We start from the raw sequence: 285,324 nt of genomic DNA, 5'->3' as shown, positions 1-285,324 counted from the left end.
ACTTTACATGGACTATTAGAATGTCCGTCTAAAACATTCCTGGAGTTCTTCCAATTTCTCTCTGATTATTTTGGATTTTCGGACCAGTTGCTTGAATGCGAAGGTTTCTCAGCGTCACGGTAATGAAAGTGTTAACCATTTACAAATCGACCAATGAGAAGTTGCACCCCCTCTTTATTTATGTCATGGACGTTACAGCAAGATCAGAGCCGCCAAATCAGTCTTAGATTCTTTCGGGATTACATTTTATGATCATTTCATAGTTTCTTCCAATTCCCTGCAGCGCTGCAGGCTGGAACTGCCAGTTTTTACACCACGGGAACAAACTGATACGCGGAGCTCCTTACCCCGAATCAAAATAGTGTTCTTCTGCGATATCACAAAACCCATCTATTTCACGCAGGACAATGTACTTTGTGTATTTTTTTTCTGTTGAATGAGCTGTTTCTTTTTACGTCAATAAAGAGGGTTCTCTTTAAATGAATGTGTTTTAGATTTTAATCGGATTGGAAAGAGATCAAACGCAGGCGGCCACAGAGAGTTTTCCACTCAGGACAAAGATGAAACCGAAGGGTAAATGGAAGGGCTGCGTATATGAATATTATATATAAATATTACATAAATATTATATGTAAATATTACATACATATTATATATAAATATTATATATGAATATTATATAAATATTATATATAAATATTACATAAATATTATATATAAATATTACATACATATTATATATAAATATTACATACATATTATATATAAATATTATATATGAATATGATATAAATATTATATATACATATTACATAAATATTATATATAAATATTACATACATATTATATATAAATATTATATATGAATATTATATAAATATTATATATAAATATTACATAAATATATATAAATATTACATACATATTATATATAAATATTACATACATATTATATATAAATATTATATATGAATATGATATAAATATTATATATACATATTACATAAATATTATATATAAATATTACATACATATTATATATAAATATTATATATGAATATTATATAAATATTATATATAAATATTACATAAATATATATAAATATTACATACATATTATATATAAATATTACATACATATTATATATAAATATTATATATGAATATGATATAAATATTATATGTATACATATTACATAAATATTATATATAAATATTACATACATATTATATATAAATATTATATATGAATATTATATAAATATTATATATATAAATATATATTAATGGCATCCCTTTTATAAATGTTATAAAAGTCAAAAGAGCCCAGAGTTCCGTGAAACAGCTCAACCAATCCATCGAATGTCTATTGAGCGTAGGGCGATACTCGAAGGAAGCTCGAACTCCGGAATAAAGAGATGATACAATGTCCACATTAAAGCAAACAGTCTTTATTCACGTCCTTGGGCAATATAATCAGGACCGGGCTGAACGCCTGACGCGTTTCGCACCATATGGGCTCATAAAGAAGAGGCTGCTGTGGAATAGCACGGATGGTGCAAAAGATTGGATGACGTCACATCTTGTACTTTAACCCACTATACTACGGTCATTCGTGCAAGAAAAAACATTTTAACAACTCGACCCAAGGATTTTCCTCTAGATTTGTCTTTCGGTGCCATTTTTTTCAACAAAAAACAGAGTAAAATTCAATAAATGTCTTACATCGATGGATACAATGACAGAGTGTCTAGTCGGTAATGTAGATCTCACCCTAGTGATGTCATCGATACTGCCCTTCCTGTGCATCTGTACGTTTATTAGTATTAAGCAGCTCTGTCATCGGTTATGACCGTGACATTAGTCAAAGTTTTTATCAATACGGGTTTTTTTTTGTTTTTTTTTTATAAATTCGCAATTTTTAACACACGAAAGATTATCTGCAATAAATAATTTTTATCTTTTTACTTTATTGGTTGTTTTTTTTTTATAAGCCTTTTTGGGCTTTGCAAAATGCGCAAGGTGCAAAAAAAAACAAAAAAAAAAAAACAGGAAGTAGGAGGCGGTTTATATGAGTGCCCATCCTGCCCAAATGAAATGAAGCCAAAATATGTCTTACTGCAACACGTCGCCATGTTTTTAATATTATTTGATATTTAAGGACACTTTTATTGGGCCGCTAGCTTCAGCCCCCCCCCCCCTCCACCAAACTGGTTCTGAAACAACGTTTTTTGGTGAATTCTTCACGGAGGACTCATTTTCCTTGCACAATACTGAAAATGATCTGATAGAGCCAAAAAATGACTGCATGTTTATTTAGCTTGTCACGCGCCCCCGAACTCTTCCAGTGCACAGCAATAACCAAAAAATGAGAGCCCTCTTCCCGGTAGGGCGTCATGGAGGAGGCTTGGGAGCAGGTAGTTGGGTCAGCAGCTGTATTTATTGGAGCAAAACCAGCAACGTCTCTCAAGCCTTTTCATCCTACGGGGAAGACGCTGTTGGAAATCCTTAATCGTGATGCATTTTTGTTTAGATTCCAACACACATATTTTCCAAGGGTGTCCCCAAGATGCAACAATTCTTATTTTTAGAAGTGCTCTTCTTCTTTCTTTTTTTTTTTAAACTGGGAAATGTGTTTGTAACTTTAAATAAAAAAAATGATCAATTAAGCAATGGTTGTAGAGAATTGTACCTATTATCGTTAATTTTTATAAATTTTTATCGACTTCACAACATCCCCTGCTGTTATATTAGCCAGAAGCGAGATTTTTATGCGAGGAAATTGCTTTATTATTTATTTATATTTTTTAGGTCAGTTTTAGTGTAAATTAGTCGATATTGCATGCGTACCACTTGTTTTTTTACACAGTATGTGTCAACCGTATACTCTGCGGATGTATAATTGGGCTGGAAACTTACAAGATGATGAAAAAACAATTCAAGTATAAAGAGGGCAGATTTCATAGGTAGATACTAAGATACAAAACAATGGATTTTCACCAGAATTACTATACAGTACTGCCATTATTTTACAACTTTTAGCACTTTTCACCAAAATTGTTCATAACCCCTGTTGTTTGAAGGCTACTACACTGTTGTAAGTGACCATGTCCAGGAGGCATAGTCTTGTTTGGGGCCAAATCCTTGTGCCCATCTTTCCTCCTCTGATGCCTCTCTTTCCTCCTCTGATGCCCCTCTTTCCTCCTCTGATGCCTCTCTTTCCTCCTCTGATGCCTCTCTTTCCTCCCCCGATGTCCTTCTTTCCTCCCTTGAAGTCCTTCTTTCCTCCCCTGATGTCCCCCTAGGAGCTTATCATGTCGGCCTGTCATATCAAGCCGTCGGTCACACTTAGGCAGCCACCGGCCTTAAAGCGCCAGGGCCTCGTTGTGCCCAGTCCAGCCCTGGTGGCTTCTTTTCATTCTAGAATGTTCTAAATGGCTGCGTTATATGAAAGTTATGAATCTAGAAATAACAGCGTCTGCCGTAGGGAAAAACGCCAGGCCTATATGATATAAATCAGAAAAAGGCTACGGTAATATCAGGCTTTTTGAAAGGCTGCGATTTGGGTTCAGCGTCACTTCCTCCAATTCCTTTAATCAGAGCAGCCTTGGTGAATATTTGCGCTGAACGTATAATTCATGGTCCATTTCAACACGTTTGACAAGCAGAACCCAGGGCAATGGATAACATCATAAATTAGGACTGACTCCTGTGTTCAAGAAACATTTGTTAATGAAACGATACCGCTGAAGCTGCGCATTAATAAGCCCGGGGCTAGAACTCAGACTTAAGGGGAGAAAGCTCATTTGAAGAATAAATGTTTACATTCGGCCGGTCTCATTTGTTCTGCTCTGTTAGGAATTTCGGTTTACGAGGAACAATTAGCGTTTTGATATTTTTAAGATTCCCTTTCTTTGAGAGACTACGGGAATAATGAATGGGGAACCGTCACATTCTGTGTTATCCCCAATATATAAAAATCTGTTGGTATTTTGCACCAAAATGGAAAATAATATGAACCACCACGTCGTAAGTCTCCATAGACATGTACGAAAGTTTGGTAATTCCTACCATATGTAATTATGGCAGAAATGCTCATTTTAATTTTTTTTCCTGGTATCTTTCTCCCCTTCTTTGTATGAAAGTCACATAACGCTAGATGGCAGCTCCCGGGCAGGGTCCTCACCTCCTGTTGTATCTGTATGTGTAAATTTAAATTTATTATATGTTTGTTAACCAGCCCTTACCTTTATATTGTGCAGCGCTGCAGTCTTGAAGCTTAAAAATAATATGTTTATTATAAAACACCCTTGAATCGATACATTTCACCAATGACCCCAACGCATCAAGATTGGTTCGGCCTTTTATACAAGTAAAAATTGAGCTGTTCATGGAAGACGTCCAAGAAAACACGCAATAAATCAGCTTCGTAAATAAAATTCTATTTGCTTGGTCGCGTATCACAACATATTTTCCTTTGCAAAAATGTAAAATTTATGAAATGTTACACCTCCTCCCAACTATGAAAATATACATAACAAATCTTTTTTTTTTTTTTTGGTGAGATCTTTGAGATGACGATTGTACCAACCATGAATATATTTTTTTTCGATCGACTGAGAGATTGTGGCGTAAGAAGCTTTAAGTACTTTTAAACTACCCCCCAATCTGTGTCTCATTTTTCTAATCCCTTTAGGGTGTAAACTTGATCCAACAAAAACATGCTGCAAGTTCAGTATGAATCCCAAAACACGCATTTTTTTGACCCCACGTACCCTCATTCGCCGAATCGATTTTCACCGTGTATTCAGCCCTCCCAGCTGTTTGCGTTTAACCCAAAATACATCAGGAAATAATTATGACAACAAGTAATTTGCATAGTGCAATTAAAGAAATATTCCTCATCACTCATTGTCCTACAGCTCTGATTGGAAATCCTGATAGTGTAATGCGCTTGTCCAAATAACGAGGGAAAGGGTGAAAAAATGCAACGCCTCCTATGTTACCGAGGATGTGCTGTAGAAGATCACTGAAAAATTGAGAAAAAAAGCCAAGAAATGCTAGGAATTTAGTAAGTGAAAAATAGTGCAGTCACGCGTTGTCACGTCGATTCAGGCATTAGTCAGGCTACAATTATTCAGACTTTTAGTGTTATACACATTAGCCCATTTTACTAACCTGACATTAAAAAAAACTCAAACATGTAAAAGAAAAAGAGTTCAAACCGGATTATTATATAAATGACCATAAAAAGAACTTTCTGGGTTTCATTCGGAGTCTCCGAGTGAAGCGTTGCTTCTAGGAGACTCCGAGGTAGTATATTTTCTTTGGGGGGAGGGGCTTAGTGCTTGGGCATGCCCAGTTAATGCCAAGGTTCTGTCCAGGCCCGCCTACTCTCCACCCACTTCCCACACAAAGTCTAATCGGGGCTAAGCTCCACTCCCTGATCAAAGCCGCGCTCCTAGGAGAAGGGAGCTTCGAGCAGCCAAATCTGGAAAGTTTCCAGGTATAACTATCCCTAATATACTATAAATACATGAAAACGCTTTTTAATAGTAAAAAGTGTGATTTTCTTAAATTCCAGCAAAAGCAATGTTAGCTGATGTGTATATAAAATATAAGTTAACAGTGAACATATATATGACTTAGTTACATATAAATTAAGACACTGCCTATTAATCATTTTTAGATATGTCCATGTATTTACTTTTTTTTCTTATATAATTGATTATTTATTTTATTCTAATGCATGTATCGTTTAGTAATTGAAGTTTTAAAAAAAAATAGTTACATTTATTTAATTCTAAAATTTAAATGTCTCGTGACTTTAAATCAGAGACTTTAACCCCAGCGCGTGTACAGGAAGCATACTTAGGTACACTTCCTGCTTTCAGCGAATGCAGCCAGAGAAAACGATGGAACGAGACTCAAATCTCATTTTTTTTATCCCAATAATAATATAAAAAAGTGTGCAGTGATTTGCAGACAGTAAATCTCATTGGTGTCGATGAAAAATGGAGTGTTCCTTTTAACCGCAAAGCATTTGTTTTAGAAAAATAATCCCATAGGAGAGTTAAGTATTTGAAATATATATAGATATAAAAAAAAGTGCTATTTTTATCCGACATTTTTTTTTATCCGACATTTACCATTTTGCATTGCATGTGAGTTTTTTGCAGTTATATTGGTTAATAAAGAGCTGTTTTAGGTGTCAACTTTAAGTTCATATTCTGAGTCCAGTTATCACCTGCTATTCATGCAGATGTTGTCAATCACCCAAACACGGCAGAACTGTACGCAGCGACGAGCCAGGGGCGTATTGAAGTTTGGAACAGGGAATGCCGTCCCTATTATGTTCTTTTATTTTTTTCCTCCCCCAAAAAATATATACAGCTGGTATTAATAAAAACTGAAACTTTTGGGGTGAAACCAAATAGGGCAAGTGCAGAATTTAAATTTTGTTCCAGCCATGAATGAACATCTTTGAAAATGGACTGCAGGTGGTAGGTTACTTTTTTTTTGCCCTTTAGGATGACATCTCCATGCAACGGGGGGGGGGGGCTTCGGGGTTAGATCACAAGAAAGCAAAGAAAAATAGCTCAAAGTATCAAAAGTAAAAAAAAAAAACTTCATTTATTTTTACTTCTCTGTCTAAATATAGACAGACACAAATATTCATCTGAAACAGAGCAGGCTATTTATTAACGCACGGTGCTATAGAATTTAATGAAATTTGCCATCAGCACGTGAGTCCCTAATGGGGATTTAACGGCGGCCTCATGTTTAATATTTAAAAGAGAAAGAGTTTCTGCAGACGTCTTTTATTACCGGACCGAATAATGAGTCTAAGAAACACTTATGTCTCTTCAACATTCTGCCGCCCGTTAAAGTGGACGTGTCCGCAAATAAATATTACATTAATCAGCCAGACTTAAAGGGACAAAAAAAAAATAATATTTAGTATTTAAATATTTAATGAAAAATATGTTGAAAAATGTTAACCGTTTCAGGTTCACATTTTGCAAAAATATTTTTCATAAAAAATTTGTATTTACGTAAAAAAAATATGAATAATTATTTTCGCCATTTTTGTGTACTGTTAATTGGTTTTATCAGTTTGGTTTGGATAGAACGTTCGTTTTATTGTAGATTCTAAATGATAAGTGGCTGATTGTCTCAAAACTTGGCCGTGCCACCGGTCACCATTAGCTTTAAGAATAGCAAACAGATGCAGTTAATATGGTCACAAAACGAGGGTCTTACCCCCTCGTCGGTTACAATAATCCAATGGAATTGCATAAAACCCCCCAAAAAATATTAAGCTATAATTATAAAGTCCAGGACAAGAAACAGTTCAAGCCGAAGCACCGTCTTACGTGTTTCAAGCTGGTATTCATTCAAAGTCTAGAATTTTTTATTTTGACCCAACCGCCATGATATGTAACGGACGCGTGACGCTTTCTGTCCTCCATTGTCTCTTGAACGATTACCTTCCCCAGTATTGGTATCCTGAGAATGATACAATTTGTTAAATTGTTCTATTTTTTGCTACTATATAGGATCTGACCCCCAAAACTCTTCAACTATAAACCCCTTTAAAGTCCATCCTAAAGATTATGTTGAGGCATCTCATTGATGGTGGCAATCAAATGGTTCTAGTAATGACCCTGATCAAGATTGTGACTGTGTCAGGGGGTATTCCGAATGGAGTCACCTGTATTCAAGCAGGGATTTCAGCTGCGACATAGCAGCGAGAAAAGCACAAATTGGGGTAAAAACCCTGAGTTTTAGGGTTTAACCCCAAGAGTGAAAATTTGAATCTAAAAATATTTATTGATTTATATTGTGCCATCATATTCAGCGAGGCTCTGTTAATATACTGAGCTAAGCCTGACCCAAGCGTCTTTCCTTATTAAATTATTTCCGTGTATTTAATTTTCCGTGGGAAATGATGCGTTACAGAATTCCGTTAAAAATCCATCTGCAAACCACCTGGTAATCGGTTTACCTTCTCCGCCATACTTTCTTTAGCTCAATATAAATACAGTAGCTAATTATTAACAGCAAGTCTTGCTTGAGTTATTTTTGCCAAAAATAATAAGAAACCATAAAATCCCCGAGACGTGAAATGTTTTATGTGTGAAATTCCACCGTGGAATCCTAGGTGCATTTACGGCTGGGCGAATTAATGATTCAACATTTGGGATGCCAATGATCATAACCTCGTTATCTGTTGTCATTCATTAAATTGATTGTAATACTCCAGATGTTACTGGACAGCATGACAGCGCCAAACAGATCAAGAGGCTTGTAGGCAACCCAGTAAAAGCTGAAGCTCATCATTTCACGAGGTGTCTCCGGACAGGCACGCTCACTCAGCTTTGAGTAGAAGGTTGATTTATAGAGTTGATTTGACAGAAACTTCTCAACAGTATTTAACCTGAAGAGCAACTTGTCTTCATGAAAGGTCAAGTTGAGTTGAATGGTGTTGAAGTGGTCAATGTGGTCCTCTACTGAGTTGTGTCAAGTTGAATGGCAAGTGAAACGCGCCAAGTCTTTGTGAGTCAGGGTCAACTCGCTTACTCCTTTTCGTAGCAACGTGCTGTGAGTTGTGTCAACCTGTGGTCAAGTCAACATCAGCGAAGAGACAAGTTGCTTAATCTAAGCGGATGCAGCTGAGCTTTGGGATTCAAATATAGTTTGGAAGCCCCCAGTTTGCTAAAATATTTATGGTTTGTTTTTTTTTATACACTGAGTTATTAGTAAATCAGACCATTTCATCAGGGCTATTATTGTAGAACTGTGATTTTATTGACTATTAAAGGATAGATGCATTGTCTTCCCGCCATGTTCCAGAATCCAGAATAGAATCTGATTGCGTTGTTATGTTATTGTGCCTATTTTTCCACCTCGTCCGGTAGCGAGCTCCACGTCTCCACTCAACAATGTTATGCAAAGCAATAAATGTCTGTCCCACCTTTCCTTTAACCTTGAAGGATGGCCTCATGTCCGTTGGATACCATGGCGTAAAAGAGTTCACTATTAACCTTGAATATATTTTTATGCAATAATAATCATATCTCGCCATTGATGGTGCTAAAGTGTACCGCACGTGGCCTTATATTTTTGAAATGATTCATGCCTGGTTTAGGTAGAAACATGATTAATAAGAGTTCTCAAATTAAGTACAGCTGTTAAAATAACATGGCAACCCATAAATATATCAGAGGGATTATTTCATGATCTACTCCCGTCTCACGGACCTATAAATAACATTTTTGACTCACCTCTGGTCTTTCTGTTGAAGCGCCGGATTAACTAAGCGCCGGATTTTCCCTTAATAATTCTTAATTCTTGGTAGTCAAATGTAAATCGTGTTTTTTATTCTTAAAAGGAATAAACTACACAAATAAACCATCTATAAAATAAATCTAAATGTATAGAGGTTTCTTCACTGTTCTGATCGCATGGCTGGGTTCAATTAACCCCTTAATGACAAAGCCCGTACATGTACGGGCTCAAAATGCATTGTTTTCAATGGGTTTTGGGACCGCCCATTGTCCTTAAGGGGTTAAATTTGCCCCGCGTAACGGCCTCAAGGTAGCTTCTAGGCTCTGATTGGTAGCTAATGACAAATATTATTTGTGAATGAACCGCCTACATCATGTAGTAGTAGATTGTTATTGGCTTTACGCGCCTCCCGTTTCCTTGCACCCGGTTGGTCGCTGTTTTCTGTCTCTCTCTCTTCGCTCCAATTCTTATTGGTTGGAGATCATGGCGGGATTATTGACCTCATACATATGTCCATGTGTTCACAAATAAAGTATGTGTGTGCCTGGCGTGTTTCAGTACATGGATGGTTTAAAGAGTCCCCTTTGACTCCCATCTAACCCTTGTAGCTGGCGAATAAAGGAGGAAACCCGGCAACGCTAGAGAGAGCTAATCGCATCACCTGGTTCCCATTACAGAATCCCAATTTTTTTTTTCCAGCCCCAAACGATGTTTCAACAAACATCAAAAAAATATGATTTCCTAACTATAAAAAAACTCTGATGTCACAAGAAGTATGATCGAAATGGCAAAAGACAATGAAAATTTGGGCAAGAGCTACTCCTTTTTGTAACCATCTACAAAAATCAATGTAATATAATTAAAATGGAATATTTTTTATTGTTTTTTTCTGATAAAAATATTTATTTTTAGTTTGATAAATAGGAGGCCTGTGTGCATGCAGCCCATGGATGAAAGGAGTTGTGGAGGTCTTGGTTACAATGTTACAGGTTTAGAAGTTTGGAAATATTCGTAGATTATCCCAAGTTACATTTCTTGGCAAATCCTGTATGTTTATTCACCCACATTTTAGAAATCATCTCCCACCATCTCACCCCATCTGGGTAAACTGGACAACATTGGGGAAACCATTTCTAAAATAGGGTTAATTACCAAAACAAGTGAGTTTGGACTCCTCTACCTGTCACTACCCTACAGTTCTCACCAGCCTCGGCCAACCATCGTTGGCCTACGATGGGACGACGAGTTCCAGGAACAGCTGCAGAGCTCTGAGCTGCCAACTCTGACATGTCATCGACTTTGGAGAAACTTAACACCATTTTCTTTTTTTTTTTTTTGTTATCGGAAACACTTTAAAGAAGAAAAGAATCCAGTTTTACTCTTGTGTTAAATGAAATAACTGCTCTTTGACGTAGTCCTCTCACTCGGAACACTCTGTTCCTATTTGTCACAGTTTTATGTAAAACAGCTTGTTGAATTACTCATTTCTGAACCGTTTAGGGAACCCGAAGCCAATTTTCCCAGCGCGTTCTGTTTTCCGACACACACCATATTACACAAACTCCCAGTGCTTCGGGATATCAAAGGCTATATTTTATTCTAAAGGACATGTTTAATGGCATCAAAAATTTCTAGGCGCTATTCCACAAATCTGCCCAAGAAGAAGAATAAATAAAATTCCGTTTTTGCGACGTCTTTGGTAATTAAACCGCATCCTCCCTTCTCTCGCGTTCTTTTCTCTCTCTATAATAAGGTGGAGCAATAAACCTTTTCTGTTTAGTTTCGTTCCGTTTTTCTATAAAACAAATTTGTTTTGTTCTCTTTGTAAAGTTTTATAATTAACTTTTTTGATTACTTTTTTGTTTGTGAAGAATATTAGTTGCACGTGCACTACAAAGAACGAAGAGCCTCAAATTAAAGATTAAAGCAGCGTTACAGAAAAGAACCATATTAAAGCATTCTTTCATTTAAGAAACCCTTATTGAGGCCTTTTATATAAAAACATGACAATGAATTTCAGGCTTTATATGCTTTAGATCCAACTTATGTCAGACGATGGCCGAATGGTCTTTTCTGCCGTCAATTAGATACCCAATAATATATATAAATTTAAAATGTTACATTGTGTTACATGTGTTTCAATAAATATGATGTCATGTGTAACTTCCTGTACTGCCACCAGGGACAGAGTGGTCATTTCGGTCAAAGGTGAGAGACATGGACAATTAAAGAGAGTTGTGTCTCGTTAAAGTGTGTGGACCCAGTTACATTGTATCGCTTGCCAATGCACTCCTAGTAAAGCCAGAATTGTTGGAAAATGCGCACCTGGCAGAGCTTCCTGCATTCTGATGTCATAGCGTTGGCGCAAAGGATGAGTTCTAAGAAGAACTGCAAGTTGCGGCAACAGGTGGAGACAGACTCGGAGAACATGGGGGAGATTTGGGGCCTGGTCAGGATTTGGGAGATGATATGTTACTTAGTATCTCTTAGTAAACCGAGTCCCCGAACCTTTAAAGGGACGGTCCAGAGGTTCCTTTAACGTATGCGGTGGGGGGTTCTCCAGTATACCCCGTATGCATTTGCTGCCTTTGCCCACCCCCAGCTGTTATCCATGCAAGAGTTGTTTTCGGCTTCTACCAAGTCTATGTTTCTACATTACAAATCCCTGGCACCCCACCAGCTGATATACAGATACCCCATCGGGCGTCTAGCGATTGAAACACCTGCATGAGCATAAACATGCCGTAAATACAAAAGGGTGTTTATTGACTTAATAATTCTGTTATGTCGGTCTTTCTGATGGCCATTGTGTTTTTTCACACACGTTTCTTATGGAAAGAAAAACACTGAATAGAAAGAGAGCGCTGGTGTTTTTGAATGATATCTCTACACTTGGGGGTAATTGCTTGTGTCAATACTTTGATAAATTGGGAATCGTGTTCAGGGTAGACTGTCTCCAGAACTCATTATTTTCATATTGATGACCCCAGGGGGAGAGGAATGACCACATCTCAAAAACACACGATTCTCACTCTTCATTTAACACAAAAAGAAAGATTCCGAGAGTGAAACTAAACGAAACCACAACTTTTGGGGGATTCTCTCCAGGGAAGCGTATCCCCTCGCTGCCGAGGTCGTTTTCCTGTAATTTCTGATTGATTGTTTGAGACGGTTTTTACATTTTTAACCTTTTCACTGCCTGGCCCCCCTCAAACAGCACATTAGATGCAGGAGAAGCACCTGTAAGGATGATTGGTGTGTAAAGATGCGTCGCCCGACATAAAAAGTATAATTTTTTTGTATGTGAACATTTTTAAATAATATCACAGTTTTAAGGTACTTTTGGAGTTATGGATACGTAAAAAAGTTATTCTGAACAAAGTTTGAGATGGTTATCATAGATTTAATTAGATGTTCATATTCAGAGAACGACTCCAATGGTTGCTATGGCAACAAGACCACTTTTCAAACTATGCACCACAATCGTGTTCCGCCTCCTGCTAACCATCCGTTCTGTATTCATAAATAGTGGAATATAGTAGAGAGAGAGAGTAAGCAAGAAGTCAAAGACTCAAAGCACGGTGAGTTCTATCATCAGAGTTTACAGGGACACCAGCTTGGAGGACAGAAGAGAGAGGGGATGGGATAAGAGACCAGAATCTAACACTAGAGGCTCAGATGGAATGTAAGAAACTTTTACTTAAGTGAGAGTGGTAGATAAGTGGAAAAGCCTCCCAGCAGAAGTGGTAGAGGGTAATACAGTGTGGGTATTAAACATGCATTGGATAGACATACGGCTCCTGAATCTAAGACGAGACCAACCACTGATTAAGGTTTAAGTCAAATTCTATGTTTCTATGTTACCATTTTTTTTTTTAACTTTATTTATGCTTTTTTTTTGCATGCAGTTTCAAACATGTTTTTTACTAATATTATAAAACAAGATAATATAGATGATATAATATATATTACATAATATATAGATATCTATATATATATATTTTTTTATTATCATTTATTTTTCTATAAGATTTTTTTTTATTTTTTTTTTAACCAGAGAATTTGCATTTCTGGTCCCTACTTGACAATGCATGATGCCCGGCCAACGAGTCCCTGTGTAATGTATAGTTAAATCAGTGAGATAATGTTCAACAAATTTCCCCACATTTACTACGCATTATGCAGGGCCAGCTCAGCCCTTTATGTAGGCAGGAGCTCACAAGAATTAACCCATTAATTACCATTAATAATGTGTAATAAAATTGGTGGGATCGGCTCTCCTTCATATTCCCAGAAACACACGCTGCAGCGCTGCAGTATATGATGGTGCTACATTAAAACAATAATAATGATAAAGTGCAGGTTTTATTTTTATCAACTAGCTAAAATTGCACCAAACCTACTAAATTGGGCAGTAACTAGCCATACTAGCCCTTACTATATGTAAGCATATAAAATGAATTGACATCTGTACCACAACATTAAAATCCGGCTGAAGCGTTACCCCAAGCGCCCTTTTGATTTCCCGATTGTTACATTGTTTGGTAAAAAATCAGAAGGATGTTTCATTGTTTGGTAAAGGGATTGCGCAATCTCGTTTGCTTGTATTTCTGTTCAAACTTGTTTCTTTAGAATCGCGATTCGTGACAGTTGGTGTAATTACGTACCTGGAAGAATGAAATAATAGGCCACAGGGTCGGCGGCGGGTCATTGGCGTTTTATCTCAGTATTCATTCATTTCCTGTTCAATCACGCTTATAGTGTTTACTTACCAAACATATTTCAAGAAGCCATAGAGAGTTTAAAAAGGGACGGTTTAATGTCCCAGATGGTACTTGTGATTACTTTAATAAGCAGTATTTAAAATGCAAAAAAAGTTACCTCAAGGAGAAGCTGCAGCTCGCTGCTTCCTCCGTGGGCTGAAGGCTCACATCACTGATTGGCTGCTTGAAGTGGCAGAAGAGCCACAAGAAACGAATCGGGATACATTAGGCTCATATGCTCAGGGGGGCCTCTTTAGACCAGGGGTGTCCAACCTGTGGCCCTCCAGCTGCCGCAGAACTACATCTCCCATAATGCCCTTTCAAAAAGGGGCTGGCTATGGGAGATGTAGTCGTGCAGCAGTTGGGGGGCCGCAGGTTGGACACCCCTGCTTTAGACCATCTCCTGCCCCACAACATTCATTGAGCCGGTGCTGGCAGGAAGTATATCACGTTTTAGGGGGGATAAGGAAAGGGAGAGATGCATATGGGGGGGATTCAGGAGCACGTGAATTTAAAGTGACACGCCATTATGATGGCTGCTGTGCCCATTTAATACATCCTAAAAATTATACGTCAGAGCAGTCTATGAACTTAAACATTATCTACCTATTTCTTTTTTTATCGAGAGCCACACATTTATTGGCCACCCAGTTGGGTGCAAAGATCAACGTGATGTCTCCATGTCTTCCAGAAAACAAAAATTGAGACGGGGAAAAGAGTGCTGCCAAAAAGCGTTCCTTTTAATTTCTGTTAATTAAGTCAGGCATATCTTAAATTCCCTCACTGTGTTACCCTCTACCACTTCTGCTGGGAGGCTGCTCCACCCTCTCAGTAAAGAATGAAACTTGTTGATTCTCCATCACAGTTTCCCAAAATACATAATAGAAAGTTCCTATCCTAACAAAACAGAGTAAGATCGGTTTAACGAAGCTGAAGGACTCTCGCTGTCATAATCTTTTGCCCAATCTTATTCCCAGGGTGGAGAAGACTTTTTTTGAGCTGAATCCCCATTTTTTTGGCTATTAAGTAACCGAGCAACGTCTTCGCCTTCTCCTCCTGCTCTGTACTTGTCTCCTTCTATAAATAAATGTTACTCACAGTTTATCCCGCTCATACTGTTGTGGAGATCAATTAAACAAAAGAAGTTTTAATGGCAACAAAGGCCAGCCGCGAAGCATTATGAGATTTAGACAGCTCCGGTGACTGTTAAAACAAAGCTTTTCCTAAAACATGCGCAACCCCATAAAGTGCAAGCCTGTTGGTCAGTGTGTGACTCAACTCAAAGAGCACACTTACACGAGGACACACACCAGCCTGGAAACAGACCACAAAATCATATTTTTTAGTGCCATTTTCTTCTGAAAATAATATATTATTCCCGTTTCTATAGAATTTGTTGACTGTTTCCGGGGTGATTTATTCACTGAAATGAGTGTTCTTTCCCACATTTACTGGTCCCGCCACTCTTCTTCTGGAGCTTTTACTTACTTTTTTTCCGGATCGAGACACTATAACGGCACAGAGAATCGTTCAGAACCTTCCGTCCGTCTCTGAAGACTCTAAAGAGGGCACAGATCAAGAAGTTGAATGCCCTGATATCTGCATGGTGTGAATGATAAAACTTTGGAAACCTCACAAAACTCCGGATCCTGATGTTTTTTAATGTATACCATAAGATCTGGAGTTGTCTCTGGGGCCCTGCTCTTCCAAGCTTACAATCTATTAGGAGCTTGAGGGGGGGACTAATGGAAGGAGAAGGACTGCTTGGTAAGGATGACTGGATTGAGGCGAGGGTGAGAAAACTATTTATTTCTAATTTAATCCTGCGACTCTTACTAAATCTGAAAACAAGCTTCTGGACCATTTCGTGGCCAGATAGACCCCAGGGGGGGGGGGACATGTGGCTACACATACATCTACCTACTCTTCTGAGGGTACACCGACACATTATGGACAATATCAACATGGACAAGCTGATGGAACTGGTCCATCGGGCTCCAGTTGTGGCTGTCTATAGGGCAACACCCAATAATTGTAGGTCTTTTATTAAATTCTTTTTTTTTTGTGAGGCCAAAGCAGCCATTGGCATATCTTACCTAATATCCCATTAGTACATTTTGTCTATGCTTTAGCTCTATGACTGGTTTATCTAAAGCAATGACTCATGGCTGACTATAAAACCTATAGATTGTACTGTAAACATTGCTCAATTCATAGCGTTTGATAGCGTCAAAGCCCGAAATCTGTTGTCTGTGGTTTCAGTTGACGTGAATCCCTCTCCGTACCATCGGTTTATACACTATATGAAAAAAGCGTTAAATACAAATTAACTTGAACACAAATAAATCTTGTGGAGTCTCGAGAAGTTGCATGAACTGAGACATGATTCTCGGAGCTCCTTCTCAATGTTGATCCTGGAACGTATCTAGACCCTAGGTGTAATATAGCTACATATATCATGTTCTACGTGTAATATCACATAGGATCCCAAAACAAAAATGGAAATATGAATGTCATGTTATCATTGGAAAATAAAATAAACAGTAAATAAATGGAATTCTAGTAGAAGACCAAAATTCTACTCTCTGCTCTTTTTTTTTTCTATGTTATGGAAATCTGGATGATTGTGCTGTACATTCCAATAGTGAGATTTGTCTTAAAATAGCACATATTGTTAAACCAAACACAATGTGAAACTCACACTGACCGGATGGAAGTTTGCACAACCCTTTTAGGAAGCGGTGATCTAATAAGCAGATGTAGATGAAATATTCATGTAGGGTAGACGCCGAAGGTCATGCAGCAGGTATGGATGGAAGTGGTACGTTGGCCGTTTTTTTCCCACGACTTCATGTTACTGTCAGTTTCCTTTCTCGTCGTCCGGGAAGAATTATCTCGAAGGACTGTAGGTGACAAAGCTCGAGACGGAATTGATCCGCCATTGGAATGAGTCAGAAATTCTTTACGGTAAATGATGTATACACAACGAAAACTCTACCATACAATTAGACCGCAGGAAACGTGTATTACGGTAATTTCGACTTCAAGTGCCAGTCATGGATGTTTCTTTTATACTTATATGTAGTAATGAAATGGAACACACGAGGGACAACATATATAATGATCTAAGTGCAAACAGATTGTTCTCAGATTGCCAATAAAGCTGGTGCATAGCTCCTAAAACAATGAGTGTTTAATATAATTCTAAAGGCGCTTATCCTATAATATAAACGAAGATATATTGCTGGATTACTTTATGTAATAACTCATTTTAACCTAATATACAATGGAAACACAAAACAAAGTAATATTGAATTGAAAGAATTTATAATCTCTCTCTATATATTTATATACAGTACATGACCTACTCTCTATGTTACTTAACCCCTTAATGACAATGGGCGGTCCTTAAACCCATTGAAAACAATGCATTTTGAGACCGTACATGTACGGGCTTTGTCATTAAGGGGTTAATGAAACAATATAACTTTAGAATTTTTTTTAATGAAATCAGAAATTTGTTTCGTGACATCCAAGAGTTTTGGGAAAGTATCATGTGTTTTACAGTTAATAAGATGCTTTTTTTATGGCGGCTGGTAGTTTTCTGCTTGCCGGCAGTAAACCTGTTGCCAGCATCAATAACTCCATTTTGGATACCAAAGTTCAAGAACAACTCATCCGCGCTTGATAAGGTTAAGGTGCTCTCTGTAAGGTGCCCTACAGCGTAGCTCCCAACGTTTCAAAATGTGAAAGAGGGACACTTTTTTTTTAAAATCACTCTCGCGGAACTCACCGATACAAGCAATTTCACTTTAAAATGACGCACTTGCATCGCCACTTACAACACACTTCGTATTTGTCAGCACAGTCATGCATATTAAAAATAACCAACACATATTGAATTCCCATGAGGCTCAGCCAAACATACTACTTCCATGAGTGCAGTTAACAGTAAAGCTGCAGATGCTAGCTGTGAACTACAATTCCCATGATGCTCAGCCAGCCAGGTGTCCACCATGACTAGGCATCGTGGGAGTTGTAATCCACAATAACACCTGTCACATCATCTGCTGGTAACTACAGTGTACCAGGACCCTTACACACACCAGCCCATAAACACACACATCCATACACTGTCCTTACACACACCCATAGTGATTAGGGAGCAGTAATGTGAGGTCTGTCAGACCTCGCGCTCCCTAATCTTGAGCTGACTAGAGGGAGATTGTGATCTCCCAACTAGTCCTGCAGGCGGCTGCTGCTGCTAATCGGGCGGCTGTGTGTTCCCTCGCAGCTGGGCCCGAGGTGAGTGCCTCTCTCGCCTCAAGCTTCCTCCGCCCCTGCAAAGCGGAACAGAGTCCCAAAATTGAGACTGTCCTGCCCAAATTGGGACAGTTGGGGGGCATCTTAAGTTTTAGGTCACTTGGGTATGACACTGTGGTTAATTAAAGTCTATTCATTAGCATTGCCATAAAGCAACAGCCACCTAACATATCACATGACTGACAATAATGGCGGCCTCCAGGTCTGCAGACAAAGTCAGTTTATTGGAACAAAATGAAATAAAACCAGGTTGTCTTGAGTGCTACCCTGCGTTACTGTGCACAGCACAGGATTTAAGGCATTTCTTCTTTCCGAGGGACTTCCCCTTTAATTACAATACACTCCATCAAATTAGTATGAAGAGAAGAAAAGGAAAAGTAATGGTTCCTGTCACAGCTGATTGGCCAAGACAGACGCTGAGAGCTAAGACAGTACCGGAGAGTAAATATAATCACCCAAACATCTCATATCTGACAGGTCCTGCTTCATATGGGGACCTCACTCCAGAACTTGACATTTATCAACAAAACATAACGCCGGTTTGAAGACATTTGTAATAAATGATTCGCGCTTACATTTCCCGTCTCCTCTGATGTAAAGATGACGTTCCTCTCCAGGCATGCCGCTGGCCTCCCCCTTCCTGATTGGCTGCTCATATAATAACTTTTATTTTAAAAAAAACCAAAAAACACAGTATTTAAAAATGTGTGCGCAAAAATTTTGGGGAGGTCTTGGTAAGAACCCAAAGCCACACAAGTACGAGGCTAATTTTAATTTTAACCCCTTAAGAACAAACCCATTAAAAAAATGCATTTTTACCCTGTACATGTACGGGCTTTGTCATTAAGGGGTTAAATAATTCCTGTGGTGTGCTTATACTATTAACAGCTATCCCGCTTTATGCCCCTTTTGAATATCATACTTTTAAGTGGCAAATAAGTGCACAAAACAACAGAATGTCATATTTTGCTGGGTTTGGGGCCAATTCTGCTCTTTCTGCGTCTGTTTATTTTTATTATTTAAGTGCATTGTCAGACGTAATAATGAAAGTGTTGGCTCCCCCTTGTGTATTATTATCATAGCAAATGGTGCGTGTATTTCCTACAGACTTAGTGACCTTTAAATGGCATGCAAATAATATTAATAATAATGATAATAATAGTGTTTAAAGCCAGTAATTATAAACACGGACGATTAAGAGCAGATTACTGGAGACGTGTGATAAATAAAAGTTTAAGGACTTTTGAAAACTATTCGACAGGGTTGAGGTTGGATCATTGTTGCCGATTCATAATGTATTTTAAATACTGATTGTTATTATTTGTTGCATATTTTTCAGACTTAACCATGCAGATTTAGTTAATTGGGCACATTTAGTGTACATTAAGTAGAAAAATATGTTTTATATTCTGTATTCTTGCCTTCGAAATCTGAGACACTAACCAATCTATAAAATTAAAGTTTTTGGTTGCAAGAAACTGGAAAACACCAAAATTTGGGCAGACTTTGCTTTCATAGATGAAGGTCCATTGGCTAATTGATAGGGATTTTTACATGTATTTACGGGTAAATTGAGTGTCACAAGCATGATATTTTTTTGTATTACTTTGAATTAGCAAAAATTGGGCTGTCGGGCAAACTCCCTTACAAAAAATCCACAGGAAAAGCCATCCAGATCATTTACAGAGGAACGATGGGCAGGGCTGTGTCACGCGGTCAGGGGGCATTTCTAATTTCACTACTCATTTGGACATTATTTATGTCATTTATAAAAGTGTTATACGACTGATAACTGGTCCCAGTTAGATTAGAAAAAATGCTCCCGGCCCTCTGCGCTTCTCTGTAACCAAATGGGTTCCATCACCATGTTTGATGTGGGCAAAGAGGTATCCTGGCTGGGCGCTTCTATAGGCTTGACCCAGGGCAGTGCCCCAGCCACCCTCCACCGCTTACCTCCACAGGGTCCGTCTACCATGCTGACCGCACGTTGCTGTTGAAAACTCTCAAGTGTGTAATTTATGTATTTTTTTTTATCTGTTGAGATTTCTGGGTCAACTTGCCTCCTTATGAGACCTGTTTTGATTTGTCTCCCAAGACAACTTAACTTTCTGCAAAGAGATACGATGTTATGCTGGCCATGGCTACTTGATGTCAGTAGAGCTGAGCCAAGTCATCATGGTTGAGTTGACCCTAGTAAATCTTCAAGTTGCCCCATTTACTCTCATTAGAGTTGGCATCGGCGACTTGGCTTCTCTGCTCCTTTCAAGCAACATAGAAGAGAACATGACAAAACGAGCAAATTCCTTCTAAACTTTATGCATTAAGTGTGCTGCTAAAATCCCCTTTATTGCGTTTCGGTTGGATTTGCCAAAACAAAACATTTTGAATTATGTTTCTGCCAAGCTAATCAAACCTGAAAGGCTGGTGCCTGATAATATATCGGCTTGTAGACAGTGTTAAGTTCATTTTAAGGCTTTGCTTGGCTCATATGAGATCTGGTGGTTAAGACCTCATCCAGCTACAAAACAGCTTTAACTATTGATATTACACACACCCTGTAAATATCCCACGCAAACACATATAACTGTGTAAAGTATACGAAACTGTTCACAGAGAATGTACATTAACCAAACATTCTATTGAGAATCCTTACACAATTCATCCATACTATGGGTGTGTGAACCGGGCACACTCTACTTAAGTTCATCTCTGTTTATTGAGGAGAATGTAAAAGTATTATTAAACATTCATCTACAGACACCAGACAGGCCAGAAAGCTTGTTATTCCTTCAGAAAGCTCATGGTGCTTCCACAACCACAAGGGATTCTGGGCAGGCGCATGCAAATAAGGCCAACAATGATCACCCTTTGCTTCTATATCCACTTTATACATGGCTCCCTTGAAAGTAATCGCCTGCTGTACAAGACGGCCTTTGACAAAACTCAGGAAGAGGTGCAGTAGCCAGATCACCGCTCATGGACAGCTGTTTCATCCTTAATGGGACTCATCAGCATGAAATTGTGAGACTGGCTTAATACTTGAGGTTTGGAGTAACCAAGATAAACCATTACATAAGTTATGGTGGGTAAAGATGATGGAAAACCCTTCATATTCAGGGGTATGTAGAATGGACATAGTCATGTTGGCCCAAGAGAAGTTGGAGTTCTTAGTTGAAGGCAATAGCATTTCTTGGGCCAAGGGGAAAATTTCACAAACCTTCATGACCTAAGTGGTCTCTTACTAAAGGCTCTTTGTTTATTTAATTGAGTTTGTGATCCCATAAGATATCATCTCAACGATTTCTAAGATGTCCCTGGTAAACCCAACGGCCCTTTGGTTTCATTATTTGAAAGAGGGTGATTTTTGGACGGCTGCAGGGCTGAGGAGCTCACTACAGAGTAGCTGTTGATGGCTAAGACTAAACATGGACCAACAACACAACATATGGATGAGGCTCAATATAAACTTTACACTGTTCATATCCCAATATTAACTCAACATTACAGGAACCATTAACTCAAGTATTATCCTCACTTGTTAAATGACACTACTAACGGGAAAAAAAACCAGATGTTCCCATTTGTAAAATACCCCCGCTAAGCTTTCCTCCCTTGATCTAGGCTCATGTTTGTGAAACCAAATGATGTTTATTTCTACCTTCTGTCAATGTACATAACTCAGTAACCGAACCCTTAACCACCAAAAGTAAACTGCTACCTCCATATTTATTTGTTGCATGTGTTTCCGATGAAAGATGTTGATGGGCTTTAACTGTTCGGGGTGATATCGGATGCTTATCGTACGATAGAATCACCGAATGTGTGTTTACTGGTCTGGATAGTTGTAAAGGTAAATGATTATTCTTCCAAAGCATTTTTGGGGTCAGAACCCTTGGAAAGTCTTCACACAATCTCTTAAAATCCTTTTGTATGCATACCCCCAGCTGCCAGAGTCACGCCATTAATCTCTATTAACGTAGCTGCATTTCTATAATATCCACGAAGAATAAGAGCACAAAAAGTCATGTTTCTAATTAAGGGGGACTTGTTTTTTTTATGAGCAAAAGAGAAATATAATGCGTGCTTGGTATTATATATCCATCATAAGGTTTGTGTTGTGTTTATAGCATTTCAGGCAAACAATTCTCTAAATGATGTAGCAATATCCATGGCAGATTATCCAAGGCGCACATAGAGCGATAGCTCCAGGGCCCTAGAGTGGAAGGGCCCTCAGCCCCCATCCTGTAGTAGCCATAACTTTGGGTGAGCTCCGGATATGAGAGACGGTCAGAGACCAGCAGAGAGGAGCCGCTCTACAGCAGGTATGGATGATGAATCCAGCACAGAGCCATCTCCTCTCTCTCAGCGCCCCTCTGCACTCAGACATGGAGCGTGGTAGGCCATGGAGTGTGCTTTGACTGGCTGTTCACTGTCCTTTTTCCTTTGCTTTCACTTTCCCTCCATGTTACAATGACCACCATCAGAAATCTTGGTGCCCAGTACAGGCTTAAGGCCTTCACATCAACCCACCCCATGCTAACCCCTTTGCCGCCCACTGCCCTACCTTATGATCTTTCCGTAAGCACACCTTAGTGGTTAGTGGTGTCTGGGAGCGATATTTGTTCTCCACCTCCTCCCATAACTAACATGCATTCACACTAGCACCCACTAAGTCTAAAACTGCACACACACATTCTTTCTCCTGCTTCCACGCTCTATCTCCAAGGTGCCACTAACCCTAAGCTCACACCTGACACAATGCGATGATACACACACACACTCACAATAACACCATACGCTGAGACACACACTAACACTAAATACTAACACATGCATGCTAGCCCCAAACATCTCTAAACTTTAACATCATATAGTAACACACACACACACACGTTTTATTTTTTAATACCGTATTTGCTCGATTATAAGACGACCCCGATTATAAGACGACCCCCCAAAATCAAAATATTAATTTAGGAAAAAAACAAAAAGCCTGAATATAAGACAACCCTATAGGAAAAAAAGTTTTACCAGTAAATATTAATTCATGTAAATATATTTTTTAAATTTCCTTTTATTTGCCAACCTGCCCCCCCCCAGTTATGCCACTCTGCCCCCAGAAATGCTTTATACCCCCCCTATTTGCCACTCTGCCCCATGATATGCCTAAAAGGCATATCATGGGGCTGAGTGGCATATAGGGGGTTAAAATGCATTTCTGGAGGTATATATGCATATCATGGGGCTGAGTGGCATATAGGGGGTTAAAATGCATTTCCTAACAGCAATCACACTCCTATCAAGCCAAGGCAGCCAGTACATGCTGGAACCTGGGGATGATAGTAGTGGGATTACAGCCTCCCTATGCCATACTACAACCCCCACCCCCCTTACACATCCATGCTATCACACACAAACACACATTCACAAACATTTAAATACTCATTCATTCCATTAATCACACATACTTCACACATTAATCACACATACTTACCCAAAAACCCTCCCCCACCCCCTTACCTGAACTGCAGATCTCTCACTCGAAGACTTCTGCAGGGGACCGGCTGTACCAGCAACTTCTCTGGCCCCGCCCCCAGAGGAGGGAGGGGGAGATAGAGTTCTGTGAGGAAGCTACAAGCTTCCTGTCCTCCTGCTTCTAACGGAAGAGACGCTGCTCGCGACCGGTAAGCAGCATGGCCCCAGCCATTTTTTTGGGGTCTGATTAGAAGACGACCCCGATTATAAGACGAGGGGTATTTTTCAGAGCATTTGCTCTGGAAAAAACCTCGTCTTATAATCGAGCAAATACGGTAATACAAATCGCAACTCATTGGAATCAAATAACTGAATAACTAATTGATTGACTTCTTCCACCCTAACCAACACGTGCTATTGCATATTATATCTCCCAGAGGCCTAACTTGAATTAAAGGGGAAGTTCCAGTAGTTACATTTTAGTGACATCACAGCAAATGTGGGACGCTGCCATTAGGGATGTTTACAGCCAGAGCTGACGATAAACACACCAAGGATCTCCGTGTGTTTTTGTGTGTCTTTGACCTCTTTCTTTTGAGATTAATGTAACAAAAAAGCTTTCAGTCTACAAAAAACTGAGACGTAAAAAGAACGAGAGGAACTAAGGGAGAATGTACGGGAGACCTGGCACCTCTTGGCCTGGGGGCAAGTACAGCCAAGTGACCCCTTGCCCCCACTCTATATCAGCTTCTTCCTCACTCCGCTATACACTCACTCGGTTACAGTTTACCATACATTGTCCGGCTCTTGACTTCCATTGTGACACAATCTGCCCATCTACCACCTTGGGGCAACATAACGTGACCCCCCTGAGCACCTGCCTCCTAGGGCCGGTCTGGCCCAGTGTCAAGGGTCACACTTGGCCCTTGGCCGGGTCAGCTTGAAGAATTTGCACCAGCCTGAGAGGGAAAATGCCTCCCTGCCCTCCTGCCCAGCCACATCTAAAAGGACATGAGCGACACATGAAGCAAACACACACACATACCCCAAAAAAATTACCATGAGAGTTTCTTCAAAAGGTTTTTTTGTATATTATTTATAATAAATGACATCAGATTTCTGTTTACACATCAGTTAGTAATCCATATTTTGAGTAAATAAACTGTTATGTAAACAAGGATCCAATGTTGTTTATTATTCTAAATAACAAACGCTAACAACAATATGCAAAAAAACAAACAAATATACGGAGAGAGACGATGGAGGCGTCGGAAAATTGAAACTTAAACGCTTTGAGGGCCGGCGGGTCTGAGCATAGGGTCGCATACCCCTACTCGCCCAAAGGGTTAAACCATATGTGTTTCGTTAGAGCTGCAAGAAGTAATGACCCACCAATTAACCCTCTGCATGCCATATGCAGATCAATGAGTTGTGCTCCCCTCCCCCCCTTCGCAGGCACCTTTATGGTTCAAACAAAAAAAAATAGAAAAGGGTGACCTGAAACGTATACTGTAAGTAAAGTATAATTATAGGTGGGGTGGCGCTTTCCTCTTCTCCACGTCGTGATCAGAGATATCTCCTGGAGTTCTGTCTTTGATGTGTCGGAAGGTCGCTGCCACCCCATTTATCGTAAACCCTTACAGGTGAAGGACGTGTCACACTTAAGCCGGCCCGCTGCACGCTCCAAATCCGTGCCAATTATTGGTATTTAAATTTCAAAGATTTCAGCGTTTTGATAAATGACGCATCTATATGTTCAGCAGTACTTTTAATGAAATGCCCCATAGCGTGGCTGTCGGTATACAACACTGTCCTTTTGTACGCCAGCATATGATCGGCAAAAATGTGTCCGATATTTTAGGTTTGTTTAGAATATTAACTATATTCACATTTTACACCGAAACACATGTACATGTCCAGATGAATATGGATTTGCTGTAGTTATAGTATGGATAAAGGAATGTCATATAATAATAATAATAATAATAATAATAATAATAATAATAATAATAATAAATAATAACAACAACAATAATAATATATTCATTTTTTTATATTAATTATTTTTTAGCAAAATAGCATTAACTGATGTCATTATGGACATGCCTTAAAACATGCTTTGAACCCAAACATCATTTTAGGACACATTTTACATTACGTTACATTGTTTTTTTTTACTACATTGATTCTTAATTTAGGGTTGAATGGGCTCCCTTATTTTCTTTTTTATATTGTTTTTTTGGGGATCCAACATCAGAAATATACACTCCTGGCCACGGAATCCGTTGTCTTAATGGTTTTTTTAAAGGCACACATGAAACATACACTTAAATGATTCAAAGCGAACAGCCAAAAATATAAATATAATAAAATGCACTAATTATTTGATAAATGTTTTCTTAAAAACGACTAAACTTTTTTAATTTGAAGTGGACCCGTTTAACCCCGAAGCTGCTTCCTTCATGTAAACTTGGAACAAACTAGATATTGGCAAAGGTCAAGTGGATTGCTAATTCGGAGAACTCTGATTACAATTAAGTTCAACTTGTCCGGGGTCAAAAGTCATGAAGAGAAAACAGCTAGTTTTGTATTTGCTAACCTGAGATTTTTCTGAATTGCTGCGGGATGCAAATACAAGTTGCCAAAGTTAGAATGGGTCAATGTGAAGTTGCCACCAGGAACCCCATTGACCAAAAAAGTGCATCTGAAATTTAAATAAAATACAAAATTAGTACTTATTATGTTCCTTTATTATTTTCTCAGATTTGCATTCTGTGCTTGGTTGTGATGAATTATAAAATATTTTTTTACAGTACATAATCTTCTTTATGTGTCATCTTTCTACTGCTCATGTAGAATGCAGATCTGTAAATATTTTTTTAAATGCTGTCTTGCAGAAAAAGGGAATTCCCACCATTTTTTCATTTTCTTTTATTATGAGACTAAAAATACATTTTCAAAAATATTTTTTTGAAAAGGGTTTATCTTCTTTTTTACATAAGTTATGGTGAGTAAAGGTGATGGAAAACCCTTCCACTTAAAATCTTACCCGAGTTTTGTCTAAAGGCTGTCCTGTACAGCAGGCGATTACTTTCAAGGGATCCATGTATAAAGTGCATATAAAGGCAAAGGGTGATCATTGTTGTCCTTATTTGCATGCGCCTACCCAGAATCCCTTGTGGTTGTGGCAGCACCATGAGATTTCTGAGGGAAAAACAAGCCTTCTGGCTTGTCTGGTGTCTGTAGATGAGTGTTTAATAATACTTCTACTACCCACTTAATTTTAAGTTGAAGGGTTTTCTGTCAACTTTACCCACCATAACTTATGCAATGATGTTTTTCGTCCTACCCCAAGCCTCAAGTATCAAACCAATGTTGCAATCTCATGATCATGAGTTCTATTAAGGACAAAGTAGCTGTCCGTTTCTCTGTTAATATTTTGGCTAAAACTGAGTGAGCATTTGTTAGAGAGGGAAAGCTTGGTTCTCTGGCCTTATGGCTGGGAAAGTATGAAGCCCTGAGGTTGTTGGTCCAAGACTGGTGCTGTGCACCAGGTTTTAGTATGCCTCTAAGTGCATTGCACTCTTTCACGTGTCACATGCCAGAAAGCAACTTTTAGCACCTTGGACTCCTACATGCACTTATATTTTTTGTATGCAGTAGCCCCAGCCTTCTGGCTCAGTGTGCGGTTCATACGAACAATTTTTCATCACACCAGCCGGTAAGGCTGGGGCTTCCTTTGGGAGTGTTTTTGTATTTAGTTTTTCACATGATTTTTTTTTTCACAGCGCATGTGTGTTTTCAATTTTTGATATATTTTTTTTGTATTTGAATTTATTGATACAAACAGTGATTTGATTTGATGGACTGGACACGACACTACGACGCTGAAAAGCCACGCTGGAGCCGGGTCCCCTAAAGGTCCGGCTTTTCTGGTGAGGAGGGGAGTTAGGTAGCTCTTCTGAGCAGCCCCCCCCCCTCCTCCAAGAGAAGATTTCTGTGGCCCCAACCCTTGCGGGAAGGGGCCAAGAAGATCCAGCCCTCCTGCAGGCCTTATGGCCGAGAAGGGAAGGAAGGGGTCGCATGTCCTTCGGGAGTGCGACCCCAGAAGAAAACGAAGAAGGGGGCCTGGTGTCCACCGTGGCCTTATGGCACATGGCACTGGCACTTTTTTTGTTTTTCTTCACAGCGAAGCATGAACCTGGAGCGAGGCTTCAATATATATATTATAATTATAATAATTATAGTAATAATAATAAAAAGCAGCTGTCCATTTGTGGTGGTGTTGGTCTTTTGGCTACGATCAAGCGAGTACCTGTGAGTGAAGAAAAGCTTGGTCCTCTGGCCTTAGGGCTGGGAATGCACGATGCCCTGATGTTGTTTTCAGGTCCCCAGTCTGTGATCCAGGACTGGGTGCTGTGCACCGGGTGTAAGTGTGAGGTTAAGCACACTGCACCCTTTCACACGTCACATGCCGGTAAGCACCTTTTGCACCTTGGACCCCTACATGCACTTTTTTACTTTTGTGTGCAGTAGTCCCAGCCTTCTGGCTCGTTGTGCGGTGAGACCCCCGAAGAAAACGAAGAAGGGGACCTGGTGTCCACTGTGGCCTTATGGCATTTTGGCACTGGCACTATTTGCATGTGCCTACCCAGAATCCCTTGTGGTTGTGGCAGCACCATGAGATTTCTGAGGTAAAAAACTAAAAACAAGCTTTCTGGTCTTTCTGGTGTCTGTAGATTAGTGTTCAATAATACTTCTACTATCTTCTTTGTTCAAAATCTACGGCCTCCAGGTCAGCAGATAAAGGGCGATTATTGGAATAAAATTAGATAAAACCAGGTTTTTGTCAATGTGAACCAACATTACTGTATACAGCGCTGGGGAGCTCATGAAGAAAAATATTTTTTTTTGTGTAGAAGGTAAGATGACCGCTATATATCTGCACCCTGCAGGCATTTTATGTCCGGTGAAGTTTCATCAATTGTGTTAATCCTTCTATACACAGCTTGGAAACCAATTCAAAATTCTCTGCTAAAAAAAATTAAATTAAATTAAAAAAAAAATGATTTTATTCTTTTGAATATAATGTTTTTCGGGATAAAAAAACTATTTTACACCTTATTTTTAAATTATAATAACGAGTCTCCCATACTTCTTTAATAGCCCTTTTCAATTATTTAGGATAATTTAAATAAATAGAAGTGTTTTTGTTATAATGTATCCATAAAAAACATGTTTTATAACTTAATTTAATATATATCCCGGCAAAACATATGTTTTTGATGATCGGAAGAAATTTTAGAATTTCAGAGCCCATTTGTGCTGTGATAACTTTAATTTTGCCTGTTATTATTCTTTTATGTACCATTAGCGATTTGGAAGTTAGCCTTTCATTTTTAAACAGTTGCTATATTATTTTTATGGTAAATCTGCCGACTCAGGAGAAGTTTAAACTGACTCCATAGTGTTTTTGTATCCTTCGGTTCACCCCTGTTATAAAAATGGAAAAATAAACCCCCGTGCTTACACTTCGGGAATTTCTGCAAATCCATCTGTGGAATACTGTCTGTAAATACTAATGGGTTTTATGGTAAGTAGCCTTTCTCGGTAACTGTTCTTGATAAAGCACTCTTGGCTCCGTAGAAGTAAAAGAATCATGTTGTAATAAGAAATATGGAACTTATCAGTAGATGAAAGATATTTAGATTTCTCTGTTTCTGTTTCGAAATTGTGATGATTGAAATAATATAGGAGACAGGACAGTGCAGATATGCCACAAGAGAAAGAAATGAATACCTTTAGCAACTTCCATGACAGCTTGCCTTTTCATTACCCCTTTGAGAATTTTGACAATCACAGTCCGGGTGATGGGTAATATCTGCCTGGTACAGAGATGGGTCTGAAATGTTAGAATACAATGTCATAATCTGCCCTAATTGGAGGATCGGGGAGAGGACGTCACCGGACATGCCGCCATATTTCCCTGAGTTCGAGGGAGAGAGAAAGGGGGGAGAGAGAGAGAGATGGAGGGAGAGAGATGGGGGAGAGAGAGATGGGAGGGGAGAGAGAGAGATAGAGATGGGGGAGAGATGGGAGGAGACAGAGGGGGAGAGAAAGGGGGGGAGAGAGAGGGGGGAGAGAGGGGGGGGGAGAGAGGGGGAGGGGGAGAGAGGGGGGAGAGAGAGGGGAGAGAGGGAGGGAGGGAGAAAGAGAGGGGGAGGGAGAGAGAGGGGAGAGGGAGAGAGGGGGGAGGGAGAGAGGGGGGAGGGAGAGAGGGGGGAGAGAGGAGCATAAGAGATAGAGTAAACGAGAATGAGTGAGTGAGAGTGTGAATGAATGTGAGTGAGTGAACCTGGACCCACATATTTCAGATGAAAATTCTGATCTTTTTGCTTCCTTTTCATCCGATTCGTGGGGGGTCTGGTCTCATCGTGGCCGAATATAGTAGAATTTAGTAAATTTGCAATTTATACGAATCTGAATGCACAGGCCTACTGCTTATATGGTTGTCACCTAAATCTAACTAGACAAGCTATACACATTAGCCTGGTCTTCCCTAAAGAAAATGAAAACAGTTGTCACCTGATTGGCTTTCAGTTCTCCATAAATTTCGATTTATTATTGTTTTATGAATTTTAAACCATTTAAACCAACATTTCAAATTCACAAAAAAAGGTCACTTAGAGAAAAAAGAGGGACATCAGGGGAATAAATTGACGAAGACCAAGTTGTACCTTGAGAAGGGACTGTCCTACCTAAACATGGACACTTGGGCAGTGTGCGCTCGATGTATAACAGTTCTATCTACTTAACTGAATAGTAGGAACTTTATTTCCAATTTATCTGCCAACGTCAATCTAGGCTGACATCTTATAAACCTTTTCGCAGAAGCACAAACATAAAGTAAATGGTTTTTGAACGTTTTTATCGAGTTGGACACTTTTTATCACCAAAACCCCGAAAAGCTCACGGTCTCCGGAGAATCGGATCATTCTTAGAAAAGACTCCAAGAGGTAACTTGCATCCCGAGGATCTGATCCATGAGTTTCAAAGCCCCGCGTACGATTGCTGCGTCTCAGCAGGAACAGCTGGTTTAAGAATCAGGGTTGTCTTACTGATTTGTTGAAATTCTATAGAAAAATACAAAACATTCAAATTTTTTTTAACTATATCCATAAACCTTTTTTGTTCCAGAGGGGTTGACAAGACATATCATTAAAAAATATTTTTTAAGCTCACATTTCCATTTTTTAGTTACTATTATGAAGTGAATGGAAAGCCTGAAGTATTAGGGTGCATAAGTACGACTACAGGATTACTGAATGATTGAGTCATTAAAATGTAATCTTTAATAAAAGAAATAGTAGTTTATCCAACTAATCCTTGTCTTTAATACCTGGGAACTTTTAGGGGTGACGCTGCGGCTTTCGCTGGGCGAACCCCCATTTAAGAGGGGAATGGGTAGAGAGTAGGGCATGTCAGGACCCCGTATTAACCCGGAGAAGCGGCGTTCATCATTCTTCTTATGTCCATCCACAATGGCTGATCCTCAGTTTTTGCGAAAAGTTAAATTATTTAGCACAGGTTCGGTGGCTCTATAGGAAAAGGCATGTTTCAGTAACAGAATAGGCAATGAGTACATTAGTAAATTTTCACAGGGGGTACAACCATTACACGTGTATCAGGCTCAGGCGAGCAGAGGGGTCAGCCTCCCTGATCTCTTATGGGCCCCCTCCATTTGCCCTTGTGGCCCGCTACCTGTGTCTGAGCCCTTGCATGCTTTCCAAGTATTAGGGCCTGGTGGCTCATTTTGGGGGATTGAGGCCTGGTGGCGCCTTCAAAGGATTGGGGCCTTGTGGCCCTTTTCTATGGACTGTGGCTTGGTGTCACCTTCTGGAGATCGAGGCCACTTTTTGGCGGGAGAAGCATGGGGTGGGATGGGGCAGGAGCTCTCTATCTCTAAACCTCAAGATTTCTGATGGTGGACCTGCTCTTCAGCATTAAAACTTCAGTGCCTTTTTTTTCTTACTATATAACATTTTTGGAACTGCTGAATCAACGTTGACTAAACCGTATAAGTAGGTAGAATAAGTTTTAGCTTCTGGTTGTAGATGGTTGCGTATGGTTTTCAGACGTATCATGAAACGACGACACCGATACATCTCGGAAACCGCCAAGTGGGTTCCACATCAGTTGTTCAGAATCAAAATATAAGAATATTCCCCATTGTTAGGCTTCGGTGGATAATGGCTATAGTTTGGAGGGCTGTTGAATGATGAAAGCCGTGTATCTAAAAACCGTATTACTTTGAGACCATCAAAGCTCCTCTTAGCATGTCAATTAAATGAAAGCCAAGAAAGAAGTAGTATTCGACTGAAACATTCCTGGTCTCGGAGGTAGACGTTTGTCAGACATTTGGACGCCATTATAGACGTTGAGTCCTTTCTGTGTTTCTGGAGTAACGCACCATTCAGGAGATTGATTTATATATGTTATAAAATATACATTTTCTGTCCAGCTGAGGAAAAAGAAATTTAAATAAAATAAGAAAAACTGTAGGTTTAAAATAATATTTATTCTAGGAAACGCAGCATTTTCTCTCTCTCCCTTGTATGCAGAACTTGTTGAAAGAGTAAAATGGAACACATTTTGATTTTGTGAATGAAATTCTGGCGTTAAATACAGTTTTATATAACTGCCGCTCCAGCCGGTTGTGTGCCGGTCATGGGCAGGGAACATTGAACATTATGTGTTAAGGGCAATAGTGGTAACACGTGGTAATGGTGGTCAGAGCTGGGAACTGTCTAGGGTAGACGATCAGAAGCTCTCCCTCTCTGTGTGGAGGGTTCCTAGGCATGAGGCTGGTGCAGTTACCATGGTAACCAAAAGAATGCTCCAACAAATTATACCAGCTTGAGGTCTGAGCTCCAGAATTGTTGTTTATGCATAATTCTCATTATATCATCCAAACAGGACACGGGGCATCAATGCAGGGTATATAATGTCCCAAGACGCTAGTCTAGGGGTCGTTGGTAAGTATGAGTTCGGGGTCCTTCTATCAACAATAGAGCATGTGGCCTCGATATATCTTTTAGCTCAGGGCCCTAGAGCCGCAACGAAATATTATGTTTATTAGCATTTATAAGACTCTTACTCCTTTGAGTATAGGTCATATAGTGGAATTTCAGTGAGTGTCACCGGAGATCGCACCGCGAGTAGATGGCTTGTCAGAACTCCCAATCATCTCTGTTAAGTTCATGGCCGCTCACATTCATGCCACATACATGTACGATAAATTCTCCTGACTACATACTACAACATACCATAAAGTGAAGCGTTTCCAGCTAAACCAAAACAATTTTACAAATAACAGAAACATTTGAATTTGGATCTCGGTTTCGTATTGTTTTTAATTTGTGTACTACTATTTAGATTGTAAGCTCTACTGCCCATGGACACATAGGGGGGATTCTGCACAACTCCCCTATATACACCCAATATAACCAAATATATACCAAAGTCCGTCAGCCCACAGGCTAACACTCGCTTCCAGTAAATCCAAATTTAAAAATCAATAAATTTCATAAAGAGACCGCCGAGACTCCATGTAATGCTGTAGCATGCATGAGCGCTCAGATTAAATTTGTGTTATTTATTATTATTTCCATAGATTTAAGAATTGTTAAAATAGTGGCAGCCGTGCAGATACGTAATAGGCTAACAACCAAATATATCGCATTCCTGACTCCTTTAATAATCGTTTTATTTCATAATAAAAATATACCCTTGAGGGCTTTGGTTTTTTGTTTTTTTTTTAACACAAATCCTACCCACGAAGCCCACACCCCGTGGCTGGTGTTACATTTCACTAATTCCCAGCATCTCTCACCCCATGTTACCAAATGTTACATTTTCTGCCAAAAAAAATCTTCAGCACTGTCCTGTGGCAAAGCCTCCCTGGATGATACCCCAAAAACCAGCAGCTAAGCATATTCCGTTCTTGACAATCTGCCACATTTTTGTACGTTTGCTACCTTTATTGATTAAAAAAAAAAAGAAACATATTAACTCTTTCTGTTGTATGTATTTTGCTTTTTAATTTAATTAACATAGTAAATGGAAAGAGGAATTCTCTCGCCTTTAAAACATTTAATAAATCCACTTATTAAAACTGGTTTCTGTTTAATGTTTTTAATCACTAAAAATGTTTTTGAGATGTTTAGGTTAGAAAGTAAGGGACTATTCATCTCAATCAGTTTCCTCTCCCTGTGTTCTCTTTGGTCTTCACCCCCCACCCTTACAAACAGCCCCCTCAACCAATCAGCAACAATCAGCATCTTAACAACCGCGGAGAGATAACCATACCTGGGAACTCTCCCGGAGACTCCAGGTGATGCACCAGTGACCCCGTACTCCAAGTCACAATAAAAAACCTTTTAGAAGGCCGTTCCTACTTTTTATCTATAAACACACAAATATATATTTCTTGGTATACATGGTTGGGTGCAGTACCAGTCATAACCTGCTACATCCATGGTGGCGCTATTTCCACAATGTGATCCATGTGGAGAGCCATTGATAAATAAATTGTCTCATGTCCATATGTTTCAATTCCCTGCATAAATCCATCATACTCCCCTACTATAACAGAACATATTAAACACCCATTAAGTATTAAATTAACTAATTCATATACCCTGCTTGATTGTTTTTTCTAGTTCTCCAGAAATATTACTCTATCTATCCAAATAAAAGCTTTAATTTATTAAATCTAAATGTCAAAATAAATTAATATATTTGGAAATAAATTGTAGATTGAAATAGATTTTTTTTCTAAAGTGCGTACTACGGGAGGACATAGTGTTCTAACTTCATGGACCAAAACATACCATCTCGATCATTAACAAAATACAAGAATGACTCTTTTACAAACATGAAATGGAATATTTATTAGATAATTTTTCCGCATATTGAGTTTCCTGAATGTCTGTCACGTGGATCAAAACATTTTCTACGGATTTTATTTCCCTTAAAATTGTGTAACAGCGTGGCATGCTTCTAATTAGATTTTTGGACAACTGAAATTGATCTGGATTCTCGGAAGAACATTCGCCACTCGAGTTAGTCGTTATTGTAGTAAAAATAATAAAAAAAATAGTAAAAATATAATTTGCATCTGCATGACCTTCATCCGAATGCCCAACTCAAATCCAAGAAGCCCCTCTGCACAAAGACACATAACACGGTTGGAATATTTATTATGTTGGAAGTTGTGCGCTGATGACACATGACTGTATTTTGCATAAAAAGGAAAGAGGTTGGTATGTACTGAGATCGAGGAATTTAAATTCAATAAAGGGTTAACCTGATTAATGTGCCTCTGCTTCAAAAGTACTCATACAGTTAATTCACTGAATAATCAGCCTTAAGTGATTACATTATTTTCTGTGTTGGCCTAATAAAAGGTATAAAGGCTTAAAGGGCATGTGTGCCTAGGGGTACCTGAGAGGTTTACCTGCCCTTGTATGTAGAAAATGGCTCTTTGGACTGATCACGGAGTAAAAAGGGATGAAAACAGGAGCCATGAGCGCAATAGCTGTTTACAAATCACAAACTGCTGCCGAGGTTATCGAAACTGAAGGCAGAACCCTCAACACATTGAAACACACAGAAGAGGAAAAAACTTCCAGATGGAGAAATTCAATAATTTCAACCAGGTGTGTTATACCTACAGACCGATCAGGAAGACTAATGACCTGCACAACTAGAGCTAGAGATATATTTGACTATTATATGTGATATATGAAGCTCAACAGTTATAGATGGTATGATAAGGGATACAAAAAATATGTACATTGAGCTTCAGTGGACTATAATTCTTATTACGAGTGGGTAACTCTTTGCTAATCCCTCTTCATTCCATTTGAAGAAGACAACCGATCTTACAAAAGCATATGCAACTTTACATCCTTTTCTTTGTTGGCCCAATAAAAGATATCAAGGAAAGACTACTTATTCTTCTTGATCTTTCTGCCTCTTTGAAACTATGGACCATCCTCTTCTCTATCTTCAAATACTTTGCAATCCTTCATCATCATTCACTCCTTACCTTCAATCTATTCGGTCCAACCTTGTTTGAACGGAAGCTCACATGAGGTTTTTGCTTCTGGTGACGTCCTCTCCTCTGATTTGAGAATCAAGGAGAGAACATAACTGGAAGCTCCGCCGTTTTGCGCTACAATAACCTTATGCGATCTTCTTCCAATAGAGTTGTGTGACCGGTCCTCTTCACACTGCATTCTGCATTTTCTCCTCTTGTTTAGCCTACCCCAACCTCCTTCTAGATTATAAGATTGTTTGAGCAGGGCCTTCCCCATCTTTTGTTTCTGTAAATCCAAATAGTTTTTGATCGGCAACTTGTTAGTTTATGCAGAATATGATGTCACTCTATAAATCAATCAATAATAATACACAGACATTGTATCTACTGGTGAACTGTAAAGCTGGGAGACCAGGATTCAGGAGGAAGGGAGGGATTTTTTTGGGGGGGGGTTCTGTTAATTTCTGCGGATTTTTGCAGCTTGTTCTATAACTGTGATAATTTAAATGTCTTTATGTCTCCCGGTCCCTGGCTCGCTCCCACTCACCAATCCTGGCCAGAACCTAGAAAATTCCTATCTCTGCACCAAACCATAGAGTCGCCACAATCCGCTCTGCTTGCGGAAGGTGTCTGGCAGCTGATCCGGTGCTGAAACACGCAGAAGATATGGAGTGTTCTGTTCAAATGGCGTTACCGGCAATTTGTTATGAAATTCACATAATGAAATTGACAGTATAACTATTAACCATTAACGTACTGTTCCACTTAGACAAAACATTCACTGCTCATACAAAACAACACAGAAATGCTTTAGAAGCTTTTTCAGTCTCTACGGTAAGAACCTTTCAGCGCCTGCTTTTGTGATTTATGACAATTAAGTGTTCCTGGCAAAAATATGAAAAAGTCAATATTTGACATGATTAAAAATTTGTTTCTGGGAAGGGTTTAGGCATTCAGTTTAAGAAAAGAACATTAGTACTGCATTCTTTAAAGTCGCTCCGCATATTTCAATTGCAGACAGGTAATCACACTCTCTATGTGTATATAATACTATTATGGAAGCTTGATACATTTCCGATAGCTAGTTTTTATTTAAAGGGACAGTCTAAAGGGACTAGTGTATAAAGTACTATGTACGTTCTTTGATACGGGTTCTTTAAATGTGCGAAGAACAAAAAATCACTTTGTGAAAATACTTTCTGCTATTCCCACTAGTTTTGGCAGCTTGGAGCGGCCAATAACAGGCAAGAAAGCGTGCCAAATGTGTCCACGTGTGGGGGTCTTGTTATACCACCTAATTTACATAATGTGTAAATTATCACTGGAGCCAGCTGAAGGTAAGGACCAGGTAACTGTGAAATACATTCAGCAAAATGCATCTACTGCAAGGAACTGAAGCTAAAACATTCTAAATTTATTATAAATAATAATAATTGGGCGAGGAATGGGTGGATCCAAGCAGCAGAATCTGGTGAGGAACTAAATGTGGGGGATCAAGGAGAGGTTTGAGCCAAAGATGACCCCAAGGCATCCGGTCTCAGCACTATGGAATATACTGGTGCTATAAAAACAATAAATAATAATAATTTGTATTTAAATAAAAATAAAATAAATAAAAATAATAATAAAAAAATAAACTCATGCGCATCAAATTGCATATGAGAAGTGGAGTGTGCGCTTAAAATTTTTTAATATAGTTTTTTTCTCTCGCTGGTCACATGATTTGCAGAAAACTACATTCTTCTAAGAATTCTTTGGAAATCTAAAACGAGCAGTAATACAATTCCAGGAAGTCGTTAAATATTTATAACCATTGCTGAAGCATACAGCGCACACTAAAATTAATAGATTTTTGGGTGATTTGATATGTAAATGATGTTTCTATTGTTTCAGTGTTCTCCTGGTTTAAACGATCATTGACGACCTGCTAAAAGCTTATTCCTTGTCGTTAAAAATATTTAGGTTTGGAATGAACATATGTTTTACTGAGGGTGAGGTGGGAATTTGGAGTTGGGTTCTAGTCTTTCTTCTTCAGCCAATATCAAGTCTGTACTTTTTTGATGGCTGGTTTCTGGGTTTGGAGAGATTTGTCTGAAATTCCTAAATCAAACTATGGGGGTTGTGTATAAGGTAACTCGTGTGCAAAATGGTAAGTAAAGCAATCAGAAGCAATATCACAGTAGTTGCTAAGGTTACTACATCACTTTTACCTCTTTGCTCCATTAATGCTCTTTATACATGACTTTGACTGACCGCTCTGAAGTGGCGCTAGGCTAGAGGTAGCCAACAGGTCACTTTCCAGCCTTGGCTCGACTACATCTTCCATACCCCTCAGCCAGAACTCATCCAGCCAAAAGCTTTGCTGAGAAACGTGGGAGTTGTATTTTAATGGCGGCTGGAACTCTTCCAGTTGGCTGCCTTAGTTCTGGAGCATTTTTTTTCTTAAGTGTTAAACATTTCCAATTTTTATTTTACTGTGTTGGATGCATTTCTATTTTATTTCAAAATGTAAGTAATTACTTTAATGGATGGTGAGTCAGGTTACTCTGAGGGCATCAAGATGCAACCAAACAATAGTTACCGAACTTCAAGGATCCCATCAGTAGGGTATTCTGGACTTGGCCAACTAGGGTGGCTAATCGAGGAGACAGCAGCCACTCCGCCACCAAACCGGGGCAAATCAGGCTTTCCAGTGCAATGTTGTCCAGTTACAAGTATGTCTGATCTCCCCAAACGGACCATTTACATGGTTCAGGACCAATACGGAAGCCTCTGTCCCTGCTCCCAACTTGTTCTAGTAGGGAATTATGACATCAGATACGATGTCATATTCTGACACCTTCATTCACAAAGATCACCTAGATCAGGCATGTCCAAACTTTTTTGGAACATGTGCGAGGGCCGACCATTTTGCCTGACATTCTTTGAACTATTAAAATTAAATGCAACTTAACTATTTTATGCAAAGTTTATTGAAAACGGCATACTTTTCATTTTGTGACTTGGATGACAAATCTAAACAGGTGTTAAATCACTCTGCCTTTAATATAAAAAAAACAGATCTATATTTGGGCAACTTATCTGGGGGGCCTTATCAGTCCGGAACGCGGGCTGCAATTGGCCCTCGGGCCGGACTTTAGACATGCCTGACCTAGATTATAAAGAACAGAACTCCCTTCTCAACAGTGTAGGGTTCTGGCTCCCAATGTCGATCCCAAATGCCGAGATAAAACTTATGATTAAGTGAATAAAACCCCTTGAGTGAGATCTTTTGTATTAACAAACCTATTAGGGTATTAGGGTATATGATTGATACCCTTACAAGCAATGTACTCATCCTTAACAATTTCAATGGGGACTCAAAGTATTTGAAATTGAATTCTGCAATCACATTAAGAAACAAACTGTGTGACAGTCCCCTCCGTGGCGGATATAAGCGCCAGACCATAAAGGTGAAAGACATTATCTTCTTTTCGAGAGCGCTTCCGAAATCAGGATGACAAACCTTTGAAGAGACGTCAGTATTACCCCAATCGGCTTTGATAATGAAAGTGTTTTACTCGTCCTCGCACAGATGTGAGGTGAAGCGGATGTCTTTGAAATCTCTGTTCTTGACAGGAAAAAAATAAATAACTGGTTCAAAAAATAACTGGACAAATCTCTTTTATATTGTATATGCAGTTTGCTTTTAATGCCATTACCATTCATATTTGTCATGTAGGTTTCTGAAAATGTATTTTGACTCCATGTGCCCGTATTAACCCCTTAATGACAAAGCCGGGATCAAAATGCATTGTTTTCAATGGGTTTAGGGACCGTCCATTGTCCTTAAGGGGTTAAATCTTAACGCGACTGTGGCATTTTGATGTGAAATTCATTAGTAAAGTTATGGATGATGACAATGTTACAACAGGATGTAAAAACTTCAAATAGTAGCACTGTCGGCTTCGCATGGAATATTGTGATGAATGTGTACAGGGGCGTAACTAGAAACCACAGGGCCCTGGTATGAAAATTGCCCCAGGGGCCCCGGACTTCACAAGCAACATGTCCCACAGTGGCATCTTTGCCCCCAAACAGTTGTGAGTGCCATCAGTCCTTGGTAGCAGATCATGAGGGCCAATGGCGGGACCTGTGATACATCATGGAGGCCCGGACCCCTGGTTTGGCCTAGTACCGGATGGTAGCCCCTGGCTATAATCTTCTCATGCTGGTTGGTCCCACACAATGCATAATGTAGCCAACGTTATAATTACTATTATTGTGTGAAGAGAATTCTCAAGACTCAGCTTATTGGATGTCGATAACTCGTAGACGCTGTTAGAACCAGATCATGGGAAACAAGGAATTATGGTTTTCTTTTGCTTATTGTTCCTGTAACGTTCATGGTAATTGTGGCCAGTATATGTTGCAATAACCTAGACCATAAACATGTTTCTTTCTCTATGTCTCCTATCCACAGAGAACATATTTCGGATAGTTTACCTTGGAGTAATTCATAGGGAAACATTATTTTAAAACGGGTGGTTTTAGTTTTTCTGGGGGGTTTTTTTATCCTTCTTGTGTAACTATAAATACAGCTTTGAGAAAATCCCAAACGTTCTATGGCCAAATTAAAAAAACAGTGATGAGACTTTCTAAAATGTTTTTAAAACTTTTAAATAAAGTGTTTTGTCATCCCATGAGCTTTCATGTTTACGGATTTTATCCATGAAGCCAAAAACACCAATACAACATGAATTATATATATTTTTTTTCTCTTTTTCGAATGAATCAGTAGAGACCTGAACAGCTGCTAGACGTCCTTCCAGGCTGATAATCCGGAAGTCTTGAAGGGATTTTATGTTTGGCTTGAGTGATCCACTTTGCATTGACAATTGTATTTTCTCTACAACGGGGAAAACATGGAGCAACTGATTAGTATGTTGGGTTCCCTGACGTTCTCTTTGTTATCCCTTCTCTCCCATCAAACATAACCCAAAAACAAACAAAAATAAGATCATATGGAAGATTTGAGTTCGCCATATGTTCAATGTAGATATTTTCCAGGTGGTTTGGTAGACAGGGATGGAACACATCTCTAGCACATCTTCAGGACCAGCAGATGTCTTCTGGAAGCTCGGAGAAACAGTAACTAATTCAACATTTATTCTCGTTATAAACCTACGGTGAACACGTCTCTGCTTGTTCTATGTCAGTTCTCTCCTGATTCCTGCCTGGTTTTATTTCAAAGGTTTCAATAGGGTCATCGTCTTAAACTAATCGTTCGGGAAACGTTACCGTGTAATCCGGTGTTTGAGGTTTATGGCAGCCTTTCTACAGAAATTAAAAGACCATAAATATTGTTACATTTTAATGACGACTTAACGACAATGTTCCGTCTCTATCGCCCGTCATAGGCAAGATTCGGGAGGCAACTTTGGAAATCTGGTCGATCATAAAAGGTATGAGAGCTTTGTCTCAGATCTGAAATAAGACATGAAGACAAGGAAGGTCCTCTTCTTGTAGAAATAGCCTAAAATGATATAAAATCCACGTCTGCTATTTATTTATTAATTAATTTATTAATTTATATTGCGTTTCATTTAAAAACTACAAAGATTCAATGGCTCTAATACAAATAGAGAGGATAACAATTACAAATATACAAATTTAACAGCAACATCGACAGACGTTAAGTCATACCGGCGCAGTAGGAAAGGGGCTCTGCTCTTGCAATCTATTGTTTTCCTGATGATTAGGGACTGAAATGTTCCTGCCTGCTGGCGGACTATAGGTTTATCCGCGGTACCAATAAATCCCCCCCAAAAAGCGGATGGTGCTCAGCAAACCGCAGGGTCGGATCCAGAACCCCCACCAGAAAGGCAAACGCTCCAAGGAGCCAAGCGGCCCTCATAATCCACAAACTAGAAAACCAGTAGAAAATACAAAAGGCAAGCGTGTCCGGCTCAGAGACCTTTTTGTATTTTCTACCAATAATAAATGAGATTTATACCTTTTTTGCTGATACTCACTGGTTTTATAGTCTGCGGATTTTGAGTGCCGCTTGCCTGTTTGGAGTGCGTACTGATAAACGTGATGTGGAGCGCGAGGATGACGGATTCATGTTCTTGGCGGAAGTTACTATTAGGGGATGTGGAAAAAGGTGTGATGGGGGGGCTTCACCGAGACATCAGTATTTAAGCACCTGAGTAAGGTGTGGAGACGTTTTATTTACATAATTATTTTGTAAACACATTTCCTGGTGTCTCTTTACATATTATTGGGGCTTTTAGGGCTGAAGAAACCCGTGATAACCCTCATACCCAGCTCTGAGAAAAGAGAGGCATCGGGGGAGGAATGACAGATAGAGGGAATTGGATATGAGGGACTGTCTCTAATAAACAGGGACACTTGGGTGGTATACAGTTGTAGCAACCGTTGTGCTCGGCCAGGGGTCTCTGTGACATAGGTCGTTTCTTCTTTTTTTTTTTCCAATTTGCCCCGCATTAAAAAAATGTGAGATTCTAACAAGGACTCTCCATGTTATAGGAAATAAAAATATATATATATTTAAGAAAAAAAAATCGGAATTTCTTGCCAATTTTTCAGATGAATTCAAATTAATTATTTATACTTTAATAAATATTTAGGTGCTCACTTCGCTTTTTACGTGTCTTTTAAATACAGCTGAGACACTTTTTATTAGCATAAGAAAAATAACCAAAATTATATTTTGTGTCTTTTTTTTAAAATCCTTAAATTCAAAAGATTATTTTAGGTGACCTCCATAGACAACCTTTTCTATCTTTTTTATTTTTTTTCTATCTTTTTTTTTTTTTTTACCTAATTAGATATTATTAGAATTTCTCAGTGAAAATAAAAACAATTTTGTCAGCGTTGACCTGAAATGCTCTTCTGCTAAGCGTCCGTGGAATGTTTGGAAGCGAGATGTTTCTTCCGACCGTCCGCAGTACGATGTTACAAAGCGTTTGTATCGGCCAAGCCAGCTGTTTAGGTCGTACGGCTGAAAATATATAGTATCTTGGAATTTTTTAAATTTATGTTTTCTTATAAAACTGCCCACAGAACATTTATCCCAAAGGATACTCCTTTAGCTATTATTTCAGATGATTTCTTCCCAAATATGTTAATCCCAAAAGGCCCAAAATTCCAAATGGCCAAAGAGGGACACTCGAGATTCAGGTGTTATAGGCGTAGCTAGAGGTTGGGGCTTTACCAGGACTTTTTATGTGACTTTGTGACTTCGTAATCGCTGTTTATGTAACAGAATGAGGAATTTTATACAATTTCATTCATAAACCCATTCAATTATGTATTTAAGGTAGACCTCCCAGCATGCCGTTGCTGAAAGTTCCGAGCGCTTCGCACCTTTAAATCACAGAACACCGAGATATGGCATCATATCCTGACGCTCCGCAGAGAAGACGACGGCCGGGGGGGCTGCTGGGGGCAATGCCTAGGATGCCTCTGGATCAGGCCTAGGGCAGCACCCTGGGTAAATACATCACCGAACCCAATCCCTTCTATTTCAATACACATTATTGTGGATTTTTGGCCTGCAGAACCCTGCGATACCCTCATACCCCGCAAACATTCTGACCTCCTAAAAATGTTTTTGCATAATTAAATGTATTTATTTTACATAACATTAAGTTATAAAGCACCAGAGGTTCCGTCGCGGTATTATAATAAGGGAGAGGGAAAATTAACAATCACATTCAAATTGACAAATTTATTTAGTGCATTCAACTGTAAAATATAGATTTTTACTTCATAGAACAGCCCCCCCAAAAAAAATTTTACAAAAACATATACATGATGTAAGGGGCTGCATATCTTCAGATCTGGGAACGTCTCAGGCTTGGCGGTCCTGTCCTTCTCCTCTTCTGGGGGCCTTGGCAGCAATCAGGGGTCAGGGCTAGCTTTAAAGGGTGTAAAGTGGGTGGAGATTAGGTGGGAGTAGATGAAACCTGGGCAGCGAGTGGGCGTGGCCAAACACCACTCCCACGCTGGCAGAATTAAAATCCTAGCCCAGAGCACCAGGGAAGCAGCGATTTACCAGGAGACTCCAGGCACAACCCATCCGGTTCCCGAGTGAGTGTATCCATCACATGTTTATAAGAACCCCAAAGCGTGTTATCTACCATAGGAACATGCAATAAACATGGAATAAACATGGACATTGCATTAGCTGATTTGAATACATGAATATAAGTACAACCCAGACCTCCGTGTAATTATATTTTCCATGCGCAGGGTGATCTTTCCAAGATCGGCATTTGCTTTCTTGCAATCGATGCCAAGACATAAAAGTGTTTATCAGTTTGAATCCAGCGTCTCAGCATCACGTCAGAGCTGTTGGCTACCAAAGGCCTCGGTTGTTTGCTATTGTTTTTGTCTAAGATGAGGCTGTTAAGTGTTACAAACTTTTATTTAGAGAGAAAACTCATCCTTTCAGCCGTCCTCATCATAGACAGATAAAAAAAAAGAGCCTCTAATTGTTCTGAATCACGGGAATCAAGCCGAGTTTATAGCAGCAGCGCCAAGGGATGTTCAGAAAAGAAAAGGAGAAGAGCGAACTTTGTTTATGAAAAGATCATGTGAAACGCATGTTATCTAAAGGGGGGTCGTTTGTATTCAAATTTGGGGTAATTTGGGGGTCGTTGGTCTCGTCTTAGATTCAGGAGCCGTATGCCTATCCCATGCATGTTTAATACTCTCACTGTATTACCCTCTACCACTTCTGCTGGGAGGCTGTTCCACTTATTTACCACCTTCTTGGCATGGACGCTAACCTCCCAGGTATAACAACCTTGAGAGAATCTATATGTTGCTTAGGGAAAAAACTAATAATATATGCAAAATAAGGTACAAAAAAACAGGCGCTTGTGGACTGAGACCCAAAGTCATGTTTAGTTTTTAATTAAGTTATTTATTATTTGTTTAGGCAAACCTTCCTCTTTTTTTCTTGTTTTTGGGAAAATGCTCAATTTTGATGTCATGCCCATAGGTTAATGTGATGTGATTAGCAAAATTGATTCAAAAATAATTAGTCTAAATTAGACAGTGATTTGAATAAATTATGTCAGCTACTTCTACAAAATGAATCGCCTGCCGCATTAAACTCCCAATAGGGTTTAACCCAAAATGAGATCTTTATCACCCTATTGTTCTCCGTAAACCTCGATCTGCTTAAACATTTAACAATTAAAAGCACTTCCAGGAGAGATTCCAACAACCTATCTGGCACAAAACTGTGAAATACATCACCGCACCCAAAACAGGTATCATTTCGTATAACGCTCGTTTAATGCTTTCTAGTTAGGATTTGTACAGTTTATCCTATTATATGCCTTCAAGCAGCTTAATTCCAGGAAACTGGGACAATAACTCAAAGCCAAAACATTTCGCTTCAAATCTTGAACGGTCCCATAGGATGCATAAAGAAATTTGAAAATAATTTCGCGAGTCCAAACAAACTGAAGGAAGGGGCCTAAAGTCCAAAACCACTATCAGAGATCTATAAGCAGGGTTATTACCCCTAGTCCTCACACAACCGATTTGGAATTCTCACCAAGGAAGGACATTCCCCACTCAGGAGTATTTCAGGCTCTAACCCCATTACAGAGAAGAAGAAAAACCTCCACTAGCATATCAACCCAATCCTAAACCAAGGGCAGTCTAGAACCGAAAGGCAAGACAACATTCTCCTTCATAAAGGGTAACAACACCACCAAATAAACATTTCAGTCTTCACAGGGCTACAGCATGAAGAAAGCAAGATCTAAGTCTGGACTCACCTTTTCACTTGTGGTGAGCCCCCAGAGAGCCCTGGAAGGGTGAAAGACCATACAAAAAAATCTGGGATGCTGTTTCAGTTCTAGACTGTCCTTTTGGGTGGGATCCGACTGATATGTTGATGGAGACTGTTTCTCTATAATGGTGCCAGTGACCTAAAACTTGAGACACTCTTAAACGGGGACCCACCGCAAGAGAGGCTATAAAGTGACTGTCAGTTCTTGTTGTGTATGGCATTTATATGGTATTTTGGGGGGGAATCACTTGGGGCCCACCCTAAGTGAAAAAAGCAAGTTGAGATGTGGACCTCCTTGTTCTCTTGTACATAGAAGGATACTGACTGGATGCCGTTGTTGAGACCCATGCGAAAAGATGTGTGTACTGTAGGTTAGGCTACAACTGTCTTTGGTGAATGCTTCAATTTTATTGTGTGTGGTTGTCCTCTAGTCTCAAGGTTAACGTGTGGATTCATTTTGGAGTCTATGAGTTAGTCGTATTCTAGTATGACCTTTGTGTATCCTAAATAATGCTTTTCTCATTGATATATTACAGCTGAAATCTCTGCTTGAAAACAGGTGACTTTGTTAATAAATACCTTCATGGATTTCCTAAGGGCTGTTATAAAAACCTTTTGGCTGCCGCCGTCATCTATATGATGTATTAGCTTATAAAATGATCTGGCTCTCTATTTAGTCTTTTTACGTGAAAGGCCTGCATTAAAACTAAACTTTTTTTAAACTCATTGAAACTGCCTGCTTTTTAACGTATAACGTCCGAGTCAAGCATACGGGTTAAAGGAACCGTTACATGCAATAAAGAAATGTATGTTCAACGCACTTATCTGACATGCTTTATACAGTGGTTGGACTTTTATAACCCGAGTATTTTCTGCGGTAAAGTCGAGGGAAGTTCAAGAGTGAACTCTGGCCAAAAATTGATTTTTGTATTTTTTTTGTGTTCCACTTTGGCAAGATTTCCTCTTACTCAAGCACTTTGGGATCTTTCAAAAAATATTATAGAGGTTAGAGGGAAATATACACAGAGTTGAAGCCCAGAAGCCAAAACTCTTGGTTTTGGGTGGTCAGAGTACGCATTCTTCTTCCGGCCTCGTTTCCATTGATCATATTGATTGTTATTATTGATATTTTATTTATGAAAACTGTTGTTCTTTCATTTGTATTTATATAGGTGGCTATGGTTACCTCTTTGATGAAGATGCCTAACCCAATTATCCAGTAGCTGGCTTTGTAGACAAAAACTCAAGCCCCCCAAAAATTCTTACCGTATTTACGAGTTATTTAGAAGGAATCCCGATTTTCACCCGATTTTCTTTCCCTGGAATTAGCACAGCAAAGTATTTATATTCAGTGCTATCCAATGGCTGACCCAAGACAGTGACTCCAATTGTCCCTTCTGCACCCACTTGTCCTTGTTGCTCAGTCCTGGGATATGACATCATCAGCGTGCCTGAGAACACCATGCCATGGAGGCTGTACTGGCCCCGGGTAGTCCTCCTGGGATCTCTGTTGTAACTGTCTCATTGAGCAGAAGACCATTGAGAAGACTGATTGCCCAAAGGGGCAATCTAACCCCCAGTTTGGTGGCAGAAGGGTTGCCATCTTGGGCTAGTCCAGAATACATTGTTAGAGCTTCAAACGTTGCCAAACTTGAACTTCCATGATTTACAAGCCACAGGCTAGTGAAGCATCACAGTAGATGTAGCTCTAAGGACGTTGCCGAAGAGTTTTCGTTGGTCCAGAAAGAAGATCCGCAGTAAATAAGGCATTAAGTCAATCATTCTGCTTGTGATATGACGTAGCATAACTATGGCTGTTAAAAAATGTTAAATTCCCTGCAAAATTTATAGCAATTTGGGTAACTTCTGCCAGAATGGGTATTTTTATTACAACACCCATTTCTGGATAGGTCCCAAATTTTAGGTCTTATCCAATCCTCGGCCATGCTTCGAGAAATGTGAAACGCATAGATTCAGAAGATTGCCAGTAAAAATTATATCAAAGTCTTACACCATAAATTTTCTGGCGACATCAAAGGGTTGACTTTCCATCTGTTTTATTTCTTTCTTCCTGACTTACTTTTGCACATTTTGCTTGCTTGCCTGAGTCATAATAATAAGTCCATTTTATATACCCTGGCCAAAATCCAGGTCATCGTTATATTTTGGTCCCTTAAGGAACAAAGATTTTTTTTTTTTTTTTTTTTGGAGAAGGCTGGTAGGACGCGTAAGCTCAATAACAAAAAAGCAGTCTTTGAAGGCTAATAAGCATATTTATTTTTTGCCTATAACTTTTAATTAGGTTGCCTCACCTATTCTGTGGTGAATAGCAAACTTTAGCTTATTTGCATAAACTGACACATTAACCCCTAACTCTCCTTTAATCATAACATGCAGCTAAAAAAAAAAAAGCAGCTTATCACAGCACAAAAGCATTAAAAAACCCAGATTCTTCCAGATAATCAAACAAGAGGAGCTGGCATCTCTCTAATCACAAGTACACAAGTAGGTCCATATCTGGACAGCGATTCCAAAGCCTCGTGCAGAGATTTGCCTCGTGTTCTGGTTCTACAGACGTTCCTGAGTGCAGAAACGCCATAGGACAGGTTAGTAAGTTGCTGTCCATTCTCAGCTGAGATGTTCTCATACCTTAGTCTGCAATATCTTCTCTTAAGGGTCGCCCCGAGTGTAAAGGTGGGTCCAGACATGAACCTTCTTTCTCACGAATCTATGCCATCTGTACTATATTAATGTTCTTGAGAGCGCAAAGTGTGTTTTAGAACCTTTACCTTTTGATGAACGCTTGCTGTATCAATGGAGGTTTTTTATTTATGAAAATATAAGTGAGCTAAAACTCAAAACATTCTCAAGCAGGGACATAAAATATGCTGTTATGATGCTGCCTATACTCAGTTAGGTTGTTCTGATAACTTTATACCTGCAATTTCATCACTGGGGATTCACCCCAAGTATAACAATGAGTCTGGGGTGCCACTGAATAGCTGCGGTGGCTAACGTGTTGTAGTTTGCTAGGACCCGCTTTGCGTAGGGAACACATCACTGTCTGAGACTATCGCAGGCAATCTCAAGGAGGAGGACTAAGCTCCATACCACCTGAAACTGTTTCCATTTTTGTTATCGTTTTGATGACTGTTGCCTTTTTTATTATATGTTACAGACTAATCTGTAAAAGATTGTTGGTGCTGCAACAAAATAGAGTGCTTACAAATATATAAGTGTTTGTGACGTGACGTTGATTGTACACACGATAGCCTGCATATACATGGTGAAGCTGCCTCGGATATCAAACGTATGTCTAGTCTATGAATTGAGGACCTCTAGTTCTGCCCTCAGGGAAAGATCAGACCATATGTGAGGTTTTTTCTTCTGTAATATATGCAATTTCTCCTGCTGGGGTTCACCCCAAGTGTAAAGGTAAGTCCAGACATGGACCTCTTTGCTCACTGGTACCTAGAGAGACTATGTTTTAAAGATGTGAAAATTTTGTGCATGTATGTTAAGACTAACAGAAATTTGGATTAAAAGAAAAATAGATGCCAAGCTCCCCAGTAACCTGCTTTTTTTGTTAACGTTAACAGCTGCTAGAATTCTCAAGAAAAAGCTGTCACAAATCCGAGCGCTATTAAAACGCGAGTCCTCTGGTACGCATTAATAACGAAGATCTCACCTTTTGGTTATACGTGCGAGCCTTTAATCCTCGATATTTCTCTCGCACATCCAAGTTTTAACCTAATTATACTGTAGCAACTGTTTCCGCTATCATTCTGGTTAAAGCAAACCTGTCACCTCGGCGGAACAAAAATATGTTAATCACTAAAGCATTAAAACTGTCTGGATGTTGGTTTAACAAATTTTTTTAGCGGTTCAGCAGTTTTCTCTTTTTAATTAAATTTTCACTTCTATTACCTGCTTTTTGTGCTTAGAACACAGTATTTAACGCAGTCCATCTGGATTTCACATTCTGATTGGCTGCCTATTTATTAAGCCGTGGGGTTTAGAGCCCAAGTTAGGTCCCTAAAATGTATGGATAGTTGAGTGCGCTGATGACCAACCATATTCAGTAAATCGGGACCTGAATGATCATATAAAGTGCACTCCCATAAAAAAAGACATGATAATCTTAACATAGGATAAGTTGGAACTCTCTGGGTTTGACCTGGAGTCTCTAAGTAAAGCGCTGCTTCCCCGGGTCTCGGGGTAAGTCCCTTCTTTCTCCGTGGTAAGGGAGCTGCGTTTAACCTTCCCCACTGCTCACCCAATTCTTGGTCAATATACCTGAAGCAGGGTGCTCTTTATTATATGTTTTTCGTTTAAATGTATGATTATATACGTTCTTGATAATAAAGCAAGTCGGATTGCCTGTTCTGGTTCTTTAAAGTATTCCAGCGTGACACGTTTCATGCGTTAGGTCAGCGCTGAAATGTTAGTGAAGCAAGCTGGCAGGATGCTGCTCCGTTGACCTCACTACCCTGAACCATAACATCCAGCTGAAATGTGCGTCTCAAAAGAAGGTTCTTCTGCCAACAGAAATTCTCTAAGAGGGACTTCCTGGCAAGATACGCATAACAACTAATTCCATCTGTTCCCACTTTTCAGTCTCAATTGGCAGAACACATAGAAGGCACTGAAGGCTTTCAAAAAGTCACTTATTTGAGGCTGAACTTTAAGGGTTTCCAAGGTGCCCAAAGGATGGATAGTGATGGGGCAGGAAGAAGAAGAAACTTCAAAATACAAAAATATATCGTAAGCTTATTTTAAAAAAAATAATAATAAAATTTAAAAAAAAAACAAAAAAAACAAAAAAAACCAAACAAACAAAAAAAAACATTCTCTGTTAGATGTGGAGTATGAACATTAAGTAGAACGACCGTATTACAGAATTTCACCTATCCCAAATACTTAACCACATATGCAACATAATAATCAAAATATTAATGCAACATAATAATCCTTTAGCGGAGATAGTAATAAAAAAATTATCGCTGTTATTTTTTTGGCGCTGTTGGCAGTGACTCAGTTCCACTGTGACATTCAGGGACCCAATGGTGCTTAACTCAATTCGAATCTTAAAAATATACATGTGCACCAAAAAAACACATTTCAAAAACAGAATTTCAAAATTTGTGTACTGTGTCTGCTTTCTGCTTCCGGTCGCATCGACAAACTTAAACATATCCAAAAAAAAAAAATAACACGCTCTGTGCAAATAGCATGAAAGAAAAATTATATACAAAGTGCTCCTCTCAAAAGCCCAAGTCCTTTTCGGTTGGTGCGATAAAAAATTTACCCAGTATGCACTGCCCACCTAGCCAAAAGCCTGGGGATAGCGCATACAGAAATGAAAAGGGCATGGAGGGGGCCAAGGTGCTTACCAGTATCCAAAAGAACAAAACATGAAGTGCACTTAGCCTCTGGACCAGAGACTAGGGACCAAAAACATTCTTAGGGCCTCATGCTTTCCCAGACCAGACACAATCCTTTGGTAAACCAAACTTTCTAAGGTCTCTGGGCTAAAAAACTGAGAAACAATCACCCAGAAACGCTTGCTGTCCATGTGAACAAGGAGGTTCAAGTCTAGGCACATTTTTATTTAGGGTGAGCTCTAAGATATCATAAAGTCCCGGTGGGTTAATCGCAAACCTTTTTTTTGTGCGGTAATTGAAAAATAATAATGACATTTTCCTCTCAGATGTGACAAACTAGATGACTGAATTGGTTCTTTTCCATCATCACTATCTTTGCATTTATTTAGTCTTTGCTGAGGGCTCATGGGAAATGAGGGAGGAATTTGCATAGAACGACCACCATACTCACTAATATGAAAGCTGATGTAGATACACGCTAGATGATCAGGAAAGGATCACGTGGTACAACGCAAAGTTCATTGGTAAATGCAAATCAAGTAGGACTCTACAGAGTAACACTAACATTATCCAAATATATAAATACTGAATTGTCCAGAATCGTTATCATTATGAATACTTTACCCATAAGTTACCCTAAATAATTACCTTCTATGGATAATGCGATACACCAATACCAGGAGGCTCCAAAAGATCACACCATAGCATTTGTGAGCTTAAGACCAAGCCTTCTCACTCACACAAGTACTCCCTTGAGCTTTATCAGGTACTTTAGATTGGTTCTATGCATTTATAAAGCACCAGTAGAATCTGTAAAGCTATTACAGTAGGGGAGAGTACAAAATGAACAATAATGTCCCAATGAACAATATATGAAATAAAAAATAGCATTAACGCATGTTAACACACTTAAACAAAAGTCCAGCTTACAGTCTATTAGGTGGTTGAGGAGGAATAAGACAGAAGGCGGGGGCTTCTACTGTCTGGATCATGGGAAGCAGGCGATCTTTCCAGGTAGGGGGAGCTAATTCCTAAATGTTGGCATCATAGAGTGACATCACAGATCTGCATAATTTGTCATGGGAACGCAGGACTATCTATATTTTTTCTCTATCATCTTCCTTCATTGAAAAGAAGGAAGGTCTAAAGTAAGATCTCCATTAGACAGAAAGTAAAGAAAAACCACAAAAAAAACTTTATCTCCAGCAAAACTCTCAGAAAAGCAGCATGCTCAGAAAATGACACTTTATAAACGTAAATACTGAATGTACATTGATGTGACATCGAGCAGAACTGCATTTATTCCAGAAACACCGCCATCAATGCCCTGATGCCACATATTTCATTCTATTCATGATATAGTGTAGTCTGGACATTTATCTTACAAATCTTTAATTCTACAATCTGTGTTTTCTTGTTTCTTTGTGTTTAATCTCTACATACATTTCCAATTACCTAGCTGTGTGTTTATGGTTCACATCTTGCTGTGTTAAAGGGATTACCAGTGGTCAAGCAGCTGGAGGAAATGTCTTTGTACACGACATGTAAGTTTACTAGGGAGAGGATGTGTTTTAACGCCGGATACAAATCACACGCAGCTGATTGACTCTTTTAATAGCACATCCTCTAACGCAAACCTATAAAGATGCTCACAGCACCCAGAGGGAACCTTAGTACGCTTAGTGTTTTGTTCTGATGATGGTGTAGAAAAAAAAAATAATATATATACACGTAAACGGTAGGAGAAGCATTAAACACTCATCTACAGACACCAAACGGCTTGTTTTTCCCTTAAAAATCTCACGGCACTGCCACAGGCACAATGGATTCCGGGTAGGGGCATACAAATGAGATCAACGATAGCCACCTTTTGCCGCTATAGCCACTTTATACATGGATCCCTTGAAAGTAATTGCCCGCTGTACAGAGCAGCCTTTAGACAAAATTCAAGTAAGAGACACAATATCCAGATCACTTTATCTTTAATAGGATTCATCAGCATGAGATTGTTTTACTGGCTTAATGCTTAAGGCTTGGGGTAGCACGAGAAATACCAATCATAAAAGTTATGGTGAGTAAAGGTGATGGGAAAACCCTTCCACTAAAATTTGAGTAGTAGAAGTATTATTAAACACTCATCTACAGACAGCAGAAAGCCTGTTTTTCCATCAGAAATCTCATGGTGCTGCCACAACCACAAGGGATTCTGGGTACACACATGCAAATAAGGTCAACAATTATTATTATTATTATCTTTTATTTATATAGCACCAACAGTTTACACAGCTCTGAATACAATACATATATTCAAAGGGCCTCACAAGACGGGAATTGACAGACTAAGATAAACCGACACATTAGGTGAAAAGAACCCGGCTCACAAGCTTACAATCCTGAAGAAATGGGGGTGACAATAATCACCTTTTGCCTCTATATCCACTTTACACCTGGACCCCTTGAAAGTAATTGCCTGCTGTACAGGACAGCCTTTAGACAAAACTCAAGGAAGAGATACAATAACCAGATCTAATGCTCATTGACAGCTGCTTCGTATTAAGTGAGACTCATTAAGTGAGACCAGCTTAATACATATATATATATATATATTTACATATATAGTTAAAGCGATAGGTGGTATGCTGCGGGTCAGCCTGGCTAGGACATATCCAAATGTTTTGTAAATATCTGTACAGAAGTATCGCGACATAATGCGTATGATGGCTGCGCAGTCCCTTTAAATTCACACGGAGTCCCCCTTTGGATGCATTTATACAATAAAGCACAAAAAGTAGATGGTATGGGATTATCAGTAAAGTGCTATATCTAAAAAAAAAAAAATACATACAAATAATGACATTTATCAATTAAGAAAAATATCCTGTTATGAATATCATATACAAACATAAAAATGAATATTTATAATAGCATTTTCTTGCAACCAATGTATTTCTCTGGCCAGGTAGTGTAATTAATTTACATACAAACAAACCTAATTATCCTCTAAACCCTAATAATGTTGTTTTGAAGGCTGCATCGGTTCATGTATATCTGCTGACACAAAAATAACCAGTTTTATATCATTTTGATATAAGGATATTACAAACTACAACATATGTTACTTGCTAAAGTCCTATATTTTCCAGCTTTATACATCAAAAAAATCACCCAATATAACTTACGCATTACAATAAGTGATACATACGTATTAAAAACCCACCTTAACAGGAAGTAAGATTGGAACAGCCCTCTTAACTTCCTGTTCTTAGAACTCGCGTAATTAGACGTTATCGCTAAGTAATCGCTGGTTGTTCATTGGTTCAGGTAGGACGAGAACGTCAGGAGAGGAAATTGATGAGCTAATGCTCGTTGTTGACACATTTTGCCACAGATCTCAGATTTCTGTTTTAAATTAAATATACAATTAATAGAACATGCTATTTGTGGCTTTAATAAATGAATTAATATACTAGAAGCTGGTTAAGGTAACAATTCCCCTTTAAGCAAATGTTTTTTGCCGGACTGAAGTGCTCCTCTCCCACTAAACCAACACCGTGAAAAGAATGCGATAAAAATGACACGTTGAATGACGCTTCCAACAAGCAGACATGACACTTCTAAGGGTTCCGTATCAGCTCAGACATGTGCATGCATTTGGAAAACCCTGCAACCTCCATACAAGAGTTTAATTTAACCCTTTTGTTTGGATACCGGGAAGCCCGGAACATCAAACATTCCAAATTATCTTTTTTTTTAAGGATCTAGCAGGTTAATGAAGATGGACATATATTTACACCTAATGCAATATTTAAAGGGACATTCTAGTGTCTCGGACAACTTCCTGAAAAAATACATATTAAAGTTCTTTAATAGAGGCAATGGTTAACAATTATCACCTTTGCCTCTATTAACCTTATTTGCATATGCCTACCCAGAATCCCATGTGGTTGTGGAAGCACCATGAGATTTCTGAGGGAAAAACAAGCCTTCTGGTGTCTGTAGATGAGTGTTTAATAATACTTCTACTACCCCCTTAATTTTAAGTGGAAGGGTTTTCCATCACCTTTACTCACCATAACTTATGTAATGGTATATATATCTACACCTAGTGATCCGCTGAAGCAAGTGGATGCCATATCTCTGTGTTAGTGTGGTGACTGCATAAGAGTTGTGGCTCTGGCCTGTTTTCCTTTGATGAGCCAGTCACAGATCCCATAATCCCCACTGCCTGAAAAAGCAGGACACTTGGGAGAGCTCTGGGTACCTTGCCCTGGGAGCATCCTTGGCACATGAGCCTGGTTGCCCAATACACCAACCTGCCCCCCAGTTTTGTGGCAGGGGATACTTCCCCAGGGCCTGGTGCTTTAAATCAATGCTTTCTTTAGATGATTGGTACCCCCGACCAGGATCGCTGGCCCCGGATTGTATTACAGATATATCTGCCCTTTTTTGGTAGAATGGAAATTTATTGTTAAGACAGTAAAACCCCCCAAAAAAAGAAGAAATCTGCCTTTCCAGATGGTTGGAATAGACTTTTTTTGTTCATAAACAATGAAACCTGAAAGCACTTACCGATCTATAACATCAGCGCATTACGAGGGAGGTACAGGGTGTATAATATCATTGCCCTTATGGATACCATTAGAAATATCAGTGGGACCCTCGGGCTAACCCCCTTCATCGCTAGTTATTGACATGAACCCGTATGAGTAATACGCTTCTAAGGGCAGGGATGTTTATTGCAGTGCAGGCGAGGTTAGGATCACGCCGCATTTTCTTTAATGTGGAACAGAATTATTTGGTCCTTTCATGTTTACGCTCAACGATTTCGCAATGTTCTACCTAGAACCACTTTCCTAAACCAACCTTTAACCCCCGCAATGCCAAAGAAATGCTGCCGAACATTGTTGACCTTTTGACGGAGGTAGGACTGGTACACATTACAGCCGCAAACAAGACAAGGAGCACAAAAAAAGGGAGTTTATTGTAACTTTTTGTATGTATATTTTGTAATAGTGCTTACAATTCCAGGTACAGGCAGCCACAAATCTGCAACATTATTTGTTTTATTGCACGGTAAAGAGGGACCGTCACATTCCAGATGATCGCCAATCCTTATTTTCACACGGACAGAAAACATATGAATCACGGAATTTGCCCCGTATCGGTATAAATATGTATGTGGGAGATACCAACGCTCCAGTAAACAGGTTGCAGGGTTCCAAGGCAGTCTTCACTGGGGGATCATGGCAAACGAAGATAAATTTGCATGAAATCGTTTGATAATGCTTTTAGTGGAGACAGGTGTGATGTCATAGCTGAGAAAAAATATGATTAATATAATAATAATTATGATAATAATAATAACAACAACAACAAGGATCCAAATTTGATCCAAGGAGAAAGCTAATTGCCTTTTGGAATAAAAAAGGACAAAAACCCAAAAATAGCGCAATTGGGTTTTGGATTTTTTTTCCATCTTTTGGATCAAAAGCAGGAAATGTCGGTAGAGGAGTTGAATTTGATGGACTTTTTTGGGGGCATTTTTTTAACCTTGGATGGTTATGAGTTCATACGGTCCGGATGATTTGTAGAGGTTGTTGGTCGTTCAGATGGATGAAACCACAAACTCTCCCTTTAGTGAATAAACCCTACTGGATTGAACCAAATAATATATTCAATAATAGCTTTGGAAAATGTGGCTTTGTGAATATAAAATCCAAAACATGACTTTATGTCATTAGAGTTGTGATAAAAATGTTCATTTTTCACCTTAAACAGTAATTTTGTTTGTTGTGTATAAATAATTGTATTTCTCCAACTTTTTTTTTAATGCTATTACCATAATAAACTAAGGGGGGATTTCCTTCTCGCTTCTATCCTTCTGTCATTTCCACTTGTTTGATGCGAAACTCGTAATAAACTCTCGACAAACCTAACACGTCAGCAGTAAAACAAGAAACACATTCCTAGAAATGCCACAGTAGAACTCAATTTTCCAAGTTGAAATTTTAAGAGGCAGCATGGGGCCTCCAAATGTCCAGGAGTTATAGCTCATTTTCTGGTTTTAATTAAACCCACATTTTCTAATGAGGTAATGTTCCTTTCTTCTAAGTTTATCTGCATGCAAACAGGCAGCAGGTAAGCCACCGGGGGTAGCAGGGGGGCATCTGGCTAACACTGCGAGGGAGCTGTTCAATGTTAACCCGATCATTTATCACCCCCTATTTTTTTTTTTGATAACTTGACACATGGAGCCAACTCCATCGGGAACATCCTACTTTAGTGTGTGGTTTAAACTAATATATCCCTTGGTATAAAAAGAAACAGTGTAACTATAAAAAAAGGAAGTTAATAAAACCCTCTACAAATCTTTAGGAAACATTCAATAAAACTTGCTGTAATATTTTATTACAAAGTATTTTTCTTGCAAACAAAGCAAAAAAAAATGTAAAGTTTTTTTTTATATTTTCTTAGTTAACGTAGTAGCTGGTCATAGGGGCATAAGGAAACCATCTTATACCGATTATTAAAGCCATCGGTAAATACGTTATTCACTAAGTTAGTATTTTGGATCTGCTACAGTATGTAAAGGAGTCCTCTATTATGAATGACCTAATGAATGAATGAACACATGGTTATGGAGGCGGCATTAAGCAGTGGCTTATTCTGGCCTAGGCTGATTAGGCATTGGGCGGCTATCACCATTTTGGACGATCACCATTGTTCAATGGGCCAGTAAAAAGGGAGATCACTATTAACACTATGGAGGACTCGGCCTCCGTCGTTCATATCTGCCTGGCCCCACATGCCCTAAAAGGGTAGAATACTGGGATATGATGTCATATCCTGGAGCTCGGACAGAGGTGAAGAGGGTGCAGTTGGGGACGCTGTACTGGCTTAGTCCTGTGTCAACACTGAAGGTAAGTACTTCACTTCGGACATAAGGGAATGTACATAACTCTGGGTGGGCCCAATACTTGGCTCAGTGTGTCTCTTGCACTGGGGAGGAGAACGAGACATAATTACAATGGGCACAACTGGTTCCTCCCACTGTATAAACAGATCATTATGTATTGGGCAAGTTGACTCAACTCATCCATGCACGGGATAGGCATATGACTCCTGAATATAAGACAAGACCAAGGAATGAGCCTTTACGGCATAGATAATGGTCAGACTCAGGGATAGGCACTGCCTATGATGGACATTTTCTGGGGTCTGTGGTGGACAACTTAATGATGTTCTGAAGACCTTCACAAACCTTCACATGGACTCTTTTGTCCTTTTAAGGACACTTTGCTTATTCCTGTTCAGACTGGATGGACCAAATGGTTCTTATCTGCCATCAATTCTATTTTACATGTTGTAGTTTCGCCTACGTCTGCTGGACAGAATGTTGGCGAAGTCTAATTGGCCTATGGACAGTGAAAACAGAGATAGGCAAAGGGTCCATACAAGGACAGCAGTCTCCGTGGTAAGGCTTGTATAGGTCGATAGAACATCATTACATTGTCTACCACAGACCCCAGTCAATGTCCACCATGAGCAATGTTGGGGTCTACTTTAGTCTTCATGGATCCCAATTGTTTCTAAAATACTTGTGGAATAGGACAAAAGGTCGAAATACGCTTTCCAACATTCCGCACGCCGTTAGGTGGTGAGATCGAATTTTTACTGTCATAGAAGAGTTTCTCTGGGATTTTGGCTCTGAAATCAGCTTCTCTACGATTATAACAGATATTGTTCTACTATAAAAACACGGCACGGATCACTATTAAATACTATAAGATAATACAAAAGTATCGTTTTTTTTCTTATTCCCATAAAATAAAGGGCAAAGGCCGTCAGCGAGCAGGAGAGTTAAAATAAATATGTTTTGGTGGTATTGTATTATTTCCAGGAAAATCTTTGGCTTTCGCGTTGCGTCTTTATGCTACAAGCCAAGAAATTTGTTCCATGAAAAAATACGCAAGTCTGTTTTTAAAGAACAAGGGGGGGGGGGAAAGAAGACTCTGTTGTTGTCAAAATATTTGGTGTCTATAAATCTTTCTGGAATATTGTGATAGGGTGTTTGTTCAAAAGACAGAGAGTGTAAAATAATAAATGTCTGTAATAGGGCTGTTTTGAGTGGAATACCGAATTTAAAACCCTAGCGTCCTTTTCTCCTTAACCCCTTGTTGCATATGCCCATATTATGTAGCAACATGATCTTTTTGGCCAAACTTTACATGCTTATAATGTGCCCTATGGGTTCTTGAGTGATGGGCGGCAAACATTTTGTTGCTCGCTTCTCTGGCACACAAAGGGTCTAAAACCAGGAGGTGATAACGCTAGCATGGCTGAGTTTAATTGTGGTTTGGAAATCTGAGTCTAAATGGAACCAGGTGTTGCCTTTTTTTTCTTCAGGCACAAAAACAACATTGATATACAGCAGATATTAGCCTTGTATGGAGCAGTAAAATGTATATATGTAATGTATACAGCAAAAACACGTTCTCCTTGCCTGCATTATTTCACAAATAAATAGAGCATAGCACGCTCTAAGAGCTCAGAGTACATTTCGGCTTTTATCAGTTGTAAAAGATGTGAACGCGTGGTTTAGACGTGACTTGGTTTTATGTGCGTGCGTTGTAGTGATCTAGGATCGAAGCTGTGGAAGTCTGATAATGTGACATACATACAGGTATGTGCATACCAACATATACGTGTACTATCATGGGAAACCCATTGACACCTGATGTCAGGCATGGGTTAACCATAATACATGGGAGGCAGCATGCTGTCACACACGCTTACCCTCACATTACGTGGTTGACGGAGTGCTGTCATAATATGGGCCACTCATATTCCTTTTACTGATGCCATTGCCAGTTTGGCCAGTGTTGCTGGGGCATCTGGCAGCAAGGGGCATAAGCCCAGTTGTTGGGAGTTCCCTCAGTGAAATCTGTGGCTATGGATGTACCTCTGCAACCGAATTAAAAATTTGGGGCCACTTAGAGACCGGGAAGAATCTATTAACCCCTTAAGGACAATGGGCGGTCCCTAAACGCATTGAAAACAATGCATTTCGAGCCGTACATGTACGGGCTTTGTCATTAAGGGGTTAAAAAACAAAGATTGCTTAATACAATGCAATTATGATTCTTTTGCCAGTCCATCAATCTGCAGGACCTGTCTAGACTTCTAGATAAAGGTTCCTCTTCCTTAACAAAGAACGGGTTTTACGTTACAGGAATACCTGAACAGCAAGTCCTTTGTGCTCCCCTAACATACCTTGTCCACGATTATATGTGCCCCCCCCCGCGTGCCAGCCCATGTATGCTGCATATTATTCTATCTTCATATCTGCCTTTTGTTTGTAGGTTAACAAAGCCCAGCTATTCATGCTAGATGAAATATCCGGCGCCGGGCGCTTTGCCCGACATGTAGAGTTCAAATTGTCCAATAAACCACAATGAGTTGCTGTTTATTAGATGCACAATCATTGGATATTTTTCCGTTTTTTCTACAGTACTTAAAAAAGGGGCATTGTGTAGAATTCAGCAGACGTCGTATTCCATGCCAGTTACTTCCTTAAGAAAGTTTGCCAACGCCATAAATAGAGATTTCCCGACACCTTTTTATTAGCAAAATTTCCTCTCCTTGCGGCGTTCAATCGTACGAGATTTAGTTACGCGGCTTTTTCACTCACTAATTGACCATTAACTAAAATCCAAACTTCACAGAGAAAAATGTTCATTCATTGGTCTTTTCTTTAAAAAAAAATTAAATATATAAATATATCATTTTTCTCGTAGTTGCCAGGCTTCCTAGTTGTTGAAGTAAAGTGTCAAAATATGTTGCCGATCCAGGCCTGTCCCCAGCTCTCTTTACCATGGCAAGTGAAGGCGTTGCTTGGCTTCTCAATTATTATTTCGTTTCTGAGGGACTTCATTGGTAAAAAAAAAAAAAAAAACTCTAAATAAGGCACAAAATCCGTTAAGTCTGTAAAATTCAAAGTCTTGTAGCTTTATCAAATGTGTGCATACCTCACAAACATTATTGTTTAGGAGGTACTCCTAAACAGGTACTTGGAGGTACTTGGAGGCCTAATATTTGCCCCCCCCCCAAAGCCCTGTGACGCTCTTTCCTCCACTGATGTTCTTCTTTTCTAGGAGGTCAGAATGTTTGCTGGGTATGAGGGTATCACAGGGTTCCACAGCCCTAAAAGCCCCCAAAAAGGTAAAGAAACAGAAGAAAATGGGTTTATAAACTAAATTGTGTAAGTAAAACACATTTTTCTTCTGAATCCCTTAATCGGTTACACAAAAGAGATATCAGTAGGTCACTAACCACGATTTTCCACCAAGACTGCTCTCTCACCCATAAAGGCAGAAGCCATCTTCCTGACACACACAGTACATATGTACATACACACATACTCCCTTCACATACATGTACACACACATGTCCCTTACAGTTATGGTGCATATTGAGTAACCTGTGTTACATATACTTTTTTTGGGGTGCTCAGTGTTAGTGGAATGAGGCTCGTTGGGACGTGGAACAGAATCCCAAGATCTTAAGGTCTATGTTATCCAGGACACATGGTCACCCTATATGAAGTCATGCCACATCTTTAAAGATCCTAACAAATATCATTTAACTGATTCCTTCATAAAGTTTTGAGAACGGCCAGCTGATTAATACCCTCCTCTACATCACATCCCTCACTTTTTTAGCCTTTTAACAGAAAAATCTCCATTGATACATACAATATATATGTAGGCCAATTTCCTCTGCACAAGGAAAGCCAAAGTTCACAGAGATACATTTTGGCCTTCATAGGCCTTGCCAGAGCAAGGAGGACTACATATGGGGTGAACTTAAATAAACAAAGGTTTGAGAACTAAAACCTGAAGAACTCCCGAGCAGGAAAGTAAAGTAGGACAGGCTATGAAGCGGCTGTCTGTTCTCAGTCGAGATGTTCTCCAACCTTTCTGTATGTGATATCACCATATGGAGGAACCTCTTGGGGTCCATCCCAGGTGTAAAGGTGGCTCCAGATGTGGACCCCTTTGCTCACGTGTGCCAAGAAGGATTCAGGTCGTACTTTACTGATGAAGCCTGCAATGGCTCATGTTGGGAAAGGTTACCTGGTACTTTGGTTGCAGGCTGCCTCTGTGGGCATAATTACAGAACCTTTGGCCATCTTTTATTGGCCTGCCGGTGAAATAGTGGCAAGTCAGCATCCCTGGCTTAGAAAAAGTGATTACATTTAATATTAACAAGAAGAAATGCTTATATTACGCATTTTCACTCTAAGGATGTCACAAAAGGTCAGATCCAGAGCAGAGCGTGTCACACCGCATCAGCATCCACGCCGCTTAATTCTATTACCATAATATTTTCTAATTGGGCACACTTAGCTTTGTGTAATTAGTTGTGACACTGATGCTGATGGAACCCTTGGATTCCCAGCAGACAATGAATTTCTTGTGGCAGTTTGCGATTTCTTTTGTCCTTATCGTTTTAAAACAAAATCTCTTGTTACCCAGCAGTGCCACCTTTCTGGGTACAATTCGTAAGACATCTTCATGTAACCAAATGATGCTTTAGTCTATCGAGATATCAATGAATAATAAAAGAAGTAGAAAAGCCGGACACTAAATAGGTATATATATCTCATATATGTTAAAGTATTTCTTTTTTTTTTTTTTTTTTTTCATTCCTTGCATAAAAATGGTTTGGAATGAAGCGAGGTAATGAATTAGATTGTAAAATATTTTTTTTTCTATTTACATGGGTATGAAAAGAGTTCTAGAGGTTACCTGTCAGCACACATGGCGAGACAGGAGGTCTGCTGTGCGGTGTTGAGCAGAGACCTTCCTTGGAGAAGACACATGGAAATACTCATGTCATGAATGATAGGATGTCACTCCTTCCTCCCTACTCACAATACATCAGGATTAACCGGAAAAGAATGAAGAAGTAGCTGTAAGAACAGTAATATCTCTACCGACTCATAAAGCTATTCACGATTCAGGCATCGTAAAAACTACAACCCCCTCCGAGCAGCAATTAGGGGCTTATTTTCCTATTTTTTTTTCCCTTTCTTATAATGCCGGATTAGTTTAAAATCCATGGTTTTTTTTTCGGGAACATAATGGCATCTTGTCAGAATAGCACTGGGTCTTGTCTCCCTCACTGCATTAAAAGTATTAACAATTCACCCTGGGGTAATAACTATAATTCAAAGCTTTCTGCCTTAAAAAAAAACAAGCGATTTTGTAAAATTATCAAGGACATTATTTAAAACGCTTGCCCATCACATTTTTTTTTTTTGGCCATGCCACTTGGCATTTCCACCAAATTTTGCATTATCGAGAACGATGTCACCTGTGGGAGGGGCCTGTTGTAGCATCACACCCCGCCTACATTACATGATGGTAGAAAATGGCCGTAATGTAGATGGGAAAAGTAATGGGACAAACATCTTTTTGTCCTTGTATATGGCACCCTATATATTATATGACCTTTGTGATGTCATGATACGCGCCACACTATGTCAATGGGTGGAATCCAACTGTTTTCACTAACTTTTACGTACAGAGTTTCTCAGAATGTAGGCCAAACAATAAGTTTTTATTGGTAACTCTTCTAATGCAGTGTCACATCAGACCCTCTTTATATTACTCCTTGGCCCAGTAACAATAAACCAAACAAAAATTTTAATTAATCAAATTAAAAGTTTTAGTTTGTAAATTGATCCCTGGGCCTGATGTTACCATAATCAGAAGTTCCAAAAACTTCTAAAAATGACCAAATTTACTAATCCCAACAAAGTGGACCTCAGCATCTCAGACATTAGGAACCAAGGTATGTCTACTTTGAGCACCTACTGTTAAAGGACTTATACCAGGGGAGGCTTGGGGAATGGGACATTGAGTTAAGGTTCCCTCAGGGCCGCCATGTTTCTATTAACTTTAAGGCTTCTGTATTATTTTGCCCTAAAATGCCATTAAATTAATGAGCTTGTACATTGAGCTGAAAGCTGCAGGCCTGCTTCTAAAATGGAGGTCTCTTGTCCCCAGTATGGGATAGTATCAGAATTTCCCTTCTCAACAGCTAAATGGAAGGTCTATATCGCGGTGTCCGTTAAAGTCATTGAGGTTTCAAACTGGCTTAAAACAGCACAACATTAAGGAACTGTGCAATCTATGCTGTAGCTACCACATTATGTGGGTCTAAGCCACGCTGCTCAAAAGCTACCCAAACATTTCTCCACCGCTTTGGTTGAGAGACCATAGACTCAATTCAATGACCCGTCTTAACCTCAAATGGTTTTAATGGAGTTAAATGCTTGGTTTGCTACTCAATGGCCTAAATCAAACCCTGAAGCATGGAAACTAGACGACTGCTTAAAAAATGCTGGAATTAAAGATGATGGAAATATCTGCAGGTAAACGATTCAACGGGGACTTTGAAAAAATAACATATGTTCAAATTATATGTTTTAGTCATTTTTTTTCTAGATGATCAAAAAGCAGGTCTAATCCTATGAAGGTAGAAAGTAAACAATATTTATCTATAAATCCATAAGGACTTGTGGTTCTCCACCACATTGCTACACAACTAGCTAAGGACACAACACTAAGTATCCTACCTACAACACAGCCAACCAAAAAAGTTTCCCGGAAACCCACTGCATAAAAGTGATAGTAAATTTCAGTAAAAGAACTTAATTGTGACAGGGCCACCTGAAAGAAAAATCTGTTGATTAATGTCCATTTAATCTCGGACCTAAAACTAGAACCCATTAGAACCAATTGGGGATCAGTTCTTTCGCTTTAAAGCTTTGTTAGCCTAATAAACGGTCACTGTTCTGAAATAACAAGACTATGTCTTGGGATTAAATGGCTGAGGGGTAATGTAATCAGTAATGGAATTCAGGAAAAGCTTCAGAATACAATGTATTCTAAAGGGTTAATAAAGTGAAGGGCACACCAGTTGGACACTGGCCTAGTTAAAAGACACCTCCAACCACTGATTGGCTGCTTCAAGTAGCCAATCAGTGTGATGAAGAGTTGCATCACGGAGGAGGCACTTTTCTGCAGCTCTGGAGCCGCAGCTTCTCCTAAAGGTAAGTGATTTATGTTTGGTCTTCGTCTTTATGTATGAATTGTCCATATTACTGGGCCGCACTTGTTGAACTTGGACACGCAGCGCGTAGAAGTCATAGGCGTCCACTCCTGACAACGCTATCGGTATTTCCTTCTCTCGATGTGAATTAATACAAATATTTAGATGTGTTAAGCAGCGCGGCCGTGTAGAACACAGATTCAGGTTCACGAGTTCAAACCGTGCCCCGTCACACCAACAATCCGAAACCATTGTTACCGCGCGATAAGGCAAATATGTAACTGTAAAGTGCTTCAGATAAGCACGGTACACTGTCAGTATTATTAGTAAACTCTGATATGCCTTATGTGTTGCAGGCATCTGTACCAAGTGCTTATAGTAACACTGAAGCTGTCATAACGGGCAACCCTGATAAGGGCAAAGAGGAATCGCTAAGGGATCATCATGTTTTGTAACCCTTTGTGTGTCAGATGGATATGCGATGCTCGATGCTTCCAAAAAAATATATCTGGATGAAATTCACAAACCAATGGCACATAATGAGGTTTTACTATATATATATATATATATATATATATATATATATATATATATATATGAATATATAGATATATATATATATAGTAAAACCTCATTATTATATATATATATATATATATGGCCCCAAGATAAAAAAACATCATCACTGTGATATAAAAACCCAACTTTATGACAAAACTCAGCCTTATATCCTGGCGAGCTGAACGTTAAGCGTTTTAACATTCCCGATTTAGATAAACTTAGTGAAACTTGCTGGTAAAGTTATCCTGTGTGTTTCTGCTGAAATCAACTCCAGAACTAAATTGTCCCATCTGGAAAGTCGGAATTGCTTGGTGAATGGCGAATTCACCAAATACTAATCTTTTTGGGTTAGTAATACATCAGAAGTTATTGAATTTTAAGATCAATGTGTAGAGTTACTGATATCCTTCAAGGCAGGAGAATGCCGGACTTATAAACAGATCTACTGGATTTCTCTACAGGAAAAAAAAGAAAAGAACTGTTATTATAAAATGAATACAGATGTGTTTAGCTAAACACATCTCCTGCCATGTTGGGTACTCGCCACCAGCCACCAAAACAGCTGAAACGCCATCTACAAGCCACAGGTAGTGAAGCTCAAAGGCAGAAGGTAAAGAGTTAAATGACTGATTAAAAAATGCCGTTTCTTAACTAAACAATTGCTTTTTTGCTCATTGATTCCATAATCATTATTGTTCCAATAATAATCTGGAGCTCTATATTTGACTTTTCATGGTCTATCCCATTGATATGGATTACTGTGCACGTCTTCTACTTTCTACAGAGTTTCAGCTCATGTCACCTACTTACTTCTTTGATACATTGCGTATTTTTTTGTTTCATTTTTAATTTTTTTTGCAATCTATGTGGCAGATCTCTTCACCACCGTGTAGAATTAGCTAAATCTCATTTTCTGTAGAAAAACCATGAAGATCAACCGCTACGGATATGCTACATTCGTCCAGAACCCAAAAAAAAGTACCTGTGGTATGTATCACAAATACCTGCTGACGGGGGGGGGGGCAGTTCTACACAATCCTGCCTCCCGTCACCCCGTGTATTAACGTGAGATATTATACAACCCCTGTCAAGCCATCAGAAGTCAGAGATAACTGGAAGAAACGCTTAACGCCTCCTGCATGCATTCCCTGATAAGCCGGCATCATCACTTGGATTCGGTGTCTGGTCCGTAGCATTTAAAGTACCAGGCAGAGCTAATGATACAATGGCCCGTCGTTAAGGGTATGGTTTGTAATTCATCGCCCTGTCTAAACTCAAATATATGGTCAAGTCTCAAAAATGATACGTTGCAATCCATAAAAAAATAACTTCTCGCACTACTTGCTGCAATGAGCTTCAGCTGTGGCAACAACCCATGCTAACATTAATTAGACATGAGAGGCACACAGTGGTTAGGATATGTGGCCTGTGTTGTGATTAGGATATATATATATATTTATATATTACATGTTGATATCCTGACCCTTTTCTTCTTTCATCTGGCCATAATTTATATTGTAAAGGTCATGGTTGGGAAATATTCCCTATATCCTGGCTTTCCGGTGGTGGCAGCGGGCAAGTTACCCCAATCTCTCGAATCTATGCCAATACTCACGATGCCTACGGTGGTAACTGTGCAAGAGGTTTGTAAGTAGGGCACAACCAGACAAAAAGAGGTTACACTATCTTTGCATTTTTTTAATTATTAATATTATTATTTTTTTTTATAATTTTATATAATCATGCATTTTTGTCCTTTAAAGGTGCTGTTCCACTTACGCAAGACATGAAGTGGAGTGCCTACCATGTTCAACAAAGTTTGCTATTTTTTCCTTAAAAGGTCAAATTACATAAAACACAGAAACTTTTGGATCACATGAGAAAAATTATTTCTGGGGGGGCCTCTTTACATTATGAAAAAATTATTTCTGGGAAGAATTCGGGAGGACCCCAGCAGCAGGGATAATGTTTCCATCTAACTATTTACAAACGTGCATCTTTAAATCACTTTTACATGGCAAACTGCTTTGTGTCACAGCCTCCATATTCTTCCCTTCCTAAAGCCTCTTCCATGGCCAGAAACCCGCCATCTAGAGAAGACAACCAGGAATGAGTGATTCATCCGACCATCCGATGCAGTTAGATTACCCTTTAAATAGGCAAATGGATATCGCTGCTCCATCCATTCCTTTCCTACATCATGTAAAATAATAACCACGAGGACCTGCTTAATAAAACCATATGGAAAGCAGATTGGATCTAATGGGAAACTTGGCTGCATCTGGTCTCTCCCACCCCATGTAGCCACCTTAACAATGTATTAAGTAACAATATATCAGGAAGTCCTGATACACTGTATATCCCCCTGACGAAGCTCATTGCAGCGAAACGTACGTTGGGTTGGTACGTTTGGACTTGGCACCATTCATCACCAGGCTTTTTGCTGTTTTCAGCCTTGTTTCTAGGTTTGGTTGGTAACTTTTGAGCACCGATGCACCATTGCTGTATGTTATTTCATTTGTTTCTTTTTTACTTAATCGCTGTGGTCATCCTTGTTTCTTATTTGTGCCTTCATATACATACGTGTTTCCATCCTAGTTCCTGTAGTCCTGTGCCCTTGTTCATAGGTACCTTCCTATATGTGTCTTGGTGCCGAGATGCTTTTTTATTATATATATATTTTTTATATGTCTTTAAATCATATTGTCTAATAAAGATTTACTTTGTATATACCTTTTTTTCCTTATGTGCTCTCCTTGCAATAGGTTTTGGTGTTTATATATGTACAGTGCATGTACCTCTACCACTATTGGTAGTTTGTTCTTTTTTGGTGATTATTATACACTGTATATGCTCTAAACAAGTTTCCATGTTGAATGATGATATTTTATGTGGAAGGTCCAGGCAGTAACTTCAGTCTCTATGACCTAGCATCATCTGCACAATCAAGTACACCAGAAAAATACTTGGCAATATCCCAATGCAAGATGTGGGTAAAAAAGCAGGAAGGCACGATGACTTATACTTGGCACAGCATCAGAACCCATTGCCAGCCCTCTATTAATGTGATGGAAGAAGCAAAACCAGGGCAATCAACACACCCAGTTCTCCTGATAGTATCAATCTAATCAGTTCTACCCAACTGCCCATTGACCCATCGCCATAGTTGACAAAAGGCAACCACAGTTCATAAACGTAAACATCTAGAATACTTTACAAGTAAAGTTTTGCTTACGCCATCTGGAAATCTACTTTTTGTTTAAGTGTGCATTTTTTATCCAACTTTCGTCATTTTGTTGATATGTTTCAATACCTCCAAAGAATGGAATGTCCGTTTGTAGAATCGAAGCAGTCGGATCCTCTTTGTTCTGCTGCTGACGTATGTATAAATAAAGACATTTAACTTACATAATAAGAGGATAATCAGAGTCTCTCCATCATAATACTTTTTCATTACTCTAAGTAGCATGGTCTTGGCAGAAATTGAAAGATGTTTCAATGTTGACATCGTAGCCTGGCTGAATACAAGTGGCCAAAATTTCCAGCCTCGGAAATAGTTTTTATATGCCAGTGAATATCTTCATTTTATTACGTGGCTTTTGTTTTTAATGTTTCATTTTTTTATAAAGCCTACCTACGTGTTTTTCATTCACGACGAAGTTAAATTCACCGTCTCTTCACAGGAACACAATGTACTATCGCTAGCTGTGTATTAAAGGGTTAAAACATTTGTCTCTGTTCTTGATTATTGCTCAGTTACTCAGTGTGAAGATATGGAGTATATTTGTGCTCTGGGTAGATATAAAAATATGTTTTATTTATATATATTACTCCCAAAAGTACATTCTTTTTCCATTAACTGTTCCTTCAGTGTTGCAATAGCAAATAATGCTCCAAAGTGAAATAAATTACATGGAAAATTAGAAATTTCACTTTTTTAAAAAAAAATGAAGAGTGAAATCATGTTGGTATTGCTGGTGCGTGTGTGCGTGTATACACATATGCACACATATGCACACATATACACATACATAAATACACTATATGGACAAAAGTATTGGGACACCTGACCATTATACCAACAGTGACTTTGATGACATCACATTATAATACATAGACATTAATATGACGTTGTCCCCACTTGCAGCTATAACGGCTTCCACTCTTCTGGGAGGGTTTCTACAAGATTTTGGGGAGTTTCTGTGGGATTTTTTGCCCGTTCACCCAGTAGAGCGTCTGTGAGGTCAGGCGCTGATGTTGGACGAGACGCCTGGCTCATAATCTCCATTCCAGTTCATCCCAAAGGTGTTCGATGGGGTTGAGGTCAGAGCTCTGTGCTGCCGGTCAATTCTTCCACCCCAAACTCATCCAACCATATCTCTATGGACCTAGCAATGTCATCAAAGTCCTTTTTGGTGTACTGATCAGGTGTCCCAACACTTTTGTCCACATAGCGTACATAACCAAGTAAATTATTATCACAAGAGGAATAATGTGTTTTATTAGTAATTTCATTTTATACACATTTTCTGCTGTTTCTATACACATTTTTGGGGCTTTTAGGGCTGTAGAACCCAGTGATCCCCACATACCCAGCAAACATTCTGATGCTTCCAAAAGAGGAGGCATCGGGAGAAGAAATAGGGACACTTGGGATGTATGCTCCAGTTTGCATTAATAAATAAATTATTATTTTATATTTATATAGCAGCTTTCCAAACAATTACTGCATGTAAAAGTTAAATACATCCCCATAACCCTCGGCAAAAACGGAAAATAACGATATTATAACATTTTTGTATATATATATTATCACAATGATTAAAAACTTGGAGCTCGCAGACCTAACAGGAGTTTTAATGTTTGCAGTTTGTACATTCCAAGAAAAATCAATGCCATTTAAGGACAATTAGCTTACATTCTTCAGCCGATCTCGCTAGATACAGGACAGGCCTTCACTGGTTCGCAGAATACTTTACATATAAAACATCAAAGACCACAAAACATGAACTAATATTAATAATGTAGAATAATTACAATGCAGTAATACCCGCTGATTACCCCACTCGCTATGATGTAAGTACTTTTGTATTAGAGACATATGATGTATTTAATTCTATACAGGAAATACCCCAAGGTGTAACTCAAAAAGAGATTGTTTTAACTGTTGTCAGAAAAAACTGCACTCGGTATTTATTTTTTCAGGTAATCAGGATTTTCGTGGTGTCTTGTACTGCGGAATATACTGGATTTACATAAATTAATGAATAATTATGACAAGCATCTTTTAATCGATGTCTTACGCACCATACATCTACAGTATATTAGCATACATGTGTAGGTATTTATTACATTCAATGGTATACCATAGAGTCATCAGATAGAAAAAGTAAGCTCAATTGAACAACAAGGACATTCATGGGCGTTGTTCAATTGAGCTTACTTTTTTCTAGCTGATGACTCTATAGTATACCATTGAAAAATGACAACTCCGTGACTTGACCCCCAAAATATAAGCTGTATGTAACAGAAAGAAAAAATATGGCCCATAAAAACCCATTCGGCCCATCTAGTCTTCCCATATTTCCCGATGTAAAGGCGCAATCTTCAATCAGGACTTGGTGAACATAAAAGGGTGCAGAATTCCTTAATCAGCCCTTCTTGTACCAATGGCACGGGGCATTAATTCTGCTGGAGATAGGAGAAATACCCCCTTAACCCATACATCGTAATGATGCCGCAAAAAGCCACACAGGGTCCTTAGATTAGGATACGCCATGGTCCTGCCTTGTGGTTCCTAGGACCATTGATGGAAAAGCCCCCTATGCTTATTCCCAATGTCTGGATGACATGTTTTTAATTAACCCCCACATTAGCAATGATTTACCACCCACAAGTGCCCAAATTTTGAGAGTCCATAGATGGAGCGCAGAAAAGATCCAGCCAAGTTGGAAACTCTGTATAAAGATCTTGCTGCCAATTATCCTAGAGTGCCCCTTGTGGCAAAGTATAGAATTGCATGCAACAAAAAAACTGCCTGTGACTGAAAATCCAAGCAATTGCCCCCCTTCCTCCGGGTACACCATCCATCAATCACCGTCCTGAACCAGTAAAATAAAAGCGATGTTCACTAAAGGCTGCAATAAATATTTTTGTAACATTGTGAACTTTCCAGACTTCACTATATTTTGATACTGTTTCAAACAGTCATTCCTCTTCTTTCAGTATTTTACTCAATACGTTGATAACTGTATCTGCCTGGATCCAAAGCATAATCAACCAAACCAGTAAAAATATTTTCTCTTTGGGCTTGTAATGGTTAGAAGGTCGCGACCACATCTGGTTTAGTCGCTATTCGGGAGGGGGGGGCATTCATTCTCACTCCAAGACTAATAAGGTCTACCCGCTTGAGCAAAGTTTCTTATCAACTTGTAGACCTGGAAAGTATCTTTAGGAAGCAGGGGGGAGATAAGGCTCTTAATCACCGACCTTTCGATTGCCAAAAATCATATTATTTGTATATATTTACTAAAAAATCAATCTCTTTGATATTTATGCCAACGTTGTATATTTAGCCCGCTGTCAAGCTGTTAATAATGCATACGGCATAAAGGCAAGCGGGCTCGTATCTCCAATAGTGTCAAAACATCTAGAATTTCTACAAGACGTTATTATTTCAGGCGAGGAAGAGATAGCATTATTCTGACAATTCAGGCAACACACTTCTTATGTAGGATAAACGGTGGGGATCCAGTGCTATGAATCATATCTGCCCCCCTTGGTCCCCAGGGGGCATTATGTAATACGGGGTTAGAGACTGAAGGAGGAGGAAGACCTGATAACAAAAAAAAAGAGAGTTTAATTCAAATAAACATAAAAGCAACCGGGAAGGGAAAAGAAAATAGATTACAAACAAAAACCCCCGCACGCTTTTTTTTACATCATTAGAAAACAAGTCATTAAATATATATGTTAAAAAAAACATAAAAATCTTGCTCATGTGTCTCTACCAATGGCACATCCACGCTCTTTGTATACTGTCTTCCATATCCGCGCATGCATCGGAACGCTCATATACCAAAGTATGGAGAATGTCTTTTTCCACTAGAGCAGAGCAAGCAATTGTGCAAATTGTTGGCGTTATATGAATAAAAGATAATAATAATAATAATAATAATAATAAATAATGACTCAATAGTTCCCGTCACACAGAACGTAAAGTAGACTGCAGTGGTATAAGAAGAGTGTTGAGGGGCCCCTAACCATGTATGTTTTGGGTTTAAATATGTTATTGAAATTAGTTCCTGTTTATGAGGACGTCTGCTATCGAGTAACTAAATCCTGACCCAGTGGTACGTAAACTAACACCTTGTATATAATAAAATATTACAAACGTCAGTGATGCACGAGACAGCCCTGATTTAGCCACTCTATCTCGCTGTCCTGACGTTTTCTACCTCCGTCCAGCCTTTTAGGACAGGGGTAGAGCTCGGCGGGACGGTGGGATTCGTGACCGCAATCCCCATTTCATTGTCTTGGGTCTGTGACATTGGAGGATCTATACTGTGCATGCGCAGAATTGTGTGCATCTGCTGACAATCTACCTCTCAAGCGCCTAGAAATTGGGAGGTACGTCATTATGTCATATTAGGGCTGGTATGAAAGGGTTGGGTTCTGCACCAAGAATAGCAGGGGCTGCATGGGTCTGTATTATACCCCTGAGCCTCTGCCAAATACCCCAGAGACCTAATACATGAATAGCAGGTGTTGCTGGGCTGTGTGACAGATGTCTGCGCTGATGGCGTGGATAGAAAGAAGGCTGTTGGGTTCCGTTAGGAACAAAGGTCATGCGCATTCACAGCGCTCATGCACACCATGGATATGGCTTATGACAGATTAAATAAACCAGAGCGCGTCACCAGATGTAATCTTCACTTCTTTATTTGTGATCCCTATTCAAAGTGATACATGGCCAGTGCCCTATGGCCCCTACAGCCTATGGATATGGCTTATGCAGGCCCGGACTGGCCATCTGACACACGGGCCGCTGGCCAAAGGCATTCCATACTCACCACTGGCTGGATTTCCCTGGCCACAGGCCGTGAGATTATAAAAATGTAATGTGCGGATTCATGTATCCAGCCGTTGGGCTTAATGCGCAGGGCAACCTCGTCATCGCCAGTCCGAGCCTAGGCTTACGCCACCGACAAGGAACCACCATGCGTAGGTCCATAAAACGAACTAAACAGCATTAGAAACAGCCTTCCAAGTACGCCTCAATGTCCAAACCTTTCCAAGAAGTAATAAAGTAATAATTCCATGTAAAAGGCTGTCTCCTTTATAATATTTGCCAGAAACACTTAATTGTCATGTGACAGGAAATAAATCACTGATTGATTGGTGCCATAGAAACTAAAACCACTTCTTAAAAAGTTATTTGTGTTATTTGATTAAGTGATTAAGTTACTGATTAAACTTTCAGATGAAAGAATTAGATCTGTTACGTTTACCTGCATACAATACAAAATAACGGAATTAATAATGGAACTTTATTTTTGTATTTTTTTACCACTTAACTATGAATTTGGTTTACGAGACTATATTTAGGAGGGAAGAGAGAGAGAACAAAAATAGAGAGGGAAAAGGAGAGAGAAAGAGAAAAAAGAGAGAAAAAAAGGAGAGAAAAATAATCTGCGAATCTGTCTAGGTCTGTGTCTTATCTACTAAGATTGACTGAAGAAAGCGAATTGTCCTTAGAAGGCACTGATTTTCTGAAGAATGCGTAAACAGTGAACAGGCAGGTCTGTGGCTGAATTTTCCTGGTCTTTAATCAGGGTTTTCATACTTTTTTTAAAAGGTGAAACACAGACACATTGTTGTTGAAATCCAGAGTTGCCAAAATGTGCATCCAGAAGAAGACATCTTGGACCCCTTCCAAAGTGCGCTGGAGCGCTAACAAGGATGGTTCTGTCTAATGAGACTGTATCCGTATTAATTAAGCATGCACGGCTTGATGAAACTGGCGAACCATCAAGGGGAGTCCTAATAAGAACCTTCTCAATGGCGAAGAACTCGCAATGTACCGAGGATAAAGGCATGATTAACCCTACAGGGGCAAGGGAATGGTCTTGCACACCGGCCTGGCTATCGAAGGGTTAAAGAGCATTCACAACTGCATTCATTACATAGGTTCTGTTTGCCTTTTAAATGGTTAATGAGACAGCGACTATTGTACATTAGTAAAAATGACAAATATAGTGATGGATTAACCAGTCCGATAAAGGGATGCTTATAAATGTAATAAAGGAAGGAAAGAGTCTTAAACCCAAGAAACAGGTAAAAGTAGACATATTTGTTAAAATTGCAAAAACAGGGAAATACTTCACAAAACCACCAGAAATATTTGTGGATTTGGAATAATTGGGTTTTTGCGTGTGCTTTCCCCGCAGAATGCAGTCGAGGAGATCATCTGAACTTCTGAAAGATCTCAGGGCTACTGAGTTTGGAGCCAAGTTCCTACTGAGTTCGAGTGTAAACTGACATCCCCATTAAAGTCTAAACTCAAAGAAACGCTTCATTCGAGGCCGAGGCAATAAAATAAACAGAACTCCCCCATACATACACCCGATAACACGCAGCTGTACAATAATATTAAAAAAAAAAAGGGAATTAATAAATAATAAAAAAGATCATGTGTGCTCTCATTCCAGGAAAAATAAAACACTGGAAGAACTTGGTTCAAAGAAAAAATATGGAAAAAAAAATCTAAATTGTAAGACATTTGAAATTGTGTAGGCTGTTTTTCAGCGGGAATAAAAAGTGATTTCATTTCTCACTTCCTGTTGTGCAGCTTCCTGCTAAGCCAGCGTAAAGGAAGTGCAAAGGGCGCAGGAAAATGACTTCCCCCATATGATTTCAGATATTTTTATTGCTTCACAAGCGATAGATAGATAGATAGATAGATAGATAGATAGATAGATAGATAGATAGATAGATAGATAGAGATAGATAGATAGATAGATAGATAGATGATAGATAGATAGATAGATAGATAGATAGATAGATAGATAGATAGATGATAGATAGATAGATAGATAGATAGATAGATAGATAGATGATAGATAGATAGATAGATAGATAGATAGATAGATAGATAGATAGATAGATAGATAGATAGAGATAGATAGATAGATAGATAGATAGATAGATAGATAGATAGATAGAGATAGATAGATAGATAGATAGATAGATAGATAGATAGATAGATAGATAGATAGATAGATAGGGTATTAATTTGGTATTTGAGATATTGTTACATATTTTGTTACACCCCCAGTGTAAGGCAAGATTTGTGTCCTGAAAGAAGGCATCGTTGCAGCCGAAACCATCCATATGTTCATCCGTTCTACGCATCCCAGGACATATACTGCAAGAATGAATTGGTTATTTAATTACCAATCATTTAAGTGTCCTTTGCCACTTCAAAATGATTACATGGTCATTTGGTGCACTTAATAACTGCATTGAAGGAATGGCGGGGGGAACGTTGTGAGCTTGAGAGGCAAAAAAAAAAAGCACCATTCTGCAAAATGAGTTGGTGAGAATAAACACAAACAGCTGTTCAACAGATGGACTGAACCACCTCTCCTTCCTTAAAGGGACAGTACGGTGTAACGAGAGTTTGGTCTCCTATTAAACAACCAAATTCTTAACTTCCTGGGCTGAAATGTCCGAAGGATTTTTAATGTATCTACCACCTCTTCTAGCTGATTTGAACGGTTTGGTGTGAGGAATGGATTGAACATTAGGACAGAAAATAATTTGCTAGTTTTGGCAAATTTTACCACGGTTATGTGTGTTACTGATGCCCGAAAAGTCACTTTATCACATGGGTCAATATGGAAACCTATGAATTCAGTATGGCGCGGGCCAGGTTGCCCGGCAGAGGTAGTAAAATCCCCGCCTCAAAGTATTTAAAAAGTAGCGTATACATTCTACAATCAGCAAGGTCAGAAAGAACTTCTTGCAGCATGTAAAATTCATGCATATCCAGTTTTTGAGCTGATATGGCAACCCCCTTATCGTCAAAAACTCTATGGTGTTAAAAGCATTTTTTAATTCCGCATGTCCCAGCTTTGCACAGTCAGACACTGCCATCTGGTGTTTGTTTTTGAGATTGCAGTATTTAAAATAACCCAGCGTAATAGTAACATATTCACGGAATCCATGTTTTAAATACCTAGTTATGTTTCTAAAGCTCTAGAAAACTGAGCACTACTTCAGATCTAGAGGCAGGTGAAGTGTTGGTTCCATAGGGATTAAAACCCTTCTCCGCTAACTCCCATAGGAACGGCAGATACCTGGGAACGCAGAGGGATACTATCACTTTCCACAGTGCGGACAAATTGATGGAAAGTGCTACCTATAGTGATACAGTTCACTAACGCCTTACTGTGTCTTTTATGACAAGAGCAGCCAAAGTTTGACTTCTTTGATACTAAAGAAACAACTTACAGAAGTGATGGATATAGTATACAAGTAGACAGTGGGTTGCTGTTCAAGGGCAAGTCCCGCAGAAAGAAATATTATTCTCCTTGAGCAGGACCTCCAGCGCTGTACAGTAATAATCCCCAGTGCTGTATACAGTCATATAACCCGCGCAGCGCTGTATACAGTGATATAACCCCAGCGCTGTATACAGTAATAATCCCCAGCACTGTTTACAGTAATATAACCCCCAGCGCTGTATACAGTAATATAACCCCAGCGCTGTATACAGTAATAATCCCCAGCGCTGTATACAGTAATATAACACCCAGCACTGTATACAGTAATATAACCCCCAGCACTGTATACAGTAATATACCCCCCAGCGCTGTATACAGTAATATAACCCCCAGCGCTGTATACAGTAATATAACCCCAGCGCTGTATACAGTAATAACCCCCCAGAACTGTATACAGTAATATAACCCCCAGCGCTGTATACAGTAATATAACCCCCCAGCGCTGTATACAGTAATATAACCCCCAGCGCTGTATACAGTAATATAACCCCAGCGCTGTATACAGTAATATAACCCCAGCGCTGTATACAGTAATAACCCCCCAGAACTGTATACAGTAATATAACCCCCCGCGCTGTATACAGTAATATAACCCCCAGCACTGTATACAGTAATATAACCCCCAGCGCTGTATACAGTAATATAACCCCCCAGCGCTGTATACAGTAATATAACCCCAGGGCTGTATACAGTAATATAACCCCAGCGCTGTATACAGTAATATAACCCCCAGCGCTGTATACAGTAATATAACCCCCAACGCTGTATACAGTAATATAACACCCAACGCTGTATACAGTAATATAACCCCAGCGCTGTATACAGTAATATAACCCCAGCGCTGTATACAGTAATATAACCCCCAGCGCTGTATACAGTAATATAACCCCCCAGCTTTTTATACAGTAATAACCCCAGCACTGTAACTCATTTGCTGCTACTACTCCCTCTTTTCACCCCTTCTTTTGTTTCAAGTACTCATACTACTCCTTTAGATACTTCTTTAGATTGCAAGAGCGGGGCCCTCAAATCCCACCATTCCTGCCAGGAATGTTATATAAAGTACCTTAAGGCTAGACGGCTGCTCACGGGCAGGGATCTCAACTCCTCATGTGTCTGTATGTATTAAAGTATATTTATTATGCATATTACATATGCATTTTAAATGCATATGTAATATAAAAGATAATATTAATAACAATGTGATATATTATTATTATGGTGGGAATTCCCTAATAATGTATCTGCATGCCAGTGGAGTCAGTGTATGTGGGTATCCCCTTGCTTTGGGGGAGCAGGCACTCCAAAAGTAGGGTGACCAGTATTCTGACCACATTTCGTTTTATAAGATTTAGGGACTCAGAGAGAGGTGGGCACCTTATTCAGATCCCCCCGAGACCTAAGTCTGGCCTTACTCTCTGCCTATGATAATATTTGTAAAATAAACATTATTTGGGGTAGATTAGGTGATTTTCTGTAATTTAAAAGTTAGTTCTACATTTCCCAGCAGACTACCCATGAATGGTGTTTTTAACTATGGAACGATTAGTAAATAAATAAAAACTGATATATTTTTGCAGACCGATTTATGAGATTTCATGAAGTTTTGATAAATTAGAAAAATGTAGGGAAATCTCTAAATATCGCAGAACTAAATCGAGTTTTAATAGAACAAAAAACACTAAGTCTCCCCAAGGTTAATATTACATAGTAAATGGCTCTGTGAATATTTTTTTAGGTTTATTGATTATTTTATTAATATTATGAGTAATATTTTGTATTGATAAATATTATTAAAGATTAATTTTCTCTATTTCTGTGTCGTTCAGCTGAATTCTATTTTTTTCCTAGGCTTTCGCTGATTTGTTTGCAGTTAATGAAGGGGCCGTATCTCTCTTTGTGGTGGGTCTTAAAATTGCTAAATCCAATTTTATGTCAAGTCGGATTGAAACCAGTCTCAATTTCATTAACGGTATTGGTGGATCAAATAACCGATTCCTTTGAAAGTGTTGTTCTAGGAGGCTTTGATACATCTGGTACCATTTGCCCTTTGGAATTGCTTCAATTATGTATTTAAATGAAAACTTATTTTATTTCAGTGCACATCAAGTCCATTATGTCAAATGAGAATATAGGTCTGAAAGTGAATTCTGTAAAGGATCGTGTATCTGAGCTCGAGGACAGAGAGCAAGCAGGCAATTATCAGTCGAGATGTGCTTGTAGAAAGGTTTGGGGATACTGTTACTCAACGAGCCGTTCTCGTGTTCTACCTACGGCACTAAACCCATAGGAGGTCACCGATGTCCTAGACTTACATATTGGCCAACCTGCCCAAGTTGGACATGACAGTTCCTTCAGCTGGACTCCCGTCCTACTCGTTCCCGGCCAGTCTGCTGACGCAATGGTTGTCCCATGGCTGTGTTGCCCAAGAGGGCAATTCCAGGTTGGCAGTAGCCCCTCGGCTACATAGCTGGGGCAGATTGCCCCGGATTGGAGGATCAGGCTGGAGACGCGCCACTCCTTCATGGTCCAGATGGGGAGATCAGTGATCTCTTTATAAAGAGCCAACACACACTATGGAGGACTGTGCTTTGTTGGCAGTTCTTCCTGGCATAGAAGAAGGAGGCTGCAGGGGTAAATGGTTGGGGGGAGGTCTTAGGCTATACTATGCAGGGTAAGGTATGTATATGTCATTCTAAGTGACATATTTAGCTTGGGCACTACCCTAGGCCTGACCCAGGCTAGTGCCCCAAGCCACTCCCTCCACCACTGTCATACTGACTGCATAGCAGCGGGCTATGATGTCATATCCTTGTACTCCACGACTTAAGACACATCTACTGAGGCTATAATCTCCATTGTAACCACCCCATTGAGCAGCAGAACCCCAATGATCACCCAAGATCACCCCCCCACCCGGCTTTTAAGGCAGTTGGAGTCGCCCCCTTCTGGACATGGTCCAAGGCTTATAAATATAACAGCTTTTAGTGTGCTGCCTACATTTAATATCAGGTAGGATGTAAATTAAATGGAATCTATTTATAAAAAACCTACTTAATGGTTACTTGTGTGGAGTAATTTATTTATTGAAAAGCCGCGATTTAGACAAACTGAGTCGCTCTGAGAACAATCAGTTCAAGTGGGATTGGTGACTTGATGGGACCCCAAGCCGGAAGGCGCTACTGAGAGATCGATCCCTAAGTTGGCCCAAAGTGGCCTGAAGAGCGCATTTCAATATATTTATATAGAAAGTCAGCTTTTTGTAACTAACCCAACTGCCCTCATCTAGAAGCGCACAACATTATTATTATTTTCATTATCATTCATTCCCCGACTGCAAATAATACGTCTCGTGTTATTAATTAAACCCTCATTCAATCCGACGCACACGTAGCAGGCTGCTTATTTTAACATTCCAGGGCTCCTTGCGGCGAAAGGAATTTAAAAGGTAGCCACACATCAGTGGTTTAGAGGCAGCGTGGATCCCCCCTGACAGAATGCGGAGTTACCGCATCTGACAGAAGGCAGAGCAAAGACTACTTTTAATCTCTCCTCCTGTGCATTAACCAACAGCCTCTGGAGCAGGCAGGTCTTCAAACGTATAAATTACTGATAAGAACCTGGATCCAGTCCTGTCGTTGGCTGCATTATTGGTCCAGAGGCAAGAGACATAACTAGAGTTACTTGTAATGACATCCATACCTTCCAAGTGTCCCTGATTAGGGGGATAGTCCCTCTTTGGGAAGAAAAGAAAAAAACACCAGTAATGTTAGCTAACCCTATATAAGTTGCTTGGGGTTAACTCCTTACCCCCCCCCTCAACGAGAAAATACAACTCCTGTGGTTAAACCACACACATAAATGTATATAATAAAACATAATATAAACATTACAAAACATGCCTCTATTAATGAACGGCCTTTAGGTCTATAAGTACAGCGACCGAGCGATGACCTCATATTCCAAGAGGCTTTAACCCTTTCCTCTATTTGTTAAACCAGGGTTCCCCTTTTCCATGTTTGATGCGCCCACAGAAATGAAACTTTTTGGAAACTATATGAATTTGGCATAAAACTATGTTTTGGTGCTCATGTGTAAAAAAAATAAGTGGAATATACCCAGTTTATGGTACCATTACCAGATCACAATAATACCCCAAACACATCTTTTTATTTTATCCCTATAGGGGTTCAATTCTATCATTTTTAGCAAAAGTGAAAATTGGGGGTTCACCACGCCATGATCATTTGTTGTACGTATGACGAAAGGTGCAGATTTCACGACCTAAAAATACCAATTGCACGTTCTTCTGGGTGTTAATTGGAATTTATAGAAACAAACAAATATGTTAGCTCTTAAAAAAAAATAACAGAACCAAAATTAAATTGGATAATATAAAATAATAATTAAAAAAAAATAATTAATAACTGGGATAAATAATATATAACAAACTAAATCAAAAACTCAAATGAATATCACCAATAAAAGAAGCTAAACTATATTAGTTATATCTTCTCAAAAGAGGGAAATCCTTAGATAAACAATAAAAAAAAGCAGAGGGACGCAATAAATACGCTATAAACACACATATATTTTTTAATAAATAATGCATGAAATAATAAAATCAATTAACAAAATAAGGGTGAACTCTTTTATTTGGTTTATTTTTATTATATTTATTATTTATTAAATAATATATGAGTATTTATAGGATTTGTATTGTGCTAACGGCATTAGAAACACAATCCCCGGTAATGTTGAATTCCCAAACCACCAGTACCCAGAAATAATTTCTTAAATCCTGTAAAATTTGGCCTCAATCATTTTTCAGGGAATGCTTAATTGTCACGTGACACCAAAACCAAGCAGTGATAGGCTGTTTGCACGGAAATTTTAAAAAGGTTTCTTAAAAGTTCATCTGTTGTTTTTATTTGATTAAAACTAAAGAGGATAAATTTTAAAAAATGACAGCTTTGCTAAGATTTGTTTACGTAAAATGTTAGGCAGCACAGTGACTGTTTAAAGTACATGCCTTGTGCAACTTCCTGTTATGACAGGAAGTTGCATGTAATAATGTAAAATGACATCAAAAGCAATAATACTTATACAATAATTATTTAATCGTGCGTATCAGGGATTTCTTGACTCTGAAATGACCCATTAAAGTATAAATAATGACGAGGGGGTCTGGTATTCAGGACTAGGCCGGCAGGCTGCTGCATTATTGTAGGTGGGTCGCCCTGCTCAGGTCCACGGTGATCTGGTCTTCTTCAGTGGGGCTGTCAGGGAGATTCTCACCTCTTCTGTAACACCTCTCCCCCCACATCAGGATATGAGGTGATGTCCCGGCGCTTGGGGTGTATGTGACAAGACCCCTGGCCGCTCATGGGGGAAAATGTCTCAGGGCCCGTGGCACTGTATTCAAGCAGGGGTATAACAGTGAGACTAGCAGCTGCTGGGTTACTCAGATATCAATAAATCTGAGTAAAATATAAGGAGTAGGCTGTAGGGACTGCGTGACCCTGAGAATCGACCCTGGGAGTTAATAATCGAATCACTGGAGGGCATCTTCTGCCATCCACAAGATGGTTCCGAAGCTCTGTCCGGCGATCACGCGCTCGGTCATGTGACTGACTCCGCCCTCCTTTCCTCAGTCGGGTCTGGGCGGGTTCCCAGGTGGGAGGGGCCAGCAAACATGGCGGCGCACAGAGGCGCTCCCGTGAAGTGCAGAGCCTGATTCCTGTGACTGGAGAGGGGAAGGGCCGGAGGGAGCAGCATGGAGACCGAGGAGGAGCAGCACATGACTACCCTTCTATGCATGGGCTTCTCGGACCCGGGGGCCATCCGCAAGGCCCTGCGCCTGGCCAAGAACGACATCAACGAGGCGGTAGCTCTGCTGACCAACGAGAGGCCCGGACTGGACTATGGCTATGAGCCCATGGACAGAGGAGGGGGAGACGGTGGGAACCGGAATACCGGAGGAGGAGGGGGCTTCGATCCACCCCCAGCCTACCATGAGGTGGTAGAGCCCGAGGTGAGCTGTGGATTGGGCGTTGGAGGAAACATGCGTGCCCCGCAGCCCCTGTCATGGGTGCCCTGCAGCCCCTGTCATGGGTGCCCCGCAGCCCCTGTCATGGTTGCCCCGCAGCCCCTGTCATGGGTGCCCTGCCCCGCAGCCCCTGTCATGGGTGCCCTGCCCCGCAGCCCCTGTCATGGGTGCCCTGCCCCGCAGCCCCTGTCATGGGTGCCCTGCCCCGCAGCCCCTGTCATGGGTGCCCTGCCCCGCAGCCCCTGTCATGGGTGCCCTGCCCCGCAGCCCCTGTCATGGGTGCCCTGCCCCGCAGCCCCTGTCATGGGTGCCCTGCCCCGCAGCCCCTGTCATGGGTGCCCTGCCCCGCAGCCCCTGTCACGGTTCAATGATGTTACTGAGCCAGCATTCCCAAACTGATCTTTCCTGCAACCCCTGCTTGTCGTGCGCTCTCCTCTTGCCCCTTAATGTAATACCTGCTCCTGTCCTTTCCCATTACCCTGCATGGTTGTGGCCTCTGAGTCTTGTTGACATCTTTGTTTTTCTGCGGGTTAATACGATGAATCTCTGGCTGGGTGGTTGCAGCGCGTGCAGCATGGAGTGCGCCCCACAGTAATTGGAAATTCGCCTGCAAACTAGAGACGGATGTCATTTGTTTTAAGCCGTTAAGGTGTTTTACGTATCCTCCCCATATATGTGGCAGATACTTCGGTCCATTAGACACAAGCTGTTATAAAGTAGCCATTGTTACATGTGATGTATTCTTACAATCTTATATGTTGCCGATGATCGTAATCAAATGATTTAAATAATGGGTTTAATGTTGCTAGATTCACATTAAAGGGCAGTTTAATGTCTCGGTCAGCCTCCCCATAGAACAATGCGTATGGCAAAGTACCTTAGGGAGAAGCTGCAGCTCCAGAGCTGCAGCAGAAAGGCTTCTCATTGACCTGGCAATTCAAACGGCTGATTGGCTTGAAGCAGCCAATCAGTGGCAGGAAAATACTTGAAATGGCAGAGCAATTGCTGGGAAGTAAACCATGTCAGGAGTGGTGTTGGCGGGGGGGGGGACTTGCGACCAAATGAATATTGAGGTGTTTGCCAGAGACCCCCCCCATTCATTTGCAAGGGAGTGATCTTAAAGGGTGCACTTAACTCACAAATGCTTTAAAGTACATGTGATGAAGTGTCTCATATTTCATTTATATTAATAACGCCTGATTAGTAAATAGATGTCATTTATTTCAGAGTGCGAGATTTAATCTAAATATTTCCTGCTTGAAAATAATTTTGTTTCTTTTTAATGGCTGATGAAGTGCAAAGCCTTATGAAGCAGGTTAAGTGCCCGCTTTTAACGCTTCTTCTAGTGTCTGGTGGTGGTTTTTATTCACTTATCTGCGACAGCTCATAACTGTGTAGGTGGTTAAAAAAAAATATATGATTATTAGCCTCCAAGAACCTGATCATTCCTGGAAGCCACTGATGTCATCATCTAAAGAAAATATTGGGTTATTTATAAAGAATGATATGTAGGAGCAGTTATTATTTGAGAAAAGAAAAACAAGTCGGAGATATACTTTAGCACATTCACTAAGCCGGGCGTTTGCAGGTGGGCGAACAATTTACCTTTAAGGCTTCACTAATCGTTTTGAAGGGTAACCCCATTGGATTATTCCTGTAAGAAGGGCTGTGCTGACCCCGTACAATGCATAATTTAGATGGCTTTAAACCACGAATAGTCAAGTCTGTGATGTCTCTTCTCCCACTGAATCATACATTATACGGGGCCAGCTCAGCCCTTCTTGGTTGAAACGTTCCCTGTCATCCCTTCTTAATGAATAATAAAGTGGGGGAGTTGAAAACACGACTTTCAGAGAATAAGCCCCTGTGAGTTGAAGCATCCGGCTCTCCGGCTGACTCTCCCATTAGTGAATGCCCGAGCCCCTTGACTTACCCTAGCAGCGAAGGGGAAGCTTTTATCCGTGAGCTGGTTGGGGCTGTGCCGACGCATTTGACGCACAATCCTAATGCTTTTTATCGATCTTATTCTCGCTTTGACAAACTGAAATTCTTCTTTAAAAGAGAAAAAAATACAACTATGCACCAGAACACCTGTAAGGGCCAAACAAGTTTGTTCTTTTGGCACAGTAGGCATGCCCTGTTTGGGTGATCGTTTTGAAGAGGCCTTCAAGCCCCAAATAATCTAATTCTTTGTTTGTGTTTTTAAGTGTAGCGTTTATGGACACTTAAAAAGGGTTAATAGAGCATGAACTTCAAAATCATTCAAATCTTAACTCCCAAGGATTAGTGTTCCAGGATTAAAATTCACCCTCTGCTATGTCCGTGGAAGAATCCATTAAGACTGTTATTATTACTAATACACATTTAGTCATTAAACCTAAGCTTTGCTTGTATATGATCTAAATCATACAGCGTTGATTTTACTAATAATTTAAAATCCTGCATTCCTTCACACCCCCACTTAGCAGGCAGTACGCATTTTAAGTGTCAGCAGTCATTCTTTCATCAGGTTAATATAATAGTCAGTGTAGAGGTGTGTGTGTGTGTATATAAATATATATATTATACACATTCACTCCCTTTTTATTCATCGTTTTATAATTGATACGTTTTTTTCACCCTTTGATCCAACTAAAAAGGTTCGGGGGAAAACTATGTAGAATTTAGAAGCTGAAGAAAAGCTATTAAAGGGACAGTAGGAATAGAAGAATTCATATTAAAGTACTCCTTTAGTGATCCTAAACCTCTGTGGGTATTTTAATATACATTCTTAAAAAAAGGAAATCAAAAAGATAAAGCACCCGAATTTGCAACTTTGCTGCAAAAGCTTCCTTATTCCCCCACGATCCGCCATTTCTTGCCACTGATTGGCTGCTTGAAGCTGCCAATCATTGACGAGAAAGTCAGTCTCCTATTGAAATCAATGGAAGGATCTGAACAGAGCCCTCTGCGCAGAGTTCACCGGAGCCAGCGCTGGAGGTAAGTATATAACATGCAGGAAGATGTTTGGCCGGATGCCTCTCCTGCAGGGTATTTAGCTGGGCGGGGGTGGGGAAAAGGGGCAGATTTGAATAACTTTAGCAGTGAGTTGATTCTTTAGAATTAGTAAACGTTTGTAAACTATGATTAAAAACACATCCTTAGGCGTATTTCATTTGCACTTTAATTATTGGGCAATCGACAATTGCAGAATATTTTTCTGTGCACTACTGGAAAAGTATTAACATCCGGGAGTGAGATATCCAGTAAGTGCCCGCTGCTCCGTGCCTCTGAATATCATTGCATTCCTTAAACAGATCAATCACAGTCAGGTACATGCCAAGATTAACCTCTAGTCAAGTCGTTTGCCCTTTAACTCCATTGTAAATTCATTTACAGTACGCTCTGTGAGTTAGTGAAAAGCCCAGAAAAAGGATTGCCTTATCTCTAGTTCCTTCCCCCGCTATGGAAAGGGTAACCCCTCGTAAGCGAACATGGAGGAAACAATCGGTTACCAATCAAATCCAAGACACTGTTACAGATGCATCACTACTTACACGTGCATCACTTAGAGTTACCGGACAGTTTAATGTCCTGGCAGCCCCACTAAAGAAGAATACATATTAAAATAGTCTGAGTACTTTGTATGGGGGGGGTATTCTGCAGAATTGCCCCGAATTGCCCCATGCCTTTGCAAAAGGGACACAATGGAAATGTAAAGGAACCTTTGAGCTATCTAATACATTAAAGAATAACTCTTTTAATATTACTTGCATTATATTAGAATTATATGAATGACGAAACAAGTAGTCAAGCCTATAACTGTCATGCAGTGAAATGATTTTGGTTCTTTCTCTCCACTATACTGTTATATTCACGCTTATCAATAAAGTTTAATCAATTTGATCAGCCGTCGTTTAATTTTCCATACGGCAATTCCACATAAGGCCGGGTCATAAGGGGAGTTCTTAGTGCTTTGTGTCGCACGACTGTGGCTTTGTTGATTAATGGAAAGTTATTTTGGTGTTTTTTTTTTCTTTGTTATTTTAAATATAATAATCTGATAATTAAAAAAAAAAAAAAACTTTTTTCCTAAATGACTCATGGATCACACAGCTGCCGCTGCTAACAAAGTAACTTTGCTTAATCACCAAAATGAAACAGTTTCTTCTGTATTTGCTGAGATTTTCATAGATAGTCTGGATAAGTCCCTTTTGTTTTTGAGTTTTGTTTTTTTTGCAGACAGTTAGAAACTGGATGTTTCCTCACTTTTTCATTGAACCCGTCACATGACTTTGTCCCGGAATTTGCCTGCATTGAGTTATAATGGAGCAGCGTTTGTGCCCCCCCCCTGTTTATATACACCACTGGTCAACAGATTTGGATCACTTTCCTTGTTTTTGAAAGAGACAAATTTTGTCCATTAAAATATCATGAATCAGAAATCCAGCGCAGATGGGGTTAATGTAGCTGGAATCAGCTGATTTTTAATGCAATCTCTTCATAGGTGTACAGAGGCCCTTTATCACTCCCATCACTCCTGTTTGCCAATGGCACGTTGCGTTCGCTGACCCAAGTTTTAAGACTAATTGATCGTTAGAAAACCCTTTTTGTAATTATGTTAGCGCCAGAAATGTCCTTATTTTCCATAAAAACATCTGTGACCCCAAACTTTTGAACTATAACTAGTTACAACCCATCGCTCCTTGAACCGGTAACTCCCAGCCCTAATGATGTCATGGATTGTACAGAACTTTAACGGCCTCTAACTTCTACCAAGATGTGTTAACCAAAGGGTTAAAGCTTGAATATCATGTGATACATCCACCTCTCAAGATTGTTATGAAGTATCCTTTTTTTAGCAGCTGACCTAATAGTAAACTAGATCTCATTGACCTTTCCAAACTTTGGCTTGCAGGGGCTTCCAACCTACAGGACTTCGACACCAGGGCAAATCTATCTAACTTTTTATACCCCCTTTAAAAGTTGTTTCCGCACATTATCATACTGAGTTTCTGGCAAGTGGCCGGTTTGCTTGGCGGGTTCAACGGCCTCCCTTTATAAAGTTAACTATAGCTTTTTTTTTTTTTAAGAAATTCACCATCCGTAAACTGCAGAGCCGGAGGTTACTGCAGTAATTAAATCCAAACCTGTTCAAAGTACCAAACCTGTTCAGAAAGCATCCGTGATAAATCTTCGCTCGCACAGCGGAACATGACGGCCGCCCAGTGCAACCTTCACTTAGTACGAGCTTTACGTATCTAAGTACAAGTATTTTCACAGCTAAAAGTCCAGGAATATCTTCATAGGTGTACACTTCCATTACTCCTTTATCACTCCCTTATCACTCCCATCACTCCTGTGTTCCAATGGCCCTTTATCACTCCCATCACTCCTGTGTTCCTTTATCACTCCCATCACTCCTGTGTTCCAGTGGCCCTTTATCACTCCCGTCACTCCTGTGTTCCAGTGGCCCTTTATCACTCCCATCACTCCTGTGTTCCAGTGGCCCTTTATCACTCCCGTCACTCCTGTGTTCCAGTGGCACGTCATGTTCTCTGATCCAAGTTTAAGTTTAAAAGACTAATTGATTGTTAAAAATCATTTTGCAATTATGTTAGATGTAGCGGAGAAGCACAGTGGTTTTCAGTGACTGCGCATGTGCAGAGACCTGGCTGTAACTGTGTGCGTTGCACTGAGATACTGCTCAGATTTCACAGAAACAAGACCGACGCAAACATCATTGTTTGCCGGATCCACTTAATGTTATCTGTACTTGGCAAGTGACCTTTGCCTCTTGTCAGTAGTCCCTTAATCTATGGATAGATAAATATATATATTCACACACACTCACTCTCTCTCCCTCTCTCTCTCTCACACATATACACACTGTCTCTCACACACACATACACACTCTCTCTCACACACACATACACACACACTCTCTCACACACATACACACACACACACACACTCTCACACACACATACACACTCTCTCTCTCACACACACATACACACTCTCTCTCTCACACACACATACACACTCTCTCTCTCACACACACATACACACTCTCTCTCTCACACACACATACACACTCTCTCTCTCTCACACACATACACACTCTCTCTCTCTCTCACACACACATACACACTCTGTCTCACACACATACACACACACACTCTCTCTCTCTCACACACACACTCTCTCTCTCTCTCTCACACACATACACACTCTCTCTCTCTCACACACATACACACTCTCTCTCTCACACACACATACACACTCTCACACACACATACACACTCTCTCTCTCTCACACACATACACACTCTCTCTCTCTCACACACATACACACTCTCTCTCTCTCACACACATACACACTCTCTCTCACATACACACACTCTCTCTCACATACTGTCGGCAGCAGATAAGTACCTGCTACTGTGTTAATAACATGCGCGTTTTGAATGCCTGTTATTTAATGTGCAGCACATTCTTGAGATCGGAAGGATTCCAAAAGTCTCTTGAATTAGGTCAAAGTCAATCATTTCAATATATTTTTTTTTTTGCAAGTGCGCTCGGGAGTGTTAATGTGTAAATGTATTAGTACTTCTGCCACGAGGTTAGTGATATTGGCATTGGTGCCCGTGGACACAGTAGTGATGATTTGTATGATGGGATTAACGGAGACCCTGGCTGGCCCACTGCAGCCCTTCTGTGATCTTAGAATTTGTAGTCATGTAAACGTGGGGTCACTAAAAATCAGCTCCCAGATACAATAGTCCTACAACATTAACACCATCTGTGCTGGATATTAAAGCAATCTGGAAACACAGTAATTTTGGATTATCTGGTGTATGGAAGAGTAAAATATGCTTCCCCGTAGCCTCCAAGGGACCCAGCATAGCGTGACACTGGGTTCGTTTAGTATTTCATTTTTTTCTTTTGCCTGGTTGTCGAACCCACCCTTCTTTTTCCCTATAAATACACACGCTTCTGTTTCACACATCTTGTCGTTTGTATAATGAAATAATTCCCTAATCTCCTTTTTTTTTTCAAACACTGTTAATTAACTGAAGCGGCATTACTTTTCTAAAACGCCGGCTAATTATGCCTTTGTTCGCTCTGAGAGTTATACTGTCTGCCTTCAAGAAAATCTGTCGTTAAAAAAAAAAAAGGCAACTGAGAAAAAAAACACAAAGCGAAAAATAACGTATGTTCATTTCTTGTCTTTTGGGTGCTAAGAAGCAGCTTTTACTTGTTCTGAAGCCTAATAAAGCTTCAGCTTGGGCGCTGGAAGACTGTATATAATGCAGAACAAGCATTGTCCCATTGTGAAAATCAACTCTCTCTCCTTGACAATAAGAGTTGGAGGGGGTGGTTGCCGACAGATTGGCCCCCATTCGGCCCCTGTCTAGAGATTTGTTTTTTCCACTGTAAAGATTCAATTCCTAATCAGTCTTCGGTTTCGTCTTAGATTCAGGAGCCGTATGTCTCATCGCCCGATGTTAATTCTGTCTCTCTTTTTGAGTGGAATAATGAGTAGTTGGCTCATGTTTGACCCACATTTTTTGTAATTGAAGATATTTAATTTACGGTGAAGTTTTGTTATGGGACGTTCCCAGGTTTCAGGGCAGATGGACCTTTATCCACTGTAGAGCTTCTATCGACCTCTGCACCCTTAGCTTCCAGAGTTAATACTAGATTGGAAGCCCGTTTGAGCAGGGCCCTCCTCACCTGTTGTCTCTGTAAGTCATTTGTTATGTTGCATACTACTTGTTACGTCCTGTCTACCCATTGTACAGCGCTACGGATTTTGATGGCGCTATATAAAACATATAATAATAATTAGAACACAGGCCGCTGATTGCGTGGATCCTATTATCTGTCTGTTTTGAGTCTTTCTGTACTTTAATGCTCTATCGGTCTCTGTAAGTAACCTGACGAGCTTTTAGAGCTTTCCGTCGATGGGTACGCAAAGTAGACTTGTGCTCCGAGGTGATGGTCGCCCCCGCAGGGGGTCCGTAACACGACTTCCATTAAGCCTGCAATAGTAGCAGCTACTTATCCTCTTATGCAGAGCCCTCGCTCTCTACTTGAAGTGTTTTAAATTCCTCCCGGGGATTAAGTAGCGTAATGCAGTTTTCGGTTTTATTTTCATATCAATTTCAGCAAAAGGCTGTGCTTGATTGCTGTACCCGGGGCATTGCTTTCCCCTCGCTGTGTGCGCTGATTTTCTCTTCCCCCTACTGACAACAGAGTGTTTATATTGTTTTGTTATGGAAACACCGACTGAAATGGATCTAATATTGCTGATAATTGTGCGAATAAAAGTTGTTTATGTGTCTGACAACGCAACCCATAGGGCGTCATTAGCCAGCATGCTGATGGGAGAATCCGCGTGAAACCTCAGTTACATTGTATTGTTTCTATCTTGTTTGTAAAGCAATTGTTTCTCGGCCCCCTAACCTTTATGGAGATCCGTTTCCAGTCGGCTAGAAAGCTTTGGTGGGTAGAAAGTCCCCCGGGTTCACTGCAGAAGCTCAGCTGCCCGCGGAAATTCTCTGTCCATGCGCTGCTTACTAAGCAGGTTTATTTACAGGGCCTGCGATGTCTGGAGTTCGCATAGACAGACAGGTTTGGAGACAGAAACAAATGTAGCTTACTACAGCTATACATGTAAGGAACACAAACGTGACGATAAACTTTTTTTTCGGGGGGGGGTTAAAGCAGATTTTTTAAAGGGACGGTTTAGTGTCTCTGTCTCCCCGATGTGTATTAAAGTACCGTGCGTAACCCTGACCGTCTGTGAGTTCTTTAATTACCTGACCTAAAGGTCGCAGCCGCCATCCTCCTCCAAGAGCGCAGACTGCACAAGAAACCGTTATTATTCTCATCTTTTATTTATTTATCGCCAACAATTCCCGCGTTACTTACATATATTGTAGGGGAATGACAAGGATAGAATTGGGGTAGAGGATTACAGCATGAAATAACGGGCAAACTAGATGGGTCTAATGCTCATATCTGCTATCTAATTCTATGTTTTTAACGAGCCAATAATGTGTTTTTTTTTTTTTTTTTTTTTTTTTTTTACTATTGAGTTACTCAGGTTGTCTGCAGACGATATTCTATTTATAATGCGCTGGGGGAGAAAAATTGAGTTCTCTACATAAACCACTTCCGCTTTCTGCTTTCCGCTTTCATGTGAAAAAACTAAGAATGACTAATAAAATTTTTTTTTTTCTTTTATCTTAAACCCTCCTACTCTTTTGGGGAGTTGTAAGGAATAATTATTATTAATGTAACCATTACTGGCCTTTGGGTTATAAAACCTGACCATCTCCCTAAATCCAAATAACAACCGTTCCCTTATGTGTCTGAATAACGGAATTTAAAGGTAAAATGTTTTTAAATATTATTATCAATCAATAAAGATGAGCTGTTTCCATTGAATATATAATAAGCATCTCTAGTATTTGTGGATTTCCAAACCAACCCCTTAAAAACTATTCATTAATTGGGTGCTTTTTTCCCCAAATGCATATTTTTCCCCCAACCTGATTAACTCTATTCAAGATGTGCGACGTGTTTGAAAGGTTCTGATGCCATAGCGGCAGAAAAGGCCTCATTAATGTTTTTGCTTGTTGCGTAATGTCAGACAGAAAAGGTTCAATGGCAGATGAACGTGATAGAGCCTCGTGTGGTCCCTGGCTTCTTATCACGCTACCGGTGGAATGTCTCGGTCTTAATCACCCAGCAGGACCTCTGTTTAACATTCAGCAGAACTGAACCTTTAAAATTGTGATTTTGGTCTTCTTTAGAAAAGGAAACTGCGAGGCTTCCCTTTTTCTGATTATTTGTCTTTGCTGTGTTGTTAAGATACAAAGCTTTATCTTCTTGAGTAACTTTGTCATCGTCACCCACGGCTGCTTGACCCGAAACGGCCTTCTCTCCATCCCGGAGAGAGGAAATTCAAGAGGAAATTACACTTCATAATTGGATTCAGCGCTGAAAACCTTCATGTGGGTTATTACGGTACTTAATATTCCATTTGAAATTATTCTGAATTATTCCCTACAAAAGTAACGGTGGCTGTTATTTGGTGCCGCCTCAAATAAGTTTTACAGTTGATGGGCACTGAAATCTACTCTGTACCTTTACCAGGGCCAAGCTGTAACCCATAATCTGCCCGTCTGGCCCATTGCAGGTTGGAGCCATTATATCCAAGTTCTGTAGTCTGCATCTACTAGATCAGGGGTGTCCAGCCTGTGGCCCCCCAGCTGCTGCTGCAGGACTACATCTCCCATACTCCCCAGCCAGCCCCTTAGCTGAAAGAGCATTATGGGAGATGTAGTCCTGCAGGGGCCGCAGGTTGGACACCCCTGTACCAGATAAATACCCTGGCTTCTTAAGACGTTGCCTGCTGTAACCAATAGAATGTCTCGGTCTTTCACCAAGCGGGACTCTCTGACTAATGAAAGTCTGTGGAGGAACTTCATTAGCATTGCCATAAAGCATCAGCTCAGTGCGGCGTTTGGACAGGGAAAGTCATCCAAAATATCACATGACTGATAACGATGGCAGCTCCAGGTCTGTAGATAAAGGGAGTTTATTGGAACAAAATGAGATAAAACCAGGGATTTGCTGACCTACATCTGTATAGAGCGCTGGAGGCAAATAACTGTATATACCGCCGGGGGTTATTAATGTATTCATGGTTGAGGGTGTTATTACTGTATACAGCGCTGGGGTTTTTGCTTGTGGGACTTGCCCTTTAAATGGTGTTTTGTGTTCTTCCTGCGTAACGTTTGGCCATTACCCTGCATGTCCTCCGGCTATCCATCATTCAGGAAGCAGAAGCACAAAAACATGTTTATCTGCTGATGCTGTGAGAAAAAAAAGTGTAAATCCACTGAAAATAACAAGTATGAAAAAAAACCACCACCGACTCTCGCTCTTGTATTTGAAGCAAACAAACAGCGCTATAGTCTGCCATACCCTGTCGGGCCGCCGGGTCTACTGTTTACGGCTATTAAACTTTCCCAGCCTTGTGAAAGCAGCGCATGGAATAATGTTATTAATGTAGGATGCGCTGAAGCCGCACGGCCCTGGGCTTAATGACTTGAAACCACGTCGCTCGCGTCTAAGCGGCTTTAACTGTCCGCTTCTCATACAACTGGTTTCCTCCCCAATCCGGCATACAACAGGTTAACGGTGTGCTAATTGCTAAGCGTGTTGTGAAAGGCAGCAGCGCATGATCTTTTGTAGGTGTCAGGAAGGACCGTCGGATCCGGTCGTCGGTCCCCCCCCCCGCCACGCTTGACACTGCGGCTTTGTCTCGTACCAGCTGTGAGGACGGTGGGAAGCTCTGCTGCCGATCATGGCGTCCGTATAAAGAAGGCTTCGTGACCCCGCAGATTATTAAATAATAATAATAATAATAATAAATACCTTCTACAGGCAGCTTCCCGTGGAATCACCGGTGGCTGGAAAGTCATACAGTCACACGGAGGTCTGCTAAGAGTCGTAGCTGAATCGCCAAGAAAGAAAAAAAAAATAGATATTAATTTCTGTCGAAGGTTATAAAACTTGCCTATAAACTTGTTATAGCACCAAAAAAAAAAAGTCGGATTACGCGCCCGAGAAGTCTTAAAATTGTATAAAACGAGCTAGATGGGTTTTTTCTCACAATTGGGTTTTTCGCGGTCAAGTTGACAATTTCAGCTGACTTCACTGTGCATTACGAAGGGTTAAGCCGGCCCTGTATAATGTATAGGTAATGAGAACATTGAATAAATCTCCCTGTATTATGGATGTGTTATACAGGACCTTCTTGCATGAGACGAGGCTGGCCTTCATAATGCCCCTCCGAGTGGTTTCGTCAATACGGGTCTTTATTTACGTTGTATCATCTTCCCCAGCTCTGACGGTCTAGTCCTGACATTCACATACCCTTCGCCGAATGCAGTCACCTGCGTTTCCATGAAAGCGGCTTCCTCTTGGCTCGTTTCCTCGCTCCTTTGAAGCGTCCGTGTATAGATTTATCCTCGCGTACAATCTAACAAAGCATCTCTGTGCCGGCCTGAAACTCAATTCATGCGCGGTGACCGCTGCGGGCTCAGAATAAGCCGCGCCAAATCGGGGCACGGATTCCGTCTGCCTCCCAGGACGTCGCTGCCAAACGCGCTCGCCGCTTCCGAATTGGCTTTGGGTCAAGTGCTGTCTGCCGGGGGAGAGACCGCGGCTCCCAGCAGAGCTCCCTCACCCCTCTGTCCAGATTTACATTCTGTTCTGCAGCGGATGCGCGCATGAAGTCTTGTGTTTTGCTTAGTGTTGGAATTTGGAGGACTTTATATTTCTCTTTTATTGTACACATTAACGCGCTTCGTAACGTTTGGAAACACACGGGGTCAGTGAGGAATGCGTGGGTGAGTTTGGTGCAAAAAAAGCATTTTGCTTCTCTTTTCTCTTTGGTGGTGGTTGTCTTGTTCTTAAAGGGACAGTCTAATGACCCTGACACCCCCACTAAAAAAGAATGCTTATTAAAGCTAAGAGTAAGTGCGAATATCCCTGACCCTCTGTGAGCACCTTTAATATGCATTCTTCCAAAATGAAAAGTACAACGTTTTACCTGAGCTAGAAGCTGCAACCCTGCAGCTGCTGCTTTCCTCCTCCATGGTCCCGCGATTGCTGCCAGTCAGCGGCAGGAAAGAGCTTCCGTTGAAGTCAGTGGGAACACTAGTGGAGTGAGTAGGAGCCAAGTATATGACGTGCAGCCGACCACTCACTTCCCCTGCACCCAAAATAGCCCCGGGGGGGGGGTATATGAATATGGGGAGATTCTGAATTTTTGGTAAGGATAGAATTAATAGGCATGTAATGAATGAAGCTCTGTTGCCTGTAGGAAATAATAGAATGGCTCAGTCTTACCACCCAGCTGGACTCTGACTAATGAAAGTGTAAGATTGAACGGACTTCATTAGCATTGCCATAAAGCATCAGCTCAGTGTGGTGTTTGAGCAGGAAAGTCACTCAAAATATCACATGACTGATATATATATTCTTTTCCTCCAACTCCGCTGAACTTTACGCTTTTGTAACTAAATGCAGCACTAGAAACAGTCTATGCTTCTGATCTTGCTGGCCAGTTATTATTACCTCATTCATTTTCTTATATGTAGCGTGTTTGGTTTTGACTAAATTATTATTTTTTTTGTTTTGTTTTTGTTAGAAGAACGATGAGAACGGTAACTGCTCCAGAGAAAACATTGAATTTCCCACCACTAATCTATATGAATTGGAAAGCCGTGTGCTCACAGATCACTGGTCCATTCCCTACAAACGGGAAGAGTCTCTGGGAAAGTGCCTCATTGCTTCCACGTACCTGGCAAAAAATGGTAAAGCCTTTTTTTATTTATTTTTATATACGCAGACATTAAATCCCAACTTCTTCAGAGCTTAAGAGGTAGAGCGTCGCTGAAACTGGCAGCACTACTGTGCATGGGCTCACATTTAAGCGTTAACGTTTTGTATACATGCAGTGTTTAAATATATATAGTTTATATTCTTTTTAATTAATCTTGCGTAAAACTGCCTTCTAACCAAGCATTTTTATTATTCTTTTATGGTGTTTAGGCCTGTCGGACTCCGATGAAAACTGCAGAAGGTTTATGGACAGATGTATGCCAGAAGCGTTCAAAAAGGTACGAAACGTCAGAGCCATGAGTTGGATTGCATGGTTTGGTCTCTGTAGGTTTATTAACCCCTTCGTGACAAATCCCGTACACGTATGGGCTCAAAATGCATTAACATAGTAACATAGTTCATAAGGTTGAGAAAAGACCAAAGCCCATCAAGTTCAACCTATATACATATTGTGTCCCTACTGTGTTGATCCAGAGGAAGGCAAAAAACCCTTATGAAGCAGATGCCAATTGCCCCATACCAGGGGGAAAATTCCTTCCCGACTCCAAATATGGCAATCAGAATAAATCCCTGGATCAACGTTCTGTCCCTATTAATCTAATATCCATAACGTGTAATATTATTGCTCCATTGTTTTGAATGGAATGCAGGACAACCCATTGAACTTCAGGGGTTAAAGGGAACGTAGACTGATACATTTAATGGGGCAAAAAAAACTTTAAATACTTTTTTCGGGATGAATCGCTGAATCTAAGTTTGTTTCTCGAAGCTGCTGACGTCCAGTGCTGTCCACAAATGGGGCACCGAGATCCACGAGGGAATCTACAACATGCTGATGCTGCTGGTGGATTTAGTCGCTGAGCGAATCAAACAGGAACCAATCCCCATTGGGCTTCTGGGTGTACTTACCATGGTAACGTGGGTTAATTGTGCCTGACGCAACACTATACGGAGGGGTTAACCCTAAGAGTGTCAGACAACATATTGCAGTATATTACATATTACATATTTGCACGCCGAAGCTCAGCGCATTGAAGATGTACTACAGGCTTATCTTTTAGTGTTGGAAAAATATTTTGCTGCTGTTAAGTAAGAAAATGGTATCCCTGCTCCCAGGGGACAGATCATGTTCTTCCCTTTTACAAAACATAATAATGATTGTTTTTAAATAGCGTTTTTACTGCGTGCTGCGTCAATAACATCCGTCATAAATTCCATGAAACAGTCTTTTGACTTAAAGCTTTAGAGCTGGATAGTCACTGATTAACCAGAAATATACATTTCATGGTGAGTGGAAAAATTGCATTGAAGTACCTCCTCCTAACTTTAGTGTGTGTATGTGTATGTATGTATGTATGTGTGTGTGTGTGTATATATATATAATATATATGATGTATATAAGAAATGAACCTAGATTTTAGTCTTCTCGTATTGTAACATAAGTGGTCTTCAGACAATCCCACATAGACCACCAACTTCCTAGTTCTCATGATAACCCAGTTGTACTCAAGCGGGAGATAGGGATAAAATCAGGATCGCTTTTATCTTCATCCACTTTTTGTTCTCTCCGCTTTACGCCAGGCATTTAACCCAGACAACGAATACCACTTTAAGAACAGGATGAAAATGTGCCAGAAGAACTGGGCGGAGGTGTTTGGCGAAGGGAGCTCCTACGCTGTATCTCCGGCGAGCACCTTGCAGAAGGTGAGTGCTCGCTCGCTGAGTGGGATAAGCCTGGACTGTACAGTTAAGGTTGACTGTATTTGTCTGAGGATTAAAACCACGTTTCTCCTGGCTACAAAAGGTACTGGATCATTGAAATCAGTGGTCAGTGCAGGCATTCCTCCCGCAGTTTTTGTCTTACTTTCCGGGCTGGTGGGTAAATACTATGTATACCCCCCCCCCCGCAAACACCCAGGGTTCCTTTTCCTGTCCTCACTTTTTAGGTATTTTTACTATAATCTTATTCCACATGTAACCTGTTTTTGTTTTACTTGTATGTTTTTCACAGGAGCCCCATGGCTGGCTTGTTGATCTCGTGAATAGGGTAAGTAACAGGGTATACAGGAATATACACATTCTTTTCAGATCCTGTTCCACAGTCTCTTGTCTTTAGAATTTTATCGCTAACTGCGCGATCATCCCTAGTACTCTTTAATCATGTATTGTTTTGTCTCATAATTTTCCAGGGAATGCATAATTGTCATGTGACACCAAAAAAAGGGACCGATAGGATGCTGCCATAGTCACTAGAAAAGAAAGCTTAAATGTTTTTGTGCAATTATAATAACTTTTATTTGATTTTGACACTAAAGAACACAATGTTTTGTCTAAAGAGAGCAAACACCATAAAGTGACGGTTAGGATTAACATAACGGATCCATGTGTTTAGATTGTCAGGACAGAGCGGTGTGTGTGTGATATACCGAAAGATACCCTGAAGAACTCAATTTCAGTGCATTTACCCGGACATTACATTAATTGCCTCAAGTATAAATGATAGATTTAGTTTATCAACTTTTTGTGCTTTAAGAATTGACCGTTATAATTTCCCAAAAATTAAGCAATTAATAAATAATAAAAATAATATGTAGGTTGTGATCCGGAGTGTTGATGTTTTGTTAATCTGTTTGGTTTTCCGTTTCCCGCAGTTTGGAGAGTTGGGAGGGTTTGCAGCCATTCAGTCGAAGCTGAGTTCCGACGATATTGAGCTTGGAGTAAGTTTCATGTTTTCGATTCGTTTTCAACGCGTCCTCGTTAGCTCATCCATTTAAAAGCAGAGCTCGGTAAATGTTTTAACTCGTGTCCTGAGGTACGGTGGAAATATTGTCGTATTTTACTAAACTTAATTGTCTTTACTTTGTTTTCTGCAGCTTTCCATAACATAACAACTTACAGCTTTATCTGTTTTATAGGAATATAAAACCTGGTGTTTGATTTCTTGTTCATTTATGTTTCATTTGGATGACCATTTATACGCCCCTTGAATGAAATTAGTAAATAATTCTTCACTGGTGTTACAGATCTAATACCTGTTTGTAATAAATCTTACTGAATTACCTGAAGCTGCGGGTACTCTGAGATCCGCTAATACTTTCATGTTTGTTGATTAATACATTTCACTACTTTGAAATAACTGCGACGGCAAACTCCTTATTTGTACCGTCTCTGAATATCATTTTTTTCTTTTATTTCAGGCAGTTTCAGCGTTAGTACAGCCGCTGGGGGTGTGTGCAGAATACCTTAACTCTTCAGCTGTACAGGTAACAAATCCTATTGTTATTAGTAGTAGTAGTATTTGTTTTATATAGCGCCCTTATAATCAGTGGCGCTGTACAATTCTATACTGTGTGTTGTATAGATTGTTGTATAAGTGAACATAATACCACACACACACACACACACACACACACACACACACACACGCAATGAGCTTATCGCGTCTCGTCTCTGGATGGATTTGATGCAATCAGTTCTTTGCATAACCAGTCTAATAATTAACATATGCACCAGTTGATATTACTGAAACGACTACCATTTGCTGAAATAGTCCCAGATTTAAGAGTTAACGAATTTAATAATCACTTTTTTGATACCTGCAGCCGATGCTGGATCGTGTCATTCATAACCGGATAAAGTATGTACAGAATGTGGAGGAAAAAGACTTAAAAGACAAGGTAATGTAAAAATGTGATCCTGCAAATGAGTTATTTTCTAAATTTACTTATCAAGAAGCCAAACCTTTTACCTGCTAAAAGTAAATGATGCTAGGTGGCTTCTACATTTTACTGTCACATTTATTTTATTTTTTACAGAGCACTCCTTAAAGGTGTCGTTCCACTTACATACATTACTTATATACAGAACTAGAATTGCGCTTTCTAGTATGCTAAGCAAATAAACCTTAGCGGATCTCGTATTTTATTTTTTCAAGTAAAAACACAGCATCTCTTCTGTGACGATATCCTGTCATTGCTTGCTTTTTTGTTGCAAAAATGTTGAATGAGACAACGTTTTACTGAAGTAGAGATTACTTCTGGTAAAGATTTGGACACCAGGAATACGTTTTTTTATGTTACAAAAGTGTTTATTTCAGCAGAGTAGTTGGGACAGCACCTTTTAAGTCTGTTTTCCAAATTTTTAGTAATAATCTGATAATGTTATTTCTGTATTTTAATGTAAAAAAGTTTCCTACACTTTGGAGGGGGGAGTTTTCTCTGGTGCTCACAGTGTGCTAAACATTGACTTTTCTCTCTATGCAGAGACTGGTTAGTATCCCGGAGCTGCTCTCTGCCATTAAACTGCTCTGTATGCGCTTTCAACCGGACCTTGTGACCGCTGTGGACGACCTTCGGCTGGACATCCTGTTGCGCATGCTGAAATCCCCACATTTTAGTGCAAAAATGAACTCGCTTAAAGAAGTAAGTAACTTAGTGCGAGCACAACGTGCCATTAGAAGACAGGAGTGATGGGAGTGATAAAGGGCCATTGGAACACAGGAGTGATGGGAGTGATAAAGGGACATTGGAACCCAGGAGTGATGGGTGTGATAAAGGTCCATTGGAACACTGGAGTGATGGGAGTGATAAAGGGCCATTGGAACACAGGAGTGATGGGAGTGATAAAGGGCCTCTGTGCGCCTATGAAGAGATTCCATTACTAATCGGGTCTTTCCAGCTACAATAGTCATTTACAACATTAACCCCATCTGCGCTGGACATTTCTAAGTGACCCCAAACTTCTGAACAGTAGCGTAATATGGGAATTTGTAGAGACAGCACAAATAATGGCAGGGTAAAAGAAGGCCAGCTGTCTAAAAGCTTGCAGAGTGATTATGGGGATCGTTTCCTGAATTATTGATTAGGCCGGAACAAATGTTTGTTAATGCATCAGATTGAAGAGACCGCGGGCAGGAAACTTTATTACTTATTTGTTTGTTGGAACAGCAGAGATTTTAACTCCTCACAGGAAGCAGTGACTGGGTTTTCTGTTATATAGGATAAAACCAAATTGTTTACCGGTATACTAGCAAAACGATACGGAGACAAATTCCTTTTTGCATTAAACCCTAAAACAACATCCAAACGACCACTCTCTTCTCCAGCTTTATCTGAACAAACGTTAGATAAATACCATGCGCCCCACAGCGTCCATAACTTAAGGGTGACGAGGGTGTGTCTCGTAACAGATCATGTATACAAAATTAAAAGTCAAGTAAATCGGATTTGTAGCCCATTAGCTACAGAAATAGAAGACAGATGAGTGATCCCTTAATCCCAAACAAAATCAACTCTATTATAAAACAGAAAAGGCCTGAATATAAGTCGACCCTTTTGGGGAAAAAACAATCAAAACCACAGTTTTTGCTAGGCACCTGGATCCTCCTCTCTGGCAGCCGGTGAACGTCTGTCCGATGCGTGCGGACAACCTCCGCTTCTGCCCGGCACTGCCGCCGGGGCTTCTATGACTGAGCGCCGGCGTGACATGACCTTCCGGTGCTCAGTCATAGAAGCCCCGATGGAAGTGCTGGGCAGAAGCGGAGGATGAAGAATTGTGCAGTTTTAACCCCTTCACGACAAAGCCAGTTCATGTACGGGCTCACAATACATTGTCCTTAATGGCTTTAAGGGCAACCCGTTGTCCTTAATGGGTTAAATTGCTTTCCTTGATTTTAAATTGGTTTCTAAAGCAAACCAGGGTGAAAGGAGTCTAGCGCACTTCTTTCATCCGAGTTAGCGTGACGTACACAAAATGCGTTTGTCAGCATGTTTTAAATCCGGTTTCTAAGAACTAATGTTATATTTTCAGCAACTGTTCCTCCTGATTGCATTCTCAATGGAAGCCGAGTAGGGCTGGCGGGAGGCGATCTGAAAATACACTGCTGCTTATTTAAAGCATTGAATGGCTTAGCTGCTGTACCCGCGGCATATTAGAAAGTAGAGTGCCCACTTAGCAAAGTCAAGGAGGGCCGTTTATTGCAGAGGAGAAATGTTTCAGAACAAGAGGCTGTGATCTAAGACTAGAGTGTCTTACTTTACTGAAAGGGAGCTTTATAAATGGAACGGCAGAAGTGGTAGAGGGTAATACAGTGAGGGGATGTAAACATGCATGGGATAGACATATGGCTCCTGAATCTAAGATGAGACCAACAACTGATTAAGGTCTAAGTCATAACATCAGGAAAGATGGACAGACCAGATGGGTGGAATGTGTCTGACCTGCCGTAATATTTTATATATATATATATATATATCATAAGTTTGAGCGATCGGTTCATAACTGATAAATAAATACATGTTCGGGCTTTGTCATTAAGGGGTTAAAATATGTAACTAAACTGTAAGCCTTAAAGAAATCTTATGGCCGTTTTCTCTTTGTAGCAAGAAAGGAAGACTGTATGTTAGAAGGGGAGACCCGAAAGGGGTCCGGGGGTATTGGAAGATCTGTACACAGCGGTAGATCCTTGGCAGGCTGTAGGGCAGTAGATGGAAACAAATGAAAGTGGTTTACATTGATACATTCATTTAATTAGGCTTATTCCTTTTTACATTTCTTGAAAGCCATTCATTAAATTACACATTATTCAGGGCAGCTCAGCAGATATACTGGGTTTTATATATATATATATAAATAAATAACACAGAAGTTGGCCGTATATAATGCATATTCAAATGAGGGAGATGAAATGCTGAGCTGTCATTGTGGTTTTTCTTCTAACTTTGCTCAAAGTTTCAATACCTGTTTTATTCTCCAAGGTAACCAAATTAATAGAAGACAGCACTTTATCAAAGTCGGTGAAGAACGCCATAGATACAGACCGACTGCTGGATTGGCTGGTGGAAAATTCAGTGCTTTCGATAGCTTTGGAAGGTCAGTATTCTTTACCGCCGGTGAAAACTCTGTGATAAATAAGGACTTTAACTTGATGCCGGGAAATCTCCTCTCGTTTCTTTTAGGCAACATAGACCAGGCTCAATACTGTGACCGAATAAAGGGAATCATTGAATTGCTAGGCAGTAAATTATCTTTGGACGAGCTTTCAAAGATATGGAAAATACAGGTAATATATTTTGTAACTGACGCTGAAGATTGAATAAGACACCTAAAAGTACATTTGTATCTTTTGATATAGCGTACGTTTCCAAAGTCTTGATAAATAGTGTGGTTGTGTTTTTTTTTTTTCCAGGCTGGACAGTCATCCACGGTGATTGAAAATATCCAAACGATTATCGCTGCCGCCGCTGTGAAGTTCAACCCCGAACAGCTAAATCATCTTTTCGTATTAATTCAAAAGGTACAAGTCCCAGCTATACCTGGGTTAGAGCGATTCAGGCTGAATTCAACAACGACCCAAATTACACGTAAATTCACACGATTTTCAATTTAATTGGGGCAGATAACATATACATAGTAAATATACATTAATGCATACGTACGCATCAGGAGTTCTGGCTAAAATAATAACTGTGATCGGTGAATTCGGCGTTGGGAAGTTTCTCCATTCTTATTTCTGTCTACAGAGCTGGGAAACCGAAACAGACCGAGTCAGGCAGAAGTTGTTGAGTCTCATTGGCCGCATCGGTCGGGAGTCTCGAAACGAGACAACCACGGGAAAAGTAAGACCCTGTAAAGAACATCGAAGAGGAGAGCAGTTCTCCTTACTTGTATTTCGGTATATATATTTTTATTTCTTTCTTTAGTTAAGGCACGGCTGACTTCTCTTGCAGGTTTTAGAGGTACTCTGGGATCTTGCCCACCTGCCCACCCTACCGTCTGTTTTGATCCAGCAAGCCTTAGAGGAACACTTAACAATCCTGAGCGATGCCTACGCAGTGAAAGAAACCGTGAAGAGAAGTTATATTATAAAATGCATAGAGGATATTAAAAAGGTGAGTCTGTGGGATCCGGCCAGATGTTCCTCTTCAACAAAGGAGCAACGTTTCTTGTGTAATGACCGTCCATACGGAATGAGATAACAGCTCGATATAGACTAAGTGTAATGAATGGCTTTTGTAATTGTGTGGATTTACCAAAAACCTTGAGAGATACTCGATTTTTTTTTTCCTTTTTGTTTTGCTGAAATATCCCAAGTGTTGTACTCCTCTGGGAAAATTAAAGGACCAGGTATTACCCACTCCGTATATAATTTATACCGCCGGGACTTTCTTGCTTTGCTCCTTAATACCAACTCTTAATGAGGAAAAGGGTGGATTGATCATGTCACGACATTTGATTGCTTTATATATGTGTTCTTCACAGCATAATAAAAATAATTACTCAAATCGGGGTCAAAAGAAGTTGCTGTAGAAAAATTGCATTGAGATCTCTGAACTTCCTCTGCTTGGTTTTGTTCTTGTGCGTTTCCTGCACCCCTTGGTAATCTGCATTATGTCCTAGTAACCTGTACACCTTTATATATATATATATATATATATATATATATATATATATATATATTATAGAATAATAGTACTCTCTCCTTTTAATAACGCAGTCATCTCAACACAACAACCCACAAGTCGTGTGGGTGGTACCAGCCTTACGCCAACTTCATGAAATCACCCGCTCCTTCAACAAGCAGACCTACCAAAAGCAAGACAAGGTACGTGCTTCAGCCAGGTGGATATCAGCCGTTCCTGAATCAGACCAATAGCCCCCAGCAATCCGCAACGCTAAATATATTTTATATAAATTATATTCAAAACCGCGCAGCATTTTACTGATGGTGGTTGGATAAATCAGTGGTCAGTGCAATGGATGTTGAAGAAAGGCTTATTATAAGGGACAACAGACCGTCCGTGATACAATTAATTACTAAAATACTTCAACATGATTAAGACCGAGTTTCTTTCTGCATATATTAACTAAATTTCGTTTCATTTTATATTTGCTGCTCCAGCTACACTGCTGAATGCAAGACTTTTAAATGCAACCCTAGAAACCTAATTCATATACCTGCTGAATGCATCAACCCTTCCCAGAAATAATTCTCTAATCATGTACAATTCTGGCTCAATCATAATAATCGCCGGGAACACTGAATTATCGGGCTGTTGCCATTAAATAAAAATGACAGATCTAAGTGCTTATTTGCTTAACCTCCTAGAGAATGCAGTTAATCTTTTGTCTAAGTGGAACAGCATCTTTAACAGCATGTTTCCATTAGCACGTTTATTGGCACATGCACATTTTTGAACTGTCTTTTTTTTTTATTTATTTCACAGACCATAATCCAGGATCTGAAGAAGAACTTTGAAATTGTCAAACTGGTGACAGCGAGTCTGGTGGCTTGCCGCCGCTTGGCAGTAACCGTCGTCGGTCCCGGCGGGCTGGTGGGAACTTCTTTGGTCGATGGCAGATACACTTACCGGGAGGTATCTGATACTGAATGTTTTGATAAACAAAACAGAATCTTAAATCTTTTTTATATCAACGTTCTTACAACAAAGAGTCTAAGAGAACATAGCAGCTGCTTTGCCATATTATTGGTTGATTTTGGAAGCCCTATTTTGGGGCAATTAAAGAAAGTGGTTCTTTTTCCACCGTATCTACAGTTTACAAAGCCGTATGCATTAGAAACCTATGCGGTGGAAATTACAAACTAATAATTATGTTCACTATTACCAAAGTGAATGTTCTGGCTTTGATGATAACTGTTAATAGCTGGTTTTCAATGGCTTCGGGGGTTGCAGCGTCTCTTCCATCTGTACACTAGAGGGAAAAGGGAGGAGAAGGGTTTATATTGTTCTTTGCTTCTGTCCAATCCTTATTTATAATATGTTTTTCATCAGTGTTGTCCAGATTCACTTCCAAATCTAACCTTTCGGACAGTTGCCCCATATCGCCACAACTCCCCATATTTTTATATGTGGTAGAGGACTAAAAAGGGAGACTTTGGGAATGTACTTTGGTTTTGCGCCTAGGCAAGCCGCCTCATAGGTTTATTTAACAAAAAAAGAAATCAGAAAAAATTAACTCTTAATATTCTTTTTTTTTCAGTATTTGGAGGCGCATCTAAAGTTCCTGGCGTTTTTTCTGCAAGAAGCCACCTTGTATCTCAGCTGGAGTCGGGCTAAGGAGATTTGGGAGTGTCTGGTGACCGGCCACGATGTGTGCGAGCTTGACCGCGAAGTAAGACTTTAATCTCTAGTAACAGATATGGTATTTTGTATTGGGCAGCTGGTTTTAACGCCCACCGGATTATTAGCTCCATGTAGCTGGACACAGAATTTTTTTTTTTTGCAGATGTGTTTTGAGTGGTTTACAAAGGGCCAGCATGATCTGGAGAGCGATGTCCAGCAGCAGCTTTTTAAAGAGAAGATTCTGAAGCTGGAGTCTTACGAAATTACAATGAACGGTACGTCGTCACCAAATGTAAAACAAAATGTCACAAAGGGTAATTCCCAAAACCGTTAACACCTCTAAGAAGAACATCAGAAATGCAACAATATTTAAATCCTAACAGTTAAGAACGATACAGTCAACTTTCAAGTACCCGAGTGGGTCGCCTGATCTTTGAGCAATGACCTTTTTCTAATTTTTATTTAAAATTAAAATGTTTGTGATTTTAACTTATTAACTTAGTTTTTCCCTCTACTGTTCCAGGCTTCAATCTTTTTAAGACATTCTTTGAGAATGTTAATCTGTGTGACCATCGCCTGAAACGACAAGGCACGCAGCTGGTGAGTAACGGCACATTGATGTTAAATCGCGGCCCATCAGCGTGTCCTTAAATATTGTAGACGGCCTCAGAAAGACATTTCTCTTGTTGATGCTTCAAATCCTTTATCGTTTAACAGATTTTCCTGCTCTTTCATATGTGTTTCTTAGAAGTTGTTCCAGCAGTGGTCAGCTCGGTCCTCTAGGCTCCCGGTCCTGCCAGAGTTATAAAGATTTCCTAATCATGATGTAGTCGGCATGGTGCATCACTAAATGATGGGTTATATATTGTCATGAGAAGACTTAGAGTCAACGTTCATAGTATTACTTTAGGTCAATGTTGACTGTAAATCTGATGGAAAGAGCATATAAAATGTACCCGAAGTTTGATTTGAAGTCCTTGCTACAATTTGTTTAGCTTGCTCACAACCTACAATGCTATAGTAGGACAATCGCTATAGTTCAGTCATATATTGAGATCGCAGACCTAAAACAGGTAGACGCTTTATTAAATAGGCCTACATTTAGACATCAAGCAAGGTGTTGGTGAAGCTCGTTTGCACTAAATTATTTGGACTATTGGAATGTTTAATCTCGCTAATTTTCCCAGTCCACCCGTTTTTGCAGGACCAGCTCGTAAATGTTTGATCCTTATTCCAGTGGAAGGGCTTGCCGAATTGAACATACCCGCCAACCATGTTTTCAGTTTACGCTGGCCGCCAGATTTTAAAACCAAAATATGTGGCAGAAAAGTGAATTATGTGGTCTGAAACTGAGAGTGTGTGAAATTAAATGCTTGTAGCGAACATTATTCTGTCGGCAGCCGTCAGTCTCTGTCAGATACGTACTGAGATGCCAGGTGTATCTAAGTAGAAATGCAATCATCTCATACAAAGTTGTCGTCTTATTAAAAGCACGTGGAGAAGCTGGAATTGATTGGGATGGACTTTATCTGGAAGATTGCTGTGGAATCTCCGGATGAAGAAATCGCCAATGAAGCCATACAGTTGATAATTAATTATAGCTACATCAATCTTAATCCCAGACTGAAGAAGGTAAGTTTTTTGTGTATATATACCGTATTGACTTCAATATTTGATGTCCTATTTTATAGCCCTTTCCTTGAAATGTTGTTTCGTTTGAGAATAAAAATTTGATTTTTAGTAAATCTGGTAAAGTATGGAGTTGCGCAGGATTGTGAAATGCATTTATTTCTTGTTTGTAGGATTCTGTTTCTTTGCACAAGAAGTTCATTGCTGACTGCTATACGAGATTAGAGGTATGTGTATAGCACAGGCACATGGTTTTTGAACTTTTATTATTGTAATGGAATGAAAATATGAGAGTAATTCATAAACATAATCCAGAAGGTTCAGACGTTTAAACACAAACGCCACTCGCTGTTCTTTCCTTTTCTAATTGGTATGCAATTTCTCACCCTGCAGGCGGCAAGTTCAGCTCTTGGGGGTCCCACGCTAACTCACGCAGTCACCAGAGCCACAAAAATGCTTACGGCAACCGCCATGCCATCGGTAGCAACTTCTGTGCAGTCTCCGTACAGGTAAGTGCTGCTGTTTTCAATACAAGCTATAAAAGGCTTTCCTTGTTCTTTCCCGTCGCTGCGTCTTGGCATCTTTTGTCGCTGCACTTAGGATATAGGTTTTTTTTTTCTTGATAAAATGGCTCTTTCGACCAATTTTAGAAGCTAACGGAACAGCATTCCTTCTTTGACAACTGCCCAGTAATAGTGGAAGCTAGATTGCCTGCTGTTGGGGTAATGTTGTACATCATGAGCATTACAGGAATTCTTCCAGGTCTGTCTTTCAACAGGGCAGTTAAACCAATTTTCCTGGGACCACAAGCACCCCTTTTTGTTAAATCGCTTGCCCCTTTTTGTTAAATCGCTTGCCCCTTTTTGTTAAATCGCTTGCCCCTTTTTGTTAAATCGCTTGCCCCTTTTTTGTTAAATTGCTTGCCCCTTTTTTGTTAAATCGCTTGCCCCTTTTTTGTTAAATCGCTTGCCCCTTTTTTGTTAAATCGCTTGCCCTGTGCTCGTGTTGTGGTAGACAAACATTGTGAATGGCTTGTGCCTCTGGAGCTTTTTGAAGATGAGTCTTTCTACAAAACCTATGTTATTAATTCTCTTAAAGGCTTGCAATATTGTAGATAAGAACAATAAGTGGTATCATATATCTTGCGTGATAATATGAAGTTGTGATTAGATAACTTTAAGAAATGTACTTCAAGGCAATAGCAATGCAACTTACTCATTCTGACTTTTTAAACCCATTTTCTTATTGTTTTGCAGGTCTACCAAGCTAGTGATAATTGAAAGGCTCCTTTTGCTGGCTGAGCGCTATGTGATCACTATAGAGGTATGTTGTATACCCCAGCTCCGGGGTGTCTGAAATCTTGATGCTTTTACCTAAAAATCAGCCCAGGGAGAAAATCCTGCCATGGATATTGGATTGTGTAGCCTGTACAAAGTGTTTTCTATGACTTTCTCTTTAAATTAATTGCAAATTAGAATGTACATTGAATACATTTTCTTATTGCCTCCCCCCCATTCCGTTAATAGTTTTTTTGTCTTTGTATGAAGGATCTTTACTCTGTTCCTCGAACAATCCTACCTCACGGTGCCTCTTTTCATGGACATCTATTAACTCTGAACCTTACTTATGAGTCTACCAAAGATACTTTTACGGTTGAGGTGAGATGGCGTTTATTAATCCTGCGTACGGCTCTCTGTGATATGTTTATTACCCCTTCCAATTTTATTAAACGTGATTGCACCCAGATCTTCTTTGGTTGGTGGTGGTTGGGTGGGTTTCGGATTGGGGGGGTACTTGTGTTTAGGATTATTTGACCTAAGCGTTTAACCTCAAGGTTGATGTATCTTCCCCCCTACGGCCCTATTCAATTTAGGGGTGGTGTGATATATTTAGGGGTGGTGTGATATATGCTAGGTGAATACTGATACTAACTATATATGGAAAACTATTTTTGTATTTTCTATATAGCCGCAAATCGCTTCTATTTTGTTGACGTTTGTTTACGTTTTCCAGGCCCACAGCAATGAAACAGTTGGAAGCATTCGCTGGAAGATCGCAAGGCATCTCAATTGCCCCATAGAAAATATACAGATATTTGCAAATGAAATTTTGGTAAGTAGAACGATGGAGATTAAAGGCAGCCCTGATTTTTTTTTTTTATAATTATTATGTAGTTTTTCCATTTAAAGTGCATTTATACCAAAGGCTTAAAATGTAGGTTTCATTTGTAAGCACAGAGGGGCTTCTTGGATCTGCAGATTGTTCGATTAGTATATGCAGCCAGATTTTCTAATCTGTATACTGGGAATACCAGCCAGCAGACCCAGTTTTAACTTTAGCAATAAGAATTAGCGTGACTGTTAATAAGAATATAATTTCATAGGCAATTGGGTACGGCTGCTGTAAGCGACTCTGGCCAGGAGGGAATCGGCAACTTTGCAGCTGATGCGGATCCTGTATTGTCATTTTATACCAAGCAAACAAAATGCTTTTGTCCCATTTCCAAAAAGAAAAAGAATATATTTTTTACTTACACCTCTTGTATATTTATTCCGTATGGACCGCTGACGTTGTGTGCAATATATGCCCGTATATGCAACTTTCTCTATACTTTCTTTATTCTCACCAGAGAACCAAAAATGGTTATTCCTCGAAATTAGTCTTAATTTAAAAAAAAGGATTTTAAGGATTTTCTATGATTTGTAACTCTAGTATAAATAAGTGATTGTCTGTTTTAAAACCCTCCTTAATTGTGTGGCTCCCGTCGCAGTTGACTGTAAATAAGGACCAGAAGCTGCTCCATCAGCTGGGCTTTTCCGATGAGCAGGCCCTGACCGTAAAGACTCTGGGAGGTGGAACTCCATCAACCAGCTCTGTGGACACTTCGGCCGTTAGTAGCGGCGCCGGGTTCAGCTCTTCCTATGCGATGGAACAGGTAGGCGATTTTAACCAAAGACCCGCGTCTTCTCGCAGACGTGGCTTAGATTTATCATTATAAACTCTACCGTCCTTATCATCAAACAGTTTCTAAACATTAATTTCTGTATTTTTTCACTTAAAATGTATTTTTTATTCGTTTGTATACGATCAATAGGAAAAATCCCTGCCCGGCGTGGTCATGGCGTTGGTCTGTAATGTGTTTGATATGCTCTACCAACTGGCCAACCTGGAAGAGCCAAGGTAAAGAATTATTTTACATAGAAATTGTATCAATTATAAGTTGTATGAATTTTCCAGGCGTTAATGGTACGTTTAGATGAAATGGCAGAAGACAAAATGAAATGACATCACTAGGAAAAAAATAGATTTAGTGCAAATTTCACAATATTGCTTAAATCTCGTCATTACGTTACACTCTTGCATCACATTTGTAGTTTTAAGTCCTTTTTTTTATGTTGTCGTGTAAAACCCATTGCGAAACCTTTACTGAGACTTATTCACTAAGTAGGACGCTTTCGGTAATTTGGCTGTACATATTACGCGCAGCCAGCATAGAGTAGTTAATACAGGGAGATGAGACACTTGCCATAGATTTGTTTTGTTTTTTGTTTTTTTGCAATATTGCTTTTATTAGTATTTTTATGTGGCTTTCATGCAGTGTTCCAGCTGCATAGAGGAATTGTCTCTTGGTTTTGTTTAAAAAGCTGCACCTTTTCCTTGTTTCCCAGGATAACTGTCAGAGTACGGAAGCTTCTCCTCTTGATCCCGACAGATCCAGCCGTACAAGAAGCTCTGGACCAGCTTGATTCTCTTGGGAGGAAGGTAACGCAGGGTTTCACCGTCAGATTTGATTCTCTTTATTTCTCTACTGTGGTTTTTAAAATAAAAAAAAATATATAGTTTACATTCCCTTATTTACACTCATAGTTTTTAACATAACCTTAAATATTCAGTTCATTTGGCATAAAAACATCCAGTTTTACAAATTACATAAAATGCGTATGTTTTTCCCTGCTTTCTCATATCCGTACCAGATGCAGCACTGCTTTTTTGTCAATTTTATCTTATGTTGCATTACTTTTTTGTTACTTTGCTCACGTTGATCTCCCCAGCAGTTCAGGTTTTAACATTCCTTCTTGACCACAGATGGATATCATCTACCTGTGCCCATGTGAGGAAGTCACGTGTAGGATGTAGTCATCTGGCCCATCTCTCTCCTGCTTTACGATTACCCAGTAAAGATGTTTAGTGCTTTAGGAAAAGGCTGCGTCCCCATAGATTCCTTCTAACAGAATTTCCAGCTCTCCAGAATGTTGACAGGCATTAGCGACAGGCTGTGTCTGCCGTTTACTTACTGCTGCCTTTGCTTCTTTCGCTCAGAAGACGCTCCTGTCGGAATCTCAGGAAAAATCTTCAAAATCTCCATCTTTATCCTCAAAACAACAGCATCATCAGCAAAGTGCCAGTTCTATCCTGGAGAGCTTGTTCCGATCGTCTGCCCCGGGCATGTCCACCTTCAGGGTGCTCTATAACTTGGAGGTAAATGTCCTCGCTCCCTAGTCTTACAGCAATATAAAAATGAACGCTTCTTATCCTGACAAATGGTGATAAATATAATCTTTTTAGCAACCGTTAGGTTTAAGGTTCCAAAACTCAGGTGTTTATCATCATCTTACAAGCATTCGTTTTCCCAAAAAAAAACTGCAGCTTTAAAGAGCTTTTAAAAATATATTTTTAGTAGAAATGAGGGTTACATTTAATCTACCATTGCAAATTTAAAACTACTCGCTTATGGCTATTAAGGTCCACCTGACAGCTTATAATATGTCTTTGTTTCCACCAAGATCAAAACAAGCTGATCTTATTCATCATGTATATTATGCTCGTTGAAACGTAGGCAATTAATAGGACATGAACAGTCATTTAACTTTTTTCCCTTTTTAATCTATAAATAAGGTTCTTAGTTCCAAACTGATGCCAACGGCTGATGACGAGATGGCAAGAAACTGTGCCAAATCATTCTGTGAAAACTTCTTAAAAGCCGGTGGTCTCAGGTATGTTTTTGTTAACAGTTGTATATAAGCCACACGTTGCCAGCCTGATTAATTTTCCTTCCTGCATTAGAAAAATAAATATCCTATTTTCTGATGTTGACAAATTGTGACCTCAGAGAAACATGTATTTACTTGCATAACGTATCGTAGTGGGTCAATATTTTAACGTGGAGAGCCACAAACCATTCAGAAGTTTAAGTCCCCATTTTAAATGATTTACATTTTTTTTTCTCCTCGTGTAGTTTGGTGGTTAATGTTATGCAGAGGGACTCTATTCCATCGGAAGTCGATTATGAAACAAGACAAGGAGTCTACTCGATTTGTCTGCAACTTGCAAGGTATGCTGTAGAGTTAGGGCTACAGTGAGTGCTGTATCCAGACGCTATGGCTTGTCTCTCTAATTTGTTTCTAGAAGGGAAAGTCATTGCGCTCTCCCCACAGTCCTCAAAGGGACATTTTCTTCCTGGTACTCTTATAACACTCTTTATACAACTTTTCAGGTTCTTATTGGTCGGCCAAACTATGTCATCAACATTTGATGAAGATCTGACCAAAGATGGAATTGAAGGGTTGTCCTCGAGGCCGTTCCGGAACGCTGGCCGCCAGTCCAGTCGCCAAATGTCTCTGTGCGGAACCCCGGAGAAGTCCTCTTACCGGCAGCTGTCTGTGTCTGACAGGTCATCCATCAGGGTGGAGGAGATTATCCCTGCTGCACGGGTTGCTATTCAGGTAAATGGATTTCAAGCGTTTTTCCCCAGTTCCCCAGCAAATAACCTCTGCTCCGGTATCCCTGATGTAAAACCCGCTTCCCTGTAGCTTCCAGTGTCCTGATTAAACTAGCGTAAAATAGCGTGTAACATTCTTATCCCTTTGTTATTCTTTAGATGATGGAAGTTAATGATTTCACCTGCACGGTGGCGTGTTTCATGCGGCTTTCCTGGGCGGCCGCCGCGGGAAGACTGGACCTTGTTGGCAGCAACCAGCCCATTAAAGAGAGTAATACGCTGTTCCCTGGGGGGCTTCGGGGCAGACTCAGCAGCTCAGGTATACCCGACCGGGTTTTCTCTGTTTTTGGTTTTGGCGCTCCACCGGTGGTTGTTGTCCTCCTAGGTGTAGCTAATTTTTTTTGTTGTTTTAATTTTGAAACGTCCAGGAAGTAACTGCAGTTCGGGAAGCGAAGGGGAATCCACCTCCCTCCACGCGTGGATCTGCGTACGGCAGCAGTCGGTATCTACCAAAGACGCCATTATCGCTGGGGAGGCCTTGTCCTTGTTGGTCACCTGCCTGCAGCTACGCAGCCAGCAGCTTGGTAAGGGCGCCCTTCTATTTGTGAGGCACGTTTGTGGTTAGGCTTCCTTTTCTGTCGCTCTTTGACATGTATATTTAATCCAGTTATGGGTATTTAATGCATTTCTATACCTTCCCACTTGTGTAGGAGCCACTCTCTCTTTACCCATTCCCTGTTTAAGTAATAATGTGTTTTTTTTTTTTCTTTTTTCCAGGATCTTTTTATAATCTGCCTTCTGTTGCTGACTTCATTATCGATATACTCCTAGGATCACTAAGTGCTGAGGTGAGTTTTTGCCTACAGTGTATCGACTCTGGTCAATAACAGGAGAGCGCTGCCATTAAAGCCATCGAGGATGGTTTCTCCACATGCGTGGGGGTCTCTCCGGACCGTGGGTAACTCTTCTGTGCCCGAGCTGGCCGGCTGCCTGTATAGTTCAGACCACCTTCCTGGAGAAGCTCGATGGCCATCTTTTAGTTCCTATAATGCTAATACCTCTGAATAAATGAGGGAATAGGATGTGCATGCACGGTTGTAACTATTTTTATTTGCTTAAAAAAACCTCCAGATCCGCCGCGTTGCCTGTGACCAGCTGTACACGCTCAGTCAGACAGACACCTCCGCGTACCCCGAAGTGCAGAAGCCCAACCTTTTCCTTTTGAGCGTCGTTCTCTCTGCCCAACTACCTCTCTGGTCACCCACCAGTATAATGAGAGGCATTAACCAGAGGTATGTACGAGGGCTTGTGTTTTGTTGCTCAAGGGGTTGCATATGTTTCAAGACTCATTGTCCGACTGGTGGCCATCTTCGTTTATTCCGTGCCCCACTAGAAAGTTTCTTTTTTTTTTTTTTTTTTTTTTATATAAAAAACTATGTGCAGAGTCCAAATGTAGTTGTCTTAAGAACCAAAACTCCTTTGCTATATAAACCTACAATAGGTTCCATTCTAAATGTTTTCAGACCAATTAGAATTGAGGTTACTGAGTTACATTTAGTTGGAGTCATAATTCTGGCGTTATAGGTCTTCCGCTTTCTAAAATCTTGATGTTCCATTCATGTTTCTATGAATAAAACCTGGAAATTGTAGCAATCCAGAAGCCTCCATCCTTATGAATATGGAGGGACTCATATTCTCTTGTTCTCTTTATGGATGTTGCGTGTATCCGTCTCACACGTGTTGTTGAATTTGTGTGTTGCAGGTTGTTGGCACAGTGTACGGAATATTTTGATTTGCGATGCCAGCTTTTAGATGATTTGACCTGTAAGTAAAAAAAAATCACCTTTTTAACTTTCACTTGATACATTTTACAAAACCTCTTATGTTTTAACCACCTGGTCTTTGTCTGTCTCGTATGTATATGGCGGAATCTGTAATTGTTGATAAATGACGTTGGCAGATAGAGAATGTCGTCCGTGAGATGTGGTGAACTTTCTTTATCTTTGCAGCCTCTGAAATGGAGCAGCTAAACATCAGCCCCGCGGCCATGCTGGAAGATGAGATTACGTGGCTGGATAACTTTGAACCCAATCGAACGGCGGAGTGCGAGACGAGCGAAGTAGACAATGTGTGGTTGGCAGGACACCTCAGGCTTATAAAGACGCTTCTCTCGCTTTGCGGCACTGAAAAGGAAATACTCGGTACGTCTCCGCATCTGGAGCTCGATCATTACTAAGTGTTTGCGGGAAATTCTGTGCTCTTACGTTAATGTCAATGAACTTATGACTCTGCAGGTCCCTCGCTGATTAAACAGCTTCTGGATGATTTTCTATTCCGGGCTTCGAGAATAATCCTGAACAGCAAGTCGTCTGCTGCGGTCGCCCCAATAAGCCAGCAAGACTTCCACCCAAAGTATGGCGGCACCTCAAACTTCTCCGTTCTCATTCTTAGACAGCAGAGCACCTCCGCTTTTGTATTTGTAAAAAGAATAACGCTGTTTAGTGATTTTATATCCATCCTTGAGACTTATGCCAGTATCATGTATGAAACAGTACTGAGTGGCTTACCTACTACCTAGTGGCCGCCATGTGTATCCGCATGGGGGATTAATGTGTCATTTCAACACAAAGGGTCACCTTGCACCCTTTAAAATTCTCTAAAATGCTTTATAATCCACTAGCAATATGACTTGTTCTAACAGAGACGTGGAAAGATATTGGCAGGACTAAATATACTATCAAATGTGATGCGCATAAGTAACAAAGTTCCACAACGAAAGCCCTAATGCACGTAGCATTTGAACAATGTCCTCCTCTCGGTTAGTATGTTGGTCTCCACAATCATCCTGAAGGACTTTTGCTATTTGGCCTGTAAGTCACACTCAGTCCTGAGTGAGTGGATGTCACTGACTCAGCTCACTTGTTTTATAGACTGTACTCGGACGGCCGGCTGTGTTTTTGGTGGGGTGTTGAGCGATGTATTTTGTGTTTGCAGGTGCAGTACAATGAACAGCCGGCTCGCAGCCTATGAAGTTCTTGTGATGCTGGCAGACAGCTCTGTCGCTAACCTCCAACTCATCACTAAGGAACTTCTTTCTATGCACCATCAGCTGGACCCGGCACTTACCAAGGAGTTTGATGTGAGTTTCTAGGTTTGATGGAGTGTTTGATCGGCATAGGAGACGTACAGATCTCTTGGACTTAGTCGGTGGTGCATTGGGAAAGCAATTTCATCCTTTGATAAGTCTTGCTTGTCTGCCACAGCGAGAACATGTTTTTTGGGTGACGTATAACAAGCGAAACAGTCTTGTTTGTACTGAAGGAACAAAACTAGCCAGTTTATGCTCAAGATGCTTGTTTAGATTGATGTTAATGACATATATATATTTTTTTTTTTTTTGCAGTATCTTCCTCCGGTGGACAGCCGATCCAATTCAGGCTTCGTTGGCTTAAAAAATGGAGGGGCCACTTGTTACATGAATGCAGTCTTCCAGCAGTTATATATGCAGCCCGGTCTTCCTGAGGTCCGGTAATCAGTTAAAATAGAATTAAAATTGTTTTTTTTCAAGCTTTAGCCATTTTTAAACCCATCTTTTGTTGGACCTCATGTATACGATTACTGGCTGAGCTCTTATGGTTAATTTTTGTGTCTTTCAGGCTCTCCTGTCCATGGAAGATGAAACCGATAACCCAGACGACAGTGTCTTTTATCAGGTGCAATCTCTCTTTGGCCATTTGATGGAAAGCAAACTGCAGTACTACGTGCCGGAGAACTTCTGGAAGGTTAATTTCATTTTTTTGTGTTTTGGTTCTTAGTATGTATGACCGTGTGCAAGAATTCCTCGAACCTGTACGGATCGTATAAATCTGATACCTGGGGATGTAGCTTAAACCTTTCTGGTGCAATAACAAGAACTAAAGTAACACCATGTAATGTTCCTCTACCAGGTTACTTGCAGAATCTGATCAGGAACTTTGTGGTAAAACAGTATATAAAGTATAAAATAGTATTTCATTTACTTACCATTTTTAGATCTTTAAGATGTGGAACAAAGAGCTTTATGTTCGGGAGCAGCAAGACGCGTATGAATTCTTCACTAGCCTCATAGACCAGATGGATGAATATCTCAAGGTCAGTCTACCTAGATAAAACAGAAAAAAATACTTTTTTTTAATGTTCTTAGGTTGTTTTTATGTGATTTAAGCCTTCAGACAATAGATCTACAAATGTGTATTCGCTTAACATAAATGTTGTACAACGGCACCTTTAACACTAAGGCTTCTTATAATTAAATGTTAATCTAATTTAATATTTAGATTACATTTCTGTCTTAATTCATTCATTATAACTTGATCATAATATCAACACGGCTAAATAAGTTATGGGGGTTTTTTGTGGGGAGGAAGCTGATGGCTTTTTAATTGTTAACCTTTTATAACGAATATTATATTGATATATTAAACATAATAAACAAATTCTCCTCACAAAGCATTCATTAGCTAATTGATGTTTTATTGTTTTTCATTCATTTTCAGAAAATAGGACGAGACCAAATATTTAAGAACACCTTTCAAGGCATCTATTCAGACCAGAAGATCTGTAAAGACTGCCCTCACAGGTTTGATCTCCTAGAAACGTATTGAAATAAACAAGCTTAGTCTAATTTGCTGTCGATTAAAGTGTTTTTATAGACTTGCCTTAGGGTAGCCAAGATATTTTCGGTATTTGTAAATAAATCAAATCTGATAAAATCAGATAAAAAAAAATAAATATATATATATATATATATATATATATATATATATTAAATATTTTGTGGGGTTTTTTTTTTTTTTTTACTTGGGAGTCAGTTTGCAAAAATTTCCAGGGATTCTTTAAGATTTAAAAAAAAAATAATACGTTTGAAAAATGTTTTAGGTGGCAGCAGGTTGCACAGTGTTTTTTTTTTCATTTTTATGTATTCTTTTCGTTTTTATTCTAAATACAGCAATGTGAAAAAATAGCACGTAACATTCTTAATAGCACTGATTCCAGTGTACGCTTGTAATGCAGCATTACAGGGTTTTTTGATCAATATATTTTTATAATTATTTTATTTATTATTTATTATTATTATTATATAGTTCTGAAATTTTACGATATTTTTCTAATAACTTTATGTTGCAGGTATGAGCGGGAGGAAGCCTTCATGGCCTTAAATTTAGGAGTCACATCTTGCCAGAGCCTGGAAATCTCGCTCGATCAGTTTGTGAGAGGCGAGGTTCTGGAAGGCAGCAATGCGTATTACTGCGAGAAATGCAAAGAAAAGGTGAGAGCTCTGTTAATTTACTAATGTGTGATAATAGTATGTTCTACCCCGAGGTCTGCCATCTGCCGCTTGTAGCAAATCAGTTTTTTAAAATAAATATTAAAAAAGAAAAACCCGTGCGCCGCTTCCAAACCTGTTCTAAGCGTCTGAAAACATTCAGCCTCGGGAGCTTGACTCACCGCTTGACTCTTGTGTTTCAGAGAACCACGGTGAAGAGGACCTGCATTAAATCCCTGCCAAGCGTCCTTGTGATTCATTTGATGAGATTTGGTTTTGACTGGGAAAGCGGCCGTTCTATAAAATACGATGAGCAGATTAAGGTGAGCCATCTGACTTTACACGTTACGGCTACTGCTCAGTGAATGGCGGTGGGTAGTGCTCTGCAGGGTCTGGGGTCAATGAATCATGACTTTCCTTTATCTGATACGTAATATTTCACAGTGCGCTAAAAATAGGCATGCTATATAGTTGCCTGGGTCCGCAGTTAAAATAAGAAGCATTGACTCCATTGTCTGTAATGTGTCATTTTAATGATGCTTCCATTTATAGTTTCCATGGCTGCTAAACATGGAGCCGTATACGGTATCCGGGATGGCTCGGCAAGATTCCAACTCGGAGGTTGGTGAGAATGGGAGGCAAACGGATCCACCTGGCGGCTCCCCACGGAAGAAGGTCGCTCCGACCGAAAACTACGAACTGGTTGGCGTTATAGTCCACAGTGGCCAGGCGCACGCCGGGCACTACTACTCCTTCATTAAAGACCGCAGGTATTTGCTGCCCCTACAGACAAACTCCACATGCCTGCAGTTATAATGTTACATAAACATATCTGATTATTGTCTTAAACTGTAATGGCCTACTCCACTTGCCCAATCTATTGGTGACTGTCATTATTTTGGCCTCTGTTTTTATATTAAAAAGATCTCTTTTCAGAATGGGGTAGACTTATCAAGACTACCAATGGCCAACCCCAAACTGAAGCCCCTTTAACTGTATGTTAGTAGACTTAAGGATTTTGGAACAGAGGATACAACTAGCCATGACTCCTAAAACTCTCCTCACTTCTCACTTTTTGTCCCATCTTTCTACGCAAATGTTTTAATTGTCTTCACAAGCATTATGTTTACACGCAGTATGAATATTTAGTTGGCATTTCGATCACTGTGTAATTTGCAGGGGCTGCAGTAAAAGCAAGTGGTACAAGTTCAATGACACGGTGGTGGAAGAGTTCGATCTGAATGATGAAACCATGGAGTATGAATGTTTCGGCGGGGAGTACAGGCCAAAAGTCTACGATCAATGTAAGCTTCCCATTCTGTTTTTTTTTATTTAAAGAGGACAAAATAGGGACAAAGTTTTGTTGTTCTGCGCTATCTGTCGTTGAGCAGATCCCAACAGTCATCTTTCATACCCCCAGTTTAAGTGTAGAGATGCTGGAAGGTCGGGGACTTGGTCTAAATGTCCCTCACTCTTTGCTGTTCGATTATCTAACAAGATCCGCGATCTGTATCAGCGCAGAGTTTAGTTGTAGTACACCTTTTGCTTTTTTTTTAATTAAATAAACAAGGAAGTGGTTTATCTGATTATTATTGGGGACATACCGTCATTCCTTATACTGGTCCTTTTCTGATATAACTGCAATTGAGACATCTTGACACTTTTTTTTCCTCCCCCAAACAGCCAATCCCTACCCTGACGTGCGCCGGCGCTATTGGAACGCCTACATGCTTTTCTATCAGAGAGTCTCCGATCAGAACTCTCCAGTCTTGCCAAAGAAAAGCCGCGTTAGTGTTGTGCGCCAGGAGGCGGAAGATCTCTCGCTGTATGTATTAGTAAATACTACTGACTTAGCATTCTTTTGAAATCCAGTCGCTTACATTTATTGAGTTTCAGTTGCAACGTCTTCTTTCCAGCCTGATGACTTTCTGTTACGCTATGAAGCTTCATGTGGTTGTGGGCAGTAGATGTTTGCCTCCCTGAGATGAATAAGAAAACGTTTTACCCTTTGCTCTGTTTCAGGTCCGCTCCGTCATCGCCAGACATTTCACCCCAGTCCTCCCCTCGCCCTCACAGGACTAACGACCGCCTTTCCATCTTGACCAAGCTGGTCAGGAAAGGAGAGAAGAAAGGCTTGTTTGTAGAGAAGATGCCACTGAGAATATACCAGGTAAAGTGCACAGTTTTCGTTGTACGTGGGTCATAAAACCCCTAAAAGGTGCAATCGTTATTTTAGTGGTGAGTAAAGCCAACAGTGCTCACTTCACCAGTCCCTGTCTTTCAATCAAATGAGTAGCCCAAAGTACCAGGTGGTACCGGTAGATCACAAAAAGGGGGCAAATCTTTCACATAGAAAGATTCATCGGGGCACAGAAGCCTTTTTTCAGTTTCTATTGCAACATTCTATCAGCGCATGCTTTTGTGTCAAGTGACAATTAAGTGTTGATAGCAAAAATTCTAAATTAGGGATAGTAGGTTCAAGAGCAAAAAAAAATCTGCCTATTTTTTGTCTCCCAATGTATATCACAAGCATAGGACTACTGTAAAAAAAAAAAAAAAAAAAAAATGTAAAATCGCCGAATGTAGATCAAGCAAATAGGACTAGCCGCAAAAGAATTCATTTACCCTGCACGAGAAACATTTTGTTACAATTTGGTTTAACCGTATTGCATGGATGATGATTAGATTGGAACTCACTGCTAAAATGCTGTCTTGGGCCATTAAGCAGACATAAAGAACGGCCGTATACTGTGTCTCATCTTGCCGAGTGGGCAATAAATTCAATCCATTTTCTTCCTACCGCCTGTTCCGTTAAGCCTGATTTAATAACCGAATGAAACTCTCTGATCATTTTTATTCAGACGGTGAGAGACGAGAACCTGAAGTTCATGAAGAACAGAGATGTTTACAACAGCGATTATTTCAGTTTCGTGCTCTCCCTGGCATCGGTGAATGCTGTAAGTCATCCTCATTATTTTATAGAATTTGTGCATTTTGTACATTTTCCTCCCATCGTTTCAGACTGTTATTACATTCAGACGTGTTTTATTGACTTTGCCCCATCTCCTGGCCATTTTCATCTCAATCTCTCCAATCCAGCTTCCCTGTCATCCTTTTCTCCCCATCTCCTAGTTTCTATATATCTACCATTATCTTTTTGTCCTTTTTACTTTCTTGTCACTATCCCTTCTCTCTCCTTTTTCGCCATGCGTGCGAAAAAGACACATAACAGATTACCAAATCTGTCTGTAGCTCCGTTAGAATACGTGTCGGCTTCCGCTGGGATCCGCTGACATGCCTCATAGCATAAAAACATTAGAAAAATGGCATAAAATCAGCATAAGTCCTATGGTTCAGTCTTAATAGGACATCCTGTAGTAATCAGAACAAGTGAATACTGCTGAGAAACAGCTGATTTGTGACACCCAACTTCTAATTTATATATATATATTTTTTTTTTTTTTTGTTGTTGTTGTTGTTACAGACCAAACTCAAGCACTCTATGTACCCATCCATGGCGGAAGTCAGTGCGCAGCTAGCCATCCAATTTCTGTTTCACACCTATTTCAGAACAAAGAAAAAACTCAGGTAAGGCGCTTAACACGGGGGCTTTCATACAGGACCAAAAAAATTGCCCACCAAGTAGCTTATGTTGGTACTCAACTACTACTCCTTTGCTTATGTAAGTTACTTACCTACTGTAGCCCTTCATGGCCAATGATCATCCATTTCTTTACTCTTTATTTTTTTTTCTGCAAAGATATTTTTTGTTTCAACCATAACATATAAATTGCTTTTTTATAAATATATATTTTTTATATTGGTTCTAGGGTTGACACTGAAGAATGGATAGCCACAATAGACGCCTTGGTCTCCAAGAGCTGTGAAGCCTGTCAGTGGCTCATTGAATACTTTGTTAGCACAGAGGGCCGGGAACTTATCCGGTAAGTTCAGAGAAACCCTTCTAAAAGATTAACAGGTATCACTAAAACAAACATGCACCTTCTTTCCTGTATTAACCCCTGCAACACCATCTGACAGCCCTTGAGTGGCTTGATGAGCGAGCCTGGGCTGTAGCTCCAGACCACCTTTACGTAAAAGCCGGATGTGATCGTTTATATATATATCAAATAAACGGTTCCATCATTTCATTAATATGGGTACAAGCTGAGTAGCTTTCCCGTGTTAATTTTCTGTTCTGTCCCTTAGAATCTTCTTGCTGGAGTGTAGCGTGCGAGAGGTCCGGGCAGCCGCGGCCACCATCCTGGAGAAGACTTTAGACGGCGCCTTGCTTCACAGGGATAAGGTGAGCAGCCCTCACATTCCCAGGTATCAGCCGCCCCACTATGGAAAAACCCAAATAACGCTGTGACCTTCTCTCCGCCGCCGTCTTTAGGTTAAAGGCAATCATTTGCTGATTGAAATGCTGCTCAGTCTGCTGGATAAAGATGTACCGGAAAGCTGTAAAAATTGCGCCCAGTACTTTTTCCTGTTCAACAACTTTGTGCAAAAGGTAAAGATTAGTGGCTCTTCCCAGTTTATATTCATGTGAATCAAACGCCACTGATCTGCATCTCAACTGGAGCTCTTTATTGATGTGTGTGCATAATTTCTTTTATATCTTTTAATTTTTTTTTATATCTTTTATAAATTTATTTCATGGCTATAATTGTTCTTCCCAAATTTAGCAAGGGGTGCGTGCCGTTGAGCTGCTCCTACGCTACTCTGCACTGAAGCATTTCGTCAATTTCTTACTTGGTCCAAATCGACAGAACAACCAGGTAAGCATATAACTCTCGTCTGTTTATATAAATGCACGCTTATACTTTGGGAATGGCCTTTTTCACATTACAACTTGTTGTTTCTTAACAGAATCGCAGGTGGAGCTCTCCGCAAGCCCGCGAGTTTGGTTTCTTGCACAACACCATAGCGCTGCTAGTTCTGTACTCAGATGTCTCTCCGCATAGGACAGCCGGTAAGACACCATTCATCTTTTAAAAAGCTATTGACAATATGTAATTGCAGCCTCAAATGACATATATGGGGTATATATAAGTCACTTTATGATAGTTGGGTGCTTATCAATCTCTCATCTCCAAAACCCCTAATGATGATGATATTTTGGTTCTCCCCGCGGAGGTTCCTTATGGATGGTTTCAAAGTGTTGGGTTTTTCACCAGCTCATCAAGGACTTAAGAAATGTTTGAGATACTCCCACCAGATACGAAACTTTAAGGGGACAATTTACTAAATCCGACAGCCTCGCCTAAGAATGCTTATTGAAGCGCTTTATGAGTTCTTTAGCATCCATTCTTTAACAAGAATAAAAACACCAATTACTTACCTTAAGGAGAAGCTGCAGCTCCCTGCCCTCTCAGTTCTCCGACCATTCTCGACGCCGGTTGCTCGAAGCATGCATGATGGTCTCTCTAAGAGGAGGACAATATGTAGCTGAAGTTATTGTTTTATGGTAAAACATTAAGTGTTCTGGTTAGTTACACTATCACTAGCTAAATACTAAAAAACTAAATCGGCTTACCTAGCTACCTAGCTGTGGAAAATCATTTCTATTTATGGGTCACACAGAACTTGACTGTTCCAGTCCTGCTCCAGTTATTAAGCAAAATACAAATCCATATGCAAAGTGAGCAACCAATTAGGTGCCTGTACAGAAGTGTTTTCGGAACACTGGATATTTGGTAATGTATGTGGAATTGTTATATCGGATTAAAAGCTGCTGTCTGGATAGATGTAAATATTCTAATAAACTGTTGTGATCTACATCATACTCTGTTTCTTTTTATTTCTCGGTCAGCCCCTGGCTCATTTAAGCCGCATACTCACATTAATATGACCTGTCCTCCTCTGGCTCTCCACACGGAAGTAGAGGCCTTGATGTTTATGCCAGAGGGAAAGCCTTATTTGCTGGAGGTGAGTAAAACCATCATTCCTTTTTACTAGCATAATGCAGAAATTGGCGTGAATGGTGCACAACTTGCAACAGCCTAATGAAATTAGCGATGTTAACGTAAATATACCTTTTTCTCCTCCCTCATTGGCTTCATTTTATCCCTGTTTTACAAAAGTTACCGTAGTTACCAAAATTAATAAATACGATTTTTGACAGAGCTTCTTCATTTAAGCTTTTTCTGTACAGTAAAAGCCTTTAGGCGACGGGCTTTATTAATATATAGTGTCTGTCCTTTAGGTGATGTTTGCCATGTGGGAGCTCCCTGGGTCCCTCCCTGTTCTCATCGAGATGCTTGTGTACTGCTGTTTCTATTTTTAATAAATAAGATTTTTGACAGAGCTTCTTCATTTAAGCTTTCTTTCTGTATGAAACCGAGAATATTTCTTAATGACCTTTCAAATGCATTAAGCTTTTACTTCAGAACAGCTTCCCATCCCGAGCTGGTTTGCATCAACTCCTCTCACCCATTCTTTTGTACAGTGAAAGCCTTTAGTCTGTATTAATATATAGTGTCTGTCCTTTAGGTGATGTTTGCCATGCGGGAGCTCCCTGGGTCCCTCTCTGTTCTCATCGAGATGCTCGTGTACTGCTGTTTCTGCAACGAACCCTTCTCTCTCACTGTGCTTCATTTCATTAAGGTAATGGCAGTGCTTGGCTATTTAATAACAATTGAAAAAATATTTTTGGAATGTGTATATTTTTATTTGTATGTTTAATCACATCAGCTATATACCTTGTTGAAAAGTTTCATAAAGAAATATTTCAGGATTGCGCTGTATGTCTACCATTGCTGTGGTTAATGTTTTTCTTTACAGTTCAGCTTTATTCCATTCTTCTGGAGTTTTTCCCCCCAAAATCTTTGTGAGGGGTGGATCCAAGGTTTATTAAAAACACAATATGCAAGGCAGCACTTTATAGTTTTTATGTGCATTGCTTTATATGTTTTCAGTCTCACTGGTTATTAAGAAATCACTGCTTTATACTTTTTAAAGTTCAGTAAAAGTTATAGCTGTTGTACGGTTAGGCTGCCCATCTGAAAGTGTTTAGCCATATTCTGTAGAAATCATGTTCAAGGTTTAACATGTTTTAATTTGATTTACAGAATCAGCTGGAAACCGCACCGCAGCACGAGCTAAAGAACTTGTTTACTCTGCTCCATGAGATTTTGGTAAGTGCTAAATACGGGCTTCCCTGATATTCATTGGGAGTGGAACGAATACTCAACAAAGCAAGAGATCAGTGCACATCCTGCAAATAAATAGTTAAAAGCGCCTATCTGAGGGGTAAATGTTGGGGATTCCGTCACACTATATGGCCATATATTGCTTAGCCCACCACTGGGTCAAAGTACCCCAATTTTGGCAGGAATGTATATTGCCCGCTCTGCCTTTATTTCATCCAGAGTGTTTGCCCTTCGCAGTGACTGATTGATTTATATTCGTATGTTTTTTTTTCTTTCGCGCAGGTTATTGAAGACCCTCTACAGTTAAAGAGACTGAAGTTTGCTTTTGAAGCAAATGGATTATTAGGTGAGTAGACTGATTATTTTCATTATAGGACTTGACTAATAATCTAGTGGTTTGTAGCGCCTTCCTTTTTATTCTAAATACACCAACCAGATCATGAATAATAATTATATTAAAAGCCCCCAGCCTTCTTCATAACTTTATCCAATAGATGCGGTTGTACATACATGTAGATTGCACCTGGAGCCCATGTGCGTGAAATAACATGACATATCCCAGGGTAGGCACGCATAAGAGGGATTGAAATGATGTAAACATGCTAAGAGAGTAGAAGATATGTCCTCACGTATGCACAGTTTATGCACCCCTTGTAAACCCAATTTGGAGGGCTACAACTCCAATCAGCCTTTTTTTTTTACATTTTGTGACTGGAGTTTGATATGTGTGTTCATTGGGGTGTGAATCAAGTAAATCGATGATTTTAACCCTATGTCCTCCTTCCTTCCACAGCTCTGATGCATCACAGCAACCACGTGGACAGCAGCCGCTGCTATCAATGTGTGAAGTTCCTTGTTACCCTTGCCCAAAAGTAAGTGTGAAAAGTTAAAGGACTTCATTTATAGCAACAGATGCATGATGGGTAAATATGGGACGGAGAGCTAAAGCAGAGAAACTCAATCAGCTGAGAGGCAACAAAGTCAAACTTAATTGTTGCAAGTATTAGAAAACTACAGACAAGATTTTATATATATATGTGTGTGTGTGTATATATATATATGTGTGTGTGTATATATATATATATATAAAATAAACACTAAACTAAGACACTTTAATGCTCTAGTCTGTAGTTTAATATAACGGGGAGAATGCAAGGAAAATCACAACCTTTTTGTTCTACTGTGTCTCAACCTGTCATCCGTTACCACTTTAAAAGTTTTCAGGATATCAACAAAGTTGGTTTAAAAAATATTATGAATATTATACAGGGCTGTGTAATAAAGTTTTCTTTATCCCCGGAAGGTGCCCTGCTGCTAAGGAGTATTTTAAAGAGAATTCCCAACACTGGAGCTGGGCCGTTCAGTGGCTGCAGAAAAAGGTAATAATGTATTATCTGTCACCTCTGGGAAATCCTATATTAATGTCCCGGGGAGCGGGAAATTGTTACGTTCCTATTATGTATGTAAAGATTACTTGAATCATTATCACCATTACAGAGGTTTATTTGGTGAATCAAACTATAAAATTGTAGGATTTTGGGGAAAGCGGCTTTAAAAAAATGTTCACTAAGTTTTGTTTTTTCTTGGATGTGTTTTCCGCAGATGTCCGAACACTGTTGGGCGCCACAAAGCAATGTGTCAAACGAGACCTCAACTGCTAAAACCTTCCAACGCACAATTTCTGCACAGGTACGTGGGCATCAGCTGGCACCGGGGATCTCGCGCCACCTGCACGTTAAAGTGATATTTATTAAGAGCAGCCTCTACAAGAATTGGCAATAATCAAACACCTTCTAGTTTAGATAGATAATAGCTTAGCAGAGGATAACGGGAATGGCCATTTCTACCACGGCTACGATGGGTGTGAATTACAGTTATTGCTGTTAATTAGGAATGGTTTTTTTTTTTTTTTTTGGTGTTCAGGATACATTGGCCTATGCCACCGCCTTGCTAAATGAGAAAGATCAGTCTGGGAGCAGCAATGGATCTGAGAGCAGCCCAGCCAATGAGAACGGGGACAGGAGCATGCAGCAGGTGAGGAATCCGCCGCTTTCCAAGGCTCACCTTATCCAGGGTCTGATTGGCTCGGTTCCTGGATCCAACTATCTAGTGCCTATCCATTTCCATTCATGTTTTCCAGCTCATCAAACTCAAAATATAGATACTTTTCACGTTATTTCGTGTGTTCGCTTACCTCACCCCTCTGGCAGACAGAAAAGGTCCCAAGCGACTGCACAAAGCCCCGTGCGGATACCTCCGAGGTATCCCAGAAACACACAGGAGCAAAGTGTCCGTTTCCTTAATGCCTACATTTCTTAACATCAGAAACAGGAACTTCTGAATTCAGTTATTGATCCCTTTCTTAACTTAACTCCCTTTATAACTTTCTCCTTTTTTTGTCTTTTTTTTTTTTTTTTCCCCCCAGGGTCCCGATTCTCCCATGGTAATTTGTGAGTCAAAAAGTGACCTTGATGACGTGGATCCTTAAAAACATTCTCCGCACTCAAAAGACGGAGGGTCCCGATGCGCTGTCCATTGAACGCACTTTGAGAACCACAAGAAGTTTCTCCTTCGCTAGAGAACACAGCTCGGTTCTCTTTTTTTGCAGGACATCAGCTAGAGGACTTTGTTTTCTTCTGAGCCATCTACCCGAACCTGCGGCCGATGCCGTGCCCCGGAACTGCCCGGTCAAGGAGAACGATTTTGCCACGTTTCGGCATTTAAACCATGGACGAAAAAAAGTATTTTGTCAAGATTTTATTTGAAAACAAACTGGCAAACTTTTTTTTTTTTTTTTTAAAGTGAACATTAAAATGAGTGAATGTAAAAGTGTTGCTTTTTTTCTGTAATGCTGCAAAGAGATTTCTTTTGGTTTTATACAAAATCTGTCAAATCACGACTGCATTTAGGTGCATAGGGCAACTTTTTAACCTTTCGATATTACTTAGGAATCTTCAAAATGATGTAAATGTGTAAGAGACTTAAGTTTGCCTTGTACAAATTTAGTATAAAATGGAATTTATAAAAGAAAGACCTTTGTATTTAATATGTCTCCCATAATTTGTATAGCTTTTCAGAAATATAAAGAAAAATGAGAACCTTACGAACACCATCTCAGATCTGTTATCAAAACTGCTGTAAATATTCATGAATAACTTTTTTTTTTTTACTTTTCACTTTACATACTGCAAAATTAAGTGCATAGGAATAAAAGATAATGTTTTTTTTATTATTTTTGGCCATTTGATGTATATGGATTTTAATTTTCTAATTATAAATTTAATATTCACCGGACAGTTTAGTTTTGAGAAATGAATGTTTCCTTTTTTTTATTTTTTTTTTATTATTTTTAATATTTTTATTTTTCATTTTTTTATTTTAACATAAAAGTGTCAGGTGCCACCCGTTTGAGTTGCTGTGAATTTATTTTCTTGTCCTCTGTGACTTTGAACCTTCTACAGCTGGTCAAACGTTTCTGCGTTGTAGGTTTGTCACCTAAGAGCAGATATTTTATTATGAAAATTTTAATTTGCACGTAGGGGATTTTGGTTTTTCCAATCAAAGAAAAATGGCATTTGCACATTTATTTTCACAAAAAATATTATGACGTTATTTTTTACAGAAGGGTTGCCTGAGGGGGTCGTAAGACCCTCTTAAGATTGTTGGGGGCTCCCAGCATGCCTTGAATCCAATAAGCTCCACTGTGCTCATAGTTCATTATTTTTTCAATATTCCAGCCCCCCCTACCAACGCTACTGATACGTGGCTCCTCTCGGTAAAGTATCGGGCAACCGTGATCTGCCTCCTCGAGGAAAGTGCTGAAAACTTTTATATGATCCGAGCAGTTAACGCACTTTAAAGTAGAATTTAGAAGAGGAATCGGTTCCATTATCTGTATTTGGAGACATATTGAATAAATTGCAGTCTGATCCCCGGTCGTTGACTTCTGCTCCGCAATCACTGGGGAAGCCGTCGGTTTTGGTTGCATATGACAGATCGAACGAGCGCGTGGGGAGGGCTGGGTCCTTGTTTGAGTTTTGTAATATATAATAAAGAAAAATTTCATCCAGTTGTCATTTCGATCCGTTTTACCCAATTTTATCTCCAAATAAACTGGAATCTGTCCGGTTCCTTCGATGATTGCTCCGTATTTCAGACTAAGCAATTTCGCTCGTTTTTGAATGTTGCTTTTATGTTGCGTTATATAGTGGCTTAAATTTGTTTATAGATTTTTGTGGATAAATTCATTGTGTTCGATTACAGATTCAACACGGCGGTTCTGGAAATAGTTTTTTTGTTTTATGGTAGGCTTAAAATTTGCGTATCCATTCAGTGTGATAGAAACATAAAATTTGCAGATTAGCAGATCAGACCCATTCGGCCCCCGTCAAGGCTGCCCGCCTCTCCTCAAACCTTAAATTCCCTCACTGTATTACCCTCTACCACTTCTGCTGGGGGCCTGTTCCACTTATCTACCACCCTCTCAGTAAAACTTCTTGCATTACATCTAAGCCTAGCCTAGACTAGCTTCAGCTCTTTTCCTCCTAATTCTCCTCCTTAAAAAAAAAAAACACACAAAACCTCCCTTTTGTACTCAAAATCCCTTTAAAACAATTAAATGTTTCTATCCCACTCCCTCCAACTTGCGCATACTGGGTTCCCTTAGTCCTTTTTATCCCGCAAACTGTTCCCCGTTTTAGTCACTCTCCTTGGAACTCTCCAGAATGCCGGTATCTTTGTGCTTCTCCAGAAACTGACGCGAAACTCAAGGTGAGGTCCGACCGGACATCTGTAAAGTGTCAGAACCGCCTCCCTCTTCCGGCTGCTATTTATTTAAGAGGCGCTTCAGCTTTAACTTTGTAACACGCCTGAAGAAGAGACCAAAGTATTTTTTAAAGTCCTTGCACCTAAGTCTATGCAACCAATTAAGGTAGAACTTTGACAGTTTCCTGTAGAACGCGTTATAACGTCCTGCCACTAGATGGCGCTGTGGGATTGCTATAGACATGATGGCCAAAAAAATTAGTAACATTGATTGTTTTGAAAAATTGTCCTTAATTAATCCATCTCCTGTATCTTCATAGAATTAAAGCTAAAAGGGACATTTTTAGCAACACAAAAAGTTTGCCAAAGTCTGACCAAACCGCTGTTTAACCAGAGAATTATGAAATATACGTTAGGCAGGGCAGCGAGGATGTTAATGTATCGGAGAGACGTACTTTACACAAACGAGTCTTCGCATAACCTAAATAAATATTTCTATGCGTTAAATAATCCTAACAACAATTCTTACATTCATAACTTGAACAAAGGCATGGATAGTAGGAGATAAAAACACATTTTATTTCCAGGAATGCTACATAAAAATAGCATGACATTTAATTTATAGATTTACTCTGTCAGGGTCAACTAGAAAGAATTATTTCTACCCCTCTGAGAGTGTTCGGAAATTCAATAAAATGAAACGTAAATTCCTAGTTTAGGATTTAAGAAAAATATATAGTGGTTCTGTCTCATTTCCCAAATACACTATGGATTTACACACTATATACTCAAAAACAAGGTAATGTTTTTAGGCAGCTGCATATTAGCCATTTGTATGAGCTCTCTGTGTAGTATGTGAGACTTTGTGCTGCCTTTGGTAAACAGTAGAATGGCTTAATCTTAGTTACCCAGCTGCACAATCTGGCTAATGAAAGTCTATGGATTAAAGGACTTCATTAGCATTGCCTTAAACATCAGCTCAGTGTGGTGTTTGAGCAGAAAAGTCACCCAAAATATCACGTGACTGACAGCAATTTCCGCCTCCAGGTCTGCAGATAAAGGGAGTTTATTGGGTCAAAATGTTGGACTTCTCCTTTAAGGTAATATCACCCTGAATCATGGTCGGGGTAAGAGGTTTTCCCACAGATGCTGTAGAACCACAAGTCCCATGATGCAATGCAGGTTCCTCTGATCTATATAGATCGGCCCACTGGGTGCAATTTTGGGGCATTTCATAGTAAATAAGGGTGGTGGTTCTAATGTTATAAACAGTAAAGAATGTGTTTTGAGTTAAAGGCCCATAAAGTAATAGTCTTCTAGATTTATTTAGTGCTGGCGATTTAGATGATTCACGAACAGATATCAAGATTAGAATGAAGAATTCAGCCAAGCGGAGACCTACATTCCACGAATACAGCGGGGAAAACACAGAATACCAGGAAAACGCAGGGGCTGCATCCACACAGAAATTATTTATACGTTCCCTTGGACTTTTACAGAGGTTCTTTATATTTCCTCATCAAACTTGAAGGCTTTTGGGACAATGAGGACCACCCAGCAGGACAATCCCCCCGTCTAGACAGGCACAGCCTCCAACATTTCAGGTGTCCAAACCATGGTTGGGAGTATAACACGAGGTGGGAAATGGGAGTGACAGGGGGTGGGGAGGGGTGTGACATGAGGCGGGGAGAGGCGGAGGCTGATGCCAGAAATGGGCGGGTCATAGATGTTCTCAAACAGCCACCTCTCAACGCTCAGCTTCAGAGTGTGGCGGGATGGCGGGGCGCGAGAGCTCCTTAGGCCAGTCAATGGAGTTCAAAGGATCTCCTCAACCGGCCTATGACTTCCATTACCCACAAAAAGGGGGACAATGGGGCAGCACAACACGACAGTGTCCCAAAATCATGAACGCCCCTTGGATTGTTGGGAGGTATGCAGAAAGTTAACAGTTGGAGCTTGAGTTTTTTTTTTGTTTTTTTTTGGTCTTTTCTAAGTCTTTTCTAAGTAAATCATCCTCTTGATTTCCAAAAAACCTAATAAATAATAAATGGCGCTTAAGGGGAAAACACAACCACTCTTCAAGCAGGTCGCTGGGTCTATCAAACAGACGATGTCTTCTGATGTGAATAATACAGGAATAACGATATTGTTGTTTCTTTAGAAAGTGAAGAATGTGGATCGCGACATCGGATGCAGTTCCTAGAAAACAATTTTTCAGCGGATGAAAGCGGATCTCGTTTGTGCTGTAAACAGAGCGTTGATACAGAACATATGACATTAGTATGTCAGAACGAGTATGTCGGCCAGATGTGGGACCCATGTTTCTGGTTCAGTTTAGAGGAACATGCGATAACTTGCAATCTTCTTCTAAAATCATCTGAGATTAGCCTGCTTTAGGTTTTAAGGCAGTGGAGGCCCCCGGCGAAAGTTTTTTTAGTGTCTTATAGTAAATGTTGAGGTTAGATATTTTGTAAGGACACAGAAATGAATTATGTTTTGGTAACATGAGGCCCGTCATTACCCAACAGAGGGTGGATATTGTTCATGTATGGAACAGGATGGCCCTATATGAAACAATAAATAATAATAATATTGTTATATCCCAGCTAATGGTGATAACAGAACAATCATGAGGTGCTGGGAGCTCCATTCATTTTGGGGCTCATCATGATTAACAGGGGGATTCTTAACGGTCGGGGGGGGGCAGAGAGATCTCTCTTCACGAATGAGCCCTCGTAAAGCTAACAGAAAATAGTCCACCATTTATGAGGTCAAAGCTTGTTCTCCAATGTTTCAGATGTCCAATAGAACACATATGTTGGGGGACAGGGATAGATGTGGGACCGGGGGGTGGTGAGATGGGGTTAGGGCAGGTTCCCTCCACTTACCTTAACTCCCTGCCCACCTCATGGCTCTCAGCTTCAATGCGTTGCGTTACGCTACAGACCTCCATCTATTTTACAGCTGGTTTTACATCACGGGATCTCCCCAACTGGCCAATGATCCCCAATGTCCACAAAATTGGCACAACAGGGCAGCGCCATGAGACACTGCCAAAAACCGGGACTGTCCGATGGAAAATGTGACCAGCTTCCCGAGAATCCCCAGGAAACATTCGACCCAGTTAAACGAGCCGTAGGTTCTTTAATAGAAACGTACTGTAATTATGGTTGGTATAGTTGGTCATTTTGTAAGTTTTAATGTATCTTCTGACCCAACTTCATTTTCTAGAGATCTTTGTGCTCAGTACTTTAATATGCATTCATCGTGGTGGGGCTGTTTGGGGCAGCAGATTGTCCCTGCGCAAATTCCGTACTGCCTGGGGAGTTTTATTGTTTATCAGGAGGACATCCAGGTGGATGGACAGAGGTCAACGAGTTGTTCATTGCGCTCTGTCTACATGATTGATTGCCTTCCATAAATATCTCGAGGGTATTACTCGCCCCCAGATCTGTTTGGGCTACCTCCATCAACCGAAGGCAAACATCACCTCGATTGTTTATTCTCGGATTTCTTTCCATAATACCTTTCCAAATTTCAAAAAAAACATATTCTACAAGAGTGGGGGTCTTAGTACTAGTAGCAGAAAGAGGGACATCATGATAACACTTGAGATATTTCTTGTCAGACCTCACCTAGAGTATTGGGTCACGGTCCTGGAGACCTCCATCTCCAGAAGGAAAAATACGTTCTGGAGAGAGTTTTGAGGAGAGCGACTAAAATGGGGAATGGTTTGCAGGTAAAAAAATATCAAGAAAGACTTAAGGATCTCAATAAGAGCAGCCTGGGGGGGGGGGGCGGGGGTAGAAACATTTAAATACTTAAATGGATTTAGGAAAGTAGGAAAGAGGGCCAGAGACTTAGATGGGGTGGGAAAAGGTTTTACTTTAATGGAAGGGTGAGAAAAGCACACGGATGAGATGAACCGAGCCGAATATGTTTTATTAAAGGCGAGCTGTCTATTGCCCACGTGCCAGGTCGGCTTATTCTCCATAGTCATTTCCGCCCAGTGCCGCACGTCCTTAAAGGTGCGGCGCTGAGTTATGATGTCACATCCTGTAAGGATATTGTGCCAATGCATTTGGTAGCCATTGGGCTGGCATACGCATTGTTCACCATCGATGGGCGGCTTGCAAACGTGAATAATTTTTACAAATAATCCTTCTTCTCATAGCGCTGGATGTTTAGACATTAACCAGATGCACATTTTCTGATATTTTCTGGGAAAAAGTTAATATTAATACGCGAAGCTTCCTCCGGGGGATCGCTATAAAAATAAACTCAAATCTACATGAAAGAACAATGAACACGGAACACACACATTCAATTACATCGCCATTTATTTCTATATATATGTGTGTAAATCTGGAATTAATATGCTAAACTTTCTAAGGCAGTCCAAGGGGCCAGTATGAGCCCTTACGCTCTATATGTATTTAGTTTGTCTGTTTAGGTGGTGAGTAAGGAATGATTACGGGATGGTTACAATGTCATTTCAGCGCAAAAGGAAAATTACTGGGAAAAGACAAAAAAAAATAAAAACTATATATGTTGCTTGGTGGAAAAGTATTCTTCTAAATCGTTTCTGAGTAATTCACCTTTTACCAAGTAAACAGGAAGGGATTTTTATCATGGGTTACATGCGCCCTAAAGAAAAAAAATTAAATAGAAGTATAGAATTTGCTGGCAGATCGGCCCCCATTCGGCCCATCTGGTCTGCCTGTTTTTTTCCGCTGTAAAGACTCAAACCTTAATCCCATACATGTTTAATTTCCCTTACTGTATTAGCCTCTACCACTTCTACTGGGAGACTGTGCCATTTATCTACCTCCCTCTAAGTAAAGAAAAAACTTTCTAAACATATTACGTGAAACAGAAACAAATGTTTTTTGGGTTGTTTTTTTTTAGGGACAGTCAGGTTGTGACTGAGATACAAATTTAAAGCGTCAAACCCTAGGAGAATGCCTTGGGAAATCATAGCATCTGTGACGTAATGCGGGGAGGAGAGGGTTCGGCAGCATCACACCACTTCTCCAATGTGATGATGTCATACAGATTGAAGCGTCCGGGTGTCTGACTCCAGTTTTTGGGATGGATGGTGAGACTTACGCCTACTACAAGTAAAGGGACTCCAGCTGCAGCTGACATCCAGCAGCTCCGTCTTATTGCCCATTTTAGTGACAACCGGCAACATTTGCGTGTTTGTGAAGGATTCCAAAAGTCGCCATGACCATTTTTGGTGGTTAGTGCTTCGACTGTTTAAATCCCCGGTGATTCCCATCAAGGGCAACAACTAAGGAGCGGCTGGGCATCGTTGCCCACCCTGGGGTATTCTTTACGGAGTGTCCCAAAGACTATGGGACAGGTCTGTGTTATGCCTGTGCTAATAGTTTTCTTAGGACAGCCCTGATTTTGGGTCACTGTCCTTGGTAGCTGCCTCACCCCCCCCCCAGCTTTTAGGAAGCATGGGATGGATGGGAAGATCTTCTGAGCTGTAAAATCAGTGACGGTCTGCGCCGTTGCATGTGGCCACCTCGAGACGGTCAAAGATGAGCACCATGAGGTGGCCATGCCTCTGGTTCCTCCCCACCTTCTGCCGTAACCCTCAGAATGAGTGTCATTGTTTGGATGCCTGACTCGTTGAGGGGTATAAGCCAAGATTGGGGTACTTTGATGTGGTGGCCGGCTACACAATGCATGGCCATACGGTGTGATAGAATCCCTAATAGGTATGGTTAGGATAAGTGGCATATTTTCCTTTGTCACCACCAGCCCCCCTCCACTTCATCATCCTAACAGGATATGACATCATAACTCGGTCCCTCGCTATGGAGAATGAGCCGACCTGGCACAGTTCCCCCATAGTGTTAATGGGCTAGTTGGGGAGATCAGCGATGTCTCTATTCACCGGCCCCCATAGCAGGGGCCCTACCGGTAGCCACAAAGTATTCTTGGCATTTGGGAAGCGAGAAGCTTGTAATTGGGGATGGTCCGGCCGCTCCACGTCTGCTCCTGTTTTATTAGCACTTGTGAGAATTTGTATTTTGCTCCCAACGCGATTCCCAGCCAGATCTGAGAAAAAAAAACTTGGCCCGTAATTTCCTCCAAGTCCTGAGAAAATCCAAATATATTAAAAAAACACATTTCTTTTTTAGAAATATTTTGCTGCCAAGAACAAATTATCAATAGAAAGTATTTTTTTTTTCTATGTTTCTTGCTTTTTTCTCAACTATTTACTTAGGCTCATTCCAGAAATAACTTTCGTTGAGTGTGTTATCGTGTCTTGTAAATATTTTTATGAGAAAAGACTGGTAATTGATTATTCTGTTATTTTGAATAAGTTATATGGTGCAGCCCCTGAGTTGGGGTGAGGGGGGGGGGATTTAGCTTTAAATATCCCGAAACAGGAAAAGTTTATTTTCGAAACCATTTTCAGGCAAATGGCGAATGGATGGTTAGATCTGTCCGATAGTTTCCATTTTTCAGGTGTTTTTACCAAATCAAGAACAGCCCCCGAGGTTGCCCTTCTTTGGGTGGTCCGTGATGGGGGTCTGGTGGGAGCTTTGGAGATTCCTGAGGACATAGACATTTGTAAAAAAAAATATAACGGGGAACATTCTCTCCCCCTTGTTCATACCTGGCAACTGTACCGACCCTGAGACTCCTAAAATATTAACCCTTTCATTTCCCTTTGTGAAAATTCTATGCGACGACATGCCAAATATGTTACCCAAACGGCCCTTATTCCGGCCCTCATGGAAACCTTGACTCGTCATTATTTAAAGATACATGAAGTCACCTGCATTCAAGCAAATCAACCTTAACATACCGGGAGCAAAAGCAACAATTGGGATCCATATATGATCACTGAAGATTAAAATAGGAATCTCCGGACTGTGTAAGCTGAGAATCTGCCCCTTCACTCCGGGGCAACCTGAGGTTCCTAGGTACAGTTATATTGCTGGTACGGTGCAGTGACCTCCAGCGACCCGTTCATTAACAAAAATGTACAAAGAACCAGAGGTTGTCCTCTTGGAAGAGTAAAGATTTCATGCGCAACACAGGAAGGGATTCTTTACAGTGAGGGCAGTAAAGGTACGGAATCCACTGCTGAGAGAGCTGGTTCTATTAGATACAACAGGGTGAAAGCAGAACATACAGGGCTATAAATGACAGAATAAACATTAATATTTTAGAGATTCTTTTTCTCGTGAGATCTGTTTTTCTAGAAAGGGCTCGGTCTGAGCTGCTGCAAAATACAGAAGCGTGAATATCGAAGCGGCGTAATAATTACAATTATTTATAAAGAAATGTATCTCCAAACGGCACTTTCTTTAATGTAAGCCGCACATTAGCCTTATCTGTGTTCCTGCTCCTTAAAAGATCCAGGTGTGACGCACACGCTTTAGATATATGAGTTTCCAATTCAATGTCTTACCATCCAAGCAGGAGAAATGCTTTCCTCCTGACCTATTCTAACCATAAATCATGCCGTACCAACTCATGGCCCTGCCCGCCAGGTGCCACCAAACCAGACAGCAGAGGACAGGGTTAGATGAAACCGGACGTAGATCGTGACAACGGACTATAAAAGAACAATATATGTCTACCAAAGACACACTAGGGTAATTCACTGCAAGGGGTGGATTATGTGGTGGGGCGTGGTAGAGGCTCCTTAGACCCTTAGATTTCTGATATTAGTCCCGATTTTGGGACTGCATAGGCTTCTCCATCAGATTCATTTTTTCAGACGTTTGTAGACTTTTTTAATCTTTTCCACGCGTGGCTGTACTTTCTGCTACTATTTTGTTTTAAAGGGGAAAAATATATAACTTTAGGATGTTGGGGGGGGTCATGGTCCTAGCTGGGGGAAACACCTAGACATCAGGTTCATTAAGGTCTTTGCTATGAGACAATCATTGATCCGCTCTCATAACTAATTAACCATCCAATAAAAACAAACTGTTCCCATGAGCTCACCTCTTCTTCATTATTATTCTGTTTGTTTTTTCATTCTGACTTTAAGAAAAATTAATTAAAAAAAAGATTAAAGAAGCCAATTTAAGTAAAGTCTTAATTAATATAACCCATTATTTGAATTGCATATCTTGGCCTCCCAAATCCCGACGCAAATATTAAAAAGTAATTATGAGAACGTCGAGTTTCTTCTCCTCTTTGCCTCTCTTGGTGACCAGAAGTTCTAGCTAACCGATATTTAAAAAGCCGTTGGGTGCTACCCCCATGTTTAAGTTCTCAGGGCACTCAAAACAATAGAATTAAGCTTAAAACCATTTATTATATGGATATAGATCTTTTCTGCCCTCTTCTTAATTCCCCCAAACCTTTGAAAGCTTCAGAACTTCTATTGAACGATCCTAGAGGTCGCAAGAACGCTTGAAAGTAGACACTTGGTAAAAATGTACCATTTAAAAGCCATATTGAATTAATTTTTTTCAGACATTTGAAGGCTTTTTTTTAATCTTTTCCATGCGTGGCTTCTACTCCTTTTTTCTTTTTAAATGTTAGGGTCTGTTTGCTAATTCTTTTTTTTTTTTTTTTTTATCGGGATCTGTAAGGTTGACGCATTTGGAATTTCATCCGCAGCTTAGCATTTTTATTTTAGTTTTCCGTAAAGGAAAAGAATACAAATATTTTTTTTTAAAAAAAATGTAAAAAAAAAAAATGTAAAAAAAAAAAAAAAAAAAAAAAAAAAGAAGAAGAAGTATCACTTTATGAAATGTGGATATTTGATGCATTTGTGGACGATGGAGGCTGATTATCGGGTATTCTTTCTCTATCAGGGTTCCAGTAACCGGGAATGTTTTAATAGACATCATATTTGACCTATACATTTGCTAGCATAATTTTTGTTAGCATTAAAAAGGACCTACCAGCTATTAAAAAACCTTGCTACTTAACTTTGCCTGTCTAGGAGCTAAAGGACAGGAATGTAGCTGGATAGATGTTTTTTTTAATAAATACAAATAAATAAAATGCATTTTTTTAAGACCGTTCTATCCCGACGCAACTTAGTGCACCTCTACCTCCGTCATTCCCAATTTAAACCCCCTACAGACAACAAATAAGAACATAAATTATAAATTGTCTTTATTTCTATAGTAAATAGGCAACTGTACAAAAATAGAGTTTTATTGCATAAAAAAACAGTAAATAAGATTAATATCACTATTTAATATTGCTATTTTTTTAAAAAAAAAATTACAAAAAAAGTAACAGTAGGATTTATGGTAATTTGCAGATTGATACATTATGAATGTAGCCAATAAATCAACTCAATAGTGGTTACAAAACAAACAAAATAATGAAATCTTCCTCTGCGGTTATTAACGACCGCCGTAACGAAGTTGGATCAATGCATTCCCTAGCATCTTAAATAATATTAATATCACAATACATACAAAGTTAAAGAGATAGGATCACTAAGTAATAAATAGGTTTTGGTTTTTTTAAAAAAAGAAAGAAAAATAACAAATCCACACAAAATACAAATAAATAAATAAGTTAAAATGTAATAAATAGCTATAAACGTTATGAGGAGTGATGTATGGTGGAATATGTATGGATGAAGTAACAGATCTTTCTGATGGGGGATCGGTGGAGAACCTTTGGTGATAATGGATGGAACCAAATCATTTTGACCAACCTTGGTCCATGTTCTCAGTTGGATCAACAAAGAACAAATGGAATGTGGGGAAACGAAGGGACTGGATTGTGAAATCCCTGACAACAGATCGAACTCTTGGTTCTGAATTATTTTTCACCGTGTGCATCAGCCGTGAAGGCTCTGTTTGTTAAGAGTTAGAACTTCGAAGGATACATTAAATAGGGCGACCTGTTGCGTCATGCTTGGTATGTCCTTAGATTGCTGTAAACCCAAACCATAACCCGACCTCCTAATGAGTTAATTCAGGGGGATCGCTCACTAAACAGTGATTTACCGTGAGATAAGGAATCTCATCTATGTATTATGAGGGATCGATACAGCCCGTCTCGTAGGATAAATTACCGGGTGTAGCGTCTCTCATAATGTCCGCATAGTTAACGAGGTGAGATTGCGTTTTTCAGCTTGTTTAGTGAACTTTGTAGGAGATGAAAACGTGGAACGTTAAGATCATAGAACCATTCTACGAAGCCTTGTTTTCAAGCCGGTGGAATCCATAGATTTCTTCACCGCTTAACATCTCCACCCCAACAAAGCCATCAATGAACAACACTTATTCTGTATTAACAACCCTTGCAGATCAGAGGTTTCTTCTAAACTGTCGCTGTCACAGTAACTGTTTATAATTGCCAGTCTATAACTAGATTTACTTAATTTGGAGAATTATCTACAGATTTTTTTTCTGTGGGACGCCTGTTTTTTTTTGCCTTTTCTCTTCCAAGTTATTTCTGTTCTGTTTATTTATCTGCTGGTATCTAATAAACCCATCCAGCTTTCAGGGCATACAAAAAAAAAATCTCCAAATCAGTCCTCCGGGATATGATGGAATCGAGACTAAATATTCCAGAATCTTCCATTCAATGTCCGTTGCAGTGAAGCATCAAAATCAGTGCTTCACTTCAAATGTATTTTGTAACAATCACGAAGGGATACTTTATTACCAATCAGGAAAGTTAACATTTACATCTAAGAGCAGCTAATGACAGCCTGAAGGATACGTTTGAACAATACGATGGGTAAGCCCTAAGAATTATTTTTGGGAAAGGTTTGAGAGCAATATTTTTTTATGCATTTCGTTACAAAAGTGTGAAGGTGGAACAGCACCTTTACAATGTTTGGGGGGGGTAGTCTTTGGTTAATTAAGGTCTTTGTCATGAGATAATCATTGATCCGCTCTCATAACTAAATAACCTTCCAATAAAAACAGACTGTTCCCATGAGCTCATCTCTTCTTCATTATTATTCTGGTTTTTTTTCATTCTGCCATTTGGGAACATTAATAAAAAAAATAAATAAGGAAGCCCTTTAGTTAACAAACTAAATTCTTAATTAATATATCCCATTATTCGCATTGCGTATCTTGGCCTCCCAAATCCCAAAGCAAATATTTAAAAATTAATTATGGGAACATTTAACCAACATTGGGTGCCACCTCCAAGTTTAAGTTCTCAGGGCACGAAGAAGAATAGAATTAAGATTAAAACTATTTACTATAGGGATATAGATCTTTTGTCTCTTCCTCTCAATTCCCCCAAACCTTTGAAAGCTTCTGAACTTCTATCGAACTAATCCTAGAGATCCCAAGAACATCGGAAAGTAGACATTTGGTAAAAATTTGTAGACCACGCCACCTTTAAAAGGAAGCCAAGATGGCAACACATTGCTTTATCATCAGATAACCCCATTCTGTTCCATAACTAAACACACAACACTTTCACATCAGTAGTGAGTAAACCTATACGGTGCTCAAAGGGATGACTGCAACAAGCGGTACACGAACAATCGACATTACCAACGGCGACACCAAACAGGACTATGGAACCCACCGAGTCTGAGTTTGCCTCCAGCTTTGGTAGACTTGGTGGGGAGTTGGGTTATTGTGAAGCCCAAACCCCAAAATACACCAGTTCAGTAACACAAGGTATATTTCTTCCGTAGAATGGTAGAAAATCAGGGTGGCTCTAAAGCTCTAAAAATGTTTATTCTTTCGTGGTCTGCAGCTTATTACCCTTATCTACACCCCATCTCAATGACACGCCATTATCATTCGAAAGACCCATGTCCTATTGGAAAGACCAATCCTCCTACTGAAAGGCCTGGCCATTGGAAATAATGACCTTCCATGGATCTTCTTTATCGATACAGCTCAATGTGATAATTACCATGGCAACCATGTCATTAAGTAACTCTAATTATGAAGGAAATGGATGGCAGGACTTGATTTTAAATCTCTGCTATCATATTACCTCTACTGCGCTTAAAAAAAATGAGAGAAAATGCCAAATAAAAGTTGTCAAGCATTTATAATTTCAACCGACCAGTATAAATAACTTATACTTAATACTTCTTCCTCACCTACATAAAACCACACGGGGGCCGCTTGCATTGTAAAGAAAGACCAGCAGCAAATGTGCAAAGTACAGAATCCGATAAAGACTTTCCAGGAGAGAAACAAACGTTTGCTACGCAACCAAAATTAAATATTTGCAGTGTTCTGAGGATAAGAAGTTCAGTATTTAAGTAAAAGGTTTCCTCTCTACATTCTGTGCCCCGACGCGGACACATTTTTCTCGTTACAATGTTGCTCATCTGGTGTGCGTTTGACACACTTAACACACTTTAGTCTCAGCCGTACCGAGACCACCGAGCGATCTCCTCGCTGTGCTGTAGAACGCAAACGAAGACCAGGATCGGGCCGCCGCCAGGCTGGAAATCTTTTTTTTAGGTTTTGACCCCAATGCAACTTTTTTTTTTTTTTTTTTTAAATAAAATCCACAGAACAACAATAAGTTGCACCTTTAGCAGCAACACAATGCCAAAAAGATAACTTGTTGCTAATAACCCTTCTCGTTGAGCCTGACCTGGCCTCCTACCGGGTTACTTGCATTCTGCACGAGAGAGGTGAAGGTTTGCTGAACCAAGAGTCCGTTGTATCTTCTGACAATCTGAATCCACTTTGGCAATGATGCTGGTCACCTATCGTATCTCCCAGTGGGCACCGACCTTCTGAACTCCCTCAGTCTGCATGCTGTCTACTCATTGCCGCCAGCCGTGGGCTAGCCTCTCCTTCTTCTATGATGTTCTCTCTTCCGAGAGCAGGAATCAGCCTACGCATTCGCAGTCAGCGGCGGATAACGTGTAGACCACTTTCCAGTTGTTCTGAACGTCCATGAACGACACGGGCTGGAAGCGCGTGGGCCGGCAGCACGGCTGGTCGCTGATCCGCCCGTGGCTGCGGTGGTTCACCTTCTTCTTCTTTAGGAGATTGTTAAGGGTCACGTCATAGTTGCTGCGGTTGCTCTGGCAGTTCCCACTACAGTAGCTGAAGGTAATAGATTCGTCGGAATCGTAGCCCAGTTCGAGGTCTCGTACTTTGATCCGTAGCTTTCTCAAGCTGCACTCTTTGCCACCGGCTCCTCCGGCCTCATCGGAACCTTTCCTCGACGACGGTTTCTTGTTCCTTTTGGGCTTCTCAGAAGAACGCTCCAGGCGAAACAAGACGTCGAGTTGTTCGTCGTCACCGTTTCCTTCAGATGTTAGGTTCTCTGTGGACCAAAATCAATCATTTTAATTAAAACCCAACATTTTCTGCGCATCCTAACGATACCGACTCAAAATGAAGCCCCCGGTTGTACATGGACACGTGGGTCCAAATGCATGCTTCATACCCCAAATCATTCTTCTAATTTAGGGCCAATTTGGGAGATTTATACATAATGGTACGATCCCCATTAACACAGTCCCTCTGTCTTTTGCTGATACTGAATTTTATGTTGAGAATAAAAATAGGCATTTTTTCATATCTTAATTAACAGTCCAGATAAAGCCAAGGCTGGTATAGTTCAACAAAAGCGATCTAAAAATAGTACATTTTGTTACTTTTTATATGTAGCCAGCAAGAGAATTCTTAACAAAAAAAAAATAGGTAAAAGGTCGTACGTTAGGATTAATCAATACTTCGGCACAGGTGGCCAAATAAGAGAACATTCACATTCAAAAGCGTCGCACGGAACACTTATCTTCTAAGTCATGAACCTAACATGCTTTCAAAGTATGCTAAAAAAAAAACTCCATCAACAAAGCATCTCAGATCCCAGCTTTGGAGACCTTTTTTTCCTACCCCTGCTTACCAAACCGAGGACTTTGCGTAGAACTGATGGTTAAGTCCGTTTTCTCCTCCTGCGTGGGCTCCATGCTGTTTGGGCTAACGGTGCCGAATGTTTCTGAATCTGTCTCATGGCTGGACTGTCCTTCCATACTCAGTTCTGGAGTGGGCGATCCGGTTATCATCGCGGACGACAGCAGCAGCGCGGCTACGAGGGTCCAGAGCGTTACCTGAAGACAGGAAAACAGGAAAATACTCATCGTACAGAACTGCGGAATAAGACATCGCGACATAAATCATCCCATAATACTTATTATTATTATCATCGCGGCTTTTAGGTCTGTGGAACCCAGCGACCATTCCGAGCTCCTAAAAAAAGTTGGGCGTCAGGGGGAGGAACAAAGGGCACTGGAGTCCAACGAGAGACCGTTCCTTCTAACAAGGGATGTTCGGAAGGCAACGTTACAACCATGGGGCTACATTGGGTTGAAAAGGTTGTATTTTCTTGTTGCGTCGGCAGTTAACACTTTCCTCGAGTTAGAGTTCCCTCTATGAACCCGATTGCCAACTAGCCGACCCCCCATATGTCTCCAAAAACGACGGCATACCCTCATAAATAACTTTATTAAGTTATAACTCTTCGTCTCTACACCCTGTTGCCTTTGCCATAATTATGTGTAATTACAGCAGCCCTTGAGGGCCGAAACCCTACAGAGTTTTTGGTTTACTCTCATGAAATTAACCCATTAACATGGTTTATAACGAAGCAACGTCTACATCTATAACTAAGAATGTCCTCCAACCGTGTCCAAGCGTGTATTAATAGTCTTCATATGTTACGTCGGATCTTTTAAAGCGTAAGCTCCCAGGTTTCGGACGTACCTTACAGCTCCAGGGTGGGGTTGTAACACAGCGGGATCCTCTTCCCATGAACAGTTTGAAGCCGTCTGCAGATACAAAGACAAAAGGTTGATTTCCAAGGGTCATTTCAGGTGCACGTCCGCCATCTACTAACCTACGCGTCGTGTGCGACCGATACCGGCCCGTCTCTGCGTGACGCACAGAACTATCGGGCGATAAGAAAGAAGATGCCGCGGGCCGTGTAAATAGTTTGATATATGGGTGTTGAGCTCGCAATATGTCTTTGTTCTAAATATAAGCGTTGGGAAGACGAGCCATAGATAAAGCGCTCGTAACAGCAGGAAGACATTGTGCGTCACGCCTCCACCACCGAGATTTCATTGCATGTGTGAGATATCGCAATAACGATACATGATCCATCACAGAACACGGGGTTCTACCGAAGCCTTTCATGCAAACGAACTCACAATATCAATAAAGCGGATTAAAACGCACATTAGATACGGTTTTACTTGGGCGGATACGCGGGAAAATGCGTCATAATCGCATTAGGCCAAGGAAATGGCGAAATTGGGCTATGACGGCTATTTCTGGGGTCATTCATTTAATGGAATATCTAACAGCGTGTTTTTATGAAAAAAAAAAACTAGTAAAATAACCCAACTTTATCCCGGTTTGGCGCTATGTACCATACGCTCCCGTATATGAGTGTCTATAAGTTTACAAACTGCATTTAGCCAATGGAATCTCTTCCCTGCTCGTCTTCCATTGGCTACAAAGTGTTCTAATTAAGAACACTGACACGCAGATACCGGCGCTTCCACTATACGTTGAAACACAATACCGGCCGAGCGAGGAATGTTTGGGCGAAGAAAGAAAAAAAAGAAAACGAGGAACCAAAACAAAAATACTTCTACACCTGTTGTACGCCTCTCGGTCAAGACCACACGGATGAACCCGGCTGACATGTTTGGTGTAGACCTCCTGTGAAGCCTATTAATGGGTGGTCACATAGTTTCATTGTAACTTCAACTTTTAACCCTTTCATTTAATGAATTATAAACCACTGACATTCAACAACAAATCCCTCTGGACTCCTAAATTATCACTCTTTCTATAGAAGTAAGAAGGGTTTTTAAGATCTTCTTTCATTAGGGAACTTAAAATTTTTGAACCTTTACAATAATCTGCGCCTAAATAAAATGACATAATCATGTATTTATATTTATTATAACTAGATAATAGCAACAAGGGCTGAAAATCCCCTTTAAATAGTCCCTCACAAAGACTCTATTGCAGTGTCTCACTAATGGTGACAACCTAAAGGTTCTCTAAAGTCATCAACATTCAAGCAGATATTTAAGTGAAAAAAGCACTAATTGGAATGTTCATTCGCTATGAACCTCTCACGTATGATGGTATTCTGTCTACCCGTTGTACAGCGCTACGGAATATGTTGGTGCTATATAAAACAATAAATAATAACTTGGTCAACAACTGAAAAGGGGGAACCCCATGTGTCCCATTAAGTAAAAGTCAAGCCAAGTTATTTTAATATTACCAAGTAATAACGGCATTGGCTTTATTTCACACAAACAGCAGAAAGTTAAGGAGATGTGCACTGAGTATCCTCCTTCTGGTTCTGAAAGTGTTAATCAAGTAGCTGCACCCCACAAATGTTACAGGGTTGCCATACTGCACTCTATTGCTAAGCAGCATCATTCAGTGGATGCAGTTAGGTAACAAGGCTTCACCAATAGTTCTTATGTGACTTTATGATCAATTGATGGATATTTCTATTCCCTCGCTGTATTCCCCTCTGACACTTCTGTCCTCCTCCCCAGTGCTGGCGCAAAGAATCTTTACATATGGCGGACGCGGCGTCCTAAATTAGCATAAAGATCATCGTGCAGAAATTAAAGGCAATCAGTGGGTTAATCAGAGAAGCCCTGAGCCCTGTCTCTACTATTTTGAAGACAACCGGGGTCCTAGAAAATGGACTGCTGGCTTCACTGCCCCTTTAAATCCAGGAGTACAGAAAACATTGGCTAACGATAGCAGCAACGACCCAAAGTATGTAAAAATCACAAGGAATAATCCAAACGTCATACGGAGCTCCTTAACTTAAAGGGGGTTTTCCCAGGATGCTTCTCATACACGTAGAGGGTGATAGAAACACTTCATCTGTTTGAGTAACATATAGAAGGCCTCGTAATGGTTCCTTCCACATGAAAGGGTAACAGTAATCCTGAGCGTTTGTTCTAGACGCCCACGACATCAGGATTCTGTTTCAGGGTCAGCTTTCCCGCCGCGTTCCATCCAGTCCCATAATCTGTTCCGCGCCACTAGATGGCAGCGACTTATCTCGAGTCTCCAGTAGGAAATCGGAATTGTCATGTTCGGTACATGTCACCTGGCTATTTATAACTGGCCCAGTAGTGCCTCCATGACTAGTAGAGGTCATCGCAGAATACTGATTCATGGACTGCTAAATTCTGAGAAGAACACGAGTCCAAATTAGGTCAGGTATTCTACAACATCGGGCGGCTCCCTCGTACCAAATAATATTTACACAAATCATGGACATCGAATCGATGCTAAAAGTAGTTTTATACCATGAAGCACAATTTCATCATGAAGATCTACTAACTTTACCAGCCTAATTCCTCTTTGTAGCGCGACCGAACGTTCGATGAGACATGTCCAAGAGAACCATCCTTTCCCTCTGAGATATCATGCAAGTAAAAAGTAAGCTTTGGAATTCTAAGTTTGAAATACAAGATCGACAATATAACCTCCTCCAGTGATCTGTCTCGCATTGTCCCTCGATAAATCTCTCTGTAGACTTTAGGAAAGAAGAGCTGGTGACAATAAGATGAAGGCTTGGCAGGTGTTGATTCTACCGGTCTTGCTGATGGCCAACTACATTTTCTGATTTATGGGAACTCGACTGTTCTGAAAGTTGAACGTTCAGAGATCCAAGTGGTTTTAAAATGCCAAATAACTGAGGCGCCATCAAGAAAATACCGGTAGATTCTTTAAGTCTGGTGTCATTGAGTTTGTAGGTCTTCCCCTGGAGGAACCTGACGCAACTTTGTCGTACCGGTTTCAAAGGAACTCTGCTTCTGTTCTCTATTCTATGCCAGAACCCCCAGTCTACGGGTAGCTCTTCACTCAAGTTATTGAGGATCAGCCCCTGCTCGTCTAGACCCCACAACTCCCAAGAATGTGCCTATGGCTCTTTTGACATTACTGGGGCTGTCCTTCTCTCCTTCCACCACTGCTGGATAGTTACTAGTTTGATATCTAAGACCTTGTTGCTGCAACTACAGCTCTGTACCAGCGGGGGATTAGGGACCACCAGGGTATGCAACCTCTCAGAAAAAAATGCTATCAAGAAAAGGGTGACCAGGCGGTGAGTGATAACAAGAAACTTTCATGACGTTTCCATTGCTTGTTTTTGCTTTCGCAGCTATCGTTATGGGTTCTTGTACAATCAGGTGTACAATTTCACATCATTTTGCTTTAAGTCTGCTGCCCTGCTGCCTCGCCACACCTGGACTCCCCACACCCTTCTGCGGACCTGGCCTCCTGTGCCCCCGATGCCCCTCTCTCTGCCTGGACCCCCCGCACCCCCCGCACCCCCCAGCCTCTCTCTGCCTCCAACACACCCCACCAATTCTCCCCGCCTGGACCCCCCGCACCCCCAGCCTCCAACACACCCCACCAATTCTCCTCGCCTGAACCTGGCCGCCTGCACACCTGCCACCTTTCCCTGCTCCCCCACACCCTCCAGCCTTACCCTGCCTTATGTACCCCCTTAAACCTCTCTCCCCCAAATCCATACCCCTACCCCCTTTCCCTGCCCACAGCCCCCTCTCTCCCCAGAGAGGTTAAATCAGCCAAACTTCCACGTGAACCACCAAGCAGTCACTGTCCATGTGTCACACCTGCTTCTACCTATAGCATGTTATCACATAAGCATCCCACGCTCCACCCTCCTCCCAATCACATTCCCCTCCCCACCAACGATACACCTGATGTCAAGCATGCAAAGGGTTGAAACAAGGCAGGCAACAGAACGGCCGGAATGGGGGGGAAAAAAGTAACTAAAAAGCAGAAAGTTCCATACCCAAGCGCAGTCATCGGGGTGTTTGAAGCGACTGCTCGCAGCACCTTCTGCATTACATGTAGGGGAGGCGTCTGCATTGTGCGTGGGGGGGGAGGGGAGAGTCTTTAAAGGAATTTAACCCCTTCATTCGAGCGTCTGCTTCTATGTTACAGTATGGGCTGTATTGTGTAGCAATGTGTAGCAATGCCACCGGCTTTGGACTATTCTTGTCAGACAAACGATACAAAGAAAACGCAAACAGGGAATTACGTTCATAGTTTACTCGGTCTCCTCATTATAAATATTTGCGCCGGTTACTCCCCGCCGGTACAGCGCTGTGCAGTATTTCGGCCGGCAGGTTAAACCGCGAGGGTCCGGCAGGGGGTTTGGATTCGGAGACCTTTTATAGCTTTTTAAGCTAGAATTCCTTGAAACTGTAAAAGTTTGCCCCGGAGTCTCAGAGTTTTCACCCCAATCTCAGGGTCTCTGGATGAACGCAGTCTGGAGCCGACTCCGAGCATCCCGATTAGTGCTTTTCTCGCTGCTAGGTCAGAGCTGGAATCCCTGCTTGAATACAGGTGACTCCATTAAGAATATCATGGTTTCCATAAGAACTGCCATGTGAGTCAAAATAATCTTTATGGCTTGGTATCCACCGATTTCCAAATTTCCGAGGGAGACAAATGAAATAATAAAGTAATATTTTGTACAATATCTGATATTAATCCGCATTCTCCTCGTCAGATGGTTTCAGGGCGACTATAAGGGGCAAACGTCTTCAAGCTGCTTCCATACACTGCGTAGGAACACGCCGGCCTTTTCAAACAGATACAATTTCCACGTGTTCGGTTCAAGTTTATCAGCGCCCCTCCCCCACCCCAGTGAAAATATTTACATGGTTTTCATGTTTTTTGGAAAATTTGTATATTTTATCACCCCCCCCAATATATACAGAAACAGCATTTAACTTTCTTTCAGACTTAATACTTAACCCTTATATAAGCGACTGTCATGTCCGCAGCTTTTAGAATAACTTCATCTATTAAAACTGAAACTATCTATAGCACGGGGGGGGGGGATAATTGGCGCCAAGGTCGGTCCAGAATTCTACACAAAGGGCCGGTCCTAGGTCTACAGAGGGCCAAGTATTTGGGACTGGCTCAGGGAGGGGGGAACGCAGCAGGTTCACATATGGTGATGTTACACAACCACGCTGCAAAAGTGTGCGAACAGCCAGAAAGAAAGCTAGACGGGAGTGTTAGCGCGAAAGAGTGTGTATAAGTGTGTGTGTTAGCATGAATGTGTATGTCTAAATGTGTAAGAGGGAGTGTGTGGTTGGGGTAGCATGAGTGTGTAAGTGTGTGTAAGCACGAGTGTCTGTTAGCATGAGTGTGTAAGCACGAGTGTGTGTTAGCACGAGTGTTAGTGTAATTGTGTACGTTTCTGTAAGTGTGGGAGTTTGTGTGTAAATACGTGTGCCAGGGTGTAGCGGCCAAGGGGCCAACCAGCCACCTTTCCTTACACCCTGATCAGAAGGTGCCCCCCCCCTCCTGATCTCATGTTTTTTCGCATACATTTGTTTTCAAAATTAACTATTTTATCTCGGGGAAATTGAGATATCCGGACATAGACATCAATACCGGGAGAGCGCGAGTTTCCTGCTGTGAGATACGGAATAAATGAATGAAATGCGATAAATAATTTAATGGGGATGAATAATCATGCAGGAGGCTCACATGGCCGCTTCCATGGCGCGCACATAAGACGGGTATCCAATACGTATCCGATATATATTTCTTCATTTCTAAACTAAAGTTAATAATTTAGTGGTTTTTCACCTTCCCGCTCAGCGGGTTACAGGCAGCCCGGTCTATGAGTGACGGCCGTGACAATATACGACGGTTTATGACTAAGCGTCTGGTGACGTGAAACGCGTCAGGCTTCCAATCCCCACCGCTGGGTCTTAATCCCTTTAAATGGAGTCATGTTTGGAACGTTCGCATCTAATCTGTGTGTTCCGGCTCCGCTCAGGGAGTGCCCACTCAAGAACTTCACTCTTCCTTACCCCGCTGACACGCAAAGGCATTTCTCCCCCCAAAAAATTTACACCCATTTATGTTTCCTAAGCAAATTAATATTGAAATGATAAAGTAGATTGAGACTTCTGCGGATTACATATTTGGGGTTTCGGTTTGTGCCGATCTTCTTTATTTATTTTCTGAAGTAGGAGAATTTTAAAAGAACAGTCCTCTGGGACTCTCGGTTTCCAGATTCTTGTCCAATCATGTTCTTTGTTTAAGAGGAATAGCTCCAGAGAGTTAGGCAATGTTGGCACGCTGTATCTGTCACAGCCATCCCAATTAATGATGAACTGGAGGAAGATGGATGCCCGGGGGCAAGAGGAGAAAGAGAACAAGTTTATGAAATGCACAAAAAAAGAAATAGCCGAGGGGCGCGCGGTATCAGCCCGTCACCGGTATCACACGATAGAAGCGTCCTGCCGCCTTACAACATAGAAACGCGGAATATTCCACTAGATCGGCCCCATTCGGCCCGTCTTGTCTGTCTGTTTTCCTGCTGCAAAGACTAAGACTTTAATCAGTCGTTGGTCTCGTCTTAGATTCAGGAGCCGTACACCTATCCCATGTTTAATGTTTAATACCCTCAATGTATTACCCTCTACCACTTCTGCTGGGAGGATGTTCCACTTACCTACCACTCTCTCAGTAACTTTGGAAACATGAAAGGTTACAAGGTAACAGCCACTCATATTACTCACATACCCCCCCCTGCATAAATAATTAATTCTGACATTAAAATGTATGGCTCTTTGTTGCAGGGCATCATGGGATGCATTGTGGTGCCATTCAAACATCTGGGTAACATGGGTAGACATTTCTGGCTGAAAAATAATTAAAAAAGGGTTTTCTAACCATCAAATAGCCTTTTAAACTTGGATCAGCAAGCACAACGTGCCATTGGAACACAGGAGTGATGGGAGTGATAAAGGGCCGTTGGAACACAGGAGTGATGGGAGTGATAAAGGGCCGTTGGAACACAGGAGTGATGGGAGTGATAAAGGGCCGTTGGAACACAGGAGTGATGGGAGTGATAAAGGGCCATTGGAACACAGGAGTGATGGGAGTGATAAAGGGCCATTGGAACACAGGAGTGATGGGAGTGATAAAGGCCTCTGTACGCCTATGAAGAGATTCCATGAAAAATCAGCTGTTTCCATCTATAATATTCATTTACAACATTAACCCCGTCTGCGCTGGATTCCTGATCCATTTCATTTTAATGAACAAAATCTGCTTTTCTTTCTAAATGAAGACAATGTTTTTTAAGTGACCCCAAACTTTTGAATGGTAGCATGTATATCATTTACTACTTTTAAGTGAAAACATCTCTGTTCGACAAATATCTGCCGTGTGATAAATACATTTGCAGCGTTATAAGGTTTTTCTACGGCATAATAAGCATGTCTTTAAAACCGGCAGGCGTGTCGTTTTCTTTCGCTCTCCTCAGGAGGAAGTTACCTTAGCTGAGCAGGAAGTGGGTCGCGCGCAGGATGAATTGATTCCCCCCAACACACAGATACTCAGAATAATGTTAAGGAAAATAACCTCTATATTTTATATAACGGTGAATGCGCCGTCATACAGGAATTATTTGAATCTCTTTACAGGGAATTGTTATTTCATCAAACAATAAATTGTCAGATCTTTCATGGTTGCCGTGGAACCCACAAGTGTCCTTTACAAGGGTCCGGTAGCACTACATGTATAATCACGCTACACGTGTAGGTATCACATGTACTCAAGTGTTCTCGGCTTCGTTCAGGATTAGGTTAGATCTTGAGGCACGGAAAGCATTAACTCTTTGGATTCTGGAAGGCTAGATATGACTTATAGAGAAAAGGGAGGGCAGAATGGAATTGGGAGAGTGATAACTTAGCATGGGGGGGGGTCAGACTGCATACCTCCCAACTTCTGCCCCTTGGGGGCAGAGCTCAGAAGGTAGAGTGTCACTCAAACCGGCACCAGCGCTTCTATGCATGCGCACAATTCTGCCGGGACACTGGAAATTTCCACTGTCCCGCTGAGCTCCACCGCTGCCCTGGGAAAGAGTGTCAAAATCGGGACTGTCCCATGTAAAGCGAGTCAGTTGTCAGGCATGAGACTGTGTAGGGGATGGTTATATCGGCTGCTCCAAACCACATTCACGGCTATTTCAGGAATGTTAATGGCTTTATGATGTCACACCTGCACTTATATTTATATATTTAATGCCTCATAAGAAACCGTGTCATTAATTATTTGTGACCCCCCCCCCAAAGGTGTCCATTAAATGCAACCCTTGCCCCCGGCTGTTAACCTGGGGTGACCCCGATGAAAAAAGGCAACATGACATCCCTTCTAAAGCGACGCCATTTTTTTTTTGGCACAACTAGCGCGACCTATAATTACTTCCCCATTTCTGTATAAATCTACACTGTACGCTCTTAAAATAACAGGCCCCGCGTCTGTATGAATAAAATCACGGACCCCCCCGGTTTGTGAAGGATCTGTTTGTCGCTGTGGGGTTCATACACCGCCTGGAACTTTAAAGCATTGCTGGACATTGTTTATCCGATATGTAAAGCATCGCTGCAGAGTGTTTATCAGATATACCCCGGCTTGTCTTTAAAGGAAACATTTTTCTTGGATTTTTCTCTAATTGGAAAAATGTATCCGAGTTCCATCCAGATGGCCCTTTAGGCAGCACGTGGACAGATCGCATAACATTGATCGTCTAGCGCTCGGACACAAAAGGTGGCATCTGCCATTTCTCTGGTGAATCTTCCTGTGACTTATGTTTCATAAACACCTGCTAACTCGATGTAACCAAGTTTTACTTCAGAGTGGTAGATAAGTGGAGCAGCCGCCTCCCAGCAGAGACTGTAGAGGCTCATACAGTTAGGGAGTTGCCTATGGCCCCGGAATCTAAGAAAAGACCATTATTTGGGGTTTTAGGGCTGTAGAACCCTGCGATACCCTCATACCCAGCAAACACTCTGAGCTCCTACAAAAAAGAGGGGCACAGGGCCTAGGGTCCCAAAGAGGGACTTACCCCTCGTAAGAAAGACACCTGGCAGCTATGCTACAATCGGAGTCCATTGGTTACAGTAACAATCTTGGAACCAGGATACATCCAGTGTACTGGAAACCAAAAATAGACCCGATTGGGCAAAGGTCATAATGAACAAACACCGCCGGGAGATACGTGCATACGCCACACGGAGCCCAAGCCGGAGGGCGGATAAAAGCGCCCAACGCACCGGCTGGATATGTCGGGCTTGCAGAACGTTATGTAGAAACGTTTTACCGCCGAGTCACCTGGCACTCCGGTGGGCCGGTGGCAGATCGAGTAACGCAGCGCGTGGCCTAATGGCCGCATACACACCGCTAGTATAAAAACACGGCAGCTGGCATCGGATGTACATTAAATGGCGTCCGCTGGCCTTAAAGTGCCGGTGCCGCATTTTATAAACACTTATATAGGACGGTGTAAAAAAAATGGGATTTTACTTTTTTGCAGCAAATCCCGTTCCTTCGCCTCGCTATCGAGTTCAAATTTCAAGAATGTTTACGAGAGTCTCAAATTACCAAACTGTTTAACAATTAGGACGTTTTGCTACATTTTTGTCTCTGCAGAACACAACATGAACTGAAATATGTCACCCGAGCCCCGCTTATACCTCCGAGCTGTTTGAAGCTCTTTTTTTTGTTGTTGTTGCAGATCCACAATATTTCGGGATCTTTCATAAACCGCAAGCCGCCAAGTTCCTAAAACGGGGTTTTTGTAATGAAATAAGTTTAGGGTTTTTCTGTTAATAAGAAGCCAATTAAAAAACGGTTGCCCTGGGAGTAGATTTTGGCCGCGGGGTACGTTTGATGCTATTCCCGCGTCCAAGATCAGCATCTTCAGGGATTCCCTGCCCCGAATACCAGAGTGGGTCGCTGTGTTTTTTCCACTTAGGTGGGACTGGCAGCATCGTTTGTCAAAGAGGAAAATCCCACAAATACCGGAGCTCAATTTTTCTGCATTCCGTGGAAATTTGGCACCGTTACGCGCTGTTGAACAAGGAATCGGCGGTAAAAGAGAAGCACAACCATAGATTCAGAAACGTAAAAATAGAGAAAATATTATAAAAAAAAAGAAAGATATCCCTCCCATAACCATAAAGACAAAGTAAGAGCAAATGGTAGAATAATTGCGTGTTTTACCCAAAATCTGCAGAATAGGAGATATTAGTGAAGCAGCTTCTGTCCGTATCATCTTACAAATATCATTTTTTAACCATTACAATGTCATTACAATGTATTATTAGTAGTAGCAGTAGTAATTGATCTATATAGCACCATCATATTCAGCAGCAATGTACAATGTGTATAAAATTAAACACCCTGTAAAGCCACTTGGCACCAGAAGGGTTAATATGACATTTGCTTAGGACATCATGATGGGAGAATGGAAGACATAAATGATCACTTTTAGTACAATTTAGTGCAATATTACTCATATCTGTTACCAACTGATTTGAATATTCTCTTTGCTTCCCCATGTGGCACTGCAAGGGTTAACGCTGTACATGGCAAGCCCGTGGTACTAAAAATGCTTTTTTTTTATATGATATTTTTTATATATATTTTTTATATAATAACTGCTGAAAATGATCTATGGAGGATTATACTGGCCACGTGGCAGTGAAAAGGTTAAAGCTTGGCTTGCCATCCATTCAAAGTGTGGCCCCTAAAACTAAAAAAAAGTAGAATCTATGGGAACGTTTCTTAAATTACAAGCAGAACTTTAAACCAGAGACGATAAAAATATCCTAAAAGCTGCAAAAATAAAATAAAAAAACTGGTGCGGAGCTCATTATGCAAAAACATAGGGAAAAAAATGCTATTTCTTGCGGCCCAAAAAAAATACAATTTAGAATTCGTGAGTTTTGACGAAATTAAAGGGAAATGATCAGAACGAATGAGACGCATCCAGCGCATCTCCCATCACACCCTCTCCTGACTTCTACATTTTAAGGCACGTTCTATTACTGGATATTCTTACAATTCTGACAATGCCATTAATTTAAAGAATTGGTGTTTCTATGTCTATGACGTGTATAGGAACGTCCCTCCCATCCCCCCCCCCGTAGCATCCGACGCCATCCAGAATTAAAACGAAGAACGAGGAGATTCCTATAAATCTCTTTTTAGAAAGTTTATTAAATAAGAAAGTTGGAACTCACCGTTACTTTTCCCCGTGTTCTCGCTCTGCCTTGAGATCGCGCCCGCTCCGGTGCTTCGCTTTGGGTACCAGCCTCCGGTAAAAACGTTTGTTTGCCTATTTCTAAGCGCCGTTAAGTTTTCCGGATTCCTGCCCCATTCAGGATACGGCTCCCTGGAAGCTTTCGACGTCTCCCCCCAACGCAGGAGGTTTCTGTGGAGTCCCTTGAGGGTCTGGATTTGCTTCGTCCCCCGGCGACGTGATGTGAGGTCCCCCTGCCCAAAGCTGAGCATCTCCAGGGGATGAGCCCAGTTTAAATCCGGTTCCACGACACCATAATAATGTTTTCTGGCGTAAATCCTGTCCTGTACTCCGGTCAGGAATTCCTCTAACACAGAGCAGCCGGGCGCCTGCGGGGAGGAAAAGGGGCAAAGAGGAAGAAAGGACAGATAGAAGAATGAAAAACAAATGTCATTAGTGACGAGAGCCTCCTCCATACACCTATCAATCCTCAAATCATGTAGGTAGCCCCAGGGACGGACCGTCCTCGACACGTTGGGAGATACCATGGGGGCTTCCAGATAGACATCAGCAGAACTAAACAAACAGATCTGGCCCCATCTGGTCTGCCCGTTAAGACGAGACCTTAACCAGACGTCGGTCTCGTCTTATATTCAGGAGCCGCATGCCTACCCCATGCATGTTTAAATTCCCTCACTGTATCACCCTCTACCACTTCTGCTGGGAGGCTGTTCCACTCCTCCACCTTCTCAGTAAAGTAAAGCTTCCTCACCTTACCTCTAAGCCTCTGCCCTCTAGTTTTTAGATGATGTCCTCTTATTCTAACTTTTCTCCTCAATTGAAATGCTTTCCACTCAGCAGCACCAATACGTAGACGATGTACACATGGGTGCGCAGGCAGCTGCCGGCGAATTATAACTCCTACCATCCCCAGTCATCATCAATGGAGGAAACTCAAGTCCCCAGGAGGTATGCAGTCGGCTTTCCCTAATCTAGACCTCTAGGTCTCGGTTTATTAAAAGGTACCTACAAGATGCATCGAGACCGCAAAGCTTCTCGCTCTGGACTCCGGCTGGCCGGGAGGGGGGCAGATATAAAGACACCTTTCTGGGGCGAGGGCATTTTCGGGGTCATGCGAATGACGCAGGCGTTTGGCAGACGGGCGATATATTTTATCGGGGATTTCGGGTCCTGCGACATCATTTTATCAAAAGAATAATGTAAATAATACAACATCCTGAGATAAACTGACAAAGAAAGTTAACGGCTGAACAGCTAGCGTCAGCCAGACGGCTCAGGAAGCAAATGCATGACGAGAGAAAACATGCGCGCGTGCCTGGCCCCCGGGGATGGTGGGGGACACTACTGCCACGCTCTAATTTCACGCTGCGGCATTCATTCTCATCTCCTCTCCTTCCAACCTTAACAAAGGCTGCGTGAACCAATCAACAACAATCAGCAACTTAACAGTCAGAGAGAGATAACCTAATGGGGAGGAATAATGGCGCAGATCCTGAGATCAGGAAGCGGCTGCTCCCACGGGATACGAGTGAAGCGGGTTTTCTGATATGCGCGTTGGTTATTTTGGGCTGTAAACACCTTTTCATTGGCTCGCGTCTTTAAGAAGCGTGTTTAGACTCGGTAAGTCTGGCTGCAATAATAATCCCGGAGCGTTCAAAACCGACCATTGAATACAAATAATCAGAGAGATCCGGGCCGGCGAGCCCAGCTATACCGGCCCTGAGGTCATTTCCCTAAAGCATTTCGTATAAGACGTCGCCCCCCTCATCTCCTGCATGCAGTGGACGTGATGCGGCACCGCGCCGCGCATGCAGCCAACTGTTTGAACTTTTTCCCGGGGCTGCGATCACTAAACTGCATTCTCTGCTGCTTTTGGACTACAACTCCCATCATGGACATCAACCCAAAAGCAGCTGCTTTACTACATGGCCCATAGAGAGGAACGCGCCTTCAATGTCACATGTAGAAACACGCGTTTAATCGCTGGAGGAGCGAGTGGTCTCTATATGTGTAACAGAGAGGACCCTTAGTAAATGCCCCTTTTACCCTGCGAGTACTGGCCGGCTGAGGGTAACTAGCCCGGTTTGGAAGATGACTTACTGCCCTTTCTCGTTTTACGCCGCTGTAAATCCCACGCGTTTCGCTCCATCCCTTTTACTACAAACATGTTGTTTTGCACGACGCGTGTTACACACACGGCTGCCATAAACGCTCTCTCTATAAAAACACCCCCCAGGTGCCAAACACACGAGCCTCGAAAACACGTCTGCAGCGGAGCCCCTTACAGAGCGGATTATTAGATACAACGTGTCGCTGAAACGCTCTACAAGCCCAGCGCCACGGACGTCCTCAATTATCTTTTCTCATACAATGAAAAAACAATTGCATACTTTACTGAGAGGGTGGTGGATGAGTGGAACAGCCTCCCAGCAGAACATGCATTCATTTGACTTTTTTTTGCAGTACTGGCCCCCATATCGAGTCCTTATGAGGTCAAGTTATTATTACGCGGCCGTCCAATGTAAAGGATAAGAAAAAAAAAGACAAATCGCAGGCCTGAAAGGGTTAATGGATAAATCCATCGACGGGTTCCCTTTTAACCCCCCCCCCCAAAGCCGATAAAGCGCTGGAAGCATCTGCACCGCTGAGCTAATAAAGCAGAAAGTCAATATTGACAGTAATCTGGGACTGTGCACACGCCGAGCGCAAGCACAAGGCGGCAGCCCCTCCGGCAAGCAAAGCTATTAACCCCTTTCCGTCTTATATTCCTGACTGTATAGGGTTAACTGTGTGTCTGAACATTCCAGATTCCCCGTAGACGGGATTCCGTAACGTTTCACCGCCACGAACACGGAGCGGGGCGTCCAGACCGTGCATTCCGAGGCACTGGAAGACTGTAAGCTCCTCTGCCAAGGTCTTCGGTCAGGACCTCGTCGTTAAACACTCGCTACAACTGGCGTTACATTTTTGTTACAATCAACAGGCAAAACCTTCTGTATTATATGAGGGAGGGCATTAAATATAAGCGCACCCTCGGGGGTGAGAATGCATTCTGATCAGGTCAGGATTAAATAATATAAATATATAATAGCAATGGGGGTGCTGACGGGGGAGGGGGGTACATAAAGCCCCCAAAATGCTGTATTATTACCATAAGGTTCAACTTAAGCCTCGCAAACCTTCACGTAAAACGGATACTTATCAACAGCGGCAAGAAATGGATTAAGCAGAAAACATAGAATAAGAACACAGAAAGCGGGCAGAATTAGGGCAAAAACAGGTTTTCTGCCCCCTGGGTGGCAGTTTGGTTACAGTTACCTCCAAATCTCCATTTTCATGGCTTGTTTCAGACAGATCCTAAGTGCCGAAGGGGACTCCATCCTTGAAATGAATTCCTTCTGCTCCTTTTCCACTTGGGTGCCGAGCCTAAGCTGTATTCCTGTCTCCTCTGCGTATGCCCATCTGCCCCATGCTGCTGGATTTATTCCTCCCCACCTGACAGTCTCTCTCACAAGCCTCTGCACTCACCTTGATTGCTTGCCTTCTCTTGAAAGCAGATTCCTGCTTCTCTGATCCACCCCATGGCATGCTCTGGGATAGAAAGACTTGTGCTGATCCTATCCTATGCTGAGCTGCAAGAAACTGCTCCCACCCCCCTTGGGGGATCCCTCCCTGTCTCTACTCTTTCTAAAGTAGCCTCACAGCATCCCCTGCCTCTCACATTTAACATTAAGATACAAGGGGGGGGGGATCTCTAAACTTCTCTCCGCCACTTTTCCAGATGAAAGAGGAAAGAAGATCTTGAATTCTGTCCAGCAAAGCTTAGATTTTCCATATTAGATCCTTTCAGATTTTGCGTTTTATCCACCTGAATTTTACAGATATTTGCACTTCTTATGTTTGTTGCACAAAAGGATTTTTACAAATAAAAAAGAATGTTTACAAAAAAGAATGTTTACCAATATAAAAGAATGTTTACAAAAAAGAATGTTTACAAATAAAAAAGAATGTTTACAAATATAAAAAGAATGTTTACAAATAAAAAAATATTAACAAATCTTACTATAATTTAGTGATGAAAATACAATGTTTTCAAACAAAAATGTAATAAAACCAACATTTTTAGTGAAATATCCTTCCAGTTGGAATATGGGAATGCTGGGGGGCAGAAAGCAGGAAGGGGGTAAGAAGAAGGGCTTTGGCAGAGTGGACAAGTGGGGGGTAGAGAGCTAAGGAAAGATGGAGAGGTGGACAGTTGGGTGAATAGAGGATAAGGGAGAGAAGGGCAGAAGGAGAGAATGGCAGAAGGAGGGCGCATGAGAAGCAAAGAATGGGAGAGAGAGAGAAGGCTCAGAATAGCGGAGAGAATGTCAGGAAGGGAAGGAGAAAGAAGAGAACGGGAGGGAGAGGACGTAGGATAGTGGAGAGAGTGACGAGAATAGGGTTCAGGAGAAATGATAGAACTGGAAAGAGAAAGAGGGCACAAGAGAAGAGAATGGGGGAGAGTGAGGCCAGGATAGGGGAGAGAAGGGCAGGGAGAGGGATAAGAGAGAATGGCATAAAGAGGGCACAGGAGAAAGAAGAGAATGGGAGAGAAAAGCCATAGGAGAGAGGAGAGAATGACAAGAATAGGGCACAAGAGAAATTATAGAATGGGAGAGGGAGAGGAGAGAATGGGAGAGGGAGAGAAGAGAATGGGAGAGGAGGGAGAGAGTGAGTTCAGGATAGGGGAGAGAGTGGCAGGAATGGGGTATAGAAAGTGGTATACATAGGACACAGGTGAGAATGGGGAGAGGGGACAGGGTAAAGGGGAGAATGGCAGGAAGAAGGTGTGGGAGAGAGTCACATAATGAGGTCACAGGAGAAAGAAGAGCATGTCAAGAAAAGGGTACAGAGGGGAGAGACATGCGGGAAGATGGCGCAGGAGGGGAGAGACATGCGGGAAGATGGCGCAGGAGGGGAGAGACATGCGGGAAGATGGCGCAGGAGGGGAGAGGGTCCAACATAAAAAAGAAATGGCACATGACTTAAAGAAACATTCCTGCTGATTGACCGAAGCCAGGAGGCAGCACAAAGAAGGGTTTGAACATAAAATGCCACTTGGTTGGCAGAGAGACTGGGATCAGTAAAGCCAACTGCGTTATGAGGCTTAGATGTTTTTTGTTTACTCCGAAGGTAGTAGATAAGTGGAACAGTCTCTCAGTAGAGGCGGTAGAGACTTATACAGTGAGGGTATTTAAACATGCATGGGGTAGGCATACGGCTCCTGAATCTAAGACAAGACCAACAATTGGTTAAGGAAAAGCAAGAAAACGGGTGACTAGACGGGGCCGAAAGGGGTTTTTTGTGAATAAATCTTAATGCGCTAATGAACATTTTTCACGGCTTTAGAATAAAATCGCCATCTGCAGGTGGCCCCGAGGATCATTTCCACTCCGTGGGTATCATGTTCTCCTCGTCAATTATTAATAATTCTCTCGTCTGATGTCAGACCCCCTCCGTGTCGGTGCTTGACAGCCGTACCCTTACATGGTGCTTAACATTCCTATCTTCTGCTCCGTAAACCTGATCCCTGGCAGACAAATCCCCGGACACCTCCGTCCCCTTTCCCTGGATGTTTCACCTGACCTCAAGAAGCTAACCTCATCCCGTAACTCCATCCATCACCGCGTAGCCTGCAGCGCCGCAGCATCTCATTTATACGGCTCCTTTATTACTTCGCATCGTTCGGGTATCTGGGAACTTTCCCAACGCGCTGATCCTAAAACTTAGCGTTTTTAATAATGGACGATCCAAATAACTTCAAAATCAACTGCGAATGAACAGCAATCCATCGCCGGAGCGCGGGATCAGCAATCCCAGTGATGGCGGAAAGGAGTATATACTGCGTGTGTAATATATATATATATAGGGGTGAAAGGAATATCCTCTGTGACGTTCAAACCCTTCGACCCCAGCCGGGTCTCTGCTGTGTTCTGTTATCTTTTCTGTTTAATAAAAGCTTTATGTAAAGAGATAGAAACATAGAATCTGCTGGCAAATCGGCCCCATCCGGCCCCCGTCTAGTCGCCCATTTCTCCTGCTGTAAAGAATCAAACCTTAATCAGTCGTTGGTCTCGTCTTCGATTCAGGAGCCGTATGTCTATCCCATGCATGTTTAATACCCTCACTGTATTACCCTCTACCACTTCTGCTAGGGGGATGTTCCATGGATCTACCACACTCTCAGTAAAGTAAAACTTACTATCATTCCATCTAAGACTCTGACTCTCTAGTGTTAGACCCTGGTCTCCCAACTGTCCTGATTTTGTCACTCCATCCCGCTGTCCCACCGAGCTCAGGCCAGATTTCACAGTACCGACGGAGGGTACATACTGCACACGTGCAGAATCGTGCACATGCACAGTAGCGCTGCCAGTTTGAGTGACACTCTACCTCCCAAGCTCCGCCCCCATGTCCCGATTCGCCGAGGGGTAGAAATTGGGCCGCATCGAGATACAAGACACCCCCCTTTAGCACAATTACCGGGGAGTTCATTGGCTTATTGAGAATATATCCATCGGGAATACAAAGTTCCAGCCAGGAATGAAACGTTCTACAGACGGCTCTTTGTCGCCGACCAGCTTTCTGTTCATTGGATGATCTCCGCATCATTTCCCTCTTTCTCCTCTTCTAGAATAATCCGTAATTATCGCTGCTTTATGTCTAAATAAATGAAATAATCCGACGAGATCCGGATAAAACGTTACAAACAAAAACCCAGAGGAATAACGAGCCTTTCAGCCGTGAGTGTGAGGGTGAGCGGCGGTGAGATGATGAACCTAATCTCCCCGCATGAACTATACATTATGCAGGGACGGCTCAGCCCTTCTTGCAGCGGAGCCTCCATTGCTCGTAAACACAGAACTTAAATAGGAGAGCATCAGCACAAAGAGAGCGGGTAAGCTTCTGGCCCGTCTAGTGTGACTGGTCGCTGCTGGTTGGAACATATAGCAGAGACCCAGCATGTCACGTTATGACCTCATAACCCAAGGCTATGAGCTGTAAGGACGCGTGTTTATCGCCAGGGTTTAGGGGGGGTCTGAATCCACCTGCCCCGGCTATATCTCCAAGGTCACCAGTCAGGTCTCCCGAGTCACAAAAACAGAATCTCATAAAACGCCCCTCCCCCCAAATAGAAATGCAAGAAATGTGTGCAGCGCATCTGTTTGTGACATCATTGGGCCCCCATATGCAAATTACTATTTTTCAGTTTCCGTGGGTTTTTTTTTTTGCATTTGTGGACACAAGGCGAGTTCCCAAAGAGGAGGAAACATTAAAAGAGAACGCTCTCGAACCTCAGCCAAGCTCGGCACACAAGCACCGGTGTACTGTTAATGGATGATGACGGTATCGCCCTGAATACGGTATTATTACAAATAAATGGATCATTCCAAAGGATGGTGATTTCTATGGAAAAAGCGACAGTTTTCTCGGTTGATGTCTGGAAGGTTTTGCCGTATTTTAGAAATGATCCAATAGCCATTATTATTTTATGCAAGAACAGGGAACACAAAATAACGGGGGGCCAGGCGGGAGTCACCGCGGTCCTGGGGGCTCGCACTGTTCACGTCCCAGTTTGGCCCCCATTAACTCACCTTGTTTCCGTGACACCGTCTAACCCCAAAAGGTTTTTCTTCCCAGGGTCTGGCTAATGAATGGAGGTTTCAGAGTGCAACGCGATCTCGCTCATCGCAGGGAGGATACCGCGCATGTTTGCACTCAGCACCCCGGGGTACTTGGCAGGAAGGCAGGGTTATCCTCAATAGATTAGTCACCGCTCATTAACATACCTGGGAACGCTCGGGGTTAAACTGAGTTTCAGGGCCAGTTACTCCAGGTTGTACAGGGCAGGGCTAATCAGCATTTCCACTTGTTGGGGAAACTACGATTCCCATCATCCTCTCTCTCATTTGCCCCTTTCCCCACCCCCAGCTGTTCTCCATGGCTGCGATATACTTACCATTGGTCAGCTCCAGTGCTGGGTAGGTGAACATCGCTCAGTGGGGGTCTCTATCAGCTAAGCAGCCAATCAGTGGCGAGAATCATCAGACTACAGAGGAACAGGGGAGCTGCAGCTTCTCCCTAGGATTGGCACCAAAAATTTTTTTTTAAGAAATTACTTTTACATATTTGACTGAAATCTTTATCTTTAAAATATGTTTACTTTTTTCCAAATATTTAAGAAAAAAAATCTCTCTTCTTGGGCTTTGAAGACTCCTTCCGCACATAAAGCAGTGCCATCGACACATTTAAAAAAAAAATTACCCAAAATATGATAAAATATTTCTGTAAGTGCTTTAATAGTATAATTAAGATATAAACGGTAAACCATGTTTACAGTTTTAGACTTTATATTTAGTTTTATATATATTTATATGAATGCTACTGATCAAAAGTTTGGGGTCAACGAGCTGTTATCATGGAAAACAAGGGAATATCTGGCTGTAACATAATTGCGAAAGGGTTTTCTAACCATTAATTAGCCTTCTAAACTTAAACTTGGATCAGCGAACACAGCGTGCCATTGGAACACAGGAGTGACGGGAGTGATAAAGGAGTGATGGGAGTGATAAAGGGCCATTGGAACCCAGGAGTGATGGGAGTGATAAAGGAGTGATGGGAGTGATAAAGGGCCATTGGAACACAGGAGTGATGGGAGTGATAAAGGGCCATTGGAACACAGGAGTGATGGGAGTGATAAAGGGCCATTGGAACACAGGAGTGATGGGAGTGATAAAGGGCCATTGAAACACAGGAGTGATGGGAGTGATAAAGGAGTGATGGGAGTGATAAAGGGCCATTGGAACCCAGGAGTGATGGGAGTGATAAAGGAGTGATGGGAGTGATAAAGGGCCATTGGAACACAGGAGTGATGGGAGTGATAAAGGGCCTCTGTACGCCTATGAAGAGAATCCTTTAAAAAATCAACCGATTTCAGCTACAATAGTCATTTACAGCATTAACCCCATCTGCGCTGGATTTCTGATCCATTTCATGTTATTTTAATGGACAAAATGTGCTTTTCTTTCAAAAACAAGGACGTTTCTAAGTGACCCCAAACTTTTGAACAGTAGTGAATATCTTGTATATATATATATATATATATATATATATATATATATATATATATATTTATGTTATTGAAGAAGGGATGAGATGGGGATCACAGGAGTTGCTGCCTTCAGGTGCGTTGAAACCCTTGCCGGGCGCACCTCACCGCGCTGTAGATCGGGATGAATTATGATGTCAGTAATCTCTTGAAAAGCCGGATTTCACGTTAGATCCCGAGAAACCTGCGTTGATGAATGCGACGTTTGGGAGGTTTATGGGAAGACAGACTAATTCCCAGAGTATGTGTAAGATTCACTTACAGATGTGACCTTTAACCCCCGGGGAGAACACAAGGTGATGTCACAATATATCACGACGTCTCCTAAATATTACCGCGGATCACAAGATAATTCCAGCCTAATGCGCCGTCGTAGATCTTAATATTTCTTTTGACAGCATAACCGATGATCTCTGAAAAGGAGACTTAAGTTTTCATCTGTTAAAGACACTTCCCACACAAGGACTATAAAAAAAGAGACCTCTGTGGTTTTAAGTCCGCGTTGAGCGATGAGCGCAGGAGACGGGGAGCTTACCGAGTCGCTTCAATCAGGAGAAGGAAAATGCCTCTGGGACAATGAGAATAGCGATATCTCGCTGACAAAGACCAGAGGAGATACAAATGGCGGCTCTTCCCATGTTGGGATGCGAAGGTCGGGAATAATCCAGGTGAACGACAAAAATAAAATACATTTTATGCCCGTAACGGGAGACTCGCTGGCTGGAGGCTGCGGAGCGTCTCAGGAGACGGAATTCTTGTCCAGCTTCACATTCCGCAGCCGTTCGTTACGATAAAAAAATATGCCGGCGTTTTTTTTTCTTTTTACCAGATAATAAAATAACCAAATTTGTAGAAGACTCTCAGCTTCTCTCAGCCTCCCAGCAGAGGTGGTAGAGGGTAATACAGCGAGGGGATTTAAACATGCATGGGATCGGCATACGGCTCCTGAATCTAAGACGAGACCAGCGACTGATTAAGGTTTGAGTCTTTACAGCAGGAGAAACGGGCGACCGTGATATGCAGATGGCTGGAGCTTTCATTTTTGGCAAAACTGCAATATTTAAGGGCAAAAAAAGATTTTTTGGGTTTTCTATACACATTATTGGGGCGTTTAGGGCTGTAGAACCCTGCGATCCCCTCATACCCAGCAAACATTCCGAGCTCCTCGAAAAAAAGGGGCATCATGGGAGGTGGGCATACAGAGGGACTTGCCCTACTGAACAGGGACACTTTGGAGGTATACCCCATATGTTATTTCCATGTAAGGCTTTCCTATCTAAATAAACCCCCACCCAAAATCTCAGGGGTCCAAATCAGGACACCTTTGTTGGGGGGACATGTCAAGCAAACGCAGGGACTTCAGTAAAAGCTGCAGCAAATCCGTGGATCTCTCCGAGGAGCCCAATCCGCTCCAAAAATCAGGACTGTCCCATGAAAAACGGTACAACTAGCAGGTATGCTTTAGGGGTTCCGCAGAACCAAAAGACGGTAAAACTCGTTTAATGTTAGAACAATAATGTGATTTTTGGAAGAAAGCCCGTTTCTTTGCACACGCGTGTATTTCCGGGTGCCTCAGTATGCAAAGTCCCGTTATTTGCCGCCTCCGGTTATTTGGAAATTGGGGGAAAGTAACTCTTTACTTCCTGTTATGGAGCAACACAGCTGGCAGCCAATCAGCGGCTACGATGTTATCGTAACCCGCGAGTCAAGAAACGTCTGCATCCCGTAACATGCCTGAAACGGAGGGATTTTGTAGTATTGCCCCCCCCCCATAGTGGAAAGGGCAGCACGGGGGCATATCTCATACTTTCCAACTGTCCCGGTTCACGAGGGGCAGTCCCTTTTCTTCTAGGAGGTCAGAATGTTTGCTGGGTATGAGGGGATCGCAGAGTTCTACTGCCCTAAAAGCCCCGATAATGTGTATAGAAACAGCAGGGAATCTCAGTAAAGGTTTTCCGCCATTGAAACTCACTCTCGGGGTCTCGGGGGGTTTGCTCCAATCTGGGTGTGAAGGGGTGAAATTTCAGGGCGACAAAGTCTTCCTATTGTACACATGATTCGATGATACCGGAGCCCCCAATTACTGTGTTGTGGTTGATATCCCTGCTTGAATGCAGGTGCCTCAAATAGGTGCATCCTAGGGGAGAAATGATTTCTGTCGCACCGTTGGCTTATGCATTACTGTATATTTTATATGTACAGAGCATGGCGTCTATTCCAGGAATTGGGTGTCCAGATCGGCCCTTTCACTGGACTGCCCCATGCAGGGTACAAATGATGTCATTCAGCTCTGCACGGTGCATTTTTTTCTATATTCCTGTAAGCTGGACACATTGCTCTTTATAAAAAAAATATTTAACCCCGCGAGTATTTGGCTTGTTTCGGGGAGGAAGATTTTTGGAATCCGGCGATGCGTTTGTGCCGCTGCCATAAAGCGCCGTGAAAGGGTGAGAGCGGCAATGAAAGGAAAGGGCGAGGGCGTGGAAGTTCTTAACCGCAGAACAAGTCTTTCAGGTCACTTGAAACTTTTTCTTCACAGATTAAAGACGTACGATCCTCATTACTGAACATACCCGGCCCCCCTTATGCTTTTAAATGGGACCCCCCCTTTATTTATTAATTATTTTTAGTTATAGAAGGTAATTCCAATGATCAGAAGGTTGATTAAAATTATTTATGTTTGTTTTCTTCTTTAACTCATTATTCTGGATAAAAACAACAAAAGACTTTATCTTACTGCCGAGCGGGCAGCAATATCCAGTATAAGCGGCACTCCCCCATGACTAATTACTTCCATGATCCTTCTCTTCTCTCCTTTTTTTTTTTGTTGCATGCTGTCGTCCAGAAGTTGCCAAACCGGGAAAATCCGTGAATTTCCATCCCAAACACTCAAAAAACCCCAGTCTGCCCCCGGTTTGTACGGCTATAGAATTCAGTGTAATAAAGGGGTTTGATGTGAGAAAGGGGTCTGCGCCCCACCGAGATGAGCTCAGAACGAACGTGGCGGAGAAAAAAAAAAGAAGAGATTGTTTAACGATCGCTCCCTCCACTGGTTTGGCAGCGGCTCGCGATAATTTCGACTTTTCCATAAATATTTGCCTTTTCTGTTGGAGGAGCGTGACTCAGCCGCCGCTACGCATATTCATTCAGAAAAGGAGAAACCTCTTTGGTGTTCGCACGCGAGGGAGTGTTCCGTACGGCCATTCAGCCTGCGCTAAGAATTTAACCTGCATGCCAGGTTCCCGTAACGCCCTCGTCTCCCCCCCCCACGCCCAGCTCGATACGGCCGCAGGTAATGCTTTTTCTGCCAGTTCCACTGGGTGTGGAAAACCGGTCCCGGACGGGGATAGTGCGCGTGAACTTCTAACCCTCAGACGAAACCGGGACAGACGCGAAACACCTGCTGAACTTGGACGGGAAAGCCCTGCCGAGCGTTAATCTTTAAACCGTGGCGCTTCTTAGCCTGGCCTCGCGTGCTGGAAGGTCTGCCAAAGGCTGCCAGCGCTGCCAGAGGTTTTAACGGGGAATATCTGTGAAAAAAGACGCTTTCAAGCTGCAGATCCGTGGAATCGCCGGAGTTCTAAAACTTACATCTCTTTCACATGTAACAAAGTATCTGAGATTTAATGCAACAGAAAGCCCGTGAAGAAGACAAAATCTAGACAACTTTGCCCCTCAGAAGCATCCTGAAAAACGATGACCTTTTTCTTTATTCGACCTTTTTCGCTATTGTGTAGTTTTACTACAATGTTTACTGCAGCGTAACATCACGTGACATCACGCCGCAGCCATAAAGTATTTTAACAATAGATAATTAGGGTGGTTTCAACGGATTCCTGACATCTCCTTCAGAAGTTTCAGCTGAAGATCTGAACCAGAAATTCTTCTTCCTTCCGCGTAGTCTCCGCCGACAAACACTTTTTGTAAAGCTTTCCCTAAAGCTTTGTACTTTTAAGAAGGTGTGGGAAGGTGTCCATAGTCTTTGTTTCCGAGGAACATCAGGCAGCCCAGATTCCTAATATTATGGTGGATCCATCATAAACCAAAAATGTGTTCGGTTCTGACTGTCCTTCTGTACAAACTAATTTCATTCATACGCTGTGAACGCATGAGGTAGTTTATTAACGAGTATAGGACCATGGATCAAGCAGCTTCCACCTTTTAGAAAGCAAGGGAAGGTGTCCATAGTCTTTGTTTCCGAGGAACATCAGCCAGCCCAGATTCCCAATATTAGGGTGGATCCATCATAAACTGAAAACGTGTTCGGTTTAATTCATACGCTAATTTAATTCATACACTGTGAACACAGGAGGTGGTTTATTAATGAGTATAAAACCATGGATTAAGCAATTTCCAAGAGAACCCCTAGCAGGGTGTCCCAAAGAAGAGGCTTCGGAGTTGCCCTAATGCCCTTGAGAACAGGCTTTAGACATGCATGGATTACCCTGAAGGAATGGTTCAATAACAGGTTAAAAAGTAGGAATGAAGAACCAAATACCGAATGAAGGGATGGGATTATTTTTAATCAGAGTGTGTTTGTTTTCAAACAAAATAATGCTCTGGAAAATGTTGCCAGTTAAAAATGACATCATTCTTACTTCATATGACATCATAACAAAACCGTCCATGTACGTAGCCGTACGGGTTACAGATGCATTCCTGCCGAACATAATGCTCTACATGAAATCTACAGAATATCTCAATACATAATACGTAGTTCTTGGGGCTCGACAGGGTTCTGCCCTGCGGTCAACGCGCTTTAAAGATCAGTTTGGGTTACCCAATAAACCAAAGAAATGTAAAAACACAGTACTCACCATTTTTATTATCACAGGACGGGCATTACGCAATAATATTAATCAAATGAGCGGTAACGATGTTAACAAAAAATATTCAGATGAAAACACAGGTTTCAAAACACTTTGTAACCATAGAAAAAAAATAAAAGCACCCAGTTTTACAAATCCGTCCTTATCCCAGCACAGGACTGTTTAAAATAAAACATGTGATAAAGAGAATAATTTGCTAAGAAAGGGTCCTCCTGCCCCTCCGAAGCTTGGTGTTGAATGAGTAGAAATCCTTATTTTGGGAAAATTAAGTCTATGTTTGAAATCATACTAGTTACTCCCCCGCTACTGCTAAATTAAATAAAATAATAAAATAAAAATACGATATTAGCTGTTAAATCGAAATGATGACGTCAAACAAAAAATGATTCGATGTTAAAAAAGACAATAATGTAACAACCATAATTATATATATAAAAAATGCTGATATTTTATTATTTCCGAGTTTTATGATGCTATCCCTCTGCTCAGCTCAACAGAAACAAAGAGCTGGCATTTTCTGAATACTCCAGAATTAATAAGATATAATTTTCCTACGGTCCTGCTAAGAGCCCGCAACCTTCTGATGCGTCACATGATACGTGAAATGCAACCCAGATAAGGCTTTGGGAATAATGTTGCCATAGCAGCACCTGGAGCTTAGTAATTCAATTTCACATTTCTCTGCCTGCGATTGTATATTAAATTAACCATTTCAGAATGAATAGTTTGACTCCTTCAGTTTCTTTATTAATTTAAATATTTAACGCAGTGCCTACGTGTGCAATCCTTAAAGGAAGTAAATTATAAGGTAAATTATTTATAAGTTAATAAAATTAATAAAAAAAAAAAATGGCAGTATTTTCTATCTAGAGAGCATATACTGAATGCATTATCTGATATCTTGGATATTGTTCTTATAGAAAGAGACATAATGTTTCTCCCTCAATCATTCGAGGAAAGCTCTCCAATCAGAGAGAAGACCGTAGCGTTTCGTAGACCAAACGGTAGATAAAAAAAAAAATGCTACATCTTAAGAAAAATTAGAATGTTTCTTTTTTTAAAAAAAACAAAAACAAATCTAAACTAAGCAAGGTTCTTTAACCCATTGTCGCTCAGTTAACACTTAGAAACGCCAAAATCCTTTTCGATAGCAAGAAAATGACGTTCCCATTTTTCTACACAAACACAGAATGTGTTATTTGCATTTTACATGAAAAAAAATAAAAAATGGCTGCTGAGTTTTTCCTCCCTATCTTAACACTTTGACCTGTTTGCGGAGTAAATTCTCCAGGGTTTGCTAAGAACCTTTTGTACTAATATCTCACCAGCTCGGAAATCCAAAGAACCCGAGGATCGGAGGGATTCTATCGCTGGAGAGTCATACTGTAACACAGTACATACTGGGTCTTTTAGCTCCCTCAATGCTCAGTCCTTTACACGGCACCTTTCAGGCGCACAAAACATTACAAGGGACATATGTGTATGTCGAGGAATAACCAAACAAAATCACGCCTGTAGCACATAACCCGGTTTAATGATAAAAACTACTACATGTGTATACTTCAGTTTGGTGAAATGATTTCTCGCGCACGGGTGCGGTGGAGTGTGGGTGCTGGTCCGTGTGATTTTGGTATGATATGTAATATACTACCGATGTCTCATGTAGGAGTCATGTACACCTTGGGTCATAAGCCATGCCTGTTTGAGCGGAACATGAGCAGCTCACCCCTTTTTAAAGTGTTTAGGACACCTCGTTGCTTGGCACCTCACCAGCAGGGCCAAAGGGACAGGTGAGGCCCTCGGAGGCTACCTATTTTTCCGATCTTCCGGGTTGCAAGTGTTTAAAAACACTGATCGACGGCGAGGTCATAACACTGATCCCGGATCTTTAAACGTTATCAGCCCCCCCCCCAAAAAAAAATCCCCCACCCCATTGAACATTTGAAAACACTTTTCAAAACAGACAGAACAAAAAGTAGCCCATCTACGTAATAGCAGCACCGACTATCCCCCCCCAAACCCTGGACGGTCATTAGGTCCTATCGATTCACAAAGGAAGGATTCTGCGGAGAGCAGAGATATGTATGCAGGTGCATTTCTACGCGGACGTTAGTGTTCTTTTTTTCTTTTAATCCACATCTCTGTGTCCTGACCAGAACAGCCCCATGCTTGTAATGAAAATAATACTTTATACATTCAAAATGCATACGTTGTACCAGGTGCACCTCACATTCTGAACTGCGAGGTGCGTTTGGCACGGCAAATAGTTTCCAGCCTTACAAATAATGGTTTTTTTTTGTTGCCCCTCCCATATTAAAGTCATTTCTTCTACAAAAAAAAAAGAGTTCTTGAACAATAGTGCTGGACAGCTTCTCCACCACTCATCCCCATGGCCTCGTGCCTGAGTGTAGTACCCAGCTGTCTCGTGGAAGGGCATGCAAACCCCTGTCTGTTCTTCCTCCTTCAGAAACCTGAAGACCAGCTCAGGAAACGCTTAGTGTTCATCCTCAGCTCCGAGTTGCTCGAACGTTAGCTTATGCGCCTGCCCTCAGATGCCGCTAGTGAGGTCGTTTATTACGCGGGCTTTCACCAGCTTCCTCAAGAACTCCTTCTCCTTCTGGATGTTGTGAGTCCAAGACTGAAAACAGAGAAGGCACGTCAGAAGGAACATCAAGCATGATGAAGGTCTTATAAAAGCACTTAAATATTCAATAAGCAACTTTCTATGTTCTATTCTTTATGATTCTCCTACTTCAGACTCTATAGAAGAGCCGTATTAATTCAACTCCATCTCTCTCCATATTACATCTCTAAATTACCAATCACATTATGTTAGAAATCTGATACAGGAACAACATCAATAAGGGCTGAAACGTGATAAGTCCTCCTAAGTCTATGTTACGATAGCGTAAGACACTTAGGCAATATGGTTCTTTGGATCTCAGACGTTTGCTACGATTACGTAACTGTAATGGATCCACAGAAAGACCGCCGTGGAGAATATCACTCCTACCTCTTTAATGGCTGCCATCTTGATGGTTTCATAGTAATGGAGAGGAGCGTTGGGAAGGTTCATGTCGTATCCAAATCCCGCCACTGCCACCTCATCACAGTTGTGGAGTGCCATGGTGATGGCCACGCTGCCCAGAGTTGGAATGTTCTGCGTGATAGAAGAACGACAGATAAGAGTGGAAAGTGCTTTCCTCGGGTATCTCCATCGTAAATGCCAGCTTCGCAGCCAAGCTTCCACCCATTTAAAGACCTTTAATGAGAACCGGAATGTCTGCAGTAAAAATGGTCAAACCCCAAAGGACCCAATGCATATCTTATATTCACAGGGACAACATGTTTAAATTAAGAGGAGCAGCTGGTCACTAAACCCCCTTCCTCTGAGATACATATAGTCAGCCTGAACACACATTGAGATAATGGTACTCCGTTGTCATATGATATTATGGTCTTTATTCCCATCTCCTTATCAGCGTTTTCAGGATAATGAATGAGAAATTGGTTCTGGATAATTCTTTATTGCCTGCATTGGCGAGCCGGGACGCACTGAACAGATGTAGCTGCTAAATCTGGGAAGAGATTAATCCCCATATGTCAGAGAGCTGGTGATAATCTGGAGTTTGGGGGGGCTTCAGACGGATAGCTCCGAGCATTAATAATACCATTCAACACTTACTGGGGAAATCAGAACAACGTCACCGTCACTGCTGTGAACGGAAGGACAATTTCAAGGCTAAAAATGGTGAATTTAACAAGTGTAACAAAAATGCAGGAAAATCTTGCCAGCGTTCAAATAAAGAAGCTACAGTATACATCGTATACATTTATAGCAGCGTTACAATGTATTCAGGAAAGCCTTTTAAAACAGCCAATGTATAGATCTGAGGCTTTCAGTAATTTCATGCTATAACACTATTAAAATATGTTACGTTTAACCTAATGAGGTAGAATTACCTTCTGATACCCCCCCCCCTTTATTCCCCTGGGGTTAAAATAACATCTTTCAGGCTGAAATCCAAGTGATGTATCTGAGTCTCGCAGGTTATCAAAGGACGGCTGATGGTCTATCTGACCCCTGGGGTGGGATGCGATTGCTGATAATGCTATCGGCCAGATGCACATTGCGAAGAATACCCCCGGTTTACCTGGCGCTGTCTGACACGCATGAAAATCATCAATACGGCAAATGCAAGCCATGTGCGGAAAACGGCAGTCTACAAACCGCGTGTCGCCTCTTTTCATGAAGCTTCTAAAATAACATTTCCAATTAGAACGTTCTTTGCTGGAATAGAGAGAGGATTCTGTGCTCGGGGCACCATAACGCTAGGGTTTTGTTTTATAATAATTATAATTATGTTTCAGACTAAGCCGCCTTGGCGTAGGTCGTATTTCAGAGAGTCGTGAGAGTTATCTACGAAGAGTATAAGACAAATGAGCCGGGAATGACTTCGATCATGGCGCTGCGGGAACTCTACTAGAACTCTTAAAACCGGATACTTAAAGCCAGTGTGGCCTCCTTACCCGATGATATTTTTTATCCTTCTCATAACGATGGTTAACTCCCTGCATGTCCACAGTGTGGCTTAACCTAGTTTTACCTTATACCCCCATACGTTAGATGTCAAACCCGGTTATTCTGCCCTCTTTTTCCAGTGACAGTCGTCATACCCCCCCCCAAAGTCCCATTGGGTTACCGCGTGCACCATGGCCATCTCATATTCTTACCCCTCGTCCCATCAGTCCGTTGTTAAAGGGTAACCCAATGAAGCTGAACGCTGCCTCCTGAATGAAGTACGGGTTGAGGATACGAATCTCGTGTGGCTCACGAGGGACGCGAGTGGCTACCGACTTCCAGAATCCATCAGATGCACTCTGGGGGGGAAAAAATGCCTGGTTAAACTAGAATAATACATACAGTTACATAGTTACACATTTAATGAGGTTGATAACAGACATTAAGAAATAATGTGATCGTATGAAAAAATTCAAATGCACGTTCCGTTGTGTTCTGTGACTATAACAATTAATGTTTAACTTGGTGTCCGAATCCCTAAAATGCCTTGTAGTCCTTTCGTGGCCAAACACATCATCCAGGGAGGTGCCTGGGCCCGTATGGGAGAGATCGACGGCATTCCAACGTGGCAAACAAGGTGTGTGGTACAAAGCACAATCGTCCAGAGACTTGTAAAAAGACAGACCAAATAATGTCCATCTGGCTTTATGGCTCCCGCACAATAAAAAAAAGGGCAAGTTACGGAATCTGTGAGCCACCACGGGGCTCAGGGTATTTATTTTACGCTATAAGAAGAGCTTTGGGAATCTGCCCAGATAGGGGTATGGAAGACAAATTATTATAGTAACAACACCTGGCTGCACACAATTCAGGATGGAGAAATCGACAGCCTTCTCCGGGGCTCTGCTTCTAAATATTTTATATACACAACCATTCAAAAGTTTGGGGTCACCTAGAAATGTTCTTGGTTTTGAAAGAAACGCACGTTTGGTGTATTAGAATAACATGAAATGGATCAGAAATCCAGCGCAGACAGGGTTAATGTTGTAAATGACTATTATAGCTGGAAATGGCTGATTTTTTATGGAATCTCTTCATAGGCGTACAGAGGTCCTTTATCACTCCCATCACTCCTGTGTTCCAATGGCCCTTTATCACTCCCATCACTCCTGTGTTCCAATGGCCATTTATCACTCCCATCACCCCTGTGTTCCAACGGCCCTTTATCACTCCCATCACTCCTGTGTTCCAATGGCCATTTATCACTCCCATCACTCCTGTGTTCCAATGGCCCTTTATCACTCCCATCACCCCTGTGTTCCAATGGCCCTTTATCACTCCCATCACTCCTGTGTTCCAATGGCACGTTGTGTTCGCTGATCCAAGTTTAAGTTTAAAAGGCTAATTGATCGTTAGAAAACCCTTTTGCAATTATGTTACAGCTAATAATGACCTTATTTTACAAGAGAACATCTCAGTGACCCCAAACTTTTGAAGGGCAGTGTATTTTTGCTGACTTTTCTCGTTTTTTTTATGTTAAAGATTACATATAGTACTATATATTTGCTCTATACCACATGAGAACCAGATCTAGGACTTTATCTCTATGAAGACTATAGGAAGCTACAAACAAGTCCCGCTACTATCTGAATATTTTTTCCAGGGGAAACGAACGACAGATAACTGTTGACTTGGTTTTAAAAAGACGTCACAAATTAAAAGCCATGGCAGCTGACGCCTGGCCGCTTTCTTGAGCAGGATTCCCACGAGAGCTCGCTGTCCCTGGGTCTCGGATTGATGTCACCGCACCCCCCCCACCCGTCCGCTGATGTGTCGTCTCCTTCTACATCGCCCTCCGCGTGTTGTTTTGTCGACGCTGTAAGATGTAATATTTGTTTTTATACTAGGCATAAAAACAACACATATGTAAATTTATGAGAACAGATGTTTGCTGGATGATTGAGGCGAAGTCTCCGGTATTAGCAGAAGAAGAGCCAGACAGTTCTGGTTCCAGCTGGCAAGCGTTTGTGAAATAAAACATGTTTGGTTGCATGCCCTTGGTCCCTGTCACACGGTGAATGTTTTGCAATTCATTACAAGCTTATGGCCGCGAATACGTGCTCACAAGATGTGATTTCTCCTTCTGATAATCTTCCTGCGATATTAAATTTGTTTTTAAATGATGTCATGTGTTAATGATGATGAGATGATAAGAGGCACCTGGTATCTAGAATCAATCTAGAGTCCCATTCATGGTGTTTGTCGCCCCAGGTATACCTGTCAGGGTACAGATCCGCAACGCAGAGCTGGCTGTCCATACGGAAGGTCTGGTGTTCACGTGATGGGCAAAACACAGCCCAAGAACAAAGACCGGAGGAAACAAGCGCAGAGGGGATCGCAAGAGTAGTCAAGACTGGCCGAAAGTTGGCGCACGGTTCTTGAACGTAGTACAGAGGGGCAAGGCAGAATTTTAGTCCAGGAAGGACGAGGTTGGGTATACCGGATCATGACCCGAGATGGCAAGGAACGAAAGTCAAGCCGTAACAGAGGTCAAATAGCGACAGGGCAGCAGAATAAGACAGAATAACTCATTTTCAAGGAAAGGAACTGGAAACCAGCGCTGGACTCAAGACGCAGTCATAACAACACCACTCAGAGACTATAGGTAGCTCTTCCATGGCGTGACAATGTACAATAAAATAAATGTTCAGGGGTGCGATAATACATTCAATATTAGAATAATTGAAATAGGAAAACTAAAGCAGATAAATGGGTTATATTCTGTGACAAATTATTAGACTCGTTAACATTAAATACCCCCCCATGTCCCACCGCTGCCGTTCTAAGCCTGTGATATGGAGCTCTGTGTGATAATCATCGTGCTGGAGGCGCGTGAGCGGGACGAGGCTGGGAAGATCCGCAGTTGCCTGTTGATCTGTAAGCACTGGATTATATCTGTCTTTTCCTGGATCCTTTCCTACTTTTTTCTGTGTGCTTCAGCCAAATGCACGCGGGCGTTTGAGGTCCTTCCGTCTAACCTCTTCCTTGCTGGAAACCCAAAGGTGCGACATCTAATGTCCTCCCTCCTTCTGCAAGATCTTTGTTTAAAACACCTCTTTCACAACAAAAATGGTAGCGGGGGGGAGAGGTTTTATACTTTTTTTTTTTAGCCTTTTTAACTTAATAAAAAAGGGTAAAGCTTTCACAGCTTTCAAAAATGTAATGGATACATAAGAGAAACTTAGAAGGCACCGGTATGATTGTGAGCCCAATATACTGTAACAATGTGACGTCTGAAGGCCAAGTATAAATAAGAAGAGGAGGTTTTTCCTCAGCCCGCCGGGACTTAGCGGCTTTTCTCCAGTAAGCAGAACTTATAGGCCAAAGGGTTCGGAGAGACAGAAATCCACTGAAGTCAAAGGAGAAGACAAAGTAAAAAAAACTGAGAAATTGAGAAATTCACCAAAATATCAACAAAAACTCATGGCACAGGCAATAACGTACACTTGGTGTCTGGGTTAAGAAGAAGTGTGAAACACCATCTGTGACCACGGCATTGTGAAGCCCAGCCATACCTCAAGCGACACAACTCCGTGCGTGGACATAGAAGACATCAAAACGTGACCTGGAGCCACCAAAGGTACTCCGCAATGCCTCTTCATGGCAGGGGACTGGCAACCTGGGGTAAGACCCTGACATACACATCGTTTAACTCAATCCACAACAGCCTGATTTGGAACTTGGTGTCCCAATGTCATGACCAGAAGAGGTGCAGCTGAGGCAAAAACCTCCACAAAACACAAATAGGGTAACAAGAAGATCCTCTTAACGGTCAGTCCCAGCTTGTGTGGATCTCGGCAAAACTGAAGATCAACAATAGCGCCCCACAAACGACGTTGAGAACAAAACGACTTACTAACGTACTATTATGCGTTACGTCTTCAAGAGCGTCTTTTCTTCTATAGGTTAAGACACAATGTTTACTAACAAAAAGTTTGCCGCCAACGCAAATGACATTTTAGAAGACTCAACAAACAGGGGTATGGCCCCCGTATAAAAAGAAACAATGGAATGTTCATGCCGACTTAACGATTCCATTGGCTACTATGATAAAAAGAGCACTTTCAAACCTTGCACCAGAATCCCTTACTATATATAATAGAATTTTTCATAATGTTGGTGACACTTTTCCCCGTTAAATTACATTATCTGGGGTTGTACACAAAGACCGATTTTATTACATCATTTATTTGTCGCGCGATTCTCGTTAAACATTCTTCCGCCACGTCAGCTGAAGAACCCGTCTGCCTCAAAAATACTCGCTGTGCGCTTTCTCATGAGGTCAGTATTTTCATAGATCGAGATCTTGATGGATGAAGGTCGCTGGTACACGTACTCGGGAACACGACGAGAGCCCCTGACACATCGCACATACACATACTGCGGTCTTATCGGGGTCATCACAAATAGCCCGCTCTCTCCACGAAAAAACAACCATTCCCATGTCTATCCATCTTCACGGAAGCAAAAGGCTACGAGCCACAACCTCTGTTTAATATACAGGATTAAGAGGGATATCTTAATAAATTGTTCTTCCATCTGCAGATATGTCAGCAATCCGGATAGGCGGCCAAGAAACACACAGAAAACGAAACGGAAATCTTCCAGATCGCTCCTCTACCCAGTTTTACATTTGACACGAATGACAGTGTTTGAAGTGACAAGTGGAACATTCAGTTTAACTGGAAATCCAAATTCTTCCACCAAATTCTATGCATCACTCTAGAGATGTTTCTGTGTAGGAACGAAAGACTTGGGTTTCAAGCAAAAGGAACTTTGTGGAGCTTCTCTTATGCCTTTAGGTTAATATAGTAGAAAACAAGAAGTTCCTTTTCCAAACCAACATTCTTTTTATTGATGACATTCATTTATGTAATCCTTTTATGGTAGAAAAACTGTTAGGCTCCCGACGGAGAGCTCACGCAACCTCCCTGCGTGATGATGGTATGACCCATCGTGGATATCGCAGCAAGGTCTACCAGCTGGTAAACCCGTTGGGTTTGTAGGCCCCTGAGGACAGGGTTGGACACCGTTGATTTATTGAGCCATGGTTGTCTTTTTTTTATGACTCTTGCAGAGCTCTGATAAAGAGGTGTCAGAAAGTAGACAAATGTGTCAGATAATGGGAAAATAGGAAACCCTGCGGGTGAGATAAGGACCTTACAAGTCGGGAATCTCTAATGAGAATCTGAAAGTCATTAAGGATCCCAGCTGCTAAGGAGAGTAAGTTATCAAAAAAAAAAAAAGAGGGACAAACCTGCCCCTCTCGGGCATGACGTATACAACAGATTCGCTGGTGTGTGATTCTTAAGAGACGTGAGAAGCTTTTAAAGAAAGGGACGCAGATCTCAGGGCTGCCTTAACGTTACTTTGCTCCCCTCCAGCAGAGGAGACGCTAATTGATTCGGACAAGTTGTTGGTGACAATGCTCACAAATATTCCACCGCGTTACACCTATTATATGATGACAGGGTATTTCCATTGTGAACGGCTTGCTGGAGGGGTGCGCCATATGGCGTTCTTGCCCTGTGTTGACATGTTGTGTTGATGAACGGTCTAATTACGCGTGACTCTCTGCATTTGCCACCAAAACACAAATCGTTTATGGGCTCCGGCAAACTTCATTACCAAAACGTTTACTTTTAAGAAAACCAGATTCCAACCTGCCCTGTAACGCAATACACTTGGGGGGTGTTTAGGACAAACAGTTACCCCTGACGTATAAACAAGGCTTTGGGAATAAATGCACAGAACAGCCGTTCAGGAAGAAAAGGCCAAGAGCTGGAAATGTGGTATTATCACCACGGCAACCAATGGGATATCCATGCCGATTGGACAATTCCATTGGTTGCTATAGTAATAAGATCACCTTCCAAATTCCAAATACCTTCAATACAGATCTGCCAATATATTATCTCCCCAATACGGGAGAGCTGAAGTTTCAGCTCTCTGACTCACAAGAGTAGCTTGACTGGCCCTGTATAATGCATAGTTAAATAAGTGAGGTTTCTCATATTGAACTATACATTATGCAAGGCCAGCTCTTCTAGCACAGAAATCGGCCACGGGTGGCCCTTTATAACACACAGTGAATTCAGAGAGTTGAAATCACAAGTCTCTTGCTGACAGCCCCGTTTAGTGAATAAGCTCCTCTACGAGATCCACCAGAGGCAGGTTTTATAATGTTCTAAGGCGAGGTTGTAATATATTATGTCTGTAGAGGTCAGTTCTAAATAGGAGAAAAAGTTCAGAATTACATGAAAGATGTTCTCTTATGTTGGGAACCATTTCAGCAAGCGACGGTATTCTGTTACTAAATAAGCCACAAAGTAAGCCGTGCAACAAATCAGGAGCTGGTGTTACCACGAGGTCAATGATGTAATAAGCATGAAACCGAGAACTTACCACTTTCTCCTTGTAAACAATGTACTTCAGCCATTTGAAATCTTGCCACTTAAATCCAGCTAAGACGAAAAGGGAATCTCTCTCGTACTGTTCGAGTTTCTGGATCGCGCCCTCCGGATATGTGATTCTCAGAGTTGTTTTGCTTCCTACGTCTTTCTCGAAACCCTTAACTGGAGCCGAATTCAACCTGTAAAAGAAACACTTACAGCTGGCAATTTTGGGGCGAGACAATGGGAAACCACACTCGAGGTCACTCATACGTGACCTTGTGGGACCTCATTGTCCCATTTCACAAGTAAGTTACCCAATGGAAATGGGCCCAAAGTATCAAAATTATGGAGAGTACATTGAGATGTAATATTGATTAAATATATATATATGTATGTTTTGTTTTCCATAAAAATAAGTCATTAGATGGGTTTTAGTGCTGGATTTCATTGTTTTTATCTCACAAATGACTTTTTTGTCTTACCTGACAACAACTTCGAACTCATCGATTTTAGATCCCAGAGACTTGTTGGCGAGAATGCCTCCGTTCCCCACGATAATGCATCGCCGACAGTTTAAGCTGATGAGAAATATACATTTTTATTTAGGGAGCGCTCCAACAATCTCAAGTCAGACTGCATTACAGGATTCCAGCCACCTCTAGGACACCGCGTCTCCAATATGTAGCAAAACTTCCTTGGGTTTTTAGAACAATGCGTCTTGGATAAGCAGCATTTCAGTCCAAATGACTCCAGGCAGTAAAGAGGATTTCATACAGCCAGGTGAATTCGTCATTGTCCAAAATACCCAGAAATCAACAGCAATTAAACCCTCGGCCATACGGAGCAAAACCAGGGAGTTCCCAGCTATCAGTAGATCATGCCAAGCATGTCTAGCCAGATATTAATGGCTGGTAGATGTTACTAACCCACATGTCAGTGATTCAGAAGGACACGAGCACACTACTGTTCAAAAGTTTGGGGTCACTTAGAAATATCCTTGTTTTTTAAATATAAAATAACATGAAATGGACCAAAAATCCAGCGCAGATGGGGTTAATGTTGTAAATGACTATTGTAGCTGGAAACGGCTGATTTTTAATGGAATCTCTTCATAGGCGCACAGAGGCCTTTATCACTCCCATCACTCCTGTGTCCCAATGGCCCTTTATCACTCCCATCACTCCTGTGTCCCAATGGCCCTTTATCACTCCCATCACTCTCTTTGTTTTATGATTGAATTTTACATACTGCTCGGATTTCCTTGAAGCTACATTGAATTGATATCATTTGCATTATTTATACTCACTTGGTGTGAGGGGCGCGGTCACCTATATATGTCAATGGCACGTTGTGTTCGCTGATCCAAGTTTAAGTTTAGAAGGCTAATTGATGGTTAGAAAACCCTTTTGCAATTATGTTACAGCCAGAAATCTCCCCGTTTTTCATGAAAACAGCTCAGTGACCCCAAATTTTTGAACAGTAGTGTAGATGAACCAACTAACTAAAGTAACTGATTAGCTGGATGCGCGTCTAAACCCGGCTGTAACAATCCGATAGACAACCGGCCGAGTTGCACGCGGTGGATCAGACGCGGTTTAGAAGGCCCGGATACTTTGTAACGGTAACCATGGCTACACCTGCACATAAACCTATGTGGTAATCACACTATAGTATATTAATTCCATCTTTACAGAAGACGGACAGAATAATAACGCTGATATATTAATATCAGGTGCTGGGTATTTTAATCTGACCACCCGCGACATAAAACAGTGGACCTCACTCGGAATTATTTCCCGTAAATCTAACGGCCGGCGCCTAATGGCCTTATTTTTCCAATTACGGGTCCTTGAGACAAATGGTTTTCATTGACTTTCCGCAGAGTGTTTTGCTGTTACATAAATGTTAAAGGGGATGTTTGTAATTTATCTCGAAATGCATTCCGTCATCTGATGTCATAGACATAATGGGCTGATTATAGAGGAAAACAAAAGTGCACGCCTCGGATGAAATAAAATACTTAAAAACGTCCCCTAACAAGTAAACCTGTTACTAAAGAGTAAACGCGATCGTTGAATGGTTCAGATAGTATGATTTGTTTCATTATTTTTAGGGATAAACCCCCCCCAACAATCTTTGAACGTCTTTTTCAGGATGCCTGTAAGGGGCAAACTTATTCGGGTAGATTTTATTACACATTATAAAATGTTTGTGTCCGTTAGTTTGGATTAAGGTCGCCATAAAGGACTGGTTTTAAGTTTAGAAAAGCTTCCTAGGTGTAAGTAAATGTATATCGTGGTCCGGTTAGACGATACGTTCTGTACGTTCTAGATGGGCCGTTTAATAGCGAATTTGGCTTTATTCTTGTTCTGCTATTTGCTGATGTTTTACACCTTCAGACGTTTCCAGGACCTGCTTGGAAATGCGGAAAGTCTTAATGTTTTCCATTCTGGTAAAGCAATGACTAAATCAGACTAAATGCACTGAGTTATGGTCGAGATAAATGAGCGGGGTCTGTAATGCAACCCAGCTGTGACTTTTAATCCACAGCCATCTCATACCTCGATTCTTTTTGTGAATGGGCCGGATCTGGAAGGCTGTCCCGCGTTGGCGCAGATTCCCTTCTTTGCGGAATGCGAATCTATTCTTACTAAATGCTGAATATTTCACAGATTGAAAGTTATCGCATTCCATGTTTTATGTCTTTACGCCAATCATCTTGCCTAATGCGTGCGGAGCGAAGTCTGCTCACAATCCCAACTTTAAGAGATATTTTTAAGAGATACTTTCCCTTTTAATATTTATTGGCAGCAAAAAGCAAAGTTCCTTTCCACATCGAAACCATCATCCATTCCTAAAGCTGGAGCCAATCTATCTACACTTAGCTGATCAGAGGACGACTGAACAGAAATGCAAAGGATTTACCAAATGACTTATTTGTATCTGTGACTTATTTGTATTAAACTTCTCAACCAGTCCAAATAACCTGTAATAGCTTTTTAGATAATTCTCATTAAACCACCTGTGTTCAAGAATATACGCCATCAGTAAGAGAAACCGTGGACCAACTTTTTTTTAAAATATGCAATTCCTTATTTGTCCACAGGGGGCACTTGTGAGTATTTGCAACAACTTGCAGCATTTACGAGAAGTCTGGATCCTTTCTGCTCTTCTTCAGTGGTTCTCCACAGCAGTAAGTTCTGGTACGTGTTTAGACATTATGGCCCACTGTGCACAGGTGTTTATATTTTCTCAGCTTTAACTGTTTTTCGGGCAATGATATTATTGGACCTTCTATACTGGCGAAAAAATTAGCAACTACTGGTTCAAAAGCAGTTAAAGAGACACAAAGTCGGCCGCCCCTGTTTAACGGCAGCCCTTCGGTGGCCTTTTCACCTCCATCTCGTCTAACCTGTTTTTTTTGTGAGTGTGTTTATATTTGGGAACACGAAGATGGCACAATCGCATCCTTAGCAGCATCAGAGAACAAAGAGAATTTATAGATGTTTAGAATGCAATAATAAGTCAACACAATGCAGCTCCTCTTATTTCAAAAGCCACCCCGCACTCTATTGAAACGACAGGATGACTAAGGTCAGAATGGATTTCCGAGCTGATACAAGAACCGGCTTAAAAGAAACGTCTACTCAATGGGCCTCCACATGTTTGAAAGTCACCAGATCGCACGATTCCGCCCCTCTTTGCGGTATTAAAGACGCACGGGGTATTCAAGCGCCGTCACCTGCCGCGAGTCTTTGATGCCACGAGCCAGGCCGACTATAAAGAACATCAAACGCAAGGATCTATTTTCGTAGATACAAGTGGCGGTTCTATTTAACCCCTTAAGGACAATGGGCGGTCCCTAAACCCATTGAAAACAATGCATTTTGAGCCCGTACATGTACGGGCTTTGTCATTAGGGGGTTAAAGACTCGTAATATTAATAAAAAGGTTAAAAAACAAAGGAAACGTTGCTTTTTTGTTTGTTTGTCTTCCAAAGGGGTCATTTCACCAACGAAGGTTGATTTGGGAGGGACGGGAAAAGATCTGGTTAAAGGAAACCATTATAGTAAAGCATGGATTGGAAGCGGAAGAGGACTAGGATCTAGAACCAGCTATGGCATCATGATCCAGCAGACGGCAGCAAACTAAAGAACTACATGAGTGGTCCTCAAAGTGAAAGAGTGGTGGATAAATGGAACATATTCCAAGCATGAGTGGCAGAGGCTACTACGGTAAGGGAATTTAAACATGCATGGGACATACATACGGCCCGGTACCTTTGATGGGGAGATGGGATGGGTAGGTAGGCTTTTATTTGCCTTCACATTCTGCCTTTCTGCCCTGGAAACAGCTTCCCAAAGCGTGTAAAATGTATCCGCGCAGCAATGTATTTATCTAGACTCCGGATCTCAAACCGTAAAGCAGTTCCGCGGGCCAACTTTAAACAATAGGCTCTTCTGAACAGTCATTAAAGATGTTTTGAGACGTTATAAGAACATCGTGAGACGTCCACCGGTGTCTTTGATTTGCTTACCTGTCAAGCGCAGGTGTCAGGCGGTATTCTTTCGTGGCGGACAAAATCGCTTTAATGAGGTTATCTGCAAATAAAGGGGGGAAAAAAACTTAGTGTCAGGGGGTGAAGTCAGGACAATTCCATGAACAATGCAGACAGGGAAATAACACACACGGATTAGACGGTTGTTGTTAAATGACAGCATCCAACGCTCTCGGCCAGCTTGTGGGAGAAACAGATCCGCAGTACCTGGAGGATTCCCAACCATTACTTCTTCCTGGCATTCACACGCATTAACACATGTTTCGCATCGTGCTGGTGCTAATCATACTATCCCGAACACGCGAACGGTAACACTGGGTCCGGTGCCTTTAAAGAAACGGTAAACACCGGACCGATGGCGGTGTTCATGCGCGAAACAATGTATCCGTTACAGAACTCACCGCTATTCTAAATATAAGGCAAAGGGGAAAGATATCCTTCTCATGGACGTCCACCACGCTAGAATTCTAGCGTAGATATATTGACATATATATATTACATGTCAATTACATGTATGTATCTCCAACAGCATTCTTTCCAACTACATAATACTATACTAGGTACGTAAGTGGAGGGCATCAAGCGTCCAACGACAAGGGGAATTAATATGAAATATTTTTTATATATTATATATTTAATAAATCCCAGAAACTGTGTATGTTGGCCCTTAGAGGTGACTAATAAGGCGTTTAATATGAGCAACGCACACATGATAATCTAATAAGCGGAAGGCAGGAGATTATGTTGGTTATTCTACAGGACCCCACATGCCACGAGCCATTTCCAACTCATTTACAGAGAGCGGCGCGTCACGAGGAACGTGCGCCGTGACTCGTCCTTCCGAGACATCCCGGCAGCGAATCCCGAGAGAGCGGCGAGGTCTCTGACACGGACTTCATTCGGCAAGAAGCTCCCGGATCAGACTGCCGGGTGACGCATCCGGATATCGCCTTCTTGGCAAACCTCGCAGGAACGACGATGGTAATGAAAATTCCCTCGCTTACTTCAACGGCATTCCAAGCCTCGTACTCGCACCGTGCGCAAACAATGCTATCAACAGACAGCTACGCGTTTTATTGCAAAAATGCTTCCCTATAAACATATTAAATATGAATGAAAAATAAATAAACGTAGGGATTTATGATATTTACTTAGCTCCAGAAAGGCCAGAAGCGTCATAAACATGTTAATGAGACACCGTGCCGAAATAATGCCGCGTTGGTGTGATCGGTGTGAATGTTATCCCGTTTGGGATGTATTTGCTGCCTTTTAGGGTAAAAAATAAAACTTCTGCATGCTTTAACAAGCGTGTAAAGAAAACCCTGCTTTTTTGTACATATTTGTAGAAAACGGTGTCGTCAGGATGGCTTTCCTCTCCCATTAGGCTTTATTTGCTGTCCTAGTTCACGAAAAACCCTCCATGATCCCGCTCCTTCTCACATATATCCTTTTATCACTACAGATCAGGGGTGTCCAAGCTGCGGCCCTCCAGCTGCTGAAAGAGCTTCATGGGAGATGTAGTCCTGCAGCAGCTGGAGGGCCGCAGGTTGGACACCCGCAGTCATCGACGAACACCGACTGACAACACGACGTAGGCTTCCTCACTTTCGCCTAACGAGCCGGGCTTTGTTTTATTGATTGATTTATTTTAGTGATTTAATAACGTAATGATTCCAGAAGCTTTGGAGGCGGTGGCTGCCGTCTTGTATAGCGGCTCCGGATATATTTTAAATCAGTTATTTAGCCGGAAGGGGTCCGAGCTGACTCACTCGGACAGCGACGCTTCGCAATTTCTTTCATGCTATGTGCGTCTCTTCCATATGGACCCACACACTGCATCTGCCTCCAATCAATGTAAAAAAAAGAGAGTTTCCTGTGGAAACACAAATATGGGAATTTTCTGCACGTAATGCAGACAATCACAAATTAACACACTCGAAGGAAAAATTCCCCAACAGTATTCGCGAGCGGTGAGTGACTCCTTAAAACAACACATTAGAGCCGGGAGCAAGATTAAAGGACACGGAGTTACGGTTTCTTGCGTAAAAATTAAACGTTTCAGGTTTTTCTGGATCTCCTCTGCTCAAGTGCCGGATCTAGAATCAGACGGCCTCAGTTTCTAGCACTGATAAGTCCCTTCGCTGCGCTTCGCTTTGATAAGAGCCGCAATAAACAGGCTCGTTTTTCATCGTAGATTAGGAGGAACCTGATACAGAGGCGAGTTCATTAAGCTGAGTGCTAACTCTGTCCCCAGCGCTGTTCTATACACGTTCTAATCTGACCCAACCATTCGAGAACAAACAGATCAATCGTCTCAACATCATCAGCCGCATGGCTGCTAACCTCGTGTCTTTGTATCAACAGATGATCGAATATACCGGAGTATGTAGCAGAACCCAGGGTTTGGGGAACTCATGGATGTCCTTTTTACGCCACATATTTTCCCGGTTTTACAAATGTATGAATAACCGGCTAAAAAAAAATACTACTTTTTGTTAAAATGTTCAGTTCTAGTTTCCTACCAAATATTATTGAGTACAAGAGACTTCGATGTAGAACTTTAGAGGAAATTCATTTTTTTATAACTCGTTAGTAGATCCATGGACATTTTTTCTGATGGCCAGCGCATTTGGCGTGTCCATACAGCTGCCAAAAAAACCCACTATAATCCTTATATACAACTAAAAAAATCACCAGGGACGTGATGACCTATGGATAGTTCTTAACCCGGGGGAAAACAGCGGGCGTCGGAAAAGAAGACGGTCTCCGTCGATCATCGAGATGCTTTCACTCCAATGGAAGCTTCTGCAGCAGCTACTGTCTACCAGCGGAGAAACAATTCCCTGGATCATGGGAATGGTAGTTTCTGGAGAAGCAGGGACACACAAGCTACTTATCCTGCGGTGTATCTCAGGGATATCATTTTTAAATGATGGGGAAACAGCTTCTTGATCCAAGGAGAGACCCGACTGCCATTCAGGGGTCAAGAAGGAATCCCCCCCCCAGTTTGTGCAAAATTGGAAAAAGCCACAACTGGGGGTTTTTTTTGCCTTCTTTTGGATCAGCAGCGATAAATAAACAGATCTGAGAAAGGTTGAACTTGATGGACGCGTCTTTTTTCAGCCTAACTATGTAACTATGCATCCAAATTAACAGAGGTTACAAAAACAAGGAATTCATTCACAAAATTCTAGGTTTTCTATGAAGTCTTTTTGGCCGATGTAAGGAAGCTTGGTTAGACCGTTTCTTGGTTCTTTAGGTCACAGCCAAGGTCACGCAGGGTCGTGCACTGTCGCAATGCTCATTTTTAATTCCTGAACATCCGTTTTTTTTTTTCTACAGACATCTTCCAAAGCTTCCTTGATGCTCATAAAAAAAAAAATATGAAAAGAAAGAAAGAATATGAACTCTTGGAACGAACCCTTCTTCGATGTAAAGCTGCACGCAACGTGGCACACGTCAACTATTGTGCTGCCCGCCGGCTGTTCATGTAAAATTAATTTGTCCGGTGGCGTGGCGGACCGGGTAAGCTTGCGAGAAATGTTACGCCAATTATCTCCAGCCCGGGCGGAGAGCGGCAAACAGGCTCCGATTGTTTCTGCCATTTCTCAGGCACTTATTACATTCTGCGGAAGACAAGGGGAGCCAAGCAGAGCCGAGGCCGCGTCGGCAACAATGAACTAAGTTGTAGGTTGTCGTGAAAAATTTGGAAATGTCATGCAATTGCAGTTGAAAAATCCCACACGGAGCAAGAGACGGGCTTTGAGGGAAACAGTGTATCGGTGGAAAGCATGTAGGAAACGGGAGATGTCGTCAACGATATCAGCGGTACATTAAGGAGGTTTTACTTTACTGAGAGGGTGGTAGATAAGTGGAACGGCCTGCCATCATTAGTGGTAGAGGGAAGGGAAATGAAACATGCATGGGATAGAGATACGGCTCCTGAATCTAAGAGGAGACCAACGTCTGATTACGGTTTGAGTCTTTATAGTAGGGAGAACGGGTCTGACCTGCTGTCAAATTCTACGTTTCTATTAACCAATCAGTCCCTGCTTTTACGTCACGTGACAATTAAACGTTCCTGGAAAACAATAAATGAGACATTCTTGTACATGATTACATGTATTTCTGAGAAGGGTTCAGGCGCTTGCAGTACTCGGAATGATGCTTCTAACGCTGCACCGAAGCAGGCAGAGCCGCTCCGTGGACACCAACCCGGGCTTTGGTTGCAAAAGACAACTTGGGGGAAGAAAAGTTTCCGACTTTGAAAGGCGCAGGGGCTGCGTCACGGGAGAGAATTCTGTCAGGTGGCGTGCGACCTGAATGTATAAAAACACGCGCACATCTGTAGCGGCAGAAAAACATCCTCCGGGTTAAGACAACACCGGGCTGGTTACAGGAGCTCATCTGCTCGGCAGTCAGAACTTCACGCTCGGCTACTCTGCAGGTAAACAAATGATCGTCACCCCAGATGACCCCTGGAAAGACTAGAAATGTCACATAAATCAGGCAGATCAGGTAGCACGCCGGGGAGGGAGAGGACACTGGCACGTTTGTCATCTTGGCAACAAAAGAAACTTTCTAGTTGGTTTAACCTGTGGATGAGTTCATGGTACAGATGGAAAGAGCTACATAATTTCCATCTTCAGCAAACTGCAAGGAGAACATCTGGAAGCCCCTCCGCTGAAACAAATGGAACCAGACGTGGCGGTGGCTATTTATGTCATCCGTCCGCGGCTACTGGATAAATAAAACTGACACCGTAGGTTCATTCTGGGAGACGGATGAGGGAGATAAGGATGAGGGAGCTCCCTGACTGCTTTCTGTAGATCTATTGTCTTTGTTGAATTCTCCCAGACCTGGTACAGAAAGTGGAGAGACGTCAACACATTGACTTCTGGAACTCCAGTGATCTCAAGCTCTCCCAAGAACATCGCCTGTGCCGAACGCCCCCATTAACCGGCCGTCGGTGGAAGAAGCTACAGTGTAACGGGTTTTGGGTTCCGTAGAATTCAGGACTGCAGAATTTAACTCGGTTAATCCAAAATTCTGTGGCTAAAATTTTTGTAACAGAACTGGTGGTGAATGCCTTACAGGTCAACGAAAATGGACATAATCAGGGTAACTCGCTAAAAAAAAATAATCATCCTTTACATATAGCATTTAAGATTTTATTTCATCTTTCACATAAAGCATTTAATATTTCATATGGCCTGTAGCTGCCAACACAAAGGAACAATAAAGCACGTTGTTGGGCAAAGGACTCAATAAAATACTGTTATTTTTAAGATATGCAAAGTATACATTATAATTTTTTTTTTTTTTTTTTAAATATATCAGATTTGATGCATCTCACAAAGGGTCCTATTCCAAGCAAAATAAATCAATAAAAAAACCCATTAATTTGTACTAAAAAAATAAATATATATATATAGATTTTATCGCCATTTCTTTGCTCAGAAAGCATGGTCCATCAGGCATGCAGCTGTTACCTTGTCCTTTTATTCCGAAAGGAGGGACATATTCCCGAATCTTTGCCCATTTTCTGAAGGAGTCATCAAGAAACATTGGAGCGGGTTTGGAGAACCTTGAAATAAAAAATGCAATTAAAAAAAATTAGTAACAAGATCCGTGTTGGCAAGCAATGGTTTGAATAAAAGGGTTTATCACGCCTTAATGTGTAATAATAAAATAATTTGAACATCCATGACATTAGCGCCACATTAAGAGCGTTATAACAATGGCTTGTACAGCAAATAATGGCAAACGTATTCCCAGATATTTTTATTATTGGATTCTAAAAAGCTATTCTGTGACTTTCTTATCACAAAATCTCTATAGAAACGACACGAAGCACGGCAGATTTTAGAACACGAGTTCCAGTGAATGCATGTAATAGACGTTAGCGGTGAGGATGTGTAGCGGGTTGGTGGCATGCGCGCGTCACATTCCTTCCCACTTGATGGCATGTAGCAACCACTAAGTATTCGCATGTCCACTTGTCTTCCAGATGACTTAATCCGAGGAAGTCTGCCAAAGTTTAGACAGATGTCCCTTGTGTTATCAGAGTTTAAGGGTCAAGCAGAAAACAAGCAAGGGTAGGGACTCGTCAGCATTAAGAATCCCCCCGAGGGAACTCTAATCTCTATTTAGTGGTCTTCATATAAAACACGAGAACCTGCGGGACAGATGGGGGTAAGCTGAGGGTGCGTAGTAGAATTGTGGACTTTTGAGTAGCAGAACTACTTTCTTTTTGTACTTTTTTTTATTTTTTCTTGTAAAATTGGAAACCATGCTTTATTGCTCCTAGGTCAAAAAAAAAAAAAAAAAGTTTACAAGAAAGAAAAAAAAAATAGATATTACCTCCGAAATGTGTGTGTGCATGGGAACAATTATCGTAAATATGCAATTATTCAATATTTCGCTTTTTATTGAGTTTTACAAGAACCAAAGATAAAGAAACAGTTCGGAACAATGTTAAAGAAACGCTGAGATTTCAATACGTAAAATTTAATGGCGGATGTATAATTCTATAAAATTATACAAAATAAGAAAAAATTCTGCCAATATATATATATATATATATACATACACACACTCACACACACACACACCGGTATACATATATACATATAAAAAAAAAACTCACGTAATTAACCCCTGGCATTTGTAGGTGGCACTCGGGATTACCTATATGTCATTAGTAGGATTGCGCATAAAATAGATTTGTATTGCTGCAGTAAGGGCAGTAAACATGAATAATTCACAAGCAGAATCCGGTATTGCTTACTATGGAATTGAAAATATTTAAAATCTTATGGCGAGCGTACATGCTCGTCCGGTTACGGGTTTAACCCCAATGTCAAGGACTGACTATTTTTAACTATTAGCTATGCACATTCTAGAGCGGAGAACCTTGGCATCTTGGAATATGGGGTTACTCTTACTGTCCGATTTGCTACATACGATGGTCATGGTCTGGCGCCCCCACATTTTAATCAGCTCAAGCGAGATGCCCCGGTATTATTATTATTATTTATTGTTTTATATAGCGCCATCAAATTCCATAGCGCTGTACAATGGGTAGACAGGACATAACGAGTAGTGTGTAACAGAACAAATTGACTTACAGAGACAACAGGTGAGGAGGGCCCTGCTCAAAGGAGCTTACAATCTAGAGTACATCTGAAAAGGAGCGTCAGGGTGATCAGCAGATTATAAAACACAGATTATAAAGCGCCAGGACGTAATATTCCAGAACTGCAGGTTTTAGGCCGTTTATTGTGCACATCATTAATACTGAAATGGCTTTTTTTTCATACAATGCTAACTGTCAGAAGCAACCGGTGTAACTTCACGTTGCCAGAGGCGCATGCTCGGCCCCACGGGAAGTCCAACGCTCTTGAAAGGGAAGCTGTTGTCCAACGAGCCGAAAATAAAGTTCCGTTGTTACTGTTCTTCCGTAACGCAACCCAGAACGCAGCAATAAAAACCACAACGAGAAGGCGAGGAATAAAGATCGACAAACATCTGCGATCAAGTACAGAAGAAAATTCAATTACACAGAAATTCAGGCAGGGAAAGTAAGAACGGCACTTTCTGGGTGGATTTGTTACTTAAACGGCTCACAAAATAGTTTACGTCCAGAATAGTAAGCGAAAATATTTTGCCATTAGCCACTGAAACCGCCACGCTCTTAAAGGAGACCGATCATAACCGTCTTCGTATTTACCAATATATCAATCAGTCAGAAACTGGCGCTAAGCTCTGATTTGATTGGCTAAATTCTCTCACCGTATAAGCCTCTACCACTTCTGCTGGGATGCTGTTCCACTTACCTACCACCCTCTCAGTAAAATAGAACGTCCTTACATTACATCTGAACCTCTCACCCTTTAGATTATGCTCTCTACTTTGAAATAAACTTGTACTTTCTTATCTCCTCTCCCCCGAGCCGTACATATTCACATAAAGCATACGGAGGAACGCTTCATTCGCTGCAAGTCTCCATTAACTAAAAGGTCAAACTTTGTCCTCCCCTGACTTGGGAACTCGCAATCGGATCGCTAATAGCCTTAAGGCTCGCAAGCCACACCAAGAAGTCGAGAAGCTGAACTTGAAGCAGCTCGGCGGTCTCGTGTCATCAACGAGTTCACCGGCAGCAGCGCAGCGGGAACCTCGCATTTCACCAAGTTCAACGTCTGGCCAATAAAAACAACCGTGATATAAAAAGCAGATTCCTGGCATTTGTAGATTTTCACTGGCAGCTATTCCTGGATGGCAACAAAACGACAATTACTGGCTTAAGAATACCGCAGAAGAATAACACACCCAGTACATTACATATTGGAACGGGGTATAAACGCGCTTACAGTAAACCCCATCGACACTCAAAGCGGATACTTTGTTGCTTTCACCATAAATACCCATTTAGAGAAGATCCAAGGCCAAATTATAGCACAGGAGACAATAAGGTCCCATGCGGGTGAAACGTTGGCATCTGTGGCCACCTAGAAAGACGGCCTGCAGCGGGAATTGTGGGTCCATCCCAGCCCTTCCTGGAATCGACAGAGACTACGATTCTGGCTAAAAGTTTTTTTGGCTGGGTTTGCTCCCTCTGCCTCTCTACTCAAAGCCAAGAGCAAGCCCTGGTCTTTAGTGTCTGCATGAACGCTGACAGAACGCCGTCTGTGTCTGTCCGACCTATTTTTATGGAGCAGCTGAGATAAAAAAAAAAAAAAAAAAAAAAAAAGAATTTGGAAAAAAAAGTTATACGCATCAATCACGGGGACATCAACATTTTCCAGATGCGTGAGTTCTGCATTCTTACGGTCTGGAAGCGCTTAACCACCTGGGTATTAAGGAAATATGTCATACTTAAAAGACACCTTCTATCCAACGGTGTCATACGAGCACAAAAGGTGAGTTATTATATCTGTCTCCCGAGGACGCCTCAAAGAGAAGCAGAGCCTGCCTCGGATATTGGAAACAGCATTCTGCACAGAAAGACGCGCCAATAGCCCCAAGCGCCGTGTGATGGTAACCGGTTTAAGTAACTGGATTCTACTTGATCATTGGAGTCTTTAAAGGGACACTCTAGTGCCCCAGCAGCCTTACCAATGAAGGATACATAGGTTGTAGCGTGCAACCAGGCATATCCAGCGGTGGGCCGCACGCTGTGCCCCCGACCTGCAGCTGGCGAGGCGGATAGGGCCGGTAAGAGGTGGTGTCCCGCAGCAGCCCCCCCCCCGAGCGGATGCCCAGTCCGGGTCTGGCTCAAGATCTGCAGTACATCTCACCCTCAGTGGATCCGGCGTGAAGCAGCTCATTAGTGGGAGGAAAGCAAGACCACTGAGATTGGGGTCGCATTGGATCTGCCCCTTGGAACTCTCACCCGACCCAGCGTCGGAGTTGGTTGGTGGCGTATGTAGCAAACCTAGGAGGTTGGGTGGTGAGAGAGGTAAACGTAAAGGGGGGCTCTGCGGAAATCCCCCCACGCATTTACAAGGGGCTCCATTTGAGAATGTAAAGACCCCAAAGTGGATTGACCCTTTAATTGTTATTAGTCTCCCGAAAGAGCTACAGAAAGTGCTATTTTTTTCCAAGGCTTTCTAGTTTGGGGCAGTTTGCAGAATCCTGTTTTCATCCGAGTCATTACAGTATTGTTTAATTTTATAGTCTGCTTTGTAACAGAATTTTACGGAATGCGTCAAAATTTCCGAGGACCCACATCGTAAAAAGCCTTCAAAGCCTAGAAAAGCTCCTAAAATAAAAAGTATTTGGGAATAAATGCCAACGAGAAGCAGTTAGTTGGGAAAATATTATGACTGCGCATTTACTGTTCATTTTCTCATAAAACCTAAAAACGACATCGGTCAATCTAGGGACCATTCAGGAACCATTCCGACTTAATTAAACAAAACCAAATGATTTCATTACTATGATTCAGAGAGTGGCCATTTTCAGGTAATTAGAAGAGAAAATGAAATGTAAACGATGGCCGCAGGGCATAATGTATGGTTTCCAGATTGGGGGGGGGGCCTGAGCTTTGGCCACAGACAAATTGTTCTGAGCTCGCCCGAAACAGATAATGACCATCTGCTTACACAAAATATTAACATTATTCTAGCATGGAGAGCAAATAGACCTTAGCAGATCCGTTGTGTTATTCTTTTAAGAAGCTCTCTCGACTTCTATGGCAACAGCCTACCAGTGCCAGCTTTTGTGTCACATGACACGTGATGAACAAGGCAAATTTGATTCGGCAGAGGCAAATATCTTCCAAGTTCAGCTACAATTCGCCACTGGGGATCGTGGTGGGGATCATGGGTCAGCAGTGGGGATCGTGGGTCAGCGGTGGGGATCGTGGGTCAGCGGTGGGGACCGTGGGTCAGCGGTGGGGATCGTGGGTCAGCGGTGGGGATCGTGGGTCAGCGGTGGAGATGGTGGGTCAGCGGTGGGGATCGTGGGTCAGCGGTGGGGAAGTGTTGCATTGAAGCTGTGTATGTAACCCATGCCTACCTTCAACTGCACCCACCCAATAATGGTGTCCTAATACCCTATTAAGGGTTAATTGGAATTGGTATACCTGTTATCACATGTTGTCTAGAAGCACAGCCACCTTGTTCTAACCAAGTAACCCTGTTCTTTTTATCTCCCCCCATGGGGTGCCTTGACATGGCAGGTGAGCTTGAGTGCTTTGGCCAAAGCGCTTTAGTAAATCTTCATGTTTATTTAATGTATATAATGTGCAGGTTAGGATCTGAGTGGGGTGATTTATTTTTCGCAGGAATGTAAACCGCATTTATGTGGCCGCGAGGCAAAGCAAGGTAGCTTACGTCATGGGATGAGCCTGTCAAGACATTAGCTGCCGCCGACCGTGTGCTCAATCACATACGCGGTGCCGTACCACATGAAAGCTAATCGCACAATTTATGGCATCTCTGCCAGGAAGAAGGCTCAATAAAAAATAAATTTATATTAAGAACGTGTCTCTAATCCAACGTTCTGCCAAAGCTGCAAACGGCAACGATTGTGCATAAAAAAGATCCAGAAAACTGTAACGCCATCAACATTATTCGTATATTCAAAAGGTGAAACACGAAGCTATCGGAATTCCGCTAATTTATCTCCCGCAATCTTTTATCGGTTGTTGGGAAAATGTACAAAAGCTGCTAAACTGTTTCATTCTTTATTGTATGATTTTTTTTATATTACCTTTTTATATTTGTATATTAAAATCAGAGATTTTTTTTCAGGACAAAAAAGTTTTTTTTTTGTTTTTTTTACAGTCGTGACAATTCTACAACTTCTGCTTCTTTTTCAGCCACATGGAAAAAAAGGCACTTAATCAATAATTATTTCATAAAGTAGGGGTTTTAATATCATGAGAAAATATATCAAACTAGCAGAATTTTCTGATAAATTGCCCTTCTTTTATGAACAAAATTAAATTAAAATTAATGTTTTATACATATTAACAAAAAAAAAAAGATACAGCTACAAACACTTCACAGACCTGATCCATATTCCTTTTTTAATTTTTTATTTGTTTTACTTAAATCCATCTTCTTACCAACACAACAAATAATTATTCGTTGGCTAATTCTTACTTTATAAATGTTTGTTGACTAATATCCCACTTCTACCACCATTTTTACCATTGCAACAATTAATTATTCGTTGGCTAATTCTTACTTTATAAATGTTTGTTGACTGGTATCCCACTTCTACCACCATTCCCCAACGCAACAATGAACTTGTGTTTGTGTTACCTTGAGACACCTAAGCTCGTAATGTTTACCCAGGATGTTAAGGTTAAATTAGTTTCGCTATCATTACATAAAATATTACGTCAGGCCTTTTAATCACAAGCTAGCGAGCAAATACAATGGGATTAGCACTGGTGTGGGAGTGCGAAGCACCCATCGAATAACATGGATATTCCCACCAACGATCTGCGAGGCTGATTGACTGGAACGGTTTCTGTTTGATTTGGTTAAATGGCACTTTGATTCTTTTCATGTTAGGATTTTCTATCACTGAGACAAGCTAAGCATGAACGTCTACAGCCAAACGGTGGATTTCCTACAGACAAAACGACGGCAGAGACCGGAGTTTGACAGTCATGGATGAAAGCAGGTTCTGAACACCCACACAGTATACCGCTCGATGGAAAGAGACATTTCATATACAGAACGTCTACCGAGCATATGGATTTCTATCGGGGAAAGCCTGGAATTTTGATATTCCTACAGTTAAAAGTGCACAAAGTCAACCGTTTCAGGTTCGGTGCCAACAATCTATCGGTGGCTTCTTTTTGCATCATATGATATTGAAGCAAATAAAATCCGAAGCATGCAAATTTTATTTGAGTTACAAAACACGTCTGGGAAGGGTTTGGGAACTCAGAGATGTGTTGTAATGAGCGATGTAGTTGGGACAGCACCTTTCTTTACACAACTCGTTCACAAAATGACCCGACGCGTTTACCGATGAGGTAAGAAGTGATGTATGCCCAGCAGCTAGGCATTTGCCAACTGGCAACCAGCGGGTTTCACGTTAATTGCCTCTGCAAAGCGATCGCTGGATTTCTTTTTGGAGACCTTGTTGCAACTTGTGGTTTAACCTCCATATCATCACCGCTTTTATGTCACCGGAAGCTACTGTATTCTGTGCTAAGCACCGACTATGCCCTGAGGCGCTGAGGAAAACCTCTCTTTACCGTAATGGGGTATTATTTTTCTGATTTCATGTGTCTTAACCCCTTCACTACCAGGTTTTTTTTTAGAACCATAAATACTGTACGTTTTTGCCATTTATACCATATGTGGGTTTAATGAAGATTCCCCATTTAGATTTTTGATATATCCATCCAAATTATACATCCTTTTTTTCAAGGATAAATGGGGCATTCATTTAAAACCATAGAACCATGGAAAAAAAAACAATAATTGTGATTATTAGTATGAAAAAAAATAAAATGTTCGGCAACTTCCCATGATTAAAAACATATTCCGCATACATAATTTATGTTCTAGAGACATATACATCCCTTACATGGTACCCTATACAGTAGTGTTTTTAATACTTCTGGCTTAAGGGGATTGGGGGTAGTAAATGGAGGGGGGGGTTATACTTTTTACATGTAGGGTTAGGGCAATGGGATGTAAGGGCCTTTTCTATTTTTTTATTATAATTATTTATTTGGTTTTTGCACTGTTCTCAGTGAGATATTGATAGATCCCTTTAGGGATCTCTCATACATATTATGTACACCAGTGATATCACAATGACATCACTGAGGTCACTGTGTTTTTGGTTTATTTTTCAGTTAAAAAAAATAACACTTTTTTTTAAATTTGGCAGATTCAAGGGGAGTTGGAGCTGCAGCTTCTCATGAAAGCAAACGCTTTATTTTATTTGTATTTTTTGCAGGTTTAATGAATGCATATTAAAGTACTAACAAAATACATTAATATGCAGTCTTTGTTAAGTGCCAGGGAGCTTGAGTGACCATTAAATCACTCGAATTATAAAAAAGCTCCCACTAAACATATTTTGCTCGGGGCTCCCAAAAACTGCCTACGCAACTTCTGGCCATTCCAGATTACAGAATGACTACAAGGATCAGGGGGGCATTTTTCTTGGACCGACATAACGAGCCATTTTACGACAGGAAGCAAAAACCATCTTATTCCAGATAACGAGACGTTACCTAAATCCTGTTATCTCTGCTTTAACAGGTTCTAGAGGAAAAGAACAGATTTGCGGCGAGGGACATTAGGTTAGCAAAGAGGAAGTCTTTATATCCAGCCACTAGCGGATTTACATCACGTGCAACAAAAACAAAAGACGATCCAAGGATGTGATTCAAACGTAGCACCTGGAACGAAAGATTCCACCGAGTCCGGGTTTATAGAAAAGAACGGGGGGTTGCTGTGACGTCTCTCGTTTCAACAACGCAAGATGTTTCTCCTGCAGTTGGCTTTGCCTCGTAATCTCGTATCAGTACAACCCTGTGGATGGCACATCATCTTTATGGAGCCCCATCATCATCATCTTTATGGAGCCCCAGCTGATTCCATATTGCTAATACCCTCCGGTGGGGTATTTAATATCATCCCAGCTCATTTACGACCCACCATCTGAAGTCACATAAACCCATAAAGAGAGGTACATGAAAGGAAACATTAACTTATGGAACTCCAAGCTCCAGCTAGCCTATGACACCTTCAATGGTCAATAAAAGGATGTTACTACATACCGTCTCTATAATGGATGATAAATAAATAATAAACTTATTTTCATTAAAACGTTTCCATTTAAAAAAGTGACCAACGATGCTTGGACTGAGCACGTTATCATCTTGGGGTCTGTTTCGGCTTCTATTTTGGCAGGTGTTAGCAGCAGTTTGTTGGGTTTGTATGGCTGGCACATGCCATTTGGTGAATGGGCATGGGACCAGGGACCCTGCGCTATGAAGGGTTCCCCTTGACTCATGTTTCTTGCGTGACTAGCCGAGTTCATCCAGGAAAAAGCCACCATTAATGTATTGAGACAACCATGAGTTATACGGGTCAAACTCACTAAAGTCTGGACCTTGTAGTAGGATGTCATTCTTGATCTCACTGTTTAGTGAATATACCCCTTTGTAATACTGGAGAACAGCCAAACCGCATTCACTGTGCAGTTATTTTGGCAGATAAATTATGCTATATATTCAGATGGCAAGTAAACAGCTGAAAGTGGATCCAGCAGGGAGTACCCTTATTTAGCAGCAAAAACTATACAAAACTCTGGGTCTTCTTCCAATTCCGATGTTTAGTAAACAGCTTTGTTCACTGTTTAGCTTACACATATTTTATTGTTGGTACATGATTTAATTTATCATGCGTTCATAGTAGTTCTAGGTATTTTCCCTTTAGAACAGGACTGAAGGAGGACTTCCCACATTCCCAGAGCGGCTCGCGGTGACGATCCATTGACCGAAACCAGCTGCTTCTGTTTTTTTCCACCCCATACAAAGTGGCTCCAACAGCCCATCTCCAACCCAAATGTGCCAGGATCTTCGTGTCTTCTCCAAGTGGACTAAATACTATTCAAGGGGCTGTTCCACTAATCAAAGCAATGCTCTTGTTATCCTTAGCTTCTCTGTCACAGCCAATCAGTGGCTGCTTTTGTTCCCCATAACAATTAAGCATTCCCTTAAATAATCATGAATGGGGCAAAACTTCACAGTATTCAAGAATTAATTACGGAAAGGGTTTGGGAATAGGGCGTTAGTAGGAATTGCGTTTCTAATGCTCTTTTTAGTGCCTAGTAGGTAAAAAATAATAGCACCTTTTATTTGTTTTTTTTTGCTTCTTGTAATTTTGGTTTATTTAGCACAGATGTTTGGCAAGAGTTTTTCGGCCGCCATTCAGTGGTTTAATAAAGGCAACATATATAATAACATATATCACATATATAATCGCATACAAGAGATGCAAGGGAACACATTTAACAATGTAATTATCTTTTAATACTTGGCACATGCCCAGAAAACCCCAGTCATATGTGACCCGAGCTCTTAAAGAACCAGTAAAAATAGGAGCGAGGTGGTTACTGGTAAGAATTAGTCGATGTACACGTCTCGCCCTTCTCCAAGGTGCTGGCAGACTTTGATGAAACTTTAATTTTCCTATTAAAATGTATAAATTGAAATACGTTGCTAAAATGTACTTTTGCTCTGTTATGTACATTATTCCTGTTCTTTTGAGGTTCATTTCACAGTATAATCAACGTGGCCTTTTAGAAACAGCTCGCCGAGACGAGACGAGACGTTCTGCCCTCAACTGCTGAGACGTTCTGGGTTTTAGAGAAAGCGGCCGAGAAACACAGATAAAATAGAAACGTTTAACGGGAAACCTGATACTTGTATTGTCTTCCTGATGTTTTTAGAGAGCATACAGAATTTTGGTCGCCGACCAACAAAAAATAGCTGAGATTATCGACATGCCTGCTATAAAATGGAGCGATAAAATAAAATCCCGGGGCTCCATACCATTTACATATATATGTCCAATTATGTAAATGGGGATTTTGTGCTGAAATTGAACGTAAGCAATAGTATCTTTTTTTGACTCCGGTCACGTTGATGTTCCACAGAGAAGGTCATCTTCAGTGACAGCGATAAAAGATATGATTTTTCTTCTTTTTTTTTTGCCATAAACATTTCCTTACGAAAGCCCACTGGCCTGAGTCACCCCATCTGGGAAAGCAGAGCCCGGGATCGCTCGGCACATCTGGAATTTACATGCGCTCTTCCTGTCACATGCTTATCAATATACAGAAGAAATGTCAGATAAACGCCACAAGGAATGCTAATATTTGGATATCTGTATCCTTTCTGTCCGCGTTTCTTGCTGGATCACAAGACCTCGAGTCATTTGCTCGCAGGGCGCACTGAAGCAGATGGAGCTTTCTCGTGAGATTGAGTTTAGATGGCTTAACGTTTGGCTAGCGGCATGGAGCCGCTGCAGGAAAGCATAAAAAATATATATATATGAGCGATACTGGCGCCTGAGCCTGTAAAGCAGGGAAATAACTATTATAAGACAATTTTATTGTGGCCTGTTTTATCACCTAAACAGCGTTCACAGAAAGATTGTAAATCTGCACATTGTTTCGCAGCACCAATCATACATCATATAGCGCTGGATCCGCCTGCAGGCGAGAACGGGCAGGGAGATGCATTCGGCCGAATGCATCTCCTGCAGGGCATTAAGCTGGGGGGGGAATGCATTTGGGTGGAGTTAAAGTGCATTTGATAATTATTATTAACCATACTTGTATGTCCTCATTCCCAGTTTTTGGAAATAATAGATGTAACATGCGAAGAGAACAGATTAGTCTTTAAAGCTTGCAATCTATTTAAGTTACTAGAGATGGCAGTGAAAGGAGACCCCCTGTTGACACACAACCTTTGGAAAGTCGTCACAATTTAGAAACATTATATATTATATCAACATCCATGGCGTTGTATTGTGCTTCAGACTTTGATAACTTGTATCCTGCTAAGAGTGTCTATTGTGTCAGGTCAACTTAACGCTTCCCTGAATGTGCCATTAAAGAAGCCCATGGGGCCACCGTTTAGATCGACGATAGACTGGCTCTGGTTTGTTATCGGCTTATGGTTATGGTCTTGGTGTAAAATAATGCACTTGGGACATAAAAATCCAGAGGTAGATTACAGTACTAGGGGTAATCTGCTGTCAGCAACAACAGAGGACAGGGATTTGGGAGAAGTTATTCTGGAGGACTTCTAAAAGATAAGAAGGCAACGCAACAAGAAGCAAGCAGCGTGCTGGGTTGTATGGCTAGTGGCATACGTAGCATAAAGAGGAAAGGGGTTAATAGCACCTTACAGGCCTCTGGTCAGAACTCATCTAGAGTGTCCTGTACATTTTTCGAGAGACCCCATCTCCAGAATAATACAGTCAGAGAAGCAGGATTAATGGTTAGATGAAAGTTTTAGGATCTGGATATGTCCGGCTTGGAGGACAGAAGAGCGAGAGGAGATGTGTAAGAAACATTTAAATACATGAAAGGAATGGGCAAAGTATAGGAGGGAGGAAAAGAGGTTATAGGTGAAAACCAAAGGGTCAGAGGTTTAGGTGGGCATAAGGCTACCCTGAAAATAAAACAAGGCCAAGAGCCAAATAAGGTTTTAGGTTTTTACAGCAAGGCAGACTAAATGCACGCATGGTTCTTATCTGCTGTCAAATTCTACATTTCTGCGTCTCTTGAAGAGGGAAGGAATCAGTGTCTGGATCTCATTGCCCGGTGAGATTAATCACAACCCATGGACAGCGCTGGCATGTATTAGCAGGGTGATTATGATGGATATTCCGCAGAGGTCTTCTTTAATAAGATTTGTAAAGGTACCTCTGTGAACTCCCGAACCCTGATCCCCATTTTTCACAATGAGATGCCAAGTTACAGTGCGATCGACCTACGGACGGATGAGTAGAAGCTTTTACCGAGTTCATATTCCTTGCTGCTCTGGGGAGTTTTATTCCGGCCTCGGGGTAAATGGGCATAGATGACTTACTGGAGAATCTCTTTATCGTGATCCAATTCTATACTTTGCCCAATTGTAGCAAACTAACGTTCTGGAATAGTTTTAATTATGGAAACCCTATCAGTAATGGAAGATACCCAAGTTTTAGGCTAAAGTTAATAGGCAGAGGCTTTCACGGTTCGCGGAATCAGACGGTTCCCAGTCTTGTCCTTGTGTTGCTTGACTTCTTGACAGATGCTTCATTTTATTTTATTTTTTTTAAATATTCCTGAATTCAGCTTGAATATTGAAGAATTAATTGGTTATCCAGTACACTAAATGTCATATACAAACCATTTTTCACACACATACCTGAAGTTGAAAAAAAAACCCTGTTATTACATATCAGTGTTTTAAACTAGCACATTGTGCCGACCAATAGTAAACAAGGAGCACCCAGATTCAGCTTCTTATTGGATACTTAGTTTGCATACATTCTGTAAACATCATCAAATCCCATTAAAGCGTGTCGTCCCCTTTAAGAGTCTTTGTAAACTAATTGAGAAAGACTGTCGTCTCTTGTAACCGTAACTCGGGATGATGTATGATTGAATTTCAATTTACTGGTTCTGCTTTGTATTGCACCGAAGGTTAAATTCTGACCTTCCCAAGTCACTCGTATCAATTAATCTCTTTGCTTGCGGTATGCTGCTTTACCCGCTTTAAACACATTTGGTTCTTATTTATTTTCCTTTAATTTTCCATCAGTGGAAACCCTCCTGATTGCTGCGACGGTCTGTTCTTTCTCTACGGAGAGCCGGGCCGAAAACAACTGTTAAATTGTCAGGAAATTACCCTGTCGCAGGCCTTTTAATAAAGCCTGTAACTGTCTCTTGGTCGCGGTAGCATTAAATCATCAGGGTTCTGGCTTAAAGATCATCCACTGGCATCCATAAGATATAAGAGAGATTCATATATAATATATTATATATATATATATATATATATATATATATCATATATATATTATATAGAATATATATATTATATAGAATATATATAAACATTTAAAAAAAAATATGAAAATTCCTCCCATGCATTTGCAAAGGTAACACTGAGTAAATTTAAAGGGACCCCTCGGCTATCATGTATGGTATGTCCTGATGAAGGCTCCGTGTAGGAGACCGAAACGTCGATATGACCGAAACGAATAATATTTTTGTACTTTAATATGAAGTACTGTGAGTGCTCCTATTTTTTCCATGGATGTCTAATTGTGGTCAAGATCAGCACCGGGGCGAGTAAATTTATGGATTAGAGTGTGCCTTCTATTCTTGACTTCTTTTGAATAATTGTTTAAGTCTTAGACCTCCGCTGTCTCTGTGCCTAGGGGTTTCTAGCTTGTAGCTAAACTGTATTTGAACACACACACACACACACACACACACGCACACACATACACAGGTCCTGTAAGTAGATTACACAACGCATACCAAGACAGCTGGTTCATGGATCCTCTGCTCAATCCGAACGTCCCAATAGCTTGTGAAATTACACGCTCTATTTCACGCTATCTCAATCATCAAAATTGCTTATTCCTTCCAGGCACATGTGGGGAAAATGTGGGTTTTAAAAAATATACATCCAAGACCAGTTCTTCATAGTGTTATCTACCTTAAAGCGACATCACCAGGAAATATATATTTTTTTTACTATTCCATTTAGCTAGAAACACAGTGGAATAGTAACGTGGTAACAAAATCTATTGGGGATACAAAAGGTTTCTCTTTTACCCTAATGTAACCAGAAAGTCTCCAGACACGGATATATGTATACATTTTCGCAGGTAGCAATACTTTCCTGCCACTGATTGGCTGCTTCAAACAGCCAAAAGTAATGTAGAAAAGGGACTTTGTAAGGGGCGGTGAGCTGCAGTTCTGGAGCTGCAGCTTCTCATACTGTAAAGCGACCACTTTTTCTTCTGCTTTTACAGGTAAAGAACGTATATTAAGGTACGTACAAAGTACATTGCCATACGTTCTTTGTTGGTGAGCCTGTCATGGATTGGAAACCTTACTGAAATATACGCAATCCGTGCATTTATATCGCTTACACAACGGATGAAATAAATACATTTTGGTCGTGTTACACAGCACTTGTAATGTATTGCTTTTTTTCTTCCAAAATATCTTTTTTTGTGCATTTAACTTTGTTTTCTATAGTTTCTATGGTCTTTGAGGCACATTATCCGCAATTTTCTGGTGCTAACACGGAGTTCATGGTAGGCCTTTTTAGCGACAAATGAAGGAATTAGCGTGACTTTTAGGGCTGTAGAACCCTGCGATCCCCTCATACCCAGCAAACATTCCGAGCTCCTAGAAAAGAGGAGCCCCCAGGGGAGGAAAGAGGATTATATTCGGTTATACTCGAGAAATACATATCTTCTCTTAGGTCTAAAGGCATGATAACTATGGAATGTCTCACCCCATCGAGTCCTCGCTCCTACCTTCCTTAAGATGTTGACTGCATGCCTCAGCGCCTTTGATGGACTCCTCTTTGACCCGCTCTCATCTCTTTGATCAGCTAAACCGCCAAATGCGCCCGAGAGACAAGATCATTTTTTACGCTCTGCACGGTGACCGCTACCCCGGCCACACAACGGGAGTTTTATTTCCAGCCGTATGATCTTCTAGATCACCAGAGATGGAGAAAAGCTAAGCGAGTGTCTACTTAACGCACGTCACCTCCACCTGTGGCTGGGCAAACGCGTGGGAGACGATGCGATAAGCCACTGATTGGCTGCTTGAAATGTCGGAGCCAGGGAGGAGGAGGGCAGCAGCAGCTGCAGGGCTACAGCTTCTACCTAAGTTACATTTTTTTTAATAATAAATATTGAAATATTTACCAAGTACTGTCCCTTTTACAATACAGAAGTCGTAGCAGCATTTTAACCCTTAAACCATCCTGCCTGATTATATTGTGAGTCATCCAGAGCTGTGGAATATGATCTACCAGTGACAAAAAGATATGACCCAACGCAACGCGTCTGGATTCCTTTCCCAGGCACATTGTGAAGAAACGCGTGGCTGTGTTGAGGAAAAACGGTCTTTTGTTTGACTTGTCTGGTTTAGAATATAGGAGACCTCTCACGCCACATGGTCGGCGGCCATACAGTGTTTCTCTGATACGTATCTCTATTAAAGGTCTGAGATGAGACCACTAAGTGCCACTAGACAGGAAAACCCCCCGTATCTTCGCAGGGCATCGGGGAGACCGCACTTCACACAAGGTCAAGGAACAGAGGTCGTAATGTATAGGAAACAGAACCTCTTTCATTTTGTCTGCGAGTGAATAACGCTCCCGTTTGCCACCAGCCTTCTCACCCAGCCGCAGCAATTTACAATAATCTGTAATACTTTAACAGAAAATCTTATTTCACCGCTTCTCTCCCTTTATTCCTCATCTTCCTAGAGACATTAAAACTGTAAAATGATGTCATACCATAAACTAATTTAAAGTAATTAAATTTGCCTTTTTTTAAATCTATAAAAAGGCAAATTAAAAGCATTATAAAAAGCTGGCAAGCGGTAGGGTATAGCTGCCATCAGGCGTACGCGTAGGAGAAAAGTTGGAAGAACATCGCTGAAAACGTTACTAAAGTTACTAAACAAATCTTGGATACATTTTGGTTTCTTCTCACTCTACCAGGGCCCGTCTTTCCATCGAGGAATCCCTCTAGGAGTAGACTTACAGGGTCACCACTCAAGCCCTGCTATAAACAACGGTTCCTGGACAATGCTGGAGGAAGAAGTGGTCTACTTCTAGATTGTAAGCTCTTTGAGCCGGGCCCTCCTCACCTGTTTCTGCAAATTGTTTTGTTACATGTTACGACCTGTCCACCCATTGTACAGCGCTACGGAATATGATGGCACTATATAAAACAATAATAACTTGTACTGTGATGTCTCTTGATGTGAAAGAGAGTGGGGCACTTAAGGGTGAGCTTTTTTGGGGGGTGCCAAGTACCCTAAAGAACCAGAGGAAGCCTAACATTTACAATGTGGACTGCGACAACCTGCTAAGATTAAAAAAAAAAAATTTCTGGGACAAGAATTGCATTAACACAGAGGAATAATTATCATCGTCATCTTTTATTTATATTGCGCCAACAATTTTCGCAGCCTTCCTTAAAATACATATATTCAAAGGGTCTGGGCAAAACTATAATAGATAGAGACGTCCCATACATTAGGTATAGAGTCCCTGCTCTGAAGCTTGCATTATGGCTTCTGATTATCCCCATCCATGGAAAAAGTAGATGTTTTAGGTTCAAACTAGAGTCGTTATTCTCAAAATGGTTCATTTAAAGGGCATACTGAGATTGCGCTACTTTTAACACTTTGCCTCCTACGATGCTTTGCTGTACTCTACGTCGCCTCCTCAAAGAGGATCTCTGCTAGTGAGATGGCAAATAAAACAGAATAAATAAAATGATTTCAGAAGAGATTGCTAGATTGTTGCAAGCTCAAGCATCAAGATTCCAGGGATACACCGACTCAATCATTAGTATTCTACCAAGTGATACAAAGATGATGTTTTGGGGATTTCCCCCGCAAAAATGAGATTCATCTCTTTTTATTTCGTTGCTTTTTTCTTTTTTATCTTTCAAGGTCAAAGCCCAGCCGGCTAGTTAGTACCCGATACGTGGTGCCTGACCGCTCTGGGGGACTACAATACTTCCCCCAATAATAATGCCTTTCCTGAAATCCATGAGCGTTCTGTCAGACCCATAAATAAAAATCAGCTCTTAATGTGTCTTGAAGGCAATTTTTCACTTCCCGGTTAATTTTAGGTGTCTTCAAGAGGAAAGAGTCTTATCTTATGAATTAGAGTGCAGTTTGAAAGAATGTTCCCCGGGGGTATCGGGGTATTTATTCCACTTTTGCCTTATTTAACTGTAAATAACAGTTTAGCAGAGAGAATGGTTGCGATCAATCATACTGAACTTACCATTTGAAAAGTTATGTTATAAAGTGTCCAAACGTTTTAAGTATATAGACTGTTTCCTTTGGAAATGATTTATTGGGTTAACATGTGTTTTAAATCCTAACGACAAATTTATCCATTGTGCAATATGTTACAAGCCTTCCTCACAGGAAAGAAACGTCATAGAATCTGATCACAGGAACATGCGGTTTGACAGCAGATTCGTTTGTCTGCATGTTTTCCTACCTGTTGTAAGACCACAAATGTTACTTGATCCTTGACCTCTGCCACACTTGTCTGTGTTTACCCCATGTATGCATTCATTTCTACCGCTTCTGCCATACGGCTTTTTCACATTCGTCATCACGAATGTGCATTTATTTTTATGGTGAATACAATTACCATACTATAAGAAAACAGTCTGTCGCCAAAGGGTATGTCTGGGAACGCTTGGGTTTTGCCCAGAGACCCTCGGTGCCCCAGCACACAATGCAAGGCCCATAAAGACATGGTTGGATAAGTTAGATCTGGAAGAACTTGACCGGCCGCACAGAGCCCGGACCGCAACCCCATCCAACACCTTTGGGATGAACTGGAATAGAGAATGCGAGGTGTCCAACATCAGCGCCTGACCTCACAGACGCTCTACTGGATGAATGGGCGAAAATTCCCACAGAAACCCTGGCAAATTTTGTGGAAAACCTTCACAGAAGAATGGAGGCTGTTAGAGCTACAAAGGGGGAACCAACTTCATATTAACGTCTTATAATACTCATATTTTATGTATTTAGAATGTGACATCATCACGTAATATCTTACTAACTACAGAGTAGAATCACATTTTAAAAAATGGAAAATGACACGTGACCTCGTAACTCTATTAGAAAACTTTCATGATTCATCGAGGTCTTTCTACAACATCTGAGGATTTCATGTATGTTTTGGGCAGTAATTGTATCAATGTTTAAACTACATTTCTAGGTATCAGAGGACATGCAGTCTTATAATAGCTATGGAGACCTGTTCGGCTTCTGATCGTCAGGATTTTGGCATTAGAGTAATGGAATCTTGAATAATTCTAGATTCCATGCAAACACATGGAGCAGGTTGTGCAGCTGAACACTTTTTGCTCCTTTTATTTATTTATTTTTACGGCGTGTAGCAGACACCGATTTCGTGGTGAGATAATGAACTTTGTATTGCATTGTATGCAGAATAAATCCAATTAATCTTTATCTTCCTTCGAACAACTTTATCACGACGGCACAAACCGCGAAGCAGATGGTGATTTAACGCACAAGGTTAATTATTTTCGCTTGTGCCTTTTTCGACACGGTGTCAATCCCTGCCATGGCGGAACGTCGATGAAGATAAAGGTGGCGATGATGCGTGCAGTAAGACGGAACGTTCTAATTACATGCTCGCCGTTTCCAGTAAACCCTCTAGTCGTGGCTTGTGCTAAAACACTTTAAAAGCTGGAAGTAATTGAAGAATGCCAATAAACACACTTCAAGGTGTGGAGGGGGGATAAAATGCTTAAAAATGTAACATTATTAGTGTAATTGGAAGAAAGTTAATGATGAATTGTAAACGCCAGTTTATGATGCGCCATAAGGAAAGCTAGTCAGGGCTTAAAGGGGGACCGTCGCATTCCACGTTTTGCTTTTCCATAGGTTTAATTTCTTTGAAAAAGATATATTTTATAGCAGCGAGGGACTTTTTTACCTCTAGGAGAAGGCGGCATGAATCGTGACGCAGAACTCAACTTTAGTAAGGGTTCATCATCCTAATGTTATGAAGCGTGTACTTAAAAAAAGCGTTATCCTCCAAAACTAATTAAAGCCCCCCCAAAAATCCGTAATGAGCAACTCCACCAGCAATTTACAGCAAAAGGTTGTGTCCGCAGAATCGTTTTGTTTAGCAGACGCTGCCGGGGTATTATTTAATTCTGACGAGAAGAAACCTTCACCGAGGGGACGTTCCTGTTTAGCTTACGTGTTTCCAAAGATATAAGATCAAGGGTGAAAAAGAAAAAGATTCTTCAGTGAGAGAGAACCGGCGTCTCCGGAGACCCCCGATGGGTATGGAAAGGGGCAATTTCTGCCCAATGACCTTAAAGCCCAAGTGATCCTTCCTGAAGTCCTGACGCTATAGGTAGTCACATGACCTAAATGCTACAACATTTTAATGCAAACATGCATGGGATAGACATACGGCTCCTGGATCTAAGACGAGACCAACGACGATTAAGGTTTGAGTCTTTACAGCAGGAGAAACGGGCGACTAGACGGGGGCCGAATGGGGCCGATCTGCTGGCAAAATTCGGTGTTTCTATGTTTTAAACAATCACAAAAACTTGATTGTTATTCCACGATTGATCCAAGAGGGAGGAAAGGGGCAAACAAAACCTTTTTCACCCAATTCTACTTCTAATGATGGTATTTGCAGATTTTACAGTAAAAAATGACTTACTTTGGGAAAATGGCAGCCATCAGAGAAGAAGCATAGCCCGGCTTGCAGACGCCGTCAGTGAAATTTGCGTACCTCGTTGCAAGTTCTGCTGGTCTGTAACAAAAAAACAGAAAAAAAAAACAAGTGTGAGTGGAACGATAGAGTTTGGTATCTTGTAAAGGAAACGATTAATCTTATATATTCACGCCTGACAGCAGCCATTATCTAACACCAAATGAATCAATAAACAGATAAATGTTTTCGATGCCTTGGTAAACAGTTTCTTTTGCTACAGAAAGGAAATATTTACTGTAGCAATTTTTTCACGCTTTATCGCTTAATCCCAGTGTTTGTGTTGGCTGTCATTGCATGTTTTGAAAAATGCGATTATTTCTTTTCATTGACCGGGAACCAAAGCCCGCGCATGTGAATGATCGTCCCGGATTCCGGCCATCATCTTGCGTTCGTTGTTCTTCTCTGTTTAGTTAATTTTTGTGGGTACTTTTATTTTGAAATATATGGATTGAGGGAAGAAATATTTGACAGCAGATCACAACATGAAATGTGAAAGGAAGCCAGAACGGGATGAAGCCGTGTCACGTGTGTGTGTGTCTGACTACCATTAAAGAGACCGTTTACTGTCCCGGACAATCATACTAAAGAAGAATACCATAAACATTCTTCAAAATGGGAGAAAAAAGACCACCGCTGTTCAAAAGTTTGGGGTCACCTAGAAATGTCCTTGTTTTTGAGAAAAAGAAAACAGATTTTGACCATTAAAATAATTATTCATTAAAATGAATAATAAATTAAATGGTTCAGAAATCCAGCGCAGACAGGGTTAATTTTGTAGCTGGAAACGCCTGATTTTCAATAGAATATCTTCATAGGTGTACAGAGGTCCTTTATCACTCCCATCACTTCTGTGTTCCTATGGCCCTTTATCACTCCCATCACTCCTGTGTTCCAATGGCCCTTTATCACTCCCATCACTCCCATGTTCCAATGGCCCTTTATCACTCCCATCACTCCCATGTTCCAATGGCCCTTTATCACTCGGGATTGGGGGAAAGGGCCAAATGCAGAATCCCTATATGCATTTGAAAGGGGGACACCACGAAATGTAAAGGGACCCTGCAGCTATCATATAATGGCTGGCGTAGTGTTGTTTCATGCTTGGTTCTTCAGGAGGTTTGCGGTGGATCTGTTGCTGAAAGTGTCCTTTCTTAAGCCTCGCTTCATAACAAGACAAGCGCGGGTGGCACCATCACTAGTTACTTTCAACTAAATTCATACCCCCCAAAAATATTTAAAACAATACACGGTTATGCCTGGCATGAACTCATATAAAAATGCAGAGCAAAACATACACAGAGTAGTAAGGTTTCTTCTTCTTAAATCTTATTAAATAAGTGAGAACGCATTTTGAGACCAGTGATAAGCAGGAATTACAGGATAAATGTAAATGACAGCGGTAAAAAACTATTATTTTCTATGAATAAGGTAGGGAACAGTTGGCCAACTACATTGTCTGATGAGCACCATGAGGTTGAGGAGCTTCTACTCTACTTTTCCGTGGTGGGTCACGTGCGTCAAGACGTTTACGTCACGTTAAATGAACATCATGGCACACAAATGTGTTTTAGGAAGCACACAGACTCGACACCTCCATTGCCCCGTCAGCAAGTGGATATTTGAAGTTTCTGTACCACTTTCACAGGGATGGTTGTTACCTGCGGAAGGTCTCACTAGCTACGTAGCCTGAGTGCTGCTGTGAAATGCCTGAAATACCGGTACTCGCATATCTGATCTATACACAAAAACAAACACATGGTGTTGCTAAGCTGATAACGTTCACAAGTACAAAGTCTGTCACTGGAGGCAGGTTAGAGGCGAGCGCCCGCTTCACTATCGGTGATCCTCAAGACAAGTACTGTTCAGCAGAGTTCACGCCAGCTAGTGTTTCACTGACTATTCCCCTACAAGACAAGTCAGCACAAACAAATGTATCTTCCCATGTAGCTTCATGTCCATTAAACTACACATCATATGAGTGATGGGGCTCAGCCTTTAGCCTTTTTAAACTGGAAGCAGCTGTGTGCGTGACCAGCCGCCGGCGACTCTAGACGCAGAAGCCGGAGTTGCTTGTCCAGGTAATATTCTAAATGGAACCCTGAAAGTGGTCTAAGTCCTCAAGTGCACAGTTGGTAATTGTAATTACTATTATTTAATACAATTTATAAGTGACCCATTAAATGTACACGCTTGGAGAGATGCCACGTCATGATCTGCGCACAAGCTTTAAGGTTGGAAGGTAGCCCATCTTACTGTTCTTCTATTTCCCTTTACTTGTATGGGCCCATAAAGAGCACACAGACACTTGATATACACTGTGTGAGTTGCCTGGCAGCCGCACATAGATAAGAAGGATATTTTGGACTCCCCTTATCAGGTGACATGGACACGGTCGCTGGGTTTCTTTGCTCCGTTCTCTTTGCCAATATTGTCGTGCGCTATATTCAGAATGCCATCTAAAAAAAAAAAAATCTCTGAAGAAAGAACCTAGTAAGCGCCATGCATGCCTGCCAGGGCTAGATGGTCCTTCTCGACAACATAACGCCCGGGAGGAAGATGCTCAACAGCCAACTCAACAGCCCAAGAAAAGGATAACTCAACTTCTCTGTATCAGGCCCATGAGTACAGATAAAAAGGAGGAATGCACTGAGCATCGCCATAAAGCATCAGCTCAGTGTGGTGTTTCAGCCAGGAAAGTCACCCAAAATATCACATGACTGACAGCAATGGCGGCTCCAGGAGGAAAAAAAAATGTCCATGGGACTTCCACTTTAAGGACAAGGAATGAAATTTTGTACATAAAAGAACACGTGTCTGTCTGACTAAACGTAGTCAAACACAAAACAATAACAGCGGTACTGGTTACAGCTAATTTCATAGTCCGGGTACACAATAGAGGGTGTGTGAATGTACACAAAAAACACTAAAAAATGTTCCACTGAAAGATCAAAGCAATTCATTTGGTAACATAATAGGGCATTAATCTATCGTGTGGTGTATTAGTACTTTATTAAAACTACATATAGTGTGTGCTTTTGTTTTTTGGGAAATATTTAGTTCATTTTATTCTTACCCCAAACTCAATTTAAGGTCATCCCAATGTTTGATGCCCTGTAGCTTCCATTTATGTTCAACTCTAGCCTCCCCTTTCTATTTCTCTGCTCACACTTACCCCCATTTTTGTCAAATTACCCTTCACCCTTCTCTCCAAGTCTCAATGGTACCTTGTGTATTCATTCCTTAATATTCGTTTATCCTTAGCCCCTTCCTGCTCTCACTCCTCTTATCTTTAGCCCTTTCAGATTCTCTACTATCTCCCTGTTATGGCAGACAGCGGAGAGCCAGGGTCTGGGAAATCCAGACTGCCCAGAACACGAGTCTACATCGTGATCGAACCACAACCAAGGAGATGCCTGGAGATTCTCTATAGAATGTCTATGCAAAGCACACATACATATTGAGTCTTCAGCCTTCCCAAGGTAATCCAAATGAAGGCAAACAAAACCCAGAAAGGAGAGAAAAATTCCTTTATGACCCCACGGACAGTCATAATAATTCGATATCAAATTGTTTACCCACGAAAAAAACCTTCATTACCAAAAAATAATTCAGATTATATCTGGATGAGCCACCTTTGGCTCAAGATGAGCACCCGGGTCTGTGAAGAGGGTCCTGGCACCACTTGGCCACCTCTACCACCACCACTAATTCAGATCGTTCTTGAAAGCCTCCATGGCACCTGGGGCCACCATCTCCACATGCAATGCATTCCAGAACTTTACATCGCTGAGAAGAAAATCCTTCTCTGTTTAAGACAGAACTGCGGGTCCTCTGATTGTAATGAGTGGCCTCTTGTTATCCACACAAGGTAAACCTTTAGACACCTATTTTCTAAACCAAATAAATCAAGTTTAGTTAAATGGTCTCATAGATCAAACCCTTCATCGCCTTAATTCATCTTGGGCACCTCTAAGGCTGGAAAGAAAACTATTCTGAAGCAACGCTTCCTAAAACATGAAGTGGAAGTTCAATACGTAACATTCAAAAGGTAAGCGTGCCCAGTAATGCGTAGCTTTGGGAATGATACAAAAAAAAAGCATTAATTAGGGATTCTGGGAAGAACTGATGTCAGAGGGATCATTATATGACAACATTGTTAGAACTGTGTTTTTAGAAGGAGAAAGCATTCTGTCACCACATGACTCACACAAAAGCTTGCCGGGGTGTGGTGGTGTAGAAAGTTAATTTGCGGCTTGTATGAACCACAATGCCCCAGGACAGCTTGTTAATAGCTCAGGAATGCAATGCAGCTTCTGTTCTCCGGCAATCGGGGCAGAAGTCATCGGGGATGATCTAGCCGGGCTTCTCATGGATGTATCCTAGCCTATCGTGCATTTAATGCCCTGCGCATGTTTAACCTTCGCATGGCCAGTGGGGTGTGTGCGCTCCCCACAATAAAAGGGCTGATTTTCCATATGGCCTTGGCCAGCAGCTGAACAGGAGTTATGAGACTGGGGACCGGCAACAATGTTCCTCACCAGTTCCGCTTTGTATTGCCGTGCGGTGTAGTTGGTGGCAAAGGGAAATCTTGCTTTGCTCAATAGTAACAAAATTGACCCAAACTGCAACCAACCACCTCGGTTGCACCCAGAGGAACCCTACTATCAAGAGGACTCGGGGCAGCAGGGAGAGCTACAGGTGGGTCTACTCACTGAACCAAGATTTGGGTTTTGATAAACATCAACCCCACAATCTATTATAAACAGCCAACCCTAAGGATGTTCTCCAGAAAGAATGCCTGATCTGGTCCTGCATGATCCATGGTTATTAAAAAGTTTTTCCTCAAGACATTTCAATGATTTAACTATACATTATACAGGGCCAGCTCAGCTCTTCCTGCGGGAGAAGCTCACTGGGGCTGGACCTTTATAATCCATTGTGATATCAGGGAGTAGAAATGTTCATCTGGCCTGCAAACTCCCAAACAAAGTGAAGAAGCCTTTGGTGTCCATCGGTGGCCTCCTTCTGACAACACTTCCATGTTTCATGTTACAGTCAGTGCTAAAAGCACAGAGATGTACACACAGAAACGTTCCGTATACATTGTTCCCGGACTAATAAACGTTACGGCGTGGGTTCACATTCTGAAAGGAAAAAAAGAGATGGGATTCCTTTGCTAACCGTGCTTTGGCATGACAAGGGAATCACATGTGGACATCTTGCGCGGTGCTTGTGCCCAGAGCTTACATTTTTTGGGAAGCTGCCACGTATGGACCTTAGTGGCAGTATATATAATAATATGTAATACAGCATACCCCCAACGTTTCAGGTGTACAGATCGGGACCTGTGTCGCTTAGTATGGTTAGAGGGGACAGCACTGGACCACCATAGGTTTTTCACCCCCTGCTTTAATCTTTCTTTACCTCCCTGGGCTGGTCTGGGGGGGGCAGAGGATCTCTCCAACCAGCCCATGGTCCCCAAATCGTGACTGTTGGGAGTTATTATAAAGGGAGGTTTATACTCTTGAAAGCTCATCCTAAAAACGTTAGTACGCTAACAAGCTTTAACACCGTATTTAGACCAACTGGACTAACGCAGCTCTACTTGGTGTAGCTACAGAAAAAGTGAACTCTACAATAGATCAATCAAAAAAAAAAAAAAGAGTAAAAAAAAGAGTAAAAGTGTAAAACACCTGGAGTTTTACCTATCCCTTTAATGTTAAAAATAATAATAGAAAAAAGGCTAACTTTATCTAGCAAGAGAAGATAAAGTTACAGGAAAGAACAATTTATATAATACGAGAACACGGCATCTTTTCGTGAAAATGAATAGGCTTTTATGGTGAAACACGGCACCTTTTCATGAAAATTAATGGGATTTTATGGTGAAACGTCATCGCAGGCGGTTTATAAAGCGCTATCAGTAATAACGTTGGAATGTCCCCTGTAACGTAACGAGTTCTACTTCTGTGGGAGAAGAAACAGGAGTTTTATAGAGGAAATCCAGTCCGTTCACGTTTGCCGCTCACTGGCACTCGGACAAATACACCTTAGATGATCGAACCCGTGACGATCACACACACACAGGATGGAGCGATACAGTGTTCCTTTATTCAACGTATAACGTAAAGCAATTAAAACACGGCAGACGGAATGTGATCCCCATCTCGCTACATTACTTCCTCGTGCATTTTTTACGAGTCTCTCCGACTCGGGTCAAGTTTCATTGGGTGGTTTTGCAGAACGAGGAAAGGGAAGGGGGGGGGTAGATTTTTTTTATTTATTTTTTTCATTTTGGCAATTACATTTTGGTTGGTGCAGATGTTCCTTTGCGATTACGGTCAGGTTTCATGTCTGAGCCAGAACCCGATGCTGGGTTTCCTCCTTTTCGCCGAGTTAACTCACGCATGCTTCTGATGAAATGCAACCTCAAGGCCAAGGATGCAGTTGAAATGCCTAAACTTTCTGGGATTGGGATAGATGTCCGCCAGCACGGAAGTAGAAATAAGATGTTATCGATGAATACGCACGCAGCGTTATCAACAAGTTGCGCAACGAGTCGGCAGCTCACGCAAGGTGGATTCTTCTACAGTAAATATACCGTGGGGCAGATTTGCGTAAGTGTCATGTGACTAGCTAGGCTTCCACGCTTAAAGGGACACGCCAGCCATCATATGCACCTTAATATATATATATATATATATATATATATATATGACAGCTAAACAGTCCCTTTAAACTTCTGTGTGGTCCCGGTTGCAAACGTGTGGTGGATTCTGAAAAATTCCTTATTTGCCACATTCCCCACCACCCGTCTATTTGCCACACAGGAGACGTGTTAGGAGAACCACCACGCCTGGTCATCACCAGCAATGGCTTTGGCGAGGGTTGAAGACATCCAATGATATCCTCGATGCCCTTGCATGGAAAGTGATATCAACGATGTTAAATACGATTCCAATGGGAACACTGTGGTGCCGCCGAATGGCAACTGTAAGCAGCCAATCGGTGGCAAGAAACTTCAGATCATGGAGAAAAGCTCTGGAAGCTTCAGCTTCTCCTATACGTAAGAGCCATTTTTACCGGTGGCTAGCCTCAAAAAACTAATAATGAACTTCACATCTCCTATTTGGTGCTTCATATTACCTTCACACCATTACGGTAGGACCATTAATATGACCTCTGAAAAATCATGAACCCGTCAACCTCGGACAATAGACTCTAATTACGTTCCACTGGAGGGTCGAAGGCAGATGTCAATCTAGAAATATTTAGCCCGGAGGAGGGTGGGATAGCTTTCAATTGCGCATTAGTATTTCACATGAACACCATGAGATTGTTAGCGGAAGGGGATTGTGTTACATTAAAGGTGCTGTTCCACCTAGTTAAATGTTTGAAACGAAATGCAGGATTAGAAATACCATTGAATGTGGAACGCCCAAACCATTCCTAAAAATATGGGGTAATGTGGTAGGTGCACAAATTGTGCAACCGGTACCTGGGGTTGATATAAGACTTCCTAGAATTGGTGAGGAGATAAAAGTCTGGAGTTATGAATGGAAAAGGAGAAGTCTCCCCAAGTAACAGGGATCTCTCCAGTACCTGCGTCATTCTATCCAACGTCATAAAAAGGTATCTACTTTCTCTTCTTGGAGAGAATTCTCTCCGCTTATATGACAGACAAGTGCATGCTGCTACTTGGGTCCTATATGGACACTCCAGACATCATATACTGGACACTTTAATGCATATCATAGCTGCGTGGCCATTCATGTTGTCGGTAGAATCCCCTCGTCCCCAGTCAGTGCTTCTATTGATTTCAACTGCATCACTTTCCTGCCTCTGACTGATGGCTTTAAGTAGCCAATCAGTGGAAAGAATCTTCGTTTCACAGAGGCGGAGGGCAGCTGCAGCAGCAGGACTGCCTCTTCTTTTTAAGGCTTTTCTGTTTTTCATGGGGAAGAATGCCTAGTAAAGAACTCCCGGTGGGTTTGGGTTACTCTAGGGGTTCTTTAATATGAAGTCTTCTATGGTGGGGTTGTCAAGGACATTAAACTTTAGCTGAGGCTAGGAAACAATGTTCTCTCCTTTATCTGCCCCATGTAAAGCTATCCCATAGTCTCTCTCGCTCAATTGCCTTGAGGTCGTTTCCCACGTCATCTCAATTTCTTGGAATCCTTACATTTGACCAGTGGGATTATGAGGGAGGTCGCCATGATGAGCGGGAGGCAGTCTGCTTGGTTTAAGATGTCTGTTTAATGCGGGGTCCCGTTGGGAGATGAGTGATAAGCTATTCTTCCGAAGCCAACAATGGCGATGCAATCCGACGCTAAACGCCGAGGTAGACATCACACGATACGCCAGCTTCACGGAGGCACCATGTATTAATGTCACTTCCCATTACAGAATAAAGGACTTTCTGTCCATTCCCTCCATTAATGTAAAAATTAAATACGTCTTCTTGCACAGAGAGGAACAAAGACCGGACTGTTCCCGAGGCGGAATATCCCGAATGCGGAAGCGTATACATGGAATGTTTCGTGAAATAGGGAATCGCCAAAAAAAAAATAATAACCTACAGATTTTTCAAAAATTTTTTAGTGAATCCTGCTTTTTTGTTTCCGGAAGGAACATTACCGCGCCAATGGATATTACTTATTCTGTCTTCGTTTATTGGCATCCAGTACTTCAAGAAGATTTTTTCATGATCCATAAACATAGATCTTTTGAAACATCAACGCTTTCCTAATTTCAGTAACACGCAATGCTCAACCAGCTTTAATACGATGCGGTGGGAACAAGAGACCCTCAAAAAGCCGCTAATGACACCTCGTACTGACCCTTTAACCCCTAAATGACAAAGCCGTACATGTACAGGCTCAAAATGCATTGTTTTCAATGGGTTTAGGGACCGTCCATTGTCCTTAAGGGGTTAATAAATTCACTCCACTGGAAACAGTGTTTCACTTTAATGTTTACCTTCAATTTCATTGTAGCTCGAACCCTTCTGACACAACGGAGAGCTGCGGCTTCAATACACCAAGTTCACTGATGTATTCAGATAATAATAATATATTATTATTATTATTATTATTATTATTATTGATTTATTTCAATCAGTAAACCAGCAGCCCTTCTTGCATAGAAGCTCATTGTGAAGCTCGCTAACTGCTTAATGAATCAGACAAAGTGAGACACCAACTGCAAACTTCTGTGTTCCGTGGCTGAAGGAGGAAGCCAACTCCTATCAGGCAGGACATCGTATTGCTTGACCGGCCTTGTGTTCATCCATACACAGGCTCTCGGCACCTTTTCTGTATTGATAAATACATTCAGTAGTAGAAAGAACACAATAGAGCGATTCAGTTATTGGGGTACGTCATGGAAAACGATATTCTGAAGATCTGGAGTGCCTGCGACCTTTATAGACGTATATTTTAAGATATACACGGATGATGGAGGCACGAGGAACGAACCGGTGCAACACCACGGATGGACTGAGAAGATAAGGACCGTTTGGTCGACACAGAAGCGGTACATTCCTGGTTTAGGGAAATCAGTCGCGCAAGTTTCTGTTCTTTTAACTGTCTGTAATATGAGTGGCGTATCATTGTGAAACGTGTTATTTACATGGTGGCTCCCCCCGGTATCAGCGTGATTGTGGAGCTTGGATTCTGCGTAATTGGGGGGTCTTTAATGAGACGGAGGGGTACTAAGCTGTGGGAACTTGCAGGAAGCCCGAAAGCAGCGTTTTTGGAAGTTTTTTTGTTCATGAAAATGGGAAGAAGGAAAGAGTCCAACCACAAGACCCTGTCTGCGAGGTTAATTACGTAAGGAGATTAACTCTTCAAGCACCGCAGGGTCATGCACCAACATATGACCCGACACTCATCTCATCATCATCACCTATTAAGACTTGGTTCCCGAGGCAGAAAGGCGATGGATGTCTGATAAGCAGAAAGGCTAAACACTGATAAAGAATGGATGAAAAGAGGGTCAATTTAACCCCTGATTTGCCAAAGTGAATTATCTATTCCATGACGACGTGATCTTGATCCTGAAGTTACTGAAGAACAGCTCCATTGAGGTCACGAGAGGTTCTTCACCGGTTATCAACACCTCAAAACTACTCGATGACAAGATGCATCAGTAACAAAATCCCGCTGGCAGCAGCGTACCCACGAGCGAATCTGCGTAATCGAGACGTGTCTATCACAGGACCTCTGCCTCGACATACAGTTCACTTCCGTTAATTAAACCCCTAACCAAGCTACCATCTTGCCATTGCTGCCCCCTACAGGGTGTAAAGGAAGCAGCCACTGAACAGGAATTAACACATGTTAGAGCAATGTTTAGGCTGTTTAAAAAAATGGTGTTATCACCATGGCAACCCTTACAATTGGGTACCAAGCCAAGTGTTCTTATGATAAGACCTCTTGCACCAAAATCATGTTTCACACATGGCCCCCTAACGCTTTCATCCGACCGATTACAAATATTACTCTGAACATGTCAGTTGCCCCTTAGAAGCAGATATAGCGGTAGATAAGGCTACATTTCTAACGTAACTCGTTATTGCACAATAAAATCGGTTAACTCGATTGTAGCGGCAGTAGGGAATCAGATGGATATGCCGTATGATGCCATGCCGGACCCGCAGCTTCAATTGTTCCTGGCACCACACGATTCTTCACTAAAGAACAACTTTTTGTAAGTGACCTTACATGAACCTCGGGCAGCCATGGATTGTTCAGTGAAGGCTCATCCGTCAAAAACAGCTCATTAAAAAACAAATGCCCAAAGCTGCCCTTGTCCAAAATCTCTATTATCTCCAAAATGCTGCTGGTTTACATATTTAACATACAGAGACAGGGTACAGAAGCTAGGTTGGTGATACTTGGTGGAGGACCTCTGTAACATGTCCATGTTGGAGCCAACGCTGGTACCGGGAAGTCCCTTTGGAGGAATTCTATGGAATCTTAAAGGATATTGGCTAAATATAACATATCTAATAGCTGATATGGGGACAACTCTATAATATGTATTATTGGTATTCTGGTGATCATTTAAAAACTAAAAAGTTCATACACAAACAAGAACGCATTCCAGTTGTCCAATGTTTTTTGTAATTATTATACGTAATTCAACTTACATTTTAGAGTCCAATTTAACCAGAAAGCCGAGACGGTCATATTCTGAAAAAAAGAAGAAAAAAAAGGTAAAAAATATGCATTACAAAAAAAAAACCCAAAACATTGTTTTTATCAAAGTAACACAACATTATTAGATCAACAATGACCAATATATATATGTAGTTATATAATGCTTAAAATAACACAGCGCTTACGAAATCTGCAATGACTCATCGAGAGGAAAAGAATATTTTGGCTAAATAATGTGAGATTCCCCACCCAGATGTTTATCCACATAGCTAATGACACCATTCATGGGTCAGTGGATACATTTCCAAAATTGCAATCATATCATTCATTTTTGGCACGTTAGCGAACTTCCCATTCTGTATAATGCATACAACGTCTCTTAAAGGGACAGCCCAGTCCCAATTTATTTACTCTTTTTGAGATTATTTTACAAGGAACACACGATTTTGCGGCGTGTAAATCAGCGCATGCATCCTCGTTTCATGCTAGACTGTCTTCCTCCTACTGGAGCGCGTGTCAGCTTAAATCACATACAGTACAATCACATAAAAGTCAATGGGGCTTTAACTCACCTGCCGGGCGGCAGCCACTAGCAGGTGCGCGAGCTGAACACGCATTTCACTGAATGGTTCTCGGAGATCAACCCAGAACTGAACCATTAGATCTGCTTAGCCAAAACATTTTATGCAAATTTCCCTTAATTTCCCATGATCCCTTAGTGAAATCATGGTGTCAGCCCATGTAGGAACTAGAGATGCTCTGTAATACTCTCTGTTGTTTCAGGAGACTTCACGTGAGCCTCGAGCACGAAATACGGTTTAGAATAAAACGTTTTGAACTCAAGGGCCACAGCCAGGCCAGCTTTCCTGAATACCCCAGCGTGAGCACCGGCAACGTAACCCAAAACGGTTTGAACCGGCTGAATCGCTTGAGTTTAAACCAATGATTTACCTTAATCCTAGTCTGTTTGTGGCCCTTGAGGGGGTTAAATCAACACAAACGTTGATGTCGCCCCCCCACAAAATCTAATGTAGCTTTGTCGGGATCACAAAGGTCACCACGGCTATAGGAGGACCTTTATAAAGACCATCTACCCCACATATACCCCTATTGTTAATATATATGCTAGATAAGGCAATTTACAACATAGTCAAACTCATACAGCCTGTACATTAATTCCATATTATTAACCCATTGTTGTTCAGTGGCATTGAGGTTTGGAGGATCAGGCTGGCTGGACCTCCATTCTCCATCATGAGGCCACCTCTTCTAATTTGGGATTTTGGGAAGCCGGCTCTGCAAATGTTTACATAAAGATAACGTGGCCCATCGCTCACTTAATGTAACTTTTCGAAAAATATTTCACATGGAGACTAAGAATAGGAGCCTGGATGTGTGTAAGAAAAAGGAGAGAATGCCCAAAGCTTCCTGGGACCCACGACCTGAAGAACTGGTGGGATTAAAACAAAGATATATCAACAAGAGGTTTGCATGGCCACACATGAGACGCGGACCCCAAACCAGCCCGTTATATACCGTGGGAAGTGGCTCCCGACATATCGCGTCTGTTCCGTAGGATACATAGATTGACAGATACAAATGCAATAACTTTAGAATAGCTGCTGCGCACGATGTATGTTTAAATATACTGCGGTGGGAAGCAACGAACGCCTGGTATGTGTTTAGACAGCAGTTAAAATATTCGGGCTGTTCTGTGTCTCCTAAGAGCTCAATAAAAAGATGTAGTCTGGGATCTAAATAGATCACCCGGTGATCAGCTTGGCTGATCGCATCCATACCTTAATCTTTATAGATTGATAGAAATGGAGAAGACAACTTTCTGCTCAATTACTCTCTGGCTGTCAAATAGTTAAAGTTATCACCTAGAATCGTAAATTTTGTCAATAATCATAATGTAACCATTTATTCAGACGACAAAGCTTTTCATTAAAGTCTTTGTAAGCTTCATTCTGTAGGTGTATTTAGTGTACGGAATTATAAAATGCACGAATGTGAGACCCCTTTAACTCGACGGACTTATAATAATACAATTTAACCCTTTTTAAGTCTACCAAATTACAAAAAAGTCATGCAATGCTAAGTTTACTGAGAAAAAAAAAAAGCAGACATTTTGGGCAGATTGCCAACAGCCCTAGGACCTTTCATTTTAACCTGAAGTCAAGGCCAACTCAGACGGGTTCACCAAATTAACTTGAGATCCTGCTGAATCGGGTAGCAAGAGGGGCAGGTGGACTTATTCATTACCTGTCTGCATCAAATCTCAACAGTATTCAATAAAAAACATGGTTATTTATTGTCGCGCTCACGCTGATTTTGGACAAATAACTCGTAAGTTGAAAAATTGGAACAGTAACAATGAGCCGTTCATGTTCCGTATTAAACATGCGCGTCGTGGACATCTGATAGGGCTGATCATTAATAAGCATGCGCATGTACTGCGTGTCTCCTTATCTACTTTTGTTGAATTCTTGATTAGCAAAAATATCTTCAGGAATTGCCCGCCGGCCAAAAAAAATAATTCAGCTTTCATCGTTGGATGCTAACAATTCCGATAATGAAAGCCGAGCTGAACGGCACGCTGTTGCTGGATTTAAGTTTGTGAAAACAGGCACCGAGGCATTGTCGCAGGCGGAGAGAAGTCTTGCAGATACACGCTTGGTGCCGCGTGCAATGTTAGCCCAGAAACAGGACCCCTTTCTGCTGAGTTATAAGTAAAGCCCTGATTAATCTCGTCAATCTTTTGCTCTTGAAAAATTCCGCGGCCCTGGGGCCACCCAAACCGATGACTTCTCTGTACCCTGCCTAGGGACGGCCATCACAACTTAAAACGTCACTCCTCGTGTGCTTAAGAACCTTGCACAACCATAAGGATTCGGGATTTGTCAAAATATTTTGCTGCTAAACAAAATTTATATTCCATACGTAATCTTTTTTTTTTTTTTTTTTTGCGCATGTTCTTCGGCTCCTTGGAGCTGAGACGAGATGTTGGAAACGCGTCTGGATACCTGGAAACCGTCTGGGTTTCACCGGGAGCCTCTGGCTGAAGCTCTGCTTCCCGGGGTCTCTGGGTCCCTTCCTTCTTTCTCAGAGCAGGGGGGCGGAGCCACATCTACTTTCCTCTCCTATATATGGTTGTTTGTGGCTAGCCCTGCCCCATACATGACTGGCCCTGCCTACACGCACCGCTAGCCCCGCCGCTTCACGAAGCCACTCCCCTAGAAAAGGAATGCGCTCCGAGTAGCTTTTATTGTGATGGAACCACCATTTTTTATCCCATTTCATATATACTCTGCTGATTTACAATATATCTTTGCTATTATTTTCACCTATAATTCTACAGCCTTTAAATACGGTCTTTATACCTCGATGGCAGACTTTTGAATGTCGTATAGTTTAGGTAAAATATTAATTAATGTAGTTCATAGCACAGACAGCCTGCAAGAAAGTTCCGCGGGGAAGGGGTTTACAGAATTATTCAGGGGAAAAAAAATCATGTAGCATTAAATAATAATAATAATAATAAGCAATAAATAGTTCAGGTACTGAATGTAATCACTGCTTTATAGTTCATCTGCTCAAATTTATGGCAATGTAGAAAAATCAGTAAATATGTCACCGGTGTCCAATAACTGCAGACTGGAATATTTTCCATTTTATTTGTTATTTGCTTATTTTTTCCCCCCCGGTTTTTAAAACGGACGTTTTTTCTCTTTTTTTAAATTTGCATGAAACATAGACAGGTACGGAAATTTCCACCAGGTCACCGCCGCTAACAAGACTATATTCCACAGGATGATTAAAATATTCTGGAGCTCTTTATACATAGAACTGGGCGGATTGTATGTTTTCCATCCCTACGTAACGTTTTTTGTTTTTTTTTGTGAAATTTACAGTACAGAGTTATTCATCGGTTCCCAGTCGTAGCTGCTCTTCGGAAGCGATGACAACCAGAACCGGTGAGCCTGCTGAGGTCCTAAGTAATGAGTCTGTCTGCTTTGACTGCATGGTTAACCATATAAAAGAGAATAAGGAAAACATATGATTATACCCTCGGTATCCAGCAGTGGCTTGTCTTCCGAGGCAAACGGCAGGAGTTTAACAGAAACAGTAACTCCATTCACTTCTAAGCCCTAAAACCATTTGGATTGTGTGACTTGAGGAGGGCACAGGATGGTCAACATATCCCAGACTTCCAGACATAACGGGGGTCTTAATCCGAGGAACGCTCGCCCCATCACTGCCCTAAAGTGTTGTACAGTGGAAAGTTTTTAATAACTTCTGTCTATATAACTTCCCCATCGAAAGAGAGCAAAGAAGGCCATTGTCCCATTCTAAGAACCCATCAGAGAACCAACTTATTAAAGAGCCACCAAAACGTCTAAGATGACTTTGGCTTCCCTGTTAGAAGCCGCAATGATTTTCCATTACCCGCTGGAATTTTTCGGGGAATTGCGATGCATTTGCCGAAATACAGCTAATTTTCTGCAGACTGACAGCTGACGGGAAGACATTACAGCTCAAAAACATCAGAGGGAGTCTTATTACAATCCCCTCTAACAACCAAAGGTGAAAGGTGAGCGGCTCGCTACAGGAGGGCTGCTCGCCCCTCACAAAGCAGATTGGAACTTCCAAAGTACGAGCTGTTCTATATTCGATATTTTTGGGGGCGTTAAAAAAATAAACTGAAAAGAAAGCAAAATTTACTATTAACTCCTTAAGGACCGGTGGTTGTTTTATGTTATAGGGCCAAATTCATGTCTTTAACTGTAAATTTCACTCATTTTTTTCTTCTGGACAAGTAGAGTTATTAAAGACATTGTTTTTTAATGGGAAAAAATGGGATTTAAAAAAAAAATTCATAGGTTTTACAGGTATATAAATTATCCACAGCTGATAAAATTGTAAATAAATCCCACAAATTTATTTAACTTTCCCTGAATTGAAACTCGCCTTTTATTCAAATATAATTTTCACTTATTTTAAGTTTTCACATTTTTTTTCTTTTCATTTTTTTCCCTTAAACTCTACTTAATCCTATCTAATTCCCCACCACAATAAATATCCTGTATTATTAATATTAAAATATAATATCAAAATTACACATAAAAAATTAACCCCTTAGGGTCAGGAAGAAAGAAAACTTTTTTTTTTTTTTAAACCCAAGGACCCAGGGAATAACTTTAAGCAACTTGATTTCTCACAGGATCAATAAGCTATAAGTAATTGCGCCCTTATAACCACTTATATCAATGTATATTCTTTGGGGGGGGGAAATACCCAGCCTATATTTAAAGGCACCTATTGGCATGCATCACACCCCTGCCTGAAATAGAGAATGACCAAAGCTGGTGTTTGGCTGCCAAAGTCTAACTAACAGCAACAAGTCTGATAAACCAACATTAATCTTGGTCCGGGGTTCTATCCATGCGTTGAGTGTTACTAAACCTTAAGAAAGCAATGCTTCTTAAAGAAGCTAAATGTGGAGCAGATACTTTTGACAAATGAAACAAACGGGAATTCAGAAAACACTTTTGCCATTTTTTTGCATATATTTCATCAAGATTGGAAATTATATACAGAACTCGACTATTTTTACATCAATGAGAACCTTGGGTGTGATATTTCAATGTTACCATTTGTACCAAGTAGAATTTTGCATTTTTTTTTTACATTGATTATACGGTATATAGAAATCGCGGACTGAACCTGCAGAAAATAAGAAGGTTGGGAGGGTTGCTGCTCCGGGTGAGCGTCATTTGGAGTTGAAGTCCCAAAACGCCTGATGAGCTATCTGGTGCTTTCCCTCTAGTGGAAACATCACCTGTTAAGAAGTTAGGATTATAAAAAAGGGACATCAAACCACTAAAGTATCCCGTGTCTACTGTGAGCCGGACCAACCGCCCTAAGTCCATGGTCATATTACCTACGAGGTCTCCATAAAAACCTGATTTAACAGGTACTGTTATAATAAAGGGAGCCGCACCTTCCTAATATGTACTTTAGAGATAATCTTTTATTATCTAACTCTGTGGATATTCTGGTTAAGCATAACATAAAGGGCTACAACGGTTAAAAGGACAGTAGTACTGGCAAGTCGATGCGGGGAGTAATCTGATTCCCACCTTGGAATCACGAAGGAGTTTTGTTCCCCGTGGTGGCATTATTGCCCCAAGTAGGGTTTTTTTTTTTGCCTTCTTTTGGATCAACTTTAGAAGTGGGTATGTGTGAAGGGTTGAACTTGATGAACTGAAGTCTTTTCCAACATACTATACTAATATTTTTGCACATTATTTACATTTGTGTTCCTTTATTTAGAGCCACCCCTGAAACTTGCGTATATTAAAAGATCTTCTGCTAGGGCTATAAAAAGGTTTTAAAATGCGGGTGGTCTCTACATCTAGCCAAGGTATCCGTTTGTTCAATGTCAAGTACCCTCCATACATAATTTAGAGTTTCTTTTTCCTGCCTCTATTAGCATGAGATATTAGGTCTGAGAGACAGAATCCACCTGAGGTCATCAGAGGAGATCCTTCAAACCTGCCCTGCTGAAGGACAGAGGAACGGCAGCCAAAAGCTATTGCTGTGCGAGCGTTCTTCCTTCTGCTCGAAACTAAACATACTAAGGTATTAACAGTTCCACCTGAGATCTATTCACAAAGGCTCAAGATAACAGTTGATTCACTTGGGCCTTAAGTTGACCGAGTTGGATGACAATTAGCAGCTGGTCCATCCGCTAACAAGAAGACTGATAATTTACAAGTTGCTACAAATAGTATAGCAACTCACCTATTAAAGTCTAGACAAGTAACCGGCAGTCAAGCTGAAAATGGTCCTTAAACTCGATAAAATCAACTCGGCCAATAACTCGTAACCATCAGCTGGACTGATCGACGCCAACTCTAATAACAGAACATCATCATAAAGCTCAGCTGGTTACCTCTTAGATGTAATTTTAGGAAGTTTTACTTCACTGAGAGAGTGGTAGATAAGTGGAACAGCCTCCCAGCAGAAATAAGACTATTACAGTGAGGCCATATAAACATGCATGGGATAGGCATATGGCTCCTGAATCTGAGACGAGATCAAGAACCGTTTAACGTTCGAGTCTCACATCAGGAAAAAAGGTAGACCGAACGAGTCTGATCTGCCAGTAAATTCTGCGTTACTAATTTTCCTTTAGCTCAGAACCGACCCTTCTTTATTTTTATTTTTTGTCTATCAATGCTTTTTTCAGAATTATGTCCTTTTCAATACATTATGTATTGCATTCTCCAACATAACACACTATGTTGCCAAGACCGTCAGGTGTGTCACTAAATGTTTATAAGGAATGTCTCCAGGATTACTGGCAAACAGCGATACAATATGATTCTTCATCTTACAGATTAGCACTTACATTTTTCGGACTGTCACCAGCTTTGACTGAGTCCCGGTAAATCATTTAAAAGTGGTCCAAAAACAAAATAATGTTAAATGGCTAAAATAACACAACATAGTTCCACGTACCCCTGCTCGGTATCCGATTAGTCATCCACATATTATTGGCTAAACTACAATAGAAAGCACAACTGGAATGTTAATTGAAGGGACTGTATATTCTGTCCCCGACGGCAATAAATGGTCCTTGCAAGAGATCCAACAAACGTTATTATTAACACGTTGGAAGTGGGAATGAAAGACACTGTTTAGAATCTCCATTTTCTTGTATGGATAGAAAAAACAGCAGTATAAGGATGAGCTTCTCCCCCACAGTAAATATGCAATATTATGGGTCAACCTATATAATATATGAAAACTGATGTATAGCATTTTTAAGTAAAAAAAGATAGGCTTTAAAAGGTAGCATTGGTTCTGGCATGAAGTTCCACTTTTGGCCACTGGGGGCTTGGTAACACACCCGGCAAGGTGTACCTAGGCTAGATCCTTTGTTTGGTCCCTCTATGAGCTTTGTACCTTGTCTAGCGTGTCTGATAAAGACTGATCAGTGTGTTTTAAAAACCTTCCATACTAATACTCGGCACTTCTTCGTTTCATTTATACTACCAGTATTCAAACCCATAATGATCTAGTGATATTTTGTAACATCTTAAACCTCAAACACCACCTACTTAGTTTCGATGGTACGGCTCCGACCCCGGGGTCTTTGGGCTCGTTCTGGATTCTGCCTGCAGCAGTATTCGGAGGGGAGGCTGAGGGCAGGAGCAGGATCCCGGATTTCCTCTCTCTCCGTCCTGTTCAACAAGGAAATCTTACCCTCAGTAATGAGATAAGTGTGAAGGAGGCAGCGTTAGAAAGCAAGCAAAGGAGAAGCCCCCCTGTAGCCATTGATGGGAAGAGTGCGTAGAACACTTTGCGTCACTAAACCATTTCTTTCTTATGAGATATGAGACATATATATATATATATATATATATTCACAATATAAAAAGTTATACTAACGGAAAATGATGTAGGGCCCGCTGAGCTCTTCTCGCAGGATCAGCTCACTGGGACTTTATTAAAGAAACCTTATTCTGGTGAAGCGGTACGGAGTGGATTTATGGGGTCTTACAAGAACTCCTGTAAGGCTTATTAAGATTTGGCATCTACTAGAGAGAAGGACAACGCGCTATACAATGGCAGCTCGCTGGCTGCCCAGTTAAACTCGGACTAAAACGCTTTACCCAGTTAAGGCTAAGATAGATGGAGCTGAGCGCTGCCGGTCAGTCGTCTCTGCCCTTCAAGATTCAAAATTGCATTGCTATTTCAGGGTGTTGTGTTCGTTAAGGATACGTCAAGTCAATGGTTTTACAACCAGTAGAAAGAGGATGCAGAAGCGTAGAAATTGGGGCACAATAGTCAAGCCCCAGAAAACAAACAAAACCGTTAAAAACCTCACCGTACAAAGTCAATGAGCAGATACCGCACCCAGCGTCGCACATTCACACCAGAATCCCACTAACATTCTGCCGACCATTACGCCGACGCTTTTTGTCCTGAATAGTTCTGGTTTTAACGGCCGCAAGAGGGGGGGGGTGCATTTTCCGAAATCAGGTGATTTCTTGACAAATCATGGCAACTAAGCGGCTCTGATACCAATCTACGTGGAAACGTTTATTTAGCGAGAATTCAAGTCAACTTTTTGCCTATGTCCTAGAAGCAAATATTGGGAGAAATGCCCCCAAATCAGAGAAAAATATGAAAAAAGTCAAAACATGCAATGTGTGAAACGGAGAATCTGCACGTTTACCCTGGGATCCCAAAATTTTGAACTTTGAGAGTTAACAGGTCTTATTTTATTTTTATTTAATCTTTAACAATTGGCGTGTTTACAAGGGAAACGTGTATTACTTTCTTGGTACGTTATAGAAAGATGCTTAGAACATAGTATAAACAATATATATATAATATATAATATATATATATAAATATATACACACACACACACACTAATATATATATTATATATGCATAATCCGGCTAAAACTATATCGTTTCTTTTTTCTTATTCTTCGGAAGACTTGCTGACACTTTCAGTAGGAATTCCTGGCTCTGGCAGAATCCCCTGGCAGTGAAAGGATCGCTTTACATTCACTCGATCCACCTGGCGGATGCTTCAGTGAGTTTCTGTGTACCCCCGGGGGCAAATAATTCCACGTTACCTGTCACAGTGCAGATAAGATTAGCTCGTTATTTCAGAGGAGCAACCAGAGTGTCAGGGAGAGCTTTTCTCATGAAAAGGACGCACTTTTATGGCAATAATAAAGTTCACGATTTCATCAAGTTATTGGCTGATAAAGAACAGATGGGGCCCTGGGGCGTAAGCGGCTTACTCCAATATATCAGGAGAGGAATATGTACGCAACACCTAAAAACAACAACTATCCTCGTTATACATCAATCATATTCTTTCATAATACGGCTTGTATGAACAAACGGGGAACCGGTTATTCCCGGCCAGGTTAAGCAGAATGTAAGCGTGTTTGTGGGCATGAGGACCGGGGGATGCACTGCCGCTCAAAAGTTTGGGGTCACCTAGAAACGTTCTTGGTTTTGAAAGAAACGCACAATTTGGTCTATTAAAATAACATGAAATGGATCAGAAATCCTGTGCAGACGGGGTTAATGCTGTAAAGGACTATTGTTGATGGAAACAGCTGATTTTAATGGAATATTCTCAATGAGGTACAGTGGCCCTTTATGACTCCCATCACTCCTGTGTTCCAATGGCCCTTTATCACTCCCATCACTCCTGTGTTCCAATGGCACGTTGAGTTCACTGATCCGCATTGAATTTTAAAATGCTAATTGATCGTTAGAAAACACTTTTGCAATTCATTTACAGACAGAAATGTCCTTGTTTTCCATGAAAACAGCAACCGTGACCCCAAACCTTGGAACTGTAGTGTATATATATATGTATATATATATGTATATATATATATATATATATATATATATATATATATATATATATATATATATATATATATATATATATATATATATATATATATGCCCCAAAAGTACTTGCTGTTGGAAATCAGCATCACTTTACTTAGCTGTAATTTTATAATCGTAACTTTACAGTTAGGGAGTTGCAGTTTTGTTACAGCTACAAATGTTCAGGTTTCCCATGAATCTTTTGAATGGTAGTGTATGTAGAAATCAGGCCAGTAATGTTCCTCTCGTTCTAACGAGCTCATGACTTGTACTTTCTATCCAATCCATAATTTAAAAAAGTTCTCACGCAGACGCCATTCAGTGCTCCAGATCATAGGATCCACTTAGAGCAGGAAGATAGTGTCTTTTCAATTCCCCCAATTCGTACTTTTGTCCCCAGCTTCAATTTGTCCTAAACTGTCCCCTTTTAAGTACAAACATCAGATATTGGATTTTAAATTCCATTCAAGGGCATTTCCCGCAGCCAAAGGTTTTATGAAAAACCCCAACAGCCTATAAACTCTATTGTATGCTAAGCTTAAAAATAACATCACTGAAACTGAACGTGATGCAATGTTTTATGTTATTTCCATCTCTGATGACACTTCCTGTGCAATGGATACATTTCTCTTCTACACCACAATGACATCATATATAAGAGCATAAAAGAATCTCCCGGCATTTAATGTAAAAAATCTGGCCATTTTAGCTGAGAGCTTAAACAGAAACAGACCAGCTCAATGTAGTAATAATGGTTACTGCGTGTCTGTGTTGGATTTTAAATTAACCCCTTAAGGACAATGGGTGGTCCCAAAACCCATTGAAAACAATGCATTTTGAGCCCGTACATGTACAGGCTTTGTCATTAAGGGGTTAAATGGAGATAAGATACTCTGAATGACTTAGTATTGGGCTTCTTCCAGATTTACCCTTAAAGGTTCCACATTAACTGCACTTGTGTGCCGAGCAAATTCATTTTATTTGATCTGTCCTCATATTCCTTAGTTTGAAGGTTTAATCTCAGAAGAATTCATATAAAAACACTTGCAACGCATTTTCAGCTGCTATGGCAGCATCCAATCAGTGTCTGCTTTTGTGTCACATGACTATTGCGTGTTGCTTGCTAAGATTATGATTGAAACACATATGACTACAGAATTATTTCTGGGAAAGATCTTGGGCATGGTATTATTGGCTTTAAGCAGCCAAAAAGTGGCACAAATTGCCGACCTGCAGAGGAGAAGCCGAGCTCTGTAGCTGCAGCTTCTAGCTCAGGTACCTGACGTATGTTTTTTTTTTTTGTTTTTTTTTTAATTTTTTTAAAGAATTTATATTCTCTCTTCTCTTTGCTGGGGCTGCCCGGAACATTAAACTGCCCCTTTAAGTGATCGCTCCTCTGCTAGAAGCGAACAGGCTACGCTGCATTCCATTCATCCACAAAAAGTAAATAATTCTGGGTGTTCGGGTCACTTGCCCCCAGCAATCCACAACACTGAAAAGCCCCAATTCGACTATTAGGACTCATTACCGCTTAACCCGAGGGCTGTTACTACTCGTATTTTACTTGTTATGTTGTTTTCTTGGGAGGTGACAACTTTTTTTTTTCAGGACAAGCAATAATAATCATGAAAAACAGAAGAAATGAGACCAGAACAAAAGAAGTTATGATTATTATTAAATATGATTTTTAACAAAAAAAAAGAATAAAATAATAAAAGTAAGAAGCAAGGGGTTAAAATGGAAGATACTCCATACAGTATAACAAAGACGACCTATCCAGGGTCCTATGTTAACCATTTATATAACTGGCAACCACACCTGTGAACCTTTTAAGTGAGTTGGCGTTAAGACTCTGAATATTAACCCTTTAATACCCATTATGCAGCTTCCACGTAGCGACTCATCAAATCATTCTAATACTTGTCCTCGTGGGAACTCTGACTTGAGTAATAAGCAGGGATAGCAAAAGCACCAAATCAGGGAGTCTTAGATATCATCAGATCAATGTAGAGCAAGACGGAGGCAGCTCGGTGCTGTATGACTCCAAGATTTTAGCCTTTCAGCCTAAGCATGGAGCAAAAAAAATCTTAGGGGTCAAACCAAGAGTCCGCCAGGTTTGCTCACAAGCAAAAAGAAGTTCAACGCGGTGATGAATTAAATTATTACTTTTGCTCGGGCAGTAAGAGCGGCTTCTTACAACAAAAGATAATTTTTTGAGCTTGGAGACCGTAATTTTGCTTTTCTCAAGGGCTGGGCTCGAACCCTTCCCTGCAGAGAACACAAATCCCTGCTAAAACCAGCAAAATGTAAATTTCCCGGCCATTCTAGCAATTCCCATTAATCCCATAGAAGCATTTAGACTGGGGGGGGGGTATAACAAGCAAGTACCACTATGCTAACATTACATTTAGTTATATAGCGCCAGCAGATTCCGTAGCGCTGTTACAACAGAGGCTACAATTCTTTAAACAATTTCCTTTATTAAAAGATTTATGTAGCCAGTGAAGCTTTTATGTGTTAACCCGTTCAGTACCTCTAGTCAAAAAGCATCCATTCTGCTAGAAACAAGAGCTTTGAATCATCTAACACTTGCAAGAAAAAAAAAAGATCATAAAGGCAACAATTTTTTGGAGAAAAAACAGAATTAAGAGGAGATGAAAAATCGACAAATGTTTTGGATTCTTTTTTTGTTTCTTTTAAGAATGCTGGGAGGCACATGGTTTAAATTGTGAAAAAAGAAACATCTGTTTGAGAAAACAGAGGCTGTTATTGCTACATTAATAGCATTTAATTTCAGGACCGAGGGAAGTCCAGCTACAAACATCAGGAACATATTTTCAGAACCCAAAATTCACATAAGGGCCAAAAGACTTTTAAATCAATAAAATGCATATTCAAATATAACCAGAGCTAAGTTTAAAATGCCAATGGGCGGAGCTTTCTGCGTACAAACGCAAACATACTGTATTTTCTCTTTATTTTCTACTTAAATACTTGACAATTAAGTTAAAGGCACGTTAAAGCTGTTGAGTGTTTTGATCTATAGATCATGTTTATCCAAATTTCTCCCAGAGTATTGATCAAAAAACATTTACTTACAAATATTTTTTCCCCATCTCTGTCCGTATAGACGTGTAAGTGCCATGTTTTGCATTGCATTTAATGTTGCGTGGACTCTGCATTTGACTAGCAAAATGTATAGCTCAAAAATAATGGAACTGGCCCTTAACACTTTCATAACTAAATGCAATATTAGAAATATCATCACATCAATACCTGTGGGGCTGGCAAAATAACAATATATGGACATGTCTAAGACATCACTAAGGTTTTGAGTCCTTACCCACGGTTACATGATCGATTGTAATGGAATACGACGGTGCTATAGAAATATACTACTATACTACTAAGTATGTCTGTTTGAGATACAGCCCTTGAGTACCGCATGGGGTTGGAAATACAGGGTTCTGAGCATCTTTTCAGTCTCGGGGCAGAATAGGAGCAGCTCTGGCCCATGGGAGAGAATCTAGAAATGGCATCTAGCCGACAAGTCTTTATGCCTAAGTGGAACAGCACCTTTAAACAGCATGGGAGATTTTTGTTTTACTCGCAATTCCGCACATGGCCACAAGGGGTGCATAACTTTTTGGATATGCTCCAAACTATAATATGCCTGTAAAGGTCTTTATTAATGACTCGTTAGCATCTGTACACATATGCGTGCAGAGAACAACACATTCCTGTCCATCGGGGATAGGAGAATCAGTTACAAATGCAGGTTTTTTTGGCCGGACCACCTTTTCGGAGTAAATGTGCAATGAATTAACAGATATTCCTCATTCCACAGCTGAAACATAGCGTGCCTATTAAATATTCATGTTCTCTCTCTCTTTTTTTTTTTTTTTTTTTTCTTTTCAAAAAGAGTGCAAGATCCAAAAAAAAATAACTTAAAGCTGAAACTTTTGGCAAAAAAAAAAAAGCTGGTCCGGTTCTGCTGACACTAAACCTCAAACTGAATTCTAAAAAAACGTTGTTTCCTGATTGAATTACCATAATCTGTGTTTTCTAGCATCCGTAGGCGAAAAAAAAAAAAATAACTAAGCTAAAAAAAATTATGCTAAGAGCAGGGCGATCAAAAGGAACATTCCAATGGTTTCCATGGGGACTGCACCACAATTAGAACACTAACCAAGAACATCTATGAGATTTAAAGCTCTAAGTCTATGTGCTCCCCAACATGGCAGCGCGGATGGAAGAGAAGAGGCAATTTGTTTTTTTTGCAGTTGAAAGGGAAGAAAGAAGCGCGAGGAAAGGAAGTAAGGAATGGGAAAATTGTACCTGGGCCTAATTTGTGTCCACCGGAGTCAAAGGCATGTAGCACTGTATCTGCAATACAAGAGGAAACGTTCAATCTTTTTCCTTGGCGCCTGGTGACAAGGTGCAGGAGGAGAGCGAGTTTAATGGCAACAAAATTAAATAAATAATTTACCCAGTTCCACACCACATCTACATCATATTCCCATGGTTTTCATGGGTTTTTATTAAATTATTTTAGTTTTTTCATCCAAGAATCTAGAACCGGCATATCTGGACACTTTAAGATTAGCTGTTAAAAAAGTTATTTTAAGTGTTCGCCCGTTTGCAGCTAGTCCCCCCCCCCACGGTATAACAAATGGTTAATTACCGTTACTGTTTTTACATAAGTTCCAGGGGGGGAAGGTGATAACAAAAATGGAAAGCCTTCCTCCTATCGTGCTTATCCATGGAAATAAAGAAACTGTAATTCATAGCAAAGGTACCACTCGAGAGGCTGCCAGACTGACGGCTCTAACTCCCATCACACTCAGTGTCGGGGTATGCCTGATGGGATTGATGCTTACAACCTTACTAGCGCTACACCAGCGGTGGGATGCAATAATGGTGCTGAATCAGCGATTGGATCGCTTTGATCCATCGACAAATCTCTTTAAAAAACAACTAAAACCATAAATAAATAAAATCAAATAAAAATGTATTTTAAAAAAAAAAAGTAGAGAAATATTCGGCCTATACGTGGTTTACAAGCTGGAGATGGGATAAACTATTCCCATTTTAAACAAATCTTTACAAGAATCAATTTTTTTTTTATAAAACATGATGATGCATTCTCATGGAGATCAAAGAAACTCGAGATTTTGGTCAGGAATTGAATTACTTTTTAAAAAAAATAAGTTAATGTAAATAAAAATGTAATTGTCGATTAGAAATGCATTCATCGGAAACACATATATCTGTTTATACCCCCCTCCCCCAACATAGGAGGTTTCTGAACTCTCTTACGCCGGTCCCCGAGTCCCCATTATATCCTATGATGTCAATACACACCCTGATAAACAGACCTTTTCATTGGATTGTGTAGGATGTTAGCGCTAGACGTTGGTGACATCACAGGAGGGCTAGCAAAATGGGGAATGGCTTACAGGATAAAAAACAAGAGGTCATAGTCTAACACTTGACCGTCAGAGGCTTAGATGTAATGTAAGGAAATTCTTTTTACAGAGAGGGTGGTAGATAAGTGGAGCCGCCTCCCAGCAAACTTGCGTATGGCCCCTGAATCTAGGACGAGACCATGGACCGAGCCATCGCCCAACTCTGAGTTCTCGGGACTGTCACACGGACGGACTTCAAGGCTACTTTAAATAAATACACATGGAATTTTTTTTTCTCAGCATTAGAAAGCTTTATTGACACACAGCCAACAGATACAAAACTGAAAACGTGCCAGCGTTCAGACCCACAATGCGAAGCTCAACTTCAAAGCTCTTACAAGATTACAGAGTAAATTAAGGCCAAACGCTGATCCTGGTTTTAATGCTCAGTTATCTAAATATTGGGGATTTCAAAAGTCGTGGTCATTTTCGGTCAGGAACACAATGGTGGAGATTTCTAGTTTCTAAAGAATTGTGGAATACTAAAATTTGCCCACATTTGCATCACGTTGATGTGTATAATTTGACAAAGGTGGCATAAAACTGCAATATGTAGGTGGTAATAAGCAGTTACTGATAGTAACACAGGAACATAGTAATTTAGGCTGAAAAAAGACTCAATACCCCCCCCAATAATGTATTTATTTGGTATTAGTATTTTCAAATAATCATACGTAATTAAGACAGAAGGTTTAACCCCTTAATGACAAAGCCCATATATTGTACGGGCTCAAATTGCAATGTTTTCAGTGGGTTTAGGGACCGCCCATTGTCCTTAAGGGGTTAAAAAAATATATACTGGTATACATCTATATTTTTCCCTCAATCTGTTAAATCCGAGACTTTCTAGGCTTAAGAACTTTGCGAGTCAATTGCTCTGAACACGGTACAGCTTCATGGCAAGCAAACACTCCATCTTCTAGCAAGAAGAACAGAAGTTGCCGGTGTCCAAAGAGTTAAAGATAACCTTCATCCCGTAACTCTTTAGTTACTTTTATGATTAAGGCGCATTCTAATACTGCTTAGATAAAAGAACTCGGAATGTTTGAACCTCTCGGAGGGCTTACTTTTTATGGGGAAGGTGTGTGATGTCACTGTGATAATGTGCACCAGCGTAATGACATCATTGGAACAGTGAACCCCATGCAGATCCTTTAGAAAAAGGATCAATAGCCAGAATAACGGCAGATGTTTTGCAGGAAAAATTAAAGAATTGCTCTGGTGGTGAAGCAATCCATGGCTTCAGATTTATTTTATCGCTTTGGCATTGTCTCAAAAAAGATTGAGCACAGACGTAGGAGAACGTGCCAATGAAGCACCATGATGCTTTGATTTTATTGGGGGGGGGTACTTATTAGCAAACACATCATGTCACATGGATTTCTCTATTTTCCCACGACATTTAGAAGAAATTCTTCCTTTCTTAATTACTTCCTTCTAGTCTAAGTTAACCGGAAAAAAACTTTCTATCGGCCGAATTAAAGTCTGACATAAAATAGGGCACTGGCTGTAACTCAGTTCTGGGTTCTAAGCACCTGTTCTAGGTTTTGTCTGCCATTGGAAACATTTTGAAAGAAAGGTTAATATTTAACTGAATAATACTCCTTTGTGACAATAAAGTCCACATGAGACCAGAGGAGATCCAAGTATAAGCCGGTTTCTCCAGATTACCAGTGTGTCTTCTAGAGAAGACAAGAAAAAAGACACAAATACTCTTCAAAGTACAGAACGTGTTCTAGATGTTACAAGGAAGGATTGGTGGCGATTGAAAAGCAATAGGCATTAAACAGTGTCTCTGTTCTAGATTTTCTTATTGTTATATTTTTGAGTCTGGATTAAAATGCATTATTTGTGGCTTTAGGGGTGAAAATTCCGAACATAAAGATTTTGTTATGGCTGCGACTTTTTTTTATGATGGTTAAAGGATAGGCATTTGGGGCGCGTAACAGCGTAACAACGGATGGGGGGGTAGCCACAAGTTGGTGGGAAAATGGCAGAAAGAGGATGGAATCAGACACAGAGTCCAAGATAAAAAAAATGTAAATTCCTTCTCATAATGAGACCTCTGAGACCCCAAAAAGTACTGTTTTGGCCCATTAAAGGCTATTCCCATTGCCTAAAATACTCCATTTTCTCTTTTACCATTAGGTTATATGCACTTTTAATTTAGCTATAGTTCAGTTTAGCGTAATAAACATCATAAGAACCCCTGTAATATATTTCCAGAGATCGGCGAAACGCACTTGGTGATTTAAACTCCGACGCCTATAAAATAATCCAAACATTTTAAAGCCCAGGATCCTCTAGGTAATGTGTAATAAAACGTGTCGTGTTATACGAGCATGACTTTCACAGAGCTCGCATTTGTAACGGCGCAAAACAGATTTCCCGTTTGACACGAGATACTCGCTTTACGAACCGCACATCCCACAGAACCAATATATAACCATAACAGCAGAACACGTTTCCAGAATGATGGCACTCTAAGGAATCCAGAAACATCTGGCGCGCCTCGCTATCGAAAATAAGCACAAAAAAAAATGTATGACCTGAACAATGACAACGAATGTATCCAGTTTCACACAAGTGTGCGGCTAACACAGACCCTGTATTATTAAATGAAAGGTTTCATAGAAAAAAAAACATTCTTTTCCTTAAGAATAACAACCAGCGCTGTGCACAGTAACATAACCCCCAGCACTGTATACCGCAATAACCCCCCCAGCGCTGTATACCCCAATAACCCCCTCACCGCTGTATACCCCAATAACCACCCCAGCGCTGTATACCCCAATAACCCCCCAGCGCTGTATACCGCAATAACCCCCCCAGCGCTGTATACCGCAATAACCCCCCCAGCACTGTATACCGCAATAACCCCCCAGCACTGTATACCCCAATAACCCCCCAGCGCTGTATACCGCAATAACCCCCCAGCACTGTATACAGTAATAACCCCCAGCACTGTATACCGCAATAACCCCCCAGCGCTGTATACAGTAATATAACCCCCAGCACTGTATACAGTAACATAACCCCCAGCACTGTATACCGCAATAACCCCCCAGCGCTGTATACAGTAATATAACCCCCAGCACTGTATACAGTAATAACCCCCCAGCGCTGTATACAGAAATAACCCCCCAGCGCTGTATACAGTAATATAACCCCCAGCACTGTATACAGTAATATAACCCCCAGCGCTGTATACAGTAATAACTCCCCAGCACTGTATACAGTAATATAACCCCCAGCACTGTATACAGTAATATAACCCCCAGCGCTGTATACAGTAATATAACCCCCAGCGCTGTATACAGTAATATAACCCCCAGCACTGTATACAGTAATATAACCCCCAGCGTTGTATACAGTAATATAACCCCCAGCGCTGTATACAGTAATATAACCCCCAGCGCTGTATACAGTAATAACCCCCCAGTGCTGTATACAGTAATATAACCCCCCAGCACTGTATACCGCAATAACCCCCCAGCGCTGTATACAGTAATAACCCCCCAGCACTGTATACAGTAATATAACCCCCAGCACTGTATACAGTAATAACCCCCCAGCGCTGTATACAGTAATAACCCCCCAGCACTGTATACAGTAATAACCTCCCAGCACTGTATACAGTAATATAACCCCCAGCACTGTATACAGTAATAACTCCCCAGCACTGTATACAGTAATATAACCCCCAGCACTGTATACAGTAATATAACCCCCAGCGCTGTATACAGTAATATAACCCCCAGCGCTGTATACAGTAATATAACCCCCAGCACTGTATACAGTAATATAACCCCCAGCGTTGTATACAGTAATATAACCCCCAGCGCTGTATACAGTAATATAACCCCCAGCGCTGTATACAGTAATAACCCCCCAGTGCTGTATACAGTAATATAACCCCCAGCGCTGTATACAGTAATATAACCCCCCAGCACTGTATACAGTAATAACCCCCCAGCACTGTATACAGTAATATAACCCCCCAGCGCTGTATACAGTAATATAACCCCCAGCGCTGTATACAGTAATAACTCCCCAGCACTGTATACAGTAATATAACCCCCAGCGCTGTATACAGTAATAACTCCCCAGCACTGTATACAGTAATATAACCCCCCAGCACTGTATACAGTAATATAACCCCCAGCGCTGTATACAGTAATAACCCCCAGCACTGTATACAGTAATATAACCCCCCAGCACTGTATACAGTAATAACCCCCAGCGCTGTATACAGTAACTCCCCAGCACTGTATACAGTAATAACCCCCCAGCACTGTATACTGCAATAACCCCCCCAGCGCTGTATTCTGCAATAACCCCCCAGCGCTGTATACAATAATAACCCCTAACGCTGTATGCATTAATAATAATTTTAATATGCAGCTGACTAAGAAACATTATATAATCCAAAAAAGTTTGTTTTTAATATGATAAAAGCCAAAAAAATGATGGGAGCTCCCTTTTCTTACCGCATCTGACTTTAGGTTTCATCGTTCCAACACAAAATTACAAATGAATACATAATATGCGAAACACATCCCATAAGTAGCAGAAACCACAAAAATATTAAATTCCCAAAAAGTGAAAACTGCACAGAATTCCCCGCCAGACCTTCTATACATTGAAGATCCGCCAAAGGATTAAGATCTGAAACTTAAAAATATTAAGTCAATTTTTACCACGAATCAACACCCGATATAATCTCTTTGTAAACCCCAATTATATCTAATTATATCGAATCATTCACACATTTAAAAACCCACTTAGTTTATCTTAAAATTCCACCGTCTAAACCTTACATCTTTTACAGATCTTATCTAAGTTTTAATACTTGTAGTTTGGGTTTGCTTATTAACTTCATTCCCCAGTTTAGAAACCGTTGCCCTACTCGTGATCCGCTTAATTTGATTCTAATCTGTAACATGAACAACAAAATTACCTTCGATCGGATCAGAGCCAAATATCTTAAGTAGGAGAAGGCTTTTTGGGTTATTAACTTATAAGGCAATGGAGCAGAGGTTTTTCAAATAATAAAAGGATTTTTCGTAGAAAAAAGGGAATACTGGCAGACATGAAAATGTTTGAAATATACACCCAGGCGACTTAAACAAGGACTTTTCTGTTGATTAAACTTAAATGAGAAAAGATTTGTGTAAATATTATGACAAAATCTCGAGGATCGTATTGGATTTACTCTCCGAGTGATCTTCATTTAAGGCCGGGAGAATGGAATTAATAACAAACATAATAAATGGACGGTTTATTCTGAGAACACAGGATTTTCGGAAACAATCATAACGTTCTGCCTTTTTATTGAAAATGATTTCTAATATTAAGTTCAGGGTGACTTCTGGTGTTATTCCGAAGACGCTTTATCAGGTGTTCAGAAAATGGTTATTACGCTCAGGCGTAGAATATGGACATTATTTTCCAGAATTATAATGGGTTTTCTGGTAAGACCAGATCAAGATGCCTATACCTATCGAGCGACCCTCTTTACCATGGTTGGTGCTTCTTTGAGACCCAAATCCACGTGTCGCTCCTCCTCCTGATGAACCTTTTTTCCAAGGAGCTCAGAATGTTGGCTGGGTATGAAGATATCACAGTGTTCTACAGCCCTAAAAGCCCCGATAATGTGTATGGAAACCAACCAAGTATAGTGTGTATGCTAAGAGCCAAGCCACGGTCCCGTCCTGGGGTTTTCAGCATTATATTCAAGCCCCCTGCAAGTTAATGGGGATTTCACTCGGGAGTGCTAAAATTCATCTTTAATTAGCTTTCCGATGAGAGCACGTTCAACCCTACCACACCTCAACTGAGTCAAGCCCAGACATATGACGTGGGTACACCACCATGTCTCACAATCTATCCCTTCTCAAATAGGACCGTCCCAATTGCGTGACTCTGTCCCGCTGCCCTACGAATCAGTGATTTGGTCCAGCGATACGGCGGCTCTTCCCCCTTTGCGATCTTCTCGGTGTTGGGTGTTGTGTTGGAAGTGATGTCTCATCCTGGAGAGCCATACAGTGACCCGGAAAAAGTGTGAAACATCCCATTGCATCGTACCAATCACTTTTTAAGAAGGGTTTAAAACAAAACAAAAAAAAAAAATGAATAAAAATTCACAAAATTCATAAAAGATGAATGTGTTCCCCCTGCCCTGCCATTGATATTGAATGCCCTACTTTATTGGAAGCCATTGGGATGCTTTCTCCTGGCATTAATCAACAGGAAAGCCAATTCAACTTCTCAATTCAATTACCAAAGTAATAAAGTAAAAGTGGCTTCTGAACAAACTCCAATGATAAAAATACTGTGTTTTGCATTAAAAAAATTCAACACATTTGGCAGAATTAACACACAAAAAAAAGCTAATCTCTGTCCATCGTCAAGCTCATGAAATTTGTTCATGTTTTTCATACAGAATAAATTTGGGAGACTGCCCTACTGAAAGGGAAACAAATGAGTTATTTTTATAAAACAAAACAAAAAAAACACCAAAACACCCAGATTTTATTAATAAACGCACATTTTCACCGTACGGCCTCTCTAGCTCTCTCAGTGGTTGACGGAGCTGTATAAAATGTTTTAGAGAAAGCGCTGGTAATGTGTGAAACAAACCCACCGGAGTAATAAAGGTTTAATAACTGAAAGCCTGGAAAGCAAAGAGGTTTTTTTCTTGGGTTTTTTTTTTTTTTGGTTTTCTAGAAAGAAAAAATGAAAAAATAAATGGAATGACTAAGATGTGAAGCATGGAGAATCCCCGGGGTTCACTCACTTCATAAACCAACAACACGGAACGAGATGTAACTTCAATAGATGTATTTGTACTTATAGAAGACAAAGGTTTGTTTCTTTTTTTTCATTAAAGGGCGTTTGCCTGTTTTATACAAAAGGAATTGTCTCTTTTCAAGTGTTTTTCCCAGGGAGTTTATGAATCAGTCAAATTACATTAAAATGATAATAAACAAATCCTAAGATACAGTGTTGAGTTCCTTTAATTTGAAATGTTAAACAAGTTTATATTCTTTGGACGTATGCATCCGATGTTTGTTAAAGGGAAAGTTCCACTGGAAAAACGAAATTCCTGTATACAGTAACCCCCAGCGCTGTATACAGTAATATACGCCCCAGCGCTGTATACAGTAATAACCCCCCAGCGCTGTATACAGTAATATAACCCCCAGTGCTGTATACAGTTATAACCCCCCAGTGCTGTATACAGTTATAACCCCCCTGTGCTGTATACAGTTATAACCCCCCTGTGCTGTATACAATATTAACCCCCAGAGCTGTATACAGTAATATAACCCCCAGCGCTGTATACAGTAATATAACCCCCCAGCGCTGTATACAGTAATATAACCCCCAGCGCTGTATACAGTAATATAACCCCCAGCACTGTATACAGTAATATAACCCCCCAGCACTGTATACAGTAATATAACCCCCAGCGCTGTATACAGTAATATAACCCCCAGCACTGTATACAGTAATATAACCCCCAGCACTGTATACAGTAATATAACCCCCCAGTGCTGTATACAGTAATATAACTCCCAGTGCTGTATACAGTAATATAACCCCCAGCGCTGTATACAGTAATAACCCCCCAGCGCTGTATACAGTAATATAACCCTCCAGCACTGTATACAGTAATATAACCCCCCAGCGCTGTATACAGTAATATAACCCCCAGCGCTGTATACAGTAATATATAACCCCAACGCTGTATACAGTAATATAACCTCCAGCGCTGTATACAGTAATATAACCCCTAGTGCTGTATACAGTATTATATCCCCCCAGCGCTGTATCCAGTAATATAACCCCTAGTGCTGTATACAGTATATCCCCCCAGCGCTGTATACAGTAATATAACCCCCAGCGCTGTATACAGTAATATAACCCCCAGCGCTGTATACAGTAATATAACCCCCAGCGCTGTATACAGTAATATAACCCTCCAGCACTGTATACAGTAATATAACCCCCCAGCGCTGTATACAGTAATATAACCCCCAGCGCTGTATACAGTAATATATAACCCCAACGCTGTATACAGTAATATAACCTCCAGCGCTGTATACAGTAATATAACCCCTAGTGCTGTATACAGTATTATATCCCCCCAGCGCTGTATCCAGTAATATAACCCCTAGTGCTGTATACAGTATATCCCCCCAGCGCTGTATACAGTAATATAACCCCCCCAGTGCTGTATGCAGTAATATAACCCCCAGCGCCCCCAAACCCTCCCATAATCACCTCTCCCCCCAAACATTTTATCCAGTATCTTTCCTTCATCAAATCTCCGTTTCATGACCTGAACATAAAAAGTCTTCTGAAAAGCGTTGATAATAATGATACCGGTCTGTATACTGGTTGCGGTCTACATTTTGTGGTCTTTTGGGTGTTTATGAAGATTATTGTTTATCTCTGATATTTCCGTGTTCTCTTGGCATAAATCACGCAGATTTGGCAGGGATTTAAAAGAAGGAAAATTACTAATACTGTAAGCCAAATGTATTACTTGTTACTTCATCAATCACTATATATCTGGGGGAAGTTTCCCAGGTGTTTTTGTTGTGTTGTTTTTAACGTGTTTTAAGATGCCCACCATCCAGACTGACCTTCTTTAGTCACATTTTACGTAACAATTCTTTAGAGTAGCTTTATATATATCTAAAGCTCCCTTAATTTCTTTTGTGCCTGGACTGCTTTCACTGGAGGTCTATTCTAGGTATCTACTACCCTTCCTTCCTCTGACAACAACTCACTGAACAAAGCTGTCTAGTTTTGGCCATTCTGACATTTCTCTAAACTCTCCTATATAATGCGGGTGAAATGGAATTATCATACCTGGGAACTCTCTGGGTTTGACTCGGTGTCTCTGGATAAAAAACCTGCTCCCCCTGGGTCTCCGAGTCAGCTTCTTCCTACTCTGGGAAAAGGAGCGGCATTTGACCACGCCCACTGCCCGCCTATCCACCGCCCACCTTCCCTCCTACTAAAGGTTATCTGGGGCTGCTCCCATCCATATACCCAGCTAGCCCTCCCTCGCCATAGACACTAGCCCTGTCCTTTCACAAAGCCACTCTCCGGGAGAGAGCTCCGTGTGGACGACCCCGAGACGTTCCATGTGGGTCCAGCCCGTCCTCCTGTGACACTCGAAAAACATACAAAAAAATAGTTTTCTAATTTCAGAATAGAAGTTTCCCTGGTCATAAATAAATTAATTTCCTAACATGCAGACGCACATACTTACTTCTTTAATTTACTTTAAGTAATGTATCTGTGAAAAAAGAGATGGAAAGGAGGTGAACATCTGGCATAGTTATAAGTCAATGTCTTCCATTATTGACAAGTTATAAAAGCATATTTGGCAGTGATCTTAATTGTATCCAGAACCCCTTCTACCGATCCGATGGGTTTTTTGTGTTTTTTTTGTAGTATTTGAGGAGCCTCCCTCGGCCTCCCACTAGTAAATCAATTTTAAAGACCTACAGGATGGTGTCGGATCTAGAACAGCGCAGAGTCTCCCAGCTGCAAACAAACCCATTAAGTCCACATTAAAAGTATCTGTCATGCTGCAGGATTATTTAATCAGGTTTATGGAACCAAAATCATGTTAATAAAGAACTCGTTTATTGCTCCAATTAACATCTGGTGAAACATTCTTTGGGAGTTCTACAAAAGCCGGGCGTGTGGTTGAAGCTTGGACATCTCCATTGTTGTATTAGTCCGAGAGAGTCTTCAGAACAAAGTGATATCTCTCACTCGGCTAACAATTCAAGAAGATGTCACAATGTTTCTGGAACACCAGAGGTCCCTTTCTCAGGTAGTCTACCTTAAACATTTGTATTTCTATTTAATAAAAGATTTATGTATCATTTCAATAAAAGCGAGTGCGTACGTCTCCGGGGCACAATTCAAATAGATGCGTTATTAATATTATATGTAATTGTTCATGAAATGTTTCATAGATTATAGAGCGATGCTAATTTGTGTAATTTGAATGAATTCATCTTGGCTCCCACGTTAACCGAGGAGCAGGGATGGTGCTTTCACCGCTGAGTAATCAGCCGGAAGCCACAGGATTCATCCAGAGGGCAGAAGAAAACCCCAAGGATACGGAATTAAACATTTTCGTTAAAAGGGATCTTATAATACGAACATAAAACCCGAGAGATCGTTAAGATCTCAGTAATTTTGGGCGTATGCAACCCGATCCCTGATGCCCCTTCTACTGTACAATTGTCAATACAATAGGGTATATCGTCTAATACAATTTAACGATGTCTTGGGCTAGAAGAACCAGATGTATTTCTGTAGGGAATGGGCTGAACGAGCTTTGTCATAAAGGTTGAGTTGCTCCGGGGTCTTTTCACCATCCAGGTTTGATCCGAAGTCTCCGAGTGAAGCACTGCCACCCCGGTCCTCCTGGTCACTCTCCTCTTTCTCCCAATCCATCCAATACCATCCGGGTCTAGCCCTACCCCTTCCATAGCTCATCACGCTCATCAGCGCTGTATACAGTAATATAACCCCAGCTCTGTATACAGTAATATAACCCCCCAGCTCTGTATACAGTAATATAACCCCCCAGCGCTGTATACAGTAATATAACCCCCAGCGCTGTATACAGTAATATAACCCCCAGTGTTATATACAGTAATATAACCCCAGCGCTGTATACAGTAATATAACCCCCCTGCGCTGTATACAGTAATAATCCCCCAGCACTGTATACAGTAATATAACCCCCCAGCGCTGTATACAGTAATATAACCCCCAGCGCTGTATACAGTAATAACCCCCCTGCGCTGTATACAGTAATATAACCCCCCGCGCTGTATACAGTAATATAACCCCCCAGCGCTGTATACAGTAATATAACCCCCAGCGCTGTATACAGTAATATAACCCCCAGCGCTGTATACAGTAATATAACCCCCAGCGCTGTATACAGTAATAACCCCCAGCGCTGTATACAGTAATAACCCACTGCGCTGTATACAGTAATATAACCCCCAGCGCTGTATACAGTAATATAACCCCCAGCGCTGTATACAGTTATATAACCCCCAGCGCTGTATACAGTAATATAACCCCCAGCGCTGTATACAGTAATATAACCCCCAGCACTGTATACAGTAATATAACCCCCAGCACTGTATACAGTAATATAACCCCCAGCACTGTATACAGTAATATAACCCCCCCAGCGCTGTATATAGTAATATAACCCCCAGCGCTGTATACAGTAATATAACCCCCAGCACTGTATACAGTAATACAACTCCCCAATGCAATGCAAGAAGAAGTCGTCCTGCTTATATATTTAAGAAGCTGCATGATAAGTTTGGGAATTCAAAATCAGGAAGGCAAAATTTACAAGAAACACTCCATAGAAAATCCAACAGTGTAACGTTTACTGAACGTACGCAAAGATAAAAATAAAAGCATTTGTTTGCGAGTGCGGCGTGCGCGACATCACTGCCCCCGGCCCTCACCCAGCGACTCTTTGAAATATGTTTCGCCCTTCAGCGCGGCGGCGTTCAGAAATCAGATAGGATTTCTCCGGAGCCGCATTTAATCTTTAAAGGGAAGAAGCGGCCCAAGCGGAGGAGAGATCGCGAAGACCGTCTCAATGTCAATCAACCGAGACACCCCCCTCACACCTCGGGAAATCCGAGACCCCCGCAAAAGGAACCCCCGCGGGCAGCCCTGATTATTTGTTCGCGCGCTCGTACTGTTCTCGGGCGCACAGAAAAGGTTTATATAAAGAGACATTCCAGGGAAATGAGAGCGCAGAGGTTTAAAACGCCGCGCTGACCTTCCGAGAGCCGCAGATAGGGTTACAGTCTGAGTACACAAACAGTCAGCCCGCGGACGGGGTTCCTAGCGGTCTCACCGCGGGGGTCGTAGCGTGACTGCCGGGACAGGTGGCCGTTTCTCAGGCTCTGGTAATCGCATTCCAAAAAAAACTATTTACGAAACAAGAAAGGAAGACGTTCCGAAAGGCAATATGAGAGGGGTGACCTCCGGGGCGAGCCCCCCGGATTATTAACCCTAAAAAAAAAAAATCCCAACAAAGGGAGCATTGTAATGAAACCCACTATAGCAGGTGTGTCCATCAGACTGAGAATCATGGGAGTTGTAGTTCAGCAACGGCCGAGCTACACCCATTATCAAGTTTGAGTCATAATGGATGACCTTTATTTCTTTCTGAGTAGCGTCCGATGTCGCGGCTACATTTGGAGAATCTGGATTGCAGAAAAAGGTAAAAAAGCAAAAAAAAAATAAAAAATAAAAAAAGAGAGAAAACACCCTGTTAGTCGGCCTCGTGTTTTATCGAGGGAAGTTTCGATTATTTCAGGTGAAATAATGTATATTAACGCAGTTACTAAATATGCATTTATCATTGATGGGGCGCAGTGCGGCATATGATGATTTTGAATCACGCCACTGGGGTCCGACCACAACGTACACGAGACAATTAACCACGAGAGCATATTTTACTGGCTGTAAACGAGAATTTTAGGGCTTTGTGGAATATGATGTCATCATGTAAATCAATAAATAATAACAATAATAATAATAGACATTTCTGCTCTCTGCGTTGAGCGTTACGGCTACCCCACCGACAGAGGGGAGGCCGCTCCGGGCCGTTCCCACCTACAAATTGTAACGAATGGTTTGGCCGGGGACAGTCCTGACAGAGCGTATCTGCCAAACGTGGGCGTGGCAGTGACATCACTCTGACCCCTATGTGATGAAATAGCTCCGCGTTATAAAGCGGAGCAGAATGCGATTCGAGGGCCTATATATTATATAAGGTCAGGTTAAGTCTCCGCTGAATACCTGGAATACCTCAAGGGCTAAAAATGTCTGATTCGCTTCTATCCAAACAGTTTATGTCTCCGCTTTGAAGAGCCGCACTGTTTATGGGACCGCGTCCAGTATTTAGTTTAGCCGCGTTATTAAACCTTTTCCATAAAGCAGATGCCGAGGAGTCCGACACCACGTGGGAGAGCAATCTATTTCACCCAACGCCCCGCCGGACAGCCTCACCCGGCGTGCTCTCAGACGTCTGCTTTATGGGAATACCAGACCAGAAGGGGTATTAGAAGCAGATCCGCCGCCGGCCCCGGGTCTGGCGTGAGTTATAAAAAGAAACGTCTACGTTATTTCATGTGAAGGGGATTCGTTAGTAAAGTCAGGTGGCATTTCGTGGCAAAGGCGGCATAACTAGATTTGTGTCTGGAGCAGGTGCTGCTTTCTCTTTGCCCAACCCTCCTAAGGCGGCTAGAACCAATCAGAATCCATCAAACAGGAGCTGGAGCTTACTGGGGAGGAATAATTATGCAGATCCTGAAAAGAGTTAAGACAGCTGCCCCCCTGTTTTACGTAGGATTAGCCAATAGCTCAGTTTCCCGCGTTTATCATACAAAGCCGCCGAATGACATCAGCACGGCCGACAGCTGGATACGGACAACCAGGGGTTTGCCCAGCGTGCCAGATCGGGTCTGAATTCTAGAACAGATTTCCCAAAAGTACTTTATTCGGCACAGAAAGAGATATGGAGCCCTTGGCTCTTGGTGGCTCTGAGTTGGCCGAGGCATCATGGGACTTGTAGTCCATAGTACCGCTAAGCCCAGAACTTAAACGACACTTATGTAATCACCGTTCTCCTGCTATGTATTAGTGATAGTGAGGCCTGCAATGATAAAGAGAAGATACCCTCGCACCCTTTAAAGCCTGGAACCTTACACAATTCCACTCAAAGTGCTGTCTATACCCTTTGTACATTGCTACGGAATACGATGGCGATTTATATAAATCAAAAGATAAGAACATGACCGCCTCATCGGGTCTGCAGATATATTCTTCAATACTAAACCGTATTATAAATCTTTATTTAATTCTCTGGGAACAAGAATAAACCCTATCCTCCCCAAAACTAAGATCGGTGCCTTTAAGAGAGCCGAATGCACTTGAGATATAACACATATGTACACGCGCAGACGGTCCTGCAACCCAATAAACAGTCACGGCCGTAAAACGTGCCGCGAGAGACATCTTCCGTGTGACCCCCGCGGGATCTCATTCTCATTACAATTCATTCACAGCTGCCAGAAAACATTCATCGGTGTAACCCAGTGTTGCGTTTCATGCATTCTTAGGATTCTTAATGGGATTTCCTCTTTACTTACACTTCGCCTAATCTTATTTACTACAATAAAGAGCCACTCGACTCATCTGAGACCAAAGACATGTTAGGACTACTCCTGTGCGCTGCCTCCAGCGTGGCTGTTACGACATGCCCAGGGTGCGTGTTCAGGCATCTCGGAAACGCCGGCGTCTCGCATTGGTGTCTCTTTTACGCGAACCCCAGAGACAGAGAACGGGTAATAAAGCGATCGGACACAGAGGTGTATCGATCCGTGGCCGGTGTCCATCGCCACCGAGGTCATCAAGTCCAACAGACACACGTGGCACATGGCGACGCTTCTTGATGATGTCATAAAATGGGGAACGTATTAAACCACATTTACTTTTTATTAGGCATTAACGCTGTCGGAAGGCTTCAACTCAACGCGTCTGTCCTCAAAACCACAAGATTTAGATTATTCACAGAGCAGCAATTTAGCTGGGGATGGGGAGACAACGATAAACGAACCTTTGATATCAGGACCGGCCTGGGGATGACTAAGTGGTCCTGGCCATGAAATGACAAAAGTGTGGCCTCCGGATGAAGACACGTATTATGTTTCTGCTTTTGCGGAATGGGGCCACGTGTATCCAGCCTGCGGCCACGCAATCCAGAAACCAGATCTGCCACCGGTCCACCGGGCTCTTTCCCTTTTTCCTCGCTGATATCTATCAGTCCTAAAAGCCCCAATAATGTGTATAGAAAAAGCAGGAAACGGCTTTCTAAATTCAGTTGTGTAACTAAAATACAAAGTATCGTGGCCGGCAGCGGAAGAGAGGATCGCGGCCGGCAGCGGAAGAGAGGATCGCGGGTAGCAAGAAGACCGGACACCGAACACGACCGAATAAGACTGTTTGTCCGGCGTTAGCCTCCCCTGACAGCTGTATTATATCTCCGGGCCTTAATCCGTCATCTGACTCACCCGCGTGCAGGGATATTTATTTACAAGCGTGATTCAGGACGCAGGGATGCCTTTGATGATTCACTCGCCGCTACACATATTTTCGGAAGGTTGTAAAATCCCACTTAATATGGTCTTTACGCATCGATTACGCGTAAACAAAAGAATGATTTGAATTCATGTTTAACGCAAGTCTTTTTAAAGCCAAGAATTTGTAAGGTAATGCACTGGTGTTTTGTGGAGCGACATGCGGCTCTTCAGAGGTTTTGTTCGCGTTTTCTGCCAAAGTAGGTATCAAAGTGCGGCATCGACGTGAAGAGAACGCGACAAATTGTCGGATTAAGCTTAAATCGGATGGTGGGAAATAAAACAAATTAACGGAAAGCTAGAGTCCGCCATCTAGTGGCGAGATACGGAACTGCGACAACAAAGCCAAAGACATATCCGTAACAAGCACAATAAAAATGAAAATGTAAGATTTCCCCAGATGATGTTTCTATATTCTTTATCACAAGTGTCAATTTCTTGCCCTAAGCTAATGGCTTTCTTAGAAAATACAGAAATTGCTGTGACTCTGGGGTTTATTATTATTTGCATCAACAATTGAACCTCACCTAGTAAACCCTGCATTATGTAAGCTTAGGAAACACTCGCTGGGGATGGTCCATTGACAGATTCATCCTTTTTAAACTAAATGAACCTGTAAAGGTGTTTAAAGATTTAAATAATATATATGTATTAAAACCCGACACTATGTACACCATGGGAGCAGACCCCTTAACTTCCTAGATTCGGGAACTACACAGTTACTCCTCCCGATAAGTTATCTCTGCTCTATTTTTACTATCTGCTCTCTTTTACTATACCTAAATTAGTTATAAGTACTTAACTAATTTAGTTATAGTAAAAGCTGTGATGGCAACAGTTCTCCTTTGAGGTACATAACTGTTCAAAAGTTTGGGGTCACTAAGAAAGTCTTTTTTTTTTTTTAAGAAAAGCACATTTTGTAGATTAAAATAACATGAAATCCAGTGAAGACGGGGTTAATGTTGGAAATGACTATTATAGATGGAAATGGCTGATTTTTAGTGGAATCTCTTCATAGGGGCAGAGGCCTTTTATCACTCCCATCACTCCTGTGCTCCAACGGCCCTTTATCACTCCCATCACTCCTGTGTTCCAATGGCCCTTTATCACTCCCATCACTCCTATCACTCCTGTGTTCCAATGGCACGTTATGTTTGCTGATCCAAATTTAAGTTTAAAAGTCTGATTGTTAGAAACCCTTTTGCAATTATGTTACTGCTAGAAAAGTGACCCCAAACGTTTGAACGGCAGTGTATATTAATACAACTATACATTTTTCATATGCTCTTACTCTTCAAATCACCCTTTTTTAATTACAGAAAATATAGAATTAAGTAGAATTTATAACTGACAAAATTTACAGCCCGCGGATCCACGTCGCCCTCTCTAATGGGGCTTTTTCATTAGCCGGGGATTACACTGTCCCATCCTTCATGTAACCGAACCCTTACAAATTTACTACTCCGATATTAATTGTGAGGCTAACTCAGGGATGACCCGGTATAGGGGGTCAAAGGGCACCGGCTTTCGGGTGGTCGCAATTATTTCTGTATTTACACCCTGCACCTGCTCATAAAAGATGATTAAATGGGAATGAATTACTTTTTTTTTTTCCAGTCTCTCCGCTGCTAAGCCGTTCTAAAGATGAAGAATACTCCCGTCCGGCTCCCCCGCGCCTCACCGAATTCCTTACTCCGGAACGCGCCGTCTAACATCGTCACAAAATCTCCCCCGCATTAAACACGTTGTGTTACGTTTGTGTCGCTCGCAATCTTTTCGAGGTGCGCACTGCATAAAGCTCCGGGGTTCTTGTAAACGTTCCCCGTGTCCCGGACGAGAAAACATCGGTTACGGATGAAGCGGGAGATCCGTGCGCCTTTATATGTCAGATCAACGTGTCAAGTTAACGAGGGTGCGGGCTTACGGTGGAAGCGAGCACAAAAGAAAGTGACAGAAGCATCAAGCACGCGATACACGGAGCACTTAAGAGCTTCCGCTAGACAAGATTTACTGTAAGTCTCGAGAACATTTTCCCTGAAGTCAAAATTAAACAACTGAGGAACGGCCATGTGGCGTCAGAACCTAAAGCGAATATATCCAGCGCGCTCTAATTAAAAACAGAGAAAAAGGGTCAGCTTCCGTCAAATATATTAAAGCGGCGTCCCAGACATCGGATGCCCTTTAATGCACAATAGCTGCCTGGCCCCTTTAAACCTTTTGCACACACACGGGTTTATTCTGCAGGGTCCCCCGGACCCCAGCTAGTTGGCGAGCGGGGGGCATTCGGCCGAATGCATCTCCCCGTACATGATATACTTTTCTGCAGTCAGGACGAGCGCTGTGGCCGGGGGTCTGAAGCGTACTCACATAGGTATTCTTCTTCATAAAGGGGGTTTCAGGGACCATAAACTGCCCCTTTAATCTATGGATAAGCCCCAAGCATGGGCTGGGTCTGACTGCCCCTTTAAGAATACATTATCGAATGTCTTTTTTTGGAACCCAAACCCCTCTGTTCCTCCTTTCCTTATGTGCTTTTTTTCTATGACCTCACAGCGATGACAGCAAAAAGTACCGAAAATATCATTAAAATACATTATTTATGGGTAAATCAACGAGTCACAAAAATGATTGGGAAAGATTTTCCAAGAACTCCCCATAAAGCAGAGGTATCCTGACCATTTGGTATCAGATCCAATCTCGGCAGCATAAATATCTATCAATTGGTCCCAAAGTCACAAGAAAAGTTTGAGTAAATCTCTACCCCACCATGCCGCTAGCCCCACTGCCTCAAACAAAAAGCGCCCCTCTTGGGGCAGCCGAAAAGACGTTATTTTCTTTCCCATTGTTTCCCAAACTGCTGATGTTTAGAATCTGTTGCCTTTTACTAAATGCAATAAAAAATCGGTTCTTGTGCCAAGTTGCGATGAGGTTGTTGCTTTGCTGGAATTGGTCGGACTCATCCAGTTTGGAATTGCCTATATTTTTGCCCAAATTACAGAGGCCGGTGCTGTGTGAGCGCCGATTATACGGCTATCCCAGGCCCCACGCTGACTTTTTACACGAGCGCATCTACGAGTGCCGGGCGCACGAGAAAACGACGGACTATTTTCAGCTGCGCGGCACTCTGAGAACCGTGGAAGTCCAATGAATGCTTTGATTCAATGAAAAACAAAATTAAAATAAACATATATAGACTGAAGCATCTAATAAGTAACAGATGTCTAGGGCTATTAAACCCAACAATACAAAAAGAAAGGCTATTTTAATGGCTCCTGCGGCATTCTGGGTATTCAGAAAACCGCAACTTGAATCGTAGAACGGAATAAGTGGAAGAGCCGGATCTGCACCACGATCAGAGCACCGTCATATGCTGTAGCGCTGTACACTGGGTAAACAGGACATAACAAGTAGTGCATCACATAACATAAGATCTTGCTCAAGCGATGTTACGATCTAGAAGATTTTTACATTATATTAATGATAACGCTAGTTAGTTGGGTAGTTTCAATATAGGCTGACTTCACTATATAGATTATGAAGGGCCATCAGTGAGCTTCTGCTCCCGATAAACTTGGCTGACCCTGTATAAAGCATATCTAAATCAGCAATTTAAAGCCGCAGGATTGAACAATGCATTGTGCTGGGATGACCAGCAATGCAAGGGATGACCCTTTATAACGCACAGTGATTTGGGGAGCTGAAACCACAAGGCTTTTGCAAATTCCAACTCCAACAATTCCGTAAACAAGTATTTACTCTTAACTTCCAAGCGGACATGAAAGGAACTATCTTGTTTTAAATCACCTTGGATACCTGGCATTTATATAATCTGCTTGTAGATGAAGCCGAATGTAGGAAATTGATTGCTTGTAGACCAGTTTTGGGGGAAATTATCTTCCAGTTAATGTATTGCAGTGTATTGTAACATAGATCAGTGCACCAGCACCACCTAGTGGCTGCAACCATGTAATGCATGCTTGGTACAGATGGCTTTATGAGAAGAAATTACTGTATATAATAAAATAATAATAATAATAAGGCTTAGAACCGCATTGCTCAGGATAGTGAGAGTTGAATGGCTTAATTGAAGTGTCCAGTCTATCTTAAGGATGCTAGAACCAATGAGCAGGTTAATGGGGGGGAATAATCATGCAGAAGATGAGAACAGAAAGTTTAGATGGCTGCTCCCATGATATACACATAAGGTGTGTTTTTACCAGTTGCATTGCCTCTTTTAATACCCTCACCATTCGAACAGTACTGAAATATAATAAACTATTAAGGCTATTTGTTTATATTCTCATCCATTTCTCTCTAAAACAATATTAAGGTCACTTTCATGATACATAACCACAGGTGAGCACTTTCACAGATCAACCCATCGGTTTGCAAGCCCAAGCATGCCCTATGCCTTTCTGCATGCTTCATCTTGCCATTTACACGCACTTGTGGCAGTTAATAATAAATCATATATATAAAGTCGCATTGATATGTATTTCCAGTGAAAGTGTGGTCATTGCCAGTAGCAAACACATTGCATCATATGCCAGCCTTCTAATTATAAGCAAACAATGTGCTCAGCCCTTATTTTTAGCTAAAGCCTTTTATTTCATTTATATTTCTACTCTTCCCTCTGCACTTCACATTCATTCATTCAACAAAGACCTATTCTTCCTACCAGCCGATCCCATCCAACCCGGCTCTCTGTCTCCCCCTCTCAGCACAATAGATGTACTGCACGGCACAAACTCAGCAGGTCCTGTTCTCTTTGCTATTATTATTAATTAATAATAATAATATATTTTCTTTATATAGCGCTAACAATTTATGCAGCGCTTAACACAATACATATATTCAAGGGGTCTGACAGGACGAGAATTGACAGACTAAGACAAACCAATACATTAAGGGGAGAGAGCCCGGCTCGCAAGCTTACAATCTTGCTATTTAGGAGTCCAGTTTTTTTTTGCTAGTTAAAAAAAAAAAACTAGCAAAATTGCTCAAAATAATGCAAAATGTAGAGCAGTTTAGGCGCACTCAATTTAAACTCAGTTACCATAGTTTCCTGTTCCATCAGCTACTCCGATGTATTCCAACTGACCCTAAAAAGATCTGACGGCAGATCGGACCAATTCGGCCCATCTAGTCGACCAGTTACCCTGCTGTAAAGACTCAGATCTCAATCAGTCGTTGGTCTCATCTTCGATTCACAATAACCATATGCCTATCCCATGCACGTTTAAATTCCCTCACTGTATTAGCCCCTACCACCTCTGCTGAGAGGCAGTTCCACTTATCTACCCCCTTCTCAGTAAAGTAAAACCTCCTTACATTACAGCTAAGCAGCTGAGCCTCTAGTTTTAGTGTCTGGCCTCGTTGTCTGGGACTTCACCCCCTGCTTCAGACAGCTCAGAAAGCAGAAATTACAGCCCACTTTGGATAATAAACAGAATTATTTGGTTGCTCCTAGATATCCCCTTCAGTGACCAACAGCCAATAATCGCCAACATGCCAGAAACGGGTGCAGAATATTGCCTCCTGCACCCCACTCCTAATGAAGCCAATCACACATAACCATGCTGTTTCAGTGTAATCAGATATAAATAAATAATATAAATAATAAAATAATAACACATTTTTCTACAACATAATTAGTTAAATGTGACACATATTACACAAAAAAAACTACTACAACTTTTGGGTCCTTTGGAATTTTGACAGACTATTCATAACATAAAAATAATTATGCACAGAATAAAAAAAATAGCTAATAGAAATATATATCCACTGTTGTAGACTGAGGTGTAAATAATATTAAAAAAAATAATTAAACAAAAAAACAAGCACCTTGCTATAAAACATAAGTAAATGAATATGACTTAGCTGGCTTCTAGTGTTTAAATGTGGAGCTGAATTAATAGCAACAAAGTTAAACGTAAAGACGATTTCTAAAATGAAAAGGTGGCAGGTGTATCCAAAGCGATATAAATAGATTAGTATTTTTTTATGTTTTTTTTTAATTTTATTTTTAACAAAAGGGCCACTTTGAGTCCTGAAGAGGATCAATACAGGTTAAAAGTCTCTTGTTAAAATATAACCATCCATCACAGCATTACCTCGAAGATCAGCAGCCAAACAATAGATTCCAGGATCGGTGTTAAAGAGGTAATTAGCTTGTATGTAGACACAAGATGTGACATTTCAAACGGGAAGCGGAGAATTGAAGCGGACTTAACACTTTGGGTATTCAGGTCTCATTTTTGTAACTATGTCTAACAATTTATTTAGTTTTTTATAAACTGTAGAAAAAATAAATAGCAAGCATTTCTATTTTTTATGTGTATCGGCCCATTGTTATCAGGCACAGAGGAAAGTCATCGGCTGCTTTGGGTGGATGTTTGATGCCTTTAACCGATACAGCGTAGCACTGAGGTCATAGTCTTGTATGCGGAACATGTGATTTTAGAACCAGTGCATCTCAGATCCCATCAATACAACATTTAACTGCTTAGTGACCGCAGGGGCATTCGGTTATAAGTCACCCATCCCTAGGGTACCTGCCAGGTTAGAGGCTCAACTACGCCAGGACTTGAGCCGAGATTAAGGGCCTTCAAAAAGATTTGATTTTGGATTCATTTAACCCACGATTTAATATAAAAACCCATTGTCTACACAACCTCGTACAAGAAGACACTGGATATGGGGATCCTGCCTATTACGCGATTACCTTTTTTACTTATATGGAAATCGTTTCATATCTGAAGCAGGAATCACTAGATGAGTTTTTTGTATCACAATACGGTTAGGGTTAGTAATACTTTGACGTTCCTTGAGGCCTTGTCCTGGGTCATTTACGTGGACTTTCTTCCCCACCCAAGGGTAGTTTCTACAGCACCCCTTTCTATTGGTGCTGGGGGTGGGGGCACAAAAAGAAAAGCACCTTGGGCTTCATGACCTCAGGCCAGAGGAGGAGAGGATCTCGCATCCCAAAAGAAGATTGTATACTCAATCTTTCAAAAAAAGCAGAGAGGAGACCCTCTCACTTATACATTTTATATGCCATTTATTTCTATCTTATTTCCTTACCGATTGCTCTATTCAGCCATAATATCCTCTCCTGAGGCGTTGTATATAACTGCACGTTTTTTTAGTTTATCTTTATAACTAAGATCTTCCTTTTAAGTACCGGTGCCCAGATCTCAAGGTGAGGTCTTACCATTGACTTATAAAAAGGCAAGATGGTACACGCACTTGTGGCAGTTAATAATAACCATATATAAAAAGTCGCATTGATATGTATTTCCAGTGAAAGTGTGGTCATTGCCAGTAGCAAACATATTGCATCATATGCCAGCCTTCTAATTATAAGCAAACAATGTGACTGACATTGTGCACTTTTGCCAAGTCTACAATGATTCCTGAATTCTTCTCCTTCGTAGTTTTTCCCCAGGGAGATACCATATTAAGTATATGATGCAGATATTAGTTTTCCTATAATGCATTGCTTTATATTTGTCTGTATTGAACTTCATCTGCCACGTGCCTGCCCAGTCCCCCCACGTGCCTGCCCAGTCCCCCCACGTGCCTGCCCAGTCCCCCCACGTGCCTGCCCAGTCCCCCCACTCTGTCTAAATCCTTCAGAGAAGCAACATCAAGGTTATACTGTATTAAGCTGCCTCATTTTGTGTCATCAGCAAATACAAATACAATTTGGGGGATCATTAATTCTCAAGAAGAGAACCCAGGACAGACCCCTGGGGTACTCCACTTAATATCTTGGTCCAGTTTGAGAATTTTCCATTGACAACCACTCTTATCATTCTATCTTTTAGCCAATTTCCCATCCAAGTACAAACATTTGCCCCTAAGCCTATTTCTGACAATTCGTGTGGAACCGTATCGAATGCCTTTTCAAGGTCCACAGAGATCTCATCTACCTCGACTCGATTTTTACCGACTTCTTCACAGAATTAGGTGGCTTTGACCGGTCTTTCACAAAACCATGCTGACTTTTATTAATTATTATCTGATTCAAGATGTATTCTTTGCCAAAATATCATGCTAACAGACACACATACAACATAATACTAGTTCATTCAAATCCTCTGGCAACAAGTTTTGTTTTTTGGGGTTGCAGACAGACGGCGCATCGGTCACCTAAACAGACTAATAGCCCAAACAGTCAAGAGTAAGTGAACTAAAAGAACAAGTAGCTGGAAGCTGAACGCAAATGGAACTTACGGGAGTCTTCCCAGCGCAGGAGGTGCAGCTTCCATGCGGAGTAATAGAGAAAGCCCAGCACCAGGAAGAGGCAGAGGGCAAGCAGCAGGTTCCTCATGAACACCAGAATTCCCATCTTCACAGCATACCTGCTCTGCTACATGACCTGAGGGACCAAAACACAGACACGGTGAGCAGGAGATGCGGTCCCGGGCAGGCACTCAGCAAAAAAGGGTTCAGCAGTGACAGTAGGACGTCGCTTCTGGAGGCCAGCACCTCCGTGCCCAACCTTATAGAACGCAGGACATGCCTACCTTCCACCTGGTATTACAACAGCCATAGAGTATTAATCCCAGCCTGTAACCCTTGCTTGGCAGAAAAAAAAAATAACGAATAACTTCTGACAGCTCAGAAAGCTCTGAGGATAACAGCATCACAGATAGCGGCAGTGATGGGGACTCATTAGCTTTTCTCCGCAACCTCGTTGTACTGCGCTGCCGCACTTGTTTTCACTATAAAAATTAATGCTAATAACAAAAAAAGACTATTAAATTGTTCTTTTGGGAAATTTTATGGTGGTCTTCTATTTCCTGCTGGTGGCTTTGAGTTTATCCGCTAGAACAGTGCAGTTTAAGCTATTTAACTATACATTGTATGGGACCAGCTTGTGCGCGACGGCCGAGCTGGTCCGGCATAATGCATAGATCAAAGTGTGGGGTGTTTGAACTATACATTTTACAAGACCAACTTAGCCTTTCTTGCAGGAGAACCTGGGTTATTTTTATTTTATTACTCAGACTGGAGTCATGGGGCTGAATCACGTACATATCCTCCGAAGCCGACTTTAAAGAACCCTGCAACCAATGTTAGATACTACGCCGGAGGCGGTATTCGGAAACAGCATGGATACGACCGGTAATCCTGCAACCGAAGTATCATTTATTTATTTTTTTAAACAATAATATCCCTTTAAGGACTTTCAATCTTACGGTCATCTGTCAAGACAACCAGCCTCTGACTTGGCAACATTGTAATTATTTTCTGGCAACTTTATGTTGTGTGAAAATATCCCGCGGAACGGTTCAATCGGATTTTCAGTAACGTATGCAAACAGATCAATAGATAACGAATGCTTGTGTGATGTCGTTCGTACCGATTAAATAAATAGTAATAAATGATTTTTTTTTAAAAAAGACTTTAAAGAACTAAGTCACTTCACTGAGACAATAGTTTAATTTTAAGGGACATTAAAAAAACTATTATCTTGTTTCCTCTCTGTCACCGTTCTGTTTGGAGCAAAAAAGAAAACTTCAACCTAAATACTAGCAATAATATGACCGGGGGAGCAGGCACCTTGTTTAACGACAGATAGCACTGCTCAGAAATTAATAGGTAAAGTGATTATCACTTACACTGCCATTCAAAAGTTTGGGGTCACTTAGAATTTCCTTGTTTTTGAAAGAAAAGGCAATTGCGTCCATTAAAATAACATGAAATGGGTCAGAAATCCAGCACAGGCGGGGTTAATGTTGTAAATGACTATTGAAGTTGGTAACGGCTGATTTTTAATGGAGTCTAGGCGCACAGAAGCCCTTTATCACTCCCATCACTCCTGTGTACCAATGGCACGTTGTGTTTGCTGATCCAAAAGTTTAAGTCCAAAAGGCTAATCAGAAAACCCCTTTTGCAATTATGTTACAGCCAGAAATGTCCTCGTTTTGCATGAAAACAGCTTAGTGACCCCAAACTTTTGAACAGTAGCGTACGTCGCTGCTTAGAAAATAAATTTACAAACAACGCTTATTAATTAAACACATAATTCTTTGAAAAAACATACGCATGTTTATTAAAAGAAAATTATATTTCATATTTTAACCCCTTAAGGACAATGGGTTGTCCTAAAACCCATCAATGATAATGCATTGTGAGCTCGCACACGTACAGGCTTTGTCGTGAAGGGGTTAAAATATGTTTCTCTCTTTTACCTTCCTTTCTGGACAAAGGGAAAATTCACTAATCCAAGACTTTAGCAGACCAGTATTGGGATTATCTTGTTACTGACTCACAAATGGTGAGGGGGGAGAGTAGTTGGTGAGCCGGCGGAGGATGCTTCTCCATTCATTGAGCGCCTCCTGCAAGTGGCACCAAATCCTACCGCCAGAAATTCTTTGAATTCCTGTATTCTTCTCCGAGTTGCTCATCATCCGCCTCCCACCTGCAGACCATCATGGATCCGAGCTTCTTTCACTCACTGGCTTCCTTGCAGAGCTCATTGCTGGCCGAGTCCGTGTATTCTGCCCTAGCTGCGTTGCTTTGGGCTGGTATCTGGGCTCCGACACCCTATTGATTTTTGTTTTCTTTTGGGCCCCGACTTGTTATTGGTCTCTGAATAATGACATTTATGACCCCGACATACCGCCTGGTCCTGGGTTCTCCAAGACTTCAACCTCCTGGGGCAGAAAAGATACTCAGCACAGACCCAGTGGGTAAAAAAAAACGAAGACCTCCTGGGGCAGAAAAAGATGCCCAGCACCTCCCCAGGGGGTATAAGCCAGCCTCTGCCCCAAGGACCCACACTAAGCCCTCTCATTAGCCTGGAGCTTTACTTCTCCACTACATACTTTACAGCTAACGTGAAATTCTCTCTTTTCGTGAGTAAAACCCCCGGCCGTGACAGTGTAACCTCTGTTATCATACAGCACTTTCTAACCCGACAGCGGCTTGATTAATAACTCCATGAGATCCCCTCATGTGAATATCGCTTTATTTGTATTCAGAGAATAAGCAGGTTAAAGCGCGGAGAGGGGGCGGAAAATGCTCCCTTGAGGGCCGCAGTCACACGCCGCCATGGCACATAAGCCTAATAAATTGGAAGGAAATGACAGGCTTTCTGGCACCCGTCCCAAGCGTGAGGGTCCCGGTTCTCCCTGCTGCGATCACAGCCCAAGCGCGCACATGCACAGAACGCCAAACAAGGATCCGAACACAACCGGTATTTAACCCATTACCAGGGACAGTTCTCCCTACTGACCCTCTCAGTAGGCCATAGTTCATTGGACGATTAGCCTTGTGACTGGCCCATCTGGTCTGAGACAAGGTGGCATTACAAGAGGGGTCCGAGCGACACCATCAGTGGGGATGACACCCAAAGCTGCCGCCCTCTGGTGACGCCAATGGACACCCCGTCTCAGACTAGATGGGCCAATTACAAGGCTAATCGTCCAACGAATTATGGCCTGCTGAGGGGATCAGTAGGGAGAACGTGCTGAGCTGTGACTGACTGCGTGTGTATGTGACTGCATGCGTGACCATGCGTATTCATGTGACGGTGTGTATGTATGTGCTTGCATGACAGTGTGTATGTGGTTGTGTGTATATGGTCTGGGAGGAGGTCCATGGGGATGACACCAACCCTGGTGACACCACTGAAGATGCCACGTCCTAGGCCAGGCACTAGGTGGACCCGAAGCCACAGGATGAGGACCCTTTTGTCTAAACAGCGCCCTTATCGTCTTAACTGAGCCTCATGGCAGTAAACCATATAAACACATTGTTGTGCTGCGTTAATATGACTACCTTCAAAATTTGAACCAGAATCACCTTTTTTACACGATGCCAATCCTCTGACCACTCAAGATGCAGCCACTAAATCTGTACTTTACCCGTACGTTCTCCGAAAATCTATGGCCACACAAAAGCCGTGGTGTGACGAGTCGGGCACAAGGCATTTAGTTGGGCAGCCCTTTTTTTTTTTTTATAGGAAATAGTAGAAGCCAAGACAGTTTCCACAAAGGAGTTAACTGAAAAAAGGAAGCCGTGTAGTTTGTTTCTAATCAAATGTTCAGAGCTAGCAAATCATATCTGTTGTTGGTCAGCAGTCATATAAGTCATAAATCCAATTATGAGAACACGGGCAAACAATCGCATGTCAGCTTCCATAATGTCACGCGAACAATAAAACAGCAGAACTGGACAAAACGTACAAAGACGCGTTCATTCCAAATCCTGAACCAGAGATGAGTAAATAAGCCACTTTGGATCGAATTAACCCGTTCTTAACGCATGGCCTTATCTCGCGCTGGGGATATCCTGTCCCAGCCATTTCCCCGGAACAAGGCACGGGTCACAAGAGACAAAAGCTGCTTAAAACTATCGGACAGATCTAGCACAAACATTCGGTCTACAAGCCGCTCTCGCTGCACGTTTTTTCTCGAGGACGCTTTCATATATAGTGTCATAAACTCGCCCATCACCCCCCTAAGGAAGATCCATCGAGAGCAAAATGCGTAGGGTAAGGGTGAATCTTTCCAGGTTTCCGAGGTCCGTTAACTCTCTCTCTTCCATACGTGTTTTGGGAGTCCTTCTTTCCTCCTGAATAGAGGATTGTGCGGGTTCCACATTGACATCCGATGAGAAAACGGCTGATCATTTAAACAAAGTTTTATCAGCCCTTAGCAGCTTGTCAGTGCAATTATATAATGTGATCGTATTTAAATAAAATGTAACTATTTTTAGTTCCGTAACAAACAGTGTTGCAATATAAATATATATATATATAATATCTTTTTTTTCTCCTTCCACCGCCTCTCCTACATGCATCTGAGTGTCCGCTAAGACGATTAGCCTAATCCTGAATTCCTTGAACCACTGAACTCGTGGAACTCTGGTCTTCGGTGTCGTTGCTACGATTGGGGATTGAGGAACCCCTGGAAGAATTTTTACCAAAAGGAGAGTATCATTCCTGTGTTGTTTTTCCATAAACACTTTAAACGACTATAGAGTCTTTGTGACGGGCCACTTAAAGCTAATATTTAAAGAGCCGGTCCTTTAGCATGTTTTCAGGCATGTGGTTAATGATAATGGACAGCAGGTGAAAGCTCGCCCGAAAGCAACAAGCAACCAACGATGTGTTAATCTGAAGACATGATAATGAAATCGCTGCAAAGGTTAATTCTGCGTCCTGTCATTGATTACTGCGTACGACATCCCTTTGGAACCAATCTGTTGGGTTCAGTTCAATAATATATATATAAAATATATAAAATATTCATCAACCCCACATCCCGATCTACCTCTGGGAAGGTCACGTATCCACATAAGTGCAGCAGGAGAAAGTGGCACGTGGTCAACACGCAAAACCATAATCTGTGTTCCTTTATGGGGGAGGGGGATTTTAAAACGCAAAGGACAATGTTGCATTGTAAGGGGTTCTGCAGCAGCTGAGAGATTTCACTTTCGCACGACATTAAAAAAAAAATAAAAAAATTCACGTTTTTAAACAGCGTTTAACATTACAGAATTCATTTATTTGTGGCTAGTAACCATAGTAATGAATCATTTAATGCATTTAAGTGGCCTATTAATAGATCTGAAACTGTAACAAACGTAGGCAACCGTGCTTTTGCAGAACCTCTTGCGCCAAACAGATGCCAAGGGCCGGGAAATGAAACAAAGCGTCAGGATTAACAAGAAACAAAGTAACGGGCAGGAACAGGCATTTAAAAGTGAGAGATGTTAATGATAAGAAAATAGTCCTAATAATTGGTCTGACAACATTAACCCTCTCTGTGCCAGGGGTCTGCGGCATAAAGCATTTAAACCGTTACTCTACCCGTGCAGTGGAATTCAAGGATTGCCGATGCCAGTACGGTCATATAGTCACAATAATGCCCACTGTGAAGGACCCCCCCTCCCCGGCCGGTAACATTAAACCTTTTAGTGTCAGAAAGCGGATTTTACGACCCGTTCTAAGCAAACAGAGGAAGAGGGGCTCCTGCTACTCATGGAACGATGTGGAGCGTAGTAATGAAGGAGGCGGCTGATGGCCGGAGACCAGGCTTGGTCCCAGGGAGGCCAGGTGGATAGTGGGCGTTCCATACGAAGCCATTAGCCCTGCGGCCGGAGAGGCATGGGGGTAGTTATTCTGTGGGTACATGCAGGCTTGCGGTGGAAAGGATGACTGAAAGGTTACTGAAGGTCAAAGTGCTGTAGAGACAGGGGATTCTATCTGTTGGTTTACATAGCGCCATCATATTCTGTAGCGTTGTACACTGCGATTCTAGCATTTAAGCACACATTTTTTTTATGGAGAGCCCACAAAATTACCAGTAATTTGCCCCAATGTATAAATTTACAAACAGCGTATGTGACGGCTGATAACGGCTTATCACGCTGGCTAATATGGTTAACCCACGAGTGCCAGCTACGTACAGGGACAGTCATGGCTCCTATTGGCCTTTTGTATAAAATAAAAAGACTAACCAACTGTGCGTGAGACAAGCAGGATATATATATATATATATATAATGTGATGGCTACTAATAGTCTAGGTATTAATATTAACCCACCGAGCGCCAGAGAGGTTATACGGCTGCAACGACTCGAATGATTGGATTCTGTGGCTGATATAATGTTATCCTACTGAGTGCCAGAGGGCCAAACACATGAACTGCATGTACATCAACTTTGATGGTCGCTAATATTATATTTCATGTGTCAGATATACTTACGTTGGATGCGATGGCTGATGGGTTTAACCCATAAAATGCCAGAGACATGTAGAGGGATAGTTTATTTATTTGCACCGGAATAGGATGGCTACCAATGGAGGCTAATAGGTACATTTATATATTTTTTGGACCGGAAGGCTAGAAGTTCTCGGAATATATGGCTAGTATAAGGTTTTCCTGCTAATGGCCAGGAAGGTTACACCGATAGTATACTTTCTGTACATACATTGAATGCAATGGCTAGAAATAGCCTGATGACCTGGCTAATAAGATTAACCCACTGAGTGCCAGATATAGTGATGGTCTTTTCTTTATATGCACAGACTACTAATGTTATGAATGCATGGCTAGTACGGCAAGGCGCTGAAATTAATGCTAGTTAGATAATGGATGTGATGGCTACTAATGGCCTGATAGGTTGGCTAATTAAATTATCTAATTAAATGCCAGGATTAATACATTTACATAAACTGGCTTCTAATGGCATGATGTCTTGGTTAATAGGTTTAACCCACTGAGTGCCAGAGAGTTGAGTGTATTTAAATACATTGGATGGGACAGCTACTAATGTCATCATGTCTCGGTTCATACATTTAACCCATTGAGTGGCTCGGAGGTTATGGGGATGGTACATTTCTATACATCGATCTGATGCCTTAGCTTAGTTTAACCCACTGAGCGCCAGAGCATAGTACTCTGCATTCGTTTGCGCCCCGTGTGGTACTCAGGTACCCCTTCTGCCCCAGACCGTTATCCCCCAAGCTCCTCCCTCCCCCGGTGCTACCTGTCTGGCTGGGCCTCGTCAGTGCCGTTGGCGGCCGCCGGCTCCCGGGGAGGCCTCCACGCCACGTTGTGAGCTCTTCTGCCAAGCGTTGCGCTGCCCCTGGGGCGCCGCCATGCTCAGGGGAGAGGGGACTGCCGCTTGTCACCGGCCCTTGGCGGAGGGCAGCAGGAAGGCTGAGCAAAGGTGACCGCGAGTATGAGATCAGCCAATCGGCACAGCGGGTACCAGCCCAGGAAACCAATAGCGGAGCGCCTGTGCGACCACCACACAGATCGACGAATCAGCGCAAAGGACAGGAACAGGGTACACAAATCACGAGCTACGGCCTGGGAATAAAGAGTCTACCAACCAGAGAACACGAGAGACCACCAATGACAGAGGGCTGCAGGCTGGGCTGGTCCAATCAGGGTCTCCGATCTGGAGAGAAGGGGGGACTCTGTAATCCCGTGAATTTCCAGCCCCGTTAACTCCTGAGTTACCGCCGGATGTGCTTTGGCACCCGCTCTAATGATACCCTGCACCGGGGGCAATAAACAAGACTGAGCCTCAGTGATACCCCTTGGGGTTTAAAAATCAGTTCCATACCCAGCCCTGCGCAGTGTAGAAGCGGGAAGCAGCGTTGGTTTAGCGCTGTGCAGTGTGACCATTATTCAACTCACTGACTTACCACACACTGAAAACGGCCACGCTTTTTTTGGAGGGGGGTTTGGTACCCTTTTCGGTGCCCCCTTCCTTAGACGGCTCCGGTGCCCCCTCTCCTTGGAAGAATATCCGGCCCTCCTGCAGTCCATTAGACCGGGAACCGGAGGAAGGGATTTTGTATACCTTTCGGAGAGTGCGGTTTCCGAAGATGAATCTTGGGGTCCGGTTCCCCTCGTGGCACCTACCACGCCGAACCCCAGGGCTTTAATAACAGAAAGAAAACCAGGCATTACACCCCGCCATGATTACCGCCGAATACTTATCACGGTGACGGTGATTTTAAATGGTTGCCGCAGAGCCGAATCATTTCCCGAGCTGCCTTTTATCCCTTGAGCATAAAACCCAGTGCTGTGTACAATAATGTAGCATGCCTCCCAACTGGCCTACTCTGTGTCGGACAGTCCTGATTTTGATACTGTATCCCACTGTCCTGGGAACTTTCTGGCTCTGGCTACCCCGAGAGAAGTGACGCTTCACTCAGAGTCTCTGGGTGAAACCAGGAGTTCCCGGGTATGTCGCCTTCCAACGAGCTCTACTCCTGTTACGCTAGAGCTCCTCAAGACGTGCAGAATTGTGCGCATGCGCAGTAACGCTGCCAGATTGAGCGGCACAAGCTCGGCCCCCCTGTGCTTGCCGGGGGTAGAAGTCGGGATGTATGATGGAGGCCAGTGTTGTGCTTTATGGGTTCAGCTTCTCATCATTAGGGCAAACATACAGATCCTTATATATTCAGCTTTACTTGTAGTTACACCGCAGACCTCCAAGAACAGCTAGACTAGACCTGTTCAGTCGCGTAACACGCCGAGTACGAAGACGGTACTGAGCATGCTCAGCTTCTTAAAGCAATAGAGCCACATAATCATCACACTCATGTCAATACTCATTGTACTCATATCATTACAGCTCTAAACAACAGCACAGACACGTATCGCCATTGCAAGTAATTCTTCATAACGTATGTCAGTAAATACTTTGTGGAGTACTCTGCGTCTAGAATATACTAACTTCATGCAGCAGATCAGATTCTCATTCTAATAACTCTGGATAGAAGGAATAGTAATCAGTGATGATGACAAAATCTTCGTTGTTACACATAAACAGAGCAACCTTTTGATTTCGCGTCTCGGGAACTGGATGTGGATGCAATTCTTCTCCTGCATAGCTAACCTGGTACTCCAAACACGTAGAACAGGAGGACTTCTTGGTTCATTCTTGGCCATAACATTACTTCTCTTGTACTTTTGCTGCATTTTTTTCAACGCCCAATTGACCTTCATGGATCTTCTCCAGCATGAGCTTTCTGAGACGGTTTGGAATCGCAAACCTCGTTCCCTATGAAGATAATCCCATCGACCACAGCCAATTCAGCTCTTCAGTTCCAGAAGTCTTGGACTTCAATTATGCAATTCTGTTTGATGTCGGGGCATCCAGTTAGAAAAGCTTGTTTTTTTTTCAACTTGAGCATCATCTTTTCTGTCTCTTGATGGATCAGCTGCATCTTCGCATCAAGCGATAGGCATAACTGGGTTAATCATATCTTTATAAGTTTGTATTTCTTCAGCTACCTTTTCATTGGGATTTGTTCATCATTCTCTGAATTCTAAGAGGACAAGATACTTTGTGAACCATGCTATCAGTGGTTTGTGATCAACATTGTTTCAACATTTACTAATTGTCCTGAAACAAGTTGATGCAATCTCTTACATGCACACCTGATACCGAGAAGTTCTTTCTCTATCTGAGTGTATCTTGTCTCAGTACCGGTCATGGAGTGGGAAGCATGTGCTACTGGTTGCCAGTTGCTATCATGTTCTTGTAGAAGAACTGCTCCCAGTCCTGATTGTAAGGTATCAGATGATATCTTAACAGGTTTAGTTGGGTCATAGAACCCCATGCATTTTTCTTTTCAAGCAGTCATCTCAGAGGAGTTATTTTCTCAGGTTGGGAATAAACTTTCCCATGTAGTTGACCATGCCCATAAACCTCTGCGCATTCCTTTTATTTTGTGGCCTCGACATATTTTCAGTTGCAGATATTTTAATGGGATCGGTTCTGGCCCCTTCGTTACTGATGATGTCTCCAACAAACTTTGTTTACTTGCTTGTCCGGTAGCTTCTACAACTTGTTTGAGTCGAGAATCATGTTCTCATTTAGAAGTTCCCCACATGATGATGTCATCCATGGATGCGTCCATACCTTCAGTGTGTTTATATAGCATGTGAATGGTTTTGTGATACACTTCTGGGGCAGATGCAATGCCAAATGGTAATTTCTATTGCTTTATTTCCATCACAAGGATCCAGGGTAATCACCATTACCAGATTACCAAAGATTTCACCCATCCAGTTGGTTCATCTACTTTTGAAATCACTCCAGGCTTTCCAGTCTCTCATCACGATGTAAACAGTACTTTCCTGCAGAGATTTACTACTGGCGCTACTGTTTTGTCTATCCCGATGGTGTCTTCACCTGGTAGACAGCCAAGCCCTTTGAATAGATCACTGTATTCCTCCGTTAAGCTGTCACATTCTGAATCATTGCCACTTTCCAGCACTAGCAATGTTTTCCGATAGGTTCCGTCTCTCACAAGTTGATAAGCCTAATATTGTTTAAATATCCTTAGGGGCACTTGTACCACATATTTGCTTTTTACTGGTATGTTTGCTCCAGATTATCCTCTAACTCGGATTTAAGTCTTCTGCCATACTGGTCTTGAACAGATTGAACTCAGTCTCTGACATCACATTAACTTGAGCCCCAGTATTTATTGTTGATCGTTTTTATTCGTTTTTCTTATGTAAAAAGTAAGCATTGTAACAATACAGCCACATCGTCGGAGAATATACAGTACCGTGCACCCCTCATTGGCGCTTCGCACATATAGATCAACGAATTGTTCACAAAGTCAATCCCCAGAGCAGTTATAGCGCTAGCGCATCTCCTCAAGGCGACCCAAACATATGACTAACCAGTGCCTGTCTTCTACGCCAGGTCTTTCCGAGTTGAAGTTGAGCTCCAGTGTTTAACTTGGTATTTTTACATTTTGCACACTAATTACAAAACTTTGCCTTTAATCTAAGTCTATTATTATTATTATTTATTGTTTTATATAGCGCCATCAAATTTCCTGTAGCGCTGTACAACGGGTGGACAGGACATAAGAAGTAGTATGTAACATAACAAATTGACTTACAGAGACAACATGACGTTTCATTATTGAGCTCTTTGGCCTGTGCTTAAACAGTTTCTGCTGCTCTACGCAATGCGAAGACCTTTTCTATGTTGGCCGGGGGGGGGGGGGACACAAAAGACAGCTGTGTCAGTGCAGCATGCTGGTGTCTGGAGGGGGTAAGTGTGTACCATATAGTTACGGAGCCTGGATTTATATTTTTGTGGCTCATCAATGGATTTATATTTTTGTGTATTTTTTAATGGGGTTGTGTTGTTACAGTGTAGGGAGGATGCTTTTGATAGCACAAGTACTGGCACCTGCCTGTTAGGAGGGATCAGACTTTTTTCCTGCAAGATGGCAATCTGAGCTCATAATAGATGAGCTGGCAGCATGCTTACCTTTTCTAAACAGCACAGCAAGCAGCCGTATTAGGCTGCCTCTTCCACGGCGTTATCACTTAAAGGCAGTGATTAGATTTTCCTTTTTTTTTTTTTATAACTATATATATAAATAAACTCTTGGAGAGGTTGCTGATCAATCACTAGAATAGAGCCTCACTTTACCTGGACACATGAGACATCCATGTTTAATGGAAACCTCATCAGGTATGCATAAACATGCTAGGCTTCTGCCCGGTATAGAAATCTCTGAGTAAATTCTACACAATGCAGCTGCGCGCAATGTATGTGGTTGGTATCCTGAGCTTAGTTTGCCTGTTACATCATACACAGCTAGCAGTCTCAAGTGGGCAAGTAAGTTAAATAAGTTTAGAGGTTTTCTGAAGTGGGAGCATGTTAAAGGGCAGTCAATTAAATAGCTGCTTGTTCTTTTCGATTGCTTTAATGCTTTTCTTGTTTGTAATACTTAATGTTTAGATTTAAGTGAGTTTCAGAGGGCAATACTGAGATAAAATACAAGCTAGAGCAATATGGACATATGGTGACCCTATTGTCATGGTAGCTGCCGTGTTTTGAGCATACACGCTCTGCACTTCTCCCCAGGGCACCGCGCTTGTAAATAAAATATTTGTTGGGTGGGTTGAGGGAACACTGTGTTGGAGATTATCCGTATCATTAGCTGCCAAAGTCCACCTGTTCAGAAATTCCAATATTTCTTTTTCTGGCAGGAAACAATAGAAGAGCCTGGATACCAAACACTAGCGAGGGCCAAATATTTTGAGATTGTTTTGCACGTTTCTCTAAGTGCGCGAAAGAGGAATTATGACTCATAAAAAAGTTGAAAAAATCACTGGCAAACAGTTTAAGTGTCAGCACGATCCCTTTTGATCTATACATATGCAAATACAATTGCGGAAAGTAGCATTTCTCTTTTCTCAGACAAATTGGCGTCCATGCCGCCTGTTAGCAGTCTTATTTTGGGTAGACATATATTTGAAAATAGGAACAATTTTTACGTTTTTTGCACTAACATTGCCTCAGTGGCAAAACTTAATATTTTTGGTGTCCAGCGTAGGGCTAGCTTTTTGCCCAGAGGGGCCTAGAAGATCCAGCACCCCAACTGGCCTTGTGAAGGGAATGGGTTCCTTTTGAGGAGATAGACCATGAAGACCAACACTGTGAGACATTAAACACCCTTGTTCAACTTGTTTACATTTTTAATTTAATCTTATTTGCATTCCTTTTGCATAAATTTTAATACATGGAGGTTGTTTTCACTCTCATTAACAATTTCTAGTTAAGGGAAACTCTACTGTCTAAGATTAAAAAGTATCTCGGGCTGCCCTGCCACAGACGTTGTTATGGAAATTAATAATCACACATTTGTCTTCATGCGGTCTTATTCAATGGCAGGAAAAAGATATATATGCTTTCAAGGTCGTTAGCAATGTAACAATACCTACCAGCACAAACAACGTGTTTTTTTGTCTTCAACAAAATTATTACTGAAAAGAAGGAATGCAATAAAAGTGGAGTTAGATGGACACCCAGTGTCCCAGGATGCCTCATGAAAAAAAGAATGCATATAAAAATACTATGTAAGTAATTTAATATGCATTTTTAACCCTGACAAAGGATACAAAATTGCCATAGGGAGAAGCTGCATCTCCAGTGCTGCAACAGAACACATCCTCCGTGATCCATCATTTTACACCACCCAATGATCTCTTAAAAGAGCTCCTTCTCAAATACTATGAAAAAAGGTTTAAGATTAGGATGGACACTTACTCGCTCAGGAGTAATTCAAGTTTTGGCTCTTGTTAGCATCATAGAAGAAAGATCTCTATCAAGATATCAGGCCAATCCAGAGCAAAGCAAGTGTTCTACCTAGTAAACCTATTGGTGCAAAAGAGCAAGGTGGTCCATACCCGGCGTCCCCTTTTCTCTTGAGGTGGGCTCCTAAGGAATCCACAAAGGGTGAAACAATATGCAAACACTTAAGTGCATCCCGACTCTCACGTATTATAGAGAAAAACCCATCAGTCTGGTGCTGTCACAAGGCGGGTCCAGAACCAAAATTTCCTTTGGACCAAGGACCCAACAAGCCAAGACCCACATTTGGACCTTTAAGTGCCTCATCAGCGGAGCCCAGTTGGCATCTTTCCCAAGCCATAAGAATGTCGTGTCGTGTGTCGTGGCTGCATAGGTTCAAACGTAGGAGACACCGTTGGGTGCGGAATTAAGCGGCTGTCAATCAGCAGTGATTTTGCCTGAAACCTTTTTTGTGTATTGACAACCTTGTTTGAAATCAATGCACTTTATTAGACTCGTTAGACCCGACAACACCCACCAAACCAGCACTGGAGCCGACTGAGGGTGAGTATATCCTATATGGGAAAAATCCCTCCCATATGATAATGATAATTTAAAGTTCTGGAGTGCCTTTTTATTATGCTATGTAGAGTTTCAGACATGGCAGTTCCTCCTTTAAAGAATGAATCCCCCATAATTCCTTATACAATCAGCTTAATCAGCAAAATGATTGGCTGTTGGCTAAAACCAATCCCAGGCTTCCATCACACTTTAAAGGCGGGGACATGCAGATACGGACACTGAGGACACAAAGTCCGCAGCTTACTATTGTATTTAAAATAAGTTAAACATTTTTTATTAACTCTTAGATGCCAGGATTGCTGCGGAAGTCCTCATTGGATGTGTTTGAGATGAAATACAGTAGAATTTGCTCACTGTGACTCACCAAAACAACGAGAGGGTGAAATGAAATCCTTGACCTGCGCTTCACGGCGCTGCCGGAGAGAGCTGTGACTGAAGCTTTTACACTGCCTCAGGTTTCTCAGTGTTTTCTAGCAAAGCTCTATTTTCAAGGATTTTTATGTGGTATTTGCGAGCAAACGCTCCTTCTTAGTAATACAGAATGTGTTTTGTTTGTTAAAGGAATGCTTTTCTTAAAAAATTTGCATTTAAATGTTCTTTCAAGCAGAATATTATAGTGTAAAAAAAATATTTTCTGTTTGTTTTATGCTATTTTTTTCTGTTTTTTACATTTTGTTTTGATCCCATGCATATTCACATTCCCTCACTGTATTAGCCACTACCACTTATGCTGGGAGGCTGTTCCATTTTCAAGCTCCCTGTCAATAATTTTGTTACGTAGATACATTTCAAATGGCCAAAGAGTTTTGTTTTAGAGGCATGGCTGGGGTGGAATAAAGCAGCGTGCGCATGCACAGATGTCAGGTAACTCGCAGGCAGTGTTATTCAGCAAAACAGTGACGACGTTGCTGGGAAATGAGAGCGATAAAGCAAGCAGTTTGCCTTTACTGATCCCGGGGGGAAAATGGCTGCCGTTGTCTCTTTAAGTAATAGAACGGGGGATTTAATTGAGAAAGGCTGCCATGAAAGCATCAGGATTTAAATGGAGGGGTGACCTGCAGTGGGGTGAAATAATGATGGCTTTGGTCGTGGCCTCCTCAATCGCTTCTGGATAAATGAAAGAGGTTAGTGCAGACATTGAGGGTCTCCGCTCCAAAGGGCGGCAGATGGGGGGCTTCTGTTTGCCTTTTGTATGCCTCTGGAGGATGTTCCCAGCTGTCCTCCCTTTCAGCTAAAACAATGGAAATGGAGCGGAGTGGGGGGGTTCCTCTGACAGGAGGAGACGCTCCATCTGGAAAGGGGGCTCCTGAGCCATCCCTGACATACTACGTGTGGCCGGTATAACCAGATTCTAGATTGTGAGCTCTTTTGCACAGGGCCCTGCTCTCCTCTTTTTCAGTAAATCCAAATTGTGTTGCACTGTTTGTTACGTCCTGTTTACCATTGTACAGCGCCGTGGAATATGCTGGCAATATATAAATAATAAATTATAAGAATAAATAATAATCTGTACTTTTAACCCCTTAATATACTATTCTTAACCGACGTAGACTCATTCCATTATGTAAAATACAGATGGGGATTAAAGTCAAAGTAGATGATTGGCTAGGAATCTTTTAAAATCATAGTCTAGTGGTGTATAATTTAGTGTAGATGTAGTGTTGGGGCTTTTTTTTTGGGATCAAACGGGTTAATTTGTCGCTGTTATATGTTTTATTGCTGGGTTGTTGTTGTTTTTTAAGTGTGTAAATGTTTTATAGTCTAAAACTAGAGGGTCGGAGTCTTGGATCTAATAGAAGGAAGTTTTGCTACACTAAGAGGGTGGTAGATAAATGGAACAGCCTCCCAGAAGAAGTGGTAGAGGCTTAAACAGGGAGGGTATTAAACATGCACGGGATAGGGATACGGCTCCTGAATCTAAGACGAGACCAACGACTGATTAAGGTTCTTTACGGCAGGAGAAACGGGCGACTAGACAGGGGCCGAATTGGGCCGATCTGCCTGAAAATTCTACTTTTCTATCATCATGACTCCTATACATGTTTCCTGGCACAGAAGTGACATCAAAGACCCATTTAAGGTAGTAATAACAGTGCTTGTAGCGTTATTAATAGTCGCGTGGATAGGATGTGGAGCAGACAGAGGAAAGCTATTGTTTGACCAGAATCTACCAGGACTCGAGGAATCGGCAGTGTCTGCCTTCTGATCATCTTCTTATCATGTGATTATTCCATGACGGGGATTCACGACCCTGATACGGGGTTCAAATTCTTGGTCTTTATCCTTCTGGCCCCCTGGGGAATCACATTTAAGAAACATCATTTGTTTTGTAAGTGAATTTTATAAGGTTAATTTTATGTATAACGAGAGATATTCTCCTAGATTTAGTTCACTGATCTTCCTGATGAGGAAGAAAAAGGGTCACTGTCTCTTTAAAAGTTGATAATTTGGCTCTTTAACTTTTTTAGTGCCATGTTATGCCTTTCTGTGACAAGCAGTGATACGGCAGATTGGCAAAGATACCCTGGAGGATTTGTATTTTTCCCACCGATCAGGTCTGTGGGGGCAGATAACGTACGGGGAATTACCCAATCATGTAAGAATAGTTTGTATCTTAACTGCGATGGCACACAAAGCGGATCGGTCATCAATTAAAAAGTTTTATTACTAATTAAACCAAAAAAATCAATAAATGATGTTACGATCCTCTTTAGATCTGATAGAATAAGATATATTACATACAATTTCTTGCTTTTGGGTAAGGAAGTCTAGAGCTCTGAGAGTCGATGACAGCTCTAGAATGCAGCTCTAGAACGCAGCTCTGCAGGAGACGCTTGCTTTGTCCCCTGCTGTCTGTCATCGTCACCGCCATGAAATGCGTCCGTGTCCTGACACTCTCTGTGATATCCCCCCAATAATAACAGAAGTTTAGCACACTTTGGAACACTCAGATGTCCCAAATTATGGTTGATACCCCAGACATGTCCATGTGGTGAATAGCTGAGTTGTCTTCAATTCCAACCTTGAGTTGGAGACAACTAACATAACATAGTAATATAGTAACATAGTATTTAAGGTTGAAAAAAGTCACAAGTCCATCAGGTTTAACCTCACTGTTGATCCAGAAGGCAAAAAAGGGGACTTGACGACAAAATCTAATTTCTCACCGGATCGACAATCTATCACTGATCCTGCCTTGGGGCTCACCCTAAGTGAGAAGAGTCCAGAATCTTTTGTGGCTAGAGAGACGCTAATCAAATCCCACTGAAAAAGTCCATGGAAAAAAATAAATAAATAAATAAATAAATGAATGAATAAAAAAATAAAATAAAACAAAACAAAAAATAAATTAAAAAAGTTAATTAGAAGTTAAATATTGTGATATAGATATAAAATGTATACTTTCATGTGGTTTTAGCCCCGCATGTTGTTTCTGAGTTGCCCTTGTGGTTGGGTCAGACTGATCTGTCAATGCAGATTTTGGTACAAACTGTCGTTTTTTTATATTCTCTGCTAAAGAATCATTCAACCCCTTTTTTGAAGACATTTTACTGAATTTGTCACCCAGACGAACTTAACCTGCATAAAAAAACCTCTAAAAAAAAAAAAAAGCTTTAAAGCTGCCGGCCCATTACCAGAAAAAATAAAAGCTATCATTATAACGGAGATTATATGATGGGCAGTTAAATAATTTGATCAGATTTGGTTATTATTATTAATTATTAATATTATTATTATTTCTGTGGCCCTTTCCACACGTGGCTGAGAATTTAGAGGCAGGAGGATTCCTCTCGTAATCTGATTTATCTGAGCCGGTTTACGTCCCGCGACGTAATACATAAAGGGATTAAACAAAGGACAGGAGGGAAGTTTATTTCAGAGGAGGAGAAAAGTTACAAGAGACCGGAATCTAACACTAGAGGGTCTGAGGCTTGGATGGAATGTAAGGAAGTTTTACTTTACTGAGATGGAGGGTAGATAAGTGGAACAGCCTCCCAGCAGAAGTGGTAGAGGGTAATACAGTGACATGCACCGGATAGGGATACGGCTCCTGAATCTAAGATAAGACCAACGACTGATTAAGGTTTGCGTCTTTACAGCAGAAGAAACGGGCGACTAGACGGGGCCGAATGGGGCCGATCTGCCGGCAGATTCTGCTTCTAATTAGGACTTTGGTGATTGTCTGGCAAAGTTCCCGGCAGATAATGACGATCTAGTTACTGTAACACATCCAAAGCATTGCTCAGGATGAGTGTCAGGGACGCAGGTAAACCAGGCAGCCTCTGTGACACTGTGAGTAGGGGGTAACCCCAAATACAACACCCCTTCTGGCCCGAAACCTTTAAAGCTGCAGCGCGGGCCCTTATCAGAGTACTGACCCGAGCCAGACGTTCCTTCTCCTTCATGAAATAAATGAATACGTGAATTTTCCAAACCTATTCCAAACCTGTTACACACTTTATGCATTAAATGTTGCAGGGTAATCGTGTCCATTTCAGCCGGTGACAGCCGTCAAGGGGCCCTCTGCAGACATCCAGAATTCTAGAGCCGGGGTTTTGTTTGCATTGGTCACACATGACTGCAGTACAAATGAGACAGCTGGCAGCTATTGTCTGGTACATTTTAAACATTCTATGATTTTGTTTGCAATTCTCACAACTCGATATTTCTTTTCTTTTGTAAAATGATGGCACTCCATAATTGTCGTTAAAGTATACATCACAATCTAACACACAATGTAACGAAATATAATGGAACTTTGCCCCTAAGAGCTTACAATCTACAAAACAAAGCCATCTGCTTGTTATACCTCTAGAGGGTCCCTTGCCCCCAGCCATCTCTGCTCCCCTTCATTTCATATCAGGACCTCTTCTCCCACCATCATAGTCCTTCCCTGCCTCCATGCTTTGAGCGCTAGGTTCTTCCTACCCATATGCGACGGGCGCCAACAGCTTAATACTCCACCAAGGAACGTTCCAGCTCCAAGACTAACGAGTGGGACCCCAGTTGGAATCAGGGTTCCCCGTGTCCTTGGCAGCTGCTGCAATCGTATAGATATTAAACAAAACCTCAGCAGTTGGTGGACACCATGTTGGCCGAGCATTAAGGAGCGCAAGGACCGGACACCGGACTGCAAAGAGAGCTCCCCATCCATGACCCACAACTTTAGATTGAACAAGAATTGATACATCTTTGGATGGAATGATTCTATTTATGCCTCCATCTGAAGAAGAGACATCCAAGGTCTCAAAAGCACTGGCCCAAAAAAAAAAAGGCATCAACTTCAGTTAAAGACACCATCTTCTGGCACACCAATACGGCTACATCCATCTTCCTTACTAAAGACACTAAAAGGCGTTACACCTCATAGCATCCATCACTATCAAATAGAAGCCAAGTCCTGCTTTACTGCAGCCGAGACGTTTCTTTTCATTCAATATAACTTCATTAATCAATTTCTTTACACTCAGGTGGCTACAACACTTTCAATAATAATACGAAGAATTTTAGATGTATCACTTCGATTGCCCAACTTATTTTCAAGAAGCGCTTTAAAGATTGTGTACTCGGCGAGTGCAGTCTGGAGGGATGATGGGAATTGGAGTCCATTAAGAAACTGCTACAGCTCTCTCTTACCTTTTGGCCACAAGCTCCATCAGTAAGTAGCAGGTCCTCTGTATTCAAGGCGTAGGTGTTGTACCCCTCTGCCCAGGCATCGCAGTCCTTAATACCCTTTGAGGGGTAAACCGGTCTGAACCATGGTGTAATGAGGTGGCTACCTGGGTTTGGATAGAAGTCTGGAAGCCGCAGGCTAAGACACAGAACTTTAAGCACTGAAAGGCTGCATTGAAAGAGAGCCAAGCAGCTGACACACACTCATTAATCCATCTCTCGTCTTTAGCTACTGCGGATGGAAGGAAAGTCTCTCTCTCTTACTGACTGCTCCCTCCCACACCATTCACACACCTCCTACCCACTGCTCCCTCCTCACCACGTCTTACTTCCCAAGCGGTCAAAGAGGGACACCGAGGCAGGCATTAACAAACCAGAACAATCACGCTTCTTTTACTACAAAGAGCAAAAAAAAGTGAAAGCGAATGAATGAGGGCTTCATCTTTAAAAACACATTTTTTTTTTCTAATAGACTTTTAATTTTAATAAAAATAGTAAGAATTTATAATTGTCGAAAGCGTTTTTTTTCTTTAGAATCACAGAGGAGAAAGCCGCAGCCCACTGACAAGACCAAACTCTGAAGCGAAGGGAAGCTTGGCCAGGACTGCGCGGAGGATTTCGCTTCTAAGGAGAAAGATGAGACCAGCGCAAAGCCCTAGAACCTGACTCTAACGCGGTCCAGTATGTTTACTCACATTCTGGCCCAAGATATTGTGCTACGACATGAGCGAATAAAGAAGAGCAAAGGTGATGACACCATGTAAAGGCTGTAAAGGATGACTACATCCCTAGAAAATGTGGCCCCTTCCTACTCTCCCCAGTGAAAAGACCAAAGCAGCCCTCCCACCACAATCACCTGAAGGCCAGATATTCAAGCTTCCCCCTCTCACAGATACTCTCTTGATAGCCTAAAAGGACCAAAAAGCAATGAAATGTGGTTCAAGCAAGAGCAAGTGAAGCGAAAGCCACAGAGACCCACCAGGTCCACAATCCTTTTGGGGTCAAAGTGTATGTAGCTCCTTTCATTCCTCCGTGGTATAACTAAGAGAGAGCTCCAAACAGCTGAAGTCTTTTAAGGGACGTGGAAGCCAAATGGTCAACCCATCTCTCCAACAAAAAGCCGAGTCTTCTGGGATCCAGTTCCACCAGAGCATTTTCAAGACGTAGCCCTGTGACTTCAATCAAGCTACTACAATACTAACGCAAAAACAAAAAGCGCCGTTACAGGCCTAGATTGTGGCAGGTATTATAGACGTGCACCAAGAACAGGCAGCCATGTTATAAAGTGACCTATGGTGTATCTGTTCTTGGGAGCATCTCGAGTTTTAGTTCTCTTGTGCCATTATAGGGGGCAATTCTCCATCAACATATCAGTCTGATCCCACCTACAAGGACTGTCCAGAACCAAAATGTGAGGCAAATTTCCCCTGCATGAGGGAACCAACAACCACGGATGTACATTTTTGGTCTTTATGAGCCTCGTCAATGGGTTCTAGGAGCATCTCAAACTTGTTTTGTATTGTATTTTTCACCTTGCAGGATCTCTTGAGGCTCACTCCAACTGTAAAGGGGAGTCCAGATATGGACCTCCATGTTCTCTTGCACAGCAATGGATGCCTTACAGGCTCTTCTAACATGGCCTGCAAAGGTCAGAACTGAGCATCTGTGGCGGCAATTACTTCTCACTGAAGAAGCTCAAGAGATGCTTGAAAGTGCTGGTCTTTGCTGCTGGCCTGAGCTCTCCATCATGGCCTTATGGCTGAGCTTCTGAGGTGGGGAAGGCCTATTGTGCTCTGTTAAGCCTCTCATGGGGAATGTAGCTGTAAAGTTGTGTTTTCCCAGTAGGATGGCAAAGAGCCAGTAGAGTGGATGGTAGACCATTGCACACAGCTCTTCTGTCTGTTAGTTGTGAGAGACTGCTGTGCCTCTTAACATGTGTTATGTGTGAAAAAAGGTTTGACGGTGGTGTGATGGGTGATTGCACGTGGCTTTCTAGCCTGGATGGATCTTAACTGAAAATGCTCCCATGCAGGAATGTACCATAGGACGAGTTGAGATGCGGCTGTCCTTGATGAGCCTCTCAAGAAGTGTCACCATCGCTGGCAAGCCATATGCCAGGCCAGGTCAGAAAATCAAAGAGGAGAAGGTTCTATAACCAAAAACACCACAGCAATGAACGCTCAGGTGGCTCTAAACTGGGGACTCCATAAAGACGTTACAGGCTTCCTTGGAGCCACTTCTTTAAGGCTTCTTATGAGGGTTTCTTCTGTTCACACACACACTCACCCAACACTCACCTAAACACTCACCCAAACACTCACCCAAACACTCAAAAGGCAGCAGCAGGCACAAGAAACAGACACCGCTTTCTTGCCATCATAAGGTTTACCAAAATCTCACAATAGATATATGTGAGCCAGTTCCACTTCTGGATTACCTCTCATCCAAGAACATTCAAATCAGCAAACACTTAGAAAAGAAATATTTAACCATTATTGGTTATTATTGTGTCCAC

The 285,324-nt window shown here is 41.3% G+C and overlaps 3 protein-coding genes across 8 annotated transcripts; 1 reads left to right on the top strand and 2 right to left on the bottom strand.

Moving 5' to 3' along the window:
* The first annotated feature begins 83,086 nt into the window (after positions 1 to 83,086).
* On the top strand, positions 83,087 to 129,856 carry USP24 (ubiquitin specific peptidase 24). The gene is made up of 67 exons (XM_053468977.1): positions 83,087 to 83,439; positions 96,671 to 96,836; positions 97,075 to 97,142; positions 97,634 to 97,777; positions 98,446 to 98,568; positions 98,876 to 98,911; positions 99,516 to 99,581; positions 100,062 to 100,127; positions 100,467 to 100,541; positions 101,127 to 101,285; positions 103,620 to 103,734; positions 103,821 to 103,924; positions 104,051 to 104,158; positions 104,385 to 104,480; positions 104,592 to 104,753; positions 105,359 to 105,466; positions 106,089 to 106,238; positions 106,864 to 106,995; positions 107,110 to 107,221; positions 107,470 to 107,546; positions 108,438 to 108,578; positions 108,749 to 108,802; positions 108,969 to 109,084; positions 109,832 to 109,898; positions 110,123 to 110,233; positions 110,589 to 110,687; positions 111,346 to 111,510; positions 111,670 to 111,755; positions 112,244 to 112,337; positions 112,896 to 113,054; positions 113,472 to 113,569; positions 113,812 to 113,907; positions 114,070 to 114,298; positions 114,454 to 114,613; positions 114,723 to 114,878; positions 115,072 to 115,142; positions 115,426 to 115,586; positions 116,057 to 116,118; positions 116,304 to 116,495; positions 116,589 to 116,706; positions 117,289 to 117,433; positions 117,698 to 117,817; positions 117,951 to 118,076; positions 118,327 to 118,425; positions 118,830 to 118,912; positions 119,461 to 119,602; positions 119,803 to 119,922; positions 120,152 to 120,369; positions 120,779 to 120,903; positions 121,283 to 121,424; positions 121,622 to 121,769; positions 122,461 to 122,556; positions 123,084 to 123,187; positions 123,430 to 123,543; positions 123,809 to 123,905; positions 123,996 to 124,112; positions 124,288 to 124,380; positions 124,472 to 124,574; positions 125,415 to 125,530; positions 126,095 to 126,208; positions 126,673 to 126,738; positions 127,036 to 127,099; positions 127,547 to 127,625; positions 128,057 to 128,132; positions 128,356 to 128,442; positions 128,677 to 128,787; positions 129,179 to 129,856. Exons 1-67 carry the CDS (start codon positions 83,182 to 83,184, stop codon positions 129,239 to 129,241), a joined length of 7,728 nt encoding a protein of 2,575 aa, XP_053324952.1. The 5' UTR covers positions 83,087 to 83,181; the 3' UTR covers positions 129,242 to 129,856.
* Positions 129,857 to 143,754: 13,898 nt separating this feature from the next.
* Positions 143,755 to 157,877, bottom strand: ARTN (artemin). Its single transcript, XM_053469446.1, has 4 exons — positions 157,568 to 157,877; positions 146,187 to 146,251; positions 145,330 to 145,534; positions 143,755 to 144,744 (listed from the first exon to the last, which is right to left on the bottom strand). The coding sequence occupies exons 1-4, from the start codon at positions 157,836 to 157,838 to the stop codon at positions 144,302 to 144,304; spliced, it is 984 nt and encodes a 327-aa protein (XP_053325421.1). The 5' UTR covers positions 157,839 to 157,877; the 3' UTR covers positions 143,755 to 144,301.
* Positions 157,878 to 173,392: 15,515 nt separating this feature from the next.
* On the bottom strand, positions 173,393 to 282,844 carry ST3GAL3 (ST3 beta-galactoside alpha-2,3-sialyltransferase 3). 6 transcript variants are annotated; one of them, XM_053468810.1, is made up of 14 exons: positions 282,774 to 282,844; positions 263,199 to 263,343; positions 238,601 to 238,648; positions 231,949 to 232,071; positions 223,810 to 223,852; positions 212,604 to 212,696; positions 192,595 to 192,689; positions 187,082 to 187,145; positions 183,027 to 183,122; positions 182,555 to 182,741; positions 176,302 to 176,448; positions 174,581 to 174,727; positions 173,900 to 174,205; positions 173,393 to 173,842 (listed from the first exon to the last, which is right to left on the bottom strand). In XM_053468810.1, exons 2-13 carry the CDS (start codon positions 263,311 to 263,313, stop codon positions 174,116 to 174,118), a joined length of 1,248 nt encoding a protein of 415 aa, XP_053324785.1. In that variant the 5' UTR covers positions 263,314 to 263,343; positions 282,774 to 282,844; the 3' UTR covers positions 173,393 to 173,842; positions 173,900 to 174,115. The 6 variants fall into 6 exon arrangements, with proteins under 6 accessions (XP_053324785.1, XP_053324782.1, XP_053324786.1 ...); XM_053468807.1 differs by lacking the exon at positions 282,774 to 282,844 and adding an exon at positions 270,471 to 270,763; XM_053468811.1 differs by lacking the exons at positions 238,601 to 238,648; positions 282,774 to 282,844 and adding an exon at positions 270,471 to 270,763.
* Positions 282,845 to 285,324: the final 2,480 nt, after the last annotated feature.

This window comes from Spea bombifrons, chromosome 6 (genome assembly GCF_027358695.1).
Source record: "Spea bombifrons isolate aSpeBom1 chromosome 6, aSpeBom1.2.pri, whole genome shotgun sequence".
Taxonomy (NCBI): domain Eukaryota; kingdom Metazoa; phylum Chordata; class Amphibia; order Anura; family Pelobatidae; genus Spea; species Spea bombifrons.
This window is presented reverse-complemented; position numbering and strand designations above follow the sequence as displayed.

What these genes read in the sequence shown, in the direction of transcription:
- ARTN (XM_053469446.1), bottom strand. Translation starts at nt 157,838, where the DNA reads ATGCTCAGCTTTGGGCAGGGGGACCTCACATCACGTCGCCGGGGGACG. An exon ending in GAACACGGGGAAAAGTAACG is followed by an intron (nt 146,252 to 157,567) that starts GTGAGTTCCAAC and finishes TTGTATCTGCAG; the next exon opens with ACGGCTTCAAACTGTTCATG. An exon ending in CCCCACCCTGGAGCTGTAAG is followed by an intron (nt 145,535 to 146,186) that starts GTACGTCCGAAA and finishes TCCTGTCTTCAG; the next exon opens with GTAACGCTCTGGACCCTCGT.
- ST3GAL3 (XM_053468810.1), bottom strand. Translation starts at nt 263,313, where the DNA reads ATGGGAATTCTGGTGTTCATGAGGAACCTGCTGCTTGCCCTCTGCCTC. An exon ending in AGCCGTACCATCGAAACTAA is followed by an intron (nt 223,853 to 231,948) that starts GTAGGTGGTGTT and finishes TCTTTTTTTCAG; the next exon opens with AATATGACCGTCTCGGCTTT. An exon ending in ATGGCTGCCATTTTCCCAAA is followed by an intron (nt 192,690 to 212,603) that starts GTAAGTCATTTT and finishes TTTTATTTCAAG; the next exon opens with GTTCTCCAAACCCGCTCCAA.
- USP24 (XM_053468977.1), top strand. Translation starts at nt 83,182, where the DNA reads ATGGAGACCGAGGAGGAGCAGCACATGACTACCCTTCTATGCATGGGC. An exon ending in TCTGTGCAGTCTCCGTACAG is followed by an intron (nt 109,085 to 109,831) that starts GTAAGTGCTGCT and finishes ATTGTTTTGCAG; the next exon opens with GTCTACCAAGCTAGTGATAA. An exon ending in CTTCCTATGCGATGGAACAG is followed by an intron (nt 111,511 to 111,669) that starts GTAGGCGATTTT and finishes TACGATCAATAG; the next exon opens with GAAAAATCCCTGCCCGGCGT.